Source organism: Puntigrus tetrazona, chromosome 9, assembly GCF_018831695.1.
Source record: "Puntigrus tetrazona isolate hp1 chromosome 9, ASM1883169v1, whole genome shotgun sequence".
Taxonomy (NCBI): Eukaryota; Metazoa; Chordata; class Actinopteri; order Cypriniformes; family Cyprinidae; genus Puntigrus; species Puntigrus tetrazona.
Window position 1 is genome coordinate 16,101,662 of NC_056707.1, and position 222,613 is coordinate 16,324,274.

Genomic DNA, 222,613 nt, shown 5'->3' on the forward strand with positions numbered 1-222,613 from the left:
CTTTGAGGGCTGTTATCACAGGCCTGAGATCACTCCTAAAGCCCCTCGATTAACCCAGCATCCATAAATATTTCTCTTTTCCATTCAGATGCCATTTTCTGGAATGATTGCATTAGTTGAGGAATCTCCAGCACAGCGGAGCTGCTTAACCGGCCATCTATATTAATTTTTGGGAATGTGTGGCATCCGTGTTTGTTTTTCTGTGGGTTGTGGTGGAGAACAGCATGATTCATGATTCTCATCATATGAGATACTGAACAATGCTGTTTTCCATGTGTCTCTGCCCTGGTGTGTGATTGCTTGTGACAGGTTTACATTACTGCATGACCTAAGGCTTGACAGAGATGTTGTCTTTGAGGGATTGTACACCTCGCATGATTCAGTTAACTACCTTGTATTCTAACCACAAGTAAGTTTAATTATCATTTTAATACATAGCAGACCACTGAACAAAAACAAAACAGTTTCTTTAAAACATTTAACCAACATCCAAACTGAATATCTTGTATCTGCAGAACAATAAATTAACAATAGTTAAAAAAGTTAAAAAAATATTTTTCATCATATGACAATATTGAAGGACTATATGAAGGAATTTTCTAAATAGATTTTTTTTTTTCCATTATATTTACTTTATTGAATTGTCTTGGGGATTTGCTTTCTTTTTTATTTAGCTGTCAAACACAGTACTTTTCATAAACCAATTGGTCGCTACAGTGTCACTTCAGGTCTAACATAACTAATCACTACAATCACTGTCACCTGAGTACTAAGCACCTGCATCTGTCGTGTATCCGATCACCTCATCAACAGCCAGTATAACAGTACACACCTCAGTCATCACTTTTGTCCAGTCTTGTATATATGAGGTGGATTCTCTGTCTTAGTTTATTATTATACTTATTTGTTTTGCTTTCCCTCCTGTGTCCCTCTGTAGTGTTCCTATGTTCCAAATTTCTTCAGTGTTCTGGTAAACCGAGGTGTGTGCTTCTCCTTTTCTCCTAGATCCCTGTAAGACAAAACACCAAGTTACACTCTGCACATAATCCTAAGGGAAATTCTCCAAAGACTGTGGTACTCACCTTTTCAAGCTCCTGGTTCTCCATACTCAAAACTGTGCAACTGTTCATTCATTCTAACTTGCCTTCTGTGTCTAGCCACTTCTGTTAGAGAAGACTGGAACACTGTCTGCACAGTATGTGCACTCGCAACTCCTTCCAGGAACTTGTGGATTCTCTACGGCGGGTTCTGCACCTGCACCACCTGTCACTTCCGCCAGCACTTTTACATGTACTGTCAGTCCCATGGTCGGTACCCTTCTCTGGTTCTTTGGAGGAGCGCAACGGGTTTCTTCTACAGTGTAATCTTACATTTGAAATGCAACTTCATTTGAAATTGCCTTCACTATTTCTAACTGCACCAGTGGGCTGAAACTCTGGGCTCACATCTTTTCTGGGATGTGTCTAGTAGGACCAATGGAAAGATCTCTGTAGGTTAACAACTTAATTTACCACAAGATGCTATGACCATTAACAAGTACTCTAAGTTCAGACCCTTTGCTGAAGCCAGCAGAGAGAGGTCACTTATCAACCTACCAGCAGAGTTTGGAACCGCAACTGCAACTTGCAGCTTATGATGATTTATCTGGATTGAAGCAGTTCATTCACCATGGCCAATCGCATGCAGTCCTGTTCAGCTGACCTGAGTCCTGCTGCAACATCACTCCTCCGATGGACCGATTCCATGGCCTCTCCAGAACTCACACATGAAACCACAATTTTGGATAATCAGTGACTTTCACTGGCTGACAACAGAAGGCTGTGTCGCGGTGTGTGTCACCCTTTGAATAGGGCAGCTCCATTCTGAAGCCAACATCTAGTTCTGGAGGGTCCGTGGCTGATGTAGTCTTATGGCATCTGTGGTTTTGTAATATGCCTTCCAATCCTTTTCATGGAAGACTGGGAAGGTTCTGAAGTATTTTCCAATCATTCTAGTTTCTTCATTGCTTTGTCTATATTGAAGACATTCTAACTAACTCCCAGAGCCTGGCTAAACATCACCACTATGTAGCGGACCTCCTAAAGAAGCTTGGAGAATACCAGTTTACCTCAAGACAGAGAAATGCACGTACCCACCAGTCATTCAATTCCTGGGCTACAACACTGACAGCGGTGGTATCCAGATAGACGAGGGAAAAGTAGAGGCAAACACAACCTGGCCAGAACCCACTACCATAAAGGAACACCAATGACTCCTAGGATGTCAACTTTTGTTAGTCCAATCCTACAGTTATACTGATACACATACAACACTTTCTTAACAGTTTGAGACATAGCTGACCACGTTTACTTGAATATAATAGACTGCCATTGTGACAGCAATGTTATGTATTTGCTCTCAAAAGAGCACTGGCCTGGCCTGATCCTTCAGATAATGGATTAAAAATTTTTAGTTTTGGAGTGTATTTCTACCATAGACTGGGAAAAAAAGATGGACCTGGGTCCACTTCCTTTCATTACAGGAAATTGAAGCCAAATTATCTTGGAATGGCAATTTTGATTCTACAAAATTGTACTGGAAGTGTAATTTTTTTTTTTTGACTCAAGTCCTATTTGTTTACCTGGAGAGGGTGGGGTTTATAATCTGTACTGCAGCCAGCCACCAGGGGCGATCAAAAAGCCAGCAGCTTCAATTTCCAAATAGTCCACCTTATTGGCAGAGGCTGTTTACACTAGCGCCGCCCATCAATGTGTGATTGGGATAGTCATCATTACAAAAAGATGGCTGTCTGACATCAGTTCCATTGGCGCAGGTGATAAACCATATAGCAATCATATTTTGTCACGATCGATGCAGATTCAAATTTCTCCCTTTTTAAACATTAAATCACAGAAGCATCTATTTTCAATAAATATTAAATAATCAAAAAGTTAAAAATAAAGTATTGGGTAGGGTTAGAATAGGTGTAGGGAGAGCATTATTTTGATGGGTGTCAACCGTGGCATCTATTTAATGATTTGAATTAAAATTACCATTTACACATACATTCTGTTTCATAATGTACTTCAATACTGAGGTGCAGATAATACTTGCAATAAGAATAAATGGCAGAAAAAAACAGTAAAAATAGCATTAAATAATGCTGCTATTTTCACCTTGGGTAAATAGAATCCATTGCTAGTTGCACTTAGTGTAAATGGCATTTAATTGCTATTTACACTTAGTGTAAATAGTATATAAATCTATTTGCACTTGGTGTATAGCATTTATCGCTATTTACACTTAGCGCAATTAAAAAAAGCGTTTAGAACCGCCCCTGGTAAAAGTCATTTCACAATCAAATGCTTGAGTTGTCATTTGCATTTTCATGGTGAATCATACTTCAGTGTTGCGGTTGTTCGATTTTTATTAGCAAATAAAGATAATACCACAATAATATAATGTTGTCCAAACCAGCTGGAGAAAACTGTAGGTTTTTTTTTAATCATTATTAATCATCATTATTAAATACTTAATTTAATTTAAATGTCAGCAGCTTTTGTAACATCTAAAAACCAATGATCTGTAAAAGAACATAGAGACATAGTCTAATGGTAGTTATTTTTCCCCACAAGTACTTGTGACTTTAAAATATGCTTTCTGAATTGAAGTTACAGTCACCCTTGTGACTTATTTGCCCGTGAAGTGCGTTCTCTTATTTGAATTGGTCATTACCTGGAGTGACATATTTTGCTGTGAGTGCAATTCTTACAGTTATGGCTTTTAGTTGTTGAAGCGGTTAGTCCAAATGCGCACATCTAACATGTGTTGAAACAGATTCATTGTTGTTGTTTTTTTCCGACTGCAACAATGAACAAAGAGCAGCCCACTGCATTTTTTTTGCCAGTACTTTTCCACTGCCTGTACAGCAGCACCAGGAGGAAACAGAGATAGAGAAAAAGAGGTCAGAATAACATTAACCAAATATAGGAGCAAATAAATGGGTACAAGTTTTCAAAGAACAGCTCTACATCTGATAAGTACGGAAGAGGTAAAATATTGCATGTTGAGTAGATGCGATCAAACTTTCCACTGCGTATTGCACTTCTCAGCCCTGCACTTGTTCTCATCATTCTCAAGTCCAAGTCATTTGTTGTCGTTTCTTTACTCATTGATCAGTGATTCAAAGAGGTTTAGACATAGTTATGTCTTTGATTAGACTAGAAATGTTGAATCTCCCATACAGGTGAAATGCCAAGCTGCAGGTTGTACTGTATCGGTTTGGTTTGAAGAGCCTGCGAGTTTTAGATTGTGATTGTCATATATTTTGAACGTTGTCAAAACAGATTCTTGGAACACGTTTCTGTTTTTTTTTTTTGATTTCTTAGAAACATCAAAGAGAATATTGACACACCCTAGCAACCTGCAGGGCTTTGCCAAACAAAGGTGCAAGGTGGAGGTTGGCTCAAAACAATTATTCACCTACGCATTTTCATTTTCAAGAAAGTTTTCCACTGGGTCACCTCAGTTGCATCTGTATGCAGATTAAATAGATGCTGTCAGTGGAAAACTACCGCACATACAGACTGTCATGCTCTCTCATGGAGAGAGACAGAGCACTGCAATATGTATCCTTTACAATTCATTTCAAAGCTATGCAAAATCTGAAATCTTTCTTTTATATTCTTTCAAAGGAAAATATATATTTTACGTAGACCACCGTGTCTGTTTAGTTTTGCTAATGTAACTGCTGTGTGACTTTGTGCTGCTAACATGCAGTGTATATGTTATACAGATTTGGTTGATTCTCTATGTGTGTATAGGAGTAATTGTCTTCCTATTGCAGTTGGATTAAAATATTTATGCAGAATATTTATTTAGGGGAAAACAACAGGACTAAATAACTTTGTGCACAGTTTCGATATCAGTGTTAATGCAGTTTCATATTACTGCAAGAAGGGATGATCATTTGACTGATAAACAAGACTGTAAAACTGTCATTTTGAAATGCTGTGGTGTTTAACTGTTTGGAATATGACTTTATTAAAGATGCAAGTAATTAAGCAACATGCAAGTAAATGGCGTAAGATTTAATTTCAAATAACCAAGCTCACACAGTTTGTCCTTCTCAAATGAATGTCTTTTTATTCATTTGCAACTTTTAATAATAAAAGTAGCAAATGTACAAATCATTAGTGCATTTCTCATGAAATCAGAGATTGAAAGTAACAAACTCCATCTTTTTAGCTCATGGAACTCATCATAATGAATTGATAAAGCTAGTTTCTGGCAACACGCGACAACATAAGAAATATAGAAACTCTAAATCACACATCAGAAAAATTTGAAATCCATACACCATTCAATGACAAATGATTCAATGCAAACAAAACTTTAGCTACTGAAACCAAATAAACACAAAACCTTTTTGTTGTTATGAAAGTCCATGTTAAAATAAGTACTTCAGAGAGTGATGTTGAATGAAATAATGTAACAGTCAAAAACAATTCACATTATCAAACACAAAACAAACAAGATATAAGTGCCTTTAAAAAAAGACAGAACCCCATAATTTCACTACTAAATGAATGGATAAATATTAAAAGGTTGGTTTGAAAATCTGTGGAGTATCCAAAACCAAAACCACATTTCACACCCCTAAGCAAGTAGTAGTATGGCATTGCCTGAAAATTGTCTAATGTGTGCTAAAAGGATGTTCTTTTGGAGCATAAGTCTTTTGATAATTTATTTTTCATGTCAGGTTTAGATGACAAGAACAATTTGATCAGTTAGGCCTCGGATAATCACAACAGTTCGCAACCTTTGTAAATTTCATGTGGTTTTTTTTTTCCCCTCTGAGATTGAGAATTAATTTTCAAATAAGTATAAGATGAGTTGATAGCTGCAAAAAAAAAAAAAAAAAAAGGCAATCACTTCAGTAACATTCACAAGGACAAGAGTCAGAAAACCAAAAGGTTCATTTGGGGGAAAATAAATATAAAGCAACAAATGTCTAATGAATGTTTCTTTATTAATGTACCTCTTTTACAAAGAGATTATCTGTACAAAAGGGATTTAAACATATAGAGTGATTTTCAACTATTTATTTTATAATGTAAAATGTTTTTTCTTCAGTGATATCCCAACTTAATTTTATTTGGAATGATAACTCTTAACATAACTTCTGAATTAAAATGTCATTACGTTTAAGGTCTTTTCAAGGTATTAATACAACATTGTGAAACTTTACTTAAAAAAATAAGTTACATCTGTCTAGAAAACCCCTCACGCCCATCTCAGTTTCACTAAGGCCATTCAGCAGTTCCCCTTTCTCTGAACAAATAGTGCATTCAACAGCAGATCAACAACAGGCAATGCCTGTTACTGCAGCTACAATCAAATTCTTCTTCTAGAAGAACAAGATACTATTTTGCGCAGCAATCAAAATTGGACATCCCAGTCTTAATGTTTTGGGACATCATTAAATCAGTTATTATATGGCTGGCAGCCATGTCATCCTGCAGCCCAAAACTGGTTACCTACTGAAGCTTAGCAGGGTTGAGCCTGGTCAGTACCTGGATGAGAGACCTTCTGGGAAAACCAGGTTGCTAGTGTAAAAGGTGTTAGAGAAGCTGTGCTCACCCTGTGGTCTTTGTGGGTCCTAACTCCCCAGTACAGTGACAGGTACGCTATACTGTAAAAAGCACCGTCCTTTGGATGCAACTTTAAATCCCAGGATGTCTTTCGAAAAGAGTAGAGTAGAGGTGTGACCTCACCATCTTGGTCAAATTTGGCTTTTGACCATCACGGGCCCCCTAACAATCCCCACATCTACTCATTGACTTCATCACTCTGACTCCTCTCCACCAATAAGCTGGTGTGTGGTGGGCATTTTGGAACAGTCACATCATCCAGGTGGATGAGGAGACACCCCCCCCAACAATGTAAAGCACTTTAAGTGCTTTGAAAAGTGCTAAATAAATGTGAGGAATTAACACATTAATGACAGTTTTCCCACACAGTCTTTCCTGTGGCGGTTCAAACTGCCATTTAGTAACATCCATATAACCGGTCTGTGCATTCTATAGCTGAATTGCTTTGTAGCAATAACGTTTTGGAATTCTTTTTTTTTTTTTTTTTCTCCTTCACATTAAATGTTATATTAACAAAAAGCAATGTCTTCACAGCTCTGCAAAAAAAGGCATTTTGGTGTTACTAAATACAAAATCATGAAAGCACAGAAAATACAGCCAATTATATATACAATCACAGTTACAATTTAAATGAACAGATCTAAATGCTCGTTTTGTATTTGGGAATGTAAATTAGGTTTACTCAGACAGCACAACTAGTCAGTGATATCCATTTAAATAAAAACCTTGGAAACACTATTCCAGTTACACAGGTGACAAATTTACAAGCGAAGTCAAGTTTTAGAAATCTGATATTCCCAAGAGTGTGCATATGCAAAAGACAACCCCCTTACACATTTACGTACTACTATATGAAAAAATTTACTTTGTTTCAGTTTGGAGGAGTGCAGACATTAAGGTAAAATTCACCAAGGAAGAAAAAAAAAATAGTACATCCTACATTACCTTAGTTCAACCAAGTATAAAAAAGCTACAGTTTCAGTAATGAATTTGGTTGTCAACATACCATAAAGAACAGCTGAATATTTCGAGGTGTGACAAAACCAAGATAAAGGAATAAATAACATCTATCAGTATGAAGTCCCTAAAAGGAAGTTCTTAAAAGAAAAATAAAACACACTGTAAATATTACAGACTCTATATGGCTAATAATAACAAATAGTTCATATAAATGTTCTGTCTTTCACACAGCATATTATAAGGAGAAGTACACAAACATGAAAACACCCAGTGAACAGACGAATACCAGGCCTAAGTTAAGTAAGAGCTTGATCTTAGGAGGTTCATAAAGCATTTCACAAACAGTTTCTTCATCTTCTCCAACCACTTTGGGTTCAACCACTGATGTTTTCTCTTTGTGACAACAAATCCAGTCAAACACTTGCAGGCAGCTCTCTTCATCACACTCGCCCTGATTCTTCTGTTTGACAAGATTTGCATGACCATTGGCATAGAGCTCCATCTGTGTGGATGCCTCTGTGCTGGGGATCATAGGATCTTGGTCACAAGGGGAGGGCATAAGGAGTTTCATGTCAGCCCCATCAAGACATCTATCATTCTGGACATCTTCTGGAACATCTTTCTTGAGAACACCATTGCAATTAGTGAGTTTGTATTTCTCTTCTCGTTCAATTACAGGGAGGTGCTTAAGCTCTTTCAAGCCCCAGATTGTGGTGCGTTTGACCTTCTCCTCTTCTGGCGGAGATGTGCACAGACTGACACACACAGCCACCAGCCCGGAGATCCAAAACAGCCCGGCAGCAATGTACATGTAGTGGACATCTGTGATGAAAGCCGGGCGTTCATCTGGCTGGTCACATTTTGGCTCACGATATATGAAGCCAAGGAAGAGGCGGGCAGTGCCTAGTACGAACCCAGTCATGCCGCCCCAAAATGCGCCGGTCTCATTGCAACGCCTCCAGAAGACTCCAAGTAGAAAGAGGGCAGCAATGGGTGGAGTGAGGTATCCTGCCATTTCCTGGATGTACAGGTACATCTGGCCACCTTGCATCTCAATAATGACAGGCACCCAAGCTATGCTGATAGTCACCATGACTATCACAAAAAACCTGCCGACGATCACCAGCTCACGGGAGGAGGCACATACGCGCAGCATTTTATAGATGTCCAGTGTGAAGATAGTGCTAGCACTGTTAAAAATTGAGTCTAGGTCACTCATGAGGGCAGCGATCATCACCGCCATCATCAGCCCTCTGAGGCCCACTGGCATCACGCTCATAACCAGTCGAGGGTAGGCGATGTTGGAACAGCCGGCCTGACTGCCGCATACAGCCATGCAGTGCTCTGGGCTGATGCATGCCAACTCGTCGGGGAACAATATTCGTGAGATCATTCCTGGAATAACGATGATGAACATGGGAAGGATCTTCAGCATTCCTGCCATAAGCGTGGAGCCTTTGGCATGGGCAATGTTCTTGGCGGCCAACACTCTCTGGACGATGACCTGGTCTGCACACCAGTACCAAATGGATGAGGGTGTCTGACCCAAAATGAAACCTGGCCAAGGGATGTCCTCATCAAGCGGTCCTCGCAGGAGCTTGAGAGAATCTGGCTTGGGGTGGATCCGGCAGGAGTTTGTGTACTGGAAACTGAAGTTGTTGTTAGCCAGGATGGCTGTGACATTGGGGATGGCCTCCATGTATTTTTCCCGCACCCCTTCCAAACCACCCACCTTGACCAGGCTGATGATGGTGAGGGTTAACGCACCGCCAATCATGAGCACGGCCTGTAGTGTGTCTGTGTATATCACAGCAGCCAGTCCACCGGTTACTGTCAGCAAGGCTGTCATAGAGATGAGCAAGATGATCGACAGGTAGAGGTTCCAGCCAAGAGACTCCTGAATGAAAAGAGCTCCTGCGTACAAGTCCACTGAGAGTTTAGTAAAGATGTAGAGCAGAAGTGAGAGGGCTGCAAAGTAAATCTTTAGCCGCTTGCCCCCATAGCGCTTGGAGAGGTACTCTGGCATGGTGTAAACTCCAGAGTAGATGTAGACTGGAATGAACACCCAACCGAGCAGCTGCAGAAGCAGGAGGGCATTGAACTCCCAGGCGCCTACTGCAAAGCCACTGGCTGCACCAGAACCAGCAAGTCCAATAAAATGCTCACTGCCGATGTTGCTGACAAACAGTGAGGCACCGATCACCACCCAATTCATAGTCCGACCTGCCAGGAAGTAGCCACTGACAGTGCTACGGTTGGCCTTCCACATAGCGAGCAGACCAATTATAAGCACAAGCACAAAATAAAGTGCAACAACTGCAATATCTGCCGCCTCCATCGCTGTTCCTGTTTTTAACATGTTTATGCCTCGATCGCCGTTCAAAATGCAATTGTCTGCAAAAAAATGTGCTTATTTGGGTAAAGGTGCGAGCAAAAGCACATAAAATCCTTTGGTTTGCTAAATTTCTATTTAGTTTGTGTATGGTCTGGATTGGATTGGTTATCCAACGATGCTCTCATCAAGTTATTCTGGGCAGGATGTCTCTGGCTTCTGGTCTAGAAATGGCAAGAGTTTACATTCCTGCAAGACAGCAAACACAGAAAGAAAGAAAAAAAGAGAGAGAGAGAGAGAGAGAGAGAGAGAGGGAGAGAGAGAGAGAGAAACAGAGCATGCATTAGATTAGGTGTGGATCAAAATATAAAGCTGATGACAGATTTCTCCCCTTTAATTATTACTTGTCATTTACTATAATCACCACAAAACAGGACAATTTTAACTTTAATAAAGATTTTATTTGTAACATTGTTATACACTGTAAAAAAAAATTGTTGTTTCAACTTGAAATAAAACAAATCTATTGGTATTGAACAATATTGTTAATTTTACTGCATTCTCCTATTTCGCATTTAGATTAATGGTGTTATTGGTATTCTGAAATATTAAATCAGGCAAAGTTAAACACTGGTAAATACATCCTTCAGCGAATATCAAAATGAATTTAACTGCACATTATAATGCAATGCTGCCTAAATTCATATGGACTTTTAAAATCAGTGTATCCTTAGAAGAAATAACAGCAATAAACACAGTTTAATTTAATTTTTCCATTTTCAAATAAGATAGGCCTACATGATCATAAAATGATAACAACAAACATTAATCATAATCATTTGCTCATTTCTATCTTTATGAAGACTGATAAGTTTATTTAAATAAGTTAACATTTCAACCTGTATAAGAATTCATGTTTTGACAGTGGTGTCATGTCTTTGTCTCCAATCACTGCCTGACTTTAATGCTTGCATAACTTGGGCATACGCAAATATGCCGCATCACTTCCCATTCCACTGCTCTGCCATCTGAAAACTACACCAGCTCGGACTTAAGGCACTAATTCCTTGTGAATCACAGGGCAGATTATTGCATAACACTGCACTGGTTGGTTCTAACGGCTAGCTTAACATCCCATCTAACAGCAAGCTTAAGGTCACATTGCAACTGCCCTGACAACTACAGTTTGGTCATATTAATGTTAAGGCTTAAAGCGGAAATGAGAAACAAAGATTTCAAATCATATCAATTGTAACACGCACTACCAGATGCAAAAATTAAATTAATAAAACATCAATAACAGGGGTTAAAGTTTTCTTTATTCAAACTGATTGTTTTCATGAATATATGGTTGACTTGAAGAATGAAAAATATATCACATACTTGTAAAATGAGTTTAGTATGAGTAATAAGGCGATGATAATCTCAAATAAAATGTTAAAACCAAGTAATTACATGGTTTTATTAAACAACACTGTTAAAATACATTAGTGTAATATATCTATACATGATAGATAATATATAATAATATATCTATACATATGAAAAAAAAACCTCAAGTGAGCATAAAGTCAATATTAAATGTTTGTTCTGAGTTTGTCACGCACGGAAAAATATGTTGTTGGGGACACTTTCTCACAATTTCTGTCGATTATGGTTGAATTGCATTTAATAACAAATTGTTCAATCTCGTCATTATACATCCCTATCATTGTATTCTTCTATTTTATACTGTTCAGTGCTTTGATCCAATCTGTGTTGTTAAAAGCGCTATATAAATAAAAGTGATTGATTGACTGATTAATATTAACCACCCAGCCAAATGAATGCCAAAAAAGCGCGAAGTCAATAAAACAAACACGCCCACAGCGTTCTGCTTGCGGTGCTGAAACCACGCCCACTCACAGCAAAGCTGCCTTCTCTTTGAACCGTCTTCCTCAAGCAGCTTGATTTAAATGAGGCCAAGCTCAGTTGTTTTGTAAATATATAGCAAACACGTAACATGACGGAAGCATAGCTAAATGCTGACAGTAACTTTGAACGGACGAATCACCGATGCTTATGCGCTCTAATTATTATGTGTGTGTTTGACTTGAAGCAGCACCGCGCAGAACGTTCAGTGTTTGACATCAAAGTACCGCGAGAACTATTCAAAGTATAACGAGAGTCTGCTCCCTATAGCTCTCACTGTACCGAGCTCCGATTTAGACCCGCCCAATAAATCGTGATTGCGAAAATGGTGAAAAATTGTACAACGCCACCATTAAGTCTTATATAGCTCACAGTCTTTCTCGGATGTTTCAGCAATGCATTTCTAACATCTTTACAACCAATTCTCAACTTTGACTTTACACGGACCCTAAGTGCATTGAGTATTATAATAAATACCTGCAGACTGGTGAATGGACTGGTGAAGTTTCTCTTTACATCGTGATTAAATCCATGTTATTTTCATATTTGGCCACATGCAAACTTTTATTTTGAAATCGCGATGTACAGTAAATGGCATATATTAAACAGATCTGAAATAGGTTGATGTATTCTCCTGTGTTGTCAAACGCACAGTTTTCCCTGATGAAAGTTAAGCAATTCACAGCTTATGCAGAGGAAGAGTTTAGCCCCTTTTTTACTAGTTACTTTTTTATTAGTTCTTCCATATAAATATGCGCTATATGGAGACGCGTTCTCCATTCATGTTATGCGCGTCTCGTGTTTTAAGAGCAAAAAAATCTGATTGGCTAGTAGTGTTGAAAGCTGCGCTCCTCTTATACCTCCGGAAAGCTTACTTCTTGCCTCAGTGCCGGAAAGCCCTGCAATTAAGCAATGACTACTGCCGACTATTGGTAGTACTGTGAATCTGCTCCTGTGACTCAATGAAGATGCATATCGCTTATGTATCTATCTGATGTATGCTGTCAGAACAATTCCAACTCTGTTCCTCTTTCATTACAGGCCAACACAGGAAGCCATGTGCCCAACCCTTACCAAACAAAATCCCTTAACACCAATCCACATAATGAGAAACTAAATTCACAGCTCTGTCTGTACCTCACTAAATTTTCACAGATACAGGATTTATGCATTAAGACACAGTACCGGTCTAGAATTACTGTACCCGTACCCTTCACCAGGGCTTTATCTATGTTTCAAAGAACACCACCATAACACCATAATACTGTAATTGTATAACACCACCTGCTCTGATGTTATCAGGTTGCACTTACTCATCAGCGTTGCTATAAATTTGGCATAACTGACAACACATCACTAATGACAAAACATTAAGTGAATAATATAAACAACTAGGCTTTAAAGGGACAGTTAACCTAAATTATGTCATCATTTACTGACCTCCTAACCACGTATGACCTTCTTTCTTAAGCAGAACGTAAAAACAGATGTTAGGCAGCATGACAGTCTTAGTAAACATTGAGCTTAATGTACAGAAAACAATGTAAATCGGTCACAAATGTTCTGCCTCAAAGCAAGGGAGTAAACGATGCCCATTTTCTTTGAATGAACCATTAGATCCCTTTAAATCTAACAACATCCAGCCAGCCTGGGATAATCTCCTTATGGATTCTCTGGTTGGCCAAGGGAAAAAAAGGAAAGAGACTTCACGTGGGAGGAGGGGTGGGCAAGGAGGAAAATTTCCACTTGCAGCTACTCTCCTTACTACAAGCACCAACGTGCTTAAGTAATCAGTAGCAAAAAATATTTTTTTTCCGAGGCAATAACTTTCAACAGACACACAGGAGGGGAGATTTGAAACCTTTTAATGACGGGTGACTAAATATACCCTGCTTCAAAAATAAAACAAAAAACAAAGCCCTATTGCACCGGTTATTGACACTGATGTGGTGTTAGGAAATGTGTCGATGAATTCAGCGCGGGATTCTACGACACTGAGTGACAGGAGAACACGCTACTGCGCCTCGAGGCAGGATCCGGCGAAATCTCTAGAAGTATCGCTGGCTGGAAACAACGATACTTCACGCTGTAATGTTTTTATAGTGACCAAGACAGTCATTATTTACTCACCCTCATAACCTGCACGGCCTTCTTCCTCGGTCACCAATCATTAAAAAAAAAAGCAAAATAATAAAGGTGAACGTTACCAAGCTGTCACGCCTCCTTTTCAGAATTAATTTTAAATGACCTATCCGTTTAATTCAATGCTGCGTCATTCCATTTTTAAAAACAGCATGTTAAAAAGAATATTGATCATCTATTTTGCAGATATTTAATGCTAAATGACGAAATTCCTCAGAAATGGCGCATTTGTACGGCGCAACGAATATCGTTACGGTCTATTTACAAGTCCATGTTTGCGAGGCTGACTGATTTGGTTATCCTCGTTTAGTTATCTAAATTCCTGTTGGATGAGCACACCTGAGATACAACTTACCGTTTTCATGATACAGTCTTGAAATAAAGAGCTGAGCAGCTCTTGTCTGTCGAAAGAAGGAAGGGGTCCGAGCGATGCGATTATCCACATCAATTTCTGACAGCTTCAACGCGGAAGAACGTGGTTCGTTGAAGAGGTCTTTAAAAGTTCAGAAACGGAAGATTTCATTCCTTCAGAATGAATGGTGCCCCAAAACGCGCCTTTTATAAACGCCCGTCCACTCTTTATCTTCCGCTGTAAACGCCCTGGTTTCACATTCGGTGTGTGTAAAAGTGACGTGGCCAGGCACGTACATTTGCATACGAAACCACGCCCATTTGGTATTTATCGTAAGAGTCTTTGTTTCGTGACTTATCGCCTCTTGTAGTCCCTTACTTAACGTTAGAAAGTACTAGAAATCGCCTTTTTAACCACGATCAAACCTCCGGGACTAAAGGAGAAACAGTCTGTGGAAGGACTAAATCTAAGCCTCTTAGGTAATGCAGTCAAAAGAACAATCTGGAAATGCACCATAAGGTTCCTAAGCAGCGGGGTGGGTTTACAATGCTCATTAAGAATGTTATTACTAAGTGTGTTTGCCTTAGTTTTACTCCATGCATGATATTTCATCAATCATAGAAATAGATTACAGCTTTCTATCATTAGGAATTAAGTAAATAATGTAAGGTCCTCTCAAGATCATCCTACTGGTGCACCTGAAGTGCCCACCCACACGTTAACGCTAACGTAAAACAAAAATAAACACAATTAATCATTGCTTACAGCTTTATCAAGATCTGTGTGAAAGGAAATTTTGTTACATGATGTCATGCAGTTGACCTACTTGCTCATGGGGTGAGATGCATCTGTCCTCACACAAAATAAACAGATGAGAGAGTGCAGTGCAATTAAATTGCTGAAGGTAAGATAAAGGTGTGATTCCAAATCAGCTGAGGTGAGGTAATGTCATTTATGAATGAAGGTACATAAATCTTATTAGACGCATACATCTAGACACTGGTGACATTCCTGCAGTCAGTAACCTTGACCATTTTACGATATAAGATTGGAGTTTAGGACTGTGATCTTTAGTCACGTTTCCAAGCTTTCGGCAATACCAGTATATCAGGTTTGGTAAACCTAAATTGAATTCATTTGAATGGCCACTTGATTAAAGATAACGCTATGCTACTTAAAGTACATTGCAAATAGATACAGTAGACTTAAATGTAACTAACAATGTTTCTAACAAGCTATTTTTACAAGGTAAAACAACATATAATAATAACAATAATGAGTGGACGTTATATAAATAATTTCTAGAAACGATTTATTTGTCAAGTATACGGTCATTTTACGGAGTAATTTTCCACTGACGTGACTAACAACATTTCCCACAATGCATGAGCGCAGCTCTTGCGTATTTCTTCCCAGACGTGCACGCATGCGCAGTGCTTTTGACCTACACAGTCGCAGGAGAAAATGGCAGCGCTTGGAGTAGGGCTGCAGGTATGACATTCTGAAAAACCTTGGTGTTTGTATTAAAAAAAAACACACGAGTTGTTTCGCTTTGTGTAGGTAAATATAAATGTTTTTTTGAAAATCGAATTATTTGACCTGTTAAATCAAGACGCTTCTTCTGATAAGTGAACTAGGCCGTGAGCGGCAGTGCCTTATCCGCAACATGTACAATCATTCAAACCGTGTGCTCTTTTAAGAGCTGTCTAGTTCATTAACACTCATTAACGTCTCGCTCTCGAGTTTTGTTCGCTAAATAGGTTTACTTATTTTGCAAAAAAAAAATCTGTTGCTTTTCTGCTCCTCAGATGCTCGTTGTGAAATATACAGCCATAGGACTGAACATACGTTTTGAAATCTGTAGAAGTGATTATATAGTTCGGTTCAGTTTAATAGTTTCTGGAATGCAATGAGTGACACTACTAAAATAACTAGTTTAGATTTACATTTATGACCAGGTCGTGTCATTGAGAGTGTTGTATTTGTTAAAAGAATGTTTGCAGGTTATTTAACAAAAAACATTGTGTGTAATATGACAGGTCGTTATTGTATTTGTCATACTTGAATTTCTAAAATTATTCTAACATGGATTTAAATTCTATTCTGCTGCTAATATTCTATTTCTCTTTGCGTAGGTGCGTCAGTTTAGCACCTCTGTGATTCGACCAGTAGCAAAACTTGTCAAGGTAAGAAAAATATTTTTATAGTAAGGGGAGAAAATACACATGTTTTCCATCTATTGCAAAAGTGGGAAACCACAGTTTCTCCTAAAGTACCCAAGATATACCGCAATATTTTATACCGATTATGCATAGGTACATCTTACTTTGATTGTAACTACTGATTTTGGTAGGATATATCGTTTTTTGGAGTAATGCACAGTGAGTTTTTGTGCAGTAAAATTAAACCTTATAAGTTTTAATACTGAATGTGCTATGCAATAATGCCAAAGCAGTTGTGTATGTATTTACATTTAGTCATTTAGCAGATGCTTTTATCCATGAACACAATGGAAGCATTCAAAATCAATTTTTATGTATGTATATGTAATTATTATTTTTTTTTAAATGTTATGCTATATTCTTATCTTGGTATGTTTCTTCAGCCTCCTATCCAGGTCTATGGGGTGGAGGGACGTTATGCTACTGCCCTGTTCTCTGCTGCCAGCAAGCAGAAGAGCCTTGATAAGGTCGAACAGGAGCTTGGCCGCGTGTCTGTGAGTTACACTTTGGGTTTATAGGCCTCTTTGTTTCTGCTTGTTTTTCATAATTCTTCAATCGATTCTTGCTTTCTTGTTCCCACATCCTAGAGCCTGATTAAGGATCCTAAGCTGTCAAGCATCGTGATGAACCCTCATGTCAAGCGCAGTCTCAAACTGAAGACTTTCACTGATGCTTTGACCAAGGCAAAACTCTCCGCCATCACCATCAACCTCATCAGTGAGCCACTATTTTCACATTCACCCGGGTTGATTTAGTGAGAGCTATAATGCAATGTTAAGAAAGTAAATGTATAACTAGAGCGCTAATGTGTGCGCATTGAGTGAAAAGTGTGAAGGGGAGTTACTTGTATGAAAAATAAATAAATGTATATTCATAAGTTGCATTTAGAAAAATACAAGAGTAATTTATAAAGTGCCATCTTTTAAATATTTAACAGATGTCCTAGCAGAAAATGGACGCTTGACCTTGACCCCTGATGTCATCACAGCCTTTGGTAAAATGATGAGTGCCCACAGAGGAGAAGTCACATGCTCCGTCACCACCGCTCAGGTAAGCGGTGTATACATGTGTGCATTTCCATGCTAATATCAATACTAAAGTTTTTAAATTTTTATATATATTTTATTTATTTTTTTTTATTTGTATTTTTTTCTGTGAATAGCCTCTGGATGAAGCTAATCTTGCAGAGCTGAAGGTGGCACTGAATGGTTTCCTGGTGAAGGGAGAGACCATCAAACTTGAGACCAAGGTAGGAGTGTTTGTTTCAGAGGGTGGGCTTCATTGTATCTTGTAGTGTTGATTTTAAAATTAAGGGTATACAGGGCAGCATAATGTTTTGATTTTGTTGTCTAAAGCCTCTAATATTCTTTACTATTTTCATGCATCATTCCTAGTGCATCACAGTACTAAAATGTTTCCTGCTCATTGACTTTTTTTTTAAGGGTGTTTTTACACCTGGCCCGTTGTTTCGGAACCCGCCTCGTTACCCCCGGTTCATTTGTGCATGTGAACATGACAATCGTCAATTTACTTGCACGTGACTTGTCATAACTAAATTGGTCCTTTTCGAAACCTAGCTATTTAAAAGTAAACTGTACCAAGAATAATTTAAAAAAATAATAATTTTAATCTCTGTTTCAGAACAAAGCAATCAATATACTGGTGTGAAAATACCCTAAAATGACCTTTTCATTTTCATATACTTTGTTTTGTCATGTGCTCATCCTTGTGAAACTGAACATGCAGTCAATGATTGTTTTAATCCATAGTATTTCAAGTGTATTAATGTATTACAAGTACTTAATTTGTGTTTCTCTTCCTCACAGTCTGATCCCTCTATCCTTGGGGGCATGATTGTGAGCATTGGTGATAAGTACGTGGACATGTCTACCAAGACAAAGATCCAGAAGCTCACCAAGCTCATCAGGGAGACCTAAGTCCTGTGGACTGACCAGACCTAATCAAATCAAGATTCAGGGGGTGAAGAAAGAACAACCTCTCTGCTATTGTGTAGTTAAATAACCTTGTCCAGTTCTGTTTAAAATAAATATTATTGTAACATTTAATCTGGTGTTATTTATTTCAAATATTTTTTAGGAAATATGGCATGATACGTCTTATTTGTTAAGATCTAAGTACCACAGTATCTAAACTGTGTGTAGGTGATAATGCAAATTCAGGTCTTAACTACTATGTACTTACATTTCAATTAATTATTTGATACACTACACATATTGTGTACAAATGTTTTTACATTGTATGTAGTTAGATCTGTAATTAATGTTGACCCATCCCTTATACTTTAACCTACCCATACCACCAAACCTGTCCTTAACTTTGCAATACAGTATGACCACAATAAGTACGTTGTACTTATTTTTTTTTTTAATGGAAGTACATAGTAGTTAAGGCCACCTAATATAAGGTGACCCAAATTCATGCTCTAGTTATTGTGGAAAAAAATATTGAGGGTAAAACACTAAACATTATTTTTTTTTTCTATATTAGGCCCTTTTTTAATTGTGTCCTATTTCAGTTTTGATTTCATAATTTTTAACCACCTGCTTAATATTTTGGTCTCTATAAATGTTTCATATAGTAGGCTTTAAGATAATCACCTGGCTTCACTTAAGCAAATGTAGTTAGTAATTTGTGTGGGTTTTCAAATATAATTATTTCATTATTAAAGCAAAGTTTTAGGGCTTTTTTTTTTTTTTTTTATAAATATACCTTTATATAAATTATTCCTTGAATCATAAATTCTAACCTTAGTTGGAATAGCTTTCTTTGTCAAACCCCAGGACGTTTTGGTCAGTAGTTTGATTTTATCACAAACACAAGAGGGCGCCAGCAACTCGAAATTTGTACATCATTTTTTATCAGCGCACTGAAGAAATGGTTTAGATGAGCTTTTTACTTCTGTCTTTCTCCAAATGCATAATATTCCTGTTATGTCTAACAAGTTTTAACCCCTCAATAAGAGTAAAAAACCTTGGTGTTATCTTTAAATATTTGAACTCAAAAAGTGCGCAGGATAAGAGCTGCTTTACATAAGTACATAAAATAAAGGGCCACCTACTGAGCTGTACTATTCAGTGTCTGGATAGCCATTTTTCAAAAGGGAAAAATTGGGGTTGTTTCTGTTTATTATCTCAGTGGGTCATCTTGTGCTTTGAGCATTAGTGCGTTTTCTCATATAGCCTACTACAATATTTAATGGGGGTTTTTTTATAAAAAGAAATTTATGCTCACTAAAGCTCCATTTGATTAAAAATATAGCCTAATATACTAGCTATTTAATGTTAAGAAACGTTCAAAGTGCCCATTGATTGAAAATTGTAATAGATTAAAAACTGTAAAACTGAAATATGACATTTTATCTGTCTCTGTTCATCTGTCCATTTTCTCAGTGTATATTAATTCAGCTACATCTCTTATCGCACGTTATTTATGGCGTAACAAGGTCTTTGTAAACTATGCTTCATAATCTGTCATGTGTTTTTATCGCTAATGCACTGATGGTCAGCCGCCTCAAAATGTGACAGCTTGGTGCAAGAAAAGTAAACAGATGACATCCTGGAAGATACCAACGAACGGGGGGGAACTGGTAAAGAATGTAGCTGCCTAATAAACACCGTGTTTCCGCCCAGCACTAAAACGGATACCAGGTTTAATATTATTATAAATAACTTGTCTTTATTTGCACGAACTCGATATAATTTAGGCGTGCTATTAAAGCGTATAATGCCTTATGTCGCCGCCACACCCCCGTGTCATCGCCGCATGGTTCGCCCCCCTCCGCCCATCAGGAAGTGTACACAAATGAACTGTTTGGTGGAAATCAGCTGAGCGATTCAATTCTTGCTGGCTAGAGGTTTGAATATTAATATGGCGTATCTGCCTTCTCCTGCGCTCGCCTTTTATTGTTTTTAAACTGTCGATTTATTCCGAGTCGTGAGGTTATTTGGCACGAGACCCTGTGATCTGTCGACCATCCTGTTTTGCTGCAGTGAGTGAGTCATTCAGTTCTCACAATAACATCTGACATGTTGTAATGAATGTCATACAATTTTAATGGGTAGTTTATTGTTAATGTTGCACTAATGGCATTTCTATAATCAAGACTGTAGTTCAAAAAGAAGATTTGTATTTAATGATGGATGCTGCGTTTGTCCCAGTATCAAGTGAAACAAGTTTTGTTAAAAATGTGTATTTCCTTAGTTTGATTTTATATGATCATTTTTATTCAAATGCGTTCAACCATCCAGCATAATGCCACACTTTTCCATTCCGCACCTAAAGAAAATGTGCAATGATTAAAGGTCAAAGAAGGAGGGTTTAATGTGCTTATGTTGGATATGATGTCCTGTCTGGTAGCCATGAAGTCGCTGGATGCAACAAGGACAGATTTGGGTTACATAACAGATTTCTGTATGTTGTGTTGCTTCACTGTTGCTTGAATGAAACCGTTGCTTAAATATTGTGAAAGGCGTTTAGCAAAACCCCTCCTTTATAACTGCTGAAATGAAGGCGTAGGTGTTTATCTCATGCACATATATATCCATTTGCTCTACATTTCTTTGGATCCCAGTGCACTTTTTTCACTGGTATGCTGCTAAGAGGAGCACGATTAATGACCAGATCAATAGACCAATATCATTCTGTGCAACTTTGTACCATAAATACATGGCCTAGGGAAAGCTGGTTGTGTATATGCTTTGTAGATTGGCTGACAAATCAATCCTGTCTCCTTGCTTTGAAGGTGGAGATTGTTCACAATATGCGCTGCATGAATTGACTACTGGCGATTATACATGATATTTACATTAACGTTCAGAAGTTTGAGGTCAGTAAGATTTTTTTGAAAGAAGTAATTTTTATATTTTTTCTGCAAAAAAACACAGTTGTTTCTAAGTATCAGTAAAGACATTTACAGTGTTACTAAAGGTTTCTATTCTAAATAAAAACTGTTATTTTGAACATTCTATCCATCGTAGAAACCCAAAATAATATATCAGCGTGTGTATATAAGATGTAGAAGCTGTATGATGATAATAATAACACTTTATGCTCTCAGACTGTTACTAGGTCTCTACCTTCTTAAAAGTTCACTTTTAAACATTTCAGGTATTAATAGTAAAAAGTATCTTTAAGGTACCAGAAAGCAAAAGTATCTTTAAGGTACCAGAAAGCACCAAGACATAAATAACATCCATCATCATTTTAAAGGTTTGTTTTTGCCTCTTTGTAGCCTTTTCATGAGCTGCTGTTATAATGACCATAATCTGCTGATGATATTAATAACATAAGACGGGATAATTGTGTGAGTGTTTGTTTTTGCTATATTTGCTTTGTGCCTCCCCCTGCCAGACACAGAATCTCTTTGAAGAAGTGCAGGAACTGAAATTAGCACTTGAAATTCAGCAGCTTACTAATTGAACTTTAATGAGTCTAAATCCATCATGGGAGTTGTCTTGTACATTTCTGCGTTGTAATAACAGAAAACGGAAGAGTTAGCGTTAGGAGTAATAGCAGACATCAGATTGTTTGGCTGGGTTTGTGTTCAACAGGCACGTGTTTTGGGGCTTGCTTCTCTCTGTTAAATCCTCTGTAAATCTCTAGATGCACATTTGATGCTTACAGCATCAGACTGAACAGATGTAAGTGACACGGTGTGTGTTCGCATGCGTGTATGTGTGTTCTCAGGGCTTTTACCACCAGAGAGCTAACAGATGTCACCATATCTAATCAGGGACCATAATCTGTCTTATACTGTCTGTTGTTTTTGGTGTGTATTTATTTGTAATGTCTGTTTGTGAACAGGCCAACACAGAATAATGCAGATGTGTTTTCTGCTATTTTTTGTCAACATGTCATTTGACTGATACTGGTTGTGCTCAGAGGCATTGCTCTGCAATTATTCGATTAATTTCTACTAGTTTGACTTGCTGAGGCTGATTTGCAGATTTGTGAATATGATTGTATACAATGTAATCAGCCAGTAATTCTGTGACTTCGCTGACTCCTCTCATGTAATTTGTTGCCTGTAATTTTGCTGTTATCCCCTGCATTCATTACATTTATTAGAACATCTGTGAAAACAATGAGCTCAGGGGAGACGAAAGAGACTGTGTCTCTCTGTAATCCACTGATGTCTCTGTTCCACAGTATTGTAGAAAAATGAGTGGATTATATGGTACTTGTTTTGATTCATTTTTGTATTGTTAGTTATTTATCATCCAGTTTTTTTCAGGAGGCAGCGCTGCCTTTGATATGTGTACACTACCATTTAAGTGTTTTTTTTGTTTGTTTTTTTTTAACTGACATTTACAAATGACATTTACTGTACCTTTTGAGGCTCTTTTGCACTTTACCTTAATTGAAAAAAAAACATTTCCACAAAAATTATAATAAGCTGTAATCATATCTAATAATGATAATCATTTTAAATTTGGTATTAACAAGAAATGTTTAGTGAGCAGCATATATAGAATGATTGCAAGTCAAGTTAAGTCTAGTCTGCTTTATTGTCAATTCTACCACACGTACAGTACAGAGAATTGAAACTGCGTTTCTCTCGGACTCTAAGTGCACAGTAAAGTAAAATAAAAAATATAAACGTTAGAGATAAATTAAGAAATAAACTATATATAACAAACATCTATGCAATTGTGTACAAGCTATGCAGATATTGACAGTAGATTTCTGAAGGATCATATGACACTGAAGTCGGCATTGCTCCGGGTGTGTGTTTACGGTGTGTGTGTGTGTGTGCGTGTGTTCACTGTGGATGGGTTAAAGACAGAGCACAAATTCTAAGTATGGGTCGCCATACCTGGCCGCAAGTCACTTCACTTCAGTGCAGTAATGGCTGCTTAAAGCATGAAATTATGGTATTGGAAACTGTCATTTTAAATTGTTCACAATTACTATTTGTTTTATATTTTAGTCATTTAAATATAGCCTTGGTGAACATCAAGGACTTACTGACCCCAAACTTTTTAACAGCAGTATAAATTGCCTTTGGCATGTGCTTACAACAATATACTCTTGCCACTTGGTTTACACAGAATTGTCCAATTATTTTGGCATGATTTTATTCAGCATAATTTAAATAGTACACCATCACATCACAATGAAAAGCTGCCTTTTTCTTGTTTTTAGGTTTTAAAATCGTTTGTTGATAGGGTTGGTTGCTCTCTTTACTCTGTGATTTCTAATAATTAAAAATGTCTTGGTTTTCTCTTTTCATTTTCTGTACTGTATTTCAGAATGGTTAATTTCATGTGGTTAAATATCATAAGCCTGATTGCTTAGAAAAGTGATAGCACACTTCTCCTTTACAAGCCACAAATGATTTGAAGTATAATTCACGTGTGCAGTGCACAGTTTAATACTTCAGGTTAGTAGTTTGTTCAAACTCATACTTGGTTGTTTGTCATTAGTAGGATTTCACCCTACTTTACGATGCAGTTGTTTCTTTGTGCAATCATGAGTTGTGATGCAGGATTTCTCCTGAGAAGTCTGATTCGTTTCATAGGCAGATGCTAAGCATGCTGGGACGTGACTGAGACATGATGGATCCCGAGGAAGCCGAGCTTCAGAATGACTACCGCTATCGTAGTTACGCAGCTGTCATTGAGAAGGCGCTGCGGAACTTTGAATCATCTAGTGAATGGGCCGATCTCATCTCCTCACTAGGAAAACTCAACAAGGTAAAGTCTGGAGAAAACAAATCAATACGCTTAGCTAGCTTTCGCTTCAGTTCGAAAAAGAGAATCAATACAAGCTATTTAAAAAGAAAAAAAACTCTTTCAGCTCTGATTCCTGTTTTTTTTTTAAAAAAAAACAACAACATTATGTTTCAATTTATAATATTTCAATTCAAGTTATCAATTTATAAATGTCTTACTTGTAGTTTCATACTTAACTAGTAGAGAAGTATTTTAGAACTCAAAAAGGCACTTACTTCCCTGTGCAAGTAGAAAAGGAAGCTCGCTTTTTTCAGGTTAGGTATGTTTTTTTTAGAGTGAGTTCCTTTAAAATCCTCAGTCCTGTTGAATAAAGGTGTTGGGTATAACATTACTGCTGGACCTCAAACACATCACCCATGTTCGAAGTGCAGCTGATTTGAATAAGTTGAATAGGACATGTGTACACTGTCCTTAAGATTAGACAAATACTTTTCATCTCAACCTTCCTCTGCGGTTTTTCCATGTTTATGTGCAGACGTGAAAAACTATTGCCTTATTTAAATTTCCTCCCCTGTCCTTTACTTGGCATGTGATTTTTCTTGTTTGCTCAATGGGACTATCCGGATATTATTCCAGTTACAAAACAACAAGCAGTAGTGTGATATCTTTTAGATGTTGTGTATTTATTTCAGATATTTGACATCTAACATGATGCTATGATCTGTTTAACACACTCTACATATGTTCACTTTGTACATCAGGTGACATTATTGATGGTATGTCTTGTAAAACATGCTTTAAGAGCTGTGCAATAACAAACTAAGGCTAGTTCCTCTTTAAAACATATTGGTGGTAGTTTGTTTCAAAGCTTTTCAGCCAGTGTGGTTGCTGAGTGAGATATACGTTGAAGGGTTAAATATAAACACTACTGTTCAAACGTTTAAAGTCAGTAAGATTTTTAGATACCTATAAAAATCATTTAAACTTTGACCAGTCAGTATACACTTTTGCAGTTATTTACATCCATCCTGCTCTGCCCTCCTGTTCTTTTGTGTTTCTCAGGCTCTTCAGAGTAATCTAAAGTATTCTCTGTTACCACGGCGGCTGATCATCGGGAAGCGTCTGGCTCAATGTTTGCATCCTGCCCTCCCCAGCGGCGTCCATCTCAAAGCACTTGAGACCTATGAAGTCATTTTCAAAATCATTGGCACAAAATGGCTCGCCAAGGATCTCTTCATATACAGGTTAGTGTCAATGATAAACCCTGGGTGAATCCTACATAGAAATGTGAAGGTCATACCCATTTCACCCATTTTATTTACATAAATATCAGCACAAATGATTGTTTTTAATTACATCTTTAATTAATATATTTATAATATAATGTTACCTAATTTTAATTGTAATTGATTTTCTTAATTACTCTTTATTTGCATTTTTGAACTATTAAAAACATAACCTAAAATATAACCCCATTTTGTTATATTTTGTGTGCTTTGCTTTTTAAGGCTGTTATGGTGATATTTTTGTGTGTTCATGTGTATACAGCTCAGGACTATTCCCGTTGCTGGGTCACGCAGCGATGTCTGTGAAGCCAGTTCTGTTGACGCTGTATGAGCGCTACTTCCTGCCTCTTCAGAGAGCGCTGTTACCCAGCCTACAGGCTTTTATCATGGGCCTACTGCCAGGGCTGGAAGAGGGCGCGGAGGTCTATGAGAGGTGCAACTTAACACCAGACATCAATAAATGATTCTCGTTGTGACATTTCATCCTGACCTTTAGCAATACATACCTACTGATCTATCTATATATACATATGTATAAATCTATTAACTATTTTGTCACTTTCACTGCAACCGAGACTCAATTCATCCGTAACCAATTTATTGTTAGGTGACATTACATTGATTATTTTGTAAAAGAAAAGAGTAAAAAGGTGTGCATCCTTATTGATAGTTGTTGTGTCATTGCTGTAAATGGCCTAGCTTTGACTGTTAAGCAAATATGATATCTAAGCACTTTCATAGACATAAAGTTTGTCAGAATATGATGGATGGTTTCCAACATGGAAGGTCAGAAATAAGGCAAGCTTGGCATTGATTGGTACTGAACATGTTAAAAACCCCACATTGTTACTGGAATAGATTCTATTATTATTTGCTCACCCTTAGGTTCTTCCAAACCTGTGTGAGTTTCTTTTGTCTGTTGAGTACAAAAGATATTTTGAAGACAAAAATATGCCATGAGGGTGACTAAATGATGACTGAATTAAAATTTTTGGGTGAACTACCTATTTAAAAAAATTATAATTGTCCTTAACTGTCTTTCTTCTGGTCTCAGGACGGACGCGTTGCTTGTAAAGCTCTCCGTGTTGGTGGGTCAGTCTGTGTTTTATGGGTCGTTGTGGGGTTCAGTGCTTATATGTCCGCTGGTACGCCTCCCAGCATCCCTCTTCATCGTCGCACACTTTGACCACTCAGTAACTGCTCGAGAACAGAAGTATATGCTCGGGACAGACCACAAACTAGTGGTGAGTGTGTACTCTACTTAACAGACTGTACTTTATTTTCTCATTACATGGTGTCTAACACTGACTAATGTCTTGCATAACTACAATGTACACCTCCCCATCTCTCTGCTCCAGGTAAAAGCTGTTTGTCTTGCCTTACAAGACTCTAACGTTCTGGTCCAAAGAAACATGCTGGAAATCCTTCTCTACTTCTTCCCCTTCACTACCTGCCAGGTTATCCCTCTTATCTGTCTTTTTCTTTCTTTATTTTCATCTACATTTGTGTCCAAGATCACCTGTGAAATATTTCATTAAAATAATCCTGTCTGTAGGATCCTGAGGAAAGCGCCATTCCACTAAATCAAGACGAGATGATCAGTGTGGTGTCTGCTGCCTCACTCACCCTGCTCAGGAGAGATATGTCTCTGAATCGACGCCTCTATGCATGGATGCTCGGTACTGCTGACACAATACCACAGAAATACTGTTGATAAAATAAATGGCTTTTATTTATTAAGAAATACTTAAGCTCAAAATTGAAAAGTATTGAATGAGTGACTCTACTGAAGTTTCAATATAGCTGCTTTTAAACATCCTGGTTAAGGGTTAGATTTTTTTACTCTTATAATGGGTGTGCAACGTCTTGGTGTTTCTATATGTGTGTATTGTCAGGTTTAGACATCAAAGGAGGAATGGTGGCTGCAGACTCCAGTCGCTTTAACACTGTGGAGGAATACTCTGCATTCTACTTCAGTACACACTCCAGAGAATCACTGGTGCAGGTATAGAAGAAAACACAAACTCACTCGACTCGACATTACATAACAGCTTAGTCAATGTATTCAGTTTTTCATTTAGAATTGCAGGGACACCCTTAATTTGAAGGTTCAGTTCTTGCTATTACCTAACATTAACTATGACTTTTGTCTCAATAAACTCCTAATTTGCTGCTTATAATAATAGTTAGTAAGGCAGTTGTTAAATTTAAGTATTGGGTAGGATATGGTATGTAGAATATGGTCATGCAAAATATGTTTTATAAGCACTTATAAACAGCCAATATGTTAATAAGTAACTTTAGTATAGGGACCAATTCTCACTATTATAAGGTGTTACATTACAGTGCTTCACTACACATTCCCTATACACATATATATATATATATATCAGTGTTTGCATTCTGTACGTGCATTGTGGGAACAATTCATATTTGACATTATGTTCATAGGCTGTGGTGAATATTCTGAAACAGAAAGATATAGAGGCCAACCCAGACAATCTCATAGAGTACCTCAGACCATTTCGCATCATCATTAGCCTGCTGGACAAATCTGAAATAGGTAAAGACACCCACATGGTTCAAATTGTAACCTGTTTTACACAATTATTTATATATTTGCATTCTCCCACACATAGGGCCATTGGTGTTGTCTGATATATTGCTAGAGGTGGTCAGAGCTTTTTATAGCTACTGTAAAGTGATGTTGGGAGAGGACAATCTCAGCTCAAGCCTCAGCGGCAGCCAACTCAACAGGTCAGATTGAAGGAATGTGTGCGCGTGTGTGTGCGCGTGTGTGTGCGCGTGTGAGTGTGTGTGTGTGAGTGTATATATATACTTTTTTTTTATTATTATTTTTACAATAAAGACTACCTGACATTATCCCACATATTTAGTTATTTACTTACCAGATAAATGGACATTTAATTTGAGCTTTGTTTGTGTGTGGTTGTATAGTGCTAAGAAACATGTGAAAATGTTTATCAGGGATAACAGTCATATGTCCAGTTTAATAGTTTATTATAGAAAAATATCTGACTGCTAAATTATCAGATCTAAACCTCCTTTGAACCCTATATACAAATAAAATGTAGATTTTAAGTTTGCTCTGAGTGAATAAACACTACTGTTCAAATGTTTGGGGTCAGTAAGATTTTACCACTTTTATTTACCAAAGATGCATTATATTTCTCAAAAGCGGCATCATCTTCCACAAATGTATTAAGCTGCACAACTAATGTATTAAGTATATTAAAACAGAAAACGGTTGTTTTAAATTGTGATAATATTTTATAATATTAATGCTTATATTGTATTTTTGATCAAATAAATGCAGCCTTGGTATGCATAAACTTCTTTCCAGAAGTCATACTTACCCTAAGCCTTTGAATGGCAGTAGAGATGTACAGAAAGAATTAAAACAAAAATGAATACTCTTTCTGGTTGTTCACTGTTTAATCTGTGCAGTAAAATCAAGGAGAACAAAAACGCCTCTGAGATCATAAAGACCGTCAATATGCTTGTGAGTGCAATGAGCAGCAATTATCTCTGGGACTACATGACAAGACATTTTCAAATTTGTCTGAGGTAAACACACAGACTCATAATAAACAGTGTTACATGAACATAAATGGGATTATATGATAATGCCTATTATTATGGTTGTTTATTAGCTCACTGAGTGATCCAGCCAGGAATTATCCATCTAAAGACTGGAGTAGCCCTCCCTCAGTGACTGAGCTCTCAACGCTCATTATCTTCCTGTTGGATGTTATTCCTTTGGTATGATCTGGTGATTCATCTTTGGAAAGGTTTTTAAAATTTTTGGTGATATGGTCTCATTCCACTTCTTGGCTTTCTTATTAGGAACTCTATGCAGAGATTCAAACGCAATATCTACCACAGATGTTGGGCAGCATGCTGCAATCACTACGTAGTCACATGACATCCCTTAGCCTACAGGAGCTCACACTTGCCATGAGAGCATGTTTTAAAGTGCTCAGTAAGATCCAGATGCCTGTGGCTTATATGGACATGGAGGCCGAGTCACAGACGCAAGATTTGGAGCAAACACAGGTAAGATCGGTCAATTTTACTGTACGCTACCATCCAAAAGATTGTTGGTTGATATGACTTGTCAGTGTTTTTTATGTTTCCCTTATGATCACTAAACTTCCATTCATTTTACTTACTAGGAAATGGAAAATATTACTACACTTTAAAATAGCAATGGCAAAGCTGAATTTATTACCAGAAATTATTATTTATTATAATCAGACGTTTTAGTGCCGTATGATCTTTCCGAAATTATGATCAGGAAACACTTGGGTTGTGCAAGATTGTTGTGGACACTGTGATACTTGATGAATAGAAAATTTAAATGAACAGCAATTATATGAGTTTTTTTGTAACAATAAAACCTTAAAAAAATGTAATGGTAGTGTATATTTTACCACTGTATTTAGTGTATAGTTTTGATTATCAGACTATTTGGTTTACATTTAAGTGCCATATATATTGTGGTTTGGAAATGTGTGTTTTAAAAGTGTGTTTTCTGTGCAAATGCAGATTGTGATGACAGGCAACACCAAAGTCAAGGAAAGTGATCAGGTGAATGGTAACCATGAAGACAGCTTCAGTGAGGGTGGTCTAAATGGAGAGGAGACACAAGAGGCAGAACCAGGCGTAGCTCCATACCCTCCTTTACGCTCTGAAGACAGTGGATTAGGCCTGAGTGCATCTCCATCTGAACAGCACCTCCTACCAGGCCATAATGGAGCAGATGCTGCTTCTGATGTGAACCCTGAAGCAGAGGATGTGTGGAGAAGAGGAGGAACTATAGAAAACATGTCCAAATGTGTGCAGGACATACTGGCATCTGTGATCACAAGGTACTTCAGTGTATACTGTGTCTGCCCAAAATGCATGAAATACTAAAATTACTTGGCAAATATGATAAAATGTAAATATTCAACTAGAAAATACTGCAAGGATTAATTTATACCAAAATGCAATGCGTTGTACATGACCAGACCTTACATTTGCAATGTGGTAAATGCACGAAAAGTGTGATTTTTGCAAATAAAATAATTGGATTAAAAGGAGCTAAATATTTGTTTTACTATCATAACTGGGTGGATGAAATACAATGCTACATAGTGAAGACACGTGACAATAATTTTTGCCTTCCATTTTGTATTCATACCACTTTTTAAAAATAGTCAGCCTTATTCAGTGATTATTGCCAAGTTTCTTGTAAGCAAGTGGTTTGGAACATTTTTTTTTATAATCCAAAAAGACTGTTCCAGTTTTTATTGATTCATAATAAGGATTTAAAACTCAAAAATTCTATTCAATAAATTATTTATAAGTTTGGCATGGCTAAAATATATTTTCTGTACAAAAGTTCACATGGAGTTTTTTTTATAATCACATAGAAGGCATACTTTTAAACCTTGATTTTGTAGATACTAATGGTATTCTTTTTCTGACCCTGCAACTAGCAGCATGCATGCTCACTATATTTGCCTTTCTATTTTCTCTCTCATCTCTCTCTCTTTCTCTCACTCATGTTCCTCTCTCAGGCATTTGTTAGATGTCATGGATCCAGAGAAAAAGAAACAGGAAGAATTAAATCAGCTAAATCCTAATGCTTCTCCTAGAGGCAGTAAACGTTCTCCATCGAAACGCAAAGGCAGTCGAGACTTGGGTTTAATCAAAGACAGACTTGCTGAGTTCTTTAACCCTAGTAAACTGAGGATCCATGCCCTTCATGGGTCTTCTAGGGATGGGGGTAAAGACCACAGACCAGCCGAGCTGGAGTGGATGGGAAATTTCCAGTCAAAGAGCAAGGGGGAGATACCGGAGTCCTGCCGCCAGTCCTTCACTGTGGTCTGCCAGCTTCTACTGGAATGCACAACATTTCCCATCTATTTTACTGAGGAAGAGAACCAAGACCTACACACATCTATGTTCAACAAGACAGGTGAATGAAAGACATGTATTCCACTGCTACCGTAAACTATGATTGTTCATGTAATGTCACAGTGTTTCTCTCCTCAGGGATCGAGGGAACACTTCCTGACTGGCTGAGGTCCTTGATGACTCTGTGTTGCCTGACGAAAGATTACCAGGTACAAATTCACCAATAAACGTAAAATGATATTCTATCATTTCAAGACTATAGGAATTTCTATCATAAATGGAACACGCAAGATGATATTCTCAGAAACCTTGTCTTTAATTTCTTTTTAAACATTTCCACACACACCATCGTCTAACAGTGTTCTTAGAAATAGGTAGTCCCACCCCTCAAACTCACACTATTCTTTGAGTCTGAAGTTGATTTTGTCAAACAAACAGAACAAATGTTTTGATAGCAATGCACTGTTTACAATATTCAGGATTGGCCTACAAATGGCTTACCTAGAATTGCCTCTGCACAATGAATTGGGATAAAGTATTTTGACATGAAAAATTAAAATTATTGGTGGTATTGCCAAAACTGAATAATTTTATAATAAATCTTTATGTATCTGTAGGTGCAACATGTTGCAATCTCCTCTTTGCTGGAGCTGATCAATCACTCTCAGTCTTTAGCCCTCGTCATTCAGGATAAAAATCAACGTTATAAGAACTCTGATGCAAACCCACTCAGCGGACAGCTGCAAATGGTCACCCTGCCTCCCATCTACCCAGCTGTTCTTAAAACTCTGGAGGATTCCACAGACTTTTACTTGGTAATACACATTAAGGTTACATTTTGTATAGCTTCATATGTTGTGAAATGAAAAAAATTAGATATAGAAATGGCTATTTCCAGAGACATTACAAAGATCAGGATTTTAATTAAAAGAACCAATTGTCCTTTTGATTGAGGCATGTTAACCTTTATTCTGTATAGGTGCATGTTTGTTAGCTGGACTACCCTGATGATTTGAGAAGGGGAAAAACTGCATTTATGATAATATTATGTACAATTGTAGTGCTGCATTTGCATGTTTTTTCATATTTGCATAGCCAAGATTAGGCCAGTTCAATTAGGACATTTAAGCACATTTTATAAACATGCCTTAGAAAAAAAAACATTACTGGTGTGAATCCAGCAATGGATGCGCTGACATGTTTTACATTTATAGACTCAGATTTACATTTTAGTTTAGGACTAGTCTTAAACCTTATCTATGAAACTGACTGGTTTAATTAAGTGTTTCTCCATTCAAGTAGATAGGAGTTGTACTTATATGCATATCATCTGCATATAAAATAACTGCCTTTTTTTAATGTGAAATATTTCATTTACTTTTATTCTCTTTTTATTTCTCTTGTAGCGTGTATCTCAGGTTTTATGGGCTCAGCTGGACACGGAGCGTAGAGAGCATCACGTATCTTGTGTGGAGCTCTTTTATCGGCTTCACTGCTTAGCTCCTTCTGCATCCATCTGCGAGGACATAGTTTGCTTGGGTTTACTCAGTGGCGATAAGGTACTGCATTTTCATCATTTAATACATCTACACACAATTATAAACATTTATTAAAAGGTGTATGTGTATGTGTGTTAGGTTGTGTGTCTGGAGGCGCTCCACAGGTTCTCAGTTTTGTGGCACCTGACACGAGAGATCCAGACCAATCGCAGCACTTCTCTCAACCGCTCCTTTGACAAGTCATTTACTATTTCCTATCTAAACTTTGCTTACTTCAGTAATTTTCTCAAATATTCTTCTGCTATATACAGCCAGTGTTTACTATATCCTTCTGTTTTCTCAGGTCTTTGTTTGTGGTACTAGATAGTTTGAACAATCAGGATGGTAGTGTCAGTGCTGCAGCACAGAACTGGTTGGTGCGGGCTCTTTCCCTCAATGATGTGGTCCGTATCTTGGAACCAGTGCTGCTCTTACTGTTGGACCCGAGAACACAGAGATCACCCATACAAACCATCAAACAGAATCTCTCTGTTGGTAGGGAATAAAAACACACATGTACACATACCAGATCACTACGCTCAGTGGTACCTATGCTTGTCTGCAATGTAAAAACAGAAATGAAACAGATGTAATAAAAAATTAGCAATAAGAAGCCATTTAAATTGTTGTAAAGCAATAATAATTTGAAGTCTCAGCCTCAAACATCACATGGTTTAATTGTCATATGGCCTCTTGGCTATTTCCCAGCCATTCAAAGCAACCAAGGTGCCCAGAAAAGTCTGGCTACGCAAACTAATATGAAGTAAACTGTAATGTACCACTCTATCTAAAGTAATGAATATAGTAATTTGCACAAATAATGTTCAAGACTCAAAGCAATAACAAGAGTTAATTCTTTTTTTTATGATTGTTTATTTATTAGAACACAAGAGTTCATTCTTGCTCTTGCTGTGGGGTCTGATTCTACTGTATATGTGATTTAGGTAATTTAAAGGCACTGACCTGGAGGGACAGATCCATCACAAAAAGTGTTGGTGACAACATTACTCCCGGTTGCCAAACAGATGAAAGCCTTGTCAAGCGTATCACCATAGTGGACCGTGAAGCACTGTGGGCAGAGTTGGAACGAGATCCAGAACTAACGCCTCCAGACTCCCCAACAATATCCCGGAGTGAGAGTGAAGAGACTGAGGGAGAGGATGAAGAAGAAGAGGAAGAAGAGGAAAGTGAACACACTGAATCTGCAGACACAAGTGGTGCTCAGAACTCCACTGAAAACTCCAGCTCAAGCTCTGCCCCTTACTTGCAGCGCCATGATGATGGTAGTGTAGAGTACGAGGGTGTGGCCAATGGCCTGCAGAGGGTGGATTCAGAACGCACACAGGTTTCAGATTCGCTCTCAAGTGATGAAGATGATGGGCAGTTGGAGGCGATGGCCAAGTCCCGGTTGCTCAAGCGTCAGCGGGAGAAACGTGAAGCAGTGGATTCACTATTCCGGCATGTTCTTCTCTATAAGCAACAGTATGAGAGCAGCCGAATTCTCTATGCATTTACTATTTTAGACACCATCCTCCGGACTAGTGCAGGGCCTTTTGTAGAAGCTCTCTCCAGTACATCTCTGGACTGCAGCTCCATTGCCCATCTCAATCTCATCCAGAACCTTCTGCAGAGGCACCGTCAGGCTCAGGATGGTGGCAGCTTTTATGGCCGATTGCAGACCTCAACTCCACCAAGTGCCACTCCTGACCCATCTCAGCCAGCATCTTCTCCTCTCCATTCACCATCTTCTCCTTCCTCTCCACCAACTCTTCTGCTAGAGTTACTCACCTGCCTGTGTATGCGTTATCTCCGCTCTCACTATCCCTCCTATGCTAGCGTTCCCACCCGCCAACTCCAGGCAAATCGGGAGGTCCAGGTGAAAAGTGTGGAGGTGCTAACAGAGTTGATGATCCAGTTGGTGAGGGTGGCCCAGCAAGTTCAAATCGGGGAAGCAAAGGGAACTGCTAGCTTGGAGGCAGTGCGCAACCTTCTTTGGGGCTACAAGGTGCAGCAGTATGTCCTTCTAACACTTTCCGCCTCCATGTATGTCTGCCAGCGTGCTGATCGGCCTGAACAGCACAAATTACCTGAAGAAGACCAAGGAGGAGATGAAGGGGAGATCTCAGAAGAGAGCCTGATCAACTTCGGCCGGGATGGGATCTGGGCTGAGCATCCACTTCAAATTGCCCTACTGAAGCTTCTAAAAGTTCTTATTGTATTGGAACATCACGTGTGTCCACCACACACCAAAACACAAGATCATGATCAAAGCAATTCCAACCAACAGCGACGTGCAGAACCACCTTCTTCAGCCTTGGCTCGAGAGTGGCAAACAGCTGTTATGTTCCAGCAGTCCATCAAAGCAGTGCGTTACATAGCCAGTCAGCCTATCACCACTCAGGGCATGTTTGTGTCGGCAGCGGCCCGAGCTTTGCACCCACAGTATGGCTGTGCCATGCACCCAGCCTGGGTGACTCTGCTATGTGAAGTGTTGCCATATTTAGGACGATCACTGGCCATCATTGTATCACCCATAATTGCCCAGATCTGCAGGAACTTGGATGAGCTTGTTAAACAGCACGAGCATGATGGAATCAAAGCTTCACACAGGTAAGTAATGTGTGTGTGGTTGTTTGTGTTTGTGTGAGAGCAGGTGCACATGCAGTGTTAAGGTAAATAAATACTTTTTGTTTCATTTCATTGTTCTCTTTAGTGGTACCCTAAAGAGGGAGAACATAGCCCCTGACTATCCTCTGACATTACTGGAAGGACTGACCACTATCACACACTACTGTCTTCTAGACCACAAGAAAGTAAGGCATGCAAGCACCTGATAAAGCAAATAGTGGTGGTATATCATAGGTTACTTGGACATTCACCTAGGGAGCGAAATTCCTGCTATTTTATCCATTTACACTGACAATGAAAGTGAATTGTTTTGATCACTAAGTCACTATCTTGCTAGTAAGTGTACAACACTGTAGGTTTATTTGCAAAAAACTGTCTGTAGTTTGGCATATCACTGTGTGAATAAATCACATCATAAAATTCAACAAAGTACTCTTTTTTTCCTAATATACATACATAAATATACATAAATTGTAGTTGCAAACAAATCTGATCTTCTCATGGGCATCAAAAATGCCAGGATCACCACTGAACATGTTATTAAATAAGGTTTGAAACACTGTTACATATGTTAAAATACAACTGCTTTTTTTGTTTGTAGACTGCTGGCTGTGATATTCCAGACCTGCGAAATGCTAGCAATGCCATTCTAGAGGAGTTTCCACACATGATTAGCAGCATGGCCTTACTCTGGGGTGTGGTCAAAGGTTGTGACTCCGCCCACGGCAGCAAAGCCTCTCCCACCTCTGTGTATTTTAAAGGCACAAAGGTATACCTGATACTTGAAGTAAACAATAACAACAGTTTAGTCCACTTAAAGATGATTCTGTGTTCATGTCCGCTTAATGGTGCAAGTCATGTGTTTCTGTTCTCTGTAGATTTTGAGGCAAAAGGTTCTGGAGTTCTTGATGCCACTGACTCAGCAGTTTGGGATGCAGGTCATGGCCTCCGTGGCAGCTGTATGGAGTAGCAGGAAGTGTCGCAAAAGACGATCCAGAAACAAGGTGAACAAAAGATACCAGATTGCAAAAATGACATCATCCAGTAGCCATCTGGAATTCTGTTTTTAAATTTTGTGTGTGTTTGTGTACCCATAAATAGATTTTACCAGATGCTAGTGATTCTCAAATGACCTTAGTGGATCTAGTGAAGGCACTAAACACACTCCGTACAGACACCATATTGCAGCTCATCAGAGAGGTGGTAAAGAAACCCCATCAGATCAAAGGAGACCAGGTACTCCAAACACACATTTATGTAGCTGTCTAAATGTTGACATTCCGTATAAACATCTCTCATTTTAACATATATTTATTCACATTTAACATAATACACATGTTAAATGTGTTTTCTTAGGGTTAGAATATAATATTTATTCAATCTTTTTTACTATTTAAAATAAAATTGTACATTTACCCGTAGAATTACATCATTTATTAATGTTTACTCTTTCTCATTATCAGAAAACTACATTAGTTGACATTCCAATGCTACAGTTCAGCTACATCTACGTTCAAAGGTAACATTGTTCTCATATTTCAATTGTACCTTATCTTATTTGATGTCATATGATGTCATTTACTTTAAAATGACCAAAGTCCAATGAAGTGTTGCAATCTAATTCATGCTAATGGCTAAAGGTAATGCTACTAACTATTAAATGGAAAATAAACCCTTGACTATGCTGTTATACAAGTTGATGTTTTAGTGCAGTATTGATGGAAGTGTTCTATATGGTCTTTTTTGCAGTCTCACCGCTCAAGCTCTTCAGGAGAACATCAATCCTCTCCTCTGTCTGCTGAGAGAATCTGTCCAGCTTAATCTTGCCCCCCCTGGACACTTCTTGCTCCTCGGGTAAATAAAATAATGTGGTTGCTGTTATGTTTTTTCATACTTAGGGTCCAAGATTTAAACAAACCCTAATTCTAACATTTCCTCTGGTGCATAACATATCCTGCACCATTTGGTGCCAGTACAACCAGTCCAAATAGACCAGTATGAAACCACCTAGTTGACTGATGCAACATTTCAAGAAGAATGCAGCCAGAAATATCTCAGAAATCTCTTGTTAATAACATTAAGCAGTTGTTAGATATTATTAAAAAGTAAAGCATATTTTGAAACTCCCAATCTTTGTTTATTTTTGCAGAATTCTTAATGACTGTGTAAATAGACTTCCCAATATCGACAACAAGAGGGATACTAAAGAACTGCAGGTAAGACCGGTACAGCGAGAGACAGCAAAACCAGTATTTTGTTGATACAGTATATGAAAACTAAGAGTATATAGAGACATGTCTTGATGCTTATTGTCCGGATTGCTACAGCAAGCAGGAGTAAAACATAACCCAACATATTCCTTCACTTACCTGCTAAAGAACATAGTAATTGCACTCTCAACAGGAAGTGAGTCAGCGTATATTAGAAGCGGTGGGAGCTGTGGCTGGCTCGTCTCTTGAGCAGACTAGCTGGCTCAGTCGCAACCTGGAAGTGAAGCCCCAGCCTCAAGTCTGTCTTCAGGGAGATGAAGATGACCACGATGGCAATGAGTTTGAGGGTAAACCTACATTGAAACGTGTTTGTGCTTTCAGTACAATGCCCACTTCTTTATTGCAGATATAATCTGAGAACAATATAGTCTATCTATATTGTCTACTGTAAGCAGGGGCAGTATTCAAATATACTCTGTTCTGTTCTTCTCTCAGAGTGTGCAGGCCAGGGCAGTGCTATGGTGTCATCCTCAGCACCCTCTGTACTGAGTGTACAAGCTCTTGTTCTGCTTGCAGAGGTAAGAGACAAGAATCCAGACTGTAACTGAATGTAATGTGTAGCAATATTGGAGAGGATATCCGAGAGAGTATATTAATGCTAAAATGATATGTAATGCAGACATATAATTGTATTAATGAAATTCCAAAGTGCAATTTAAAGTAAACATGGGAGTTTTGTTTTACTGATTTTATAATAATTTATGATCATCAACAGGTATAAAGAATTTCAACAGATAAATGGCGTGTTCTCATTATTTGTAGGTTCTGGCTCCTCTTTTGGACATGGTCTATCGCAGTGATGAGAAGGAGAAAGCCGTGCCTCTTATTTCCCGTCTTATGTATTACGTTTTTCCCTATTTAAAAAATCACAGGTGAGTATGCCAAAGATGCTCTTCAGTTGAAATTAATCACATGTAAAAGTGATTAAAAATTCTTAGTGATGTTTTGGCCTATTTATTGGCAGTGACCATATGGCAGTGACCATTTGTATCAATAAATATATAAGGCAGTTTTCATTTAAAACTCATACTCATTTCACAATTTCTGTCTCTCAGTGTCTATAATGTGCCCAGTTTCTGTGCGGGTGCTCAGTTGTTGAGCAGTCTGAGTGGATATGCCTACACTAAGCGAGCGTGGAAGAAAGAGGTACTGGAACTCTTCATGGACCCAATGTTTTTCACAATGGAGTCATCGTGTTCCTGCCAGTAAGATACACTTATGTTCTAAATTCTGAAGGCATGCTGATAATGTGAAATATTGCTCATGTAATTTTTGTAGCATATGCTCAGCACTCCCCAAAGCTGCATTTATTTGGTCAAAAATACAGTAAAAAGAGTACTATTGTAAAATATTATTACAATTTAAAATAAAACCTATTTTAATATGTTATATATTCCTGTAATGGCACATTTTCAGAAGTCTTTACTTAAATCACATGATTTATTACTTATTAGTAATGTTTCTATTACTATTAGAAACATTATTACATTCTAGTACTATACTAATTATACATTTTTCTGAAAACTGTAGTAATTACTGCTGAAAATTCAGTTTTGTCTTCACAAATATAAATATTTTAAACTATATAGAAAAAACACACTTTTATTTAAAATGTAGTAGTATGATTGACTGAATAAATGCAGTAAATAATCAAACCGTTCATGTTAAAGCCACTAAACTGACATTATACTCTGCTTTAGTTGGAGATCTATCATAGACCACCTTCTGACTCATGAGAAGACAATGTTCAAAGACTTGATGAGTGAGTACATGTAGTCTTTTGCAGTAGTTATTTTTGTATGATCGGTGTATTGACATGTATTGTGTTCCTGTTGTACCATATGCAGGCATGCAGAGCAGTTCTTTAAAGCTCTTCAACAGCGCTGAGCAGAAGCCTATGTTACTGAAAAGACAGGCTTTTGCCATGTTTAGTGGAGAGAATGACCAGTACCACTTCTATTTGCCTCTCATACAAGGTATAGCTCAGTCAGTGTGGAAAACAAATAAAGTTTCTTGTAATGTCCAGCTAACACTTTCTTTACCACATATGTTCTAGAGCGTCTAACAGAGAACCTGCGTGTGGGACAGACCCCTTTGGTGTCAGCTCAGATGTTCCTCATGTTCCGTGTTCTTCTTTTGAGGATCTCACCACAACATCTCACCTCTCTCTGGCCAATCATGGTCACTGAACTGGTAAGAAATACGCTGCACTAAGAGTGTTAGTTTCTTGGTTGTTTTAAAATGCTTAATCAGTTGTTTTTTCATGTCATTTCTGAATGCAGTATGAATATTTCTTTTATATTTTAGATACGCATTTTTAACCGCCTTGAGAAGACACTACTGGATGATAAAGTTTTAAAGTGAGTCTTTCTTTCTGAAACATGCTGTTGGTATATATTTTGCCTTTTAATTTAAAAAAATGCCTATCTTTCTGTTTCAGGAGTAAATTGCGGGGTGGCAATGACAAGAATGGTCTACTCTTCCCTCAGGCAGAGCTGGACATGTACCTGTCAGCCTGCAAGTTCCTGGACACCGCTGTGTCCTTCCCTCCTGAGCACATGCCTCTATTTCAAATGTGAGATGCCAGTGAATTTTGTGTGTGCATGTTTGGCACCGTTTGCTCTTGACATAGCAGTGATAAATAAGAAATTGTTGAAATTTTTATGAATTGTCAAATTTTAGTTTACTTTTAGAAGAGAATCAGTAAATGGACATTGTCTAAAAGCCACGTGAGAAAACATACACTACTGTGCAAAGTTTTGGGGGTCAGTAAGGTTTTTGGGGGTCGAGTATTAATACTTTTTCAGCAGGATAAATGAAATTAATTCGAAATGACGTTGAATACATTACATGTTTGAAAATCAAACAAAAGAAAATTTTTTGATAATTTCAGATAGTCCTGAAATTAAAATACATATTCTTTTCACAAAATGTATTAAGCAGCAACTATATTCAATATTGATAACAGTAATAAATCATAGCTTAGAATGATTTCTGAAGGATTATATGACACTGAAAAGGCTGCTAAATCATGGGAATAAATTGTATTTTAAAATATTTGTAATTGTAATAATATTTTACAATATTACTGTTTTCATATGCAGCTCTGATGAGCATAAGGCACTTATTTAAAAAAACATTTGAGTTCACTCAAAGATTACAATCCTGTCATCATTTACTTGCCCACACATTAGTTTTTCTTATATTTTTTTACCTAAGTGGACTGTCATAGTTGCCCCCTTATTGACAGCTATCAGTAATGGTCAGTAGGTTCTTACTTGTAGGATACCTTTCATGCCTGACCTAATAAAAATAACCTGCGATCTGCTCACTGTTCATGATCTGAACTTTATGTATGCATTTGTTTTGCTTTCAGGTATCGCTGGGCTTTCATTCCTGAAGTAGATGTTGAGCATTATGATGGACCAGGAAACGCTCTGCTAGAAGGCGAACAAGAGTGTAAGCCTCATATTGTTAGGATACTGGATGGAATAAACCGACGTTATGGGGTAAGACCTCCATGCACAGAAACACATGCTGAGTTGTAGATCTGGGGATTTTCACGAATAGACACAATTTTCAGTCTTTTAAATTTCTTGAATATGTGTTCAGGAGCTAAATGGAACAGCCGGAGAGTCAAGCACAGATGGAGTTGAGTTTCCTCTTCTCACACTACGTTCTCTCTGCTCTATCGTGGATCTCGTGCCATTCTTCAGCACCCTGTGCTGCTCTTTTAATGGCTCCTCCACTTACCCCCCGCATTATGCCGCCGACTACCCACCTCCCAGCAGTGATCAGGTCATGAAACGCCTAGAGCACATCACTGAAGGAGAGTTCCTCGATGGACTGGACAGTTAGGTCATAGATCACATACTAATCTTAAAATATTTTGCTCAAATTCTGTATTTGCTTTTGTAATAAATGTAAGTGGTTTCTCTTTGAAGATAAAGGTGCAATTAATTAATTCTTCGTAGCATAACAGTTTACATGAAATGTATAAAGGACCCTGCTAATTTTCATGTTGTAATCATTGTTAATGCACGTCAAGTTGTTTAAGATCTCGAATGTTATGACCGTTCTGAGTCGTACACGCTGTGAATGTATATGATCCATGTGTTTTATTTTGGCTTAAGACGGGTGTTCTGTTAATTCTGTGCACATTCCATTACTGTTTGTTTCTGAATGAGCCAAGTGAAAGATTATTTGACCATGTTTCATTGGTCATAATGGTCCAAACAAACAGTTCAAGCATTTATTGTTTGATTTGGTTTTTTTTTACTTGTATGTAGGGTTTTTAGCCATTTCTTGACTTGATATCCCTTTGCAGTATTTTCTTTCTCTGTACTTTCAGTTTTTTTCCTGTAAGCTCATCTGTTTGTTGGAAAATACTGACATTGTCAGTTGTTTGTCATCTGATGTCCATTTGTAAGACTTTCTGTTGCATTCTGTATGTTTCTCCACTCACTTTAATTTAAAGATATGTCTTTATTCTAATTATGTAGATATTGAATGTTTTTTTTTCTGTGTAGAGTCTGTACTCTGTTCATATTTACAGCAAATGAATTGTAATGCACATTTGTATTTCTGTACCCAAGGGAATGTTTTTGATCCATGTTTGTGTTTTCCATGATCCGTGGGCCCTCGAGGATGTTTTTATGCTGTTGCTTTCATTTTAGAGTGCATCTGATTTGACAGTTATAGTCTTAAATGTTACTGCTAGTTTACTACGTTGGCCTTTGCTTGAAGTGCCTATAAATAAATGATCTATGAAACATCTTTGCTCGTTCTGTAATTGCTATATGCAATATAGCAACTGCAAATAAGCTCAAAATAAGCAGTAACAGCAGTAAGGAGTGAATATTTTTACTGAAGTGAATTCATGGCACTCTGAAAACATAAAGACGTCTACAGCCTCACTCTATGTTATTTAGCGGTTTGTTCTCTGGAATGTCGTCAATTTAATTTTTCTTGAGGAAAAATATGTTAATGCTTACTAAAGTGATTTATTTTATGCGTATGTTCTGCACATATGAATAAAATTACCCTGAAGCAGCGTTTGTGGTGTTTGGGGTACATGAACCATGATAAAGTGATAATGTCTTAACATATCAAAATGCAAAGTCTAATAAAAAGCAAGTAAAATCGTTTAAAATAAATAACTTTTCTACATTGCCATTGCTAAATCACAAATCAGAAAAGAAATATACACATCAAGCTCAGATCCAATCTAAACAAATAGGCGACCAGCACCGACCAAGCAACAAAATACAGTAAACAAGAGGATAGAAAACAATAACAAATTATTTACGTTTTTGCTGAAAAATTATGTTTTTTGGATACTACATACTCAGTTTCCCCAACTACTATCTCTCCCATACAAACCCACACACAAACATCTCTTTTCCCAAGCCTCTGCTATTGTTTTGCTGGTATTCGAAGTATTATTAAATATGCTGTTATTCTCATCACAATTGGCCTGGTTTTCCAGTTGTTTAACTTCAGTCAAGAAATTTGTAGCACACTATATGTGTGGCAAAGTTGGTGACAGTGCAAGATATCACATAAGAAGATCAAATAGTTGTATTTTACACATTGAAGGATGGGACATAGGAGAAAACGGTATCACTTTTCACACAAAAGGATAGGCTATCCCAATTTGCTTAAGAAAATAGGCAGTTTAGATATCCAGTTGGCACTGTTGAAAAGAGAAAAGAAAGATGTCGTTCACATTTTGCCAGACATCATTGCATAAACAACATGACTGTAGTCCAGTCGCAAAAGGCAGGTGATTCATGGTTCTTTATGAGGAATGTTTTGGTTCATTCATTTTAAAATAAACATTTATGACATTACTGATATTTGATGTTCTGTGATAAACAATGAGTGAATATTGTTTTGAGGTCCATACTACAATACACTTTTTATCTACTTTCATCCCGTTTGTATTTCCAGAGCGTGAGGATCTTTCAAATTACTGAATTGACAGCTTGTTTTAACATCTTCCAGACATCTCTGGTGCACATAATAACGTTTGTTGACTCTACAATAAAATCCACTTCACCACCTAAATACTTTTGGCCACACTTTATATTAGGTGGCTTTAACTACTAATGAATTTATCTAAAAAAAAAAAAAAACACACTAAATAAAACACTAATAAGGTGGGATATAGGTGAGGTAAGAGACAGGTTTGGTGGTATGGGTAGGTTTAAAGGCAGGTTAAGGTGTAAGGGATGGGTAAACAGTGTATTTATGAATGTGATTAAATTAATAACAGATGTAATTACGTATGTATTTTTAAAAATATAACTACAATGTAAAAACTTGTATGTACGTGTGGAGGTGCACATGAAAAGGACAGAAGACAGTGCTAACTTTAAACAACAGGTATTTTATTACAACAAAACAACCAGGCAACTGAGGTCACAGAATTCATCAGAACTGTTCATCACTCTCTAGTTACTTAATGTTGTTATGCTGCCACCTAGTGTGTTTCACAGAACACAACATTTTCCCTCTCAGTAACACATTTCTTCATAAACAAAATTACTGTCACAAAAGCAACAACAACTGTCAGTCAATAAGACATTAATATAACCATAATTAGCGAAGGGAAGGCTAGGGCAGAGCTGCACAACAGAAGCTGTCTTACTTTATTAAAACTGGCCTGTGCAGCTTCAGGCCATGTGAAAGTGATTGTCCTTGGCACACTCACGCATGTGGGCTACCACCATATTACAAAACTTGGAATAAAGTTTGAGTACTAGGAAGCAAGATCCAAAAAGGATTGCGGAACAGCAGCATCAGATGGTGGTGGCTCTTCAAGTATTGCATCCACATGCTCACCAGAATACCAACTGATGTGATGATATGACAGAGAAAGCGTAGTGTAGTCTGTCGGAAGTGGGACTTCTCGTTGTTTTCTTCCAGCCTCTTTTAGTTTTAAGAGAACAGTATCAAATGTCTGGTTGTGTTCATCAGCAGTGGCCCCATGGATGATTAGATTGTCCAGAACAATGACACTGGCATTTTAAGATATGTCAGCTGAGGCAGCCGAACCAACATTTTAGTCTGAGACATATATATATATGGCTGTGTGTGTGTGTGTGTGTATATATATATATATATATATATATATATATATATATATATATATATATATATATATATATATATATATATGAAATATATTTTATTATTATTATTTATTATCCAATATGAAAAAAGGGACATTTAGGGAAATATCAAAACAATAAGACATAGTACCCACAATTCCACAACATAATCTTCATTAGGATGATAAACATCTGGGTTCATGATTATTCATGAAATATAATGTTTAACTTTTGTGTCAAAGCAGTTCTGCTGCTATAGATGTGTCTGGCAAAGTGTGAATGGCTTCTTTCTTATCTCCTTCGCACAGCGCCAGCTAGGCATCTAAACTGCCTACCCACAAGGATCACATACGGACGTGACTGTTTGATCTGTCTATTTAATACAATTCAATGCAGGAGAATAGGTTAAGATGAGTTTGGAAAAATGTAACTAATAGGTTAACTAAATGTTTACTTTATCCTTTTCTTGCATAGTAATATAGTAGTATAAGCTGAATATTAGTTATAAAGAATAAAATCCAAAAACAAGCAGGGGGCAGGCCACACAGCAAACAATCAAAAAACCAAAGTCGGGCAGAGTCAAGTCCAGAGAACATCAACCGAGAAACAAGGCAAGAACAAACAAGGCTTATGCTAACTATAACGCTACACGCCATTGAAAGGCCTGCTTCAGCATATATAGTGTCCAAACAGGAAGTAGTAGCAGAGGAAGCGATCATAGTTCATCCAGACGTAAGAGCTCCCTCTGCTGGCTTTGCGTAATAACTACATTCACATTAGCGTTTTCTAACCTTGTGTTTATGAAAATGCTACTTTGAAATAACATGGAATGTTATAAAGTGATTTCATCTTCAAAAGATGGGCAAATATCAGTGCCCCATGACGTGAATATTAAAATCTGTCCCACTTATTTTGAAGTTACTTCCAGTTTAATTGGTTTTTCATCAATGCATAAGCCCCCTGAAGTTCCCTTCGGAAAATCTATTTCCTTCCGCTGTTGAAAAATGAAACCAAAATGTCCCAGAAATGACTGTTGTCATCTTGCGCTGATGACTTAATTTGCAAGATTTTATGCTTGGTGATTACGAGGGGAAGGTGCTATATCAAGTTTGCACCTAATTCTCCCTCAGAGGCAAGCACACAATCACGCAGCCATACCCCATTTATACAACATGAAATAACTAAATAAAACCACACCCTTTAAAAAACAAACAATTCAACAACATTAGCGTTATCAGAACTACCTAAAATTACAGAAATGAAAAAAATTTGAAGTGTAAATACATTCTACATGGAGACGGTGGGGTTTATAACCTATAATGCATTCAGTCACCTGCTCCTGTGACCTGATGTTGCATGAAGCTAGATGAACAAACCGGTTCAGGTTCAGTGTCTCACAAAGCTTGATATAAACATTCTCGGTCAACTCAGGGTTTATCTGGAGTTTGTGTACCTGTGACCGTGACCCGTGCAGCAAACACCCAGTCACATGAAATACGGTGAGTGTCTGTTTGAGTCACTTCTCACAAGAGTGGGTGCATTTCACGTCTCTCTTAATAATTTGGAGATGTTATTATTAAAAAAAAATTCATATAAATAGCAAACATAGAAGAACGCAACAGAAGGAAAACATCTGACTCTGCAAAATAATCTGAATTTATTTATTTAAAAGAATTTAACTATTTATATATAGCTTCAGAAAGAAATTAAATTAAAATACATAACATTTGGTCATTTTAAAAGCATTATATATAGAACATTCTTAATTATAAATGTATTTATGTAAACACATTCAAATGCATCTTTAATATTAACGCCACTTCATATAATAATTGTAACATATAACTATGAATAGTTATAATTCATATGATATGAATAGCATAAATAATTAATAGCAAAAGTAGGCAATTTTGTCTCTGAAATTCTTCCACTGAAACACAGGGGGGGTGCCGTTTTGCCTAATGTAATTTAAGTTATCATGGTGACGAACAGGGCCATTGCTAGTGGGGTGAAAGGTGATGACGATTACAGGGGCCCATGGCTCTGGGGGGCCCCTCCGGGGATTTCAACTGACTGGTGGAGCTCAGCATAAAAAGATGCTCAAGATAGTTGATGGCACTGCAGCACGTTCGTTGTCACTTATCAATTGCCAATTTTAAACACTGAAATGAGTTCAAGCACTCAAGCACAAGATGTGAAAAAACTCAAGAACTTGCGTGCCTTTTCTTCATGTTACGTCTTCAATGAATGTAGAACATCTGATGTGTGTCATTATATTGGATGTAAGTGGCCGAACCTAATTTACCAGCTGCTGTCGTTGTCCTTTATGTTGATCCAGGAAATTAATTAAGATAACAGATTCACTCTTTACTGAATTTCTTTGTAGTTTTAACAATAATTAATATATACATTTGATTATACAGTTTCTGTACCTGTACCTGATTTCAAACAGCCCCATGGGTACAAACGGCACCAGGGCCCTAAGTCTTTGCTCAAACTAAAAGCGTACTTACCTGGTTAAAGAAACTAAGCCTGCTTTGTGCAACAGGCCTCTGGTGGAATCATTTCCTGCAGGTTTTAATCTCCGTTCCTGATTAAGTATACAAGTGACAAGGGCTTGGAAGTTGAAGTTGTGCAGCATGCTCTGTTAGAAAGGGCCTGATATTTCCGATGTTGTGTAATGCAAACCTGCAAGATCGAGCAGTCTTTGCAATGTGCTCTTTGAAGGTCAGCTGGTCATCAAAGATAACACCATAGGATTGGACAGGAGGATCTGATGACTGACAGTGTCAAAAGCATCAGATAGATCCAGCAGAATGAGAACTGATTATTTGGAACAGTTGAGAGCAGTTCTCCGTTGACTGCTTAGTGTCCAGTTTGTTTATTAGTGTCCAGGTGTGTAGTTTTCTATAAGAAAAGTGTTTTTCGAGCAATGGGGTTACCCGAGCCTGCTTGAATGCAGCGGGGAGAGTGCGCGAGAGGAGAAACATGTTGATGATGTGTGTGAGTGCAGAGTCCAGAGGGCATGCTGCAGGATGGCTGGAGAGAAGCTTGGATACAGCTGACTTAGCATCATGTGGATGGCGAAGTTGTGCTGTAGAGTTGTGGGCTAGCTGATGAATTAAAGGCTATATTCGAGGAAACAGAGAAACAAGAATATTCTTTCATACATATCACATGAAAAATCAGTAAATTGGCCGGTGTTGCATGTCAGACATCAAGAAGACAGCGATACAAATTCATACGACAGAGATGCTCAATTATATTTTAATTTGACTTACTGTAAATATGAACGTGGGAGGGACGCCTTCTTAAATTCTGCTTTATTTGCATCTATTTATTTGCACACAAGAACAGGAAACCGACCTTATGAAATGTAAATACGAAAAGATGTAATCTCGAAAGTGTCTCCCTTTTGATAGCTGTGATCTGTTTGTACAATACAAGGAAACCGAGAAAAAGTGTTCTCATGAAAATTCTAGTAGTGATCCATGACAACAACTGATGATAAAGGTAATATTATTTCTTATATTCTACATGTTCAGTTTGCTAAATATGTTGGCGTTTCTACGACAGCTTGTCTGGTTTCATCATAGAAGGGCCTTGCAAAGATGCAGCTGCACCCAGAACTCGCAGAAGATCATTTGTCCTGTTTGTTTGTTTGTTTTAATGTTCCACTCGATTTAATTATTTATCGGCTGTTCATCATCTCACGAAACCCCATGCAGTTTGGTAAGCCTTGCTCCACCGTCTAAATCATGAAACCACAGCGACATCTAGTGTCCAATGAATCATCACAATATTGCGATTAAATCATAATAACATTACGTTCCAGTCATACAGTTTTTCCATGTATACTTATTGAATTGCGTTGTTAAACAGTGATGACCCCTTAAATCTTCGCAACGTGCATAATGTCGTTTAGTGGTTAAAGATAAAAGACGCTGGAAGGTCTCTACTGTCCATTTGCTTCCGTATGGTCTGTACATGAATGTACTTGATGGCACGATAACTGAAATGTTGTCCTAAAAGCTCTTGAATACTCTGTATGGAGTTATTTTAGCTTTCATTTTGAATATTTAAAGGAAGGCTTGATGACAGTTGAGTTCAGCGGGGAGGAGAACCTAGACTTAGTGCAGAAGGTGCTTTCCTCTCCCGGTCAGGTGACTAAACTTTAGCCTTTTCTATTCTTTAGACTACACAAGGACCAGCATCCACACTTTGTCAGGCATCGGGCTTTCTCTGCACCGTACAAAAGGCTTTTGAGTGACCAATCAATTGTATGCTTGTCACAGATGGATTGTAGGGGTCAAGCTCTATTCAAGCATAGATTGTCCAGCTGAGTGCCTCATGTTATTCAGGTGGCCTGTCCATGAAGCATTTCATTCATTCAGGTCATTGTAGTAGGCTAGAATTTAGTTGAAACAACTGCACTTTTTTCTTTTAGAGCAAACAGTTGTAAATGATATTTATCAATGATTTGGTCTACAAAGTGGATTATGTTTAGAATGAAGTATTAATATACTTCTCTTATTATTTCTATAATATGTATGTGCACGGCATTTATACAGCATTGATTAGTCTGACATTGTCATAATATTCAGCAATGCACACAGCACACTATTCGAAATACTGTACCACACAAAGCAACATATTAATGCCACAGTGCAATATATTTAATTTTCCCTTTAAATTCTAGTGTGATAAATAAGCGTTTACAGCGAGCAGCAAATGTTGACTTTATTTTCAGATGGACAAAATAAAAATAAAATAAAAACGCTTTTATTTCCAAGTTTATTGCCTTATCCCATTGATGTGATGAGGTCATGTGACAACCATGTATCATAACTACTGCTCAAAACATTTATTAAGGGTTAATGCCAACTGTTTAGCCTGATTACATTTCACCTACTAAATATATTAACGCATTTCATTATATCTAAACATAATTCTTTGACACGTGTCAAGACAGTAAGCGTTAAAATTTCTGATTTTAAAGTGTGATCCAAATAAAGCATGTCGCATTCCGTGGGTTTATGTTGTTTCTAATATGTTGGCTTTTAGGCAAGACATTACCCAGTCTTTCAAGCATGCAGGAAAACATGTCATATGCAACCGGTTTTTCTCCTAGGCAGTGCTCATGTCGCCTGCATAGAACTCTACTTTCCTTTAGCTCACAGCGAGTGAACGAATAGGTACGTGCGTGGTGTCTGTAAATGCAAAAGAAACTGTAATGTATTTAAATTGTATGTAAGGTATCCTTCCTGTGCTTTTTGAAAGTGTGAATTGCATGTTAAATTTACAATTGAATTACAAAGGCACGCACACACATATGTACATATGCACAGAAAAGATATAGTGAATACAGTTTAAATATACAAAATCTTCTATTTCATGTCGCTGTTGCTAGTTCTTTGCCCTAAAAGCTAAACTATTTCTAAAATGTGATCAGTTCGGTGTTTATTTTTATGTTTATGGTATCTTAACCTGTCATTGAGCTATATTTTAATTCAAATATAACATTATTAAAAACATTTTAACAATCCATTTTCAAATGCCCGTTTAAAAAATGCAGTCTTTACACTCTTAAAATATAAGTGTAGAAAGTGTATAATATGTTCAATTTAAATTTCGATGAGACATCGGAAGCCAGATCAATAATTTTTTAGGACCATTATTTGTTATTAATACGAAATGCATTTTATTTATTAAATAAAGACCGGTTTTGAAACAGCGTTTCCAGTATAAATGCGTTCAGGGGAATCAACAACGATCATTTCTTTGAAAGAAGAACGACACAACACTGTTTAATGTCACAAAATCAGGTGTCAGGTAGGCGAGCTGTCCTCGAAACCGCGCATGCTCATCTGAGTCACAAGTCCAAGGCAGTTAGTGCACGGATATACTTCTCATTTACTTCCATCCATAGCACGGTGACGGGTCTCTAAGCAGCCTGACACAGGAGAGAGAGAGAGCGGCTGGAGGCAGTTTAAGGGAGGGGGGCAGCAGCAGTCGATGCTGGTGACGCAGGAAAAACACCCAACAGCAGACAATAAACCAATGATCTGATCTCAACACAGGCGTGTTATTTATAATCGAGACAGCCAAGCACATGCACGCGGCTGAGTAATTATAAAACAGCACTTAAATGATCCGATCTGGGGTCGTATGGAGGAAAGATCCAGTTTGATTCTCGGTAAGTGGGTTTGTATGTGAAGCTAAAGGAAGCTAGCGGCTAATAGCAGATGATTTGCAAGTCAGTGCTCACTTAGCTTAGCTCGAACAGCTCAATGGTCGAATTTAAAGACGTCTGGATATTTGTCACTTCTTGCATATTTTCAATCCTCTCCGGCTTCACCTGCATAGGTGCATTTATGATCTATTCAAGCTAATTAGCATTTGCATTTGACGGCAGTTCAGTTTAAGGTGGTTGATTTGTGGCTAAACAAGTGGTTTTGACGTGGGCATGTCGGTTGTTTTTTTTGCACTGAATGATCTTTTTCGTTTTTGGCAGCTTGCGAATTGTAACTTGAGCTCGTTGGATAATTAAAAGCGGCGTTTTGACGTTTTAATAGCTTTGATTTCACTGTCACGAGCTGATTGTGTTTTGCTGGAGTCCAGCTGTTAGCCGTTAGCAAGTTAGCCTGATTCTGCTGCTGTATTTACATTCGCTTTCGCTCTCACTTTGAGTTATAAAAAGAGATTGTACGTTCAAAAACAGTGTCGTGTGAAGCCTCGAAGCTTTAATAACATTTTATGCATGGTTGGTTGCACGAATAAACCTGTTGTAACTCTGATTGTATTTGGAAGAGGAAACAGGCCTGAACTGCCACAGTTTTAAACTAGGCCCAATACATAATGGCTGTGTCTCAAAAGCAAGTGTGCTGCCCACCCAGACAATATTTTTGGGCATCGTAGGCACGTTTGCAGCGTTTAAACTAGCTAAGATTGAAAATCTAGTAAGCTCCCTACTTTGACTGCAATTTTGGGTGTCATAGCCTGATTATGTAGGCAAATCACTCTGTTTTGAGAGACAGCCAATATCATCTGTTTTATGTACCATTGCGTTTTGTGGAATTTTGGGATAATTTCTGGTAGCTGCAATATTTATATTGACGGTCTGGGAAACGCCCATATTTGGCTATTAAATGACAGAAAAATTAATTTCCTCCCATTATCTGAGAACGTCAATCTGTACGTTTCTATTCCGCTTGCCAGTCCATAAGCGTCTGCGCGGCTTATTATGACAAATGACAAAATGTTTGTTGTAATGAGTTATATTATATTAGATAATTGTTATGTCTCTGTATTGTGATGTCATATCGATTCAGAGAAATGTTTTTGCATTCGGTACGCTCATGTGTTCATCATTACAGCCGAACCTGCAGGTTAGTTAAACGTTTCAAACCAGTCTTTTACTAAGAGAGCTGCTGTCTGTTGTTGTGATCGAATTGATTTTTTTTCTGTTTAAGAATGTATACTAGTCTAGTCACTGACAAGACCTTATTGAACTGTGTTGGTCAAAAGTGCTTATACGTATTATGACTTCTACTGATTTTTTTTTTTTTTTTTTTTTTTTTACAATTTAACTAGATGTTTAAAACATTTACGAAATGGTGTTATTTTAATGAATACTAGAAATTCTCTTCTTTATTAGCGACCAAGATGTGCCAAGAGGTTTATTTTAGAAAAATCCACTTAACTTTACGGAAATCAGCGCCTGAAAGCCATGTCAGTGTTTTTGTTATTGTTTTTTTCCTTTTGTATGAAATTTGTGTTGGTTAAGCTCATTATTATAAATTTTCATAAAGCTGCAGATATTCTGCCTTATTTGTTTTAAGAATAATTTGGCACAAAATGAAAAAAGACAGTTTTGTAATTAATGTAATAAAACATTAAGCATGTTTAATTTTAAATATCCCAGTGTGTGTATATATTTATTTATTTATTTGATAGATAGATTTGATAGATGGTATATAGTTGGTATATTTTAGCTTCTACTTTTAAGTCTTTAAATGTTTTTGCATCAACTTCCTGTTATATTTTCAGTTATAATTTGCACTGTAAAAAGTCCAGTTAGCTAAAAGGCGTTGATGAGGAAGATCTCTTGGTTGTCCTTCGTGTTTTTCGGTGTCATTGCATCAGTGTTAATGTGTTCTGCATTGTTTTTTCTTTACTTGGCCTTGTACTTGTGCGTTAACCGTGTGTACATGTGTATGCTGTGATTTAATGCATCTTGCACAAGCCAGCAGCATCCTCACGGGAAGCATAACATGCACTATACAAGTAAAACCACTGCTGCTTGTTTTGAACTATATATCTTGTAGTTTTGTAGCGGTTATGCAATATATTTGACCGGATAAGTGTACTAGAAATAGTTTGACCCTTGTTTTCGAGCAGTGATTCTGTGCTTGCATGTCTGTGCACTAAATATGAAGTGCGAAAACCAACTTGAACTCCTTGAATATTTGAAATGTTACCTATTTTATGGTAACTACTACACTGTCTATACAAATGGAATTATAAAGAGCTTTGTGAACACGTGCGAATACGTGGTCTTGTTGCACAAGATTCATCAGAGCATGTCGTTCATCAGTGCATGTCTTGCCTTTGTGATTTTAAATCATAATGTAAAAACTTGCTCCTCCTTTTCCTTTTTGACTAACGTCAGTTAGGCCTTACTGTGACGAGCTGTTAACCAATAGCCAAACAGTTATTTAGGCCTAGACATTGTTTTAGTTATCTCACCTTTGGTCTAGCTCCGTTCCAATGTGCAACTCCTACTTTTCACAATCTAACTCCTGATAAAATCAAGTACCGCCCTATTATTTTTATTATTATTCTGCTCTCTTGGATAGGCAAGAAGTTAAATTCATTGATTTTATTATAAAAACATATGCGGTCTAAGCCAGGACATGGCATGGAAATTAATAAAAGTTTAATTACGTTTCTTTCTAGTTACGCTCGGCTTTAAAATATTTCATGGGCTCTTTGTAAGTGTAGTCTCTATAAAATGATTTTGCATAAGACATGTGAAATCTTTTGTCATGGTGAAAGGTTCTGAAGTTAGTCTCTTTATTTTTCAGGTTATGCAATGGTCTCTGCAACATATCCAGTCCCCCAGGTGGTGCTTTCACTTTCAGAAGTGTGCCGGTTCTCCGTCGCTCCTAAGGAGAAACTGATTTCTTCTGGTGTGCCAGCAACATAAGCAGACAAGATTGCAAAGATCTGCCCCGTGTCGAGTATGACGGCCACGACCCGTGGCTCCCCTGTGGGAGGGAATGACGGTCAGGGCCAGGCTCCGGATGGCCAGTCCCAGCCACCCCTGCCCCAGAACCAGGTCAGTTTCCCCCCTTCTATTCCGATCTCTTATTACTGTGACTAAAGTAAAACTCTCAATGATGATGTTTTATTGATGAATTAGCAGTGACCCTGTGTTGTACCGAGTTATGTTCTTAAAACCACATCGGATTCATTGTGACAGTTGCCTGAGTTCCAACGAAAAAAAAAAAAGTTTGCCGATTCTCACGGATGCAAATGTGTTTCTGTTATTGTGCTCTGTTCTAGAAGGAACAGATGTCAACAGAGGGAATTATTATTAGGTGACTGTAGAACAGCCAAAAAAAACACCTTTCCTGTATCATATCACAAATTTGGTTAAGTAAGAGATAAACATAAGCTTATTTCAAAAGTCTTTATAATAAATAACCATTATTTTCCACACACATTTTCCATATTTTTTTCTTCTTCATTGATGACTGACAGTTGTTCACAGCATTGTAACACAGCATTGTTTTTCATCTACCTCACATTGTAATATTATTGATTTCATGTTTACCTGCCACTAAACCACAGATTGTGTTTGCTTTTATATCATTTTCAGATTGTTCGTCCCTTCTAATTGGTTGGTAAAGAAAATTGTGTGAAGTTGACCATACATTAAGCAGATAGTCTAGCGTAGTGAGATATTAAAGGGATAGTTCACCCAGTAGATATTTTAATATACTCCATGATTTTTATGTGCTTTCATACTGTTTACTTGACGAGAGAAGGTTGATAGATTGTCATATATCAGACAAGCATGTATCAGCTTCTGTTTACTACATTTGATGTGCTTTGTTTGTGTTAATTTGATATTTATGTAAATAATGTAAATAAACGCCTAATTGGAATCTGTTCATCATATGAAGCCTTAGACTCTTCAGAAGACTTGATATAAAACACATCATATGGATTTCTCTCTTGATGACTTTAGACATATTGGGAGTTGACATTTTGACAACAAAATGGTGAGAGTATATATATATATATATATATATATATACACACACATTTATTTTCTGAAGAGGTCTTACTGAGAATCTGGATTTTCCCAGAAGCAAGTGTATCTCTGTCTTTATAGTGTTTCTAATTGAATAACATTTTAACAATGGTTTAATGCATTTGTGGTCAAAAAACTGACACCCCGGCATTATGACCAAAGAAAAGACGAGAGGCTCCCTTTTGATTATGTTGCAGAGGGCAATTGTTATGTTCTCCAGGGATAGACTGCAGCAGTGTTATCTATTACACCTGCGCTCACCAAGCGCATGTTAAAAGGCAGGAATCAATGAGGATGAGACGCCTGGCAGAGAAAAGCACACCAGTTGGTTAGAAATTTGTAGCGCCTAGACATGAGAAGCAAACTGGCTATGTAGGTCAGCCAAGCAGAAGGAGCCTTTTCCAGCACACCCCCACATTTCCCAAGTTCCGCAGGCTCCATTCAGCTCTACATGCAGAGCTCCAGCCCACATGCATCCATTGACACGGCACAGGAAACTGACTCCGAGCATCTTAAAGCTGCTTTATCTTTCTTACGCTTTCTTTTAATCCTTTACATGGATACACACTTTGTTTGCTTATTTGAAGGATTATCCCATCACTAAGATACATGAATCATTAAGGTGGTTCGCGTTTGTTGAGTGCAGCTTTCTTGTTTTTTAATGTCAGTTACAGGGGCAATTTGTCTTTTTTTTTTTTTTTTTTTTTAACCCTGTTCTTACTGTGAATAGTTAACTTTGCTAACTTGGCATGTAACCAAATAAATTAAATATATAGGCAATGCATATACCTTATTGTGCATTGTGTATAAGTTTGTGTTTAGTAAAACAGCTACTTGATATTTTAATGCGTTTTTTCTGGTTTCTTTAAATAGAAACAACATTTATTTGACAGGTTTCTTCTTAATTCTTACAATGTCAGAGTCTTTAATCAGTTCCGACCTTGCTGAATAAATGAATAAATTAGTATTCATTTATAAAATGTTGTACTGATTTCCCACCAGGCGGCATAGGGCACAATATTTTGTAATGTTATCATTGCATACAATTAATAGGCCAGTCAACTTGTAAATACAGTGCTTTACATTAATTAAATGTTGCAAATATTATTTACAGCCGATGTGGTAGACCTTGTTTTATGAAGCCAATTAATAGTGCTCTTCATATTTATAATGACTTTCACTTTCAATGTTATCTTCATATCTGATTCGCATGTTCTTAACCTGTGAACTGTTTGCATTGCAGACGTCCTCTCCCAACTCATCCAATGAAAACTCCCCAGTGAGCCCACCAGATGACCAGGGTCAGGGGGACAGTCCCGCTCCTTTGGAGGAGGAGGAGCCAGCTTTCCCCCACACTGAACTGGCCAAGCTGGATGACATGATCAACAGGTTAGAGTTTGTATCCTATATTTGGTTGAATTAGGTTTATAATTAAATTAAGAAGCACTGGAGATGAAGTCCAAGGGTATTGATATGAAGGACATTTTTTTAGGCTGTTATTCACTGATAGTATGAATACACATCACTAATGTATTATGTTGATTTAATTGTTTTTTCTTTTGATGTACAGACCTCGCTGGGTCGTTCCAGTTTTGCCAAAGGGTGAATTAGAAGTTCTTCTTGAAGCTGCTATAGATCTTTGTAAAAAAGGTAATGGTTTATTTTTAGGTGTTGTTTATCATTTAATATTCTTGCTTTCATTAATTGTTGTGCTGAGTAGTAGCAGAAGCAGGATTACCTTTTATCTGCGTCATCTTGAGTTTTCACTTTTGCTCTCGAAGGAATTCTTCAGCCTGTGTAAATGTCAGCCTCTGATAGGTTTTTCTTTCATTTCTGTCTCCAGGACTTGATGTCAAGTGTGAAGCATGCCAGAGGTTTTTCAGAGATGGCTTGACAATATCCTTTACGAAAATACTGACAGATGAGGCTGTTAGTGGATGGAAATTTGAGATCCATGTAAGTCCCGCAACCTGCTTGATGGTGCCATTTTCATCATTTCTTCCATTTCAGCAGCACATTTAGTCTTTTTGTTTGCACATTAAAGGGCTTTACTAACCCTTTTTTGGTTGTCAGGTCTGTCCTCTCAAGAATTGATTACTTCTTTGGGCGACTGTGAAGAAACGTAATGTTATTTTGGTTGCCTTCATCTTATTTGGCTGGTTGATTGAAATGCCAAAGCTTTGATCAAAGAGCTCCTTTCAGTAAAACAGAGGCAGTATTAGGACACAGCACTGAGTCATCACTCTCGTATGAGGCTCGTTTTAGCTCTTCCAAGGCTGGTCTAGGATCAGCTTCAATGGCACTGCAAATATAGATTTGTTTTTTTTCCTTAGCTTTTTTACAATTTTAACACTTCCTACTGTAAATCAAATCGCATGAACTACACTTGCATTTCAGTGTATTTTAAACCAAAAACAATCTGTCTATCTGTATCTCATTCACTTGGCAGCGGTGCATCATTAATAACGCCCACCGACTGGTGGAGCTGTGTGTGACCAAGCTCTCTCAGGACTGGTTCCCTCTACTAGAACTCTTGGCAATGGCCACCAACCCCCACTGTAAGTTCCACATCTACAATGGTACTCGGCCCTCTGAGACGGTGCCTGCTGGGGTTCAGCTAGCTGAGGATGAGCTTTTTGCCCGTCCACCTGACCCTCGCTCTCCTAAGGTGAGAGGGTGTTTATGCCAGACTTCTAAGAAGTCTTCGATTCATGAGTTTACTTTGAGTTATTGAGATATTGCAAATCACTGTATAAAATATAGAGTTTATTTCCTTTATGTGTTTGTGTATATTAGAACCTGTATATTTTATGCGTTAACTACCTTTAATTTGTGTGTTCAATGAAAACTCTTGTTTCTTTGTTTCCTGCAGGGCTGGTTGGTGGACTTAATAAACAAATTTGGCACGTTAAACGGGTTTCAAATTCTGCACGATCGATTCATGAGCAGCCAAGCTCTGAATGTTCAGATCATCGCTGCACTCATTAAGTAAGAATGATCAAACATATTTAACTTGGTTGCCTGGAACCTGTTTTTGTTTGTTTGTTTGTTATTTTTGTGAAGTTTGACTCACTTGTTTGTTTTACAGGCCTTTTGGACAGTGCTATGAGTTTCTCACTTTGCAAACGGTGAAGAAGTACTTTCTTCCTATCATAGAAATGGTTCCTCAGTTTCTAGAAAACCTCACTGATGAGGAATTGAAAAAGGAAGCAAAGAACGAAGCCAAAAACGATGCCCTGTCTATGATAATCAAATCTTTGAAGAACCTGGCTTCTCGAGTACCAGGACAAGAGGAAACAGTGAAGAATTTAGAGATATTTAGGTTAAAAATGATTCTTAGGTGAGCTGAACAGCTAAAACTGGTTTTAAGACATTATAAAGCATGTTAAATGATTGTTCTTGATCATTGGAATTTTTTGTTACAGATTATTGCAGATTTCTTCTTTTAATGGCAAAATGAATGCACTAAATGAAGTAAACAAGGTGATTTCAAGTGTTTCCTACTACACGCATCGTCATGGCAATCCTGAGGAGGAAGAGTGGCTGACGGCAGAACGCATGGCAGTAAGTCACGCCGCAGTGCTTTAACCAAATAGTTTGCATGACAAAGCTCATAACATTCTTCGGTCATTATCATTATATGTACTAAGTTAGCAAAACATGTTGTGTTATTTATGTATGTGAAAAGCTTAGAGGCAGTCGAAATAAAGCCTTTGATCTGTATCTTCGCTTTTGCTGAACATGCATCTGTTTCCCCCAGGAATGGATTCAGCAAAACAATATTTTGTCTATTGTGCTGCGAGACAGCCTTCATCAGCCACAGTATGTGGAGAAACTGGAGAAGATCCTGCGATTTGTCATCAAAGAAAAGGCCTTAACGCTTCAGGACCTGGACAACATCTGGGCAGCTCAGGTAAGACACATTGTTATTGTAGTATTTTTGTCATTCTGGCAATTTTCTTGCTGGAAATTCAATATCCAAATCAGGTTCTATTAACCAATAAACAATAATATGTTGAATAGAGTTAAATCATGTTTAATTAAAGTCATTTATTAACACTTCAACTTTGGCAATCCTTGTAACATTTAATAATGGTATCTGTATTCCTCAGGCTGGGAAACATGAGGCTATTGTCAAGAATGTTCACGATCTCCTTGCGAAGCTGGCGTGGGATTTCTCACCCGAACAGCTGGACCATCTCTTTGACTGCTTCAAGGTTATTCATAATAAACTGACCATTTCAATTTTTTTGCATGTGTAAAAAAGCTTCTTGATGTAGAGACCATTTATTATGCCATTTCATTAGGCCTCAGCATTTCTGTGTGTGTCTTACTAGCATTCCAACCGATTACAGAATATGTCCTCAATGAAATCATTTTATGGTTTATAGGAGAGCTGGACTAATGCAAGTAAAAAGCAGAGGGAAAAGTTACTGGAATTGATTCGTCGACTGGCAGAGGATGACAAGGATGGTGTGATGGCTCACAAAGTGCTCAATCTGCTGTGGAATTTGGCCCATAGTGATGATGTTCCTGTGGATATCATGGACCAGGCCCTTAGTGCTCATATCAAAATTTTGGACTATAGCTGCTCTCAGGTACCATGTCAAGCTTTTTTTAATTTAAATAGTTGTCTTTTAAATAAGAATTGATTGAATTTCTTTCTTCAATTTATAAGACGTTTTAGTTGCTTGGAACAACATGAGGGGGAGTAAAAAAGTTGAGGACATTTGAATTAAAGACAGTGTTTTTGTTCTGCTGTAGGACAGGGACACACAAAAGATGCAGTGGATAGACCGATTCATAGAAGAATTAAGAACTAATGACAAATGGGTGATTCCTGCACTGAAGCAAATACGGGAGATCTGTAGCCTCTTTGGAGAAGCCCCCCAGAATTTAAGGTAATGCAACTCGAATCAATTGCTTAATCATCAATTGCATCGATTACTTGTTTTAGTGAACACAAATAAAATGGACAAAAAGAAAAAGATTGTTGCTCATATTCAAGGAATATTTACATAAAAATTACACACACATTTTAGGAAGAGCATGTAAATGTAGAAAATATATCGTACACATCCCTGTTGTTTTTCAGAAAGAAAATACCTATTAACTTACTAAAGAGCTTAGATGGGTAAGTGGACAGCTAATTTTGGGAAATATTATCATTATTATTATCATTATTATAACTAATTTTAAAGATGAAGTTTGCTTTTGGATTTCAGTAAATCTGTAATTTCATGAAAATCTGCTTGGTGTGCCCTGCACCATCTAATCAAATCACCAATCAGTGCCCATGGAAAAGGTTCACGCGTATAAAGCTTCTTACAGTAAGAGTGCTGGGTTACGTTTCATAAACTTAGAAATGCATACTCCTGGTATGTGGTTTGGATTCAGCGCGCTCTTCCTTCGGGATGCTTTAAACGTGTGAGTCCGTTGGAGAAAATAAAATTGCAGAAAGCTGAACTCACATTTTCCAATACTTTCCAACACCTTATGCAATGAGTTTAATATGACAATTCTTTTTCTGCCTTTGCTTTGATGGCATCTCGGGATATTGCTTCTTTAATGTAAATTTAAGCTTTCAATTAGGAACAGAGAAACACTCTGTTTCTGTATACCTAAAAAAGGCCAATGTCATACAGTTTGGTTGAAAAACATGCAATATAATAGAGATATTAAAATGGGATGGTTAATTCAGTCGTATCTTTCTTTACAGTCAAACGCAGCGCAGCCCACATGTCTTCTATCGACATGACCTAATCAACCAACTGCAGCACAACCATGCACTGGTCACTCTTGTAGCAGAGAACCTGTCTGCATATATGGAGAATATGAGGCAGTTCTCAAAAGGTTTGTGAGGCTAACACTGTTTGTATATATGGACATTCCTCATTCTCTTTTAATCAAGGGGTTATGAAATGGAGAATCAAAATGTGTTGGGTATTTACAAATATGTGAGGTTATTATACAAAAAATACAAGTTCAGTTAGTTTCAGAACTAAAAGGATGAGCTATTCTTTTCTTTCCATTTTAAAACTCCCACATGAGAAAAATGTGATATGGCGATTCTCTTAGATATGCATCCTAATATGCATCTTATAAAGCATCACAATGCTTGCCATCTCGAGTATCAAATGCAAATCATGGATATGGTTTGGTGAAGTTGGCAAATCTCAACAGTGGGTGTTTACTTCAGTAACGCCTATCTCACTTCTGTTTTTCTTTAGAGAGTGATAGTAAGGATGGAAAATTATTTATATAAATATTGAACTTTTTTTTGGTACAAAAAGCATAATATAAAAATCGGAATCTGCATGTCATGACCCCTTTAACATGTGTTTTCATTTTCGTTTTGTTTATGCCGACGTTAAACATTTACTAGTGCTAACTAACTTCTTATGTTTTATTAGAGCACACAGACTTTGATCCCCAGACGGTAAGGCCAGGAAGTCGGTATAGTCATGTTCAGGAGGTCCAGGAGCGGCTTAATTTCTTGAGGTATATACACTTTACAAGCAACCTTCCAATATACTGCATAGATTGCAGAATCCAAATGCAATTCCATCCTTTTCACATTATTTGGCTCCAAATGCTATTCATTTTTGTAATGAACCCGAGTATCGCAGTATGTACCAGAATAAGTTGTTTTTCACTACAGCTGGGCGATGATGGTTACACAAATGGAAAGTCACTTCACCTTTTTACCCTGGTTTCTTTCCCTTTGGTTTTATTACTGCAACTAAACATAAACAGAATGTTTTGTGTTTACTGGACTATAAAGTTACTTGTCATCGTTGGCAAATTTCTTGTACGCCAAGGAACAGAAAGTTTCTTGTTGTACAGCTAATTTCAGAAAACAGATTTCAAACCAGTCAAGCTCTGACATCAAACGGATTTGGTCTGCACCACAAGGTCTATTAGAGTCTTGTTCTAAGACTCCCTCAATAATGAATCGCTAAATATCCTCGTCCTTCAGGTTCTTACTGAAAGATGGGCAACTCTGGCTGTGCGCACCTCAGGCTAAGCAGATCTGGAAGTGCCTGGCGGAGAACGCAGTGTTCTTGTGTGATCGGGAGGCCTGCTTCAAATGGTACTCCAAACTCATGGGGGACGAACCCGACCTTGACCCTGACATTAACAAGGACTTTTTTGAGAACAATGTACTGCAGCTTGACCCCTCACTGCTGACAGAGAATGGGATGAAATGCTTTGAACGATTCTTCAAGGCTGTCAACTGCAGGGAGGGCAAACTGGTGGCAAAACGCCGGGCATATATGATGGACGACTTGGAGCTGATAGGGCTGGATTACCTGTGGAGGGTAAGAGTTGATTAAAGCTGTTGGATCTTCATTGATGTATTCAAAGCTGCTTGTTGTGGGATGTTACCTATTCGAAATACCTTTTGGTATTTTTGGGTGACATCACAGTTATGTTTTAGTAATATCACTAGTCGTATTTTTATGGTTAAATTAAACCAAACGGTAAATTTCAGCCTGTGCTCAAACCATCTTTTTTTTTCTCGTTTTTCCTTTTAATAGGTTGTGATTCAAGGAAGTGATGATATTGCTAGCCGAGCAATTGACTTGCTTAAAGAGATTTATACAAACCTTGGACCAAAATTACAAGCCAATCAGGTAATAATTGAGAAGAAAAGCTTTCTATAATAAATGCTCTTGAGTGTCTTTTTAAACTGCGTGATATGGCTGTTTGCAGGTAGAGATACATGAGGATTTTATTCAGTCTTGCTTTGACCGGCTCAAAGCCTCCTATGACACTCTGTGTGTGCTGGACGGAGATAAAGACAGCATTAACTGTGCCAGACAGGAGGCCATCCGCATGGTGAGGGTACTGACTGTGCTCAGGGAGTATATAACAGAGTGTGACAGTGACTACCATGAGGAGAGGACCATCCTGCCCATGTCCAGGTAGACTCTTTCCTGTCATAAATTGACATAATTTTTTTTGCTTGTCTGTGATGCCAGATTCTAATTAACTCTCAATTTTAATTATTATTATTATTATTATTATTATTATTATTATTATTATTATTTTTTTTTTTCTCTTTAAGGGCTTTCAGAGGAAAGCATATCACGCTAGTTGTGCGTTTCCCAAACCAAGGCCGACAGGTTGATGATCTGGATATTTGGTCGCATACCAATGACACAATTGGTTCGGTGCGACGCTGCATTCTGAATCGAATAAAGGCCAACAGCACACACACCAAGATTGAGCTGTTTATTGGGGGAGAGATCATAGACCCAGCAGATGACAGAAAGCTAATCGGGCAGCTAAACCTCAAAGATAAAACTGTACGTATCTTCTTGGTGGTTCTTTTTTTAATTTGCTGAATAGGTTGTTTGTTATCGAAGTTGTAGTTTACAAGTGGTGTTTTTCTTCTTCTATAGCTCATCACAGCCAAGCTCACCCAGGTCAGCGCCAATATGCCTTCCAGTCCAGACAGCTCCTCAGACTCCTCCACTGGCTCCCCTGGGAACCATGGTAATCACTACAGTGATGGGCCAAACCCTGAAGTGGAGAGCTGTCTTCCTGGCGTGGTGAGGATTGTGCCATAATTAAGCCAAATGGTTTATTTGTTGCAAGTAATGTTTTGTGTTTGGCAATTTTAAGTCTAACCTCTGAATCTTATCTTCTCAGATCATGTCCCTGCACCTGCGCTACATCTCTTTCCTCTGGCAAGTTGCAGACTTGGGCTGTAATCTCAACATGCCTCTCCTGCGGGATGGTGCTCGTGTTCTAATGAAGCTCATGCCTCCAGGTGCTCTATATGCTTCATTAGATGTCTGTTTGAGACATCTAGCTGCACCAATCTGCTGTCTCCATTCATTACTCACTGTTGTTGCCTTCCAGATAACACCACAGTGGAAAACCTGCGAGCCATCTGTCTGGATCACGCCAAACTCGGCGAAAACAGCCTTAGCCCCACATTGGATTCACGTTTCTTTGGACCATCACCATCTCAAGTGCTTTACTTGATAGAGGTTTGTTTGGTTGTCTGTATGAAAATATTTCATTAAACTAGCCAAGCAGAGAGCACAGCTGGTTTTGTGTACCACACAAAAGCAATGTTATTTTAGTATTATTTCCTCTTTTTTTTTTTCTCTCCAGAATTTTGAATTAAGGATTTTTTTTTCATGTATTTTTTTTACTGCACCAATTTGATTAAATCAAATAGCAATACTAATAAAAATATTTATTTTTATTTTAGTTTAGAAGTTTTTTTTTTTTTTTTTTCATTTGTTTACTTCTAATATTTATATTTTAATAAAATAACCACAGTAACCCTAACCTAAAGACCTTTCTAAGTGGCATCGTTCTTTGACATAAGCAATGTTTCTGTGCATCTCAGGTGGTGTACGCCTTGCTTATGCCCGCCAGTGGGACATTGGGTGAGGATGCGAGTGACTTCCAGTACAACTTCTTGAAGAGTGGTGGCCTGCCCCTGGTTTTGAGCATGCTCACCAGAAATAACTTCCTGCCAAATGCTGACATGGAGACCCGGCGGGGAGCTTATCTCAACGCACTAAAAATAGCCAAACTGCTGCTCACAGCTGTAGGCTTTGGCCATGTGAAGGCTGTGGCGGAGGCCTGCCAGCCTGTGGTGGAGGGGACTATCCCTGTGTCTCCTGTAAGTTGCACTTGCTTTAGCACCTAAGTGTTCCTTTTAAGGTAGTCTTACAAAGTAAGCACAAAATAAAGACATTTTCTTTACCGAAAGGATCCAAAACGTTGACCTTTAGTTTATTAAAAAACTTTCCATCCTGTAATTTTATGAGAGAAACTAATTTAAATACATTGTGATATCATCGTATTGATTTTAAAACTACAGCAGTATCGTAAGAGAAAGACTTGGCGTCTTAGGGGGGAAAAGTGAACCTGCTTTTTACTTGTGTGCTTCACGATACACTTTTGTCCAGTACGTCATCTCATAAAAGTGTACTTGGCACAGCTCTAGTTTGTAGTTAGGACTAATTACGGGGGGGTGGGACAGTAAAGTTTTCTTATTGCAAAAACACAATTCGGTTTGAAGCACTGCAAGGAAGTAAGGTTTTTTTTTTTCCTCCTCCCAGTTTTTTTTTTCCTTGGTTGATTACTGAGGGTTTTTATTTCTGTTGAAGACCGTAACCTTTCAGCCTCCCTGACATTCATCAATCATTACAAACAGACTAGCTTGCCCTGTGTAGCTCTGCAAATGTCAAGGGTGTACAGTGTCTTGTAAGGAAGCACTCGCACAGACTCCAGAAAAGTTTACATGAGGAGGTAATAACCATCAGAAAGGGGAAAGTTAAATGTAGTTTGATTATAGATGTAATGTAGATTTATTTACCTGAAATGCATTAAATGTATTAAGTGACATTAAAGACATTTGTCTTTTTAATATAAAATATTTCTAGTTGAAATAAATTCTGTTCTGTAAAAAAATAAAATTATATACATCAAAGAATCCTGAAAAAAATAGTTTCTAAAAATATTTAGCAGCACAACTGTTTTAAATGTTAATGATAATAAATGTTTCTTGAACATGACAAAAATAATTTTGATCATGTGACTGCTTTATACATTACAATAATTATTAAAAAATATAATTTTTTTTTTTTTTTTTTTTAAACTTTAATATTGCTGTTTTTCCTGTATTTTGTTCAAATAATTGCAACCTTGGTGAGTAGGGTTTTTTTCCCAAAATGATCTTTTTGAACTTTTGAATGATAGCTATTGTCTTTTTTTTTTTTTTTTTTTTTTTTTTTTTTTTTTTTTTTTTGTTATAGTTCCCGTTCTTGCTTTACTGTGCACAAGTGAAATAAATTGAACAAAAGAGACTGTGTGACAAGTGCAATTAGAGACCTTTTTTCTTATTCTTTCATAGATCAACCAGACCACACATGACCAGGCTCTAGTGCTACAGAACGCCTTGCAGAATATCCCCAACCCCTCCGCTGAGTGTATGCTGCGGAACGTGGCCATCCGCCTCGCCCAACAGATCTCAGATGAGGTATGTTAGACAACATCACACAACCGTCACCTACAGAAACTGGTTCGGTGGCATTGTTCAAATAAATGTCCTTAGCTATCTTTAAATGTCTCTAATGATTAAAAGTGTTTTTGTTGAAACCTTTTGCTTTGCGTGTGACAAAAGATATGTACAAAGGAAATAACTGAGGGAACGCCTCATGTTTCAGGATCAGTTTTCTTAGTTTGTCCTTCTCTTCCCGTACCCAGAACTTCTTCCAGGCCTCCAAGTACATCCCAGATATCTGTGTCATTCGAGCGGTTCAGAAGATAGTCTGGGCTTCTGGCTGTGGCTCTGTTCAGCATGTCTTCAGCTCTAATGAGGAGATTAGCAAGATCTACGAGAAGGTGCTAGTTCGTGACTGTGTTGGAAAAACCCTGTGCAATTGTTTAGAATTCGACTCTGTATTTATGCCTGTGATGTTGGATCTTCCGTAGACTAATGCTGGCAATGAGCCAGATGCAGAAGATGAGCAGGTGTGCTGTGAAGCTCTGGAGGTCATGACCCTGTGTTTCGCCCTTATGCCCACTGCACTAGATGCACTTAGCAAAGAAAAGGCCTGGCAGACCTTCATTATAGATCTGCTGCTGCACTGCCAGAGCAAGTGAGTTGTCATAAAATAGAGTACTGTTATTACTGTTATGCTTTTGTAATTTTCAATAAAATTTTATATATATATATATATATATATATATATATATATATATATATATATATATATATATATATATATATATACTGTATGTACATGTAAATGACTTAAATATTAAATCATATAGAACAGACCTATAGTGAGGTATTGCATGTTTAAATTTGATTTAAAATAATTTATAAAATTGACAAAAATCAGTTTGTTGTTAAAAATGTTATCAGACATGATGGAAAGTTTTTTTGTAAAATTCTTTTCTAATGTGTCTTATTTGTTTCTAGGTCTGTTCGGCAAATGGCCCAAGAACAGTTCTTCCTCATGGCCACCCGGTGTTGTATGGGCCATAGGCCTCTCCTCTTCTTCATCACCCTTCTCTTTACAGTTTTAGGTGTAAGTGTCTTGTTTGTTTCTTTGGGACATAGGTAGAGTTTTTTTTTTTTTTTTTTTTTGTGAGAATTCAGAACACCTCATTATTTGTTTTCATTTTATTCTGTTGTTTTGTGTTCCAGAGCACTGCAAAAGAGCGGGCAAAGCACGCTGCTGATTACTTCACTCTTCTAAGGCACTTACTCAACTATGCATATAACAGCAACATTAATCTTCCTAATGCAGAAGTTCTCTTAAACAATGAGATCGACTGGTTAAAGCGCATCCGGGTATGTTCATTTACCTAAATTCTTTTTGGAATTCAAATAGTTGGCATTAAAAAAAATAATTTTACTGTGTGCAAATTTTTTTTGTTTGTTTTTTGGGGTCCTAGGATGAAGTGAAGAGGACTGGAGAGCCTGGGGTTGAGGAGACCATATTGGAAGGTCATATTGGTGTCACAAAAGAGCTACTAGCTTTCCAGACCCCAGAGAAAAAATTCCACATTGGCTGTGAAAAAGGAGGTGCTAGTCTTATCAAGGTAAACATTTCATTCATAAATAATAGCAACAATAGAAAAAATATCTTCTATTTTTTTTTTTACTGCATTGCCAAATCATACTAACCGATCTTCCTTTTTTTTCTCAATAAACTATAGGAGTTAATGGATGACTTCCTGTTTCCAGCATCTAATGTGTACTTGCAATACATGAAGAGTGGAGAATTCCCCACTGAGCAGGCCATACCTGTGTGTAGCACCCCAGCCACGATCAATGCCGGCTTTGAACTGCTGGTTGCACTTGCTGTCGGATGTGTGCGAAATCTCAAGCAGATTGTGGACACACTAACTGACATGTACTATTTAGGTGTGTTCTAATGTTGATTCCTGATTCCTAGAATTTATGTATTCAACCCCCATCAGTTTTCATCATACATGTTTATTTACTTTTTTTTTTTTTGTACCTTTTAGGTTGTGAACCACTTACAGAATGGGAATATTTGCCGCCAGTTGGCCCAAGGCCTACTAAGGGGTTTGTGGGTCTGAAAAATGCAGGTGCGACTTGCTACATGAACTCAGTGATCCAGCAGCTTTACATGATTCCTCCCATTAGGAATGGCATCCTGGCCATTGAAGGCACAGGCAGCGATGTGGATGATGATATGTCTGGAGATGAGAAGCAAGATAATGAGGTACTGCTGCGTAAGATGGTTTGTTTCCGGAGTCTGTTTGTGAATTTTATTATTTATGACTATAAAGCCAAACAAATACTGTATGATTAACTTAGCAATGTGAATGCAAAGTGCTAAAGGTTTACTTAATTTTTCCTGTTATAGGTTTGAATTCACTTTCAACAGACAATTTAGTCACTCTTTGGTCTAAAATGCAAAAAATTCTAAGAGCTTAACTGTTATTTTAGATTATTTATGTATTTATATACAATTAGTTTTTATTAATTGCTTTGAATGTGCTTTTATTTTAATATTTGTATTAATTCTGTCTCTTTAATTCCTGTTTTAGTATTCTTAGTACTTAAATTCTAAGTAATTTTTACATAAATGTTTTACATAAAGACATTGTATGTTACCAAGGAAATTTGCAATAGGCCATTAGCACCTCTACCAATCAAGGTGAATAAAAATGGGAGAGGGAAAAGCTCAGGTGGAGGGGTGTGGCTTCTCATTTCCCAGTACAATTAGGCTCAGGTGTGTGCTTTATTAACCCGAATAGTGCTTACAACTATAGTAGTTGTTGTTCTGGAAGCACACATAGTCGATTATTCCTGGAGAGGTTGTGCTTTCAATTTGTGTTATTGTAATTAAATTGCAATTACATTGCTCCTTTTTAATGGATGAATGGCCCAATGATGACTATCATCCTTTCTCAGTACCAAGTGACTGACAAATTTAGCCATCTCTGGGGTATATGTCATGTGGGCATTCCCTGGAGCTGAGGGCGTTTTAACAAAAGTTTTCTTAAAAGAATTGTGCTATTACTTCACTATATTGAAAGTCTTGAATTCATTTTGCAGAGTAATGTGGATCCCCGGGATGAGGTGTTTGGCTATCAGCACCAGTTTGAAGACAAACCCTCTCTCAGTAAGTCGGAAGACAGGAAGGAATACAACATTGGGGTTCTTCGGCAGTTGCAGGTCATTTTTGGACACTTGGCTGCCTCCAGGTTGCAATACTATGTGCCTAGGGGATTCTGGAAGCAATTTCGGTAAGTTCACCCCCTTTTTTTTATGACTTTTCTTTTAGAACTACTAAACAAGGTGCTATTCTCTATAAACTGATCTCTTCCTCTTTCTGCAGGTTGTGGGGTGAACCGGTCAATCTGAGAGAGCAGCATGATGCCCTGGAGTTCTTTAACTCGCTGGTAGACAGTTTAGACGAAGCTTTGAAAGCATTGGGTCACCCTGCCATGCTGAGCAAAGTACTCGGTGGCTCTTTTGCAGACCAGAAAATATGCCAGGGTTGTCCTCACAGGTACATTTGGAGAAAAAATATTATTAATTGATGATTGATTTATTTTATTGTTTTATATTTTGCCTTAGTGAATCTTTGTCACAGTACAATCCACACTGTCTTTTCAGATATGAATGTGAGGAATCGTTTACGACGCTGAATGTAGATATCAGAAACCATCAAAATCTCCTTGATTCCATGGAGCAGTATGTGAAAGGAGACTTGCTCGAGGGTGCAAATGCCTACCACTGTGAAAAATGCAACAAAAAGGTGTGTGTTCTGTCTTAATAGTATTCTCTTAAATAACAAAAGACATCCTTAAGCTAAAGGTGGTGTGTCTCCTTGACAGGTGGACACAGTGAAGCGTTTACTCATTAAGAAGCTTCCTCCGGTGCTGGCCATCCAGCTGAAACGCTTCGATTATGACTGGGAACGAGAGTGTGCCATCAAGTTCAATGATTACTTTGAGTTCCCACGGGAGTTAGACATGGAACCCTATACAGTGGCTGGAGTAGCCAAGCTGGAGGGGTCTGATGTACACCCAGAGAACCAGGTATTGCATCAGCATGATCTTTCTTTGCTCTTCAAGTTGTCTAATTCAATTAAATACCATTTTGAAATATTTTATATAGCTGACGTTGACTTTTTTTTTAACTGTCCTTAGCAGCAGGTGGTCCAGCAGAATGAGCCGTCAGAGCCAGAACCCCCCAGCAGCTCTCGTTATCGTTTGGTGGGAGTGCTGGTCCACTCAGGCCAGGCTAGTGGAGGTCATTATTACTCCTACATCATTCAGAGGAACGGCAGTGGTGGTGAGGGAGAAAGGAACCGTTGGTATAAATTTGATGATGGAGACGTCACTGAGTGCAAGATGGACGATGACGAGGAGATGAAGAACCAGTGCTTTGGTGGAGAGTACATGGGTGAGGTCTTCGACCATATGATGAAACGCATGTCCTACAGGCGACAGAAGCGCTGGTGGAATGCCTACATCCTCTTTTATGAGCGTATAGACACGTTAGATAAGGACAGCGAGCTGGTTAAATACATCACTGAGCTCACAGTGACTAGCAAACCTCACCAGGTGAAGATGCCCTCTGTAATTGAACGCAGCGTGCGCAAACAAAATGTGCAGTTTATGCACAACCGTATGCAGTACAGCTTGGAGTACTTCCAGTTCATCAGGAAACTGCTGACCTGTAACAGTGTCTACTTGAACTCACCTCCAGGTAAATCCAGCTATTGACCTTGCTCTATTCTTCGCTGTTGTAGATAGGACCAGGTCTGCAAAATATCTTTTTGATAAACAGATAAAGCAGAATTTGACTTGTATCTTGTGGCAAATCCTGATATTAAAATTAAACTTTGGTATTATCTGAAAATTAAAAAAATTTCAGTTTTTTTTTTTGCTTGTCGTTTACCATTTTCAAGCATTTGATTTTTAATAAAAAATTGAATATTGTGAAACATACGATTTAAATATACTCTCTATATGTTAAGACATTTAAAATGTAATTTATTCCTATGATGGCACAGCTGGTGTTTTAGCAGCCATTGCTTCAGTTGAGTTTTGCATGATCCTTCAGAAAAAATTTGTGCACATTTATGTTGGAAAGTTGTGCTGCATAATTTTTTAGTGGAAACTACTTTTTGTAATACATGCATGAAACGTATGTTTTAATAAGTTCTTGTATAAATTTTCCCTTATGATCTACTCTGTTTGGAAAAAAAAAAAAAAAAAAAAAAAACGTAACTAGTTGCTAGTGAGTTAAACAGCTCAGTATCTATAGCAGCTTTCTCATTTTCCTCATGAAATTGGGTTTTCAGCGTCACCATTAGTATCTAAATGTGTTTGTGTTTTGGGAAATGGGTTTCCTTTTTCCTCCATTACACATCATATTCCTATCGTTGCAGAATAATCTATTCTGGGGGATGGTGAAAGTCATTGTAGCATTAACGATTATTTTATTTGTGGCTTTTAGGTCAAGACCATCTTTTGCCAGAAGCAGAAGAAATGGCTATGATTAGTATACAGCTTGCTGCTAGATTTCTCTTCAGTACTGGATTCCACACCAAGAAAATTGTCCGCGGCCCTGCTAGTGATTGGTAAGCCTGTGATTTCTGATTGTATCAAGCACATACTTGCCTTTTTTCAACAGTTAGTTGATTCCTCGTTTTTATTACAGGTATGATGCTCTGTGCATCTTGCTACGGCACAGTAAAAATGTGCGTTACTGGTTTGCACACAATGTCCTCTTTGCATATCCAAACCGCTTCTCCGAGTACCTGCTTGAGTGTCCCAGTGCAGAGGTTCGAGGGGCCTTCTCCAAACTCATTGTATTCATTGCACATTTCTCCCTGCAAGATGGACCTTGCCCTTCACCCATTGCGTCACCTGGACCTTCAAGTCAGGTACATTTAGTAGATGTAGTCTTCACTCATTCATGGGGAAATCAGGTAATGTCTGAAATTTGGATGTCAGTTCACATGGTTCTTATGTTTTATGTTATATATTCTTTTGTCTCAGAGCTGTGATAATTTGAGTTTAAGTGAGCACTTGTTCCGTGCTGTACTTAACCTGCTGAGAAGGGAAGTATCTGAGCACGGCCGTCACTTGCAGCAGTACTTCAACCTCTTCGTCATGTATGCCAACCTTGGTAAGGACCACTTATAAGGTCTGCATCCATATGGGCTTACATGCTGTAGTGCTGTCCTGTCTCACTCCATTTCTTTCTCTCAGGCTTGGCAGAGAAGACACAGCTATTGAAGCTTGGGGTACCAGCTACCTTCATGCTTGTGGCTCTAGATGAGGGCCCTGGCCCTCCCATTAAGTACCAGTATGCTGAGCTTGGAAAGCTCTATACTGTCGTCTCACAGCTGGTTCGCTGCTGTGATGTGACCTCACGTATGCAGTCCTCGATCAATGGTGAGAATTTTAAACATTGCTACAAAATGTGTGTATTGTAAGAAAATGTAGGCTTTCGCATGAGTTTTTGGTTATTGCCCAATGACGATGCACATCCTTGCTCAGGGCTTACTGCCTGACACATAGCCATCTCCAGGCATGAGTGCCAGGTTGGCATTGCTTGGAGCTGAGGGCATTTACAGAGTCAAGCCAATACAATGTTTTAGTAATTTGATCTGTTGACACATTTAATGATTTGCATTGAAAATGAAAATTTTCTAGACCACAAGCTGGGATATGAGCTGACATGTTGACATTTTTTAGGTAACCCTCCCCTGCCGAATCCATATGGTGACCCCAACATCACCGCTCCCATCATGCCTCTGCAGCAGCTGGTGGTGGACATCCTGTTTGTGCGCACCAGTTATGTAAAGAAGATTATCGAGGACTGCAGTAACTCTGAGGACACTATCAAACTGCTGAGATTCTGCTGTTGGGAAAACCCTCAGTTTTCCTCAACTGTGCTGAGTGAACTACTGTGGCAGGTGAGAGAGATTACCAGTAATCATCTTTGAAGAGATGTTGTTGATTTTTAACTTAAGCAACATTGTGACAAGCAACTTTTTTTTCGATTGTTTTTGTTTTTAATGAATCCATTTTATTTGGCTTTTCAGTTTCCTGAAGATTGTCATTGAACTCTTGGAAAATTATTTTGACAATTATTGTAATAACATCTTTTTAAACTGAATTAACAATGTTATTGTAGTTTAGAAGGTCTGTGAATCAGTATGAAGTTTAATTCTTATAAATGTATAATGGAACTTTTTTTCTGTATCGTCTAGCCATGTTTCCTATGCCTATTTTTCTTAATAGTTATTAACACTGTTGTTTTGCGTAGGTGGCATATTCATACACGTATGAGTTAAGGCCTTACCTGGACCTGCTCCTTCAAATCTTGTTTATTGAGGATTCATGGCAGACTCACAGGTTGGTCCATCTTTTGACTTTTTTTTTTTTTTTTTTTAAATACTAATTATGTCTTTTGAAAGCCATCGCACGAAGAAAAATCCTTTGGAAAAACCTGAAACGTTTAATATCACAATTGTAGTTGAGTACTACAGTTTAGTTCCTGGAGTGAAGTCCTTTAAAATTTAGGACTCTAAAACTCCTTTTTTAGATTCAATTCCTGAGTGCATAATAATGTCATGATCTGCTCTTTTCCTGTGTTTGTTAGGATCCACAATGTGCTGAAGGGAATCCCTGATGACCGTGATGGACTTTTTGACACCATTCAGCGCTCCAAAAATCACTACCAAAAGAGAGCTTATCAGTGTATCAAGTGCATGGTGGCTCTTTTCAGCAACTGTTCAGTGGCCTACCAAATTCTTCAGGTGAGCTTGATAATGACTTTGCATGTGAAATGGGTGTGGGGTTTTTCTTCTTTTTTTTTTTTTTTTTTTTTTTACAAAAAAATTATGGTTTACCTTTTTCCAGAGTAATGGAGATTTAAAAAGGAAGTGGACCTGGGCAGTGGAATGGCTTGGTGATGAGCTGGAAAGGAGGCCGTACACTGGCAATACCCAGTACACGTATAACAACTGGTCCCCTCCTGTCCAGAGCAATGAGACTTCTAATGGATACTTCCTGGAGCGGTCCCATAGTGCCCGAATGACTTTAGCCAAGGCCTGTGAGTTGTGTCCAGAAGAGGTTAGTGATGGCTCATGCCAACTCTCAATGTCTGCAGCATTAATACCAGTATGCTTAGTTTAAAGTCTAATCATGCATGTGTGCTTCTGCTCATTAGTTGATACTTTTTTTTTTTTCTTATATTATATTATATTTGTATTTTGTCCATGTTGCCTTTTAAGAACCCCTTCAGTATGATTATATAATGATGGGCAGGCACATGGGTGTCGGAAACAAAATAAATGTGGGTGGGTCCTCCCTGAGAAGAAAATACTGGGCTATATGCCTTTTTTTTTTTTTTTTTTTTTTTTTTTTTTTTTTCTTCAGTCTGGTGCCTTTTAATGAACGGAATAGACCACCTTGTTGCCAGGAGTTTACATTTTACCTGTGCCCACTAACGTCACAACAATACAAATAGATGGCTGGAAATGACATTTCCAGTTGCACAGGTGGTGCAGGGTGTACTGTTTTTGACGTAAGCAACCCAATTATATTGGAAAGACATTTTGTCTTTTTAATAATTTTTGTTAAAGTTGAAATAAAGTATCAGGTAGGGTTGGGCGTATCTGATCAGCATTCTATAATGCTATATAATCTAATACGCTTCAAAGATGCTCTGCAGAAAGTGACAGATGCTGTCTGTTCATATGCAAGAGCACATCAGGGGAGGAGTTTTATTATTACTAATTTTAACCAGTACATCATAACTAAAATGATATAAAAAAAAAAAACAGGTTTTTATGATCAGAAATTTCTTAAATCGGTGAACCCTTGTGATTCCATGGGTCCATTAATGGACCCATTTTCCAGGCACTGCTACACTGTTTATATGTGCCAAGGAAGCGGCTAAACTGAGTTTATTAGTATGTCATGTAGAATGTATTTGACCGGGTTGCTGAAAAGTGCACAGACATATTCTCTGAATAAGAGATGGTAAAAGTGGGTCCAATATCATTGTCCCACCCACATACTGTGGTTCCGATGTCCATGTGCAGGCACACATCAAACCTTTTTTGGAAAGCAATTTTAAAGAGGTTTTAAACTGTCTTTTCTGATCTAGAAATGTTTTGTGCTAAATAGCCCCTTTTTAACTATAGATAGGGCTTTGAGTTTTCGACTTTTATTTCCAGGTTTTCATTTTTATAATGCAACGCAGTTACAAATGTTTATTTGCATAAATTGTAAGTTTCATTTACGTTTACACTTGATGTCATAGATTTTTTTTTTTACTGTTGACTTGCAGAAATAAGGCGCTTTTATCTAGTTTAATCAGCAGCAGGTTTCCACATGTTAAATGTATGCAGCCATAGATGCGTAATTTGTTGAAACAGTATGCAATATTAACTGCCATTTCAAAATAGTGTCACTTAACGAAGCACGAGGTGGTATCTGAAGAGGACGCTGGCCGGAACCCGTCCTCGACACAGCAACTTTTGCCAGGGGAAGTGACAGGCCAACAACAGCACACCGTAAGACTCGTATGGCCCAGCCACACTGGTGCCATCTGCGTAACTTTTTGGTGTTCACAGGGCGTGATGTAGGCAGAACCATCTTCCACCTCCCTCAAAAACAACTCAATCAACTGTTTTTTCGTCCTCATCTCAATGTGTCTAAACTTCTTTTTTTTTTTTTTTTAAAACACAACTACAAGTCTTGATATGGTAACTAAGTGATCGAAAACTCTAAGCCTTGGCTATAGTGTACAGATGAGTTGGAGGTCATTTGTGTCATCTGCTGTTTTTTTTTTCTTTCCCTCTTGTTTTGAGTGAGTTTAATTTTGGGAATGTAAAGTGTTCTGGTCATCTGATCCGAAAACAACCCTGCACTTCTAAGCAGCGTTTGTGTGCCTATGCAAATTTGGATGCGGTGTTAGTTTTACATTCACCGTATTCAGGAGAATGTTTAGTGTTCTAGTCGTGACATGTTATAGTCATCTAATCAGTTCATCCATGGGCAAATGAAGAATAATAATAATTTTTTAAAAAACTTAACTATTTCATCAAATTAAGATATAAGGAGTGTTTGATTTGTGTTGTCCATTTTATGGTGTTCCCTCGTGTCATTGGATTTCACTAATTCCCTCTAATAATTTGAATTTTTTTCGTCAAACTGATTAAGCCTTAAACTTTCCTATTTTATTAAATTTGCATGTTTTATATAGTAAAAGGGCTCTTAAGAGGACATATCACTGGTTAGTTAGTATTAAACAGTTCAATATTAATTTTATATTGTATGTTGATTTATAATGTGTATCTAGTGCTCAACTTCATTTGTGATGATTGTTTTAGGAGCCTGATGAGCAGGAGGCCCTTGATGAGCAGGACACTTCTCCTCCAGAGGACACTGCTCTGTACCCTCACTCTCCAGGCACAAAGTTTCAACAGGTACTGAGCTGCTTTTATATACACTTATGGGTTTCTCAGATTGGAAGAAACCGTTCTAGAATGACTGACATGCATTTAAAAGTGACCTACGTATACATACATGTATGTCACTTTTAAATGCATGGCAGTCATTCTAGAATGGTTTGTTCCAATCCGAGTAACCCATAAATATATCTTGTCATAATTTGTCATTTTTAATTCTTCTTGTGTCTTTTCAGCAGAATAACCTTCCGCATACACAGCCGTACACTGGCCCCGCAGCACAGCACGTCAACAACCCTCAGCGTCCAGGCCCACGAGCACAAGAGAACTGGGAGCCCCCCGAGGAGGTGCCGCCCAGCCAGACTAAAGACTAACGATATGTTGTCACACTGTCCTCCATCTGAGTTCTCCAGCGAGATACTCGAATCCAGAGCAAGGCCAGGCCCCACCATGCTGCTCTACTCCAGAGCCCGTGTAACCAGAACATTCAGCTTCCCTCAATTTCTAACCCTGGAGTGGAGAGTCTCTTCACCGTCTGCTCTGCAGTATTAACTGTCAAAAGTGTAACTTGCAGTGGACTGTGCATATTGTTTGTAATAATAAAACGGGCCTGTCGCACTTGTCTCATGACAGAGGTGTACATACTATGTTAATGTTTTGACTGTTCAAAAGCAACAGCATGTGTGATGCTGTTGGGAGACTGCAAATTTATGAAAATAGAAAAACAACAAAAAAAAAAAAGAAGCAAATACAACAGTGAAAGACAAAAAAAAAATATCCCTGTTTTATCCCATGCTCAGTAGTAAGGTTTGGGCCGTTTGGGTCATTCTGCTTTTGATCATACATTATATTCATGTCAAAGCTTAACCGGCTATGGCACCTCGTGAGCAAGAGTTGGCCATAGTTTGTGAACGATGGGACGGTTGGGTTATGATCTTGACATTTAGTTGATGTGAATGGGGTGATGCAACTTTATTCTGGAAATTCCTATTGCCTTTTTTTTTCTTTCTTTTTTTTTTTTTTTTTTTTTTTTTCTGGTAATAATTCAATAATTTGAAAGCTCCAGCTGACACGCTGTAACATCTTAGCATGGCTTCACATCAAACTAGTATAGCCGAAGGGCGATTCTGCTGTTTTCTTTCACCATGGCGATTTTGGAAGAGCCCTTTTGTTGGTCCCCTCCTCCATATGCTCTTCTAGATTTGATGTTTTCGAAGCAATGTAAGAAGTGGCTTTACAATTGCACACGTTTCCTCTGATAAATATTTGGCTGTCGCTTTTTTTGGTGGGATAAACGCTTAGTTTTGAGGATAGGAATTTTAGAAAGAGAAAATATATGCAACAGTTTATGCCAGGATGCCTGGAACATTAGTGGACAGAACTCGTTTTGCTTATTTGTCTTGACCTTTGCGTCAGACAGATGACCTCCTGGCAGTTTAGTGGGTCGCCTGACTTCGCCTGATCCCTGTTCGCATTCGTGTATTCGAAAAGAGCCTCGGTTTTAGGGATTCTTCATTTAAGGAGAGTGAACGTTAAAAGCAGGGTTGTACCATAAAATAACTGCTGGTTAGTCATGTTGCAACTTCAGTTAGTAAAGTCTCTCGGATTAAAGGAGTAAACATCAGTAGATACTGTATGTATTTAATTGGTAACTTGAATGCTTTTTTTTTTTTTTTTTTTTTTTTTTTTTTTTTTTTTCTTGGATTTTGTTGGGGAAAAAAAACCAAATACTCCTGCAAATGAAAATATTCTGCCCATCATATATTTAAATATTTTGCTGTTTTATTTTATAGAATTTATTTTGTTGTATTTCACTGAAAGAAAAATAGAATTTGATTTAAGAGGAACATTTTTGTCCTTGTGTTATTTTTAAAGATTATTGACTGTACAGAGTTCTTCGCCCTGTTTTTTGCCGACTTTTGTTTTGGCCATGTTGTGACGTTGAATTCTGAAGCCACAGTCACAATGTTGACTTTCACTTTGTGAGGTTTTTGTGCACAGAAATATTAGAGAAAAGCATTGCGCCCTTCGAGAATAAAGAAAAGAAATCGGGAAAATGTCTGTCTGTTTTTGCTAAGCTGAGAGATGTTTTGTGTTGATAATCGCTGTGGAGTGCACGGCTCTATTGGCACAAAAATTAAATCTGTTGCTGGGTTAGGAATTAAATTTTAAATTGCCTTTTTATAATAGTCCATAAAATATTGACAAACGGCAATTTTATGTTTCTCTGGAACACAAAACCAGTCTTAAGGGTTTTTTTGTTTTTTTTTCCAAAATGTATTTAATGTGAAACTCCAATGAAGCTTTCCATTGGAATATCTGAAATCTGGAAAAAATAAATATTGAAGAAATCTTTTTTAAGCCACCAAACAAATTGCTTGGCAACAAATATTGTTTTATATATTTTGCATGTAGAGGAAATATCTTCATGGAACGTGATCTTAAATGTCCTGATTTTTTTTTTTTTACATGAACGAAAAATAGGTCATTTTGATCCATGCATTGTATTTTTAGCTATAAAAAATATACCCATGGTACTTATGACTTATATGGTTTTGTGGTCCAGGCTCAGATATTTCAAGTCACCCGAATGAAAGGGAGTATTTTTCATAGAATGCCAATAATATGCTTGTACACCTGTTAGTGTTGTTCCTGTAGTTGAAAATAAGCTCTAATTTACAGTTTCCGATTAGGAAAGACTACAAATAAAATCCATTAAACCCACATGAACACGTTTTCCTCCGAAGACAAACTCCCTTTGAATTTAATATAATTACATTTAAAATCACGCATAATCGTGTTAACACTATAGTACAAATAGTCCAAGGCAAATACTTCAACAGATTTCTGAAAACACTTTTAGATTGTTCTTGTTTGCAGAGTTCACCTGCCGTTTTTAAAACGGCTTCAAAAACATCCAAATGGCCAATATGTGCAGGTGAGAACCGTTTTTCTGCAGGCCTGAAGCGATTCTGAAAACTGAGCTCAGAATCTGGACTGCATTTTTATATATCAAATGAAAGTTTTTGTCATTATTAGCTATAAGACCAGTAACTTTTCATTCCCATGTTTTAGTATGTATAAATGACTTCCCAGTTGATCAGAGTAAAATAAAGACTAAATTTATCACTTACTATACTTAGCTCATGTTTGTATACCCATTTAAAATGTACACTTTTCTTGACAGTGGAAACTATGATGGAACCCTTGTAACAATTCTAAACTAAAAAAGCAAACATTTTTTGTTTATGCTTTTGATGTTGTGCAATATACCTATAAAAACAGACATGAGAAGGCAAATGAAATTCGTTGAGACATTTTATTATGAAGATGCACATCAGTTTTCCTTGTCCTGGACGGTCTTTGTTCCACGCAGTCTGCCAGTACGACGGGCAGCAATGAGACCGACCTTGCGTCCAGCGGGTGCATCCCTCCTGATTGTTGAGGGCTTGCCAATATGCTGATGGTTACCACCACCGAAGGGATGCTCAACAGGCTGGAGAACAAATAGCACAGTTCAGATTTAAAACCAGTATTTAAAGCAACAAAGCAGAATATGAAGAAGAGAAAGAAGAAAAAAAGAAGTTTGCTTACGTTCATAGCCACACCACGGACACGAGGCCAGCAGTTCCTCTTGGCCTTGTATTTGTGGTAAGCACGTCCTGCCTTCAGGATGGGTTTGTCAATACGACCGCCACCAGCAACAACACCTTTAATACGACACAATGGACTTCAGTTCATATTCAAGACTAGGAGAAACTCATTTTAAAAATACCACCTGAGATTTAGGTGGTACTTTGTTAAAATATGTACCAGATGTAAAGTCACCTCAGTTTAAGAAGTAGTTTTTAATTTTTAAAAGTGAAAACGAGAATTTAGCTAAATTATTTATAACCACACAATGCATTGAACAACAGGATATGTACCAAACCTTCATGTTTGCTTACCAACAACAGCTCTGTTTGCAGAAGAGATGACCTTTTTGGATCCAGATGGAAGCTTGACTCTGGATTTCTTGGTCTCGGGGTTATGGGAGATGACTGTGGCGTAGTTTCCGGACGCACGAGCGAGTTTGCCCCTATCTCCGGGCTTCTCCTCCAGACAGCAGACAATGGTACCCTCAGGCATTGTGCCAACGGGGAGCACATTACCAATGTTCAGCTGGGCTATAACAGTACATCACACTGATCAACAGCTGCTCGTAAGACCAGAAGTGTGTGTGACCAGACCTCAACTCAAACTGCGTTACCTTTCTTGCCGCAGTAGATGAACTGCCCAGTGTGGATGCCTTCAGCTGCAATGAACAGCTCTGTCCTCTTCTTAAAGCGGTATGGGTCACGAAACACCACCTTAGCCAGGGGAGCTCCACGGCCAGGGTCGTGAATGATATCCTAGAAGAAAAAGCAGGATTTTTTTTTTTTTTTGGTAATTCCCCTCTTTAGATGACAATTGATCTTTTCATTCATTTCACAATGTTACCTTCACAATCCCCTTGATGTATCCATGGCGTTCAGCGAAGTCAATATGACGGAGTTTAGCAGCACCTTTTCTGTGCTTGACATGGGCTTTGAAGACGGAGCCCGCACCTTTTCTCTGTCCCCTGATAACGCGTCCCATTGCGGCCTGCAGAAATAAATAACACGTTTCATTTGAATGCTGTATTTACATAGAGGCAGTATTTCATTCTGCATTACAACTCACAGGGCCACTATTCACAGTACAAATATTTCTATTAAGCAATAGAAAGTGCATGTATTAGTTGTCAGTCTGCTTATCGAATAAAGTCACTAAGGCTGAAAATAAAGTCAGCGTCACTTTTAAAGCCAGCCATTCGTTAAAAACACTGACAGCCACTATAACGTATTCAGAAATGACTTACGAATAGCTAATAGTTAACGGCGTCCCACATTAACGAACCCACACATTATTATAAATAACGCGTAATAATGTTTAACTAATTTAATAAGCTTGTTTAGTTGAAATAAAGTCCCGAGACTTTACGGAGTCACCGGAGCTCTAGGCCACAACATGACCGCCGATACACCATCACTTCTATTATAATTATCACACTCGGTTTCAATACTGAGAGACCCAAAAGAACAAAGATACGTTCTTAGGTATTATGTTGACATTATACGGCTTGTTGTATACGTGGATGGTGAACTTTAAACGGTGATTGTTATCAGATTGTGCAGAGAGACAGAATATTGTTTCTCATACCTAAACTCCGATGACGGAAAGAGGAAGTAAAAGGGAACGATGGGGATTTTCTTCCGGAGAAATGGGCGGAGCAGAAGGGGGTCAAGTACCCGGATGTGTGTTCGGGCTGAGGTCCGCCCCCTGGAGGCTGAACATGGGAACAGTCTGAAATTAAAGCAACGAGCGTTTTATCTTTCACTGGTGACACAAGCATAGTTGCTTCCAGTATGTTAATTAATATAGCCCTACCTATCCGATCACCTCCGTAGTGTGTATATCGTGATAATTGTAATAACAAGTGTAGTATACAAGGTAGTAGTCTATAAAAAGAAACCATGAGGAGGCAGCATCGGGTCAATCATCATCTGTTGAAGCACTGGCCAGAATGGATAAAATTGTTGTCTATTGTTTAAAAAAATGGTGTTGTATATTTTTGTGTTGTTTTCTGTTCAGTTAGACATGCAGTCTTTTACCTCACGTGCACATTAGTCTGATTCGTCCACTAATAATGACAAACGGGTAATCTGCATCACAGTCGTCACAGCTGATGTCTGTGTTTCACAGTTATGTCAAATGTTCCCTTCGTGCAAATAAAGTCCAAGGCATCCTCCAACTCTATTGGCAGGAAGAGAACTCTAGCTGCTTAAATATTGCAGACGAAAGAATACAAAAAGTAAAGATGCTGAAAGAGCAGAGTGGAGGAAGATTTTGCATGAATATACTTCAGTATTTGTTGCAGGGACGATAATAATGGTAAATAATTAAAAAAAATTCTCTTCTCTTTATATCTGTCTTGTCTTGTTATCGTGTTGCACTGTAGAGTTTTTGTCACTAAAACAAATTCCTCGTATGTGCAAACATACCTGGCAATAAACTGATTCTGATTCTGATTCTGAAAAGTAGCTTCTTTATTATTAAATAAAAATTAGTTGCCACCGTTTATACTTTCAGGAAATTACCATTTGGATAAAATGCCAAATACTTTCCATGGTCACAAAATTCTAAACGTGTGTAATTGTGTGTAATGTTTAATAATAAATGCATAGTGAATAAGGACACAATGAAAATCTTAAAAGTAGGATTTAAAAGTGCCATAAAAAGAAACATAAAAACATAAAAACACATAAAAAGAAAGCCATATTTAGAAGCATTTAAATAAAATAGCTAAATCGTTGTCTAAAATTAAGTCATTGTGGTATTTTGTGCTTCGTTAAACACGTATCTCTGTTATCAACAGAAGACTCTAGAGCTCTCATTAGAGTACGTAATTTGACCATTTCGCGCATCGCAAAATTCTTGTAATTTAAGTCATGAACATTTAATTCAAAGCGTAATTTCTCTTTTAACTGTCTATCACCTTTGCCCTTTTTGTATTCTCAAAGTTTGTACATTTGATTAATAACATAGATCGCATTTTATGTATCCTAAATATAGCAGGTGTCTATAATTAATTTCGGCTACATTTCAAATGTACTCTTTATGTAGATAAAGGTAAATATAACTCGTGACCAGGTCATTTAAAAAAAAAAAAAAAAAAAAAAAAAAGTAGAGTACAAAGTAAAGCACTTTGTTTTAAAATGACGTGGTCACGAGTTATATTTACCTTTATCTACATAAAGAGTACATTTGAAAAGTAATTTAATTATAGACACCTGCTAAATAAGTTAAGTGGAGCATAAAAGTGGCAAAAAGAAGTAGTAGAAACGTCCTTCAGTGCAAAGTGTACAAAGTGGAAGATTGTCAAAGATTAGAACATTAAAAAAACAACAACAACAACAACAACGTATTTTTGACACCGTGTGCCCAGAGACGGCCACATCTCGCGATATTCCGGTCTTCGTGACGTCTTTCCTCCGTTCGCTGATCCAATGGCATTTAGCCTGAAGCCAACAAGCACAGCACACACTGGGCTGCCATCAGCACAGCGGGCAGAATACACACACATCGCGAAAGAAACTTCTCGTTTCGGGATTTATTTTGCCAGTACGAGGGCTGAAGGGGGATAACTCACACGTAAACATTTCCTTCTTTTTTTCCCTACGGTGGTCTTGGCACAAAAAGCCCTTGGAGAAGGACAGGACTACAAAAGGAGCAAGTGACGTCGTTATAAAAGGAGACTTGGCTGAAATCCTTTAGACAACAAAGAAACAGCTTCTCGGAAATAAAGGAGTAATCCTCACTTATTCTCTTTAGTTATGAGTCATGTGGTCGTCGACGGTTCACACGGTCTAGACCAGCAGGTAGGCTGTAAAAATGTGTTTAAAAAGGCGAGCTCTGTAATCGCTTTGATCGCTTGGCTTTGACACGCAGGTTGCGTCCGAAAACACAGCGAGCTGCCTTTATAGACAGCACTCTTAGCGTCGCGCTGCCTCAGTAACGCTGTCAAGGAAGGCTCCTCGATAGGTGTTGAGACACAGCCGCGGTTCCTCGTGTTGTAATCTATTTCTACATTGAAGATAAAAAATTCAGGAGATATTACCACATTTTTCTCACGTGTCCACATTTGTAATTTAAAGTGTTGTTGGATACATAGCCGACGCCTTTTCCTGTTTATCTTTTTTTTTTTTTTTTTTTTTTTTAGTTTATTTTCCGCATTCGTCCAGCGGCTTACCAGAATCAACATCAGCCCTGAACTTTTTTTTTCGGTCATCGTAATGCTAAATATAGTTTCTGTTAGATACGGGAAAGCTTTAGAATAGTTTGTATTTTTTAGAGATACTGTTAAAAAACGCATGGCGTCGAAATCTACATTTGACTCTGCGGCCTTTTGTACCGTGCAGCTTTTAAAATAGGTTATGATTGAATAATATTCCGAATAACAGTCCGATGATGGTTTTAACAAGTTTTAATTTCTTAAGCAATTTTTCGATGATTCGCCATACGACCAACTCGAAGCGTTTCTTCTGTTTTTGTTTTATGGCGATAGGCTTTAGGCTTGACTAGGGCCATGAAGGCTTGCCAAACATTTGTGGCAGACGTTTTGAAATTTGATTTAACCAAAGTAATGCCAGCGGCTACATTTTTGACCAAATGTTAGTTTAAAGGCTCTAAAAGAGTCGATGTATTTTATACAGTTGTCAGCTATAAATGGCCGCGTAGGCTGTCTTTATTTCAAGTGACATTTGTTACATAGCTGATGTAAACAATCACGTGAGCAGAGCTGTTTAATTATACTTCACCCTTCTAAAAGATGCTCATGACAAAGCATTTCAACCCTTTCGAAATGTATGCGTTTTTGAAATCGGCTACACATAGTTTTAAATTGTAAAGACTTGTGATCACAACTGTCATTAACTCTTCCCTAATGTTGTTGTAAACTTGTTTGACTTTCTTCATGGAACACACAAGCTGCAAGGCAGATGTTTTTCTGTTGTTTTTTTTTTTTTTTATGAGATGTGAGTTAAAAGAGAGAGGCAATTTTTTTTGCTTTGTATTGAAATTATTCTGTTTACAATGTGTGGCATGCATGTATTTGTAGCTAGTAGTATACTAAGTGTGGCCCACTTTGCTCTTTCTGTGTTTCAGCTTGCTGTCTTAGACTTGAACTCAGCTGATGGACAGGGTGCTGGCACTGGTCGTAAGTGATTTATCTCATTTGGTGCTTTTACCACTTACAGATTGAATGGCTGCAAAACATAAACATCCTCCTCATATTTATTTCTTTTGTATCTGCACTTTTTTTGGAACTTTTAAAGTGCACATTTTTAAATTCAAGTTTATAAAAAAAACTATTTTCTTTCAGGGCGTTACATTCCTCCTCATTTGAGAAACAAAGATGCATCAAAAAATGGTATGTTCTGCTGTTTTACTTTACAAACGGTGGATAAATATGGTTGTTTTATAAAATAGGATAGATGCATGCATATATATATCTCTAGGATTTGAATTATAAGTTTTGGTGCTTTTAAGATTTTCTGGGATGTCTCAAATTCAATAACTTTAATGTTAAAAAACAAAACAAAAAAAAAAACTCTTCACAGACAGGGCTTTTTAGTATCACTGCGAAACCTAGAATATTCTGACTATTTAAAAAAACGAATAACTTTTTTTTCTTCAAGATTTTTTTTTTTTTTTTTTTTTTTTTTTTTTCCCTCCCAATAAATAATTTCTCATTTCAATTGACATGAGCCATTTCATCACTTAAGATGTAAAAAAAAAAAAATCAATGCTTTATGATCAATTGTTGAGTTATTTTCTGCACTTTGACTTCATGTTTTTTCACAGCAGGAAATGCTTATTCCTCTGGTAGACAGAGCGGTTATTCAGTGGCACCAGTACAGAGCTGTAAGTCTTGGTCAGGTTCTTCTGAAGGTGCTTTGCTTCCAAGATGCATGAAAATTTAATTCCATGCCTTCAGAGCCAGTACTTTGGGGCCAGACGTTTAAAGTCAGTTCTCAGAGTGTTGAGTGAACCTCACACTTTATGAAGCTGAAGGAGCCATTTCTGAGTCCGCAAAGCTTTAGTGGTTTTGTCCGACTGCTCCCTGTGATTATCCGGCAGCTGCCGTTGCTTGCATTTCTTTTCGTTTTCTCTTTTCTAATTGGCTCTCTAAATGTGAACAAATAGGAAAGATGCTTGTATGCAATATCGTGCGCACACACTCCTTTTGAATAATTTTAAGTGTTTCGCCATCATCTGACAATGTGAAACTGTTCCTAAAGTTTCCCCCAAACAGTATCCTCAGAGTTGGCAGCCTGAGGGAAACCAAAGACACAGGCCTAACTATCCAACTGGATGGAATGACTTTAGGACTGGTAACTATTCAAAACGACTTGATTTGCTCTTTACGCTCATCCGTTTTGAAGGAATAGTTGTCTTTTAAGTGCCCTGTGCCTCTGCTTAGGTTCCCAGAGGTATCCGTCCCAGGAGCTCTCATTTTATCACACCTACACTAGTGGCTGGCCAGACAGATGTGGTATATCTTTATGCATGCGACTTCTTCTGCTTCGTCCCTCTGTTCTGCTGTCTGCCCTCTGTGACGTCACTGCATTTTAACTAGACATTTGAGCTGAAGTTTGTGAACTTTGCTTGAGACATGTTCTAATGCTACATGTCAATAGCATGCTTAATTGTGTGTGGGGTGGGGCGGTAGGGTTCTAAAAATACTAAGTGATGCATATTTTAACAGCTCTAACTACACCACTACATAATTTGTTCACTCCAATTAGCACAAGATCAACTGATCAGAGCTTTGACGTTTCGCTGCTGCCACGTCAATTGTTTGGTTTCATACTTGCCAAGAGTCCAAATCCTGATACAGTGGGGTGTTTTTTTTTTTTTTTTTTCTTTTTCTCAAGTTTAATTTTGTTTGCAAGACTATGTAGGCGAATTTTTATTTATTTATTTTTTTACTTAAGGGATTGTTTGCCGTTTACTTTGACTTTTGTTGCATTTACTGCCCACCACAGTAATAATTTTTGATGATTCCTCATCATATGTTTGACAGTATGCCTTGGCTTTCTGATTAGCAAGTAGGTCAGCAGTGATTGTGCTCTTTTTAAAGTAAGTTTGGAAAGCTAATGTTTTGTTGTGTGGTATAACCACATCTGAGGAAGTCGGATATGCAAGTTATTTGCCTTTTTGGCCTGTTTTTTTTTTGTTCACTGGCGTAATGAAGAGTGGGTATGCATATGCATGAGTACAGTCCAGGCTAATTTCTGTGTGTGTCACTTGCAGCTTCTCCTGCGCGTACCGACAGCAGTGTAGCCACCGACGGAAATGAGGACGCAGCCAGTGTTATCAGCTGGGCTGATCGCTGTGGTAAATTTGAGCATCAGACCGTGGCATGGCTTGGCCTGCTTTTGGTGGTTTTTTTTTTTTTGGACCGAAAATGATCACCAATTTAAGTGGTGATTCATTTGTATAGGCTCGAGTGTATGTCACAACCTTGTTTGAAAGTACAGTGTTTTATAAACAAGCACACAATGCAATTTTTTTTTTTTTGGAGTGTGTGTGCTCTTTGTTCATTGAACTAGATTTTTCTCAGAAAGGAATAGTTGGGTGAGTCACTGGGATGGCTGGACAGGTTGTTTTTCTTTCACATGGTTTTGTTAAATGCTAGGAGTGCCAGTTTTGCCCAAAGATGCCCATTGTTCTTGATCTGCATTTTTTTTTATATATATATATATAAAACCTGTTTGTTTGGTTCACTCAACTTGTTGCTGTAGGAGCAAATTGCTTACTGGCTTTTTTTTTTTTTTTTTTTTTTTTTTGCCACTCACTCAACCATCACTGAAACCAATCTTGGCTTTGAGCTAAGTTTTAAATTGGAGCTGTTCCCTCAGTATCCTCACATTTTGTATCTGCCTGTCTCTTTTTGAAAGATTCCCCTGGATGGGATGGCGGTCGTAGCAATGGTTTTGTCAATGGCTACCACGATGGGCGTATGAATGGGACTGCAAACTTTGGCCGTGGACCTCCTCGCAATGACAGAGGTGGACGTGGTGGCTTTCGTGGAAATAGGAACGGTGGTTCCTTCAACCAGCCAATGCATAATGCAGGTGAGAGTCTTAGAAATGACAGAAGAGTGATTGTTTTTCAAGTTGCACATGTTTTGATTGTCTAACATTGATGAAATTTTCAGGTTATGGCAGTTATGAGAACAAGGATGGAGGCTGGAACTCTGTAGTGAACCGAGATGCCTACACTAGCTTTGGTGGGCGTTCTGATAGAGGGAAGTCTGCCTTCTTCAATGATAGAGGAGCTGGCTCAAGAGGAAGGTGAGGAAGAGTGCAGTATTGCAACTGTTCTAGATACCTTTCAAATATATATTACCTTTTAAAAATATCAACCTCTCAACTGTATGTTCAAATAAGACATAAGCATGTTTATGAAGCCACATGTCAAAGTGAGTATTACAGTGTATTCTATTGCTTAAGCTCAATAATCCATTAAAACATGCTGCCAATATGTGAATCCAAATACCTCTACTGGTTGAAAAAGTTTAGCTGTTTTATCATGTCGATTTTCACTGTGGTGTCTAAATTGCCTCGTTATGTATGATGCCTCAAATTGTGTAGTTTGAGGATATGTATTACTTTACTTGACAATAGGGTGATTAATGCAGTGTGCTCAGAAGTAATAGATAATGTAAAACATGAGTAGTTTTGTTCTACAGTGGTTTGTTTTTTTGTTTTATTAAAGCCAAATGTTTCTCAGCAGGTATGAACGTGGAGGCTTTGGTGGAGGAACAGGAGGCAACAGTCGCTGGGTTGAAGAATCCAGAGATGAAGAGGACTGGTCAAAGCCTATGCCCCCCAACGAGCGTCTGGAACAGTAAGTGGCCTGCTGCTAATCACACTGCATGTCCTGTCTCCTGAGTCCATCTGTCTCTGTGATTAAGCCATTGTTTTGTCCTTTGTCTCCCCTTCCATATGACAGTGAGCTGTTCTCTGGGAGCAACACGGGGATTAACTTTGAGAAGTATGATGACATTCCTGTGGAGGCCACTGGAACAAACAGTCCTGGGCACATTGAGAGTGTAAGTCTAATGAACATAGTGCCTTGTTGAATCAAGTGGCAAAGTAAACAAAGTGGAGGGCTGCTAAAGAAACCGGTGGATGATGGTTTTTATTGGTCTATTTTTTTTTTTTTTTTTTTTTTTTAGTTCCATGATGTGGACATGGGTGAGATCATTATGGGCAACATCACTCTAAGCCGCTACACACGGCCTACTCCTGTTCAAAAGTATGCAATCCCCATCATCAAGGCCAAGAGGGACCTGATGGCCTGTGCTCAAACAGGTGGGCTATTAGACAGTAGACCACTGTGGCTGTCTACTGAGAGATAAATGGTGTAAAATTACATACTGTAATAGCAAGCTAAATTCGCAATTATGTGAAGTAAAAGTAGGGACTTTATTTTTTTTATTTAATTTTTTTACTTTTGTTTGACAATGCCAGTAGCTCTAGATGCATTTTAGTAGAATCTGCTGATGCTGCGTTATGTTGTGGGTCATTTACATAATGTAAACATTGACCAGCTGATTAAGTAAATGCTTTTCTGATCGACCTGAGTAAAATAAAATGCTGTGAGCCAAAGTTCGTGCCAAGAATTAAGTGGCAGATGCTTGAACACAGATTTCAAAATGTACCCCCTCCACTCCCTGTCTCAGCAGGCAGGGCTTTGTCAGAATCAACCACATTGTTGACTAGGTTGAATGTGCAAAGTCTGGCTTTGGCTATTTTATGAGGATGAAACTGCAGTGGAGAGCAACATGAGAATGTGCTGCTTAATGTGTGTGTGTGCTGTATTCTCTCAGGCTCGGGGAAGACTGCAGCCTTCCTGCTTCCTGTGCTTAGTCAGATCTACACTGATGGACCAGGAGAGGCACTGCAGGCCACCAAAGCGAGCACCCAGGTTACTATACATCTCTTTAATGGCCAGAAGTTGTGCATGGAGTCTGGTGATGGAAATAAGTTCTGCTTCTGTCATGAAAGCATTTTGTTCTGGTCTTTCTCAAGCAGGAGAATGGGAAGTACGTCCGTCGTAAGCAGTATCCCATCTCTCTGGTTCTGGCTCCAACCAGAGAACTTGCTCTTCAAATTTATGATGAGGCCAGAAAGGTATGTCTCTGGTAAACCAGCTACAGGTTAGCAAAAGTTGTTTTAAATAAAGTTTGTCTTAAGTAAGTTTGTTGTCATCCTCTGCAGTTCTCATACCGCTCTAGAGTGCGCCCGTGTGTGGTATACGGAGGCGCAGATATAGGGCAACAGATCCGTGATTTGGAAAGAGGCTGTCACTTACTAGTGGCCACACCAGGTCGTCTGGTAGACATGATGGAGCGGGGCAAGATTGGCCTTGACTACTGCAAGTAAGTGAATCTAGTAGCAGAAAGATTTTTAGGTTTTATGTCTTGATTCGAAAGAATGACTTCATATGTTCTGTGTAGATACCTGGTGTTGGACGAGGCAGACAGAATGCTCGATATGGGTTTTGAACCCCAGATCAGACGTATTGTGGAGCAGGACACCATGCCTCCTAAAGGTGCTCGTCAGACCATGATGTTTAGTGCCACCTTCCCAAAAGAGATCCAGGTATGCATACCTGGTCTTGCCAGCATAAGTCAATATGAATTTTAAATAACATTTTTGATCACAATAAAGAACTCTACATCTTTACCTCTTTATATTTAAAGATTCTGGCCCGTGACTTTCTGGAGGAGTACATCTTCCTGGCTGTAGGCCGTGTGGGCTCCACCTCAGAGAATATCACCCAGAAGGTGGTTTGGGTGGAAGAGAATGACAAGCGCTCCTTCCTCCTTGACCTTCTCAATGCAACAGGTAAATCACTCTTCCTTGGCCACTGTTTTACGTTGTCATCATGCCATTGATAGCTTGTTGCAGGAATAACAGATTTGGTCAACTCAATGTGGCGATATTTGTGGGTGTATAGATTTTATTGTGTTATAGCAATATTATTGTTATTACAATTTTAAAACCAAAATCATAAATAGTTGGCGTGTGCATCTTTTAATTAAGGCTGATGCAATGCATAGTCTGATAATTTAAAGCTTTTATCAGTGAGATGTTTACACACGATGAGTTGATACAACACAATGTGATTCAAAGCAATACTATGCATTGATTTTGAATAAATATAAATAATAAAAAAAAAGAAACAGTGGAAAGAAACAGTGACTGGCTTCTTGGTAAAGCTCTCATGTATATCCATAGCAACACAGCACTGAGACACCCATGCTTTTAGATGAGTCTCGTTGGTTGGTGTTACCATGCCAACATTATCTAAGCAAAGACTGTAGCAGAAGGCTGCTGTTTAGCTCAAATGAAGGGAATGAAATCAAGTAGTGGTGCGTTAAGGGTAGTTTGGTCTACATTTTAATACCAAAACTTGACTACAGTAATGGAGCAAGCTGTGGTTAACATTGCATTGAATGCAGATAATTAAGCTAACAAATGCCTTTATCCCAGTGACTTATTCTTATCTTTGTAGGCAAGGATTCTCTCACACTGGTGTTTGTGGAGACTAAGAAGGGTGCTGATGCTCTTGAGGACTTCCTCTATCGTGAGGGCTATGCCTGCACCAGTATCCATGGTGACAGGTCTCAGCGCGACCGTGAGGAAGCGCTCCACCAGTTCCGTTCTGGGCGCTGCCCTATCATGGTTGCCACTGCTGTGAGTAGAGTCTGTGAGTCCACTGGAAGCCTGTGGTTTTCTTCAAGCTGGTTTATCTGATTGTGTTTTTGTTCTGATAGGTGGCTGCACGTGGCCTTGACATCTCCAATGTGAAACATGTCATCAATTTTGACTTGCCCAGTGACATTGAGGAATATGTTCATCGTATTGGTCGTACAGGCCGTGTAGGAAACCTTGGTGAGTTTTGCTGTAATTTTCGTGAACATTTACATTTCTCATTTTTGCCAGGAACTCTGTTTTGAGAGATTGATTTATTTTCAGGACTGGCCACGTCCTTCTATAATGATAAGAACAGCAACATCACTAAAGATCTGCTGGACATATTGGTGGAGGCCAAACAGGAGGTACCTTCCTGGCTTGAGAACCTAGCCTACGAGCACCAGCACAAGAGCACCAACCGCGGACGACCTAAGAGGTACAGAAACGTCTAAGCTCTCCAGATCTCCCCAATGGGTCGGTGTTTTTTTTTTTTCCAGTTTCGTGACGTTACTCTTCTTGTGCAGATTCTCTGGTGGCTTTGGAGCCAGGGATTACCGACAGATGGCTGGGGGCGGCAATGCTTTCGGCAACCGTGGTGCTCGCAACACTGGTGGCCATGGAGGCAACAGAGGTTTTGGAGGCAATAAGGGTTAGTTTAACTAACTAGTGGGAAATCATAAGAAAGGGTTCCAAGTTAATGTGGTTAAAGTTCATAGTTATTTTAATGAACTGCTAAAGAACTTCCTTTTGACTTAAAAGTTCATTGTGCTACAAAAGTAACCTAAAGGTTCTGAAACTTTAGTCTAGCTTATTTAGTCTAAAATGTGTATTTTGAAAAATCTTTAACTGACCCTTTATAGAACAATTCAAATAATAACAAAGGCAGTTCATGACCCCTTTAATTTTGTAATACTGCAATGCGTTCCAAAGTCAGTGGACTGTTCTGAATGTATTGTCTGTTTCAGGAGGTTTTGGGAGCTTCGGTGGTGACAGCTACGGGGGCAACTATGGAAACTATGGAGGAAACTACGCCCAGGTGGACTGGTGGGGCAACTAAATATACGTTTGCCAAACTAGCCAAACGGAAACCACATGTTATCATAGCCAGACTCTACCCCCTGTGTAGCTTTATGAACTCGGTACATTACACGCTGTGATTCTCTGCCCACATTCTAAAGGGAGCTGATCTGTGGCAAAACCGGAGCAGAATAACAAGGATGCCCACTTGTGTATTTGATCTATTACAGCACCTAGGTTTCTGACTTTTTCTTTGTTCAAAAAAAAAAAAAAAAAAAAGAGGATCATTTGTATGTGAATGTACTGTGCCTTTTTGAATATAGACAGGAATTTAGTTTTGTTAATTTCATCGAGTGAACTTGGCCAAGAGCTTAATTTTTTTTTTGTTTTTTTTTTTTTTTTTTTTTTTTGCTGTAAAAGCATTTGAAAGCTTGTACTTAATCAAACCTTGGCAAATACTGGGATAACGTGACTCGGAGAGTCACCGTTCCATTTGAACTTCAAATTATCACCGATATCACGAAGCCAACAATACAAGCCACACAAAGTAAAACGCCTCACAGGTGCTTTGCAGAACCTGCTCTGTGAAGCCTCTGTGTCACAAGGGACAAATCGGTCTGACTTCCTTTTTGTTTTGCTCACTCTATCCTGGAGAGACACCTCTTTGGGGATATGGTTGTCTTGAAAAGGCCATTCCAGTTGTGATATTCATGACGAAATATTGGAAACACTCAGTGTTTGAAAATTCAAAATGCTGGAACTTCTTACTCCACTTGTTTTAATTGACTTGACAGTGTTATGGCAGCTAGTAAGAACCACATGCTAGCCACTCTAAGTGGGCAGCATTTTTTGTTAACTACTACTTTTCTTTTTTGAAACCACATTTTAGAGAAGCAGATGCCATTTATTGAAAAACTCCAAGGTTTTTTGATAAAATGTTTCTTTACAAATGTCAGCAAAACAAAAAATGCCTGCCATCCTGAAAGTGAAGTTCAAATGGCTACAAACGGACCACAGAACCAAAGCGGCCGTGCCTTAGCCTCATGACCGCTTTGGTCACATACGCATGCTAGTGTTTTGTTTTTTGGTCAAGGAGAGAAGACGATTGAATTGTTGCAGGCTTTCTTTTAAAACAAACGTCCTCTCTTTTCAAGCTGCGCAGCAGGCATGGCTCCCTTTTTCGTAGGTAGAGGCAGCGCGAGAGTTCATTTCGAGGCACTTGCGGGTCCGAACCGGGAGTTTGTTTTGCGTTGGGCCTGACGTGAGTGTAGTTGGACAGGCCACCATTTTAGCTTGTGTATCGAGTCTCGCCGTTCCGCGTGAGGCCGGACACCAGGAATACGAATGCTGTCAGCTCCTGAAATTCATCTGGTTAGATGTGAACTTAAACCGCTGGCTGAGAAGCCAGTTTTCTGCTTCTGTTCTTAAAGTAAAAAAAAAAAAAACTAGACACACAAAGGACAGAAGCGTTCGAGTGGAGGAGAAATAAGGCATTTATCGCAAGTGCAATAGATTTTCTTCTCAAGTGAGTTGTGCCTTGACTTTTCTTTTTTGTTTTGTTTTTTTTAAACGAGTTCATGCAGATGCACTGACAGTATTGAGAACTTGGAGTTGAATGGTGCTACTTTAGTTAGGTCTAGGCCCGTGTACGTTTGTGCCCATCGAGTTTTACAAAGTTGTTTTATTGCACATTTTCAAGTTTTATATATACAGTACGTGTCTTGAGTGCATGTCCTCAAGCTTCCAAATATTGTGTCAGGAGACCGGAGATAACGCAGCTTGTTTACAAAAGGGGAAGGGTTCTCACTATTTACCAGGATTTATTTGGGACCAGGGCGATCAGCAGTGGGGAATTTAGCTATTTGCACACAGATTTCTAGATTCTACTTTTGCTGCTAGTTTTGTGTAATTTATTAAGCATTTTTTGAGAAATATTTATTTTTATAAGCCTCAAAGTGATTCTTTGAAAGATTCAAGTAACTTGACCAAAAGACAATACCTGAACACTGGCACTTGAATGTTGAATGTCAACTGTATGCGTGGAAAATTTCTGTATTTCGGGGTAGCGTGAGCTTTTTAATGTTTCAGACGTAATGGACTCGGTCAGTTTCCACAGCTGTTAAAGGCCTAATGGCAACACGTCGCTATGGAATTACCAATTGACTCTCAAAATTGGAAACTGGGGGGGCGGGGTTAAAAAAAAAAATAATAATAATGCCAAGGTTTGGATTTAAAAGTCAAAAAAATGTTGGGAAAAAAAAAACTGAAGTATCAGTGCAAAAAGTGTCCAGATTCTCCAAATGTGTGCTTTTTTTTCTGTGTTACAGATTGGCATTTGTTCTGTTGAAGTTTTGTTTCTGTCAATGTCTGGCACATGGCAACCTTGAACATGTGGTTGATCTCTATTGTATTTACATATATGGCGACTCTGGTATTAGTCCGCTCAGGAGAAGCTGCAAGTATCCACGCTAGCAATAAGTCTTAACGTGTCTCGGAAACACTGAAATCATCCCCTACCCTCCATTCAGGTGGAAATAGGAGAATAGTTGGCTACCTGAGAGGACACCAGAGCTCCTTTAGATTTAGGATTTGCTTTATGTCGTAGCTTCTAGGCTCTGCACTGCATGAGATGACTCGGCTGTGCATTTATTGTATGATTTTACCAAAATAAAAGTTTCTGATGCAAATTCCTTATCAAGCATGGTCTCTTGTTGTTTGATGTAACACATTCAGTCAGATATTTTAAGGTGATCTAAACTCTGTGGAGTTGCTTGACCTTTAGATGATGCCAGTTTGTTTACAAAATAGACTTTCTTTCTTTCTTCAGTGTGTCTTGTCTTTTTTTTTTTTTTTTTTTTTTTTTTTTTTTTTTTTTTCTCTTCTGCTTATAGTGGGTGACACTGTTTGCTGGTGAATGATTCAAACTTTTTATTTCCACTATCAAAGTGATAACAGGCTAGCAGTAAAACACTAGACTGACAAAATTACTAGGAAAGATTAATCAAATTATTAAATGAAGCAATATTCATAAAATCGTAGGTAGTGCTTCACTTTATGAAATTACAAATTAAACACCCCAAAGCAGCAATTTTTTTTCACTGTCAAATATTATACATCTTACGTCTGGAGTTGTATGCATTTTTTTTTTAAGAAGGCGGGAATAATATACAGCAAGACTTTGGTACTTTTTATTTTTATTTTTTTTTATCGTAATTTTCAATAAATTGTTTGCCAATAATTCATATTAAACATGACACTGCTGTAGCCTGATGACTCCTGTTAGAAAGTGTTTGTTTTTTAATCTTCGATTTATAATGGCACGTTAGATTTATGTTTTTCTTTGCCAGCTGAAGCGTGACCTGTCGTGAATCCGAGGTGCTAGGAAGGTGTCTAATGAAAGGTGTTAAAATGCTTGCAGATGTTTCCTGAGACATTTACATTATGTTACAGTATCTCATGGCCACTGGTTTATATAAGGAGATTGCAGCCTGTAATCTGTATGTACTATTGAGGCCCTCCGGGTCATTTCTGCTCGCTTTGATTTCAGAGTACTGCTTTAAACACCTATAATCCCAGGATTTTTCTGCCATTAAGTGATGGCTTTCTGAAGGGGAGTGCTGATGTTAGTGGATGTGTGCACACATACAAACACAAAACCGAGCGATAGCACCTCTAATCCATTCATATTTTCACTCGTAGCGAAGCAGTAGAGACACGGTCATGGTGGGCAAACTTGTGGATGTACTTTTATTAGTTGTCAGTGCAGGAGAAACATTTCTAAACATGCTTGACAGGTGAGTAGGTGTTTAATGGAATTGAATATAATTTTCTGTCTTCGGTTTGTTAATAAGATGTTCAAAAAATGTCTTTTTAAACATCCACAGCTGAAAGGAACCAGTGATGTGTTCCGTCATTATTGCTGGTAAGTTCATGGATTTTTGCCGTTTTCTTTCTTGGTGTGTTTTGTGTAAGAGTAGTTGATGCAAGTCAACTGATCACAATGATTTTGAGAACATCGTTTCAGGAGCGCACTGTAACCACGCTTTAATATACGGATTCTCCACTGGTACAAATTGAAGGAAACAAACGAGACCTAGCGTGTTTTGTGTAATCTCTAATCTGCCCTTTCTTAATCACCATCATTTTGGTGTGCAGAGCAGATGCAGGACAGAGGGAGGCCACACATTAAATTATTCTTCCAGTCTCTGTGCTCTCTGTAATCTTCCCATAACTGCTGGGAGAATGAGCACGACTCATTTGCAAAGTGATTGCTTATGCTGCATGACTAGCGTTTTGTTTCTGTATAATTATAACGGAGTCCTGGAAGTTCTATCTCAAAGTTCATGAAAGGCTGTTTGTGTCAAGTAAAAATTAGCATTGCTGTGCAATTTAGACCGTGTAGTTCTAGTGTGGTATTCGGTACAGATTCATCAGTGTGTCTGTTTACAGTTCAGTCTAATTAATTATTTCTTCAAATACGAAAATATCAATACTGCTATAATGAAAAGATTTCAAATAAAAAAAAAAATTCAGCATGAAGACTTTTTACACCAGCATTTAGTTTAGCATTCAGTTACTTATTGTCTTGCACATTGTATGCATGTCTTTTAGTTAGTTTAAACTGGTGTCTGAAAACCTACAATCTTTACTCCTCCTTATGCCATTACAGTTATATATTTGCAGTTATGTTCCCTGAGGTTAACCATAATTGCAAGGTCTAGCAACTAGCATAACAGAAGTCTTAACTAGTGTAAGTAATCTAAAAAGAATGCTTGCTTGCTTAATTATTTTAAATTGGCTTTGGTAATATTTAAAACAGTATTTTTAAAAAGTATCTCCTAGGCAGCTGTTCAAATGTGAACGTTTACACCATGTTAAAAAAACATTCATGTGCATATTTATATTGAAGGGTATGTACAGTTTCCAGTAAGGGATAGGTTTGGGGGCGAGTGTCCTCATAACACATGGAAACACAATGTGCGTGTCTATGTGTTTAAAATATAGTTCACTTAAATCTGTCATTAGTTTTATATCATAAAACAATGTGACTGTTGGAATATCACATGCAATGTGGGACTCCCATGTTGTTTGAATGTTTCAGAACAACACTTAAAGAGTTACTCCACCCAAAATGAAAATTTTGTCATTAATCATTATTGATTGTCCCATTGACTTCTGGACCTCGACAGTTTTCACATGGCAAAGTATGAAAGACCACTGAAAATAATCCATCTGCCATCAGTGGTTCAATCTGTATTTCATGAAGCAGCGAGAATCTATTTTTTTATGCAAAGAAAATAAAAACAACAACTTTATTCAACGATTTGTGTCCTCTGTGTCTCCACGTCATCATAGCACCAGTTTGGAGAGTATGCGCATGCTCTTCTGTATGCGCTGCAACACAAGGACACGTTTTCTACGTGTTGTTTTTTTTTACATTTTGATTTGAACAAAAGCAGCTGAAACAGAACTGCATACGCTGTTTGCTTCAAGTGGATCTCCAAAATAAGGATGACAAATTGTTGAATAAAGTTTTTTTTTCTTTGAGTACAAAAAGTATTCTAATCGCTTTCTAAAATTCAGACTGAGCCACTGATGGCAGATGGGCCAGTTTTGATGATGTCTTTCATTATCTTCTGGACCCTGACAGTGGAAGTACTTGGAAGTCAATAGGACGGTCACAAGCATCCTGGTTTTCATCTAAAATATCTTTAATTGTGTTCTGAGGACGACAAAGTTTTTACGGGTTTGGGATGACTTGTGGGTAAGTGATAGACAAAATTGTTGGGCTGGAGTATCCCTTTAATGAATATACTGACAAGATGACAATTTGTCTGGTTGCATATTGTGGTTAAATGGCACACTAACACAAGGTTCATCAAACTTGATCCTGGTTCATCAAACGATGTCCTGCGGAGTTTAGCTTCAACTTGCCTCAACACACCTGCCTGGAAGATTCAAGTATACCTTATGAGACCTTGATTAGCTGCTTCAGGTGTGTTTGAGCAGCGCTGGAGCTAAACTCTGCAGGATACCGGCCCTCCAGGACCGTACTTGGCTCTAACACATCTTTTCCTTTCTCTCCAGTGTACTTCCTCCTCCTCCTCCTCCCTCATGCCCTGGCCCTGTGGGCGTGCACACGCTCTTGCCCTCCCAGCTGCACATGTACCCAGGAGAAGAGCTGCAGCGTCCTGTGTGACCACGTCAATATGATGGACCTGCCTAAAGAGTTCCCCTGCGAGGCATCCTCCATCAACCTGGACAAGAACAGCATCAAGTTTCTGTCGGAGCGAGCCTTTGGCACCCTGCCTTCGCTCAAGACGCTCTCGCTCAACCACAACAACATCTCCTTCATCACACCAGGAGCGTTTAAAGGGCTGCCCAACTTGTTGGAGCTCAAATTAGCCCACAACGAGTACATCCGCTACCTGCACACCCGCACCTTCACGGCACTCAAGCGCTTGGTTCGTCTGGACCTCTCCGACTGCAACTTGTTCAGCATGCCAGACCGCATCTTCATAGAGCAAATCTCCCTGAAGGAGCTGTTGTGCTTCCAAAACAACTTTCGACGTGTTCCCGGTGCCATACGCGGGATGGAAAACCTCACTCACGTTTACTTGGAGCGCAACAAGATCGAAGCGGTGGCCTACAACTCTTTGTTGGGCCTAACCAACCTCAAGTACCTGAACTTACAGGAAAATCGCATAAATGTGATACACGACGAGGCCTTCAAAGATCTAGTGCGTCTGGAGAACTTCTACCTGAACGATAATCTGTTGGTTGACCTTCCCCAGAAGGCTTTCAAGGGCCTAAGCAACTTAAAAATGTTGAATCTTGGAGGGAACATGTTGACCAATGTCTCCAAAACATGGTTTAGTGACCTGGTGGAGCTGGAGGTGCTGTACCTAGACCGAAACCGGCTGTCCTATATAGAAGAGGGCGCCTTTGAGAACTTGACAAGCCTCATCACCCTGCACCTCAACAGCAATAATCTGACATCTCTGCCCTTCTCTGTCTTCCAGCCCATCTATTTCATCGGCCGCCTGTATCTTTTTCGAAACCCTTGGGAGTGTACCTGTGACCTGGAGTGGTTGAGAGAGTGGATGGAGAGTTATAAGTTGGTGAGGGACATTCCGTGTGCATCTCCGTCTTCTGTGGCCGGTTTGGACCTAAGTGAAGTTGTCTATGCCCACCTGAATGGCACCTGTCTGGATCCCCCGGAGCTCAACCTGACCACGTCTCTTCCCGAGTATTCCACCATGGAGAACAAGTTCAACAGCCTCATCTCCAAACTTCTACAGCAGGAACTGAGGGAGGAGATGGTCAACGTCACAGATGGTCTGAGGAACGGCACGCAGCAGGACCCCGCCGAGAGTCAGGTTTCTTCTGGACTTGGACTGTTTGGAGCTCCTCAAACTGTGTTTCTTCTTGTGATTCTTTTTCAAGTCCAGATCGACTGTATTAATGCCTCTTGAGAGTCTGATGAATAGCGAAAGGGATTGAAGCCCATCCAAAAGTGGAAGTAATTTTCCAGCATGGGAAATGTTTAGGTTTGGGAGCCGTGATGAAACGTTTGATCTATCTCACCATGAGCAGTGGGTTTTCTCATGTTGAAAATGAAGTTCTGGCAGATATCACTGAGTTGGAAATGATCATTTCTTAATATGAATGGAAAATGGCCTTGAAGGAAAAAACAGCATGTTTCAAGCAAATAAGACTGTGAAGGACTTTTTCTTTTGCCAGTGCAAAGGATTGATTCAAGTATAACCGAAGTTCATTTTGTGAGAACTGCGACTAGTGGCGTGAATGTTTTTCTATCATTTTGATCTAGATTTGGTTTAAAACATCTTAATAACGCATCTATAGTATGAATACATTTGTACATGTTCTGTTGCGTAACTTTGTAACATTTGTTGTGTAGGAGATTTATCCGATAAAGCTTCTCGCTATCATTTCAACAGATGGCATAACACATTGTCCTCTTTTGTTTGGTTCATTGAACTGGGCAAGTTTCCAGTTCTGGAAAATGCATTAGTCCTCCGTAAAGCTTAAGTGCACTCGGTAATGTAAGCTGCTTCATATTGTAACCCAATGGATTGGCTTTATCATGGTATTTCACTGTTATGATCATACATCTACACAGAGCACAACATGCACAGAAGGATGATGTCATACCCTGAGACAGCAGCTTCTGAGCTACTTAATATATAAGATTTGTAGGAGACCTCGTAATTGTGCTGATTTTTGCTTAGGTGTAATCGAGATACTTTGAATAAACGAAGATCATTACATAAATACTGATTAAAATGACTCCCAGGTGCAAAATTTTGAAAGTGTGCTGCTAAATCACTGATGTGTTTGTTAAACATCACAGTGCAAGTCTGGCAGCATTAGGGGCTTTGACTACAATAACTATGTGTTTAGAATCAAGTCTAAATGTAAAGATAAACTTGCATTTAGAAATGTTATACTCCCATGGTACTGCAGTTGTCAATAATACAACCCTTCAGGCTATTCACTTAACCAAATAAATAATGGTACAATATTTTTTTTCTAGAGTAAAAGTCCGATTTTCTTCCCGCTATGGCCTCTGTATCTGTGCCAATCAGGGTTCTGGAGGTAAAATGTGTCATTCGTCTGTATATTTCATCAACTGGGAAAGTAGAATTTGAACTCGATGTACTGTGTTCTTGATTATGACACAGTTTGTTAGTGAGCAGGAGAAAACTCAAGACAGCATACACCGACCCTGCTGGAGGAAGGTGATGCCAAGTGCCCTTTAGTTGTGCCTTCTTGGATTACAACATAAATAAATCCTGCTTCTTATATATATATATATATATATATATATATATATATATATATATATATATATATATATATATATGAACGTTTATATTTATATGAGAGTACCAGAATACACTAGTGTACAGTTTTTTTTATTTTATTTTTATTTTATTCAGCAAGGATGCATTAAATTTTGACAGTAATGACATTCATAGTGTCACAAAAATATTTATATTTAAGATTAACTGTTCTTCTGAGTTTTCGGTTCGTTAACGTATACACAAAAATGCTGATATTTTTACATTGATAATATTGCTAATCTTTATCATCAAATCTAAAGAAATATTTAACGTTTAAAAGTATTAAAATAAAGCTACTTTAAATTGTAATATTTCACATATTTATTTTAATGACATAAATGCAGCCTTGGTGAATGTAAGAGACTTCACTTAAAGTGAACGTTTACACATGCAGCAGCACCCTAGCTTTCAGTTTCTATTGCATACAGAAATACTTCAGACACACAGCACCACCGGTCAGACAAACACACACACTATGCATCACTCTCAGACACATAACTGGGCACTGATCCCGACTGCAGTCACGCAGAGCCGAGCGGGCAGGACCTGACCTACCACAGCTGCTGGGAAAAATCCGGAAAAACAAAACGGCAAATGAGGAACCAAAAGTTTTCCATTGGCCCATCTCCGCCAACTCGCATAGAGAGGCAGAGCGAAAGAGCTGGACGAGCAACACAGAGCAGAAGACACAGAGGACATCTTCACCACATAAAAGGAAATATATTTAAAAAGGAAAAAAAAAAACACGCTCATACCGAAGAACTGCTCTGTCATCGGTAGAGCCATTTACACAGGGCAGTTTGAGTAAACAGTTTGTCATGTACAGAATCATTCAGATGAACAGACGTGTTGTCTTTTCGCCTCGCAGACGCACCTCTACTTCAAACAACTGCACGGAATAAAAATGAGATTTCTGATTCGACATTAATACTCTCAAACGACATTTCATCCTGAACCCCTTAGTCTTACAACAAATAAAAATTTAGACCATTTACAAACACATTTTACTACATGATTGGTAAAAATAAACTGTTTACAAAGTTGCCAAAATGCAAGGGATGTGCATAGGTCTTTTTTTTTTTTTTTTTTTCTCTCTCTCTCGTCTCTTCGTCACCGGCTCCACCTGTTTGAATGTGTTCATCCAGAAGAATGGAATGTTTTCTGCTGTGGGTGACGGTCTGAACACAGCTAACACTGACAGCATGGACGCCCGTGAATGTTCACATGCATGAGATCTCATTCAAATCTCTAAAACATTTATGTACGTCTTTAGAGAGACAGTATCCACGTGTAAATGAGGGTGAAATGGGGAAAAACAAGGCAAAAAAAACAAAAAAAACCCCCCCGAAACGAAACGGCTGAAAGCTGAATCGCAGGGTTGTGCTAAAGCAGCTGGGCTCTGCCGCATGGATAATGTGGGATTATGTATGATGGCTGAGTTAATGGACGGCTGGACAGATGGAATACCGCACTTTCAGTCTGGTGCAAACAGAAAAATGTGCCGAAAAACTACAAAAATATTCCTTTCAGGAAAATGCGCCATGTAGGATACTGTCTCTTTAAATCAAACGTCTACAAAATGTTGCCTCCTAGCTATATAGACATGACAATATTTAGTAATTTATTTTATTGATTTTTTTTCATTAATACAACACTACGTCTAGGTAGTTTGTGAAGGGCCAAGACTGGGCTCACTGCAGGTACATCGATGTTGTTGTTAAACGTCAGAGGTGGGTTTCTGTTTGCATCATGGGAAAGTTGCAAGTTTTTTTCCTTCTTGCAGAGATGCACCGCAGAGTGTGAGGTTATGAAGGGTGTAAGGTTACAGGTTGATGGGTTTGTTGTTTTAGTAGACCCAGGACACTGGAACCCACTGGGCCGTGGTGCAAACCAGGTCTATGGCTTCCTCCAGGAGCCGAATAGTCTCGTCAATCTCATTATTTATGATGGTTTGGTCAAAATAGTGTGCATATGTCTTCTGGAGGATCTCAGACTCCTTCTGCAGCCTCTGTAATGACTCGTCCTGCAACGTGAAAGAAGAAGAGTAAGTAAAAGACAAGACGAGAGGGGAAAAAAGGAACTTTCGAAAAAACGATGTGCCTGTGTAAGACAATTTCATTTATGATCCCGAAAATATAAACGAAGGATGGGAGAGGTAGGTACTAGTGGAAGGATGGTACTAGTGTATATGGGTAGTTGACGTATCAATGTGTCGTCCTATGGTGTGATCAAAAAACTTACCAATTTTTTATTTAATTAATCATGTTATTTAGGTAATTCTCATGTTATTTGTGTTTTTCCCCTACATTTTTGATACGTCACACTATAGGTCACAGCCCAATTTTTATTGGTCAACTACCCATATATATATATATATATATATATATATATATATATATATATATATATATATATATATATATATATATATATAATATAGTTTAGGGTCAATTTCCTCAAAAGTTTAGGGTCATCCTTGTTGAAAAAAAAATGTAATTTCTTTAAAAAAACTGAATGAAATGAATTAAAAATGTTTTAACTAAAATTAAAACATTTTAAACTAATACTGAACCCAAACTTTTAAATGGTAAAAAGTACTAAGACGTAGATCAGGGTATTTTTAAAATAGTCATCTGTCCAATTGGCCTCAGTCATAAAGGTCATAAACAAACTTTTTTGGGTAGAGCTTTGTAGGTGCTAGGATTTAATTGACTTCCTGTTATACTCACAGGCAGCTTCCTGCACCATCTGGGAAGCTGAGTAGGATGTGAGTAAAGGTAGAAGAAATTAAAAAAACATGCCAAAAAGGTGCATGCAAAAATAAAGAAAGAGTGGCTAGAGAAAGGTGTAGCTGAATGAAAGAAGGAAGAGAAGTCAGGCAGAGTGATCTGACATGCCGTGGTGTATGGAGAACTCCTGATCTCACCTCGTTCATGCCGGGAGTGATGGTCGGTGCAGCAATGAAAACCACATAGGGCGCAAATTCAGCTGTCCGTAAAACCTTCAGTGCCTGAGAACATTTGAACACAAGACTCAGTTATTGCAGTACATTTCCTATGCCACATCAGCGTTTTAATATATTTGAGATATGGTGTTAAATGCAATCACTTATGTCAGCTTTCTTTTAGCACACTATCACAATTTTGAACAATTTCACTGAGCTGAGCATATTGCTTGTTAAACCAAAAACTATTGAAAATATCAATACAGATTAAATATCTAAAGCACTATGAAGCTGACAGTGTAAAATATATCTTAATTCATTCTAAGCAATGGCTAACTGACTTTAAAGTGCCACTATTATGGATTTTTGAAAAGAGTTTTCACGCAGTGTCTAACACTCTAAGTGAATGAAAGTAACCTGCAAAGATTTAAATCTGAAAGTTATTGTCTCTCAAAAAAAGGAGTCGACTCTGAATTATTGAAAAGTCTAGTTTTTCTGTTTTTCCGGGTCCCAAGCCGTTTCATGTTGACTACTGCCCGCCCACTTTTTTTTTGGTCTTTTTGCATTGTTTCAGAATGAAAACGCTAATTCATTCTTTGCCACTAGGCGCCTCTCTTGAAGTGTTAAAAACTCACAAACACTGCTTTAAATTAAATCGACCAATCACTGGAAGAGTTTTGAAAAATGAATTGTTAAACAGATCATTTGAGAGTCGTTGGATATTATAAGAAAGTGAAAGTTACTTGATTTTGCCTGCATGACAACCTGTAGTTTGAGACTCTCAAAACCAAGATATAAACCTTTTTATAACCCACAATAGGGATACTTTAAGCCTCCCCATCATAGTTTTCTTTGCATAAACAATAAAGTTATAATAAATTTTACGCTCTTCAACTTAAGCAGAAAATATTTCGTATGCAATGCCAAAGCTGCATAGCAGGAAAGACCTACAAAGTTAATGTTCAACTGTCTTTGTCTCTCATGAATAAGTAACCATAGGCAGAGGGCAGTTAAAGGTTCACCTGTGGCTCTACATCCAGTATGGCTACGAGTCCCTGCTCATGAATCTTGCGTATCGTCTCCAACCGCGTGCCATACATGGCGTCCTCGTGGCTGCCGTATTCCAGGTAATCGTTGTTGGAGATGTCCTGCATCATTTGGTCGTGGGATACAAAGAAATAATTCTTGCCGTTCTCTTCGTCTTTCTTTGGAGGTCTGGTTGTGTCTTTTGGGGCAGAAATGAGTTTGAGGTTATCGCCTGAGCAATCGTGTGGACTGTTAGAGGCAGTAGTGATTTGGGAATGTTTCTTACGTGGAATGGGATAAGCAAATCTGTCTGGGTGTTTGGTGATGAGTGTGTTCTTGATGTGTCTTCGGCCAACACCGTGAGCACCTGCCAGTCGACAACAAACCACACACGTAAGAGACAACTAACAAAAGGTAAGATGTGGGTTTAAACCGAGATCTACATACGCACCTAGTAAAACTAATGTTTTTCTCTTGAATGCCGGCAACTTCACTACTTCCTCATACGTGACCAGATCTAGTTGATCAAACACTAAAACAAAAAACACAAGATTGTTATTTAATGGTAGGGAGGGATTGATCTTAAATAAAAACAGGTTGTTGTCATTAGACTCAAAAAAAGAAAAAAGAAAAAGTGGAATCTTACAATGGAAAAGGGGGACATTTTTGGGTTTGTTCTCTGTTTTCATTGGGACTATGAGGACTCTGCATGTGTTTTGGCTGCTTATGTAATGGTCAGGGCCTGATGGGGGATTTGATACTGTGTCTTACTGACATTCAATCTTCACTGCAGCAGAGTGGCTTCATGTATCAGTGTGTTCAAATGCAGCACAGAAGCCGAGCTGAGAAAACACATCCCAGCCGCTCACACTTGGCATTTCTGCATTTCCAAACTTGTCACAGATGTCAAACCTGGAGATATGCATGTACATATCCTTTATTTTTACATTACCACTGCCATCATCTGATGCACAGTTAATCTTTAAAGGCTTACTCCAGCCCAAAATGTACATTTTGTCATTAATCAAATTTCAAACCCACCTTTCGGAAAACATTTTAAGATATTTTGGATAAAAAGCGGGAGTCGCATTGACTGCCAAGTAATGAAAACTGTCAATGTTCAAAAAAGTCTGACAGACTTTGTCAAAACAGAACATCTCCCATCGGTGGATCAATCTCTATTTTATGAAGCAATGAGAATACTTTTTGTACGCAAAGAAAATATGGTGCTAAGGAGAGGCAGAGAAACAGAGGAGATGAAATGTTTGAATAAGTCATTAGTTTTATTTTTCTTCCGTACAAAGTATTCCCATTGCTTCATAAAATATAGATCGAACCACTGATGACAGATGGACTATTGTTTGTTTTTTTCATACTTTACTGGATCCATGACTGTGTAATTTACATGACATGTCATCGAGTCAAAAGTCTCCTGGTTTTCATTAAAAACATCTTACATATTAAAGGATTGGTATGACATGGGGGTAAGATTTTAATTTTAGGGAAGGAGTAACCCTTTAAAAACATTACAAATTTAATAACACTTGTTAACACTGTATATTATAGCGTAACTATCCTTAAATTTACTTGTAGCATTTAAGTTGTTTAATTTTACAGTTTTGTGTTTTTTGGAATCTATAAGATTTTTTTAATACATTTTTTAAATAAGTCTTACATTCATCAAGGCTGCATTTATTTGTATAAAATACAGTAAAACAGTATCATTGTGAAAATGATCATTTAAAAAGACTGCTTTCTATTTTATCAGCCAGTACTTCAGAAATCTTTTTAATATATCTCACTGACCCCTAACTTTTGAACAGAAGTGTATTTAACTGACATCATTTATAGTGAATGTGCAGAGGAGAATTGAGAGTTACATCTGAGATGAAGATTATCAATTATTATTTCAGTCATCACACAAAGCCAAGATTGTTGCATGGACTGCTTCTGTAGTTCTATAGTTTTGCCGTTTTTTTTAGACACTAAAAAAGCAGAACGAAAATCCTGCCCATTATCAAAAGACACCCGTTTATTTTCACAGTCAGATGCCGTCACTAGTAATGCTATCATAAAAATGAGAAAACATCTGATGGGCTAAAATAATGATTTCTCAGAAATACGACTGCGTTGAAGGACAAAGTATCATTCAGTGCTATTGTAAACTTCCACAAAACTATATCACTAAGCCACAGTATTTCGGTTGCATAATGAGTAGAACTGGCTGCAGTGTGTATGCGGGGGAGACGGCATTGGTGTGTGCAGGAGACGGTGAGCTGACTTGGCAGTGGGAAACGTGAGCCATCTGTGTCATTTCCACGTGAAATGTGATTCCAGCACTCATCTACGTCTCTGAATAGATGCCTTAAATGATTCATGCACCTCTTTCTCATGACCTTGAGTATGCAGCTCTATACATGTAGGATGTTTAATGGATCTGCACACACAGAAGCCTCATGTTGTGTTGTGGATCAGGTGCACAGGGTTCAGAGAATACAGACTTAAAAACAAACTGAGAAACAAACTAAAAAAAACCTAAGCACAAGACAACAAAATAAACCACCAATACCGCACAAACATTAAAACACACACTCAGAAAGATCTGTTCTGTTGATTGAGAAACATGGAGGCTCCTAATAGGCAAAGATGGTTTCAGGATTAAGAACATCACCACAACAAGGGCGCCGAGTGAGACACAGACAGACAGAGAAAGAGAGAATTAAGCACAAAGGCTGTATGCCACAGCAACACAGTTACTTACATGCACAGAGGCCATTGGAAGATAGACAGCATGTAAAATGGACAGGGGAGGGGGGTCATTGAGATATGGCTCAGTTAACAGAACATCAGTAAACAAACACAACAACAAGCACGCCCAAAGCTGTGATGTTCGAAGCACAGAGACATGATGGCCATCCGTGAGCTCGGGCTGCTCTAGATGGGGCACTTTCAGAGCGTGCGAGACGTCGCTGCTCTGAACAATGAAACATGCCTCTGACATTCACAGCAATGCACTTGCATATCAAGGCTGGAATCTGAAAGCTGCAATTAAAGTGTGAAATTAAGAGGTTTTCCTGATAATCTGCCATGGTATTATAATTTACGGTCACAGTATGAGTAATGTTCTATTACAGCAATGCTATACATTATGACATATGCAGACATATATATATATATATATATATATATATATATATATATATATATATATATATATATATATATATATATATATATATAATCAAGTGGTAATAACCTATTCTTAGATAATCCACTGAATTCAACTAAACTTGTAACACAAACCCAAAGATCAAACTACTCTTAACAAATGGCACTGACAGTCATGTCTACCAGAGTTTAAACAAAGCAAAATCTCTACTTGCTGACACAACTCCACCATTGCTCTGAACAATTATAGCTCTCCTTCCTATATGGTTACTAGAGGGTGGTTTCTTACCTGTACACCACCATTTATTTTGGGTCTGTAAGATTTAGTTTTTGAATAAAGTCTCTAATGAGCACAGAGCACCAAGGCTAAATTTATTTGATCAAATAAATATTGTGAAATAATAATACATTTTTAAATAAAATGCATTTCTGTGATGGCAAAGCTGAATTCTTGGGCAGATATTACTCCAGTCTTTAATTTCAGAAGATCATTTAGAATTAGTCTCCATTATACTGCTTTGGTGCTAAAGAAACAAACCTATGACCAACGTTTTGTGGAATGAATGAAAGGGTTCAATTCTTAAATCTTTCATTTTGTCTAAATCTAATCTTTTCAAGTTGGTAGTGGTGCTTGATTAAATTTTTTTAAACATTAAAAAGTTTTTAGAGTTACTTTTTGCATTGTAAGAAACAAGAAAAGTGAATGAACCTGTCTGAGACAATAAAAACAAACATAATCTAGTAGGTTTTTAATGATACAATGAAAAGTGGATTAGATAATGTGTGTCAATGCTGAAATTACTAGGATGGAACAGAGTAAAGCGAGAGTTTACCAGGACATCAAAATCGTACACACATTGAGCTAAGCCACAACTGACCCCCTTCTGCTTTCACACATAACTGAGAGATTCCTTTAGATGCTCACGTCTTTAAATAAAGTTCTATTTTCTTTATAAGCCTGTTGGTGCAATGTTTTTTTCATCTTGTAAAGATGACATTCTCCTTGTTAAAGACAAGTCCTTATCAACTGCTTCCTATTGGAAAATCCCCAACCATATGCTTCCTATTTCCCTTGCTAACCTGATCTGAACCCACACATTACAGCTGGAAAAGCCCAACTGTAACAAAGCTCCTTGCCTTAGACAAACCCCAGAAAATCAAAACAGTTTCATACAATTAAACAATCCTGGAGGAATTTGGACGAGACCTGAAAAAAGGCTGTAATACCCCAAAGAGTCCCATTTCCTGCCTCACTGGCTGAGTGAGCTCAAATCAGACTCTGCAAAGTGGGGCACTGGGCTCAGGAGGGATTATGTCTGATCTGCGCTCCCCGCCGTTGATGGCTGAGGGGGCTGTGCTCAACACGGCCTATTTGATCACCTAAGTGATTGGGTGTTCAGAGAACACTGTGATTTCAGCGGCCCAGATCTGATCAGATCCACCGTCGGGACTCCTTAGGCCAGAAACATTTGATGCAAGTAGAATGGCGAATGCAAAGTTCAATGCTTGGTCAACATATTTTTTTGGACAACTTCAAATTTTTCAATATAATGGTGTTCAAAACAACTGCCATGACACTAGCTGACCTTAAAGACAAACCTAACCAAATAAGACAAGTGCTGAATCTATACCACTAAGAATTAAGGCAAAAGGTACTAGCAGATGTACCAGTGAGTGTAGTGTTGAGGGGGGGAAAGAAGTGAAATATTTATAATATATATCGAATTAAACAAATTACTTTGCCATTACAACAATGATAAAACAAACCTAATCATTACATTTCCCCAAAACACATTGCAACACTATGAATCCTAAGCATGCATTACCATTCAAAAGTTGGGGGTCGGTTTTAAAAGTTTTTGAAAGATGGCTCGTATGCTCACCAAGGCTTAATTTGTTTGTTTAAAAATGTTAAAACAATAATACAGTGAAATATTTAAACAATTAAAAATCAGAAGATTCTTTAGGAAGTCATTCGAATATACCGAATTAGTGGCCAGGAAACATTCTTATTATTTTGTCATTTTGTCATAAAAAGTGATAGGATTGTTTAAAATCAGAAAGCTAAAAAAACAGCATTTATTAGCAAGAGTCTAATTAGCATTAGAGTTTCTGGCTTTATGATTCAGTGGAGTCACTGTCAAGTCCCTACAGTCTGAACTAACAAATCCACCTTTTGGGAAGCTCATCTTTAAACTATTCCACACCACTGGGGAGATCTTGACAAGAAGTAACGATGGCGTCGTTTAACATCCTGAGTTTTTGAAGGTAGTAACCTGACCCTGTGATAGCTAGTACTGCAGACTGAAGCAGGACCTAAATGACTCTCTTATATAAGATGTTAAAAGCGGCGGGGTTCACCATGCTTCTAATGAGATCATGTAATTGCTGCCTTTCATAATGTCAGGATCGATTTATACAGAGGTCATAAAATTTGCCTTCAGTCACAGTATATCTGAGAGCAAGAGGAGGACACATGCACAGGTGCATCTTCAGTGCATGTGTCTGTGTGTTGGCTTAGACCTGAAGCCATTATGAGGACATGACATATGAGCATCCCATAGAAAGATTCTCTCTTTTTCTCTTCCCTGGCCCTTTACTAGCAACCATACACTTTTATGAAAAACATGGGCATCTCACTTATGGCCTTTGCATCCCCAGTGAAAACACACACATAAACACTTGTTGCATAGTGGTATGTATATGCAGGTGTGCTCATCAGCAATAACGACCCAGGTTTCCACTGTGGCTGGCTTTAATGAGCCCCTTTGGTGCTTGAAGCAAAATGAAAGAGCCTTAAGGGACAGTTTGGTCAGGGAATAGCAGGCAGAATCAGACACACAGCTACTTGGCTACGTATTGGCACAAGTCACTCTGCTATTTGTGGAAATGCTGCAGTCAGGACCTCGGGTTATTTGAGCCAGACAGCACTGGGCCCTGTTACCTGCCCATACCTACCACACAGAGACACTCCCTACAGCCTGAATCATTCAATAATGACATTTCTATCAACATCTGCTGATAACCATCCCATGAGGCTAAAAGTCTGCTGTCTCTGAAAAGCAGGAACTAATATAAACATAATACTAATTATAGATGCTCACTGATGTAAAAAAGACATATATGCATTCTTCCTGACAATGCACCTCCTGTTCTGAGTTAGCAATAGTCATCAACAGCATAGTGTTTTCTTGTGCTTCTGATCATATGAGTATCTCACAACAGTGATGTTGTATTTAAAACAAACAAACAAAGAGTCAATTCTTGTATCTGATCGTCAACAAAGAGAATAATTTACCAGGTCATTGTATTAAGCAGATCTTTCATGAGCCTCTTTTTTATTAATAATTTTTTTGCTTGATATATTTGACACTAATGGATTTATCTAAATATGCTAAACCTGTTACTAATATGTTTGTGTAGTAAACAAATGATACTTAAAAAGAAGGTTTTTCATTCATTCAAACACCAGCATCACATACTCTTTTTTTTAATAGTGTGTAATTTCAAGACTGCAATTTCAACTTGAATACAAAACTTGTAAAGTCAAATTAAATCGAAACCCATTCTACTTTATTCATGTTACTATAACATTAATCAATAGTTGTTTACATCTCCCTGAGAGCCGCTATTTTTTGTGATGCCAAAGTGTTAGAAGCCTATTCAATTTTACTTTTGCTTACATAAAGATTACTAATTAGTTTTCCAATAAGGAATTGTCTTTCTGAAGAGAGAGGGAAGGTGGAGAAAGCCCAATGGAAACTCTACCTGCGTTGTGCTTTGCTAGGTATTTGTCTTTGTACTGCTTTTTTTTCTTGCCAAACCAAGTACAGCTTGCCTGCTGTTCTTGCTTGGTTTTCTCCATGGCTATACAGGCCACCCGCCTAGAACAAAACAAACAAAAGAAACAATTAGATGAACATGTGGTTGGTTTGCAGCATATCTGCTGGCATTGATGAGAGCACATCTTCGAGTGCTTTTAAATCGTATTGCGAGGGACTTGAATTGTACTGAATGTTCTTTTCCTCTACCCTCAGCAGCAAATCACAATCTTCTGGTTTTCATCGTACAAACAAAAGAAATGATTGAAAAGGGCATTCTGCTCTACGAAAGAACCTAACTTACCACTCTTGAAGTTCAGGTGAGGGAATCAGTCCTGCTGTGCCATTCTTGGTGTTTTCCAGCTTGCCTTGCCACCAGTTATGGTCATCTTTGTTGATAATCTGGATTATGTCACCCACCCTGAAGCGAATCCCAGCCTCTTTACAGGGGATGAGGTCATCTTTCACCGGATCATACTCGAACTGTGCCCGTACATAGATCTGAGAAAAGACATAATCGGTCGAAGTCAGAAAAGCCCTACAGTGGCACAGACACAGCACAGGAAAGGACTGACTGCTAGAGGGAGGTCAGGGTACAAGAGGAGGTCAAGGTGCAAGTGGAGATTAGGTTTCGGTTGAGATGATAGGCATGCTTGGCTAAAGCAGCACGGTATGAAAACTGAGCATGTTGGCAAACAGATGATGCATGTAAGTATGTATGAGAGTGAGCTATGAGTCCTTGATGTACATTAAGAACAGTAGAGTACTGAACTGCAGTCTGAGGGTAGAGTGGTGTGTGACTCCTGGATTAAAAATAAATTGCACTGAATTGACTGAAAGGGGCCTTTAAGTATAAACACTGCAAAAATCAAGCTTAACGTTATATTTTCAAAAGATTCGCACTGATGATGTAATTGTTTTCGAGTCCTTGCTACATTTGGACTTAAATGGTTACACAACAGAGCAGTGGATTGGGCTCATTCTTTAAAATCTTACCTTGATGGAAAATTTATCCTTGATTGGAGGTCTGGAGATCTAGGGCATGAGAGTATTACAAACATCATGCAATATCACGGCACTGTGGTGGCATTAGTACGACACTGTTATTGGGGTTGGCGAGATGAAGAATGCAGCTATAAAAGCTAACGTTCAGAAAAGATATGGGTTGATAATAAGGAACAAAGCAGGGTGGAGATGTCAGTCACATCACTCTGTTCTCATCACATAACATAGCAGATTTCAGTGATGCACTTCAGCCAACACTGATGGACCTGTGCTGGCAGATGGCGCCCTCTGCTGATTGTATGCCTCCCTTTCTACCTCTCATCCTATTAGGACACAGTGCTTAAAGGCAAGTGCTAGAGATTAGAACACATTGTAATGGGCTCTCTGATTCCGCGTTTTCTCAGCTTGGTTATTTTGCAGGGTAATCTAGATGGGATGTGAGAGGAAACACACACCACTCTGTAACCAAGGGCAACTAGAAAAGCATGAGACTGCATGAGGTAAGATAAGACAGACGCACCAATCCGTTACACTTTAAATATTTTAACCCAAGCTAAAAGTCTAAAATGGTCTAAAAGAAAACTACTAAATAGTGTTCTTTATATTTTTTCAACTAGTTAAACGCATAAAATAACATCTGTAAGTCTAAAAATGAATGCTAAAATGATACTCCCTTGAAATTGAGGTCAACTTTTAAAAACAGCATAAATAACAAGACCTCTGCATTTACAGTCTAGTTGCTGTGATTGAGTAAGGGCAATACAATAACACTACAACCAAGTCTGTCTGATGGTGAAAGGTGAATGGCGTTAGTACTGATAAAGAAAGCAGGATGTTAACAGCAGTGAATCACTAAATTGTTCATTCAATCTCAAGCACAAAAGCAGTGTGGAAAAGTGCTCGTCATAAAACTGATGGATGCTCTATTCACCTGGCGTCCTTTTGGCTGGATGGTTGATGGCAAATCCTGCAAAGCAAAGCCCAGCAGTGAAAGAGAGACTGACCATTTATATAGGTAAAGACAGACATGGACTCATGAAACAATTAAATAACAATTAATAACGATAACAATTAAAAGAAATATACATTAAACAAAACATTAAAAATCTGCTTAAAACCACTGGGGACAAAGCTACCTCCACAAAAGTTACTTCATTTTGGGTGTATGCATGTGTTAAAAAAAAAAAAGGGCTGTTGAGGGTAAATCTCAGAACAGCAGCACACAAGAAAGCAAGGAGCAAGCAAGCAGCTTCAGCACCACACTCCATTCAAGCATGTTCATGAGGTAGAGACTAAACCCCCCCCTCTATGAGGAACACCAAGTGAGTCCCACTGGGTCTATAGCAGGGGTGGGCGATATTAGAAACTTTATTTGAAATTTTGGCCAATTAAAATACATATTTTACAGAGTTTAATTTGACTGAAAAATTATGTAAACAAGTATATAGAGTTAAAATCAGGAAAATGCAATCATATATTTTAAAGCATTTTTTTAAATTATTTTTTTAATAAATATTTATAGTTTACTGATTAATTAGAATATTTTAAAGAATGTATTCATATATACTTTTGTAAACTTAACTAGTAGGAAAGTTTGACAGCATAAGCGTAGCTAAAAGGGACAAGGCTTTGCGGAGCCCCATTCCTAACCACTAAGTACCCAACACAATACTCAAAATTTATATTATTTGGCTTTTCATATTGATTTATCATGCCAAATTCTTTATCGCCCACCCCCAATGTAGTGCTCAATGTATATCTCACTGCATTTTGTTAGAAGTATGCATGCTTTTTATTTATGCTCGGAAACCTTTGCATGCCTTTACCGAGTTTGGCCTAAACATTGTGCTTGCTGTCAGCCACAAAACATCACTAATACTAACAAAAAAAAATGTGACGGAAGATTCCACGTCCACTGTACAGTGTTCACACTGGCATTCAGAGTGAGTGAGCTATAGCAGCACAGAGCACACCAATTTTTGAACTGAGATAACGGAAACTATGTCTGATGGATGTTAGGCGCTGTCTTGTTCAGTCTTTGCATTTGTGCTTATCGAGGAGGTCAAAATATTCTAGTGAAATATATACAAACAAACTGTATAAACAAAACAAAACCATAAAACTGGACATTACACAAATTTAACAACATTTGTTGCAAATTAAGAGGGTATGATTGCAAAAACGGGGTGAAATAATCACAAACAACATTAGGAGATTGTTGGGGGTGGGAAGGGGGTCGTTATTTGAGGTTGCCTGGGATCCTTACCAAGATAGAACTGTTAATGCTGGAATGGCCATTAGCAGGGGACTGTCTGGAGGTGGAGGGGGATTCTTTCTGTAATAAGATATAAAGGTCAGCGAAACAGCAGAGCAAACGGACACTAGCCAACACTGCGGTAAGAAATTAGGGACATCATGTAAGGGAAACCAAAAGATTTGCTTGAGATTAAAGTTATTAAATAGACATTTTAAAAGAATGATAATGTTACAGATGCCAAAGCAGACATGTTTTGATCATCAGAGTGCACTGTAGCTTCCCGCCAGAAGGGGGAGCCTAAATGTAAACAATCTTCCTTGAGAGATTTACTGTGTGAAGGAAATCTGCCCGCTTTAAATTCAACATCCTCTCAGTTGTTTGATGTGGCTGGGGAGTGTTATGAAAAATGTATTTCTGTAACCAGCACGGTACAGGCATACTTTAATAATGCTGCAACACTGTCTATGAGCATTGTTACATCGTACATCTAAACTTTCCTCAACACTGGTTATATGTAAGAACGGGTTCCGGTATCTTGGTTGTGAAATTGGTGTGCGGTAGTGTCTGAGCCAGGCCTTTTGGTCCGGCAGGATGGAGGCTTTTGGGGAAAAAAAGCATTAACACGCAGCCATCAGGCAGGCAGTTAGTCACACAAGAATCCACGGCAATCAAACCCCACCACAAAAGGCCACAACAGGCCAGGGAGGCAAACCACAGCGCTGCAGAAAGAGGAGACTGGCAGAGAAAGAGCACAGTGCCACAGAGGCCATTACCTCACAGGACGATTGTTGTGTGCGGTAGCTTGGCACAATCTTAAAGGTGATGCTGCCTCTCATTTCCCGCTGTTAGCAGAAAAACAAAATGATTAAAAACGGGCACTTTTACTAGATTATGTCTATATAGTCAAACATATTGTAACTTTTAAGATGAAAATACACTAAGTCCTACTCACAAGCATCTTTTGAAGCTGCTCCACCGTTTGATTTGCTACACTTATGCCGTTGATCTCCCGGATCTCGTCTCCGACATGCAAAGTTCCTGATTTTTGGCAAAACAACATGTTACATGGGTCAAAACACATCACTAGTCTTACAACCATTTTAAACTGAAAACTTGAACTGCATGAGATTTAATTTAAGCTTGTGCCACTTGCATGCATGTGGGAGATACTTGTTGATGGTGTTTGAGTGTGACGTAGGTAAGACTCATACGTCAGTATTGTGTTTCTGTCAAGTTATAGGAGATTGTGCAATGTGGCCATCACAGGGGGCAGCACAAGCCCTCAAGCTTGCCACGTGAATACGGGTGGCATCTTTTTCCTTTTAGTTCCTCATGTGTTTATGAAGATACAGGAGATATATAGGAAAGACAGGAAGATAGGAAGGAGCAGTGTTGGTTGAAGTTCTAAAGGAAAAACCAACTGGTGCATGTACCTTGTCTGTGGATCATTCCTCCATGCATTATTCTTGCCACGATGCAATGGTTCAAGTCATTCATTTTCAACGTGATACCCTGAAACAGTGCCCACAAACTAGTTTAAACACAGTGATGAGAACGAAGCTTTTAGGAAGTTTGACTAACAAGTGGACATAAATTGTAGCCACTATGAGAGCGTTATCGATAGCACCATCTCAGCTCCGGGTTACAAGATGTGTGCCAAGCCTCACAGCACAGGATATGACTTATATTTGCACACTTTAAAAAAAGTGGACCACAAAAACACAGTTGTCGTGTTCATGCTATGCAGCCTTATATACAAATGTACACACACACACACGCATACACACACGCATACACACACGCATACACACACGCATACACAGGTGAATCTTAAAAAATGTTAATTGTTAATTTATCTCAATAGCTCAAATTGTGTATTAAATAAATTCAGTGCACACAGACTGAAGTAGTTTAAGTCCTTGATTGTTTTATTTGTGATGATTTTGGCTCACATTTAGCAAAACCCCACCATTTCACTCAACAAACCTGTATATGTGTATGTATATATATATACAGGAAAGGTGTGAAATACCATTGGTTCATCCGTGTTCTTCTGGAACTGAACCAGGCGTACTCTTGTAACGTTCTCTATGTCCATGTCTCCGTTTGTGCTTTCAGGTGAGTCTCCGTTGAGATATGGTGATGTGGGGGGTGGGGTGACCCTCAGTGCCTCGTCACTGTATACCTCATGTGCCACAACATCATGAGTCTGAAGCAAGGCCTGAAAGAGAGTGATAAAGAGTTAGATACAGTCTCTCTCTCACACACACATAAAAAGCTTCAGTAACAAATCAAAGCATCAAGCTGTGCAAATAACATCAAGTTTGAACTACTGTGGGAAAGTTTGATTTCTGTAAGTTATTTGCACCAATGCTGCATTTATATCCTCAAAAATACATTAAAAACTAATATCTCATAATATGATAAAAGACAAGATTTTATATTAATCCGTGTTCTAGGTATACTACAGTAAGAGTGAGTTACAAGACTTTCTGGGTCTACCAAAAAAAAAACAGTTTTTTGCCAAAAATATTGTACCTATCTGCATTCTGGGGTGATAAAACATGAACACATTAAGACAGAATAAAATATATTATTTGTTCATATATTCATAGCTGAAAATATTTTGAAGGCTGTCAAATGCAGCTGAAAATTATGAAAAATGCTGGTGGTGGCTGGAAAACTTAAAAAAAATGCTGATGGGGAAAGTTAAATATATTTTTAGGCGAAAGGTCACATTTTTAAGAATTCTTTAATGAACAAAGTTTTAAAGAACAGCATTTACTTGAAAATTATATATTTTTAATCAATGTAGAAGTATTTACTCACCTTTTAATCTATGTTATAAAACCTATAAAACCCATAGAAGCATTAATTTCTTAATAAATAAATAAATATGCAATCTTTCAAATGTTAGTGCAAAGTGTAATTTATTACAATGCTTTATGATGATGCCTGCCTTCCTTAAAATCACATGTAATAGACTTCAGTAACATTAAATACTTTTTCTCACCATCTCATCTCATACTACTATCTTGTGTGCAATGAGTGTGAGAAAAGCATCAAGGGGGATGTCATGTTGGAATTCAACAGCTAGTACCTGCTGGTACCTCCTTCCTTTTCTGCCCCACATCCCCCCCACTCTGGACCTGACATTTAGAGTTAGTGAGGCTGACATCACCCCAGTCTTGTTTTCTCATGCATGAGCACCTTTTTAACTCCTTCCCTCTTTATTTCTCTCAGTTCTGTAGTAAATCCCCAGTTCAAGTGGAAGTAAAAAATAATGCAAAAAGCCCCCAAACAAGTCCCTTGTGGATCATGCCAGAGATCATTTTATTTACTTCCACTCAACACTATTTGACTCCCACACTTAATAATAATATTTTCCAACTTTCTACTTTTAATCTTGCAAACAATTTTAACCCTCACTATCACATCTGACTGAAAGCTAAACCTTTACAATTATGCCATATTAAAGTTTGAACCCCTAAAATTAATAACAGACACCAAAAGTGTGGTCTCTTTAATCAACTAAGCACCTAGATCAACCTTATTGACAAACAGCCAGTTCAGAGCAAAGGGCATCTGTCATGAGGTTGTCTGTGCCACTGATAAGAACACAAAAAAACACAGATGACTAACAAACACCTCATTGATTATAGAAGAGCATTACAAAAAAGCAATGCAAAGTCTGAGATGGGGAAACACCAAGATCACTGACAACATCTTAAATAGATAAATTCAAGTAATAAAGCCTCACAAATAAGTACAAGTGCTCTAATTAAGCTCTCAAAGATAGTTTTCAAAACAAACAATGAGACATTTTTTTCAGGATTCTTTGATGAACAGAAAGTTAAAAACAACAGCATTTATTACTTGAAAAATTAGAAATGTCCTTAGTATTTTTATTTAGTTTATTATGTTGTTGCTGATTGAAAGCACTAATAAAAAAAACAACAAAAAAAACACTTTAGTGTATTTATAACAGTATACTAAAAGTTACAGATGGAATCGATTAGATGGAGAAAAGTGGGCAATTCATACCTTAACGTAACCAGTTTCAAAGTAAAACAATGCTTAAGCAGATACTTGGCTATTTATCAAACAGCCAAAACAAATAGCGTTAACATAAAAATATGTTTCGTACAAAAAACAAGGTATAACATTTGATGAAATATTACAAGGAATAATATGCACAAATTAAAAATTCACAACAAGGACGTGCATTAGGTCAATAGGGTTCATTTTGGTTTTATTTTGACTAAGTTATACTGTAAAGAGATTAACAACAGAACTTGGCACTGTGCTGCCACTCACCATGAAATGGGGCTGGGTTAGAATCCGTCTCAGTTCTTTAACGTCTGCATTCTCTGGGTAGCATGAAATCTCCTCCAGTACCTACAGACAGACAGAGTCATCAGGCTTTTCCTCAGGCTGTCCTCGATATTCAAATCTTCAAATAAAGCTGTTGCTTTTTAATCTCGTACACTGCAACGCAACTTTGAGCTGGACTGCTGAGACCCCACACATCATATATCAGAAAAGACACACACGCGCAAACATTTCTGGCATGACCCTTAGACCCCATGTGACCAATCAGCACTGCTGTCTGGGCTCATTTGGCCTTTCCATTGGCGGGGTGGAACGGGTCAGGCGGGAGGGGGTGATTTGGCACAGTACTGCAGATATGTCACAACTCCCCGCTGAATGCTGCTGAGCGCCGGATCCTGGGCGTCTTTTGAACCACACTAATCATCTCTAATGAGCTCTAATCAATGGTCAAACCCACCTGGCAGCCCCTCACTGCCAGTCAAAATCACTAAATGTAAAGCTCAGACATTTACAAGAATCCTAGAAATTTCCACAAGTTCTACAAAAGTGGGACAAAAAATATAAGTGGACATAAGATTGGGAAAATGTCTGCAGCTTACATATTCCAGATGTTTCAAAGCCGTGCTCGACCCGTCTTCGGTGGAGGTCTTAGCATGAGAGACACACACAGGAAAGTTTTATAACATTTGATACATATAGTCTGTGTAAGAAGCAGCAGAGTCGAAGGCTGATTTTTTTAGTTAGCCACTATGCCGCCTCCGCAAGTATGAGTCTCTCAGGGAAAACAGTGAGAGGTGATGGGTTAGTTTCCGCCCCGCTGGCTCTAAGCAATACAAAGAGGATAATCCTTAAACATTTCACCATTGCCAGTGATCACAAGCAAGAGGCCAAGGAGGGTTATTCGAGAGCACAGCTCTTTAATCACCAGCAGGCCTGAGTTCCTTTTTGATGTGCAATACTAAAGGAAATGGTTGAGCTTTATAGGTTGTGTGACTTGTGACTGAGACGGACTTGTTTTTAGAGGGGTCAAAACCAGAAGCAACCATCAAAACTAATTTGAATATTGCTATTTTTATCTTAAGAGTATGCAGATGGTTTCAAAATTAAATTACTTTCACCCCTTTATGGGAACTTTACATTTGTTTGATCAAGTTTATCTGACGCACCAAGTTAGGATTTGTTGACATGTTCAAAAAACTCAGAATGCTTCTGTTGATGTGATTGCATTATTAGATTTGATTCACTATCTTTAAGTAAATGTAAAACAACTTTAAGAAAAAATGCACTATGACTAGTGAAGGATTTTATCCCTTCTTAAAACTGCAGTTAATATTGCTTATCAAATTATGATTGAATGAAAGTAGTTTTGTTTCCATTTAAAAATGAATGCAAGCTTGCAGATTGAGGGGTGAGTTTTACACAGACGTAAATGAAGAAGTTTGACATGTGTATCCAGAGAACATGTTGTTTTACAGATGTTTGAGGGTTTTTTTATAAATAAATAAATTATATACATATACATGGATTTTTTGCAATGAGATCAGTAACATACATTTATAAAATAGACTCGTTTATGAGAAATTCTAGATGTCTTTTAAGTCAAGGAAGTTTGTAAAGTTACAGTAAATGGGGATTAATTAATATTTTAATTTATTGTTAAAGACAAACATAACCATTAGAATAACTAATTACTGTCTATTTGTGTTATAAGTGAGAATTTTAACTGGTCTCTAGGCAAATGAGAGAGAGAGAGAGAGAGAGAGAGAGAGAGAGAGAGAGAGAGAGAGAGAGAGAGAGAGAGAGAGAGAGAGAGAGAGAGAGAGAGAGAGAGAGAGAGAGAGAGAGAGAGAGAGAGAGAGAGAGAGAGAGAGAGAGAGAGAGAGAGAGAGAGAGAGAGAGAGAGAGAGAGAGAGAGAGAGAGAGAGAGAGGCAACACTAAGGTAAGAGCACACAGATAGTCATCAAACATACAGACCGATAAGCTCACCAAACTAAAGGCATTTTCACTTCAAAATGTAATTTTATGTAACCTGACAAGTGACATGTCAGTCTGTGCTCTCAATGATAATTTTCCACACGGCGATAAAAGAGCTGCTTTGTCCAACACCACACAGTCATTATGTTATTCTAGATTTTTTCTAATCTACTCATGTAGGTAAAAGCAAACAAACACATTCACTTGTTAATGCGGCTTTCTAACTGCAGCTGGTTGAAATGCATTCTAATTCACCAGGAAAAAAAAAACAGGCATGTGTTCACACAAGCAATAGACCACTAGGGATCTGTAAATGTCACATAAATCGTAAACTGAGCTTAAAATTCTTAGAGGCATTGAGTACAAAACAGACCTCTGTTTGAGGTTTTCTGTTAAACTATATAAAATCACATGAATGTCTGCTTTCTAAAAAAGAAAACAGATATGAACAGAGACAGTGCTGAGTAAAAAAAAAGAAACTAATGACCGTTAATAAATACACATCCCATGTGTTTTTGTTGCATGTAATTAGCTTTCAGATATGAAAATTTTATGCACTTCCTATTTTATAGATGACTAATTCTTAAAAAAAAAGAGCATTAAACTACCGTGACAGAGCAGAAGTTAAAACCAAGACAGAAATATGCAGTGAGGAAATTCTGTATCTAGAAAAGCAAAGGAGTGAGTACGTCATGCAGTGAGTCTTTTCTGAACATCCTGCATTAAAATGCAAACACAGACTAGACAGAATAGTAGTTTAAATTGACAACACGCATCAAACATTCATCACATTTAAGTATTTTGAAATGTCATTTCTGAATTAACATCCAAGATATAAGAAAAGACAAACCAACAAAACGTTGCCTAATTCAGTTTTGAATCACATCAACATACTTTTTTTTTAAAGAAATTGAAAAGAGAGATCACATTACATTTTTTTTCTGAAAGAGAGCTTTAAAAAAAAAACTAAACAAAACAAAACAAGCATTCCTCGTAGAAGACGAAAACTACAGTGAAGTTCAATTCAAATTATGCTAGAAACTCTTTATGCCGCCCTCAAAATGTACTACAAAGACATCTTTCTGAAACTGCAGCCTGCACTCACCTCTTTGGCTCTCTGAACTGCGTCACTAGAAGGATTCCTGATTTGTGGTGAAGACTTGGTGTTTATCTTGTCATACAGCTAAAAAAGGAGAATAGATTAATGAAGAATCATTTCTTTGCTCTCTTAAAAACACTGCAGCATGCAAAAACAGATCAAGATCCTTTTAAATCAATCGTTGCTTCTTGAGTAAAGGAGAATCAATAAGAAGTGCACACAAACATTAACATTGCACAAACACTGTTCCTTTTGTTCAGAGTCAATAAACTGACATCATAACTGAACAGCTGGGTTATAGCTTCTCCTGCAAAATGTTAATCATAAAAAAATCTCATTAAAAATTGAAAAATTAAAAACATTTTTATTCAGTGATGTGAAATGCAGTTCTCAACAGTTTTCATCAACTTATTACCATATGCTTTTTTCAGTATTTCAGGGTTTTTTTTTCTCTAGATGCCACTTAGGTGTGGCGTGTCATGATTTATTTGAATATTAATGATCTAGAAAACCACATCCTTTCATATGTGGTACTTTCGAAGACATACAATGTCTCAAGAAAGCTGCCATGTTCACATATCTATAAATCACGCATGGCGCACTTTTTGTGAATGCTTTGCACAGGGCATCAGTTCTTTACATATATTAATCTCCATTTCACAGCATAACAAAAACAGAACAGATATTTCAGGGTAACGTGAAGTGAAAAATTGCTCCACCTCCAGCAACAAGCAACATGCTTTCTAAAGAAAACACAAGGTTACTTACCACGAAGAAAAAACAACCAGTTAAAACCAACCGAAGTTAAACTCCAGGCAAAATGAACCTATCTATCCTGTTTCGTGAAGGTAGAGTTACATACAGAGCTTGTATGCAGAAGATGGCAAAGTCTGGAACAGCTCTTCTGATAGACAGACACTGCTGGAGCAGCAAGAGTGAAAATGCATCTATGACAATAGGTGCTATTGTTTCCCTCCCTATTCAGGATTGGAGTTGAGTTCTCAATGGCCAGACGTGCATTCATAGCCTCCTGGTGATAATCTTACCCACAGAGCACTGGCATAAGGGGCGTGCTCTCCTCTCTGCTTTCCTCTGGCCTGTGGCTATGGAGACAGGCCCCATCATCCACACTGGATTGTACCGAGCTGTATGCCTCTCTAAATCTCTATAGAGGCCATGGTACACGCACGCACAGACATAGAGAAAGTGGGGAGAACCCACAGCTGCACTTATTCACACAGACAAAAAACATTAAACGCCATAATACAGAAAGACTCATGGGTCGTGTGACACGCATTGAAAGACGCAATGAATGAACAAAGAACAATGAATGAAAGTCTATTAAGCTCTAAAATAGACAAAAAAGATGATACTGAAAATTCAGAAATTGGTCTACTGACATTTTTTATGATCAGCTGTGGTAAACAGAAAAAAACCCTTATGTTAGCTATGGCTAACATTTATACTTTAACATTTATAGTGGATCAAAATCTTCATCAAAGGTGACCTAAAACCAAACTGCAGGCTTCAGGCTTCACCACATTATAATGTAGTGTATGATAAATGATTACTCAGTTTGGGATTTGTCTTGAACAGTGTTATTATGTTTTTTTATTAAATATTTTATAAAATTACATTTTTTTATTCATACATTATTTTCATACCTTGAAAAAGGCTACTGAAACATTGGTCAATAGTCTATGCTTAAGTGAGTGCGGTTGTTCCCTCTTCCCTCTTACTTTTTTCCTACAACCTGCCCCTCTACAGCTGTTGCTTTGCCTTACTGTCTTTGAAAACAATAAGAAAAAAAGTAATATAAATGGTAAAAAAACAAATAGAAAATGTCAGCTCTTTCAAATCTATCTAGCAACTTGCACAACCTGATATCCCCAGAAACTGTGTAAATACAATTTAATCAGATAGGAATGTCATTTTTGTGTGCAATATGCATCAGAAAGTCTGTATATGGTCCAAGACTGAGACTAGGTTGAAGGTTGCAAAAGAAAAAAAGTGACATTTTTTTCTTCTCAGTTCTTCTTCAGCATCTTAACACATCAGATTCTGGGGTCATCAACTGAGAAACCAAAATTATCTTGATCTTTTGACATATAAGAGGTCATAGTAATAAAAAATAGAGTATAAAAAGCAACTAAATTTTGTTTGGCAGATTGGTTTCAACAAGTTGTCGAATGTGCCACTTCACAATGTAATAGTGTGGCTAAACACCATATGCATGTGTAGCCCAGCTCACCAGTTTGAGCATGTCGTATAAATATAGTATATAAATATAGCAGCATCGATCTGTGAAGGATGTCAAACAGACATGAGTATGTATGTGTGCGTGTGCCTGTATATAGCCTCTTACATCAAGCAATGTGTGGAGGTGATGGTCCTGGAAGACGCTGTGTAGAAAGTCCAGGTCTTTCTCACTGCAGTCCGTCAGAGCATGGATTTCCTCCAAACTGTCAAGCACTTGTGACACAGCCCCTTTACATGTACAAACAAACACAATTGACCACACACTGTGACCTTTAAATAGCCAGGAAAACACTAAGTTGATTTCAAAGAAGCAGGCAAACACTTAAGTCTGTAAGGGGACAGACAGGGACACCTACTTTCCGCTGCTAGTAGTCCTGCAGGGTGGCCAGCATAGAAACAAGCAACAAGTATAATTTAACAAAACGGAGATGATTGTGATGTGAAAAGAGATAGGATTCAACCACACTCTTAAAGCAATCAGAGAACGTTGTGTAGAACTGCTCACAAATGCACATTCAAATTATATTAAAAAACAATTACAAAACTGTCACTGGGGCGGTAACCTGTCATATGGCACTTTAAAGTACTAATAGGTAGCAGTTAGGGGTTAATAATGTAAAAAGATGCATCTTTTAGCTTTTGGTCTCGGCCCAGAGACAGCTTTGTACCTATTTTTCTGAGAGCATGTATATTAAAGGCTATGTTAAAAATTGTGACTTATTAAATCCGTGTTAACAGTTGTGAGAAAAAGGGAAAGTTACCACAGATTATATGAGAAACAAACATTCTCTTGATTGTATGTGATTTTTTTGGTCAATTTTTTTGCCTGCCAGGGACCATTCTTTTCTGCAGCAGAATGAATTGTGGGCCATGCTGACTGTGATGCTTGTCTTAGCACACTACTAACAAGCTTAATCTTTTTCTGTATGTCAGAAAGATAACATCAAGGTAACCAAAACACTCTCACATAAGAGTCTACAAATTGCAAAAAGCATCTCTTCAGGAAGACAGAGTGGCTGGCAGCTGATCTCTGCTGGTTGCTGTAGTACCTGATGAAGTAGGGTCCTCAGAGAAGTCAGGCAGTTCTTCAGGTGGGTCCCCATAGAAAGAGTTGAACTTGTGACTGGAGACTGCTGCAAGCACTGCACCCTGTCAAACCATAGATATCAATCAACTAATGTGCTTTAAGTTCCTGTCGCCTGTGCCCTTTAGTTTACGCGACAAAACATTCATGTTGTGCACGAGAGCAGATGCTAAAGCAATACGCAGACTATAAAGTGCTGATTACTTTTAGTTTCCTCCTGGCATTGAATTTCCTCAGCTGCTCGACAGTCTCAGGAAGGTGGATCTTGTAGGAATAGCGGTCTCTCTCCTTAAATGAAATGTACACTTCAAATGGTGCTTATTCATCTCATTAACATCTAAATTCCTACATGTAAAATCCTCAAATTTTTTTTTATTTTTTTTATTAAGCAATCAGATTAATACATGAATGAAACATCATTAAGATCTGATAAGCAGATGTTTCTTGAGTACTGTTGATACCTTGAGCCAGGGGTGGTTGAGAGCTTCATACACTGTGATCCTCTCTGCAGGGTCCAGCATCAGCATACGGCGCACCAGGTCTTTGGCACTCTCTGAGATCTGGCCCCACTGCCTGGGATTCATCTGTATAGTAAACGCAAGCATAAACGAATCAAACCTAGATCCTCTCATAGCACTTTTCCAACAAAATGATTCTTGCACCAACACCAATGCTCAGATGCTCAGAAATCTACTTTTATGCTAGATTAAAAATCACCATTCACTTTAAATTGTGTGGAAAGCTGACCAAGGACAAAAATATATAAGTCCAACGTATTTCACTTGATATTTTAATGGAAAGACTCACCCAAAAATTCAACTAAAACTATCTTAACTTTCATTCTCTGACCAAATTAGAGAACTGGAACTAACTAAAGTTGTTTTGAACAATTAATGTGGTAAAATTTTAATCTGAAGCTAGTGGTTCCTGATTTAAGATCAGATCAGTGTTTCAAGCCTTAAAATGCCTTTACTCAGTTTAGACCAATAAAAAACAGCTTTATATGATACTGGCTCCAATGTACTTGTGACAGTGATGGACCAAATGATGAACCAAGTGATCTGTGTGTATTAAGTAGCTGTCTTACCTCAGACCTTGAACAAATCAGTATATGTTGTCACTTTCACCAAACTTCAAACAGTCAAAACCTGTCTTTATTTAATCTTAACAGACTTTGTTAAAAAGTAACCTATATATCTAACCTTATATTTTCCTTTTATGATTGCTTCAAACAGGCGTTCTTTGGTGCCATAAAAGGGCAGGCAGCCACTCAAGAGGATGAAGAGGATGACTCCGCAGCCCCAAACATCCACAGGTTTCCCGTAAGGTTCTCTTTTTACCACCTCAGGGGCCATGAAGTGTGGAGTGCCCACCCGGCCTGTGGCACAAACAGCATGTGACATGTAAGCATCCACTCAAATACATACAAACAGCTGTCGCTGATACAAGGTTTGAACAATTAAGCACAAGAAAGCTCCCAAATCAAATCAAAATCATTAATGAGTTAATTTATAAAGTGACACTGAGTGAAAGTTCTGTCCAATAATATAAGGAACTTTATTCATGATTAGTCTTGTGTGATAGAAATGAAACCTTGTGCTGAAGTGTTTCAGTTCTTCAAGCCAAAATAAATTGAAATTGTGCTTTAATTATATGCTTTTACTACATATGAATCTTTTTGCCTAGATGTTTCTATATGCATCCACTAAAGCCCTTAGAATGCTGTGCATGTACACAGAAAATGTTAATGTTTTACAAGTTTAACCTATAACAGGATATTTCCATGTACCTCCAGCCACTAATCCAGACTCTCCTAGCTGTATAGCCACACCAAATCCACCAAGTTTCACCGGAGCAGAATTCTCCTTTGATGCTAGCAACACACAATGAGGCTGCAAAAAAACAAAAAAAGACATGTTACTCTGCAGCACATACCACCTGGAATTAAAATTAGAAGTCAAGGTAAAAGTTAAAAATATATGTGTGTGTGTGTGTGTGTGTGTCCAGGAGATAATATGACTGATCTGCAATTATCAAAGTTCAACAAGAGGAGTATCAACCATGATTAAAACAGTTTAAAAAAATCATGACTACATTTTTATATATATAGTAATATAATTGTTAAGTAGCCCTCATCTGTCTGTTTTTGTGTCATGTAAGGAGGAATTGAAATATGGTTTCGAGAAATGCTCTTCCCTTTTAAGAGAGCTTGCACACTTTATTTTGATCTTAACTGGTGCACAGCTGTGCTATGAGGTGTGCAAGAGTGTAAAAAAGGAAGAGCTTAAAAGGAAGCTTGCAAAGAGATCTGAATTGAGATTAAACAGACACATTTAAAAAGAAACACAACAGAGAAGTTCTCCAATGGACAGAATTTACAAGGTAAATTACTCTACAATTTCCTATTACCCGTGCATCAGAAATTTTGTTACATTTCAAGGTATTAAAACTGTTCTGTATTGCTACGCTTTTCTGTTTTGTCTAGGGTCTGATATATACACACGCAATGACAAAAAACAAATCTCAATTTTTCCCCACTGCATCGCTGACCACCATGTCGAAAATTCCCCAGTCAAGCTGCCAAACGGACAACACCAGCTTGCAGGTCCCGCTGGCTTTTTTCTATTCACTCTTCTTTCTGTTCGGGTTGTCTGGGAACCTGCTGGCTCTCTGGGTGTTTCTACGGGTACATCCGAAGAAAAACTCAGTTCGCATTTTCCTAATTAACCTGGCCCTCGCCGACTTGCTCCTTGTGATCTGCCTGCCTTTCCGAGTGGTGTACCATTCCAACAATGATCGGTGGGTGCTGCCGCCATTACTGTGCAAGATGGTGGGCATTATCTTTTACATAAACATGTACATTAGTATAGTTTTACTGGGCTTCATTAGTGTAGATCGTTATCTGAAATTTCAAAGGTTGTCCTGTAGGAGGATATTCCTGGATAGTCAATGGAGCATACTTCTCTGCAGTGTCATCTGGGCTGTGGCGTTTGTTTGTGGCATTTGCCTCATCGTCCTGGATACAGAGAAAGTTAAAACCGAACAGTGTTTCCAGTACAAAACACTGCACGAATCCAAATGGAAAGCCTATTTCAACTTTGCCATCGTTGGTTTGTTTTGGCTGGTCTACGGTGCATTGCTAATCTCCTACGGAAGGATTGGAATGAATCTGCTAACAACCTCCAAAAACAAACCGGATTTTCCAAATGCTGCCAAGTACCACAAAACTGCATGGAAGTCATTCTTCGTGCTTTTTCTCTTCACTATATGTTTTGTGCCTTACCACTCTGTTAGGATTTTCTATATCATGTCACAGATAGCAATAGACACCACTTGCGAATGGATAAGTGTGTTGGATAAAACCAATGAAGTAGTCCTGCTACTGTCTGCCTTTAATAGCTGTCTTGATCCAGTCATGTACTTTTTGTTCTGTAGTTCTATTCGCAAAGTGATGCTGAAGACCATCTGTAACAGCTTTTGTCAGCAAAACGACAAAAGACTGATAAGTTCTATTGACACTCCACAGGAGCTGCCAAATATCAATTCAGCTCTGCCTATGAACACTCAGGACGTCAAACCATCAAAAACAACAGATAAAATGGTGCTTTAAATGTTTTAAAAAGATACAAACTGTTTAAATGTACATACAGCATTTTTTTTACTATGCAAGAATGGTTTTATTTACATGTGCACAGCAAAGTTAAAGAAAATCTTACATTGTGAATCTATTTTTTTGATATTCATCAGAAACACTACCTTTTAAAGCGATGTACATTATATTTTACCAAATGATCACACAAAAATAGTTAATTAACATAGTAAAGTTAAAAATAGTTAGTTAACATGCTTTTTAACATTATTTACTGCATCATGAACCAACAAATAACATTTTTAAAGCTTTTTTATTAATCAAGGTTAATAAAATAACTTAAAAACACAGAAAAATTTGTCTATATGTATAATTGTTCATTCTTATTATATGTTCATTACATATGATCTCATTTTAATTTCTACAGTTTGAATAGTTACAAAATTCTGTATTAAAATTTGAAAAAAAAAAAAACCATTAACCAATTATAATGAATGCAGTAAAATAATCGTTTACTGTTAGTTCATGAAATCTAAGGCATTGACTAATGTTAACAAACTAAACCTTATTATAAAGTGTTAGTTAACCATACTCCATTTAACTGTTGTAGCTGTGTTTTCATTGCTTCCATGCATGCATGCGTTTATTATCAGTAAGCTCTAAAATGCTCACATGAATACATGCTAGTTTCTTTTTGTCCTTTTTTCTGTAGACCAAACACATTTTATGTACTGCAGTTATATATGGGATCATCTGTAATAAATATATATACTGTGTATAGTGTGTAAAAAAAAACCTATTAAACTTATACAAGAACTGTAACAGCAATTTAACTGATACGATGCCTGATATATTATGTTTGACATCATATTATGAGAAAACCAAAGAGGGTTAATCCGTAGAAAGAGCAGCACAGGGCTTCGGGTACCTCCTAGTGGTGAAACACCTTCTCATTCAAATGAGCAGGTTGCTCATAGAGAGAGAGAGAGCTTAATACGTAACAGAAAAAAAACCCACTGGCGAACAAAATGGTGTAGTCACTGAAAAATATTTAAATGCATACGCAAAGATTAGTCATTTTTAGGTCAGTTTTATTACAGCTATATATTAATAGTTTAATTATCAGTTCATTAAATATGCAACATTGCTAAAAAAATGATACTATTAAATTTCTAAACAAATGCCCGAGTTTGGTGCAAACTGTGCCACTGAAAATGAAATGTTTTCAGGATGTGGTTGAAAGTAAACGTACAGAGTTCCTATGTCGGGTGCACACCCCACCCACAAAGAGTTTACATACGCACAACATTCTGCAAGTAAAACGTCACGAATATGACTGCGAGTAAAGGAATAAGCATCATGTCTATGCAAGGGAACTTTACAATCAATTGCACCGAAGGAAATAGTATAGTCTGCAATCAAAGGTACAGTTTCTTACTGCACTTATCTTGCTCTGCAGCTATGCTTTACACTTGCGTTGCATCACGTAAGTTAGTAGGTTAGCTTGTGTGTTTACAACCTGGTCAGATTGTTGATTAATTTGCGGGACATCATTTTATGTTATTGACGAGTAAGAGTAGAAGCACTGTTGTTTGTGATTAGTTTTATCAACTGCAGCCCTTTAAAGATTTGCTGTGGTAGGTCTGTGTTGTTTGAATACAACCCTTTCTTAATGCTTGATGGTCCCCATCACGTATAGTTTTCACCCACTATTCTTTTTCTCTGATGCAATCCTGCCATGCTTTGTGTCCACAATCATAACCATAAAGACTGTTTTTAGTAAAACATCAAACAATTGGGCCGTCAAGGTTAAAACAGGATTCTTTAACGAACAGAAAGCCCCAAATAACAGCATTTATTTGAAACAGAAATGTTCTTTAACACTACAAATTTCTCTAATGTTTCTCTAATAATTTTCTTCAATTTAGTGAATCCTTGCTTCAAATAGCCCAAACATTTGAATTAATTATAATGGTTTCACAATAATATTAAGAAACAAAAACTGGTTTCAACATTGTGAAGAAAGCAGTTATAGAAAGAAATGAGCAGATCCGTATGTTAGAATGACAAAGCTGTTCAGAAGATCAGACAAGCCGCCAGTAAGCACACTGGCAACTTCTGTAAATTGAATAAATATGCATCTATATTTAATTATGAGAAGATTGTTTTAAGTTAACAAATTAAAAGTTGTTATTTTTTTAAAGCCTAATGGATGCTAAAAACAAAGGCTTTAAATTGTACTGTAATGTTGAATGGATGTAATTAATGGCTTATAAAACAGAGGTAGAAAATGTGTCTGATAAAGACATCTGTAGCGGTGAAATGTGAAATTCTGTTTTTTTTGTTTATTTATTTGGAAACCCAGGTTTTTTGAGCATAAGAGACTTTCAGAAATATTAAAAAAAGCTTAATGATCCCAATTTTTGTCCTGTGATTTGTGTCTGTGTGTGCCTGTATTCACTACGTTTTGGGGTCCAAATGTCCTCATACGTAGAGTATTATCAGTAAATTGTGGGCAAATAAATCAAAAGCATATAAATCATAAAAGAATGAAAAATCTAAAAAACTGCTCATACAGTAGAAAAAAAACATAACGTCAATAGAATGTCCCCAAATAAACAATAATATTTTGTATTAATATTTATATTAAGTAAATTTAGTGTGTGTCAAGATCAAAATGAGCTAATTTACATTCAAAGATGAGAAGCTTTCTTGTTTTCACTTTCTTCTTTCTGTATTTCAGTTGCACATGCATGATACAACCTGAAGAAAGTCATAAAACCATCTTGCCTTGGCTCTATCTGGCTTTGGCCATTCTGGGCCTTCCAGCCAATGGAATAGTCTTGGTGGATCTTTGGAGATCAGAGAGGACACCCACTGTCATCTTCACTTTGAACATAATCATATCAGACCTGCTGATGTGCTGCAGTTTTTTCTTCAGAATAGCCTACTACAAAGAATACGACAACTGGCAATCTGGAGCTCCAGCTTGCAATGCAGCAGAGCTAATCATTTTTTCATGCTTCTACATAAACCTCTATTGCAACATGTGTTTCCTTTTGTGGACCAGCATTAATCGCTATACCACAGTAGTAAAACCAGGCTACGCCTTATTTCAGATCTTCAAACATACACAGTCTTGTTGGATCCTCTGCTTTTGTACCTGGCTGGTTTTCATCACAGTTGTGGGCACTAGCATGGGGGTCAAAATGAATCTACAAATGAATGGGACCTGCTTTGACCAAGTTGTCAATAGTTATATTCACTATAAAGATCAGTTCAAAACTATCCACTCCTTAGGTGTGTTGACATTCTTCTTCATTTTGTGCTTGATGCTGGTCAGCTATAGCCTGCTGGTCTTCCATCTGCAAAAGATAAGGGGAGGAAGTCTAGTAGGTGCCGGATTTGGGCCTGGAGGAGGTCTGAAGGTTCGCAGGAAGATCCTGGCCTCGGTCATAATGTTTGTACTCTGCTTCCTACCCTACCATGTGCAAAGGATCATCTTATTAACATCAGAGCATAAAAACTGTCAGAAGGAGTACAGGATTAAAACAGGCACCATCTTCATTGCAGCTCTCAGCTGCTGCCTGCATCCTGTCCTCCAGCTGGTGTTTCGTTTGCGTTGCTGTCGGGCCAATCGCAACCAAAGAGTCAAACCAAAGACTGAGATCTCCAAGACCCTGGACACACCTCAAATACATACTATAAATGTGACAGAACATGCTGAAGAGTCAAATAAAAATGAAACCAACAACCAACATCAAAATATTGGGAAATTAGAATAAAATTGGATGTACCTTTGCATTTCCTGTGTGATACAAGCAGGAAGCTGTGAAGCATGCTAACCTCAGGGAACTGTTTGCATGTATTACTGTTCACCAAAAGCAACACTTACGGCCAGTGTATAAGGTAGTGTGGCAGCTCAGCATATAGTACATACCACAACAGTGCTTAAAGAATGTGTTGGATATTAATGCCAACTAAACTTAAAGGCTTTGCATTAATGTTTTCGATCTACTTTTGTATCTATTAACTTATAGTATTAAATGTTGCACCAACATCCTTTGCACAGTCAGTTTTCATTCACTGCAAAGTTCCTCACATGACAAACTCAACACATTCTGGAACACATCATTTGGTTAACTTTTCTAGGGTTATAACAGTTGTAAAGGCTGTTTGGTGTGGCTGGGTCTTACTAAATGATAAGCGATATCCCTCAGCAAGGTTAAAGATCCCTTACAACACTGGATGTCTGATATGTGGGTCATTGATTGAGTAAAGATTGTTTTTGGAAGGGATTTTTTGGAAGAAAAAGAAAGAGTATGTCTTTTTGGGTATCTGGAATCATTTATTATTTTATGGGCTAATCTGTTGAAGGTCTTGGTGCATATCATACGGTGAAAAATAGCTCTGTGAACCACATTCAGGTATTGTTGTGTGCTAAAACTACAACAAATTATACTTATATAATCATAAAATTTTAAATATAAAATCTAATCCCAGAAATCGTCAATATATGCGTTAGGCTGATTCTAGCATTTCTTTTGTACAGTACTTAAATTGCAATGTGTCAAATAAACCACAAGAGGTCGTGAGCAGACAATTTAAGTCCTTGACAGGTATCCTAGCAATAAAGAAAAGGGAAAGACCAGTTTACAATAAAGCTCAGCTTTGGGTAAAAATATACAAAAGCAGATATGTTACAAAAAAAACGTTATTGAAAAGAAACCAGAAGATTTTTGCAAAAAAGACTACATCGTACTGGAATGTCAGATCCAAAAAACACTTCTGCATGTGCCTATTATTTTAACTATTCTATAAAAATTTGTTTAAGCTACTTTGTGAAGCAATGGTAACAAAAAGCACCTTTCACAGTTTCACAGCAGTTCTGCTATGAAAGCCAAGTGCTTCTGTGAAAGGAACCTTGCAAAAGAGAACTAAGCTATCATTACTTATGCTCAGATGTCACTTCCTTTAGACAGCCAGTCTAGGGAGGCGGTCCAAAGCAAAGCAATTTACAGATGGGTTTTTACATACATCAGTGACTGCATTTACAGAGGTAAGTGTATTACATTGCCTATATCACTCATTATATTCTTACTCTGATATTGCTACACAAATAAGTAATTTACAATTAAAACTCTCTAAAATATATGTGTGTAATATATATATGCACATATTGTATATTGTGTGTATGTGTGTGTATGTATGTATGTATATATGTGTGTGTGTGTATATATATATATATATATATATATATATATATATATATATATATATATATATACACACACACACACACACACACACACATATTTTAAGAGTGTTCTACTTTTAATTTTAAATGACTCCTATGAACTGAATACAAATTTATAGCACAATTCGTAATGAAAAGTCCACATATCTTTAACTTTACAAATCATATATAAAGATAAAGGTAAGAAAAAGACTTTAACATTTTTTTTGCTGAAATGTCTTTTATGAAATGCTGTAAAAACACTTTACTGCTGAAAAGTATGTAATAACTACAGAATATCTGCTAACATTATATATAGCTATATATATTTACTTTTTAAAACTTAAAGTCATGTTATATTTTCTCCAGAGAAATCAACTATGTTAACAAAAAAAGAAAACATGGTTTATTGGGAAAGTGGTTTATGAGCTTCTCCAATTGAGGTAAACTATTTCCAGTAATGTAAGTGATATCTAAAGTTACTTCTGTAAACAAAGAAAAAAGAAACCTGAGGTTTTCATTAGAATATAAGTTTCACTGTATGTACTAACAGTAAACCCTTAGTTTAAAGTCAAATCTTATAATGTATAGCAAGTCTGACAACTAATTTTTAACTGCTATATAACCTTTTCAATTGTTTCTTTCCTCAGCTAATGGGAATCTTTTTTTCCGAAAGCTAAATGGCAAACGATTCACATGCTGAATCTAACCTGTGCCAAACGTCCACTACAAATGTAGTTCTGCCCATTATCTACACCATTTTGTCTATCACCGGCCTGCCAGGGAATGCTATTTCTGTCTGGGTGTTCATACGTAAAATTGCCATCAAAACGTCCACTCACATCTACCTGATAAATCTAGGGATCTCAAACTTGTTGCTCTGCCTCACCATGCCATTCCAGGCGACATACTACTCACTTGGGACCAAATGGCACAAACACGACGCCATGTGCCAAACAGCAATAAATGGTCTAACTCCAGTGATCCACATCAACATCTGCATTGGGGTGATGATATTGAGCTGGGTGGCGCTCAGTCGCTTCGCCTCTCTGATTCAACACTCCCATGCTGATCGTCCAAGCCGGTGGCTTAAAGTTCTACCAGGTGCCTTCCTCTGTCGAAAAAAACATGCGAAACTGGCCTATGCGATGTGCACGGCCACTTGGGTCATCGTAGCCATATCGGTCACATCCTTTGTGGTGCTGTACTCAATCAGGGAGGCTAAGAACGTGGATGGCAGCAACAGGGATGAAGTGTGTTACAGCGTAGGAGTGGAGGTTGGCGGGGAAGGATCTCAAGTCTTTGCGTTAGTGGCAGTTTCACTTTTCTTTGTCTTCTTCCTGTTGGTCTTATGCGCTTACATGGCAGTGATCAGGCACATCTGGAGGTCAAGGAGAAGAGCGGTCATCTCAGACAGCCAGCGAGTCTACGCAAGAGTGTTTCGGAATATTGTTGTCATTATGGTGGTGCTGGTGGTCTGCCTCCTGCCGCACCACATCTACAAAGCCATCTTCGTTCATATCGTCAATGAACAGTCTTTGCCCGCATCACCTCCCAGAGACGCTTGCCATCCACTGTCCGTGTACGTGGAGGTGAAGAGCATCCTGCTCTGCTTAGCAACTCTGCGATGTAGCACAGACCCCATCATGTACTTCCTGCTGGACAAGACGTTCCGTAAGCATACTCTTAGCCTGTTGAGATTACGTGCTAGCAAAAATGACAGTCAATCATCAAAGTCTAACATGGGACAGATATCTCAGGCAAGTGCGTGTCTTTAAACATTGCTTGAGAGGAAACTGTACACGGAAACAAAAGGAGTCTCATTTTGAACGATGTTCCCTTACAGGAAAATGTTGTGTGGACGCACACAAGCATAGAAAAGTAAGAAACTTCCTGAACTAGATCTAAATAAAAGGGCATCTCTTTATATTGGATAACTTCCGCATGTCCATTGTTCTTTAGTATGGATGTTATGCTGTGAGAACTTTTGTGAAATGACAGCGCTAAGAAGTGCTTTATAAAAGAGGATATGAGGAGAGGCGCACAGTAGAACCCAATGCAAACAAGTATTTTGCAAGTTGCAATTTCCTTTAAAATAACAAAGTGTTTTGAAAATCTGCTACAAGTCAGACTGATGCTTCCATTCTCATGCCACATTAAATCGCAAAAGTACTTTGTGTAGCTTTAAATAGATAATTGTGTCATCATTTATTCATTTTCCTGTCATTCTAAACATCAATTCTGTAGCCTTAGTTTTTATGCATTCAGTCTTCTTCCAATCCCAAACCAATGACACCAATTCTTACTGTAATAGTGCCTGTAATACATTTATAATCTATAGAAGAAAAGATGTTGCTACATTTTTTATGTGAACTATACCACTGATGTGTTTTCTCACACATTTACAGCATGCATAATTAGTTTTACTTTTTAATAACTATTCAGGTTGTTTTTCAAACATATGCTATTGTTACAGTTCTCGCAGGGCTGCTTGCTGCTTTTTTAGTACATTACATTTAGCCACTCTTCCGTTTCTATTTGCATGCTGGTCACTGTGGTAAATGCGATGAGCTTTCCATCATTGTAGATGTGTAAACAAAGCATGCGTACTTGCAAATGGTGCTTTTATTTTTTTGCAGCGCACACATACGAGTGTGTCACAGGTAATGATGCATGATGGAGCAGGTATCCATCTACGTTTATAATGAAAGCGGCATTAAAGGTCATTACTTTACAGACAGTAAATATTAGATCCTGTCAGGGGTTTCAATATGGGCATCATTACTCCTATAAAATAGAAAAGATTATAGTTACCTATTTTGCTTTTGCACCGTCATTCTAATCTCAGGCAGATAGCTAGCTCCATAAAGCCATTTTACATGAATACAGTCAGTCTAATTAAAAGGCAAACCTGAGTCTCAGTGTAAGCAGACAGAAAAGTTGTATATGCCAAATATACAAACCAATTTGCAGAGAACAATATGAACGTATCAGTAAATCATAAAAGTGAAATCTTTCTTCCTTGATGAATAATGTTCAAAGAGCACAATATATTAAAAATAGAAATTGTCTGTAACATTATACGTCTTTGTTACTTTTGAGCAACGTAATGCATCCTTTCAGCATAAATTTCTTTCAAAAAAATGCAAAAAAATTACAGGTGACAGGAGAAAATTATGATTCACAGACCTTTGTCATCAAGATCATCTTTGTTCTAATAAGATCTGATTGCCCTGAGGCTGGTGATGGTAGATTAGCATTTTTCTGAGACGAATGCAAATGCTTAATTTTCTCTTGCAAATCACACATTCAGTATAAATACAGACACATAACACACGAAAAATCCACAATACGGATACTACTCGTAACTTTGTGTTTGCATTTATTGAACACAGATGAGACATTCAGTAAGATTCAGCGATTGTCTGATCAATGGCAAATATTTTGGGAGTCAATAATATTTTGCGCAGTAAATATAAATGTAGCAAATGTTTTTGTTTTCATGTTTAACTTTTAACAAATTAACATACTGAAAATAAAGATTTTTAAAAACCTAAAGCGCAAGTAACTGTCCTGTCTTTAACATTTTCATTAATTGCAAAACTGATTGCAAAACTGGAGTTTTTCAATGGTGTGAAAACCGCTTAAGATATGTCAACGTATAAAAAAGGGTTTTGGTCAGCAGACATCTAAAGCACTAGACAGCACTGAACTTACCTTCACATCCCGGTGAATGATGTTGTTGTCATGGCAGTACCGCAAAGCCTCTAGGATCTGTCTCATGTAGTGACTAAAAAGAAGGAGAGCGAGAAAAGACAGAAACCAGTATTCATTTCAAACCTCATTGGCCTAGTTTACCTCAAGTGACTGTGATTAAAAAAGGTTACAATTTTTTTCTGTGTTTATCACTTTTAACAAAGAAATCTACAGCTTTAAGAAGTGCACAGGATCAGGAAATGGATTAAAGTGTTTTACCTGGCTACTGCCTCACTGTAAACAAAACCAGCGTCTGCTCTCTTCACGATCTCAAAGCAGAGATCTGCTCCATCCATGCTGAAAGAACAAGTCAGGAAACTCATCAGCAATGTAAAGTCAAACAAAGATTTAAAATCTATTTCTGGTTCAACTTTACACATCTGCGAGATAAGAGCAAAAAATATATATTTTGCCTAAACCCCCTACACGGAAATCTCTTCCAAACTTCACCATACTGTATATTAAAGTTTAAAAAACTGTTTTTGGTGTCTGTCTTGCTATTTCACAACTTTCAGTGTGTAGACATGTATTGCAAGACCCGTCTCGAGTGTGATTTTTGCTTCCCTGGTACTTGGCTATCATCTCTGAGCACAAATTGAACCATGAATTATGGACTGGGTTAAGTGTGGCCATTCTCAGAAATGAACACTTTCTGATTGAAAATCTTTCCAATGCTTAAAAACCAAGACCGTAACGGTGTTGTTTCCAGGGGGCAGACGAGTCCTAGAAGCCCCAGCTTTTGTGTCGGCTCGGATCTCTAAGGCCTTTAAAGAAAATCCCTTGAGAGGCAGCTGCGCTTCTCCAGATAAGAACTCACACTGAATGAAAGTTATTTGAGGAAAGCTCTGCACTTTAGATAAGCATATGAGCATTTAGCATTTGAGGAATTAAAAAGCTCACTCTATACTGCACAACTAAACCTACACCCTATTCCTAACAAACACGGGCCACTCAAGAAAGAGCAGAGCATGTTCATGCATTGTTTTGAGATGATTTTAGAGTTCACTGACCCAGCTTCACCACAATATGCTTCAAAATAACCTTGAAGTAACACAAAACCCTTTTACATAAGGGCCTTATCAGGAACTAATTCATAGCACCCAAACTAATTGTGGTAACCCAAAAGAGACATCAAAAACACATCTTTGATCACAGTGTCCTCAATCTTTCTAACCCTAACCCTAACCCTTACATAGCACTGGGAAATAGATCGTCTAGAAATCGTCTCTCAGTACTTTAGTACTGTACCGTTAGTTCTGGAACTAACGTGGTGCGTAAGGCTGCATATACTAAAACCACATGGAAGTGTTGGACTTTCGTTGAATTTTAAATTTCATTGGAACAAAAGAACAAGCGAAGAACAGAGTGAAGGACTTACAACTCAAACACCATGTAGAGCATCCCATCAGAGCTGTAGGTCTCCAGAAGCTCCACTATGTGAGGATGTTTCAGCATGTGGCAGATGCTCGCTTCCCTCTTCAGATCTACAGAAAGACAATCAATTCAGGTTTATTAATAAAGCACGTCTTTTATAATACATATTGTTTCACTAAGGATTTTAATTTAGTTTAATTTTGCACAAAATAATCAATTTTTTATCAAATTAAAAAACACTAATGCTAAATTTAAACAATGTAATATTATTTAGACATTAATTGACATTTATAAGCACCTTATTTCACATCTGCATCTTTCATTATTAAAACTAGCTTATTTAGTAATTTTGCACAACTATAAAAAATGTGCAAGACTGCACAAACAGACATTTGTGTGGATGACCCCGTGTATGCTTGCACACACACACGCACACACACACACACACACACACACAGCTATCATACAGCCATTAGAAGACAGTAAAACAGTTGTTCACAAGCCGGATAAGCTGTACACAAACCCGACCAAAAAATGTAAATAAATGCATGAATAATTCTGCATGTGTGAACCACAGTCTTATCATGCTGTGGGTTTCCTCAGAGCATAGTCCACAGTTTAAAAGTCACACTTCCTTCTTCTTAAGTTCCACATAGACCGTTTGGTGCCATAAATGGAATGTGAGGGTCACATATATATTATGCTTAATTAAAAATAATCCAATAAAGCGCCAAAATGTACAAATGTACAAATGCACAGATCAATTAACGTATTCAAATATACCAAGCCATGCTGTTTAATCAATGCACAGACCAAGGAAATTACACAATGTGGCCCTTTAAAGACTTTCATAACAAGGTTAATAAATGTCCTAAAATATACAATTATTTAATATTTTATGACAAGTCCTCTGGTCCCATTGAAAAATTCTGAGTAGGTTTTTGCCATTTCTATAATAGACAAATTAATTATTTCTTGTGAAACATTTTATTTAAAACCAATTCCATTATCAAACACTTGGAGAGGCTGTGGAGCTAAAAAAAAAGCATCAAATAAAAGACTAACCTATGCTTTGCGCCACAGTGAAATTGGCATATTATCAGAGACAGCTTTATAATTTTTTTTTTTTTTTTTTTTTATGGTAAAGTTAAAACGTCAATGTACTCTAGCTCAACCATCATGAAACGAACAGCTTTGCTTAAAATAGAAAGGGCAGATAAAACAGGAAATGTGCTCTTCAGAGTGTTGGACTCATACTAACCACAAAAATCATTACCATAAAATGCATCACAACATAAGCAGGCATTAGCTCCTTGCTCTTTCCCAAAACTAGTAAAAAAAAACCCCAAAACAAAACAAAAAAACTACTGAACATATGCACTACCTCCCTAGCAGAAAGTCCTCCCTCTTTTCCTGACTCGTTTCATCAGTTGTGACCCAGTTGGCAGGAGCAGGGAAATACCTCTTACTATACAGTATATCATTGCAGATTACAGCGAAGCTACACGGACTGAAAAAGACGCGTACAGTACAACACTGTCAGATGTGTGAGGTCAGCTTATTGCGGTGCAACGGAAACTACAGTTATCAACCCAAGTTCCCCTCGCTGCAAAACTTCAGTTGATAGATGTTCTGTGTTTATGTTTGACATGCTAGCATTTAAACCAACATCTGCTCAGTTGAACCTCTTCTCTGTCAGTGAGAACAAAAAGTAATAGTAGCCTATCCAAGAGAGCGAACATCAATCAGACCGACCGGCCCAGATGCTTGTTACTGATAAGCCATAAACCAGACACTCCCCTGAGTGATTTATGCAGACTACTCCATGGATCTTCTTTATCTAAACCACCACTCTCAAACACTGCAGATGAGATTTTAAGTTATGTAGGAGCCAATGGAGCAAAAGCACTTTAAACTGGGAAAAATAAGGCCCATAATAAAAACCATAAAATAAAGTGTTTTTATGAGCCTTGACATTAACTATGATCCACTAATGTTTGACTAACAGACATTTTATCTTTAACTTAAACGGTTTAGCTTGCAAATTTACCAAATACCAAAATGTCAGACCAAGCAACATTTATCCAGATCATACATTACCGTTCAAAAGCGTAGGTTGAGTAGAATAACAGTAAACATTTCAATCAGATTAAACTGCTCAAAATATATAATTATAATGTTATAAACAGTTTATTAAACTAATGCTGTGGCAGTTCAGCCCAGTTGGTTCTACGATTTAATTTGTATTGAAGCTAAACAATACGTTGAATTTATTCAGCTACAAATAGCTGAATGGAACAGGTCATCGTGTAGCACCTCTTCTGTCTGCTCCAGATGTTTGAAGGTGGAGTGCTTAGGGAATTATGGGAGAATCTGGGACACTCGTGAAGAGAAGACGAGGTGCAATCTGAGATGCAGCTTGATTATCTGTGCAAGAAAATCTTTGAAATGAGAGGGTGAGATTTACTCACAGAGAAGAGGCAGTTTGGCTTGGATGTTTGGCATAACATTCCCACACAGTCTGGACACTCGCTACTCTCCATCTCTATCCAGCTTCCTCTTACAGAGTCTACCCCTGGGACATTCCCACGAGTATCTATGAGTGTCTACAAGGAGCCAAATTTTTCACATCACACTCCACGGCACGTACATATGACACTCTTGGTGAAGCACAGAAGATTTTACGGGTTATCTGGTGATAGTTAACTAAGCTGCCGGAATTTTTCAGTGTAATAAACCATGTCGACTGGCTCCAGCAGTAAGGAGAGCAGGAGCCAAGCCGACGGCAGATGTCCAGTACCTGAACGATCCCGCTCGTCTTCTCTGACAGATAAACACAAGCACAGACACACTGCTGACCTTCTGCTGTCCCCATGGACTCTGACACACTCTATCTTCCACTATGCACTCGGTGTCTGAGCATGTGTGTTGAAGAGATGGGCAGTACATCTGGTCAGAGCTATGGTCTAGTAATGCCCTGATGCATTGAACCATGGTGCAAGAAGAATAAATATCAGGATCGCAACTTCCTCCTGTTCCCTGCTTCCTATAATTTTCACTACATTGTACAAACAATAATTTAGTGGTTAATCAATAAATCTTTTTTTTTAAATGCTGAAATGAAGCTGATACGTGTTTATATGACTTGATTGAGTAATGCTATTATAATAAACTAAATAAAATATAGCCGCAAGCAGTGATGAGGGGCCCTCGCCATAAATGAATCGCCCCAAACACGGGCAAACCGTAAGAGATTTCAAAAATCCCTTCACAATTGAGCGTACCAAATGCCTTGTGATCATTTTCACAGAATTTAGTGGCTATGGTTTGGAAGTCTTCATGCCGAGCATATCAAATTCCACAGAATGCGCTTTTTAAACAACCTTGAATAGCCGACTTCCTGTTGGGTGGAGCTATGACCATAAAGTGGCTACAGTGTACAGAGTTTCATATGAATATGTGCAAGTATGTGTGAATTTATACAGCCGGTTTTCTGGCTAAGTTAGGTTTTCGAGCATGTTAAGGCCAGTAAAAGCCCCTGAATAGTAAATAATAAAAACAAATTATAAATAAAAATATATACTCATATAAATATATAAATAAAAATATAGATGATAACAATAGTCCTTAGAAAAAGCTCAGCCTCTTAATAAATAAATTATTGCTGTCAAGCGATAAATCACGATTAATCGCATCCAAAATAAAAGTTTGTGTTTGCATAATATATGATTATATATTACCGAGTACTGGGTATATTTATTATGTATATATAAAGACACACACATACAGTGCATGTCTTGAAATTTATTTTGGATGCGGTTAATTGTTTGGCAGCACTAAAATCAATAAATTAAAAGCAAGAGACATAATAGTAACCATCCAGTCATACGTTGACCATTCCCTACAATAAACACTGGGTTATAATAATTACACATGCAGCATGGACTGAATAAAATAAAATTCAATGAAATGTCATTTGCTTGCACTGTAAGGAAGAATGCAGCTATATTATTCACCCCTTATACAACATAAGGGGTGAATAATTGATTACATTTTCTTTCTTGGGGATCCACTGTTTTATTATGCATTATCATTTTGCAGTCATGTCACATGCATAAAGCCACTTGAAGTGGGATGATGCAAAATCATGACACAGTTATGCTGAAATAGCTCCAATGCTTTGTGTGATATCCATTTAGGGCAAAGCACCCCATTTATGCTAACAGCACAATTGTAACATTTGTAGTTAAATGTTTCACCTTCTAGTATGTGACACAGATCCATTCATGCCTGATGCTAAATATTTTTACAACGGTTTGTGTGTCAGAGATACTGTCTCATTCAGCTATTTTGGGGGTTTTCCATACACCAGGGAAAGATATGCTGCACATTAACCGTTTGAATGTTTTGGAGAATGTGTTTCTCTTTTAACTGCATTAACATTTAATGTCCTCCTCCTGCAATATAGCACATTTGAGACACAGAGGCGCAGAGGAGAAATATGGAAACAATCTGTCACCCTGACGCGGTAAATAAAGAGGACTGAGACGAACGCAAACAATCGGCCCATTTATAGAGCCAAGAATGAAAAAGATGAACACACACACATATATACACAAACACATATATATATATATATATATATATATATATATATATATATATATATATATATATATATATATATATGTATGTGGCAAGGTAGGCAAATCAACCTGTGCAGAGAGAATTATATTAGTCTGTGACACAGGGTACCTGCTAAAGAATGAAGACCATCGCTCACACAGCGCCATAACTAATAAAGGGGTGAAATATTCTCACAATCATTGGGGCAATTTACAACCGCAAGAAAGACCTTCAATTCAGTGGCAACCATGAAGCCTCTCTCTCCTTCTCTCATGCTCTATAAAGAATGAAATGTATGGCAATCTCTTTGAAAGCAGATGAGAGTTTTGAAGGTTGCAGAGAGTGCATTGGTGCATATATTCTGCCCAAACCTATGCCTCAGGATGAGGACTTCCATATTAAATGAAAAGGAAAAAATAAACATCAACCAAGTAAAATTAGAAAATGACATACTGAGAAAATTAACTGGGCTTTTTAATTAACCGAAACTAAACACATTTCGAAGATACCACTCGAACTGATTCAATCACAGAAATGAATAAAATAGGGGGTATTACATTACTGCTTAATGTATTATTATATGCAAATAAGATACGACATGAACATATGTATTTTGGCCATATAAGATTCTGGAGCCAAATCAAATCAAACAATGAATACATAACCAAAGTGTACCAGATGCAGTGATAAACAGAAAGGGAAAGAGATACAGATGTATAATTTCCACTAAAGAACATAAAAATATAAGGCTATATATACGTAAAGGCTATAAGTCCCAGAATGCTTATAGCTTTACAATGTCTTCCTTGCAGCCATAAAAATGAGATTAAAAGCCCTTAAGGTGGACAGTGCTGCTGAACCTGAAGATATAAAGAGAAAAAAAAACAGCAAAGATAATTAGAGCCAATGTAATGAATGAAATATCACGGTTACCTCATGAGCAGGCTGGCACTAGTTCACTGCTGTAATGCCTGAGCTTTCCATTTTATCAGAACACAGAAATACTGAACCTAATCACACGAAATCTTAAAGAATTGTTGAACAATTTAAAATATTTTTTGTGAAATACACAAAAGTGCTGTTAGCCCTAGTAGTAAAGCAGAATAACAGCAGAGTAGAAATAAGTTCAAGTCAGTGAACGATAAATGAAATCTATATATTTATATAAATTCAAATTGCTTAAATCACATTATGAAGCAAAATAATAAAGTTGCTAAATAAATAAATAAAACCATAATAAACAGCTTTAATAGATTTTAAGCAAATGAAAAATTACTCAGTACACATTTTCACTAAATGACCATTTAATCTGATTCAGAGAAATGAATCAAGGCTTGTGAAACTACTGTAATGACAGTCTGTGGGGAACTTCACGGCCTTTTAAAATGCACATTAAAATCATCACATTCCCAATGCTTCTGTATTTTAATGCTTTTTAATTTTACAACAACAAAATCATTGCAAATGTACCACTCAGCAACTGTTTAACGAGAGTCATTTAATAACCCTACCCATAAATCCAAATCCTTAATTTACAATTCAAAACCCCTTAAAGCATAGGCAGCTCTTTCAAACGCAAACACGTGAACCAATCAGCATTCAGACACAGATAGGAGGTGAGAGCAATGCAAGTGTGTGAAGTCGGTCTGTGCAGTCAGGTCCACCTTCAGAGAGGTTCTGCTCACGCTGAGTCAGTTAAAGAGTGCTACAGTGTCTCTGTATTACGTGTACAGTATGAGTTTTTGTGGGGGAAAACTCATACTGGCACTCATACTCAAATAGTGCCACAGTTTTGATTATTGTAAATAAATCTAATTCATCTTTTTTAATTTACAAATTTTCTGCCTGAATGGAAAGAATTTACTTAAGAAATGTGAGTTAGACCAAAAGAACTGATTGTTTCGCAAAAAAACCCCAAAACTCTAGAATAATGCAATGCATGTCTAGTATACGTGCTAAGAAGTGCACCAAACAGGAACTGATGCAACAAACCTCCAACACTTATGAGTTCTTCTTCAGAAGTGTTCATTGCATCAATTCAGGGTGTTTTTTCCTGGGGGACTAATAAAAAAACTGTAACTCAGTTTGTGTAAAGTCAGCCGGCTGGATTGAAACTGCAGCCATGTCATGTCATTTTTGTGTGTGAACGGACCATAGGAGGTCTGTGAGTGTCCTGACTGAACTGGAGAATAATTCCAAGCCAATAATTATGCTGGGCCACGACTCCAGCATATGTGGCCTCTCTCCATCACGCCAGCACTGTCACTAACCTGAGTAAACAGCGATCCATCAAACAAAGTATCAGAGAGCCACCTGACGCCGAGTTCCAGTAACCAGCCAGATTGACCCCTGAAGCATTAATAAAATGACATGCATCCCAGCCCCCCCAAAAAGCAAAGCAAAGGCCTCGAGCAACATGCCCTACTCTGTCAAACATCTCAAAGCACTCAGTCAAGGACGGGAGCACAGATCATTGATGGGGTAGGATATAAATGGCTATGTAAGCAAAATGAAACAAGAAGTTAAAGTGTTGCCATCGCTGAGGAAGAAGGGACAAGGAGCCCTTCTGCTTTACTCCCTGCTATTTTGTGCCCTCTCAAATAGAAGAGAAACATGCGTCTTTCTGAAAGAGAAGTTTGAAGGTCTAAGTTAATGTCTTTCTGAATAACAGTCTGTTATCAAATGTATGGCGATCATTTGAAGCGTATTTCTAAATGATAGCCTACACACTCAAAACACACTGTGTGTGGGCGCTGACACATTTTGACACATTCCAACACATCCAGAGAGTGTTTCTTCAACTAGGAGTATGTTTGGCCATGTGCACCTCAAGAAAAATATGTGTTAAAACAGTGCATTTATTTTGTCTCTTAACAATGCCAATAGTGTATATTCTTATTTTAAAAATATTAAATGATGCCAAAGTTAACACAAATAGTAAAATGGTTTAGCATTATTTCAATATTCATTTAGATTATAAAATATATAATATATAATAGGTATACAGGTAACACTTAAGTATAGGGAAAAACATTTCATTATTAACATTATTATTAGCAGCAAATTATAATTATAAATTACAATTATAAAGTTTATTGAGGCAAAAGTCATGGTTTGTTAATAGCAAGAATAAATTGTGCAAAAATACACTTGCAGGCATGCAGCAATGTGACCTTCATATTAAAAAATAGATTAATTTCAATCAAAATCAACCCATACTAGAGGCTGAAGAAAACGGCCATAAAAGGATGTTTAGAGTTCAATCCACAACATACAGCACTGATGATTTCTTTCAAGCTCAACCTATGCATGCTGTGAGTTAACACACTGGCATGGATTTCACATGATGTTCAGAGACAAATCATAAAGAGGCTGTTAACATGCTCACCCATTTTTATAGAGAGAGAGAGAGAGACAGAGAGACAGAGAGAGAAAGCTGCAGTCAGCATGTGATTCAGAGGTGCTGATGGACGGCGGGGACTCCTCGCTGAGCAGCATTTACGAGCTCACTGTGGCATCTGCAGCTCACATGACACCAGACGCAGCTGCTGCTGACACACACATACAGCAAACACACACCTCCCAGGATCTCTTAGTATCTGGTTAGCGTCATGCTAGAGAAGCAGGCGGCCGCAGGTTGGAGAAGCTGAGGTACAGCTAGAGCATTAAAAGACAAGATATTACATTTGAAGACAGCCATTTACCATCGGTTGCGTCTCGATTTATGACTTGAAGGGCACAAGAGATGTAAAAATCAATACAGCATCTTTTTTATTATTTTGTAATTATTAAAGAAATAATGAAAATCCATATTTCACATTTCTTTGTCAGATGCCGAGCTCCAGAATAATTTCATACATAATATAAAGAGGAGGCTGCTCAGTTCCAGTGATGAAAAGAAATGGAAGAAAAGGTTCCCCCGGTCTCTAGAAATAGAGCTTTGTTCTAAGGGTACTTGAAAAATACATTTCGCATCACATCAAAGAAAAAAAAAGATATAGATATAGTGGATAGTTCAGAATATGCTCCAAAAAGGTTGTAATTGTGGGCCAGTTTTATACTTTGCTTAAAATCCTTAAACCTATTAGCAAAGATGTTTCTGATTAGCAAACAATATCAAAATGTACTGTACTGATCTAAGATGAGAATATCCAATTAAAAACCAGTTAGTATGTGGGTACATGTGGGCAAATCTTTAAGGTATGATAAATGGCATGATCACCAGCAGAAGAAGTGTTCCCTGCTTCTCTCTCTCATTCTTTAGTGGAAGGTTGGCTGATTACAGCAGGCTTGAACAGCCTAATTGTCTTCTAAATGTTGTAATAATTACAGCACAAGTGAAGTGGTGTCCACCCCACCACACTGGCATGGCTTACAGATGCGTGGCTTTAGCACTCAGTACTACAGATATATCCGCTTGAATTCTGCACTAATGTATATATATATATATATATATATATATATATATATATATATATATATATATATATATATGAATACTGTTTACACACACACACACACACACACACACACACACACACACACACACACACACACACACACACACACTTGTGGAGGGAATGAGTATGATTTGAGAATGTGTATTTAGTCTTTACTGACTAACAAGAAACGGCATGATTATGAATTCAAAATGTTGCACCATCTGAAAGGTATAAGGATAAAAAATGTTTTACTCCAAACTCCATTCATGAAGTCCGTTGAGTGTTTGAAATAAATCCTTGTAAGATGATGTTTTAACTTCAAGTATAAAGTATTTTGAAGAAATCTTTTCATGTCTGTGTATAGTTAAGGCTATGTCCACATGAAGCCTGAGCTTTCCCCCATCCAATTTTTTTCCCCTCCTTTTCTCAGTATCTGCATACACGGATAACCACAAAACAATGCAGCATACATGTCAGACCAGCATTGTTTGTTCATGCTTCTGTTGCTGTTATGTAGCAGTGTCTGACCAGGGGCAAGACGTGGGGTGATGATCATTGTTTAAGAAAAATATACGGATTGACCATCCACACAAAAACACAAGGGTGTCATTTTCAAATTTATCCTCTCTGGGACATGGTTTCAAACAAAAATGTTTGTTTATACAGTCTCAAAACAAGTCTAAGAAGCATCTCTAAACCACATCTGCCCCATTAATAGTCTTGAAAAAATAAACTACTTTTGAAAAGTTGCTAAATGCTTTTGGAAAGAAATTTTTTGAGATCTTGGAGAGAGGTTAAAACAAACCATACTGATCTGATCCGTAGAGAAAGAGAGTTCACCCAGGCTAACAACCTCTGCGTCTGCAGCGTTCTGAGTCAATCTTTTCATGATTTGGTGACTTTATACAAATGTTGCGGAGGAGCAAACATGAAAAGCAATGGAGTGTCTTTTAAATTATAATTGTGGATTTCCCACAGGCTGTTTGGAGGCTTTCCTCTCTGTAAATATCCTGAATGGAGCCGCTTTGAAAAACATACACAAAACGCTCTCTTTTCCAAAAATAGCATTAAATAAAAGGCGTAGCTAAACGAAAAGGTAGCGGCAACCTCAAAACAACCTTTTGTGGCAGAAGACACTGCTGGAGCGCTGCAGGGGTGAAGATGATGATGATGATGATGATAGTTAAGACATTTAACATTCGGGCTGTTTGCGTGTGCTATGGTGGAGACTTTAGAACCTCCCGCAGGGAAGACAATAAAGAAGCCCATCTCTCTGCCTCTTGGAGGCTGCATTCCCTTTCGAATCTGGACAGATTTCTTCTTTTTCACCCCACATCAATAAGACCCCACTGAAGTTCGATTGTGGCCCTCTGGATGACCACACACTTTCTCAAAGAATGTGCTGCAATAAAAAAACAAGACAAGGTTACTGAAAGGCCAGGGTGTTGTTCAACCGCCACTCTCAAATACGAGGTTTTATCAATGGTTCTGGGAGCTGGAGGATGAAAGACATTTCAGTCAGTCCTGTAGTAGACGGAGTAAGAATGAGTGACTCCAACAGTCCTGTGCCCTCCACAAAAATCTTACAAAGCTTGGTGTTTTGAAGAATGTTTTTTTTCTTTTCAAGGAATAAAGCTTTTCTAATTCTATTTTTTCTAAATTGCAAGATCATAAATGATAACAATATAACATATTACAAAATAAAATAATAGTTAAAAAAAATGATTACATCATAATATGGAAGCATAAGGTGACCTAGAGCTCTGAGCTTCAATTCAGACATCCGGGCAGTAAAGTAAAATCACAGACATCTGGATAAATGAGAAAGAAACATCCTTAACCTATAAAGCAAACAAATTTCAAACTTAGTCTTGCTACAATGAACTGAAATCAAATCGGCTCACACACTTAGGCACTGCTTTCATTTTACAAAATAACCCTTTCAGAAACTAAAACCACACTGAATATCATCTTTACATTCGTTTCTGTCCATCAGTAAGAGAGAATCCGTCTCATCTGAGCTAAGTGGCCCTTATGGGCTTTCCCTAGTGTTGTGCTTTACGGTAAGTGCTGCAACGGTACGTGAAAGCATCCGTACTCCAGTGTATCGATGTCCTAAGAGTTGCTATAATAAAACACTGGACTCACGCAAACAAAAAGTGTGTGCGTTTATAGTCACTAAACACAGAATAGGTTTTATAGAGTTTGGAGAGGATTTGTCACAGATGGCTGGCAGCTGGCACGATGACCTTAAGGTGCTTCAAACACAAAAGTGGCACAGATGACGGTGTGGTTTCCCCCAGCTGATGTCTAGACAACAAAAACAATCAGCTTTGTGATGTGCCAACAGTAGTACAGCGTTTCATACAGATTTATGTTTATAGGTGAAACTACAAATATGCGCAGATGCATGCACTACAAATGCCACTGGCACTTTCACTGCTTTTCACCACCTGTTATTCATAGTACAGTAGAGGAAAAAAACCAACAGAAAAAACTCCCAAAACCACCATATATTACTTTAGTATTGAGCAAAAAGAGCTCATCGTTACGTTACATTTCATCAAGTCTAGCAGTGTAAACAGTCTCTCAAAAGCAAAATCCTAGAGCAGAATCTGTAACTGAAGTGTCAAGCAGAGCAACAGTCACTAATGTCACTTAATTATGGGAAGTGTTGCTCGTCTACAAGGCTCATTACCAGACTGTGTGCTCCTGCTGATTTTTCAGATTACGCAGAGATTCCACAGGTCTGGGTGCAATGATTTGAATGATAATATAAGAAAAGGTTTCCGTTGGTATAAAAAGCCACCAATGTTAGAATGGGTGATTTTTAGGAAACACAGCATTCCTTATAGCATATCTTAACCAATTAAAAACAAGCATAACATGTGAAAACCTATGTGAATGTGATTTGACGGGATATTGTGTTGGGTAGTCTCAGCCACATTAAAGTCTCAGTGGTCTGAAGTCACTCAATCCTAAGCAATTACAAATTTCCGTCTGTTATAAAGCTCACATTTCCATTAAAAAACAAAACTCAGAAATTTGTACCCAGGTGCAAAATTGATGTGTTTTATGGTGTTTGAATCTTCAAGATCTCCATGAAAGAACATATCTAATGGACTGTGTGTTTTTTCTGGTATGGTTTATAAGGACACAAATGTGTAGAATGAGGCGCGTACTACAACGCAAACATGGTTTATGAGAACACTTTCTATGTCCCAGCTAACCTAATGGCTTAAAAAACAGTTCTCTGTGTTTTGTGCCAGTAGTTTTGTGTGAGCTGGCATGTTCAGGGAAAGAGGACAGAACTTATACAGTCTAAAAACCATTACACCTAGTCCTCGTAACCAAAATTAAAGTGCAAGGAGGCAAAGTTCACAGAGTTGCTTCTATCCTAAACTCAGAGAAGAATAAACATTTAAAAGGTAACAGAGTAACAAAAGTCAGAGTTACTGCAGCGTTTTAATCACCGAGTCTCATGAGTTTTACAGCAGATTCTGAAATACCAGCATGAGTGTGTTCTCTCCCACATAGGAGAAAGACAGATGGGAGGTGGGTAGAGTGTTTGCCGAGACTGTGAAACTCAGGAGAGATGAGACAGAGGTTTAGCAGTGGACTGAGATAACACAAAGCCCTGGGCAAAGATCTCTTTCTCACATGCACGAGTACTTAACATCCTACCCAAAGAACTTCTCTGTCTTCAGAGAATTCACGGAAACTGTTCAGCTATGTTTCCATGCTTACACAAATCCTCACTGATTCAGAGCAAGTACAGTGAATCTGTCTGTCTCCAGGGAGACTTGTAGACTCCGACCTCAGTACTGCACACACAGTACTGTATATCAGCCAGTTCACTCCAAGCATGATAATGATGAAGACGACTGTAAAGAAAACGATATTAGCGTCCACACAAGAGAACAATATTGTCTGTTGTATTCTAAGGACACAATTCTCAAGCTTGTGAGAACAGGACAGATTCTGATAGGCTATCGATGTTTGTAGTGTCAATCAGCTGAAAAAAAAACATTGCTCTGAAAATGATTTCCACGAACATGCACTCGCTCAAATGCGACCAAGTCAAATATTAACTCGCACATTCTCAAAATAGACTGTTGCAAATGTGACAATTTCAGTCGCAGTCTATAGCTCCGCATCTTGCTTCAGTCTATTTATGTTTGCATACTACCCCTGTTCTTATTCAGACAAGCACAGGAAGATGAAATGTGACAGGAAAATGAGAGCAAGAGGCAGTTATTTAGTCAACTCTTAATCAGTCAGTGCTATCTAAACAGAAGAGGATGACATTTAAGGGGAACTGTTCTCAGGTGTGACATCCCTTACAAATGACTCATTTATTACTTGTTTAGTGAAATAAGCACTAAAACAACATGACCCCCCAATTCCCAAAATATATACAAATAAAAAAAAACAGCTAAAAATTCTATATTAAAAAAGTATGCCAAAGAATAATTGCATTAATAATTGTCTTGTTGCAAATGCTTTGATAGACATCTAGCTGGAGTAACACACACACTCAGAGCAAGACTCACACATTGAGAACACTCAAGCGTACTGCTGTTAAATCCTCCCCAATGTGCCATTTAAGGTAAAATCTGTGATCACACTTCAGCACAATACAAAAAGTCAGGTCTTCAGTTTACTCTGTCCAACCGCGGTGTAGTCCTATCTACGATCTCAACAAAACACAACACATGTGGTGCCCACTCTCAGCGTTATGCATATATGTCACAGCCAAGCAGCACTTCTATTTTCACATCAACAAAGTAATGCTAATTCTTCAGTACATTTTGGACAGCTGTATTAGTTACTGAAACCGCAGATGTTTAGGAGGTGAGTTGGTGGTGTAGACATATCGAATTTCCTCTCCAGAGCTGCTGATTAGAGAGTGGTTGATCAAATCGACACGAACCCAGTCATTCATTTTGGGTCCTTTCCAGCTCTATGTAAAGAATTCGGTGCTTATTCATGAAGTAACACTGAATATGTATGCTGAGCTCTGGAAAGGTCGCAGCTGATGAATTCTCTTCACAATCGTCATCAAAAGAGGAGGCTTGAGTGTTTTACCTTCTGTGCTGAGGCCAGGGCTGGAGGTGAATTTGGCCACATCCACAATCTTCACAGCAAACTGTTGGCCTGTCTCTCTGTTGATGCATCTTCGTACCACACTAAACGGCCCCCTGAAAAGGAAACATACAGGTAAATTACTTGAGTCCCGCACATTCTGGGATAAATATAGGCAGTGTTGCCATTTAATTAAACCAAATGAGATTTACAAATCTTTACATTTTGGAAATAAACTCTTTATTTTATACATTCACTCAGGTATATGGGTAGCCAGTTTAAGAATCATAATGATTATGATCCCTAAAATGTTTCCCATTTTGGATGATTATTCAGTCTGATTTATCAGTCTGTGACTGATGATCATTTTTATACAGAGTCTAACAGCAATGAATAACCTATGAGTGGGCAAATAAATATTACTGTCAATAAAAAAAGTTCAGATCTTTCCCAGCAGTACAAAAACCATAATCAAACATAATAACACACATGCCTTAACCTTCCTGCACAAACAATTTTTCATTTAGCTGGCCTCAATATTACCTTTGTTTCCTCTGCTCTCCAGAAATTTAGCTGTTGTTGCTACTTTGACCCATTAACCTGTTACATTTTATCTATAAACAACTGTAATTAATTCATAAAAGTACCCAAGTACCCACAAGTCACTCATTCAAGTACGCCTCATATGGCAACGGTTTTGGGGAAGAAGTGAGATTTTCAGTCTCAACAATGTCATTAGAGCCGTGCACGGCTTGACAACTACAAGCTGGCTGAAGTAAAAAGCCTGGCCTCTTTCTAGGAATAAAGGAATGCACACATCAGCAATGAGGATGATGAGATTGTTCTGTTTGAGGAACAGCGGGAAGTAGAGAGGCTGGGGAAAGGCTGGCTTTCTGTGAAAAACTGTGATCTGATATTCCAAAGCCTTTAACCCTTCTCAGCATGAGCTCTGAGTGTTTCTGCCGGCCTGAAGAAAGATGGCAGCAGAGAGACCTCTGAAGCAACTTTTGCTTGTTTGTGTGCAATGTGTGCTTGTTTGTGTTTGTGTCTGTCCTATAGGTGCTGTGCACTCAGACAACAAAACAAAAAAGAAAAATGTATCTGAGTAAATGAAACATAAAAGAGAGTAACATTTAAATTCTCATAGTATGCAAATAAAATAATTAATAACTTTAAATTAATATAACTTTATCCTTATATAAATATCCTTAGGATTTAGCTTCAAGCTTGACAGATCAGATCATCTCTGTTCTTGTAGACAGAAAAAACTATTCTCTGCAGCGAGTGAAAATGAGTTGGTGTGATATTTACCTACTTTAAGCTCAGCGTGGCCACATTTTCAAACTTGACATTTATTCTCTAAATTACTGTCGACGAGTCTGTAAAGAATTTCTCACCCTCCTCCTCAGGTACGCAAGTTACATTTCATTACAGACGACCCAGTTCACTCTGACCTGCAGATTTTCAGACATAAAAATAGACAACCTTTATGAAATATGTGTTGTCAGAACCTCTCTCTGTACAGTTCCCAGGTCAGTGCTCCACGGAGAACACTTTAAGGCTGGCTGCTGTCTTCTGTCATCCGACTTCTCTGGCTGAACTGTTAATGAACCGCAGGTGCAGCGAACATGTGGAGCACAGAGTTTAAGGGAAGTGTTTGGAGAGCAGCAGTGCTACACCGAATCTATAACTGAAGGCTGATAAAAGTCTTTACTGCCACTTTAGGTCAATTTAATGCATCCTTGCTGAACACAAATATTCCTATCTTTTTAAAAACACCTCTTGACCCCAAACTTTTGAACAGTGGTGTAAAAAAGTATTTATCTATGCTGCCAGCGTAATGTAAAAGGCAGTATTTTTCAGACAGAAATCAAATCAGCTCTAGCCAAGTGCAATGATCTCATTTACTCAAGCTTACACAATTAAAATTTAAAAAGCACGCAAACGCACAGACCGCAAGGAACTTTTGTCCTACAAGTCAAGAGTAATTGAGTTTTTACGCAGAATATTTGTTGAGATTTACTAAAGCTATAAGCCACAAGGTTAAAAAGGTCTTGTCTGGCACGTCACCATGAATGGGTGCACCATCAGTCTTGTGGCTTATTGCTTTTAAAAAAAAAAAAAAAAAAAAAACTTCAGCAAGACCATCCATAACAGTAACAGGATTTCTAAAAATAAATCTCCACCTAGCGATACAGAGAATTAACCTCGATCAAACCATCAGTTTATTATAAAAACCCACATTACATCATTTTGATGTAGCTAATCAGATGTCAAGAAGCCGATAAAACCAGGAAGCTGGAAAAAAAAAATTGTGTGTTGTGCGGCATTAACATTATAGAACAACATGGTTTTAACGCGACCTTATATGCTGGCATATAAGAATAATTAGCTTATGACTGCGCGTGTAATTATTATCCAAAATTATCCAAAAAAAACCCTTTTCCAAAATTAGACAACAGTTTACTGACCTTAAAGAAACAAGTAGACACTTAATAAATAAAAAGATCTGCATTTTAGGCACAAGTCTATTCTGATTCAGCTATAAAATTGCAATGCCGGCAAACTGGAGAATAATGCAAATTGAAGAGGTGGTTGAGAGCTTATTATTATCACTGTATCTTGCTAATACGAGTGCGAGAGGGGCTGTGTTTTCCCCAACACAAACTGCCGGAGCAGATGGCGTGAAGCGCAAAGCTGCTTACTGGCAGAGAGCCGAGGTGCAGCCACGCGTGGCTCAGAGCTGGACTCCACCACGCTAAACTGCTGGAACTGTGGATACATGACACTCAGAAGCGCCATAACATCTGAAGGGGGCTTTATCTACTCAATCTGTCACGGCCCTCATGTTGTTTTTGGCATAAACGTTCCCTAGACATTACATAAATGATGTTGTGTATTAACACCAACCATGAACACAAAAAAACATTCAGTTGTGCGGAGCTGTCTTTTCCAGACATCAGACGGTACGCATGGAGTGGAGTCCTGAAGGAGTTGCTGTGGAGGTTGATGTCCACTGACAAGTTGAACAAACTGACTGCTCCATGTGTGGGGGGGGGAAATTATGCTGACTGAGGAATATCTTGCTGGCCTCTAAATTGTCTTCCCAAAAAAGAACGGAATAATTAAAATGTTTCAAAGCTAAAAATGTCTCTAGAGGTTCTTCTTGGCAGCCATTATACCTTGCAAAAAAAAAAAAAAGTCAAAATAGTCTCTATGAGCGTAGAGCTGTCCATTATAAAATTCTAAAATGTAATTAAAAGGATATTTCAACACAGAGGATGGAGTTTTAACAAAAGTTATGCAGTAAAAAAAAACAAAAACCCCAGAAAAACTCCTGTGGTATAAGCAAAATAGGAAAACTATCCATGAGTAGTGGATAAAAAAACCACCAAAATGCAGACATACAATCTGTAGTTTTCATAAAAGCCGTGCAATTTGGTAATTCGTGCTGACAAATAAATGGAGATTTCTTAATCTTAGTCACCTTTATTTAAATGCCGATTTATATAACAGCGGCTGTTTTCAAGCAGCTTTACAGTATTAAACAGGGAGGTACTTTTTTACTTTATACTACAGATGTTGCAACAATACATAGCTGGTTAAAAACATTATCACTTAATTAAGTAACTGAATCTATTTTAAGGAGCTTTCTCCAAGCAATTCAAGAAATAGCAGGAAAAGAATAGCATCTTACACACATAATGGGATAGCCCTAGTATTTTTTATCTATTTTATGGATGTCAATGAGAACTAAAATGTTCATCCTGATTACTTTTCACTATCCAAAGAAACACTAAAATCACTTTTTCCAGTGAAAATGAAAAATGCATTTGACAAAAGCAGTGCACATGGAAACCTGTGAGGTGCCCTGCTGGGCTGATTTAGCATAGCATTATGGGAACCGAAATGATGCAGTAAGTGTGCATCGGCCGTTCGCTCCCAGCAGCTGCTATAGATGACAAGCACAAGCAGCGACATGCTGTAGCACGCAGCGGGGATGCCGTGTTTGGTGCCAGAAAGAAGCAGGCAGATTAGATAAGACCAGTGCAGACATGAGAACAGCGGGTATAGGTCACATACACAGGATAAACAAGTCTGGGTAAACCACTTTACAGCAAGTTGAGCAGGTGAATATTTCATTGAAGTGTCTTTCTGTGCAAGAGTGCTGAACGATCATAAATAATGACGGACAGGGAAGATGTCCTCCGCAGCAGTGCATGACGGGGGAGGATGTGCTGGCAGGCAGAAATATGAGGTGAGGAAGGAAAGAAGAGTGAAAACAGGAAAAGAAGCACAGAGAGAGACGCGACGCAGGAAGACGAGAGAGAAAAGAGAAGTACAGAAGAGGATATAGCGGAGGATGAGAGAATCGGTCAGACAGCGGGGAGGCTGGCAGGGGAAGAACGCTGGTGTTTTGTGACAGCTGGTATCTGTTACAGTGAGCAAGAGATGATGGTGTAGGTGTAGGGTTTCTCCTGTGGAAGATAACTCCTGAGACAGCATGTGTGCATGGGTACCTGCAGGACACCTGACAGCTCAGGGAAACATGGCCACACTGTACAGAGGATGTTCAGCATTGTACTAAAATTATACTCGTTGCACATTAGACAAAGGGTCTGTGTGTATGTACTGTGTCAATATGTGTAACTAAGGTCAATTTATAAAACAGCTGAATAAACGGAATGACCTCTGCTGTAACAAGCAATGAATGTGTCAGTTTAATGAAGAATGTTAAATGCGTGCTTAGGTCTTGATTAATGTTCACATTACCCACGCCATAAAGACAGAGACGTGTCAACTCATCTAGTGTTTCAAAGAGAGAAGTAAATACGGGCACTAGAGGTACAAAACAGAGAACAAGAGATAGGCGGAACTTACGTTCCAGAAAAAAAAAGTGCTGTCGAGCTTGGGAGTGTGTCGTTTATTATCTATTAATCTAAATTAATCTAAATAGCTCATCAAAATAAAAGTAGTGTTAAGTGTATTTTAGCTAAATGTTGTAACAGTAGTTTAAAAAAAAAAACTTTTACAAATACTTGATGAATTGCATCAAATGTGCATTGGTTTTACTAAAACATTCATGTGTGGCCTCGGTAGCGAGTTTAACAATCACAGATGGGAAATTAAAAAAAAAAATGTTTTATTAATTATCAACAATGTCTTGTGCTTTTGTTAAACTGTATTGTGCAAAAAGGCACATAATTAACCCAAGAACTCGCTCCCACAGACCTGCACTCTATGGTAGAATTAGCTGATATTAAACCATAAGTGATAAAGGGGTTGACTGATTGTGTTCACTGACAGAGCAGTAGAGATTTCATTAGAGTGAGATGTAAATCTAGATGATGAAGACGCTGACATCAGTCCAACACTTGAGTTTCAACTGCTCCAGACCGAATATCATCTTCTAAATCGCTTGCCATCTAGGCGAAGAAAGGAGAAAAAATAGGGTTTGAATAAAAACCCACTCAAACGGCTAATTCAAAAAGGAAATGCAACTAAAAGAAAAGGAAATCTGCATCTCAGAAGCTAATTTTACAAAGATTACAGCCACTGGAGCCACAATGGAGACCGGATGATCTGTGGTAGCTAATGCAGAGGTTGTAAAGAAGGCCTTCAGAGAGAAATTACACTGCTCCGGCTCTCCATAGCACATTCAGGAAGCCTTGGAGGAGTGCAGCTGCACGACAGAGCCACCAGTGCATCACACTCATCTGCTCTGTGAACAATTGCATTGACCCGAGTCAGACAAGTGACAAACACAAACAGAAAAACACAAGCAAATACTTGGAGGATAAAAAAACCCCAATAATAATAAAAAATAAAATAATAATAATTATACACACACACACACACACACACACACACACACACACACACGTATATGCACTTATAATAAATAAATGTTCACAATGCATGGTGTACTGCAGTGGTTCCCAACCAGTGTGCCGCGGCACTAAGGGGTGCCGTGAGATCTTTTGAGGGTGCCGCCAAAATTTCGGGGAAAAAATTCCAAGGGTGCCTCAAACAAGAAAAGGTTGGGAACCACTGGTGTAAACAGTATTCTCATATCATCTAGGACTAGGTATAAGGTGTTGTTGCATGCAAACTCTCGAAATGAAACAAATAAATAAATAATAATAAAAAAGCTACGGAGATTTTAAATATCTATTTCCTTATAAGGGTGCCGGGAACTTTTGAAAGGCTTTCCAAGGGTGCCTCAAACAAGAAAAGGTTGGGAACCACTGGTGTACTGTGATGATTAGCTCTCACACTGGACACATAGAGTAAAAAAAAAAAATAAAATTTTTAAATCTATTCTGGTGGCAATAAATGATTAGAATTGAAAGTGCACTGAACAATCACAAACAGTCGATAATGTAAAGGCAACATCACAGAAAAAAAGAAGAATGATATTTCAAGCCCTTAATGCTCAGCCGTAACAAATCAAAATACAATGTCAGCCTGGTCACAAGCAGCTGAGGCCGCCCACATGTGTGTGAGAGGCCTTTAGAGACAGGCATGCTGTGGCAGGTGAGTTATGTGCATCATACAACCCTGTCAGTCCAGCTTAAAATTAAAGACCCTCAGTCCAGAATCCCCATCCATCCCAGGAACGTGATTTAAAGAACGTCCCTCCATGCTCTTACAAAGGGAGTTCATCACAAAAGGAGGTCAGTATTGTAAATGTCATGTGTTTTACAGCATGCTTGTCCATGGCCCAGTGATTGGATATAATAGCCTTCAGCGAAGTGGAGAAACGGGAGGGCTGTGAGCTACATGTTGCGGTATTTCTGCCCCCCCCCCCTTGCATTTCTGACAATTCACGACAATCAACACGCACATACCACCCACTTTCTTGCTGCAAACAAAACACACACTGGAGAACTGAGGGGCTGTGGAGACTGCTTTTGCTGACTGCTCTATTTATGCTGCCGGTACAAACAGTCAAGAGACTGAGCAGCTCTGTTCCAAGAGAGCTGCCTCGCTGTCTACATAGACATATACCTTCCCAGGCTATCTCATAATAATCAAAACGGGACAGCAATGCCATTTAAGCTGTCCGAAACGAGCAATGAGAAAAGCACTTTTTGAATGAAGGTAATAAGAGAGTGGTCTAGCATTTACCTACATAGTGTAACATGCTATTCCACTTTTTCAGCTGCCTCGGTTTTTTCTTCATTCATTTTTCCCATAAGGATTTAAAAGTCTTTGTTAAATAGTCAAGAACCAAACCATCCAGCCATCATTTTGAGCTCATCACTGTACATTCTTGGATTGCCTTTCCATGAAATTATCAAGTTTAAGCCTTCAGAAACAAACCTACATTACAGTACGATAACGGAAAAGCCAGTTCATGAGGGCAAAGCAGAATGAGAGTTTCTAGACTGCTATCGCTCACAGCAGACATCTTTAATGCTTGGCAGATGATGCTGGGAATGCAACAAGTCACAAGCCTTAATATCAAGCACGCATACGCAAACAAATTTAGACACTTTTCGAATAGTGGACAAAACATTAGCTCATGTCCGTGGCAGTCAAAAACCCTGCAGCAGAAGAATAATACAGCATAGCTCCATCCAAGGAAGGAAAAAAACCAAATCAAACCTTACTTCAGAGAAGAGAGCAAACATTTGGGAAATGAAGCCTAAGTGAATTTCATTAGCATATTTCAGCAGAATAAAGCAGCTCATTTCACTTCTCCTCCCCTTAGTCTCTTATCGTCAGACTGTTGAGCGCAGGCACTCACAGCACACACACGCAGCCCTACAGAAAAGAGATATCACATGCATCATGGGACAGGTGCTCCATACAAACACGTGCATCAGCTCTCTTTACTCTCATAATGGCATGAAAACAAACAGAAGGGCATTTAAAAACTGCACCGCTCTAACAGTGGTTACAGTGAAAAGAAGACCACCTAGTGTACAGATTACATGGTGTCAGATCACAAGTCACTGGTAAAAAGGTTTTGTCTCTTCGGACAAATGCAATGGTTATATACGTGTTCACTGAATATGCACCAGTATAAAACCACCACAGATTTTAACCTAAAAAACAAACAAACCGAATCCCAACCCATGGATATATTTAGAATAACTTGTGCTCCAATTTCGATTGCTGCTGCCACAGTATTGTTCTGAACGCAGAGTTCAGAAGTCTCTCAAGCTCACCAGAGCTGCATTTAATCAAAACAGTAAAACAGTAATATCGTTAATTACTATTACAATTAAAGTTAACTGTTTCTATGGGCGATATCGTTTAAACGTTTGGTGCAACCTGCACCAAAACAGGCTCGACCGAGTATGTCTCTGGTCTCTGATTCTTATAAAAGACTTCTTCAGCTACTTCTCCTAGAACACTTTTACATAGCAACTTAATTGCCCATTGTAAGCATAATGGGTTTTTTTTAGAAAGCAACAGCATTACAATTTAATAATAAAATTCTTGTTCGTGTAATTGAACTATTACTAACTATATAAAATGCATAAAAGACATGAGTAACAACCAGAAGGGTGACATATTCATAATAACACTAGTAGGCTAACCGCTACAAAAAATATAGACACATAGGTGGGTTTTCTGTTTTTTACTTTTTCTGATTATTTAGAGGCCTTAGAAATGTGAAACAGTAGGCTTTAGGGTTAATTTGGTCTCAAATGTGAGTCAGAAGAAGAGAAATCTTGCAGTTCACGTAAATCTCTCTGCTAGTTTTAAGTGGGCGAGATGTGTCTGCAGGGGCTTTGTCAAGCATCCTGACTGGCTAAGCCATAAGCTTGACATGCAAAGACTTTAATAACACACAGTCTGACTTAAAAATCAAACAATATACTGTTATGCAGTCTCAAAGAGACATTTTCTCAAGATAGGAGTAGAACTTTCTACTAAAAAAAAAAAAAAAAAAAAAAAGTTTAAAAAAGTAAATATTAAAGATGTCTATAAGAACATATTCTCAACATTCGGCCCGACTGTGAACGATTCCTCCAAGGTAATGTGCCGTTTTCCTTGTCTCTTTGTTCTGCTCTGTTCTGACAATCTCCTTTCATTGGCAGTTTAAGAAAAAACAATACGTTGGCAGCATCACAGGAAGAGGCAATTGTTCAAAGACATGTGCTCGCCCCCGCAAACTCACACTGGAGAGATCCAAGCAATAATAAACCGCCAATCCACAGAGGTACAGGGCAATAACCAAACACCTGTTTAGCTCGCAGTGGGGAAAAGACCTGCCCTGTCTGACAGTGCAACTTTCTGATGGACGGCAAGACCTGATCTCAGGTCAGATGAAGCTTCGTAAACTAGCGCCGTCTCAGCACTGCCTCAAGAGCATCTTGGTTTTCAGCAGAAAACCAACAACCTGTGAGGTGAGCAAATCTAAACTGATGTAAGATCAGAGTGACGAGTTGTTAAACAAGAGAAAGCCAAAGCAGAGGCGGAAGTCATGGCGTTTGAGCTCTAGAGCAAGAGTGTATACACATAAAGAGCGAGGGAGCCGGAGACAGGCAGAGAGCAGGGGACAGCAGACAGACAGGCGGATGGATGCTCCAGGCGCTCCCCAGGGGTCTCTGGCAGAGCAGACAGCAACCTTAGCTTCCATTAGAGCTGCGTCACTCTGCACCTTTCCTCCTAGACAGCGCTAATGATTTCCTGTCAGCGCTGGCCAATACACACACACACACATACAACTACATGCACTGTAGAAAGCACTTACCGCAGCAAATAACTGAAGATGATACATACAGTATGCTAGGACGGTGAGCATTTTCAAACTTAATTTCCGCAGACAACAAGAAGCGGAAGAGATACTCGGTTTTCATTGAATTTTCCTGGCCATGAAAATACAATACATTGGCAAAACAAGCTAGTTTCTAAATTACTGGCAACATTTGCAGACAAACAGGATTCCCATTTTGCAAATACATATAATCTAACATAGGCCTGAAAATACAAGTATACTAAGATACTAAATATTGTATTTCATATACATGAATTTGAAATACTGCCCATCCCTTTCAAGGATGCAAGTCATACTGGTACACTTCAATTAGGGCACGGAAACAATAAACAAAAGAATAGATGTCTGCACACTGAAATTATATCTCCAGAAATTGAAAAAAAGCTAAACCTTTTGCCCAGCCAGAAGTCATTATTTATATTTTCTTTGCATTCAAAAAGCAATTATCTATCAAGTCTTCCTGATCCATAAACAAACTCAAAACCAACATGTGTGTGCTGCTCTATTTGTGCCGATGCCGTCTCTCCTTTTCTCCTCTGCCTGCTGGTCCTCTAGTGGCCAGCTGGTGTCAGCAGCTCTTTATTGAGAGCAGCTGCCACATCAGGTACCTGTGCCAGCTGGGCACATCGCCCTGTTGGCCACAGCTGCCACAGCTAATCAGAAAGCACTGCTGCCAGGGCAAAGCTTGATGGAGCAGGCGTGGAGAGATCTGTTGTCCGTGCGGCTAGGAGCCCCGGGCTGCCCAATGCAATGCCTGCTGTGCTTCTCTCCGCGGTGGGCAGAGAACACAAGATCAATACAGCCTCCAGCTGGCATCAACAACCTCAGTGGCGGGGTGTAGATTAAACACTGACGCCCAACTGGTATGGACTGGTTTAACAATACAAATCAGTAAAGCTAATGGAGAAAAGCGGTGGATTAGCTTTAGTGCAACGTCCAAAGAAGTCAAAAAAAATAAATAAATAAATAAATATATATATATATATACACATATATATATATGAATCTTTTGAGTGAATATAATGAGAAAGAATTCATTTATGTCCTCTATTTGCCCTATTACATTATGGAAGTGTCATGGCGGACGCTGTGGGTGATAAGCAGTAAGTCTGTCCAGGATTCCGTGCCAGTGTAACAGATTTAAAGGGAACAGGAAGTGAGAGAAAGAGAGATAAAGAGAGACGGCCCACTCCACTGGCAATCAGAGACAGGTAATCTGTCTCAACCCTTCTCAATGTAATCAGACTCAAACGTTCAATTCTTGATCTCCTGCTGCACTCAGCAAGAGAAACTGAGTAGAAGATTAAAAAGACATCATGACACTGAGCAACAACCTGAATGCTCACACCCTTCAGGGTTTAAACGCCACAAAGCTTCTCAAGAACATTATATACCCCCCGAATCAAAAGAATAAAAATGTATTATACTTTACACACTGGGGGTGTCGCAATATATTAGTATGATAACCATGATATTAAGAAAATGAAATGACTGAAATAGTTTTAGTACTATATGAGAGTATTGTAAATCGTACAGGACCCGTAATTATCCGGTGTGTAGCTACTACTGCCACACACTTTACTCACACCTGATAAAACAAGTGAGGGAGGGTTTTTTATGATTCTGTAAAAAAGACAGACACCTCAGTCTGCAAAAAAGTGCCGATCAATAGTAAGGTCTTTTTTATAAGTGTACAGTTAAATAGAGAATTCCAAATGAAAGTGAGCACCCCTATGCCCTTTTCCCTTCAAGTGTGTTCTTTGAAGCATTACCTCTTGTATACGCTGGTTGGAACTCTCTCTTGGGAAAGGTACTGACCAAATTAAAAATTCTTGCATGTGTTCTACTGAAGAAACAAAGTCACCTTGGATGTCCTGGGGGGTAAGCAGATAAACATCGAATTTTCATTTTTGGGTGAACTATCGCTTTAATGGCCCTCCGGAAGGCTCCTTCTTGAAGGGATTCAGGTGTTTATTTTCATTTGGAACGCATCTACAAATGGCATTCCCTTCACAAAGTGCCCTTCAAGAGCACAAAAAGCCTTTTGGAATTCACCTATAGTTAAAAAGTAATTGTATTTTTTTTTTTATCTATATATAGATATTAAGATAACACTATTTTTTCCACAATAACTGTGCAGTGAAAATTTTATATCATGACACATATATTTTGCAAGAATATGAGTTATTTAATTCACTTCTTAAACATACTTTTAGAGCCACTTTTATAAAGTAATTTTTTCATGTCAAAAAGCACTTACATTAAACAGTTTAAAAATGTATAAGAAACTACATCTGTTTTTTTTTTGTAGGCTATTCATTGTGTGTTACAGTATAATGAATAAGATCTCAAACCAGCCTCTACCAACCTGGAGGCAAAGCCGTTACATTTTACAGCTTCATTAAACAAGCCCTATTAGAGGTCATGTCTGGGTGAGGACCAAAGGCTCAAAGTGCTTATCAGCTCACCGGGAGGCTGATTGACCACTCGATGACATCTAATCACACTTCAAACTCTCGTGCCTTGTTACTAAGAGAAAAAAAGAGAACTTGCTGCTGTTAATACTGCACTGTGGCCACTCCAGTTCATTATTTCTATACAATACTTCATCGGTTGTCCAGCCCCACAGCTGCTCCTCTTTTACATGCGGCTATGAGGTCAGGCAATTTTGTGCTTCTGTACGTTTGTGGTGTAAATGTACAAGAACAGAAGCATAAAAATACACTCACACTGAATCTAAAAAAAAAAAAAATAGCAATAATACAGAATAAGTATATGTGCCTAAACGTGACAGATAGCATATACGCATGTGTGTGTGTGACCTGTCTCTCCATGAAACAAACACACAGTCTGTATTACCCTATAAAGCCTCCCCCAAAGAATATTTATGAGACGTGGGGCTCCATTTCAAGCATTACCATCCGTCTGCTCCCCGCCCTGCTGACACTCTAATCACATTCCCAGCCCTCTACCACCTTTACCACTCTTCACTGCAAACCTGTTTCCTTTCTTCTTTGGAAGAAGGCCAGAGGAACAGCATTTCATCCTGCGCCGAGGCCTGTGCTTCAAACACGCTCAGTGTGTGTATTTGGCTCAGTTATCGGCACAAGCAAGAGGTTTGACTCAGCACTTTTACCACACGTTCACCGTTTTTACCGCTATCCTGTATTAATCTTTAACCTTACAAATCCCATTACATCTGTCCTCCTGTTGTACGCAAGAGTGTGTGTGTGTGTGTGTGTGTGTGTGTGAGAAAACGACACTGGCTGCTTTCCCAAAATCTAGTAAGCTGTCAACCTTTTTGATGCATCATAGGTTTATTAATTTAAAAAAAACTGTCTAGCTCAGAAGCTCACTAGGTTTTGAAATGTAGCTGACGCTGTCCGATCTCCTAGAGAGATAAAATTAGGAAGGCACAGATCAAATCAGTGATGCAGTATGTGTGACGGCTACAAGAGAGTCATGATGCCCTGCGGTCGTTCTCTGCTCCCAGAAGACTTATGCACAATGTTCCTCAACGTGTATTCAACATAGACCTAGATTACACTCCACTGGATTTATAACAAGACACTTTCTCTACAATGAATGTATTTGTCACATTCTATGTTCCAGTATGGTTCGAGGGTTACACATACCTGTTGAAGTAATGTATATTACAGTATATTTTAAATGACATATAGGCCTAGTAGAAATCACAGTTACACTAATGTTTAAAGATTTTTTTTTTACATTTACATTTCATTGTTCAAGTCTCTTACGCTCACTTTGGCTGCATTTATGTATCACTTATATAGTAATGGCAAGAAATACTAATACAATTTAAAATCTTAATGTTTCGTCTTTTAATAACTTCATTTATTCCTGAAATGGCAAAGCTGAATTTTCTGCCTCATTTCTCCAGCCTTCACTGACCTGAAATCACTCAAGTAACATTTTGACTGCAGTGTTAAAAACAGCCGTGCTGCCTAGTGTTTTTGAGAATACAGTGATATTGTTTTTTTCAGGATTCCATGATGAATAGAAAGTTAATTCTGTAAATTTTGATCAACTGAGCTCTTGCTAAATAAATGGATTTCTGTTCAGAAGAAAAAAAGATGACCCAAACTTTCAAATGTAGCCAAAGTCAAAAAAACATATAATGCTTAATTTTTAATGTGGATACATTTTTTTGAATTTTCATAATTATTATTTCTAGATATGATATTTATAATATTATGTATTGATTCAGGTCAATTTGTGACTTACGATATATTCATCCTTTGAATTTACGATGCCAAAATGTTTTTTTTTTTTTTTTTCAGTTGTCAAATATAAAAAAATATTAAATACTTGTGTGTGTGCAACACACATCAGGGGTCCAATAAAAAACTCCAAACACACACTGAGTGTCATGTCTGATATGATTCACACATGATTGATGGCAGAGCGTGTGACTATCTCAAGATCTGAAAAGGCACACAGTGCCATATCAAACACTCTTTAGGCAATGTGAAATACAAGCAAATGTTGACAGAGTGACATGGCTTGGGTCGAACAGCCATGCATGAACTCCCTGATGACAACATTGACTATGTGTGACCTATTGAATTAGTTCTGCCCTAACTTTGCCAAGCAGGGTAGCCCGAGGCATTTCAGCACTGTACACCGAGAGCTGCCAGCATGCTAACATCCTCTGAACATTATGAACTGAAATGGAAATGCAGAAAAGGCCAATTGTGACATGAAGACAGATCATTCCTTTCCAGTGTGTATGAATGATTCAATGACTGACAATGACCCCTATTATCACAGTGTAACTTTAACATGACTTTCACCTGATTCTGACATTTATCAACCAACGTAGATGTTCAAATTATCTACAAATTGATTACACAACTAATATTTTCTTCACCATTTCTCTCATAGCCATTTTACACATAGCAGGCACCTATACTATGGTGGGTAAGCAAGTACAATTATTACCTAGCAGTGATATTTTGTATCAGTTTTACAGATTAGTCATCTCAAGCAGTACTTGCGTTCTAGAAATGCTAACAGCAAATGTTTTTAATGTTTTCAAATGCATTTGACATGATTAATTTGCCAGTTTATTAGTTGCTGGCAGCCACCGACTTCCATAGCATTTTTTTCCACCAGCAACTGTTATATTTCCTTCAAAATATCTTCAAACAAGTTTGGAAGATCGTGAGATTGACTAAATGACATCCACACTAAACCCTTGTCCTCGCAAAGGGTCCCCCTAAAACATTAGGCACTGTGCATTAGTGAGCCACACGGGGCCCTTGGAGGGTTAGCGTACACACAATTCCTCCACGAGGGTCTGCTGAATTCCAGTCAGCCACTGAGACATGAAAAGAAGGCTGGCACATATTCTATAATTATTCAATTAAGCAAAAAGAATTAATCCCTATGTGTTTGAAACTCACTGTTTTCCAAATGGCTGTCGCCACACATCGGATCAAGCAGTGCTGGCGGCTGAAGAGCCTTGTTATTTCCTGTGGTTCTGCTCTGTGCATGGCTGGGCATCAATGACCTGAGCAAACAGCATTAGTGTAGCAGAGAATACTGCACTCAGACACAGGAAACATCCCTTCAAGACATGCATACTTCACTCCGTTCATTAACTTAACAGTCAACACAAGAGCCGCTTCGGCTGCCCTCTAAAAGCATGGGAAAATAAAAGCTTAATAAGGTCCTTGTGTTTTTGCATTGCCGAGGTTTTAATTACATGTTTCTGCAAAACAAATAACATGCAATGTCATTACGAATGAAGCAAAATGTCCTTTAGAAAACTGGTACTCGAGCACACAAAAGAAACGGCCATAATGCTGAGGTCTTGCAGGTATTTTCTGTGCGGTTGCTTAATAGCAAAACTGCATTTAAATTACGTTTAGTTTTCTGTGATAAAAGACACACATAACCATGTTTCTGTTCAAACAACGGAATTCAAAGTGGTCTAAAATAAAGCCAACAGATGGTTTGAATGAAGAACGTAATCACTATGATTCAGATTCAAGCGTTCCAGTGTGTGTAAATCCACTGTGCTAGCTGGTTCTGTTTTTAAATGACGAATAGAGACTTCTGCCTTTTCCTCTCACACAGGTGCGAATCACAGGTTTTGCTAGTTGGCCCAAATTTTTAGCACAGACATATGCAACGAAAGGTGCAAACATTCAGCGTCTGCATTCAGCGCTGCAAGTTCTTTGGTTGTCACAGGCTTAAAATTGGACTTCATTGATTTTTATTGTTTGAGCAATAGAAACACAGAGGCATTCTTCTACTTTCGAGTTCCACTGAAGAAAGAGACAGAGTTTTCAATCCCTTTAAGCAAGGAATATGTTAGGAATATGGAATACGGTAGTGTATTTTATCTGTTAGGTATTCATCTGAAACATGAAATCCCAGAGCTTACGCTGGGTAAGCCAGCCTAATTAACTAGAGCAGGGTGAGGAGGTCAAAGTCTGTTTACAGCACCGGCCCAGAGGCCTGTCTGTGAGAGCTGTCGCGCACACACACACACACACACACACACACACACACACACACACGCACTTCTCGTTAGAATTACAAAGTAATCTCTGCCAGGCGGGTTAGGAGAGCCTTCAGATCAAATGTCAATGAAATATTTATTTGGCTACATCAAGTCACCAAAGACGGGTTAACAGCTAAGTGAAAAACTGCCAGAAAAAATGGTGCATTGCATGAGATATCATTTGACATGATGGGTTAGAGAAGCTGAGAGAGTTAATAAGCATAGATGATACATTTTCATGGCCAGATACTGATGTCCACATCTGAATTCATGCTGACTCACTGCTAAACCTCCTTAGCACCCATGCTAACTGCCCAGCAGCACCTAAATTAACGCTGTTTTATTAGGACCATTTAAACCTTCATTCACACTGAATGCTGTTGGAAGGTGTTTTGACTTTAAAGGGAGTTCACAAAAACATAATATTCTGCCATCATTTATGCAATCATTTTAAGACATTTTCTTGCATTTGAATGGTTTAAAAATATCACTTGAATATTTAGCTACACTGGAAATGCAAATGATAAAAGAGTCACCCTGATCATCTTTCAGGCTGACCCTGTTAGTCCTTCACTGTGGAATGTTGCTTAGAAAAAAAAAAAACCTTTTCCTATCCCTTTAAATGTACTATTGCATAAAGAATCTGTCAGTGGAGTGTGGCTGTGTGAATGTGTGAAGTGAGACCAATCCAAATCATGACTTTCCTCATGAGTAGACCCAGATGGAATCTTTTTTGCATTTTCCGAGCTGATTTACGGAGAAAAATCTGCATAATTCAGTGCAATGGATTTAGAAATATTGCAAAATGTGCTAAACGGTGTTCAGAGCCTTAATGGTAGCTGAAAGCATAATTAAATTAGTCAAAATATTTAATTCACAAACATACACGGAACTGGGGATCTGTAGAATTGAACGAATAACAGTAGTTTAGTTGAGCACAGATGCTCAGTGAGGAACCCATGAGGAACCTTTCTTTCTTTGGCTTTCTCCTCCTTTTCATACACAAGTATCCAGAGCACCTCTCTCAGAGAAAGCCTTCAAGGTTCGCTCAAAAAAAAACACACAAAAAAACATAACACTCAACAGAAAGACAAGAGGCTATTCCATTTAATGAAAGTCAATGAAAGAGATGCTTTAGTACACTGAATAAACCAGTCTTACGCAGAAAGAAAGCTATATATTTGTAGAAAGCTATATTTGGACTTTGTGTCAACTAGTTCACTTGCTGAGAGAAAGCGCAAAACTGTAAAAGTACCTTGATGACAGTCGAATAATTACGTCATCAGCCTCACAAGCTGCACGTCATCCAATGTATGCATTAACTGTTAAACCCTTTCATGTGATACAGACTTAAGGTTGATGTCTACTCTTTTTAAGAAACACTGTTATTTAGTTTCAGCACACGTTACACAGTGTTCATTTCATTTATCTCAATGATTTAGGCCATTTACAGCTGCACTTCTGTTCTGTTCCATGCAGATTAATGTTTGCATTCGGATGTAAATGCGATTCTCTTCTTCATAAATTAAATCGTGTGATAATCAAGCTTGTGAAATTTCCAAATGGCACACACTACTGGTCACCATTTTATAACCTACAGCTGTTCTCAGAGAAAATGTATAGAACTTCAGCTCAAACTCAGACATAAGAACAAAACTGTAAATAAATGCTACGATATTTAAAAAAAAAAAAAAAAAAAAAAAGTATAAAATGAATTCTCCTGTTTTTTGTGGGTTTTCCGCATCCTTTCGCTCTTTGTTACTGACCCAGATATAGACACAGTAGCTCAGCGCAAAAACAAAAGCTGCTTTAACAGTAAAAACTCTCCTGAAGAAACACTCCACACAGTGTCATTGTGACAGTGAGGGCGTTGAGATTTACACAAGCAGTTTCTGGTGTTAAATATGTTAGAAAAGTGCATCACTCTGATGTTCTTCAGCATATTTTGACTGCGTAGCTTTACTTGTCTCACTTAAAACCGTGTTACATTAAATAAAAAGTTCTCTATGATCAAAGCGCACGGTTAGAATGGCACTTCTACATTGCTAAGCGCTTAATGGCACAGCTCTGATTACAGTGCTGATCTTGCTAACAGAGAAACGTTGTTCATCTCGGTGCTGCTTTACGTCTACATTTCTAAGCCAGTCAAGTCACCTTTGTGTCTTTTTGCAGAGAGGCAGCAAGACAGAGGACAAGTGTTGTGCTCTCTCGCTGCAAGTATGCATGTCATTCCACAATAAAATGGCATGTGAAACTAATAAAAGGACGATACACAACACGGCCACTGACGCAAGTAGCTTTCATTTCAAATTCTACTTCTGATAATACTAAACTCTACGCAATACCACTTTCTCTCAAAAGGCACAACCTAATCTAGAAAAGACTGTGATGAACCACAGGGAGGAGAGGGAAAGAGAAGAAAAAAAAAAACGGTTGTTTTCATGCTCGGGTAAACTGCATCCTCCTGGAAGCAATGGCTTTAGGGATTTCTTTGAAATCTTGTCCTTTAGATATTGTCCGTCTGAGAGGAGAGTAGCAGAGACTGATACACATGATAAACAAAACACAACTGCACACAGTCTCCTACTGAATCTCATTCTGACTTGTACGATCTGATCGTGTACTTGCATCTGTTTCAAAGAGGGATTGCCAACTGCCTTCAAATTAATGAGCTTGGTTCACTAAAAAAAACATCACTGCCAGTGTAAACACCACCTAAAGCAAAAACACAACTCCAGCAGCCACCCAAAACATCCAAGCAACCACCTAGAAACATTACAAACAACTGCTACTATTGTTAACTAAAAGTAAATCTTGTACAAATCCTTTCATCATTTAAAAAATGTAACTACTAGAGAAAAAAATGCAAATGATAATTAGAACTGTTGACAGATCGACCGACAAAAAACAAAAAAGTAAATTCAAAATATTACTAAATGCTAGTATATAATGATATACACTTCTTTAGCATCATTGAAACATTATTTTCACCAAAAAAATCGACTTAATCTACCTGATTGTTTTCTAGGGCTGCTGCACGATTATGACAAATATCATGACTGTTGATTATTCCCCTGTAATTGTAATTGCAATTATTAATTACGATCATCACCTCGATTAACGATAACGGGAGTTTGTTAAGCGTTCAATGTAATGTTTATGAGGCAAATGCAGAGCGAAAGAGCGCTAGTCATTTGAAGAGTGCCAGCAAGAAAAACAAATAATGTTACGAAGACAGCGCTGACAAACTGTTCACAACGATACAGTCAGAAGACTTTTTAATCTACAACTCCCCATAATTTACCATAGATTTACTATAGTAACCATAACTGCACCATGGTATTGAGTCAGAAATCTGGGTATTCTTGTCCGATTTTATTATATATTAATGTGGATATGTATTAAATGTATTGAAGCAGGAGTAATGGAGTATAATTATGGTATATTTGTGATTAACCTATGTGTTTATACAATTTTTTTTTTGAGGTGGACTAAATGTATGCTACTTTTTTTTTGCTAAAAAATGTTTTTACAGATATTACTGATTTTTACAAAAAACATAAATTTACTACTACTATCAAATGTGTATTTCTAAGAGCCAAAAAGATTTATATTATTCTCATTTATTATATACTCATTAGAACATGCAGGTGAAATTATATATAAATAGTTTAGTTTTTTTTTTGTTTTGTTTTTTTTAAATTACACTTGTTAAGGATAAATGGAAAATGGAAACGGAAAGTGTAAAGAATTGAAAAGCCCCATGTTTCAGAGTGGTATTGTTCACTTGGTATGGGTGTAGAGTGTGTAGAAAAGGTGGAGACCGCATAAAAGAGAAGCTACAATAAGTGAATAAATACTGCTAATTTGCATACTGACTTTAGGTGTGTTCACTTTAAAGTGGCGCTGCAGTATGACAAAGTGCATCAAGAGCCTTTACAACTGATGGTTCTATATGCTTGTTAAAATCGCGGTACTTTGATGCATACACCACTTCACGTTGAACACACCTAATGTAAACACACACGTCGTCGCGAGGAGGACAGCGATGGCAGAGCAGCAGCCACAGTGGTTCTGAGAGCTGTGTGACGATAGAAGCGTCACATAGTAACGTTTTTATAATAGTAAATTAATTATTTTAAATTTATCCTCTGTATGAACGATGCAAAAGTAAAATAGACTTTGTGATTAGACTACACGAGGCCTTTGTCATATATAATGTTGAAATGCACATGAATAATGCTTAAAAGTGGAAGCTCAACCCAATGACATGACAGGCTGCCACTCAGCCAATGAACACTCAAATCCCTGTCACATACCTTAAACATAACTTTTTAAATGTAACCAGTGGCGTAACCAGTGCTGCGGCTTATCACCGCCTATAGCAGCAAGCCTACTGCATAGTACTATAATGCCATACTAAACCTAAAATAAAACAGTGCAAAAAAAATTTAATATAACATGTAGTACATATCTTAAGCACATAGAATAGCATAAATGGATTTTGAATGCTTAACTGAAATTAATTTGTAAATTTACTTTTTATTTTTTGTACACTATGTTTTTATGTTTTCACCTATAAGACATAAAATGTCACTTTGACTTGTATACAAGGTAAAGAGTCTATTGTTGATGCTTTTACAAGGGCTTTCTCTTTTCCTTCATAATCATATAGTCGGAGAAGAGGAAGTGCTTGTAGATTTATGGGCTGGTTGTCATGTCTTCCGCCAGGCATGAATAATGCAAACTCCCATCCTGTGATGCTGATCAGAGGAGAGAGAGTGTGTAAGAGGGAGAAAGAAAATTGAGACGTAAAGACTATGTGTTTTCAAAGGTGAAGTGTGTGGTTTTCTCAATGCTGAAATACTACAACAGTTTAAAATGACTTCCTGAGGAGTGTGCACACTGCCGCTTTAAACACTGCTCTTTTAGTTGAGTGGTGAAACTTGTATCATTTTGTGATTTATTAAAAAACAGAAAGCATTGAAAAGTGTTGTTTCTGATAAAGAAAATTTTCCACATTAACGTGAAGCTTTAATTAAACTGTTTTTTAAAGAATAACACTCCTATTTTTCTCTTTAGAGAAGTGTTTCATAGGCAGATGTGAATTTGTTCCCATGGAAACCATAAAATGCACCAAGGACAGACATTCTACGCAAACACAGGACTTTATGATCCATGTGGCTGAAAATTTTTATTTTTTTTTTTTATCTACATTTACAATAGGGATGCAAACTTCTCATGAGTGAAAAAGGTGACATGTAGTCACAAGCTAAACATGCAGTCGCAATTTCAAAAAGTTTTTTACTTCTTGCTTTTGAATTTATTGTAAAAGCTACTATTCTAACACATTTAAGTACTATACTTAAGCAGTACAGCTAGTTCAAATAAAGGCATTAAATGTTTTGAAATACATTTAGATTTTAAAATCGTAATTTCTTTTAATTATTGCCTTAAAAGAAACATCCAAAACTATCCTTAACATTTTCAGCCAACACAAACTCATTACTGCTGGGGTTATGTTACTCTGCATCACTTAATGTGCAGGTCTACGTTTGACATTGGTTTGTCAGATAGTTTGTTCTGTCCATTGCTAGTTATCTGTTCAATTCTGTGTGTAGTGTGTAGAACTCAGAGAAGATTCTGACTAACCTACCATACACCTCTGATAGCAAAAGCATATTGTAAATAAACGTGTGCTTTTGTCAATAAACATGTAATACAAGTAGTGTGCTGAATGAGACAAAACCACCACATGTAGTATATTTTTAGTGTAAGTTAGATGTACATTGATTTTATCAGACAATTATAAATCAGTATAGCGACATAGTGATTCCTGGTTAACATGTAGTAATGGGTCATGTTTACTGGTACTTTGCTCTATTACAGTATGCGACAGATAGAGTAGAACAGATCTGAAATGCCAAAACTCGTCATAAATGTCACAAATTAATGTGACGTCACTTGCTGCCACAAGTCTCAAAATCCTGTTGGAACCACTGTAATAACTTGGAAAAGCATTTGGAGATGGTATAAAAAGAGATGTTAACCTATTTTAAAATATAAAAGTGGGCAAACAGTCAAATATCTAAAGGTGAATTAATAACAGTCTGATAAAACAGAAAAATCTGATCTTATATTTTAATATTCTATCTAATCAGGCTCAACTGAAAAAGACACCACTTCTTAGACACCACTCTCAGGGCCCAGTATATTCATCTTTTATGACTTATTTAGTTTTAGAAAGCAATACCATATGCCAGATGAAAAGTTAGAACTATTTCAAGTATTGGCTAGATCTGTGCTGGGAAGGAAACATAGCTAATAGATTAGAGATATGACTTCTTGGAATTTTAATTGAAAATCCCAGCTATAGATTCTATACAAAAGTCAGTTGCATGTATTTATTGCAACAAGATCAGCACAAGAACCATCTAAATTCAGTGTCTAAGTCAAACCAGGATACCATCTATTTTTTCCTTCACAGCTGCCCATGTGAACATTCACAGATGTCCTTCACAGATGTAAGGGAGCTTGCTTTGTTGTGTTTAGAGAATCCATCTGCAAAACTAAATAGAAATATGATACCTTGCCAGAATGCCACTTACTGTATGTTATCAGCAGATGACTGGATCTATTTTAATGGGGTAACCATAAAAACGTAAGTATAGCTTACATTAATTACTTCAATTCAAGCTCAATTTTATGAGTGTAACTAACAGCCTGTTCAATGTGTTTTAGACTTAATATATACTGAAGGTTTAATAGCGTAAGCTAAAAGCTTTGGCCAAAACTCCAGCTAATGTCTCCAGAGCCTGGATAAAACTGTGGAAATACACATTTCTGAAGTGTTACTTTAAAAAGAAGTCTTATGCTCTCCTCTGCACTGTAATATGTAGAGAATGTGATATCCTGGGGCCGCTCGGTGGTTTTGTGTGACCCGCAGAAAAACACTCCATCGGTTCAACCTAAAGCCCATGGAATGTGACAGAGCTGTCAGGCCATTAATTCGCCAGCATGCCTCCTGTGTGCTGACCTTAGGACGGACATCCAGTACTAATAAGATGCTGCTCCGTCTACAGATGCTGCCCATTCCTGCTGAATTAATCCTCTCACATTAACGGGTGGGTAAAACATTCCAAAAATGAACATTTAGTTCTAAACCTGCATGAGCTTAAAAATATTCAGTGGAACTCTTTTTGTCCATAATATCGACACTTTTTCCCATTTGAGGTCTTTTTCAAAATAACTCCTTTTGTCTTCAACAGAAAAAAATAAAAATAAAGTCCTTCAAAATAGAAATTTAGATTTTTTGAACTGTTCCTTTAAAACAATAATTACTGCTGTTGAGGTTTAAAATCAGCATTCGGTGTGGATTTAGGTGCTTCCTCAGTTCCAGACTCTCTGTAGTGGTGAAAATAGCAGCGTTGTGCATTGAGTGTTATAACAAGGAGCCAGCTGTCATCACACAGAGGTTTCATCTCAGATGACTCAGTCCCTCCAATCATGTCACTGTATATCAGAGCATTTCAGCCTCTTCCTCGTTTCACATGCAACCTAAAAGAACACAAACCTCATATTGACCCGTTAAGGCCAATCCTATTTAGAGCATAAGTTGAAAGAATGATGGGATTGTTAATAATTTTTCCAAACAGAAGGACAAGCTTGATTTATACTGCTTGGGTCAGAGGAGTGGCAGGGATGTAGGCCAAGCACCCAGAACGCACTACTCAAGAAAGATTATGTGGGTGGCATCCTATGACACGCAGCTGTGAATAAACACACAGAAAGTCATGAAACTGATATCAGAGGTCGAGGAGCTCTGCCAGCCATGTGTCACTCGCCCTCCCTCGGTGGATAATGTGTAAAGAGCCATATGGCAACTCACTTTAGATAAATAAATAAGAAACAGCGTACTCAACTCCTCACCTATGACCTCAACTGTTAGTATTCTAGAGAAACATGCGAACAGTAAGTAAAATAACTAAAAAATAACATAACATAAACATAAATAAATAAAATGAATGAATATAAAGTAACATAAAATGTAATATGATATAAAATGCTATGCATTTAGACAAACAAACAATAAATAATTAAAAACAACGTGTCCAAATCAGGTTCTAAATTTTGATGTTTAGTGGAAAGGGCAGAAATTAATATGAAGCCAAACGAAAGATATTCTGTGCTGGGTAAATAGTGAAATAGAATAAGGAGTGACAGGCAGCATGAGCAGTGCACAAGCTCCCACAGGGCAAAAACAATAAGTGAGAGGTGACATGCTGTTCAGCTTAGTAATACAACAGTGTGTTGCATTTCTGATGCCATAAAACATTAGAAAACATGAATATGGCTTCAAGCCTACATTATGTTTGAGGTGCATGTCAACAGCCATCTTCAGAAACAAAGTGGCCAAATCATTTTCTGTCAAAGCTGGATTAGTGGGCATAAAGAAAACCTTGTGATAACAGACGGACCTGTGGGTGAAAACAAAATGTCAGAGAATGCAACCCACATTAATCACATACACAACCCCCTTAGATCTGTTGCTTACGGCATAGTGAGGATCGGCCGCTTGTTTTTCCAGCACATATTTATTCAGCAGGGCTCTATACGATCAGCGTGGAGATTTGCTACAAATGTCTGCCAAATTGCAAATCGATAGAGAAAATACTTAACCCTGCCACTGTGACTTTAAATGGCTCTTCTGCTATTATGCTACGTGACAAATACCTGTGCTTTAACTGGCGCACAGCAGCAGGAAACTAGAATAATAAAAGCAGAAAAATAGAAAAAAACCCAACATAAAATAATACTATATTTAAAAAAGTAAAATGGCTCCATAAAAACTAGCAGTGTTTGCAGCAGGACAGGAAACACAGCAAAATGCATAATAAATAAAAGAAAAAAGTGAAGATAAATAAAAATACATCATTTAATGATTGTAGTTTAAAGCTGCAGACCAAAGCTTTTTTTGGTTAAAAATGATCCAAAATCAATACTCGAGCAAGTACATAACCAGCCAGTGTTCAAAACTGTCACCTTCCTTTAGCCCGAGACACAACTATTAGCTTGTAATTTGAGTGGTACGTGGTACCTGGAATTTCCCAGGTTTTTACAGGAATTTCGAGCATGGCACTCTGTCATTACGTCACATCTGTAAACATAAAGAAGCAAGTACAGGATATGGCCTCATTCAGCTGAGGATTCTGCAGGAGGCGCATTGTTTAATTATAGCCTACTCTCACAGCAACTGGCATAATTAAATGTAAAAAAAAAAAAAAAAAAAAAAAAAAAAAGTGTAATCCAGAATGGATCCAGAACACATGTGAATACAAAAACAAAAACAATTAGATTCCATTTTTATTTGTATTTTAAAAAACAACCAGATTGAAGGGAGCATAGTTTGCTGTTTGGGTTAAAATAATTTCTTAATATGAAATTCGAATGATGTGACAATTAGAGAGATTAGAGTATAGAAATTTAAATCTACACGCTAATAAACACTACACACATAAGTCATGCAATAGTGATGTTGTTAACATTAATAATTTGAGAACGTTTAACAAGTACAACAGTACTAATAATTTGCAGGGTTTGATGTGATATTAGCTAACGTAACTGTTCGTTTGATTTAATTACCACTGGTAGCATGATTTATTGTAATGCTTTTTCCTTCAGTGTGGCAGACCTATTTACTTACTTGCTCAGGTGACAATATCCTATGAAAATTCTTATTTGGGTCGTATATTTCAAGACATAGCTTCGAATCTGTGATTACTAAGTACAGGATTCCCACCGGTGCGGAGACTTACAGCTACACAACCCACAGTGTGCCGACCGGAGCACAACCCACGCATGGGATAGAAGTCTGCAAGGAACTGCTACACCAACTTTTCAAACACAGACGGCGACAAAGAGGCAAACCTTACTGACTGAAGCTTTATGACTCAATCTGTCAGGAATGGTAGAAAGTAACATCTACTAAAGTGAGCTTTCCACACAAGCTGATTCATGACTGTCACCAGTCTTAATAAACTTCTATTACAGACCAGCTGAGCGAGACTTAACAAGACTTAAACCTGAGAGTAATGTGTAAAACGTTTAGCTGGGACTTTTTTTTAATAAAAGTTGCATGGTGTGACATCTTCGGGGCCCTTGCTTTAAAAGCACTGGCGTTTGTTTTTATGTAACATGGTTGCTAAACAACTGAGCAACATCTTTCAGTTTAATTCTTTTCAGACAATTGAATCTGAGGTCCACTGAGATGAATACATAAAGCAGGAGCTCGCTAATGGGATCCTATTAACACAGTATTGAAGAGCACATCATCTGTCTTGTAGCATCTCCCGCTTGTTCCCAGCGAGATCGTCAGGTGGGGGGTGGCATGTGTCATTAATGTGGTAACAGCAGCAGAGAGAAATGAGTTTACAGCGTCTCGGGAGAGGGGCTCTCTAACTGCACTCACACAGCAGCGAAATACAACTGTCGGCCTTGTTTGAAAGAGATAAATACAGTACTTTTCACACATAAAGGGATAGCCCCAAAACTGATAATTCTGTCATTTACACACCCTCTTGTTGTTCCAAAAATGGGTGACTTGCTTTCTTCATTGCAACAAAGATAATCTTAATTTAGAAGAATTTTGAAGTTAATATTGGTCAGAAGACTAAAAAGATCTAGTGGCATCTTAGCCCTAAGCGTTTAGACATAATCAGTGTCCATTCCTTATTACAGCTTTTTTTGCCATCCCGTCCAGCAGGTTTATAGACCTCTAACAGCTTTGAAATGCATAAATGAGCTCATTAAACATAAAAGCCAATTCATTAAAATGTGAATAAAAACATGCATGTGCATCATTGCTGTGATTCTAACACGTATGACTCAAAATCATGCGGGGCTGCCTTTAGCAAACAAGACTGCTGCCAGATTCCCAGGCTTAATTGCTTGATTCTTCTGACATTACGAAGCAGCTGTCTTCTGGCAACACAGCAATACATGCTAACAACACAACAGAAAGCATTTCTCCCCTCTGGCGCTACACTTGTTGTTTCTCTTTGGCCTTTGTGAAAGATCCGTACGAAAGGTGAGAAGCGACCATAAACAAAGGCAGGCTTTCTGACACAGCAGTACTGAAAAAGAGGGAATGAAAATATACTGTAGTGCCAACGGAGTTAATTAAATGCACCCAATGTTTAATTTGGTGATCTCAAACAAAGCGTTTGGAAAAACAGCAGTGTGTCTACCAACAATGCAATAATGGAAAACAAGCATCAGGCATATTCTGAATATGTAAACACCCTTACAGGGTAAATCTCCTTAATAGCAATGCAAATACTCATTTTTTCAAGAGTGATTAACAGGGATTAACGATAAAGATGGTCTGCTGGCCGAGGCCAATGCAAAAGAGCTCCAGGTCAGTTGACTGCTGATTTGCCACATGATATATGATATGATATATGATATTTCCATTTTAATTTGTCTGGATTCCATTTTTACTGTTTTAATGGTTAAATAAATTTAAAAATTATACAAAAGCCTGTACAATTAATTGAAATAATGAACCTTTACAATTTAACAGCAATTTATTTCAGATTAAACGAAAATACATAATTCCATTAAAATGGAAATATTTTCCAAAGGGCAAGTACTAATTAGAGTTAGCGAGCAGAAATAATCATTATTTATCATAATAATGAATGCAAACCACAACAAAGAAATACAAACATGCTTTAAAATAAAAACTCCATGAGGCTTTAACTCAAAAATAAAAATAAGCGACTTTTGCTATGATGGACAAGCTTAGCTTAATTCTATTGCAGTACGGACAAACTTTTTTTTTTTTTTTTTCCATAAAATCATGTAAAACACAGCTATACGATAGGTAAGAAATTATTTATGGGCAGCAGATTTACAAGAGTCATGTGGCAGGTGTGGCAAAAATTTAATTTTAGACTGCTACCGCAGAAGACTGCAGTGGATAAAGCAGGCCTTGTTTTGATTTGAAACATAAGGGCATAGGGCTTTGACTAAGGGAAGTAATTCTAGCATTCAGATGTTGAGCTGAAATAGCACATCAGCAGTGGTTTAACTCTTTTTGGCAGGAGTGATGGTGGCCAAAACAAGCCGGGCAGCTGTGTGAACTCTACAGCACAGTGTGCTTGTCTTTGAAGAGCATCTCAGGGCTCTTGTGCTCCAGCTTACAAAAGAGTGGAGTTCAGTTCCACTAAGAACAACAGTTCAGTTCACTGGGTAACCAGAGACATGCAGCCATACTAGATAATTAATCCTGTTTAAATAAATAAATAAATCACAAAATTTTAACTTCATAATCTGAAAGAATAAAAAAAGAAAGAAAGAAAAATGCATCAGTGAGCCAACATTAAATGTGGGCCACCAGTGACTGCAGATGATTAGGGCAAATATAGCCACTGTAATAAAGAAAGGCGCCCCTCTCAAATCAATTAGTCATTTACTCACATGATATCCTGTCCTCTGACATGGTCCAATTAATAGGAAACTAGTCTGGGTGTTGTGTGTATTGGGTGATCAGTATATTGGCCTGGAGATATCTGGCCACCCTGTAGTCCATAAACCTTAATGAGGGCAAAGGAGGGCAAAAGCCCTTTAAAAAAACGCCAGAGAAACTCACTGGAACAGCCATCCTTCATTTCCTCCCATGAGGATGAAGCGCAGTCTTTTTTTACTCCATCACTCTTTCCCGGCGACAGTGTGAATCCTCATGTTGTGTCTAAAACAGACTACAGCAGGCTATTGCATAACATTCTCATTTATTTTACTCTACAGGCTCCAGTGAACAGATGAGTATTTACTCTTTGTAAAGAAACCGGCTCATTGAACAGCGATCATAGAGGCATCATGTTTCAACGAGTGAAAGAATAAGCCCTGTCCCACGAGGGTTGTGATACCAGTGCGCTTACAGATGCTTTGGTGCCCTATATGTTTAAAAGACTTTGATTACATACTCTTTATTGTCTGTTATATTAAAAACCACATATTTTTAACAAATAAACAAATATGAGGATTCCAAACAACAGAACACACTAGGGCTGAAACAATTCATTGAGTAACTTGAATACCAAAAAACATTAGTGAGGCAAATTACGTGCCTTGAAGAATCATTTTGTACTAGGGATGCACTAAATTTTTCACCACCGGAAACATATGTGTGCTGCCCCATTTAATTTTTTTCCTCTTACAAAAGCCACAAAAAGACAGTTTCAACTTAGGCTGAAACTTGAAAGTTAAGTTCCACAATTTCTTTTAGGTTTTATTTTTTTAATTGCTGTTTTATGTCTTAGTTTTAGGTTGTACTACGTTCACCTGTTTACAAAGTAATTTTATTCATTTGTATTAGCATTCTGAATGTAATATGGCAATTAAATGCAATATGGGTTTAGTTTTTTAACAGTTATTAATATACGTAATATCAGGAATAAATCTTAATTTTTCCAAATAGGGAAACAAATTACTTGTTCATTTTAAAAACCTGTCTTATTTTCTCTTGCATAATTAAGATTGTTCTTCAATAAACAAAAGATTGGATCTCGATTAATCAATGAAATTTTCGGTAGAATACTAGATATTCGATAGCTACAGCCCTAGTGCACTTAACTGAGACCTACAAATAAAAAGCACAATGTCTCATAAAAATAGAAAGTACTTAATGTACATTAAAGCATTGTTAATGTGCTATTTAATGAGCTATGTGCTTTAGAAGACCAGCTGCACCAAAAAGAGAAAAAGAACAGCAACTTATTAGTTCAATTTCATTAATAAATCTAATGAAGCAAAAAGGCAATCAGACTCTGATTTGCTTGAATGAGTTGTAAATGTACGTGCCTGTCACATCTGCGCCACACATGAACATGCCTGCACCCAAACACTATACGCTACTCCATGAAGTCAGACAGTGGTAAAAAAACCCACTAAGCCCATTGGTTCTGCTATCATGTCAGGCCAGTTACATAACTCACTTGTGAGTCACAGGCAGAAGACATGCTGGCCAAGGGTTTATAAAAGACTAATTGGTATGCATAGGAGTCGAGTAATTTCGGTTTTTAAAGCCAAATTGTTTACAAAAAGGAAATAAAATGTGTCCCAGTGTTTCTTACAACATTTTGCAATTCTGTAGGGGTTGAAAAAGCACATTAAACTGGCAGGACATGCTGAGATGACACAAGCTGATCTGATATGCTGAATGCATAGGTCAGAGACAGCGTAAAGAGGAAGAGATGGACAACTTGTAAACAGTAACAGAAAAAAATGATATCACTTAATATAGCAAATGTGTCAAAGAAAGTCCAATCTTTCAGTTACAAATGCCAATCATGCCAGCATTAGTTGGACCAGCTAATTAAGTGTTTCTCACAGGATTTTGTCTCAGGATTTTGTGGCGGAAGGTGATGTCACAAATGAATTAGCATATATATATGATGTCATTACATCCAGTTTTCGTGTAGACTAGTTTTAGCACTTCAGATATCTCATGCTGTAATACAACTGAATGCCCAACAAAGCTGTTATATTCACATTGTTTTTTCTGTTTTTCATACATTAAACAAGTACAAATAGTAAACAGGTCCCATTAATACTAGACAAGAATCACTCTCACTGTACTTCATTTATAATCGTGACATCATTTGATGCCGAGCCAGCCCAAGGTATAAGCGATCCTAAGCGGCCCCCAAGAGTAGTCTACATGGAATTACATTTTATGCAGTTTGTGATATATTATGCCGATAAGCAATGTTAATTATATGAAAGTGCAATATTAAATAATTAATTAATCTGTACATATCATTTTATTATTTTCGCATCGTTATGACTTTTTTTTACCCTTTTTTTCTGTTCAACGCCAACCAAAGCACATGAGGGGTTTTGTGGCAGGGCCGTTATTATTAGCTAACTACAGTCGTTTTCACAATTTCCATTAAACTCTATTGGTAGCGACAGAACTTGTGACCACAGTTGCTTATGGGAAATGCACCCAGGTGGGTATTTGTGGTGCTCCATCCGATAATCAATGTATGGGAAACACTGTAATTCAGTGCTTCATTCTTCAGAACAATCTCATATTCACAATAAAACATTAGTTTGAATATCCTCTGCTGCTCTCTGTCTCTTATCTGTTAAGGGTGATTTCAGATGAAAGCGCATGCGCTTAATACATTCGTGGTGTACAAGCAGTTGTGAAAAGTAAAAATAACTTCCTTGTTCAAAACAACGCTTTATTCTCTTTCAGTATAAAAGCATTGAATTATCTTTATAGGCTGGTCAAGCTAATGCTGACAAGAGTGGCACGTTTGAAACTAAACGGACAGACTTACTTTGAGATATTGAGCAACGCAATTTCATCTGTCACTGTTTACAAGTTGTCCATCTATTCCTCCTTACACTCTGACCTAAGCTAGACAAGCTCAGCAGACAACAGTAAATGTGACATGTAGGGCTAAATAAGAACAGAAGCTTCAGGGCTTAGTTAATTAATTCCGGATCTGTTAATTAATGAGTAAAGAAAGTGCTGACAGGACAAGGATGTCTGGTCCAACTAGGCTGAGCTCGTTTCCGACGGGCGGTCCTGGTGGCTGCAAGTATGCTGCTATGATATAAGATCTTTTGATGGATGATGAAAGACGTGACCGATTCGGCACATATTCTGTTTGCACCAGAAATTCCCTCTGATGTCTAAATGCTTATTTTGTATTGTTAACAGCTATTTTATTCACTCTTCTCTTTCTTAACCTTCCTAAAATCAGATTAATGAGAGTAATTCTGTTTTTTGCATTTCAGTCTTCATCAGTCACGTCACATTTGTCAGCTTTCCTCTCACTGGCACCTCTTCTGGGGGGGTACAGCAATAACACCACCATTACAATGGGCACCACACTGCTCCTTTTGAGAGGGAGATTAAGAGTTTTAAAAAGGGCAGGAACGAGGCTGGAGGAAAAACGATCCAGAAATTAAACCTCACAACCCGCTGAATGCATTATTCAGGTTTTTTTTCTTTTGCTGACAGGAATGGATGCCGTAATTGTCGTCAGAGATGCTAATGAGAGTGCGGCAAGAAGGATGGGGAAACATCAGGAAGAGGAGGGGGTTCAGGGTCTGCCTAAGGAGAAAGAGATCACATTACATTCATATTACACCACAGTACCTTTGATTTCAAAGAGCCACATGCAATAGCACGTCAGCCAGAGCCTCAAGGTGAGCGTGCAGAGTGGAGACAAGCAGGCGAGAGTGACTCACGCATCAAGACCAATGTCATACATACGTATATGTATAGCTAATCAACAAATTTGCAAAACCATGGCCAAATATGGATGCACAAATGAACACACACATTTTTGTAAAATCTCACTCAGAAGTTGCTAAATGAACTGTACTTGCAACGTTGTTTATTAAGAAGGTGTTGTTTATATAAATGTTTGTCTCTATGGGACAATGTAAGCTTGGACACTTCATGATTTTTTGGTTTAATGGGATGTGTTTGGTTTAATATTCTCACGTAGGCCTAAAAGGTATATTTTCCACTGAGGGATTTCGAAGACATGAAACTTGCCACAGATTTTAAGTAGAGAGTTTGTATATTTTTAAATCACTCATGACTTCCATCATCGAGGGCCAACTGGCAAAAAAAAAAACTCTCCAAATTTTTACCTGCATTTGGCACTTAGCGAGCAAATAAAAAGTAAAATGCCAGGTACAAGGTCAAACTAAACTCAACAAGTGGCTATTCCTGTAAGAGACAGGACGAGGTAACAATAATTTTTTCCATTTAAACTCAAATATATGCACTTGCACACATGAACAGATCAAAACTGTTCATGTGTGCAAGTGCATATATTTGAGTCTCATTTACGATGTAGCTGTTTATTATGAAGTATATTTTATGCATTATGAATGCAGAATTTGTGCGAAAGATTACAATTGTGCGCAGCACTTGTCAACGAAATAAAGGACCTAAAGTATAAAGTAAAGAACAACAAACGTAAGATGATTAAGCCAACAATTATACTGCAAGGTTGAGAGATTTTTTGTCTCTGCTATGGAATACAAATTTAAAATGGTGAGGTGAGGTGAGGTGAGGTAAAAAAAAACAAAAACTAATTTTCACATCAAATTGAGTAAATAAACTAGAGTGACTGGTCTGAGTAAATCAAACTAAATCTGTTTCTGTCCTGTTTTACTACACATTTAGATCATGCCCTTCAGGGAGATGAGCTCTAACAGATGAGCGCACTAACATTGGCAAGATGCACAGCAACAAACGAACAAATCCATGTGACCAAAAAATACATGTAATGTAATGGTCGCCCACTTTCAGCCCTCTCAGAGGAGTCACACAATGAGTCATGCCTTATGCCGTATGTCTTCATACTGATTCACCCAGGAACAGCACAGGTTTCTTGACCAGGCTCCCTCAGGAGAGAATGCTAATAAAATGTTGACTTACAGGACTGTATAAACACAAACACAAAAGGAAGATATTTGGCATGCAATTGGACTGCCGGAGTGACACAGGGGTGCAAAATGGTGGGAAAAAAAAGACAATGTTCAGTTACACATTCTCGGCAGGGGAGACAACAGGGGTTTCAACAGGGTCAGGCTATGAGTGGCTCACAGATTGCATTTGGGTATAAAAGTAGTGTTAAATCTTCAAAGTGGGAAACTGTAGACCACAGTTATAATGTAAAGTTGTCTGACGTCAAGACAACTGACGAGCATGAGCGGAAGGAATCAGACGAGACCAAAAGCAAGATGAGAAACACCATGAAATCTTTGAAAGCAAAAGTTAACTAATTAAAAAATACAGTAAAACATATGTATTATTTCAAAAGATTTCTATGACATTCTTTTATCTGAATCAGTCAAAAAAAGTTTAATCTAAATCGATCTATGTGACTTCAACTGATCAAAACAGCTTCTGCAAACATAATAAACTAAATAAATTCATGAATCAGTGCAATGCAATTGATAAATTGCTCACGATTTTTATCACTGTACTTTATCCAGAATGTAAGAATGAAAATGCACACTTTTTTCTGCCTTACAGATAAAAGTATCTCCTATTCATACAGACCAAAGAGCTGGCAAACACTTTCCCAATATAACGTTACATGGATCACTTGTTAAAAATTCTTCTCGAGCTGTAATGGCCCACATCCACAGCATCAAACCACTTCTTAAAAAATTCATTAAATCCATTCGTACACAATCAGCACTCTAGATGTTAAATAAGAAAGGACAAGTGTAATGCAGAAAATCAATGAAAACTCAATAAATGGTTCTAACCTCTTTAGACAGTCTCCTGGAACAAAGAAACTCTTCTAAAGATCATCTGAGGGCCTACAAAATACTTCCCGACCAGAATGGTGTGGTAGCTCTATACGACAAAAAAAATCTGGAAGGTTGATGTGCCTCTAGCAAGTGGGAAATACAAAGAATGTGTGTTTGTTGTACTAGGAGCCTTGTAACAAGAAGCTTAGAAAGTTTAGGAACAGAACGTGCCAAGTCCATGAGCTCGTGCAGCAGTCTGTGGCCTTTAGCTAGATGGCAGAGTTGTTTGAAAGGTTGACCTTTGTTTTATGAACAGGAACAAGAAGTAGACAGTGAGAAGACTTTGATAAGAGGGTGTGTTTGTTCAAAAAGGGCTGGGCACACTGCTTAGCTCATCGACTACTACTCCTCTTTCTGTGTGTGTTTTTCGCCGATCTACAGCGACTCTCTGAGCTCTCTTTGGAAGACTGCTTCTCTATAGAATCCCGTTAAGTGCATACTGTAGAAAAGCTTAATAGGGATTAGCACTATGGAATTGCGTATAAAGGATGTCGTCAGTAAATGCATGCAGTCTGTGTAAAAATGAAAACACTAACTATAACACTAAACACTAGATAATGTTGAGCTTGTCAAAGCAGAAAATGCAGACCTCAGACATATCATCAACCAAACAGATGGCTAGCTGTTGGAGATAACATGGGGTCTGAATCAGGTCATTTTTACAGTACTTGCAGGGCACTTTACCGTTCAAATGCTGCAGAAAAAGCAATGCGGCTGATTTTTTTATTATAACCAGAAGAAAAAATGCAGCTTTTCACTCCACAAGGTGTCAGTTGATGGACTGCAGTCGTATGGATTACTGCATAAATTGAATCCCATTTGCCAAAAAATATTTATTTTATTTACTTTTAATCAAATGTAAATTAAACAAACTCTTTAAAACTGATTAGAAGATAAATCAAGTTTTATGCCTTAATTTAATAACCAGAAAAATGTTATTTCACAAGACATAATTTATTTTAAAAAATGCATGTAAACAATTAGATGAATATAAAACAGTATTTGGAAAACAAAAACATTTTTATTACATTTTACATGCCCCTAAAAAGCTACATTTTGTTAAATTTAATTAAATTAATGCTAAATTATATAAGTTCCAGGCTTGTAATTGATTAATACAATTTTATATACGCATTAAAAAGCAGTCCAGAAAATTTTAAATAGATTACCGTTGCCTCTGTGTCTGCAATTATGACGTGTGAGATAATAGCCATGATAAGCAGGAGCTATTTTTGTCTACCTGATGCATTTAATGTGGGTGTGCTTCAGGTCGTGCTCTTTATGTCAAATGGGTCGGGGCAGGTATGGAGTTAAACGACCTCCGCTGTCGGATGATAAGTCTGGTGTTCTGTTAAGTAATGCCTGTGCGGGGCAGGTGTGGGTTATCAAGCAGTGTCAAGGAGTAAAATTTAATAAGGGTTCCAATAAATTTCCATGATTTTTCATGACTTCTATGTTTAAGATTACTGGATATTGTGGGAAGGGAGAATTAATAATTAAGGATTTTGTTAATTTCAATGACTTTTCCAGGCTATTTGACTATGACCATAACAACGCTGTACAAACTAATCCCTAAAGAACCTAGTAGACTAGCACATGTAATCTGATTCAGAGTTTTGTAACTCTTTGAATGTCATGCGTTTGACATCTGAATCAAAGACTCAAATTTACTGATCTAAAATTCTGCATGAAGCTCAAGCTCAGCTCCCACAGGAGTTGGTCAGATAAATCACACTCTTCGGGGAGTCAATGCAGTCCATTAACAAGTAGAACAGAAACTGGTGCTGTGTCAATATGGGCCGTTAAAGAAATGCCTTTCCTCTCACATAAAGGCTGTTTTGTTTAGGCACAGGGCCGTCCCCTGGCTAATCAGACAAATGCAGTAAAAGAAAAAAAAGGAGAAGGAGACAAAGAGCAAGTGAAAATGAGACAAATGAGAATATGTGAATAAGAGCACAACAAAAGAGCTTCCCGGCTACGGAGAGGAGAGAGAATATATCACTGACTGCGCTAACAAAAGAACTTTTTCCAAGACTGAGCCGTCTTCTCCATCTGAGGTCACCAAAGCTGTGCGGAAGGAAGGAAGGCCCACTTCCAGCAACCTTTATTAACTTCATAAATAATGAACTCTGTGAGGCCTGAAGAGGAACTCTGTAACTCTGCCCCACAGCAATAAAGCAGCAGGACATTGCTCTCCGATCCCTGTCAGAGAGATGAGCGTAACGAAGCAAAGACAAGGTATTTCGGTGTGCAGCCAATCACATACAACCCAGCTCACCTAAAACATTAGCCCTGAACCATTGGATTACTCCTAATACCCAGAAGCAGCACTTCTTCACCTTGCCTTGAGCAGAATACTAAAGTGAAGAAGTAGTTAAAGTGAACAATACGCCACATGAGAAGTGGACTAATCCTGATTTATGCATGTTTACACCAACGTATACCAATGGATTTAGTCCCTAGATGGATAAAGGTCAAGGGTAACTTGGGTGATCATGGTCATTACACACGCAGGGAAACGCAACATATTTCTGTTGAAACTAAATCCTCAAGATCTTATAGTTACAGAATAGTCAAATCTAGAGGGAGTTCCTGTGGCACTGACTTACGAGTTAAGTCACAGAAGTGCAAGTTAAGGTAAACGAACATGTAAGAAGTTAAAAATGTAGTCTGGAAAGGCAGGAAGCAGCGCGGTACAGCGCCTGCAGTCCTAGAGCAGTGGCGAAGCAGAGGCTTACTTATTTCTCTTTAATCCCTGGTGGTTGGCTAAAGCTAAGATTAGCCCACATATACAACAGATGGGTCACACTACGGCGAATCAGGACGGTCCCAACCACAACCTCGACTTTTAATGAAACGCCAAGGGACCCCTGGCCCAGTACCCAGCTTCCTGCCACAGATCAAGGAAAACATTCCTTTGTTTTCTTAGGTGCTATGCCACACAGTTTGGTAGAAATTGTTATCTAAAGAGATATACTTTCAGCTAAAACTCTCTCTAGAAAAAAAAAATCAGAGCAGCAACTGTTTCAATCGGAGGCTTAAACTGAATTTAGGGAGATGAGCTTTTATATTGTTCTTCTGAAGAAACACATCTGTTAGAGATTGCAGTCGACTGAGGTCTGGTCTTTCCACACTTTTAAAATGAATATACTGCAAATTAATGCATATCAATGCATTGTCACTGTGACACAATTGAGAAAAGATGATGAATTGCTGAAACACCTTTCGCTCCCAAAACACCCACGTAGTACTGTCTGCACTTGAAATCCTGGTAAAGCAAGTGGAATGTGAAAGTAAAAAATAGGAAGGTAGTAAAATTCTATAAAGGGACATTAATGCAAGACTTTGCTACTCATACACACACACACACATTAAATGTTACACTTTAAATCAATTCCCCAAATTTGTTAGGTTATGTGTTCTCATTGAATTTGTATTTCCTATTTATTCATTAGAATATATGGGAAGAGTAGGGAATACCAACATGGCAGCTCAGGAGCCTCACTTTCATGATGTCATTAGCAATCCAGTGGTAAAATCCCTTTTTAAATCCCTTTTTCCACCATTAAATTGTATTTTTACATAAAAACCACATTCACACAGATATTGGTTAAACCACTAAAGGTTGCAAACAATGCTGTGCTGTTGGGCTCTAGTAGGTGTTACTAGTTTGTCATAGTGTCCGTGTCAAACAGTGAATCACTCATCTGCGCTTCCACTGAAATTTATTGCAACTGTGTAAAGTTGAGCTCAACAGAATAAGTAAACTCTGGCTGAAAAAGAATGATGCCCAGTCACTTTGTTAGAGCAAATCACTGTCAGTGAATGCCCCTTAAGGAATTATATTGGTCATCGGGTCACTCTGCTCTCTAGATATCAGTATCGGATTAGACTTATAATAGAGAAGCTCATCTCCAGATTAATAAAGAATTAAAAATAAGGGGAGGGTAAATAGCCCAAATCCCAGGGAAAGAATCCAGATTACAACTAACCTGCTGCATGCCTGTCAAAGACCTGGTGCCCTCTGACAAGAATAAACCTGCCTGTGCACGCATACGTTTTATAAAATTAAACTAACCAAAAAACTAAAATAGCTCCATCACAAAAATCAAAAAACTAAAATAGCAATCACAAAATCATAATTACATTTTTAAATGCCTTCCACTGTTTTCATTGAAAACCCTATTAAATACATAAATACATTTTAGTTGTAACTTTAGAAACTAATTTGCTCAGTTTCTACAGTTAAATCTCATTATTCATCCGCTAATGACAAACTAGCTGACAGTCATACATCTGGGCGCTGAGAAAAGAACTGTGAAAAGCCATCACATCAAAAAAAAACAACTCATGTTCACAATCCTTCACAATGAAAAGGAACCCCTCAACGAAGGCCCAATTATCACTCTGACAAGATTCATAAAATATTTACAACACACATTGAAAAATTCAGCACGTATTATACATATACGGTAGAAACCTGGGTGCTATAAAGGGAAGCTCCAGACAGGTTGCAGAGTGAGGTATAGTTAGCTAAGGGCTGCACCAGCACCTCAGTTAGTGACAGGCAGGTGCCAGTTCCTTTGCGTTTAGCTGCGTTCTCACTGCTCTGATGTGCTCTGACAGGTGCCTGACAGCCAATCAGACTGTGTGAATGCACCGTGACAACATCTGCTCGCAGGCTTGAAAAGAGGTCTCCACGGCTCTGGACCTGAAGATCATACACAAACAACAATAATGCAAACCCTCACCTCTTATTTACATTCATGAGGGACACAAATCAGCACTACTATCTGTGAATATCTAAGAAAATCATTGAAAAACTGCCAATGTACATTTCACTAGCAATGACATTAACATTTTTGGTGTTTTTAAGACTTTTATGATGTCTTTAACAGCGGTGGCTACACTGAACTGTAAAAGGACAACATATTTACACTAATGTTCAAAAGTTTGAGGTAAATAACGAGGAGTGAGAACCAGTGGGGCGCAAGTGACATTTTTAGTGAAATGGAGATCTATATATCATATTAAATCTCTTAATAAGCTCTTTTTACTGGCAAAAGTACTGTCATACATGAGTGTTCAAATTTGTATCATAATAAAAAAAAGACAAAGTCAGATCAAACTATGGCAAAATTTTTGTTTTGGCTCCCCTAAAAAGTTCATGAATTAATCACATGCCTTTCTGGTCTCACCCCTCAATAAGTATTTTATTAATAATATTTTAAGTATTGCTGCAATTTAAAACAGCGGTTTCTATTTTAATGTATTTTAAATGGTAATTTGTTCCTCAATGAGAAAGCTGAATTTTCAGCAGCCATGTGATCCTTCAAAAATCCTTTTTTGTGTAAACAAATGATACATTTCATGATTCTTCAATGAATATAAGTCCAAAAGAATAGGATTTACTTTTTTGTAACATTAGAACTTTCTTGTCACTCACTATTGATCAATTTAAAGCGCCTCCAAAATGTGAACTGTAGTGTATGATTGTCACCATCATGCTATAAAATCAAACTACGTCTTAAATGAAAAATGATCAGTGAATGTGTCTTGATTCTTGCACTTATTTAGTGTGGAGTCAACTCCACAGGCCACCCAGAGCGCTATATGTAATCCATCTCATCAAAGCAAGATAGTATTTCATTGTTTTTGGACAATCCCATTTAAAAGTCAATGGGCTCACAGCAAACTGTGAGTAATAATACAGCCTGCTCTACAAAGTCAGGTAAGGACGAGAGAGGTTAAATTACCACTGATAAGCAGAATCCACATCACAGGGCTCCACACAAAAAAAAGAAAAGAAAAAGAAAAACTGCGTAAGGACCCATTGGCTTCTATAGGGGAAAAAACCGTAGGCACCAAATAATGTTTTTAGGTGCCACGGAATACACTGAATGGTTTTTCTGAGGTAATTGTGTTATTACATTGCAGTTTTTACAAGATTTACACATTTTCCGCATTTTGAAACACTGAACAAGGAGACATGTCAGTAAGTTGTATGTAGTATCTCTTATAAAACAGCCAACGTTTCGATGTTAATTCATGTTCATTATTTACTACAGTAAGAGAAACAATGGGTTCACTGGATGCTTGAATTGAGGTACTAATCACACCTGCTGCATTAAAGCGCATTAAAACTGTATTTATTGTTTAAATTGTATTAATTTGGCATAACTGTAAAATTCACAAAATTCACGCATTAACAGAACACCGCATAAGAAGCCATATTAGTAATGATTAAACGAGAACTGTTAATGATATTGCCAATATCCACACAGCTGACAGCATTATCTGTTTGTTCATTATAAGTTTGTTCAAGTTTTGTGCAAAGAGACACTGCCTTTGTGCTTTTTTTACCGCACATCTCTGAGCTACGTGCTTAGCATGTGTTTGTCAGCGCCGGGATTGTTTTTCCACTAAAACTTTGATGCGCATCGTTTCAATTAATACTTTTGGTAGCAATGCGACCATTTTAGCTGCAGTCTGGAGCCCTGCATCATGAATTTCAGACAGTGGTACAACACTAGCATCGATGCAAACACACACACACACCTACTGCGCACAAAGAGCCAGTGGGAGATGGAGGACACGCAGCCTGTTGTGTTTAGCAATGCAAATGAAATGGTGAAAATTCTGTAACGTTTGAGTAAACAAAACATCAGTCGTTCAACAGCAGCCCCAGTGAGCCTCAAACCTCCTTCACTCTAAACAACCTGAACACAGACACCGGCGCCTGCTTGACTCTCTGGAAGAACAGAGAACTGTTTGTCTTCATAAATAAACAAGTCAAGGATGTATCCTTCAAGTAAGACGCCACAAAACGGCAGTGAAATGCTCCTGACCTTGGTGTAATGAACAGCAGTTGGTGGTTTAAAATTACGGCAGAGCATGGGACATCAAACAGAGCATATCAAGTACTGATGATTTTATTCTATTCTGTTTATGCTAATGCTGACAGCACACTGGTCAACAAAAACATATGGAAATCACGTGGCAAGTAATACCCGTAGACTTGGGTTCAGACAAAGGTTATGCTTGTTTCCCATGTGCACAAGACATTTTTAAACAGCTCATCGTTGCCAAAGCTAATTTAAATAAATCAAATAATGCTAAATAATATGGGCTAAGCGGGATGTTTTGATTAGTCTTCTACCTGAACCTAGAAAAGCTGTAAAAATGGACCGACAGATCAAAACAATATCATTTATTATTACATTTCCAAACAATTATAGGAAAAGCTTTTTGTTATAATATTTAAAAAGAAACTTTGAAGCATATTCCAAGGCTATAACTTTTTAAAAACATCTGTGAAATTGATAAATAAATGAAATTTGAATAAAACCTTTGCCTTACGTATAATAACAATAAAAGCAGAACATTTTAGCAAAATATGCTTAAGTCAAACTTTGTGTTCAGGATTTAAAAAAGCAAATCCTGCCTTTAATCACCAGTGAACCGTTGGTATGAATATTTTAAGTCACTGAACATGTATTTTAAAATGTAACAGTTTTTGTTTATATAAATAAAAATAATAATAATTGAAACATTAAACAAATGTAAATGTTGACTTGGCAATGATAAAATACGTTAAAGTCGTAAATTACTAACTGAAAACTAAAATTGAAATAATGAAAAAACTATGATTAAAATATGAGTAAGAGTTATACATTGATAAACATTATTAAGAACTATAACAGTAATAATAATAATAATGCTACTAAGGCAGCCAATCTGTTCAAACTGTCTGTTTGCAAATGCTCTCTTTCTCTCAATCAGCTTAGTGGTATATTCAAGAAACTGACCTCCACTTGAAAGCTCTTGGTTTGAAAAATTCCATCGATTATATAGAGGATAAAGCAGTTTCTGCCTTATTGCTATATCGGAGAAAAATGCAGCAAAGAAAAATGATTAGGCAAAGATGGAGTACACATTGTGGAGCAGTCATCACTTTTGCCACAGGGAGAGGAGCTTCTCATCTGATCTCAGAAGAGGATAGTGAGAACTGCTGAGCGGGACTGTTATCACTGTGTTAATGTTGCTGAAAGTATTAAATACTGACCCAAGCACAATTTCACACTGCCCTCATGCCAAGACTAGTGAATTAAAATGAAGTTAGCCTCATTTTGAATATTCACTACAGCGTAAAAGTGAGCCAAAGCCAAGATGATAAAGGTGGGCTGTTCTATACGGTGAAGTAATTTCAACTGAAACAGGGAGACAGGACAAGATATATTAAGCAGTCCTGTCCCCTCTTTTAAATAGCCAATAGCATTTTGTTTATATCTGCTCTGGCCTGAGCCATTGAGCTCGGTAAAGCCTCATTTGACAGCCAGTCTAATAAACCACGGATTCAATATCAAACTCTTACTAAACAAAAACAGTGATCATAATCATGCTAAGGCTGTGTAGTTGTATTTGCATCTATGAACCGGAGACAAAGTCCGGTCAGACTGTGAGCACTGACGCACTTCGTGTGACAGCACAGACCTCATATATTGTCTTGTCCATTTATAGTGTAGGGGACAAGTGCTTTGGATTCTAGAGAGCTATTTGATTGGTCAGAAGATTTGATGAGAAGATAAAGTGATGACAAAAACAACACGGAAGTGACGGAACTGCAAGTTTTAAACGCTTATCTTCTGTTTTGAAACACACTAGCTCATAGACTAACATACCGATACACCCAAAACAACTTTCAATTTTATTTCAGGGGGACTTTAAGTTGATCTAAAATAAATACACAGCATATACATAATCTTACCACTTGAATTTATGTGCAACTGAACTAAGAATGAGAAACACCTGTTGTGAATCCGCTCTTCCTGTAACATGCTACAAAATGGCCAACAAACAACTCTATATTACAATAGTGCACTCATTATGATTTTATACAACAGCCTGGAGCTAATTTAAGATATTTTTTGATATTTAATTTAAGACACGTGAAACAATTCCGCAGTGACATCCTCAAATGATAGGGTTGGTCAAAAAGAACCACTATAAAACAATACTACTTTACTTTCACACCAAAGTTTAGAAACAAACTTACTGCATTAAAGTTCCAGTGTTGGGTATGACATCCCCTCACCTTGTTTACTGTGACCAGCGAACCCAAAGACAGCCCCCATGCCTGTTCATCTGCTGGTTAATAAAGCCTGAAGCAACTGACTGCAGCAGCTCAATCTAGACTGATACGTCTAAACACCATGTTTTTCTAGGTCTCAATGAAAGAGACAGAGAAAGAGAGGGAGTAAGTGATTTGGAAATGAGTAGCACACTGACTCTTGTCTGCTCTCAATCCCGCTTTTTGTAAACAGATTGTCTCTCTATCTGCAGAGGAGAGGAGACTGCAAATATTTGACAGAGACATGTAAATACTACAGTGCTGACGAGGAAGTCTGTATTCACCCATGTGGTATACCGGTAAAAGGAAAATGAGGTGGCAGTGACCTCATCTTCCAGATGACACTGGTTAAAAAAAACTAAATTGAGTCTGTGTTTGCATATGATCTAGGAATGAAATGGATATGGAGATGTTCAGAGGAGAGCTGATATTTGCATGAGAGGGAGCATACCTTCAGTTTAGCTCAGCTTTTTGCCATTTAGTAGACAACACTGTAGACAAAAAAAAAAAAAAAAGTAAAAGCAGAACACAGGAATGTATGTGAAATGAATGGATGACCAGAACATCTTCCTTTATATTTTACTTTATTTATTTGAGGCAAGTTTTGTGAATGTTTGATTGTTCATTGGCGAGTATAAACAGCTTTTTATTGCACATCTACAAAGGATGATAATTGTACTGAGGTCAAGGCACTTCCTCTCTTGTCCAGGAATATTAAGCCCTTGGTGTCTGACCTTTTCATCCTACACGCTATTGTGTTAAACAGATGGAGGACGGAGGCGTCTCATTACACCCCCTACTCCATATGGAGACCAGACACTGAGCCAAAGTGCTGTACAATCATACACTATATTGCCAAAGTACTGTGTCCAATGAACAGGTTTAACTATTTTAGTAATATCCAGGAGTACAAATCTTAATGTTAAAGCATATAATGATATTCTAGGGAATTGTGTGCTTCTAATCTTAAGGCAAACGGTTGGACAGGACCCTTTCTATTCTAACTTGACGATGCCTCTGTGTATAAAGCCAAGGTTAAAAAAAAAAAAAAATGACTGATTGACTGTGTGGACGAACTCGACTGGTCTGCATAAAACAAACTCATATAATCTGAGCTGAATACATCTGGTGTGATTTTAAATGCAGTCCATGAGCCAAAAACTCATGACCAAACACCAATGACTAGTACATTCACTATATGGTTCACAAAAGTATTGAGACCCCCTTTTGTATAGAAAAATGAACTTCCAAAACTGAGGCAACAAAGATGAAAGCATAAAATAAAAAATAAAAATAAAAAATTATTTCTCTGTTGCAACAGTTTTGAAATGACTTCAAACTCATTTTAAAAACATTAAACCATCAGGTTTTTATTTTGTCAGTCAACCACAGGGAGCCCTTAAAGCTCCTCTTTTGTTGGCAACAGCCAGTTTATAATAGCTTCTCATTATAAGTTTGAAAAGATGGTTTGCATTCCCAAACGCGATATTATAAGTGACCAAAACCTTGTGTGAAGAAGCATTTGCTGCAGACCAAGCCAATTTGAGACGCTGAAAACTGCAGAACACATTGTAAACTAAACATAGTGCCATACATGATGTGATGAGAAAATAGGAAAGGAGGAGGGGAAAAAATCTACACTGGCCCTGTCGAGACATGCTGAGCTCCAGATGAGAAACACTTAATTACTACATTCAAAAGCCTGCCAGCACTGACTTAAATACGGCCTGATAGCCTCCAGATAAGTGTGCGTTTGGGTCGAGGCGATAAACCCTGAGGCTTTGATTGGGTTTAACTCAGCACTCTGCCATATTTACTAAAGATGGGCAAGCAGCCTTAGGGGCCGTTCACAGTGTTAGTGCATTCTATGTTTAAAAAACATAGCACAAGGAAATGACAAGAATACAGGTGTCTTTGACATTTGAAAAATACAGTGCTTGTAACACAAGATGTGTTGTAATCAGGGATGCAACTATACCATTTTTTCAGAAGCAATCCGATCCTGAAAATTTTGAGTATCTGCCGATACTGTTCCAATCCAATCCAATCCAGCTCAGTTTTTTTTTTAAATCCATGTAAATTTCTTTAATTCTCTGTGTTGACTTGATCGTCACTCTTTTGTGTGTTAGACACAAAGCTTGAAACAACACGTAGTTTCAGCGTTCAGGCTACGCAGCCTTCTGAATCTGCCTAAAAAAAGGGTAGATACTGATGCGCAGTGTATTAAATTTTTTCTTTGCTATATTGAGCATTTGACAGCTTTGAATCTCTTACTTGAGTACTCTTTAAGAGTGTTTAATCGTTTTTTGATCGAATGCAATGCACAGTTTGAATGCTGAACGGAGGACGAACAGCCGCAGCTTAGAGAGAAGAGTTTATGAACTTGAATTTAATGACTTAAATATTCATCTGTACCTCACGTTGAACTATGGAACAGCTTTAGAAAACCTGAAATACAGTGCACGAAATCTATGGTGATTTATAATATTTTTGTGCCTTCTGTGGGGCCCGAAAATAACACAGAATAGTATACGTATTACACAAAATATCGAATTTGGATCCATCTCGCCTGATCGATACCCAATCCACAGAAAATGACTGTATTGGATTGATGCATCACTAATCGCAATAACTCAAACAAGCCTGTGTAGTGCAGTGTTCAAACACATAGACAACAGCATGGATGGACACAAGAATGCAACATGTGGAAAAAAGCACCTGATGTGTACAACAACAGTAAATGTTTTTCCGTTAAAGACTTAAGGAAAGCTCTTTCTTTACCTGTATAATCCCCTCACCTTTCCCTATCTGGATATGGTAAATGTGATTACAAGCCTATTTTTGACATCCCTGAAAAGATAAATATAGGATAGAGTTGTCTCATTTCTTTGCTAGGCCTCTGCGTTCAAGTCACTGACAGGGATAATGGAGAGATCTTGCTAATAGGAGCAGCGAAATTTCAAATCCAGGTTAGACTGGAAAGACAGACTGGGAGCTTTGCTCTTATACACCTGACATTCATTAGCTTGCTTATAATAGCAAAAGCCCTTTAGGCCCAAGCTGCTCTGACAACGAAGACCTTCTTTACTTAAGTCACACAGGAAGATACATCCAGAAGGTTGGCTTGTTTTTTACAGAGAAAAGTGCAAAAGACTAAAGAGGTGTAGTGGAGGAAAGAGGCTCGGAGTGAAAATGATTTAGAGGAAACTGAAGCACTGACAAAAGAATACCTCCTAAATGCAGAGCACATTGCTCAGGGATAGGAAGTGACACTGTGTGGGTAATGAGCTCAACTGAGTGGTTAGCCATATTTTTGCTGCTGTGAGATGCTGATGGCTGAGAGCAGGCCAAGAAACATCTCTGCTACTGACTAAACTGTGTAAAGGTATGTCTCCAGCAGTAACTTTTGTGTATATCTCCTGGAGAGAGAAGTAACAACAAACAACACAAAAGGAAGACCACTAACACGATCTGAAGATGCAATTTTGCTGCAAAATATGAAGCAGGGACTACTTTTACTGTGGATCTCACATTTGGATGATCAAGCAATCTTACTCAAAATGAAAGGAAGATGAAAGGAGGAGGATAGGTAGGGGAGAAAAATTATGATTTGTAAAAAGATGAATGAGAAGAAGGAGATATACTTACGGAGGAATGATATTAGGAAGGGGTTAGCTAAGCTGTGTAAGCGTGATTTTGTGGGCAGAAGGAGTGTCGCAGCAGAGCTATTTGTCTCAACATTTTTAGCATCCAGGCAGATTGCAAGCAGCACTCCATCCGCTCAGTCTAATTATGCACTGTGAAAATATGGTTCACAAAAGTAGCAACACAGACTTCACAGCTGAAGAGATTTTACTGTCAGTATGAATTAAGAAAAGTATTACCCTACTGCAAATATTTACATGCAAAAAGGTTGTAGAACACATGACTTCAAAACCACTGAAGCACCTAAAGCAGTTGATACCTTTCAAGATCCATGTCATTTGTTTCCTCTATAGAGAAGCAAAACTACAGATTATCTTTAAGTCAACATCAGATGATGGCAAAGGTTATTTAATATATTATGGATATGCAATATACCAGAGGAAAAACTATATTGTGAATTTGTGATATTTTTCCATGACTAGGGATCAACAATTATCGGTCTGGCTAATATTAAGAATTATAATTTTGGCGATACAATAATTTGCTTTGAAACCCGCTATTTGACACCGATGCAGCCTGTGTGATATCACTACCTGTGGTCTAGGAGCAATCTCCGCTTCTCCACACAAGTCTGACCAATCAACAGCCAAGGCCGAAGGCACTGGAAAGATTTTAGTGAGTTGCTTCCAGTGATCACACGTTAGTTGTTTCTGAAAGACAGCAAAGCAAGTAGTTGAAATTGCAATAAATCAGCAATGTTATCTGTTTATGGTTTCCATGAGGCGGAAAACACAAAATCATGCGAAAGTCCAGTCCTATAAGTGGTAAGGACTATGGACTACTATCTGAAAAAAATAATAATCTGCAAAGACTATTTAAAAATGAAACCTGCATGTTCTGTGAGTCTGTGCGTTATAGGTGAATGGGCACAGATTCACGGATTTGTTTACTACAGCACTGAATAACGATGTCTACAAACAGAATGCGTCCTAGAAAAAGAGAAATAGGAGGAAATAGAATAAAGTGGCCATGGAGAAGCATACAACCCAAGCTGCCCAAAACATGAATATTCTTCATTTTGCTTTTAAGCCAATGCATGGCTTGCTTTGCTGCTGCTTGATGGATGAGTGTTCATCCTCAAGCGCAAAAGTTAAAAAGTCATATCCTTATCTGTCTATGTCACAAATCTCATGCAAGCAAATCATTATTATGACCTAAAATCAACATACTTAGTGCAACTTATTTTATGAGCGTAGGAACTGTAAAGGGATACAGCCATGCTTCATAACTACCTTTTACATAAATGACAGTATGAAGTGAAAGCTTTATTCCTCTTATTACATTTATTATTTAATTTTTAATGTAGAGATTTAAACTACATTCACTGTATATACAGTGCTTAACATTTATTAAAACAGATTTATGTAATGTTTTCAACAAATTCTATAGGTTTTTAGCATATTGGCTAGTTCTCCAATATACGTAAGTTTTAGTAGCATTAGTTATTTTAATTTATAATATAATTAGTGCTGTTATCTATGACAAAAAGGCAGAAAAAGAAAATTTGTTTTTAATCTGATTAATCAAAACAATAATCGGGTCAACTAATCGATTATCTAAATAATCATTCGTTGCAGCCCTAATTTCAAAAGGCTATTAGTACTATAGTTTCATTAAAATAGTTGTGGTGGTCTTAATAACTTGGAACTATGAACACATTTAAATTATTTGGTACATTATATACACTGCTTTTTAGAGTTAATCAATTAATGTGCATTAGAGGATTCATGATTTAGTCTTCAGAAAATAATACAGATGAAAAATTATGATAGGTTATTTAAATAATCTAAACTATTAAAGCCAAATACTTACATTTCCCAAGCTGTTTAGCTGTAGCACAGTATTCATAGGCTTAACCATAAAGCATCTAGTGGCCCTGTACTATTAACTCTCTTTATTTTAGATGGATGCAAAAAGTAAGAACAACACCAGGGAAGGCCGCTTTATTTAAAGCCCTTGTTATTCTTAATTGTGACATTAATTCAATTTTTACACCAGATCTACACATGGGTTCAATTAATCAGTATCGGCCTTGAAAACACATATCGTCTCAACTCCTAAATAACACATCACAAAAGAACTTGCAAATACATTAGTGATACCACCCACCCATTGGTCACAGGTTTAGATTAAAATGGTCCGGGTGTCCAAGAACTAGAAGGCCAGTCCCATACGGAACCCAGACCTACAGCCAAAACAAAACAGAAGGTTAAGATTTCCAGAAACCTAACGGAGCGCTTTTATTCCAATTGACGCAACTTTTGTAGTCTCTACGAAAGTGGTGCTTAGTGGGCTCACAGAAAAAATATCAAACGCTAATTTTTAATAAAAATCAAGTTTTAGCAACAAGGCTGGTTCTAGAGCCGCCTGGGGTACAGTGATGAGAGAGAAGCGGCGCACTGCATGTGCAGTACAGACAAATTAAACTTTCAGTGAGTGAAAAATTTCTGCATTTTTAAAAATTTGAAAATTGACAGTTCATTAAAAAGTCTTAATTATGGTTTGTGAAGTGTGTTAAATATGGGACTAAAAAGACAAGAATTGTAATAAAACTTAAAAGGCTATCTATTTAATAAAATATGAAGCTGTACATTTCAAAGTGTCTTGGGCTTTTTGTGCTGTCATTCAGAAAGCGCCCCTGCTGGAAGAGAATGAATTTCCATTTTCAGGCCTGAATGTCTGCTGGAGGCAAAGACCAATGTGAAAACCAACCTAGGTCTTTAGGTAGCAAAACACAGAGTTGTAAACGGGAATCTTGTGAATTGGCTAGAAGATAATGTCTTATAATATAAACGATTAAGGCAGTTAAATACATTTATATGTAATTAATATACTTTATTGTTTTTTGTGAAAATCTGCATCTGCTTTTTTCAATCTTCTTCAATCTCTATATATTTTTCAATATATAAATTGTCCGACTCTCAGCTGGTAGGAGGGTCTATAACTGACCTCTCTGCCATTTTTGAAGTTGAAGACCCTGGTTTAGATGATTCATTACTCGAAGTTTGCTTAAGAGAATTAACTTATTTCCATGCGGCATGTAAAACTCACTACTTTTATTAGCATTCTTCAGTCAGTGTTGATGGTGAGTCCTGGAGACCCTGCACTCAGACTGAGCCTGATTGTCATCGTGATAGTAAAAGAGGCAGGAGATTACAGCCCATTTTTTCTGAAGAATCATATTCCAGACAGGAAGCAAGTGTCCCAGGGATCAGTGTGCAAATAATTTCAGTCCGCTCTCCCCGTAAAGAGGATCTAAAAGTTATATCTGCAGGCACTTTCACAATAAATAGATAAATACACATCTAAATAAAGCCATATTAATAACAGAGGGGTGAGGATAAAAGGGGACTGGCAAAACAGCTCTGCTAGGGCTCTTAGGTGAGAAAGCCTGGAGTTTCTCTACTTATTTAAGAAACTTTAGGAAGTATATGTGAAGGTGCTGATTGAGTGAGACAGATGTGCCATCTGCTATAGTCTTTATTTTAGTGTGTGAAACTTCCCCTGCCAATTTTCAGCACATTAAGCAGTTCAATTTGCTGTCACGATCTGGGGTCTTGCAAGGATCCTCCACATTGTGGAGTTAGCTGCTTTCACAGAAATGGATCAACTGAGCTACACAACTAAATACTATCAGCAGCTAAAAATGGCTTTAAGCCAGCCATCTTTTTGCTGTAGTGTGTCAGTAGGAAATATCAGTTCACATTTTTCAAACATTCATTTTACTATTAATTGTAATAATCCAGCTAGATTTTTGTTTGCACAAGGAGCCCTACAACAGCTAGTGATCTCTATCATACTATGCAGTCTGTCTGAAGAGACTAAACAAAGCGTATAGACACTAATTTCAAGAGGAATTGTGACAAGATCTTCAATATAAGCTTCTAGAAAACCTTCCCTCCAAACTACACAGTCCTGTTGGAGAGTTACAGTCACTTCAGTAAAAATGCCATGTAACATGAGAAATTCTTAAGTTAAATTTTTATGCTCATTATTAGATTATCAGTGAAACTTCTATTAACTAAAATTAAATCAACATCTCGCGTCGTCTAAGCAGCTTTTGACCTTAGGAGCATAGTTTTCAGCTAGCTTTGCAGGTGGTAGGTTTTGAGAACCATCTTAAAAGATGCTGCCACAGCCTTTTCTGGATTTAGTGTCTCTCGGTTTGTTTTGTTTTCCTGCTGTCAATCCGGCTGTTGCCAGACTCTCCATGTGCAAACAAAAACCTCAATGGATTATTAAAATTAATGGCAAATGTTTGAAAATGTAAACTGAAATGCGTGTTCTAAAAATTTTGGCCAACACTATATTCTTATGATGCTCTGGAAGGGTTACTCAGGAAAGATATGATTACTGAGCGTTTGACCTTTCTCATTTCTTTATTGCATCTCCAATATTGGCAGCTTTTCACCAGGGTGACTTGATTTATTTATCGTTGCCTAGTCAGTGATAAGTATTTTATTAAAGCTATAAAACTGATCTTTGAAATACAAGAAACACCCTGACAGCAAGTGTGCAAATTGTAAAATTTTGTGGAAGTATATTATTAACAACAATGGGGGAAGGGGGGGTTCCCATGGAAAACAGTTCCTTATTAACGTGATTATACTCATGTTGAATTTCAGTATATCTAACAAAAGTAAAGCACATTGTGGCAGATAATCTAACTTAGCTAGAAAATATAAGAAAGTTCCTTGAATCACAAAAAAAAATGCAACATAGCTAAGCCAAAGAATAAATAAGCAATTGATTTTAATCTGGATAACCTTACAGCTATGCGCAGCTAGACCAAGACCCAAAAATGCTACTGTATTTATAATTAGTGATTTAAGTATGTACTTTCTCAAAATGCACTGCCCAACGTGCATGATCTGGGAATTGCACATTGGCTCGAGTTTGTTTGGGCTGGCAGCCTGTAAACCAGTCCAAACAGCCTAAAATAACATGACTGTGTAATAATAAAAAAACAGTGCGATCAGTTGGCTTAGGATGGATGCGAAATACAGATAGAGAGATATAAAAATGAAATCAAGTATTCATAAACAAAAATCTGTGAGGATTTCCTATGAGAGTTAAACTGGCTGTCTCACCTAGAAGGCGCTTAAGGGTATCTACATATTACTGTACAATTACAGAATGTTTTGTAATATTATTTTCTTTCAATACTCAAAGTATGAGTGCATGTCATGGTCATAGTATTCCAGACAGAACTACAGAAAGATAAACATATTGAATATAATGCATCCTTTATCTGACTTTCAGCATAAAGAGAAGCAGTCCCTACCTGACTGAACATTTTATTCAGCTCTTTTACTAAACTGGAAGCTTACATTTTTCATTGTCAGATAGAGCTGTTTATCATCATATGGCATCTGTACTTCCACAATTATCATGCCTGAGAGTGCTTCCTTAAAAATAGGATACAGGGAGGACAAAAACTGCAATGTTAACTCTACAAACTTTAAAGCAGATTAATCTTTTGGAGAGTACTCTCAGCATATTATATTGTTACCGTATATTATATCGGGGCGATTTGTGATGTATAGTAGCTGATACTGTCCTGTATTTATAGTGTTCTGTAAACACAAAATATCGTATCACTAATAGATGCAGAAAGTTGTGGCAAATTGTATAGCTTGTTTTTATGGATCAGAAAGTAAGTAAGATGAATGTGCATCTTCTGTATCGTCTGGAAGCGAATAGCTCTATGAGAAATAAAATTCACACTAGTTTGGCGGTTGCAAATGGAAGACACCACTGAGGACTCTGATCTGATGATTTGATGGGGGTGGGGTACAAACCTAATGCATACTGGGCATGACTGGAGAAACACTGGGAACTTAGGAGAGGGGCAGGCATGAGATCATAAAATGAGATATAGATGGGAGAGAGGGACAGAGAGACAGGTGGCCTGAAGTGAGAAAAAGAGGACAAGGCTGGAGAAGGAAAAAAGGAAAGGGTGCAAGGAGGGAGATGCAGAAGGACAGATGGAAGTGGGAAACAAGTAATGGGGAATGATGGGATCTTCTCCAAAGTATGGGCTTTTAACTGGTGGCTCATATAATAGTGCAGACAAATGGCAATCCCATGCCAGTTCTGAAAAGCTCTTATACAAGTTTCTTGCAGCATGGAAGCCCCTGTACATTACCAGTGAGTCATGATCGAAAGAGGCTGTGCATTACAGTGATTCTACCATGCCAACCTAATAAACATTAATAATTATTAACTCCTCGGCCAATACCTCAATAATCACAAAAACAATGTAATGTAAAAGTTATATGTACATCCTGCAAAAATCCTCTGTGGCTTATATGATTATGGGAAGCTTCAGTCTGAGAGTTGCCGCCCTGCAGAGCTCAGCTCCAACTAACAAAACTAATAAAACACACCTGCATATAGAATACTGGTTATCTCAAAGACACTATTAGCTTGTTCAGGAGTGTTTGACTAGGATTGGTGCTAAACTCCAGTGGCCACCAGGTCAAAGCTGGGCTCAGTCCTCCACTTCCAGCCAAAAACACTGGGTGTAAATGAGTTATGATACAAACAACCTAGTACTTTAATCTCTCCAACTAAAAAGGTGATGTCTCTATATATTTGATTCACATACATATGAATACAGCCTACTGTGATACATTGCCAACTCTGCTTCTGTAACCTGTGGGCTGGCCAAAAGGGACAGCATTAGTGTGTTTCTTCCATCATGGTCCACAGAGAAGCTGTAATTATAATAATATATGATTCACACATATACAGGATTAAGGCTACAGCACTTTCAGCCTCTCTTAATGCGTGTGTGAACATCAGGTGTTACCTTCCTATGTGCCATGTGCACCCACTTTAGGATGGGTCTTCCTGCAGTTGATATCCTTCACATTGTCATTGCAGAGATACCTGATCAAAGCGTAGCACCACTGCAGGTCAGGGGAATTATCATCTACTTTGCCTCTGACCTGGTCAAGCGTACTCAAAATAGTGCTGGGAGTGGTTACCAGGGAAAGAGAAGGTCTCACCTAAGTCAGCCGTTTTGAGAGCTGCTGCCCAGGCTGCTGTGCATCTTGGCAAAGCAGCAGGAAATGACTTCAGTCTGGGCAAGGCCCACCATGAAAGCACAGTAAGGGGAAAAAAGGAAAAGACATTTATAAAAGCTGGAAAATGGGAAAAGGGTTCGCCTCCCAGCAACTCCAGTGGGCCGTTTGCTCAAGCCCACTCCGTGAGTCCATAAGGCAATGCCGTGTGTAGCATCTAGACTGGAGATAAGGGGCTGTGGGGCCCACTAGAGGAGCAGCTTCTGGGGCAGTAGACACGGGCTGTGATTGGACAGGGGATAGAACGAGCCTGAAGCCACACACAGAGCCAAGAGAGACTCCACGCCGGTCCCACAGCAGGAGCTTAGAAACGTCCTCTCTTCGTAAATAATATAAAGGGCTTGATTTCACTAGGAAATATTATAAATGAAATAAACACACACAATAAGGAGGCACTAAATTCGTAATAACATCATGTTACACAGAGTGCAACAAAAAGCAAAACAATGTACAGAGTACAAAGTACACAATTACAAAAGAGATGTGTATAAACAATTGGCTAATGTGGTGTCACTTTTGTAACACTCCATAATCTGAGTTTCTAAGCTGTCAGTGGCAAAAGATTGACTCGCACACATGTAGTTGGTGACTACAATATGACTAATATGTTAACAGGATATAGGTTAATTATGAGTATCACTACCGTAAAGTAAAGAAAATATACTCCCAATAATCCCATTTAAAATAACACTAATAGACCTTTTAGATTAATTTATACCAGAATACCATTCTGACTGAAGCATGCCCGTCCTAGTGCTGCAGACACAGATGATTCAGTGCTCTCATGGCCAGGCCTAAAATATAGTGGAAATAGAAAACATATTTCCAGCAAGCATACAGGAGAGAGTTTTAGAATGTAAACAAGAACTCCATTGTTCCAGAAAAAGAAACTTAAAAAATAAATAACATTCCTTTAGAGAATTATCAAGAAAAGGCATATAAATGGGATTAAAATGATATGCAGCATTTTCATTTGTTAATTTTATCATTGGCAACATGAAGACTTCTGCAGTCAGGACAATGTAAAACCGGTATGTTGTAAATTACTATAGCTTGGGAGTTCCAAGAAGGTTTATAAGAAAAGTGCTTAGATGCCAAACCCCTGACTGTGGCTAGGCTGATGAGTGTGTTTTTCTACATGGGTCCATGCTGTATTTTGTGAGAATGAGTAATAGGCAGCACATGCAGTCCATAGAAGAGTGGCACACTGTCCTACCTCATGGTCTCAAAAGAGTCATCGGGCTAAGCAGAGGAAGTGCAAAGGAAGTGAGAAGCACACTGTGTCCTTCTGCCCACAGATGAGCAATAGCTTTCAGCTAGGAACAAAGAAATATTAGAACCTCTGCTGCCCATCAGTCATCCTAAATGTCACACAATCCGGCGAATTGTCCACAATGCATCTTTAAAGTCCATGAGTACTGGAAGAGGTGCACCAAACAGCATCTGCCTAATAAGGTGTTGGTGACTCCAAAAAGGACTGTCAGCATATCTGGCTCCATGCAGCATCTCTTAAATAGAATCGAGAGCCAGCTGCTGTCTTATCAGTAAAAGCAGGAACATTAACGCTAAAAAAACATGACGGTGTCTAAATAAGGGCTATGCAAACTAGGTAAACAAAGATCTGGAGAGACACGTAAAATGGTACTCCGCTGAACAAAATTATTTTTGTGGGTGATCTCATGCTGATATAAAAAGGTCTAATGAATGAAATCAAATCAAATATTCTTTTATTGTCTCTGGTATGGAAATTTGAGTAGACTCCAAACTAACATTTTAACATCACCACACACACAAAAAAACAGGCTTATATTAGGGATGCATGATAAATATTGTGCTTCCATTATCAGAGTGTTTTTGCACAGCTTATTGTGTGAACAACGGCTCTGTGAAGTAAATGTTGCTCAATTTAAAAATCATACACGTGACAGCATTTATAGATTATAGAACTAGATTTACTGGGTAAGATGATCACAATCAGTTTTAGATAACATTTATCATTTAGTCTCAGTAGCATGTAGCACAATATATATACACACCGCATATGGCACGGTCACATATATATAGTAAGATGATAGAAAGAAAACGTAATGGATCTGGAAATAATTTAATAATAATTTAATAGGGTTAGGCGGTATATACATCAATCTATATATCATGAGTACGCATCTTGGCTGTGAAGCCTGGGGCTTTTTAATTTGTGGTAATCATCATCATCTGTTTTCAAATGGAGCGCCAGTTTATAGCACAAAGCTGTAGATCACTGGATACAAATCTGTTACTCCAATGAATCTTCATAAACTGGAAAGTGATACTGCGTATAGCTTGTCAGTGAACTATAACTCTGTGTATTAACTGGCATCCCATTTTATAACAGGTGATGTGGGCTTTAATACCAATCAAAGAACTTACCCTACTGATTTAAATGTGCAATATATATATATATAGAGAGAGTATATATATATATATATATATATATATACATATATATATATATATATATATATATATATACATATATATATATATATATATATATATATATACACATATATATATATATATATATACATACAATCATTGTAAAATGTATTTAATTACACAAATATTAATTATCATAATAAATACTTACAAGAGTGAACTAGCACTTGAGTAATTACAGCTAAGCAATACAAAAAAAAATAAGTACAAAATCTAAAAGTTGCATGACTCTTCAAAAGACTAACAGCGCATCTGTTGATAAATATATTTTTCCTTGGCATTAACCAATGCTGCTTTAAACTGCTCCAGTATGTCCATATACGAAAACAAAAGAAATTTTAATCAAACACGGCAGCAAACAATGTGAGCTGGAAGAAGGAATATGATGAAATGCAGTGGAATCTGCCCCTGTTCTGCTCCCATTACAGGCAGCAACCTAATGAGATTAACGGAATGAACACATCTTTGTAAAACCAAATAAAAGAGGGACAATGGTTTTCTAGTAAAACAACCTATCATTCAGCATCGCTCATATAGCACAGATTGCAAAACTCCAACCTGCAAATAACAAAAGCTTGAAGGAAGCTGCTAACACTGTCAAACGTGAATCACGATCCTCTAATGATTTTGCTCAAAGCTAGATGTGCTCAAGCAAAGGGATTCGGTGATCTTACCCTCTCTCATCTGGGTCAGTGTGTGGGGCTAGCCTCGAATCAAAGCCATGATATTAATTTTACTGATCTCATTACCACACCCTCCCACATACTCTCTATAAAACACTATTAAAACATGCCATACTTAGGCATGTTGTTATTGGAACGTTAACACATGCCTTGAGGGGGGTCGAGTGTGGCGTGGAGGGGACCTTTATTACAACATTTTCTCTGGGGCTGGAGTGGACAAAATGAAACGTCAATTCCTGCTGGTTCATGGTCCTTTCAACAGGATCCAGAATCCTGGGGTTTTATGAGACTGGAGTATATAGCCTGATTTTGTGCTCTGTGGGGACTAAATCTGCAGGAAACTAAGACAGAGGCATCTATGGATCAGAGGACAAAGAAAGCTCAAATAAAAAAGATTCTTGAGGACAAATATGCTATATCAAATACCTGGATGTGTGGAAAACGTCTCCTAGGCAAATCACACTAAAGTCTTAAGACTTCAAACACTCTGAATCGTGGTTTTGCCAAACACTGTCAGGTCTAATGCAGCCAAATCTGCTGTGCAGCACACTGCAGGCATAAAACCTTGTTCAGGCTGTTTGATGATTTGCTCATGCATCAGCAAATCCTCAAATCAGATTGCCTAAAGCCCACCTACCTGGAAGTGAAAGTACTAGAGTAGACACCCTAGTAAATGAATATGGTACAGAGCCAAATTCAGACACTCAAATCCAGCTCTGCGCTTTGGCAAAACTAATAGTGCCCACTCCTAATAGTTGCCCAGGTGCCATCTGCTACAGCAGGAGCAAACTCAAAACAATGAATAGATTTCAGTTTTTATTTTCTCAAAACATCTGTCCAGAAATACGAGAGAACGCAAAAAAATAAATATAAATGTGTCTGTTCTGCCATGAAGGCTAAAATAAATTGTAAGTTGGAAGGTAGTAGCAGCTTCTAGTGTTTTTGAGAAACAGACTGGAGGTTGACAAAATAAATATAACAGTGAAACATGGCACTGCAGGCTGGTCTCAGTCATCTATCTTGACCTCTTTGTCCTGTGCTATATTAGCAATCTGTGCCGTTTGCCATAACAGCAGATAAGCAAACATGTGCATACATACACAATTTTTGCACTACATCTTTATTGAGCTTACAGAACTTGGGCCTAGGAGAGAAGTAGCATGCAGTGGAGCAAGATCTGCTTAATGGACAGCATCCTCTTTCCTCTTTACTTCAAATACCAGTGCATGAGGCCTTGGTGGCTAAATTTAAACAAGAAAGCTGGATTGTTAGAGCAGTGATGCTTTTCACAGAGATAGACAAAAAGGATTTCCATTGTGTGTGTGTATGTGGGGCATCATGCATGGAAAGAAATGGAAATCAGTCTGATGGGCAGTAAGTCCAAGGCCTATAAACAAACTTATAGTACTGCTACAGGCATTTTCTTTGAAAAACAACATAGAGTGTAAATATATCTCTGTAACAACATACGCTGATGCAAAGCAGATCATGCAAACAAACTTTCCATTATTTGATTGGCTAAATATTTTGTCACTACATTTCATAACGCTCCTAAATATAGTTTCACAGAATCCGCCTGTAACGCGACATCCTAACCATATATGCTGCTCTGCACAGGAGATAGCCATACATGTACCAAACTGCTCTAATTTACAAACTCTGGAGTACTGGAGTACTAATGGGAGCCTCTAATTGCATGGTATTTCGAAATGCATATGCATTATTATCTCTACAGCATCAAAATCAAGGCAAAACACTTGCACATCGGTGGCAGCTGGAGAAAAACTGGGTTATATAACACAAAAATAAGGAGATTGTATTGGCAACACAATAGTCAACAGCCCTATAAGTACAATCTATGCACCCTGATAAGAGTAAGATAACTGTGTTTCCAGTTTAATATAAAAGGTCTCCAGGCCTGTTGATACATGTGCTGTGCCCTTCACCACAGCAAAAAGTCACTAAACTTGTAGCCGTGGCTTGGGCCAAAGCATTAAATCAGAAAGAACTTTAATCTCTATAGGTGTTAGATCCTCATAGCTTTATCTCTAAAATTGTCCCATTTCTTATTATTTGGGGTTTTGAATGCAGATGTACTTGCAACATGAGATGTACACTTACTACAAAATGTGGTTCAACTAAGTACTCATCACTAAAAACACCTATTTTATATTATATATATGTGCGTGTGTGTGTGTGTGTGTGTGTGTGTGTGTGTGTGTTTAAGAAAAGAAGTATAATTGGTATGGGACTGATATTTATTAATCAACTTATTATTTTCGATATTGAGTCGCGATAACAATAATGTACAAATAATATAGCAAAATGTGAATACATATAAAATACTCGTAATGTGCCACGCTTATTTGGTAGGAAAATGCTTAATTTAGGAATTATTATGTTTTTCAGAAGATGAAAGAAAAAATATTAAAAATCTGGTTGATTAAAGCATTTTCTGAAAAAAAAAAAAAAACAGCGCACTGCTATATACAAGTACAAAGTAAATATCAGCCTAACACCCTGCTGAAATGTAGTGAGCAAAATTACAGCACATTGGGAGAAAAATTAATGCCCCATTTTAGGCCCATTGTAGCGTTTTTAAAATTAACCAACTCATTATGATAGACAGAACCTGGGAAGGAGTTACAAAACCTCAATTGATCAGTGTAAAAGACATGCAGTGGCCAAAAACGATGACTCAAGCCAATATAACCTGCTGCCAAACTAGCATGACTGCAATCACAAACGTGACATTTCTGGATACAACACCTAATCTAAACGCCAGGGGTGATACGTAGACATATCCCTAACAATGCACACGGACCTCGATCACGATTCATCACAGTCCTTTGCAGTAGATATCATCAGTGCTGATACAGCAATAAATGTGGCTAATGCAGACTCCGCTCCGGTCCTGCACTACACCAGCTGTGAATGGCATCTACCTGCATGAATGCTGCGAAAGTACTGCATCTCTCACACACGCTGACCCCCATTCCTTCCCTGCTTCTAGACATATACTTTTTGCAGTTTTGAAGAAAGACACTGTGTGTAACTGTCAGATATGTTCGACAGCAGCACTGCACCACGATAGCCTAAAATGCAGCGGGACAACCTGACGCACATCAGACACAAAATGCAAAAAGACTTTGGCCTGAGTGCCAGGATGCACGTTCGCCCGTGTAATAATGCAAGTGCTTGATCAAACCGCGATAATTTACATTTGCTGCCAAATGACTCGCACAGCCTTGGTAAACATCTCTTCAAGAGCACGTCGTCGCGGCTATAGTTCAACAAGATCGGGGAACCCACTCTTGGCCAAAAATCCGTCCAAACGTAGTGGAATATATCAGCGGATTACGGCGTGGATACTCAGAGTACCGTGGAACGTGCGGCGTAGTGAATCGCTGACAGCCTGACGCTGCTGCTGCTCCAATTCCGACAAACAAGAAATGATTGATTCCTCGTCGGTTTGATTGAAAGAAAAAAATATCCGTTGGTGTCTGAATATGAACGGTGGATAGCAGTGAGCGCCTGGTCCGCTCTTGACTCACTCTGCCCCACCTCCTCCTCCTCTCCCGGCCCTGCATCCCGCCGCCACCGGAGGCTGTGAGGTAACTGGAACGTTAAAACAACTCCCAAAAATAATCGCCGTTGGGGTTACGGAACTGGCGTGGCTAAGTCGACTCAAACGCCAACCAACTAACCTGATTCCGTCGAGGCCAAAAAGAACTACACGCCGTTTCTGGGTTATAAAATGTAGGGCTGCTATTGAAGCGCGTTCAGTTCATTATTCGACTTCCATTCACTCCACGCGCAGGGCTACTCTTCCGCTGAGACGCGCGAGGCTTTTCCCTTGCTCGCCGCCGTTGCTCCAGTTCCCCTCACAACTCCAGCGCTGCTGCTTTCAGCTAGCTCACAAAACCCAAACTCCTCCCACCTGCAAGTTATGAAACTAGATTGTCCCCTCACTTGCAATGGCTCTGACAGGACTTTTGTATTCCGGAATTCCTGTATAACTCCTGGTACGCCATGGCTTGAGCCTAAATGTCGACCAGGCGTCTCAAAATTTATCAGCCAAACTGATGTGCTCTCTTAACACGTAACAGAAAGTGCCAGATTGTAAAGCTTTTGAAACCTTTATTTTTACCTCTTTCATTTTTACCCTTTATTCTTGACTCTATTTGTTAGCATATACCATAATACAGAAAATGTAATCCTAAATCTAATTTAATAATAAAAGAGAAATGAATTTGAAGAGCTTCAAATGATATTTTAATCTTAACTTGTACTTTATTAAGCATATTATTTATTGTATACAGTTTAGTATTACTAAAGCATAGTTGTACATTAAAACCCTCAATAATAATAATAATAATAATAACAATTTGATTATATTATAAAACTATTGCAAAATATATAATCCAAATAAGTATTATTCATTCATTTACTTTGTATACTGCATCATTTTACATTTTTATAATTAAATACAGCCATAAAATAAAAATGTACGTAAATAAAGAGAAAGGCTAAAGATATTATAAAAATATAAGTTATGTTGCGAAAGTACTAAGTTATATTTGTATCCAATATAAGCATGCTGATTATGCTGGCAATGAAGGAAAACTGAAGCGCATTACTCTGGGTCCATTCGCACTTTTACATTAGTGCCTTTGAATTATCAAAATGGGATTTCTGTAGCTGATGATTGGTGGGATACACTTGAGCTTAATTGGATTTTGCACACTGGAGCCCATTCATTCAGTCTAGAGATCATCTTAGTCACTTCTCATTGTAAATTTATAGTCTGAGTCCTTAAAAAAACAGCTGAATCATAGCTCTCATTGATGTTGGATATAAAGGCAGCTGGACTTAGCTGCAGTTTTTCTCAAAGATTTATACTACTTAATCTACACACTGGACACACATGCACGCATACACACACACACACACACACACACACACAACACAACTACATGACTGCATGTATTTTTCTATCTCCAAATGCTAAACTGTTACTTACTTTTTTACTACAGGACATTGTTATAAAAGTTTGAAATTATTATACATTAGTTTGACAACACTAAACAGGCAGCTGATTTTCAAACAATGCATTTCAGGAACTGAACTTGGTGCTGACACTTTGTATCCTCAGGTGCATTTGATATCCTTCCTGGCCAATGGCAGCAGGTGAATGCAGAGAGTGACATTGTGTAAAAGTGGAGGCAGGTTTTATCTGAGCCCTGGGTGACTTTGCAACGGCAGGCATGCAAGATCTGCATCTCAATAGCTGTCTTCTCTACACACAATCAGATCAAGACCTCTCTCTTCTTGCCTATTTCAATCACTGGTTTTGTTATGCTTGTAAAACTTTATAAACACAAGCAGACTGTCGCTAGCTTCAAAATTCATCTGGGGCAAGGCTCTGAGAAATTGGAAGATTAAATCTATTTCAGCTATGTACATGAGTCCTCTATCTGCAATATTATGTCCATGTGAAGTATCTGAAGTTATCTGATGTTTGACATATTTAAGCTCTCATTCCGATGGCAACTCATCTACTGCAGAGGATCTATCGTGAGCAAATATTATAAAGCTAAATTCTCCAAATTTGTTCTTGATGGGTGTACACAAACTTGTCTGCATTTTTTATAAATGAGGATAATCTGGCATTTTCAGAACTGTTCTTTAAAGGGCTACTCCAGCCTGAAAATCTAATTTTTATGCTCGTGAATCACTTTTATTGGTGAATCCTCATGACATTTCAAACCTGTAAAAGTTTGTTCGTCAGAATGGCACCCTAAGATATCATGATGAAAATCAGAGGCTTGGTGACAGTACCAATGATAAGCTACAACCACACAAAGTTCCAGAAAAGTATAAAAGACATCATCAGAAAACTCCATCTGCCAAGCCATTGTTCAACCATACATGACAAAGCAAAAGAGAATACTTTGTAAAGAAATATGGTGACTCTACTCAAAATGTGTGCCTGCATCTTAACTCATCTGGCACACAATAGCCGTGGAAAACACGCACGGATGACGACGCGACGCAATGCATAATACACACACACACACACACACACACCTGAAGCAGGTACCCAGGAGTAAAGTTTGGGGTTCAACTCAACAAGGGTCCCACCTCAGTCATGGTTTCCGAAGGTTATGGAGAGTGGGCTGACAGCTGGCCCTTCCTACATACAACTTCCTCTCTGCCTGACTCAACTGTTTCCTAGACTTGACTGCCCCCAAACATTCTTTTTAAGAGCTAAAAATCTTTTTATTAGGTTTCTTTATTTTAAATTGTGATTTGTATTTGTGTTTTGTCATGTGGGTGGAGCAGGTGGATATTTCATCTACCGTGCTCTCCTGCTCTGAGGCGTGTAGAGGGGCAGTGCAGGAGCGCCTCTCTTCTCTGCTGACCATTGTAGGTCAGGCTTATCTGTATGTTAGCATTCACATAATTTTAAAGAGAATGCAAAGAATAGGAACACATGGGAGGTATCTCTTCTATTTGGCTCTCTAGCTGGGTAGACTGTGATGTCAGTATTATATTGCCCAGGAGGGATAAGGTTTATATTGTAAAGGTTATATGTCAGATTTAATGTCCTTTATACTTTTTAGACCTTGAGCAGGTTATTTCTTTCTGAGGATGGCGAATGTGTAATGTCTTCTATTAGTGAAGATCTCTTAATTGCTAGAATAAAGGTCTATATAGAATTTGGCAAGGAGTAACTGATGCCTTCATTCTACTTATGTGGTTGCAGTAACACACATTAGTGTGCTAAAGAACATTTTAGCTATGCATATGTGTGGTCTTTGCATAGAATAAATGAGAAATGAAGTGCTAAAATCTAGCTATTAAGTCTATTTATTTTGCTATCTTTAATGATGCACAACAAATTATATGTGCTATTTGGATTAAATACAATTTCTTTTAATAAACATTTGAGATCAGATGATCCTCTTAAGGCTAAAGACCGCCATACCTTATAATTAAACTGTCTTCTGTGTTCTTCCTGCTTTGTCTCTCTCATTATTTCTCTCTGACAGCTGAAACAGATCTATCAGAGCAAACACATCACTTAAAACTACAGGAATGATCAGCAATTTGTGATGAAAGTTAATTTGTGACATGCAAAAGATATCATTAGAAAGATTGCCTTCAAGCAGCAGTTAACTTAATAAATTGTTACTTTGATACAAGTGTTTGCAGGAAAAGCAACTCAACTATGAGTCTCTGTTAGGCAATTTGAGGCTAATTGTATTGCTGTAATTGGAGTTACATAGCTAGTTAATTAAATCTAATGCTATCTCTGAGAGTAGCCAGCAGCAAAGCCACAACTCACAAGTCTTTGGCTGTTATTCCGGTGAATGCATGCCAAAGACGTGTCTCATTGCTGGTCTGCATTTTTCATCCATCTGTCCAGGAGTGAGCTGCTTCATTGGCAGAGAGCTCAAATAGAGAAAGGCCTGCATGTACCTGAGGCAAATGCATATTTAAAAATATATACAGTATATGCTGTTTGAAAAATACATCTCCTCCAACCTTGGATCTCAATCTGTGGTGTTGATTATGCCACTACTAGTGGTATTTATCTAAAGTATTTTGTATATCTAAGCTAAATTATAAGGTTCAGTTTTTTTTTATTCTACTGACTAATTTTTGTTCTTCTATTCATTTCATTTAGATTACATTGTCCTACTCTTTAGTTTTCTAGTTTGTAAATTATTTTTGAAATAGGATTGAGTTAAAAATAAACTCTGTAATGCGGTATGTAAATGGTCCATCATCTTCTCAACATTCACTGGTTAGCATAAAAAAGGAGCGCTTGAGGCCTAGAAGATGATCACAACAGGGAAAACAGGGTCCTCAGTCAGCCACAGTGGGAAGACTCCACTGACTTCTCACGAGCCAGGTCGCACCTCCCAAGAGAAACACCCACAATGTGGGATCTCTGAATTAAGACCTAAACCATTCTGATATATTTCAATATGTTCAGCCAACTATGCAGCAAATAAAAAGTGGCCATGAAAGCAGCAGTCTCCATTGTTACATCTGAACACCTCTAAACCAGTATGTTTATTGGTCTTATCTAGAATTACTGGGGTGGTAGAAAAAATGTGGAAGAAGTTTATAACTGCATGTGTCTCATACATACCAAAGTCAAATTAGTCTCCAGGGAGGCAAGGAAGACTCTCTTTTCTGAAAGGGGCTTTGTATATCACGCCGGCGAGTGGCAAGAAGGCCTTGTAATGTTTTTACATTGTCATAAGGGATTGTTTCACACTGTGGACTGCCCTAAGTGTATGTTTCTAGCTGGTTTCTTACTATCACCTGAAGGAGACTGATTACGATCTGATTAAACCAGCCTCCAGTAGACTCCAAAGACAGGGATTGGGGAAATGCTACACCTTCTTATTATGCTCAATTCTCAGCTGCCCTAAGAAATAAATACTCAGAGCTAATTTAAAAGACAGGCATTTGGCTTTTTTTCAGACTTGATTTTGATGGACCACTGCACACGGTTGAAGGGAGAAATGGAAAACAAACCTCAAAGCCCCATTATGCCCTCATGTATAATGAAGATATTGCAACAATTATTAGTAATAGAGTGATTTTTAACTGCACGAGATAGCTCAACATGCCTCCATTTGCTATGGAAATTCTGCAGCCTCTGTCTGACGGGCTCAATAATCTTTCATTCTCATTTAGGCAAATGAACTTCTGGGGAGAATATCACGCTTTACCATCATTCTCTGATCTTTACCCCTTACAGCTGATCTGCTACCATCGTTAGGAATGTATCTAGATGGGAATGTGTGTCTGAGGATCTGTGGGGCTGCCATTTAGACTTTGAGTTCAAAATTGAAAATATTTATTACAAAATATTTTGTTTAGTTCACTTTATATATTCTGTTGTTTATCAGTTGTGCTTAAAATACATTTAGCTCAAAATATATTACCCATCGTGATTTTTATCGTAGAGTGACATGATGACTTGTTTGGTTTTCATTTGAACAACCACATTTGAGTTGTTATATAATTTGAATTCGAATATAATTTGAATTGAACTGAATTTGCCTTTTGTCTTGAAAATGTTTGCACTGGAGTTGTAACCTGTGTTAGGAGCATCGCCATGGAGCTCCTCTACGCATGCTGTCTACCAAAATGATTCTTGAATTTCAGATCTTAGCTACCTGTAAATAAATCTGTGACAAACTGAATTAATATAGTATTCAAAATAAAATCATTTAATACAAATTTTAGATAGTTTAGGTAAACATAATTAGTTAGACTTCCAAATGCATAATAATAAAGATCAGACTCACTACTGTACTTTGGTTTAGCCTTTAGACTGTGAGTAGGATGAATAAAATATCAGATAATGACCACAGTGAACACACTCATATCCTATGAGATGTTTTGTATTGAATAAGAGTGATAGTCCTGCATCAGGATTACCTGCCTCAGGATGAAATAGTCCCAGGCCTGTGACCTAGAGGGGTAAATTCATTAGATCACAATGAGATTATGATCACTTCTGCATGCCTAGGGTCCTAGGGGAGGGACTAATCTGATATGGTACTATCAGCCTCCCACATGTAGATTTTTCACAAACAACATGCACCACACTGGATAATGTAATTCATTTCCACCTTACAGGTTGTAACATTGTTAAACCTCTGCAGAAAATTTAGAAGCTAAGTGCACAGTACAAAAACTCTGAAGAACAACAAATAGGCCTGAAAGGGGACTGCACCATGATAATTCATTGATCCAACTCCTGGCCCAAGGGTTGAATCAATGAG

The 222,613-nt window shown here is 37.9% G+C and overlaps 11 protein-coding genes and 1 pseudogene across 45 annotated transcripts; 9 read left to right on the forward strand and 3 right to left on the reverse strand.

Annotated features, from left to right (window-relative positions):
* Nucleotides 1-5,097: 5,097 nt before the first annotated feature.
* On the reverse strand, nucleotides 5,098-14,603 carry slc5a3b (solute carrier family 5 member 3b). 2 transcript variants are annotated; one of them, XM_043248628.1, is made up of 3 exons: nucleotides 14,333-14,603; nucleotides 13,966-13,986; nucleotides 5,098-10,173 (listed from the first exon to the last, which is right to left on the reverse strand). In XM_043248628.1, exon 3 carries the CDS (start codon nucleotides 9,949-9,951, stop codon nucleotides 7,828-7,830), a length of 2,124 nt encoding a protein of 707 aa, XP_043104563.1. In that variant the 5' UTR covers nucleotides 9,952-10,173; nucleotides 13,966-13,986; nucleotides 14,333-14,603; the 3' UTR covers nucleotides 5,098-7,827. The 2 variants fall into 2 exon arrangements, with proteins under 2 accessions (XP_043104563.1, XP_043104562.1); XM_043248627.1 differs by lacking the exon at nucleotides 13,966-13,986.
* A 1,107-nt stretch (nucleotides 14,604-15,710) lies between these two features.
* On the forward strand, nucleotides 15,711-18,617 carry atp5po (ATP synthase peripheral stalk subunit OSCP). The gene is made up of 7 exons (XM_043248629.1): nucleotides 15,711-15,820; nucleotides 16,465-16,515; nucleotides 16,935-17,045; nucleotides 17,139-17,268; nucleotides 17,489-17,601; nucleotides 17,714-17,800; nucleotides 18,378-18,617. Exons 1-7 carry the CDS (start codon nucleotides 15,794-15,796, stop codon nucleotides 18,486-18,488), a joined length of 630 nt encoding a protein of 209 aa, XP_043104564.1. The 5' UTR covers nucleotides 15,711-15,793; the 3' UTR covers nucleotides 18,489-18,617.
* Nucleotides 18,618-20,366: 1,749 nt separating this feature from the next.
* dop1b (DOP1 leucine zipper like protein B) lies at nucleotides 20,367-42,946 on the forward strand. 5 transcript variants are annotated; one of them, XM_043248766.1, is made up of 40 exons: nucleotides 20,367-20,564; nucleotides 21,314-21,397; nucleotides 24,092-24,266; nucleotides 25,308-25,489; nucleotides 25,794-25,964; nucleotides 26,586-26,775; nucleotides 26,890-26,988; nucleotides 27,087-27,210; nucleotides 27,427-27,536; nucleotides 27,983-28,094; nucleotides 28,171-28,288; nucleotides 29,000-29,119; nucleotides 29,206-29,314; nucleotides 29,399-29,608; nucleotides 30,101-30,423; nucleotides 31,117-31,517; nucleotides 31,595-31,665; nucleotides 32,074-32,271; nucleotides 32,863-33,015; nucleotides 33,094-33,194; nucleotides 33,299-33,489; nucleotides 33,939-35,604; nucleotides 35,708-35,807; nucleotides 36,224-36,391; nucleotides 36,501-36,626; nucleotides 36,724-36,858; nucleotides 37,086-37,141; nucleotides 37,372-37,476; nucleotides 37,772-37,838; nucleotides 38,026-38,179; nucleotides 38,328-38,410; nucleotides 38,655-38,764; nucleotides 38,948-39,097; nucleotides 39,593-39,654; nucleotides 39,740-39,868; nucleotides 39,949-40,085; nucleotides 40,200-40,252; nucleotides 40,333-40,467; nucleotides 41,269-41,401; nucleotides 41,505-42,946. In XM_043248766.1, exons 3-40 carry the CDS (start codon nucleotides 24,126-24,128, stop codon nucleotides 41,748-41,750), a joined length of 6,939 nt encoding a protein of 2,312 aa, XP_043104701.1. In that variant the 5' UTR covers nucleotides 20,367-20,564; nucleotides 21,314-21,397; nucleotides 24,092-24,125; the 3' UTR covers nucleotides 41,751-42,946. The 5 variants fall into 5 exon arrangements, with proteins under 5 accessions (XP_043104701.1, XP_043104702.1, XP_043104700.1 ...); XM_043248767.1 differs by having other exon boundaries at nucleotides 20,367-20,560; XM_043248765.1 differs by lacking the exon at nucleotides 21,314-21,397.
* Nucleotides 42,947-50,915: 7,969 nt separating this feature from the next.
* Nucleotides 50,916-78,502, forward strand: usp9 (ubiquitin specific peptidase 9). Of its 8 annotated transcripts, none has more exons than XM_043249655.1 (48): nucleotides 50,916-51,203; nucleotides 54,094-54,347; nucleotides 56,572-56,717; nucleotides 56,899-56,978; nucleotides 57,172-57,284; nucleotides 57,778-57,996; nucleotides 58,201-58,316; nucleotides 58,417-58,668; nucleotides 58,754-58,892; nucleotides 59,089-59,241; nucleotides 59,441-59,545; nucleotides 59,720-59,926; nucleotides 60,093-60,229; nucleotides 60,424-60,462; nucleotides 61,048-61,181; nucleotides 61,742-61,829; nucleotides 62,308-62,650; nucleotides 62,870-62,965; nucleotides 63,045-63,256; nucleotides 63,400-63,640; nucleotides 63,737-63,886; nucleotides 63,987-64,107; nucleotides 64,200-64,330; nucleotides 64,699-64,977; nucleotides 66,214-66,339; nucleotides 66,567-66,704; nucleotides 66,795-66,961; nucleotides 67,288-67,396; nucleotides 67,516-67,662; nucleotides 67,767-67,913; nucleotides 68,031-68,238; nucleotides 68,343-68,563; nucleotides 69,403-69,593; nucleotides 69,686-69,859; nucleotides 69,967-70,108; nucleotides 70,188-70,391; nucleotides 70,503-71,064; nucleotides 71,818-71,941; nucleotides 72,022-72,247; nucleotides 72,363-72,492; nucleotides 72,576-72,761; nucleotides 73,065-73,285; nucleotides 73,639-73,727; nucleotides 73,975-74,131; nucleotides 74,235-74,447; nucleotides 75,788-75,895; nucleotides 76,715-76,810; nucleotides 77,029-78,502. In XM_043249655.1, exons 2-48 carry the CDS (start codon nucleotides 54,252-54,254, stop codon nucleotides 77,164-77,166), a joined length of 7,821 nt encoding a protein of 2,606 aa, XP_043105590.1. In that variant the 5' UTR covers nucleotides 50,916-51,203; nucleotides 54,094-54,251; the 3' UTR covers nucleotides 77,167-78,502. The 8 variants fall into 8 exon arrangements, with proteins under 8 accessions (XP_043105590.1, XP_043105591.1, XP_043105592.1 ...); XM_043249656.1 differs by having other exon boundaries at nucleotides 77,032-78,502; XM_043249657.1 differs by having other exon boundaries at nucleotides 70,506-71,064.
* Nucleotides 78,503-80,092: 1,590 nt separating this feature from the next.
* rpl8 (ribosomal protein L8) lies at nucleotides 80,093-81,450 on the reverse strand. Its single transcript, XM_043249664.1, has 5 exons — nucleotides 81,272-81,450; nucleotides 81,042-81,183; nucleotides 80,740-80,958; nucleotides 80,387-80,502; nucleotides 80,093-80,288 (listed from the first exon to the last, which is right to left on the reverse strand). The coding sequence occupies exons 1-5, from the start codon at nucleotides 81,407-81,409 to the stop codon at nucleotides 80,130-80,132; spliced, it is 774 nt and encodes a 257-aa protein (XP_043105599.1). The 5' UTR covers nucleotides 81,410-81,450; the 3' UTR covers nucleotides 80,093-80,129.
* A 2,415-nt stretch (nucleotides 81,451-83,865) lies between these two features.
* ddx3xa (DEAD-box helicase 3 X-linked a) lies at nucleotides 83,866-95,828 on the forward strand. Of its 16 annotated transcripts, none has more exons than XM_043248214.1 (22): nucleotides 83,866-84,231; nucleotides 85,517-85,568; nucleotides 85,734-85,781; nucleotides 86,216-86,275; nucleotides 86,653-86,745; nucleotides 86,835-86,906; nucleotides 87,668-87,751; nucleotides 88,315-88,491; nucleotides 88,575-88,710; nucleotides 89,153-89,266; nucleotides 89,372-89,471; nucleotides 89,598-89,733; nucleotides 90,252-90,349; nucleotides 90,457-90,555; nucleotides 90,643-90,803; nucleotides 90,882-91,026; nucleotides 91,128-91,272; nucleotides 91,943-92,124; nucleotides 92,205-92,322; nucleotides 92,407-92,560; nucleotides 92,649-92,773; nucleotides 93,090-95,828. In XM_043248214.1, the coding sequence occupies exons 1-22, from the start codon at nucleotides 84,187-84,189 to the stop codon at nucleotides 93,179-93,181; spliced, it is 2,436 nt and encodes an 811-aa protein (XP_043104149.1). In that variant the 5' UTR covers nucleotides 83,866-84,186; the 3' UTR covers nucleotides 93,182-95,828. The 16 variants fall into 16 exon arrangements, with proteins under 16 accessions (XP_043104149.1, XP_043104151.1, XP_043104160.1 ...); XM_043248210.1 differs by having other exon boundaries at nucleotides 83,869-84,231; nucleotides 89,150-89,266; nucleotides 90,454-90,555; XM_043248212.1 differs by having other exon boundaries at nucleotides 83,869-84,231; nucleotides 89,150-89,266.
* A 240-nt stretch (nucleotides 95,829-96,068) lies between these two features.
* On the forward strand, nucleotides 96,069-101,478 carry nyx (nyctalopin). The gene is made up of 3 exons (XM_043248228.1): nucleotides 96,069-96,935; nucleotides 97,026-97,063; nucleotides 99,229-101,478. Exons 2-3 carry the CDS (start codon nucleotides 97,042-97,044, stop codon nucleotides 100,614-100,616), a joined length of 1,410 nt encoding a protein of 469 aa, XP_043104163.1. The 5' UTR covers nucleotides 96,069-96,935; nucleotides 97,026-97,041; the 3' UTR covers nucleotides 100,617-101,478.
* Nucleotides 101,479-102,311: 833 nt separating this feature from the next.
* Nucleotides 102,312-198,796, reverse strand: LOC122351999 (peripheral plasma membrane protein CASK-like). 6 transcript variants are annotated; one of them, XM_043249455.1, is made up of 29 exons: nucleotides 198,770-198,796; nucleotides 155,090-155,202; nucleotides 140,938-141,043; nucleotides 139,779-139,856; nucleotides 139,521-139,593; nucleotides 128,768-128,870; nucleotides 128,181-128,356; nucleotides 127,440-127,562; nucleotides 127,183-127,266; nucleotides 126,944-127,043; nucleotides 126,251-126,268; nucleotides 126,001-126,122; nucleotides 123,642-123,719; nucleotides 121,161-121,208; nucleotides 120,547-120,627; nucleotides 118,262-118,450; nucleotides 117,663-117,741; nucleotides 117,182-117,267; nucleotides 117,003-117,071; nucleotides 116,239-116,307; nucleotides 114,904-114,939; nucleotides 113,964-114,002; nucleotides 113,272-113,468; nucleotides 112,915-113,030; nucleotides 106,430-106,495; nucleotides 106,265-106,345; nucleotides 105,975-106,177; nucleotides 104,935-105,018; nucleotides 102,312-104,031 (listed from the first exon to the last, which is right to left on the reverse strand). In XM_043249455.1, the coding sequence occupies exons 1-29, from the start codon at nucleotides 198,772-198,774 to the stop codon at nucleotides 103,855-103,857; spliced, it is 2,799 nt and encodes a 932-aa protein (XP_043105390.1). In that variant the 5' UTR covers nucleotides 198,775-198,796; the 3' UTR covers nucleotides 102,312-103,854. The 6 variants fall into 6 exon arrangements, with proteins under 6 accessions (XP_043105390.1, XP_043105391.1, XP_043105392.1 ...); XM_043249456.1 differs by lacking the exon at nucleotides 126,251-126,268 and having other exon boundaries at nucleotides 106,430-106,510; XM_043249457.1 differs by lacking the exons at nucleotides 155,090-155,202; nucleotides 198,770-198,796 and adding an exon at nucleotides 148,948-149,774 and having other exon boundaries at nucleotides 106,430-106,510.
* Nucleotides 128,877-131,395, forward strand: LOC122352000 (probable G-protein coupled receptor 34). Its single transcript, XM_043249461.1, has 2 exons — nucleotides 128,877-129,360; nucleotides 129,464-131,395. The coding sequence occupies exons 1-2, from the start codon at nucleotides 129,343-129,345 to the stop codon at nucleotides 130,586-130,588; spliced, it is 1,143 nt and encodes a 380-aa protein (XP_043105396.1). The 5' UTR covers nucleotides 128,877-129,342; the 3' UTR covers nucleotides 130,589-131,395.
* LOC122352001 (cysteinyl leukotriene receptor 2-like) lies at nucleotides 131,616-134,627 on the forward strand. The gene is made up of 2 exons (XM_043249462.1): nucleotides 131,616-131,991; nucleotides 133,311-134,627. Exons 1-2 carry the CDS (start codon nucleotides 131,900-131,902, stop codon nucleotides 134,350-134,352), a joined length of 1,134 nt encoding a protein of 377 aa, XP_043105397.1. The 5' UTR covers nucleotides 131,616-131,899; the 3' UTR covers nucleotides 134,353-134,627.
* Nucleotides 135,545-137,992, forward strand: LOC122352002 (probable G-protein coupled receptor 82). Of its 3 annotated transcripts, none has more exons than XM_043249463.1 (2): nucleotides 135,545-135,626; nucleotides 136,454-137,992. In XM_043249463.1, exon 2 carries the CDS (start codon nucleotides 136,484-136,486, stop codon nucleotides 137,579-137,581), a length of 1,098 nt encoding a protein of 365 aa, XP_043105398.1. In that variant the 5' UTR covers nucleotides 135,545-135,626; nucleotides 136,454-136,483; the 3' UTR covers nucleotides 137,582-137,992. The 3 variants fall into 3 exon arrangements, with proteins under 3 accessions (XP_043105398.1, XP_043105399.1, XP_043105400.1); XM_043249464.1 differs by lacking the exon at nucleotides 135,545-135,626 and adding an exon at nucleotides 135,898-136,265; XM_043249465.1 differs by lacking the exon at nucleotides 135,545-135,626 and adding an exon at nucleotides 135,898-136,246.
* A 20,332-nt stretch (nucleotides 198,797-219,128) lies between the features above and the next one.
* The window catches only part of LOC122351707, a 7,210-nt pseudogene continuing 3,725 nt past the window's right edge, over nucleotides 219,129-222,613 (forward strand).

Bases quoted from the DNA above. Each gene is read 5' to 3' on its own strand.
- slc5a3b (XM_043248627.1), bottom strand. From the start codon at position 9,951: ATGTTAAAAACAGGAACAGCGATGGAGGCGGCAGATATTGCAGTTGTT.
- atp5po (XM_043248629.1), top strand. From the start codon at position 15,794: ATGGCAGCGCTTGGAGTAGGGCTGCAG. The intron at 17,602-17,713 runs GTAAGCGGTGTA...TTCTGTGAATAG, and splicing joins GCTCCGTCACCACCGCTCAG to CCTCTGGATGAAGCTAATCT. The intron at 17,801-18,377 runs GTAGGAGTGTTT...TCTTCCTCACAG, and splicing joins CCATCAAACTTGAGACCAAG to TCTGATCCCTCTATCCTTGG.
- dop1b (XM_043248766.1), top strand. From the start codon at position 24,126: ATGATGGATCCCGAGGAAGCCGAGCTTCAGAATGACTACCGCTATCGT. The intron at 37,839-38,025 runs GTAAGACCGGTA...CACTCTCAACAG, and splicing joins GGGATACTAAAGAACTGCAG to GAAGTGAGTCAGCGTATATT. The intron at 38,765-38,947 runs GTGAGTATGCCA...TCTGTCTCTCAG, and splicing joins CCCTATTTAAAAAATCACAG to TGTCTATAATGTGCCCAGTT.
- usp9 (XM_043249655.1), top strand. From the start codon at position 54,252: ATGACGGCCACGACCCGTGGCTCCCCTGTGGGAGGGAATGACGGTCAG. The intron at 61,182-61,741 runs GTTTGTGAGGCT...ATGTTTTATTAG, and splicing joins TATGAGGCAGTTCTCAAAAG to AGCACACAGACTTTGATCCC. The intron at 66,340-66,566 runs GTATGTTAGACA...TCCCGTACCCAG, and splicing joins CCCAACAGATCTCAGATGAG to AACTTCTTCCAGGCCTCCAA.
- rpl8 (XM_043249664.1), bottom strand. From the start codon at position 81,409: ATGGGACGCGTTATCAGGGGACAGAGAAAAGGTGCGGGCTCCGTCTTC. The intron at 81,184-81,271 runs GTAACATTGTGA...TTTTTCTTCTAG, and splicing joins ACATCAAGGGGATTGTGAAG to GATATCATTCACGACCCTGG. The intron at 80,959-81,041 runs GTAACGCAGTTT...GTACTGTTATAG, and splicing joins CATCTACTGCGGCAAGAAAG to CCCAGCTGAACATTGGTAAT.
- ddx3xa (XM_043248210.1), top strand. From the start codon at position 84,187: ATGAGTCATGTGGTCGTCGACGGTTCACACGGTCTAGACCAGCAG. The intron at 86,276-86,652 runs GTAAGTCTTGGT...CTGTTCCTAAAG, and splicing joins AGTGGCACCAGTACAGAGCT to TTTCCCCCAAACAGTATCCT. The intron at 92,323-92,406 runs GTGAGTTTTGCT...ATTTATTTTCAG, and splicing joins AGGCCGTGTAGGAAACCTTG to GACTGGCCACGTCCTTCTAT.
- nyx (XM_043248228.1), top strand. From the start codon at position 97,042: ATGTGTTCCGTCATTATTGCTG. The intron at 97,064-99,228 runs GTAAGTTCATGG...CTTTCTCTCCAG, and splicing joins GTGTTCCGTCATTATTGCTG to TGTACTTCCTCCTCCTCCTC.
- LOC122352001 (XM_043249462.1), top strand. From the start codon at position 131,900: ATGACTGCGAGTAAAGGAATAAGCATCATGTCTATGCAAGGGAACTTT. The intron at 131,992-133,310 runs GTACAGTTTCTT...TCTGTATTTCAG, and splicing joins AGTATAGTCTGCAATCAAAG to TTGCACATGCATGATACAAC.
- LOC122352002 (XM_043249463.1), top strand. From the start codon at position 136,484: ATGGCAAACGATTCACATGCTGAATCTAACCTGTGCCAAACGTCCACT.
- LOC122351999 (XM_043249455.1), bottom strand. The intron at 127,563-128,180 runs GTTAGATATATA...TTTACTATACAG, and splicing joins TCATAAAAGGAAAATATAAG to ATGAATCCCAGGCAGTGGGG. The intron at 127,044-127,182 runs GTAATCAGCACT...ATGGTTTGACAG, and splicing joins ATGCCAGGAGGAAACTAAAA to GGTGCAGTGCTTGCAGCAGT.